At 36.5% G+C, this 288,358-nt stretch overlaps 3 protein-coding genes across 12 annotated transcripts; all 3 read left to right on the top strand.

Annotated features, from left to right (window-relative positions):
* The first annotated feature begins 5,867 nt into the window (after nt 1–5,867).
* Nucleotides 5,868–100,999, top strand: TANK (TRAF family member associated NFKB activator). 10 transcript variants are annotated; one of them, XM_070476130.1, is made up of 10 exons: nt 49,322–49,410; nt 61,765–61,895; nt 64,756–64,878; nt 69,429–69,537; nt 70,644–70,762; nt 84,766–84,856; nt 89,291–89,367; nt 90,005–90,120; nt 95,692–96,263; nt 99,708–100,999. In XM_070476130.1, the coding sequence occupies exons 5-10, from the start codon at nt 70,719–70,721 to the stop codon at nt 99,882–99,884; spliced, it is 1,077 nt and encodes a 358-aa protein (XP_070332231.1). In that variant the 5' UTR covers nt 49,322–49,410; nt 61,765–61,895; nt 64,756–64,878; nt 69,429–69,537; nt 70,644–70,718; the 3' UTR covers nt 99,885–100,999. The 10 variants fall into 10 exon arrangements, with proteins under 10 accessions (XP_070332228.1, XP_070332227.1, XP_070332230.1 ...); XM_070476133.1 differs by having other exon boundaries at nt 69,426–69,537; XM_070476132.1 differs by having other exon boundaries at nt 49,336–49,410; nt 61,721–61,895.
* A 57,457-nt stretch (nt 101,000–158,456) lies between these two features.
* On the top strand, nt 158,457–258,270 carry PSMD14 (proteasome 26S subunit, non-ATPase 14). Its single transcript, XM_020886422.2, has 12 exons — nt 158,457–158,778; nt 166,857–166,983; nt 169,231–169,282; nt 214,763–214,834; nt 215,061–215,180; nt 217,167–217,237; nt 218,227–218,377; nt 232,314–232,421; nt 238,705–238,779; nt 244,728–244,853; nt 255,358–255,420; nt 257,855–258,270. Exons 3-12 carry the CDS (start codon nt 169,235–169,237, stop codon nt 257,951–257,953), a joined length of 933 nt encoding a protein of 310 aa, XP_020742081.1. The 5' UTR covers nt 158,457–158,778; nt 166,857–166,983; nt 169,231–169,234; the 3' UTR covers nt 257,954–258,270.
* A 4,645-nt stretch (nt 258,271–262,915) lies between these two features.
* TBR1 (T-box brain transcription factor 1) lies at nt 262,916–270,750 on the top strand. Its single transcript, XM_020886401.2, has 6 exons — nt 262,916–263,778; nt 264,388–264,542; nt 264,897–265,018; nt 265,589–265,747; nt 266,682–266,743; nt 269,794–270,750. Exons 1-6 carry the CDS (start codon nt 263,087–263,089, stop codon nt 270,650–270,652), a joined length of 2,049 nt encoding a protein of 682 aa, XP_020742060.1. The 5' UTR covers nt 262,916–263,086; the 3' UTR covers nt 270,653–270,750.
* The last annotated feature ends 17,608 nt before the right edge of the window (nt 270,751–288,358 follow it).

Raw genomic sequence — 288,358 nt, 5'->3', positions numbered from 1 at the left:
AGAGGGCTACAACTAGGTTATCTAAAAAACAACATATACACATATACACACACAATTACTCTTACACTTCTAGTACGACCTCAATTTTTCCTCCTCAAACAATAGCTTGTGATTTTACTTGGAACCCATGTTTATTGAATTTTTTATCATGTTTCTGGAATCTCTCCAAATATGATCAAATTAAAAAGGAACTTAACTGGTAAACCAAAGAATAAATAACACACAAGAAATCAAGAAATCTCTCTGCAAGATTCAGCTAGTTAATCCTCCCAACAACCCCCTGGAATCAAGCTAAACCATTTTCAAAGGTCAGATCTTTGAAAGCCTGACTTATTTTATTAAAGCCATAGAAAAATCCAGAGTTTATGGATTATCCTTCCTGTCTCTCCCTCTTTTCTTTTCTCACTGCCATCATGTCTTAGAGGTTATAAATGGGGTAAAATGTTTTTTTTATCTCCTCATTTATATAGAATTACAAGCTGGAACTATTAATCCTGCTAATGTTAGAAACTATATCAGGACTAAATTACTGTGCTGTGTGCTTGCATAGAAAATTATTGATGCACATTAAGCACCTCAGAGCAATTTCAATTTCATAAATTTATAAATCCAAAATAAATATGTCTCAGGTAGTGCAAAATTTGCTTTCCACCATTTACAAATTCTGGACCTTCAAAAAGAATCCAAATAATTTCTAATTTCTCTGTTCTAATACCTAAACCATTTTCTGGGCTTCTCAGCTTGATAGAAAGTGCCTGTGAGACTCATTCTTTTGGTTGGTGATGCTCATTAACCTCAGACAAGAGAAATCCCAGTACATACATCAAAATGAAAGGATCAGTTGGCAATAAACTGAATATATTGCTACATTGGCCACTAAAAGAGAAAGTAGAATGTATAATACTGAAACAAACCTTTCTGTGATGAGGTACCTTCATTCCCTGATGAAATTCTGTCAACTTATAGAGATTTTTTATGGAGACTTAGATCGTTCACCTTGTATCTGGTAGGAAGTATCACGGATTTTTTTATGAGACTTACTGAGCAATCCATAACAGATTAGAAGAGAAAAAAATTGAAGGCTAAGTAAATCTGCAGAAACAAAATGTGCACTGTCATCTTCCTTAACTAATGGTATTGAATCTGCTCCAAGGCTGCTCTAAAATTGACACTTGAGAAAAAGCAGCAAGCCTAAAACCTCCTCCACTTCTCCCCATGATCCCTACTCCTACCCCACACTCCTTTTGCTATCTCTAGTAATGTCATCCTTACATGCCCATCCTAAGACCAAACTGGTAGATATCAGGCAGGGATCAGAGGTGACATACGCTCAGTTTGTTAACTTCCTGGCAGGCTGGAAGCTTTCAAATCGGATGTGAGAAGAAATAAAAAGTAGTGGAGAACACATCTGAATTTCTTTCTGCCTCTAAGATTTCGTGCTCTCAGTAACTGAAGGAATCTGTATTCAATAAAATACACTGTAACAGACATCCCAGATGCACTACAGTGAAGTTGTCAAGAACATGGACTTTAGAGACAAATGTCAGAAAGTGAAAGTGAAAGTCGCTAAGTCGTGTCCGACTCTTTGCAACCCCATAGATTATACAGTCCATGGAATTCTCCAGGCCAGAATTCTGGAGTGGGTAGCCTTTCCCTTCTCCAGGGGATGTTCCCCAACCCAGGTCTCCCGCATTGCAAGCGGATTCTTTACCAGCTGAGCCACAAGGGAAGCCCAAGAATGCTGGAGTGGGGAGCCTATCCCTTTTCCGCAGATCTTCCTGACCTGGGAATCTGAACCGGAGTCTCCTGCATTGTAGACAGAGGTTTACACTTACTAGCTATGTGCACTTGGATAAATTAGTTAGCTCTCTTTATGTCTCAGTTTTTGTAGCTATAAAAGAGCGCCGTCTTCGTAGGGTACTTCAAAGAATTAAATGAGGTAATACATGTAAATCACTTAGAATTGTGCTAGGACCACAGGAAATGCTATGTAGGTATTAGTCATTATTATCTTAGCTGAGACTTTTTATAACCTTTCAATGTTCCCAAGCAGCGGTCATTTATCCTATGTTGATTTTTCCCCAGACCATGGAACTCATTATCTCCCAAGGTAACTTACTATTTTTCTTACTTGATCTTTCTACAGTGAACCAAAATTGTTTTCCTTTTGTCTCCTACTTACCTTGAGGTTTACCTTGGAACTCTACAGAAGAATATAATTGATATTTAAATGTTGTTATTTCCTTTCTATAAGCTAAACATCTTCCATTCCTGCAATCACACATATGTAACATGGATGAGTTTATAACTAGTTTATCTATGGTCTTTTTAAAGAGTGACACCTGGAAAGATGGGTCTGGAAGAAGAACTAGTGAGTCTCTCATTCTAGAGGGAATTCAAAGGTCCTATTCATTTTGGAATTTTATTAGCATCCCCCTATATCTACCTCAGGTGAAAGTCTTAAGTCTTTTTTTGTATGACTGCTACAAATTGCATCTCACCGTCCCTTTCTGACCATATGAAATTTTTTCCTGTTTTTTGTTTGTTTATAGGAGGGTGGATGGTTGTAGAGTAATGTAGTCTGTAAGTAAAAGTAGTAACTGGACAACTTTATAGTTACCCCTGTTATAGTTCATAAGGCATCAGCCTACAACATGAGTTTGTCAAGATATTTTTGGATTTTAGTTTTATCAACCTTTATTTCTTCGTACATAACGAAGTGTCCTCTTTCTTTTGATAGCCAAAAATATGTAGCCATCATATAATGAGGATGACAGAGCACGGGGAAAGGTAGAGTCCTACTTTTATTCCTAGTCTTAAAATAACTGGCCTATAATACTTCTCAAATGCTCAGGCTCTCTGGGCACCTCGCAGCTTTGGTTTGTAACAACAGTTACCCAAAACACTAAAATAGTGTCTATCTATCATCAAGACTGTAAACAATCCTTTAGAATGTTAAAAGCCAAATTAAGATTTTAGAAAATTTTTACTTATAAATCTAGAGAAATGAGCAAAAAGCCACAAGGCTAGCCTAAAGGAAATCAGAATGAACTTACTGAGAATATGCAAAAGGTACAAAATTGATTTTTAACCCTTGATCTTTTGCTTGCTCAGTTCCTGGATGTCTAGGTGGGCATCTTCTCATGAGTCGCTCTAGCTCTGAGAACTGCCTCTCTGCCCACACAGCACCTTGTATGTATCTCTGCTCTCATCTTTGGCAATGGGCGGAGGAAAATGTTGTTTGCTGTCTGTCTGTTCCTTAAGATCATGAGCCCCTCAAAGGCAAGAAAAAGCCTTTTAATGATTTTTACACCCAGCATAGAACCCAACACTTAATAGATAATATATGTTTATTGAGTTAGGATGACTACCTCCTCCCTGCTTCCACCAAATCTCCTTCCCATGTTCACTCTAATGGCACTTTGATTCTATAAGTCTCTATGACAGAAAATGTACATATCCCTCCTGGAGCAATACCTTGGCACAAATTTATGTTGCAAATTATCCATACCAACCATTCGTCCTAGTGCCGTTTATAGAGATTGAGGTGGTAGTGAAAAAAGAGTATCCATCATCCCCCCAAATGCCAGCCTTGTTGTGGCCATTGGCCAATGAAATCCCAGAGCATCAGCCCACCAACAAGTAGAGGCTAGAAAATTCTGCTTCTCCCACAAATACCATGCCTGGAACATGGATTTGTACTGCAGGTGTCTTTGTCATCACGTTTCCCAATTAAACACCTACCCGTGCAGCCTGGCTGCCTATCTCCTTGGCCAGAGTTACAGGCAGCTGGGTCCCCCTCCTGAAGGAAGAAGCCTATCTCTAAATCCCGGTCAGCAATGAGGAACACCAGCCTTTGTGCCTTCCACCTCCTCCAGCGTAGACTCTGCTTTCCAGGAACTCTTCTTCAGGAGGCCTTTCACCCAGACCTGCCTAGGGAAACTTGTTCTGTGGTGGCAATCTTCATTCTTTGATTAGCAAACTGTTGGTTGTTCCCCTCTGCCTGAATAGGAACCTCACTTGTGACTCCCAACCCCTAATTTGGGCTCGGAGCTCCCCACCCACTGAGTCCCCTCCAGTCCTAACCATATACTCTAACCCTTGTCAATACCAGCTTGGCTCTCTTGGCTCTCCAGACCAATTTGCTGCTTCCTCCCCTGCAGAAATCACTGTATTTCTGTCCGCTCTAGTCAGTGAGAGGAAAACAGGAGGGGGCGGGAAGAGGAAAAGGAACCTCTAGAGACAACAAAAACTTCCATCTGCCTCACATGTTTTGCCTAAAGCCAGAACCAGCGTAGGTTCTACATTCCACACACACAGCCAAAATTTCCTCCAAAACAGTCTCTTTGTCTTCTTTGTCTTGGCCTCAGGACCTTCTTGCAAACAGTGCTCCATCAAGTTGAGACGTTTACGCAGGATTAGCTGGTTCAGCTGTGACTTGGGCTCATACCAAGCTCATATAGGAAGAGGGAAGGGGCCTAGAATGGAGGGATTATTGGGGCATTTCCCAGTTAAAGCATCAGCAGCGATTTAAAAACAAACAAACAAAACTTATGTTTTTAACATCTAACTCAAAAAAGTAAATTCTTGAGAGAAAAGTTTTCCTTTCACCAATGGCTAGTTCACTTTTTTGTTGGCTATATTTACAGTATTAGATTTGTTTTCCCATTACACACAAGAGAGTTTGAGGTTTATATCAGTAAGCTAATTAGACAATGTAAGGTGCTAAAGGTATTAATACTTCCTTATATGTTAGATAAGTAAATGGAATGTTTTAATCATAATCTGGTTCATCATTTTAGATTAATTCAGAATTATTTCCTTTTTATACAATAATTTCTTCAGGAGTAGAAATATCTCAGGTTTATTTGATACTTAAGAGAGGGTGGTGTTTTAAGGTGGAAAAGAAACTAGACTGAGAATCTGAAGTTCTAAATTCTAGTCTTTTACTGACCGGGAAACTTTGAGTAAGATCTCAGAGTTCTCATGCACAAAATGCAGGAGTTGAACGAGGAGAGGGCTCCATCGCCACAGTCCTTTTCCTGTTTAATAACCTGCTACGCTGAGAAAAATACACTCAGATTCAAAAAACAGATTTTAATTTGAGTGCTGCCTCTAACCTTCTTGGTGACTTTGAGCATTTGCCCTCTCCTGTTACCTCATCTGTAATAAAAAGGAAATGGAACAGATGGTGTCTAAGGACACCAGCTTTGAAATTTTACAACAAAGAAAAATATCTGGGGTGCATATGCTGCCTTCTATTTGCATGTAGAACTTGATGTTTTTCTCCAAGTAGCCTGAGAAGAATCTATGTGTTTGTAAAGCACTTCCCCAGTGTTCTGGCACATACACTTATCCATAGAAGAGCAAATCTTAATTCCCTGGGAGGAAAACTCTTTAAGAAAGCAGAAAATTGTGGTCAGACTCTGGAAACCAGCATAAACTTTATTATTATGAGGCTTCATCCTAGTGACCTCTGTAGGCCATGAAGCAAAGACAGCTATAAAAATCTTGTCTTTACCTGCTATTTATAATTATACTGCTTAGGTCCAAAAGTGACTTCCTAAAACCTTAAAAAGCCATTTATCAAATAAGCTTTCTTTAAAATTTTCTGACATGAAAATGTGCTTAATCCAAATGTATTTTGGGATTTACAATTTCTGGATTTTTGTTAAAATGTCCTAGCTCTTCAAGTAAAGTATCTTTGCTTCAAAAGGAAGTCAAAGCTACAGTCACGGTGGTTTACAGACATTTCTGGTAGCCTTTGCTTCATTTCAATATCTTGCCACGATTGGCTGTTGATAGTTACAAAAAAGGAAGTCTTCAAGTTGGGGGATTTCTCAGTGGAAGTTCCCAGTTTAACACAAGGGAGATCTCAGGACAGTTTAAGCGGCACTATGAGAGCCTGCAGATAAACTTTCCAGACTCTAACTGTCTACTTCTTTAAAGAGCAGTAGTCTACGAAGGAAATCTTGTACCTGCAGAAGAGGTAATCAGAACTTTAGTAGTTTCTACCTATTCACAAACTAGCAAGGTAGCCTGGATATCTTAAACTGCTGTGTTGCAGATTTGCTCTACAATTGATTCTGTTAAGTGAGTAATTTGTGATGTGATTCAATAACGTCTTTTGTTCACTGCCATAGTTGGAAATTCAGCTTTTTAAAAAATATGGTCCCTAGCCAAGATTATGAGAAATTTTTAAAAACTGTGATCCTTTTGCTACTGTCCCAACTTTTAAGATAAAATTTATGTCTCTATTTGAAATGCTTTTTTAAAGTTTATGTCTGGAATACAGCCTTCTCCAGTGAGTAAAACTTAAAAGGTATCTATTTGGCATAAGTTAAGTTGTATATACCTTATTAGGTTGAAAAGTAAATATTATATATATATTCATACTTTTTTGGTTAAATTTTTAAAGATCAATTCTGACCTGATTCAGTGTGTTCATTTCCATCTTCTAAGAAATATGTTTATAAATATTTCTTTATAGCATTTTCTTTATATTAATAGAAAACTTTGCATAACTTATCTTCAAACATTTAAATTTACACTATAATAACTTATTTTATGATCAGTTGGCCTTTATTTTCACAAGAAGTGAATATTAAAGATTGTGTAGTGTATTCTTAAGAATAAGTTGATTGTTCCAAAAAGGTGAAACTACAAGGATCATCACTACTCTTATATAAACACCTGCCATTTATTGTGTCTGCCAGAGGGAAAATGATCACAGGACCTTCCAAATAGTAACTAGCAGCAACTGCTGCTAAATCGCTTCAGTTGTGTCTGACTCTGTGTGACCCCATAGACAGAAGCCCACCAGGATCCTCCGTCCCTGGGATTCTCCAGGCAAGAACACTGGAGTGGGTTGCCATTTCCTTCTCCAATGCATGAAAGTGAAACGTGAAAGTAAAGTCACTCAGTCGTGTCCGACTCTTAGCGACCCCACGGACTGCAGCCCACCAGGCTCCTCCGTCCATGGGGTTTTCCAGGCAAGAGTACTGGAGTGGGGTGCCATTGCCTTCTCCGAGTAACTAGCAGAGCCAGGGCTTAACCATAAATCCCCATCACTTCTTTTTTTCTGGCTCTCTGTTACCACTGCCCTGCCTTCTTACAATATTGAAAAATATTTTGAGATATCTTATCCAAACTGCAAAAAGATGGGGTTTCGGGGGAAGGGCAATCAATACTGGGCCAAGGTCACAGGAAAGCCAAGTCATTTACAGAAGCTTGTAATTCATTCCTAGGTCTTCCTTGTCCTTACTTGCCCACCCCATCTCCTCACTCCCTCCAGGGCTCCCTTCCACCTGGGCACAGGTGCTCACATTTATCTGTCCCCATGCAGGACGAGGACCTGGGACTGTATTCCAGGTCTAACCTGACTGAAGTTTCTGCTAGCAGTCAACTACAGCAATGTTCAATTATTTCTCTTAAACACCTGTGACAGTGAAAGAGAGGGCCAACTGGAAGATTCAAAGAAATCTCTAAAATTTCTCCCCAAAAGTGTTGGTTGGAATTTCATGAATCTTATGCACTAATTTGAAGAAACAATCATTCTTAATGGGAAAGAAATTTCCTGTCTGCAAACATTTTTTCTTTCCATGTGTTAAGGCCTCAGGAAACAGGTTGTTTATTATAAAATGTATTCCAATGTATTTTATCTTCTTCATGAGGGTAATAGGAATGCAATCTTGATAAAGACATTCTTTCCATTGTATTTTCTAACTAAATACTGCTGACATTTAGGAAAGTCCTTGATATAATAATTTTATCTTGCATCCAGTCATTGCATTATTTTACTTATTCTAAATTATTTGGGTAATTCACATGCAATGCCCAGATAGGAAAAACATAACGTTGTCTTCCTTTTTTCTTCTGATGGTAACATTGGCCAGAACTTCTAGAACAGTGTTTAATAACAGGAGATAGCAGCCAACCTCATCATGTTCTGATCTCAGTGGGAATTTCCCTAGTGGTTAACATTAAGAATGACGTTGGCTATTGGTTTGAGATAAACACCTTAATCATAAAAACCAAATAACTACCAAATATACTCCTAACCCTAATTTGCTAAAAGTGAATCAAGACTTCATGTTAAACTATATTCATTGTATTTTTTATATCATTAGAGACAACCGTACAGTGTTTCTACTTTTAAACTATATGGGTCCTGTAGTTATATGATACAGTAATTACATTTTTTAAAGTACATGTTATAAAAATCTTCCCACAGTAATAAAAGTAGGTTTATAATTATATAGTGTATTTTGTTATCACTCTAGATAATAAATTGGCTGATAAAAAAAAACCAAACCTACACATTTCCTCATTTTCTCTTCAGTCCTCATGCTTTAGCCTCTCCTCTATTATTTTGGCTTCACAATTCAGTTCGCAACTCAAATTAACAGAAAAGAATGAAAACAATGTAGCATAGCCAAGGAACCCTATCAAGGCAGCGCAACCATTACTCAAACAAAGCAGCTGCTCCTACACATTGTGCAAAAAGCTTTCTCCCTATTTTAGCAGTGCTATCTGAAGGCCACAGTTCAGCCAACAGTGGTGTGCAAAATGTGTGTCCAAATTGATTTACCTTACACCAGTTTATATTAACAAAATACATACTGAAAAAGAAATGCCTATAATTTATTGAGAGTTTTTGCATTCCTATTTATAAGTGAAGTTAATCTGCATTTTTATTTTCTGATAAAACTACCAAACATTTCCATATTCTAAGAAAGTTTCATGGGACTTAGTGGCTCCTTGAGATGTTTAAAGAGAAAAATCTTAGCACGTTTGTCCTTGGCACACATTTTTGGAAGTAATTCTTTAAAAGCTTTTCAGTGTTTTCTACTGTTATTGATCTATTCAAGTTTTATGCTTATTTTTCACACAGTTTAGGTTTTTTATGTATAAGTAAAGTTTTATTAAAGTTTTCAAATGTATTATTATGCAAAGTATTGTATTTCTAATCATCTTCATAACCATATGGATACCCATTTTCATTACTAACTTTGTCCATTTATGTTTTCTCTCTCTTTTCCCTGATATGACATGTCAAAGTGTGAATCTCTTGGATGTACCACTTTTATGGTTAGCTGTTTTTTAAATAATTAATTTTTGCCTTTATCTTTATTCTATTTTCTTACTGCCTTTCCCTCTTTTTAGACTATTTTACTTTTCCTCAGTTTTAGAGTCGGATGCTTAGTTCATTTACTTGTATTCTTTCTTATTTTGGAATCAAAGTATTTAAGGCTAGGGATTTTCTGAATACCATTTTAACGATTCTTAAACACGTTTGCTATGTCAATTTCACATTATTATTTTATTTTTTAACTGCCATTTTATTTCCTCTCTGATTCCAGAGTTATTTAGGAAAAAAAGGGCTTTTTTCTTTAGCTAAGAGATTTTTTTAGAACAGTTTTAGATTTAGAGAAAAAGTGAACAAACCCTACAGAGTTCCGTGTACAACCCTGCCTCTTCCCCATCCTTCCCCCTGGTCCCCAAGACACACAGTTTCCCCTATTATTAACATATTAATGTATGGTACATTTGTGACAATTGAGGAACAATATTGGTACATTCTTATTAACTCATTTTATAGTGTATTTAAATTTCCTTATTTTTTCCTTTTAAAAAATTGAGGTAAAATTCACAGAGCAAAATTAAACATTGTAAAGTGAACAATTCAGTGGTATTTGGTCCACTCACAATCTTGCGCAACCACCACATCTATCTAGTTTCAAAGCATTTTTGTTACCCCAAAAGGAAACCCTGTACCCACTAAACAGTTACTCTGTTTTCCTGCTCTCTTCAGTCCCTGGGGACGACCAGTCTGTATTCTGTCTATACAAGAATATAGCTATTCTGCATATTTCATGTAAGTGAAATCATATATGTGACTTTTTCTGTCTGACTTTTTTCACCTGGCATAAAGTTTTCAATATACATCTATGTAATGTGTATTATACACAATTTATTAATCTATTCATCTATTGATGGACAGGGTAGCTGAGCTATTTTCCCTTTTTGGCTGTTGTAAACAATGCTGCTATGACTGTGCATTTGCATTGTCTGAGTACCTAATTTCAATTCTTTTAAGTATATGCCTCACAGTGTAATTGTGCATTTGAATGATTTTCTTATGTTTAAACTCCCTTTCATTCCAGGGATAAATCACACTTGATCATGATGTATAATCCACTTAATATGCTACTAAATTCAGTGTGCAAGTATTTTGTGGAGAATTGTTGCATCTTCATCCATACAGAACCCACTCCAGTGTTCTTGCCTGGAGAATTCCAGGGACGGGGGGAGCCTGGTGGGCTGCCGTCTATGGGGTTGCAGAGTCGGACACGACTGAAGCGACTTAGCAGCAGCAGCAGCAACATCCATGAAGAACACTTATTTTTAGTTTTCTTTTCTTGTAGTATCTTTGTCTGGCTTTGGTATCTCAGTAATGCTGGCCTCATAGAATGAGTTGGGAGGTATTCCCTCCTCCTCTATTTTCTTAAGAGTTTGGGAAGGACTGGTATTCATTCTCCTCTAAGTGTTCAGTAGAATTCACTAGTGAAGCCATTTGGTTCTGAACTGCTTTGTTGGGAGGTTTTTGGTTACTGAATCAATGTATTTAATATAAATCCATTCAGTTTTTTTTTTTTTCTAGATTCAGTTTTGGTTATTTTGTGTTTCTAGGAATTTATACATTTCATCTAGATTATCTAATATTTTGCTGTGTGGTTATTCACACTATTTTATAAATAATTCTTTTTTTTCTATTTTTCTTTTTTTCTTTTCTATTTGGTATGGTAATGTCCCCATTTCATTTCTGATTTTAGTTACTTGTTATTCTTTGCCCTTTTCTTAAGTCTAGCTAAAGTTTCTTCTATTTTTTTTTTTCATCTTTTCAAAGAACTGACTTTGACTTCATTGATATTATTGTTTTTCTATTCTTTATTTCATTCATCCTGCTCCAATCTTTATTATTTCCTTCCTTCTTCTGTCTTTGGATTTAGTTTGCTCTTTTTCTCTACTTCCTTGAGCTGTAAAGTTAGGTTATTGATTTAAGATCTCTCTTCTGTTTTAGTGTAGACATTTACTTCTATTAATTTCCCTCTGAGCACTGCTTTCACTGCATCCTATAAGTTTTGGTATGATTTAATTTTTTTTCACCCATCTGTAAGTCTAATTTCCTTTTTTAACTCATGATTTTAACATGATTTCCTTTTTTAACTTATTGGTTATTTTAAAATGTTTTGGTTGACTTCCATATTTGTGGATTTTTCATTTTTCTTTCTGTTATTGATTTCCAGCTTCATTTCATTTGGTTGGAGAATGTACTTTGCATGATTTCAATCTTTTTAAATATATTGAGATTTTTTTTGTGGCCTAACATTTGATCTGTCTGGGAGAAGGTTCTATATCCACTTCAGAAGAATATGTACTTTGCTGCTGCTGGGTAGAATATTATATATATATATATATATATACTATATATATATATCTGTTAAATATATTATTTATGTTATTTTTCAAGTCTACTATATCCTTTTTGGTCTTCTGCTTTTCTATCCATTATTAAAAATGATGTAGTGAAGTCTCCAACTGTTAGTGTAGTACTCTCTATTTCTCCCTTAAGTTCTATCATTATTTGCATCATATACTTGGCGGGGGGGGCTCTATTGTTTGATGTGTATATGTGTGTAATTGTCTTCTTGATAAATGACACTTTTGTCATACATAAGGTCTCTCTTTTGTCTCTAGTAACAGTTTTTAACTTAATCTATTTTGTTTGATATCAATTTAGTCACCCCATCTCTCTTCCACTATTTGCATGAAAAATTTTTTTCTGTTATTTTATTTTCAACATACTTGTGTATATGGATCTAAAGCAAGTCTATTATAGATAGTATATTGCTTGACCTTGTTATATAACATTATCCACTCCACAAAACTCTGCCTTTTGATTGAGAGGTTAATCTATTAACAGTTAAGGAATTACTGATAAGTAAATGTTTACTTCTGCATTTTTATTATTTGATTTCTATATACCTTATACCATTTTTCTGGTCTTCACTTCCTCCACTACTGCCTTCTTTTGTGTTTGATTCTTTTCTGTGTACATATTATTCCCTTCTCATTTTCTTTTATATGTAATTTTTCAGATATTGTCATAGTGGTTATCATGGGGATTACAATTTGAAATATTCATAACAATCTGAGTTAATACAAGCTTAGCCTTAATAATATATGAAGTTCTACACCTATACAGTTTATTTCCCTCTTCTACATTCTTGTAATCACAAATTTCATCTTTATACATTGTGTGCCTATTAACATAGATTGATAAATTATTTTTAAGCATTTTCTTTTAAATATGTAGGAAATTAAAAGTTACAAACCAAAAACAAAATCATGACAGTCTTTCTAGCTACCTAGATAGTTGCCTTAACCAAAGTGTATTTCTTTGTGTTGCTCTGAATTATTGTCTAATGACCCTTTTATCTGAGTGATAGTTGCTCGGTCACGCCTGACTCTGCAACCCCATGGACTGTAGCCAGCCAGGTTCCTCTGTCCATGGAATTCTCCAGGCAAGATTACTGGAGTGGTTGCCATTTCCTTCTCCATTTTATCTGAAAGACCCTCTATAATTCCTTTAAGGGTAAATCTGTTAGCAACAAACTTTCTCAGCTTTTTTTTTTTTTTTTGGTATCTCAGAATGTCATAATTTCTCTTTCATTTTTAAAAAATGGTTTTGCCAGATACAGAATTTCTTATTGACACCTATTTTTTCCCCCAGCATTTTAAGTATGTCATCCCACCGCCTTCTGGCCTCCATGATTCCAAAGTGAAATTGGCTGTTAATCTTACAGAGGATCCCTTGTATATAAAGAGTTGCTTCTCTCTTGCTGCTTTCAAGATTCTCTCATTATTGTCTTTGGCATTCAACAGTTTGATTATAATGTATCTCAGGGTGAATCTATGAGTTTAGCCTACTTGAGTTCATTGAACTGCTTGAATGTGCAGATTCAGTCTTTCAACATATCAGGAAGTTTTCAGCCATTATTTCTTTAAATTTATTTTCTGCTCCTTTACTCTCACCTCTCCTTCAGAACTTCCATAATGTCTATTTTGGTTTGCAAGATGATGTTTCATAGGTCTCTTAGACTGTATGCATTTTTCTTTATTATTTCTTTTTTTTTCTGTTCCTCTATCTGGGTAGTTTCAATTATCTTATCATCACATTTACAAACTTATTCTGCCTGCTCAAATCTGTCGTCAAACTCCTCTAGTGAAATTTCCATTTCACTTATTGTATTGTTCAGCTCCAAAATTTCTATTTGGTTTCTTTTTACAATTTTTTATCCTGTTACTGATAATCTCATTTTGTTTATATACCATTTTCTGACTTCCTTTGGTTGTTTGCCCATGGTTTCCTTTAACTCTTTGGGCATATGTGAGACAATTGATTTAAAGTAAGATATTTTTCTACTAAGTACAATCTCTACATTTCCTTAAGGTAAACTTTTAAAGACTTTTTAAATGATAATTCTGACTACTTACTTAAATTAAAAATCAACTGCATGTAGAGCCAGCTACTTAAGTTACAGATATTATCTGTTCAACATGGGTTTGAACTGGTGGGCCACTAATACATGGATTTTTTTTTTTACAAATGTGTACTACAGTACTGCTTCTCTGGTAGCTCAGTGGGTAAAAAATCTACCTGCAAAACAGGAGACAGTCTGCAATGCAGGAGATCTGGGTTCAGTCCCTGGGTCAGGAAAATCCCCTGGAGATGGAAATGGCAACCCACTCCAGGATTCTCACCTGAGAAGTCCCGTGGACAGAGGAACTTGGCGGACTACAGTGCATGGGGTCACAAGAGTCGGACACAACTTAGTGACTAAACCACCAACTACCACCACCACAGTCCTACATGATTTGTAGTTGGTTGAATCTGCAGCTACAGAACCATGGATACGGAGGGCTGACTATAAAGTTATATGTGTATTTTCAACTCCTTAGGGGGGATGGTGTCCCAATCTTCTGGTTGTTCAACTATCAACTGTATTAGCTAATATTTACTGAGTTCCTCCTATAATTCAGGTCCTCTCCATATATTATCTCACTGTACACACACACATATAGACACAACATTTGAGGCCAGTAATATTATCATTTATACTTGACAGGAGAAGAAACTGAAGCTCAGGGTTGGTAAAGTCATGTGGTTAGTGAATGGCAATACCAACATATGAATGAGGCAGTTTTAATGAGAACTCTCATTTATAGTCTGTTTGCATTAGCCTATATCAGCTTGAGTTTGCCTTTGTAAGGGCAATGGCATTTAGGCCTCAGAATGGTATTGCAAGTTTCTTTGATTTCAGTTGTAATAGCCATTCTAACTTCAAAAACATCTAAATATATGTCTTAGAATTTAAAGTGTGGTGCATATCATAAAGGGAAATGGACAGGGTGAAATATGAGCCCATAGTTCTAACCTGGAAGAGAAGTGAAGTGGGGGCCTTGCTTTAACTCAGTCCATTCAGCTGAGGCCTTAACAGACCAAGCAAAATGTGAAGGAAACATGTTCTGTGATGAAGAAAACACACGAGCAAACAGGACAGAACTACTCTGTCTGAAAAGAACAAAACTGGGAACATTTGAGGTATTGAAAAAAGCCAGAAGAGGCGGCAGGATATGAGTCTATAGTGAAGTAAGAAGAAACCTCATACTATGTGTAGAGTTTGGATTTTATCCTAAGGTTAATAGGAAGTGACCTTAGGTGCTAAAGGAACATAATCAAATTTGACAGTATGGAGAATCCTTAAAAAACTAGGAGTAAACTACCATATGATCCAACAATACAATTACTGGACATATACCCTGAAGAAGCCATAATTGAAAAAAATACACATACTCCAATGTTCATTGCCGCACTTTTTTTTTTTTTACAATAGCTAGGACATGAAAACAACCTAAATGTCCAACAAAAGATGAATGGATAAAGAAGTCACATATATAATATTCCACTGCATATATGTGAATATTCAGTTCAGTTCAGTCGCTCAGTCATGTCCGACTCTCTGCGATCCCATGAATCGCAGCACGCCAGGCCTCCCTGTCCATCACCAACTCCCGGAGTTTACCCAACCTCATGTTCATCGAGTCGGTGATGCCATCCAACCATCTCATCCTCTGTCGTCCCCTTCTCCTCCTGCCCCCAGTCCCTCCCAGCATCCAGGACTTTTCCAGTGAGTCAACTCTTCGCATGAGGTGGCCAAAGTATTGGAGTTTCAGCTTCAGTATCAGTCCTTTCAATGAACACCCAGGACTGATCTCCTTTAGGATGGACTGGTTGGATCTCCTTGCAGTCCAAGGGACTCTCAAGAGTCTTCTCCAACACCACAGTGCAAAAGCATCAATTCTTCAGCACTCAGCTTTCTTCACAGTCCAACTCTCACATCCATACATGACCACTGGAAAAACCATAGCCTTGACTAGACGGACCTTTGTTGGCAAAGTCATGTCTCTGCTTTTTAATATGCTGTCTAGGTTGGTCATAACTTTCCTTACTCAGCCATAAAAATGAATGCATTTGAGTCTGTTCTAAAGAGGTGGATGAATCTAGAGCCTATCATACAGAGCGAAGTAAGTCTGAATCTTACTTCACAGGCTAAAGAAAGAGAAAAACAAATTTATTAACACATATATATGAAGTCTAGAAAGATGATACTAATGGACCTATTTGCAGAGCAGCAATGGTGACACAGACATAGAGGACAGACTTGTGGACACACTCAGGGAAGGAGAGAGAGGGATGGATTGAAAGAGTCACATTGAAATATATCCATCACCATATGTAAAATAGATAGCTAGTGAGAATTTGTTGTCAGACTCAGGGAACTCCAACTGAGTGCCCTGTGACAACCTAGAGGGGTGGGATGGGGTGGGAGGTGTGAGGGAGGAACATATGTATACCAATGGCTGATTCATGTTGATATATGGCAGAAACTAACACAATATTGTAAAGCAATTATCCTCCAATTAAAAATTTTAAAAAGAAATTTTTTAAAAAAGAAAAAAATTAGAATTTTCCAAGAGAGAAAGATAGGGGAAAAGTTAGAAGAAAAACATGGTAAATATGAATTTGATGATGGTCTGAACAAAGAGTGTCAATAGAAACAGTGTGGTGGTGAGGACAGAGGATGACAATGAGGACAGAGTGAAAGTGAAAGTCACCCAGTTGTGTCTGACTCTTTGTGACCCCATGGACTATATAGTCTACGGAATTCTCCAGGCCAGAATATTGGAGTGGGCAGCCATTCCCTTCTCCAGGAGATCTTCCCAACCCAGGGATCGAACCCAAGTCTCCCGCATCGCAGGCGGATTCTCTACTGTCTGGGCCACAAGGGAAGCCCAAGGACACAGTATGTGCTTGCAAAAAAAAAAAAAAAAAAACCTGACTTTCCTGCCAGTCCAGTGGTTAAGACTCTGAGCTTTGACTGCAGGGGGCATGGGTCTGATCCTTGGTTGGGGAACTAAGATCCCACATGCCATGTGGTGCAGCCAAAAAAAATTTTTTTAATGTTGTAGAGGAATGCTCACAAGAGTTCCTTAATGGATGATGGATAAACCACTGGGATGAGAGTTTTACATCTTTGTTATCTGAGAAATGTTTTCCTTTCTTTGTTCCTCTATTGAGGAACATGAAAAAATAAGGAATTACCTGGGGAGCCAGTGGTTAGGATTCTGTGCTTTCACTGCCAAGGGTCTGGGTTCAATTCCTGGTAAGGAACTAAGAACCCATGAGCCATGAGATGTGGCAAAAAAAAATAAATAAACAAACATGAAAAAATAAACAAATAATTTTTTATTCTATTTGTAATTATTTACCTTCATGTTTTTTAAAAAAACATAAAATAGTATATGTTCAATTACAATGTCATTGTTAGAACGAGAACCTATCATTTCCTTGTTTTCACAAATAGAAAATAAGAAAATGAGGAAATTAGAACTTTCTCCTTCCTACCACCTCTTTTCCAACCACTTGAGATCTTATTGCTATAATCAGGAAGTTCAGAACACATTATTACTAAATTATTTATTTATACTTAGACTGTATGTCTTAAAGATCACTTTTAATATTCTCATTATATTTTTGCCTCATCCAATATTTAAATTATTTCAAATATTTATAGGTATTTCTTTTATATCAGAATTTCATCTTTCTTATAGTTCTTGTACTTTGATTTCCTTCCTGACTTACTAAAGTATATGTTCAATTATTTCGGTACAGAGGTGATATATTTCTGAACTATGAGGTATCTAAGAATGTCTTAGTTTTCCTTTCCTATGCAAATGATAATTTGTGTGGGTATAAACTTTGTAAGTCAAATCTATTTCAGGCTACTGTATATGTTATTCTATTCAGCTTCTGAAGTTTAATGTTGAAGATAAGTCTATTTTTCTTTTTCTTCCTTTGAAAGGAGTTTCTTTTTTCTGAATTCTTTTTTTCTTTTAGCTGCACTGTCTTAGCTGCAGCATGTGGGATCTTAGTTGTGGAATGTGGGATCTAGTTCCCTGACCAAGAATTGAACCTGGGCCTCTTTCATTGGAAGTGGGGAATCTTAGCCACTGGACCACCAGAGAAGTCCCTTCTCTGGATTTTTACTGAATTGTTTCCATACTTGAGACTGAGAAAACTTTCCCTCACCCCCTCTCTCCAATGTTTTTTGAGCACCCTATTCTTACCCCATTGTAATGTTATAATACCACATTGTGTAGCAATTGCCTGTTTCTTATATGCATATCCTCCACAAAAGACACTAAATTCTTTTTTAGGTAGAACTGTGTTTGATAGTCTTTGTGACCCTAACTTTTAGCATATAGCAAGCACTCACAAAATAGTTCCTGAATTAATGAATGAGTTGATATATCATTGAATAGTAAAATTTTTCTCCAGATAGATCAAAATGTTTGATCTCTTTTTATTGGTACGTTTCAAAACTCACTGAGGTTTTTTCATCTCTGATTGCCTTATGTCAAAGTATTACTTCAGATATATTCTGACATATCTTTAACTATTATTTTTGTTCCATTTCCTCAGATTTCTTTTTCAGAAGATGGAGCACTCTCTCTCCATTATTATTATTTCCATTTAATTGTTTCCATCCATTTATCCTTTCCCTGGTAGCTCAGATGGTAAAGAATCCTCCTGCAATGTGGGTAGACCCAGGTTCGATCCCTGGGTTGGGAAGATTCCCTGGAGAAAGAAATGGCTACCCACTCCAGCATTCTTGCCTGGAGAATTCCAGGGACAGAGAAGACTGGCTTCTGTCCATGAGATCAGAAAGAGTCGGACATGACTGAGCAACTGACACTTTCTCTTTTTCACTTCATTATCTTTCCTCTAATCATTGATTTAACATTCTGTAATATGATTCCTTTTCTTATGTTCAAATAAATATTCAGATTTTGACATTGCATGTTCTATGTCCTTACAGCCTTAACTTACCCATCTTTGTTATTTCTCCCTTCTTGTCTTAGTCTAATATCATGTCTTAGATTTCAAGTTTTATATCACAGAGAATACAAATCCAATTCTTTCCATTTACTTATGGTTATGGCAAACCATTTTCTAAAGTGTTCACTTTCCCAAAATTTGGGGGCACTTAGTTCTTCTTCCTTTATGCAGCACAATCTTTTCAAAAGGATGCTTTATCTTGTATTACACTTATTAATACAAGTTTATCTTGTATTAAACTCATTCCAAGTTTTTTGTAGTCCTTATAACCAGATGTGTGGATTTTATCTGGTTCCTCTCATTATCTGCCTGATTTCTACTAGCTCCTCAGCATAGATCTTGAGCTGGGAGACATAAAGACATGCATAGCTCATATCTAAATTTTGAATCTAAAGCTAACATTTAGCAAGTTCTCACTATGAGTACTGGCCTAAGGTGAGATCCCTCACCCTTATTGCCGAGTTATTTTAATATGAAGAAGAGAATTCCTGGTTAATTAGAAAAAAAATCATTCATCTTTTCCTTGACCAGCACCATGTATGAAAATTAAACTCCCAGAGGGTCAAACACACCAGTCTGTCTGCCCAGGCCCTTCCATTATTTGCTTCATGTATCCTTAGATACAGAATATCACATGTGTCTACACCTATTGGAATCATCTTGGTATTTTCCAAACCAGAGGTCCAAACTATTAATAGATAATAAAAAGAAGTACTAATGGGGAATGATGTGGCAACAAGATGTAAAAAACAAACAAACTAGTATTTGGAGGTAACACACAGTAGTGGAGTTACTACTGTCCATTTCACTAGTGGGTGCCATGAGGCAGATAGCTTGCTTACTATCCTTAAAGTCACAAGTTTGTTCACCTTCAAACTACGAAGCTTCATGTCCATTTCGGCCCTATGGTTCTTGAAAATGGTGAAAAATCTTGTCAAATTCTGTCAGAGGATGCCTGTCAACATCTACTCTGGAAGATTTAAGTTCCAAGGTAGCAAAGCTTGCCAAGCGAGTGCCTATTTCAATTAGGGTCCTGTACTGGCTATAGTTTCTCAGCCATGTGCAGTGGGTCTGGTCATCAATCCTGCCTTTTGATGTTATTATGAGTTCTCATATTTTTCTGATTTTTCATAAGGTATTTAATTCAGAGAGTCTGAGACAAACACAGCTAGTCCAGATGTCATCCTAAATCAGAAGTCAACCAGATTCTATTAATAGTGATATTTCACATCAAAGATTTAACTGAGCTCATTGATGCATACCTGACATTCCAAGTTGTAGTAGTATTTATACTGGCAGCTTTCCTTGTTTCTGGATTTATATTCAGAACTCTCAATAAAATATTCAGCAGTTTTGAAAACAGGTTCTGAAATGGTTTTAATAAGCCTGCAGTTCTCATTTTCATTTCATCCTACCCTCCAATACTTGCTTGCTAACCTTAGGTACATAATAATATAAGGAAAATTAGAGTGAAATGACATCATTTTTAAAGGGTTATTCCTCAAATTCCTAATCTTAATGAAACATAATATTTAACGAGTTTATCATCAGGATTCCCTGGTGGTTCAGTGGTAAAGAATCCACCTGCCAATGCAGGGGACACAGATTCCATCCCTGGTCCGGGAAGACCCCACACGCTGCAGAGTAACTAAGCCTGTGTGCCCCAACTACTGAGCCTGTGCTCTAGAGCCCAGGAGCTACAACTACTGAAGCCCGCGTGCCCTAGAGCCCCGCAACAAGAGAAGTCACCATGATGAAAAGCCAAGCACCGCAGCTAGAGAGGAGCCCCCGCTCTCCACAACTAGGGAAAAGCCCACGCAGCAACGAAGGCCCAGCATAGCCAAAAATAAATTTTGAAAAAATCATTATAAAAAAGGAAAATGTTTGACACCATTTTAGCACAAAACTCATCCATTTAGCCCAGCATGTATGCATATTTCAGCCACTGGAGAAGTATGTAGCCACTTCTCTTCATGACTCCAACATTATGGGAGTGGAAAGATAAAAATATATAGTTAAGAAATGGATATGTTTAATTTCTTCTTTCTTTATTTAGAATGTTTAGCACTTTTATATTTCAAAATGCTCACGAATTCAGTTTTAGATTCTGAGTGTATTATTAAATTCTACTATTTAAATTAGAAATAGTCAAAGTAGCTCTTTCAATTTTCTCAAAAGCAGGGCTGGATAAGTTAGACTTCATTAAAATTAAATTTTTTTGCTCTGCAAAAGACACTGTAAAGAGAATTAAAAGACAAGCCACAGACTGGTAGAAATATTTTCAAAAGATAAATCTGATAAAGGACTGTGATACAAGATTTTAAGAGAATTCTTAAAATTCAACAATAAGAGAACAAACAGTCCAGTTTTAAAATGGGTCAAGAACTTTAACAGATAGTTTACAAAAAAGATATACAGATTAAAATCACCATGTGAAAAGATGCTTCACATTATATATCATCAGGGAAATGAAAATTAAAACACAATGAGATACCACTTCCATCCTTTTAAAATGGCCAAAATCCAGAAAGCTGACAATACCAAATGCTGATGAGGATGTGAAGCAAAAATAATTCTCTTTCATTGTTGATGGGGATACAAAATTGTATAGCCACTTTGGAATGCACTTTGGCAGCTTGTTACAAAACTAAACATGCTTTTGCTCTGCTGCTGCTGCTAAGTCACTTCAGTCGTGTCCAACTCTGTGTGACCCCATGGACTACAGCTACCAGGCTCCTCCGTCCATGGGATTTTTCAGGCAAGAGTACTGGAGTGGGTTGCCATTGCCTTCCCTGGCTCTTGCTCTACAACCCAACAATCACACTCCTTGATATTTAGGATTGTGAAAGTAGCTGAAAGTAGCTGAAAACACATGCAAAAACCTGCACACTAATGTTTATAGTAGCTTTATTCATAACTGCCAAAAGTTGGAAGCAACCAAGATGTCTTCTAGTAGGAATGGATAAACTGTGGTACATCCAGACAATGGAGTATTATTCAGCAATAAAAATAAATGATTTTTCAAGCCATGAAAAGACATGGAGGAAATTCAAATGCATATTACTAAGTGAAAGAAGCCAATGTGAAAAGGCTACATAATGTGTGGTTCCAACATATGACATTCTGAAAAAGGCACAACTATGAAGACAGTAGAAAGATCAGTGGTTGTCAGAGATTAGGGAGAGGAAGAGATGAATAAGTGGTGAATAGAGGATTTTTAGGATAATAAAATTATTCTAGTATAGTATGGTACTACAATTATGGATACATGTCAGAGTATATAGAGTATACTCTGGTATCCTCCAGTATAGTATAATACTATAAGGATAGATATATGTCATATGCCTCTGTCCACACTCATAGAATGTATAATACCAAGAGTGAACCCTAATGTAAACTATGGACTTTGGATGATAATGATATGTCAATGTAATTTCATCAGTTGTGACAAGTGTATCACTCTGGTGGGACATGTTGATGATAAAGAGTCTTATACATGTTTCAGAGTAGGGAGTGTATGGTAAATCTCTATATGTTACCTGCAAATTTGCTATGAACTTAAAATCAATCACAAATTCTTTTTTAAAAAGGTACTGTACTGTCATGATTAACTCAATTACTTATTACAAGAAAACCATTCAACTGGTCACAATGCATACCAAAACGTTTCCGTTTTTTAAAAAGACAATGTTTTTAAAATTATGTTCTGGCTTTGACTTAAAAAATAAGCCAAATACTCGAGATAATCCAGTAGAATACACTGTAATTTGGCAAGTTTTTAAATCCTTGGATGTACTGGGCCTAAGGAAAGAAGTATAAATATCCACGATTCAGAAGTGTAGGGAGAAATTGAGGCAATCAGAACTTGATCTTTATGCTGTATCAGAGAAAAGTTGCTATCCTAGGAGGAGCAAGATCCTAGGCTCCCCTGGAGGGATAGCAGCTTTTAAGTTATATGCAGCAGTATAACTAGAAAAAAAGGAGCTCAAGACTGCAGAGCTAGACTTGAAACGCTCAGGATGAAGAAAGAATCTTGGATGGACTGAAGACCTGTCCAAGCATGGCTTGTCCAAGATCACTAGGACAGGCATGTTCTCAAATTTGGAAATTTCATCAAGTCTGTGGATTTAAAGCTATGTTCTAGAGCAGGATCTGCCTGACAACAATATATAGTATTCATGGTCATTTTAATCTTGGCTTTGAAATTGCTATTTTCAACACCCTTAATATGCTTGTGCTTGGTGATAAAGTCTTTTTCAAACACAACCAACTTTTGTCAGATACATGCAAAAATAGTGAGAGTTTTAAAAAATATTGTTTTAATTAAATAAATAGTAAGTAATCACTGTGGAAGCTTCTAAAAGTGTTACATGCATGCAACCAAATACAGTTATACTTCAGTCAATGTAGGGAGTCCCAACCTTCAGTGTTCTCAGGGAGAGTCCATATGTGTATATGCTGTGGATTTGACTACTCTTTTCCTAAAAGGAATCCTAGGAATGAGCTTGATGGTCGGAAGGAGCCAGGATGACATGACTGACTCCAGACAGCCCCTTTCATTTGCAGAGCATTTTGAATTTTACCATTTTTCTTTTTTTTTTGACTTACATTATCAGTTGACCCTGCAACCATCCATCCAGTGAAGTAGGTTATCATTGTCATTTGCTGTCAGATTTTAGAAAATCAAGATTCATTAGATTAAAGCAACTTGCCTGAGATAGTAGATATCCAAGATAAAACTTTTCTTGAGGTATCTGTCTAAAATGTTCATCTTGGAAATTATTCAAGCGTGGGTAGGAAATGGAATAACGGAGAATCCTAAGTTAGGGGAAATTTTTTTAAAAGAGGTCTACTTGCATGTAGCAATCATTCAACTTTAGCAAGTACTTTTGATGATAGGTGTTGCTAGTTGGGGAAAACCCAAATGGGTATGTGTGTGTGTGTGTGTGTGTGTGTGTGTGGTTTTTCTCAGCATGTGGAGTTTAATAACCCTAATCACATTCACATGGATATCTGCAGAAAATGAGGATTCCTGGAATTCACCCCAGTTGCTCTTAACTCTTGGAGAGGGCATGGCAACCCACTCCAGTATTCTTGCCTGGAGAATCCCATGGACTAGAAGCCTTATGGGCTACCATCCACCAAGTCTCAAAGAGTTGGACAACACTGAAGCGACTTAGCTGCGCTCTTAACTCTGGGAATCTCTAAAGGTGAATCTATATCTTTAACAAGAGACCCTCAGCTGACCTTTAAACTTGACTTCGCTTGCCTTTCCGGGCCTGTGGTTTTCCCCCTTGAGTCCGGGCAGGGCTGCGCTGGGCGGGGCTGCGCTGGGCGGGGCTGCGCTGGGCGGGGCAGGGCTGCGCTAGGCGGGGCGGGGCTGCGCTGGGCGGGGCGGGGCTGGGCGGGGCTTGGGTGAGGTGGGGGGAAGTGGCGGGAGGGGCACGGTCTGGCTTGGAAGGGTGGAGGGTGAAGGGTTAAGGGATCCACGCGCAGGCGCTGCCCTCTGAACTGGAAAGGAAAACAACTTCCGGTCGGAGTCACTCGGCCGGGCGCCGGGCGACTTGAGGGTGGAGAGACCGGTGCGGAAACCCTGAGCTGTAAGTAAGAAACTTCGCTAGAGAGTTGCTGTATCCGAATGCGTCGGGCAAAGCGACGGAGAACTTGTATGTGTGAGCGAAAGGGATACGCTGCCGTATGGGCGCCGCAGGGAGAGAAGCCGAGGAGCTGCAGAGACAGCCAGTTCTTATGGTGGGGAGGGACTTTGTGCGAGAGAAATCACCTGGGTCCCCGTCCCGGAGCCGACCGGGAGGGGCTTTCCGGGCCCATGGCCTCTGCGCAGCGACCACGGCCCCCGCTGCGACGGCTTCAGGGGAGGGACCCTGCCCGACTCCGCGTCGGCCGCTCTCTGTGACTTGATTTCTTGGCCTCCCAACCAGGGAGGCAGGCCTGTGATGTCAGGGAGAGCAGTGGACCCCACCTAAAGGTCCCAGCCTCCCTTGAGGACCGGGGGCTGCCTTCCAGAAGTTAATACTATCTTTGTTACTCTTTCAAAAACTTCCTAGGTTCTTTCTGTTGTTTTTTCCCCAAGGTTATTGCACAGTTTCTCTCTCAGCTTTCCTGTGGGGTGTCATCATAGCCTTGTCAATGAGAAGTTGGGTAACCTCCCCGAGGGTCAAGGAGAAACTGGATGGCTAAGGCGGAAAGAGCGGAAGCAAACCCTGCCCCCAGTGGGAACCGGGCGTTAGGCGGAATCCCTAGCGCGGTGTAAACTGACTAGTGACGAGTTACACGTGTAACAAGATGTGCACGTCACGAAGTGAAGCAAGGAGGGGGAGTCTCTGTGTGTCTTACTATGCTGTAACAAGAAGTATAGCAGCCTTTGCTATATAAAGTGTCCTGTGTCTCACAGATGCTTTTGACAAGTTGTATCTTAAGAGAGAAATGGTTAGTAAAGGAAGTGAAGTTACACGAAAGTGAAGGAAAATAGCGTGATCTGTTTCCCTACCACGACGGGAATACACATTTCAAAGAGGGGGAGCAGAGAAGCGAGCTCTGTAGTCTGCGAAAAAAAATTTTGTCCCTCTCACTGGGTAGGAGAAGAGAACCCTAAAGTGGTAACAGTCACGTTTTAAGCAGAAAATGAAACTCCTTCACGGCCCTCTCCCCAGCCACAGGTACTCCATCAACGTCTTGCACATCTCTCTTATGTGTACATAAACATGTTATTTCGCTTTCTTATGAAAATAAGATTGTATGTGCATACAGTCCTATTATTTGGTTTTTCAGATAGAATATATATAGTGGAAATCTTACCATATTACCAAATCTTACCATAGCTCTGCTTTACCTTAATGTCAGCATGGGATATCTTTGCCTGGAAATGTAGTTAAACATCTCTTAATATGGCCTGTCTATATATTTTGCTCTTGTTCTTCACAATTATTTAATCTATATTTCATTAGGATACAGATATATTAACCCTTTGTGAATTACATGGTGAATATTTTCAAGAACTATCAGTCTTTGGGTTAAAATGCCCAGGTTTTCACTTAAGAAGATGGTCCTCACTCAAAAATTATTAAAATATTTTCCTTTATTGTTCATTACATCTTCTTACAGTTTTGTTATGCTTTACTCATTAAAACATATGAAAATCATTTTTGAAAATTGTATAAGATCAGGATTTAGCCATTTTTGCTGAAATCATTTCATTCCCAGCTGGCTAGAAATACTACCTTAATGTAGTAAATTTCCAGACATACATGAGTCTTTTTTGGATTCTTGTGTTCCTTTGTTGTATTTGCTTCTTCCTATACAATTACCAGTCTCTCTTTGGTTAGGCACTTTGTAGTCATTCATAAAGCAAGCCCCTCTTCAAATATCCTTGATGATTGTATTCTCTCTCAGGTAAAATTTAAAGTAAACTATTTATATTTCATTAAAACAGGCTTCTTTGGGGAGTTTTGTTGTATAGTTGTCAGTCATATCCGACTCTTTGTGACCCCATGGACTGTAACCCACCAGGCTCCTCTGTCCATGGGATTTCCCAGGCAGGAAAGCTGGAATGGGTTGCCATTTCCTTCTCCAGGGGAGAGATCTTTCTAATCCAGGGAATGAACCCTATTCTCCTGCACTGAAGGCAGATTTTTCACCACTGAGTCACCAGAGAAGCCCTTGGGGGGTTTTAACTATCCACTGATATTTTGTGACTGACATGTAGATGATTTATATTTCTGGCCAACTTTCTAAAATTACTGGTTTTAATAAATTGTCTCTTGAATTTTCTAAGAAAATAGTCTTCTGAATATACTCTTATCTCCTTCTTTATACTTCTTTCTTTTGTTTATAAATATCTAGCTTCTCCAAAACAGTGATATATAATAACTGATTCTGGGCATCCTTATCATATTTATTCATTTGTAGTTGTTTTTATTGTGTCATCATTGAATATGAATTTTATAATAAATTTCAAATAATTTTATTTATCAAATAAGTATCTTTAATATTTCTAGCTACTCGGATTTTTGCAGGGAATGGATTTTGGATTGTGTCTAAAGTTGGGGTTTTTTAATTTTGCTTTTTCTTTTGCATTGGCTAGCACTTTGAGAGCAGTTTTGAATAGTAGATGTTGAGTTTTCATTTGGTGTATATATTTGTTGTTGATGTATTTTCATTGCTACTTAGCTAAACATTTTTACCAGGAGTGGAAGTTGAGTTTTGTCATATATGGCATTTTTGGCATCTAATATGGCCAAATCATGTGGTTTTCTTCCTTGACCTTTTAGAATGGCAAATTGTTTTAATAGATTTTTACCTTTGTTGTTGTTGTTTTTAATTTTTATTGGAGTATAGTTGATTTATAACGTGTTAATTTCAGGTGTACAGCAAAGTATACGTACGTATATCCACTTTTTTTGTTTGTTTGTTTTCCCATATAGGCCATTAGTTCAGATGCTCAGTCGTGTCTAGCTCTTTGCGACCCCATGAACTGCAGCACGCCAGGCTTCCCTGTCCATCACCAGCTGCCAGGGTTTGTTCAAACTCATGTCCAACGAGTCGGTAATGTCATCCAACCATCTCATCCTCTGTCGTCCCCTTCTCCTCCCGCCTTCAGTCTTTCCCAGCATCAGGGTCTTTCCCAGTGAGTCAGTTCTTTGCATTAGGTGGCCAAATTGTTGGAGTTTCAGCTTCAGCATCAGACCTTTCAATGAAGATTCAGGACGATTTCCTTTAAGATTGACTGATTGGGGGGGAAAAAAAGATTGATTGGATCTCCTTGCAGTCCAAGGGACTCTCAAGAATCCTCCAACACCACAGTTCAAAAGCATCAATTCTTCAGTGCTCAGCTTTCTTTATAGTCCAACTCTCACATCCATACATGACTACTGGAAAAACTGTAGCTTTGACTAGACAGACCTTTGTTGGCAAAGTAATGTCTCTGCTTTTTAATATGCTCTCTAGGTTGGTCATAAGTTTTCTTCCAAGGAACAAGCATCTTTTAATTTCATGGCTGCAGTCACCATCTGCAGTGATATGGGAGCCCAAGAAAATAAAGTCTGTCACTGTTTCCATTTTTTCCCTATTTATATGCCATCAAGTGCTGGGACTGGATGCCATGATCTTAGTTTCTTGAATGTTGAGCTTTAAGCCAACTTTTTCAGTCTCCTCTTTCACATTCATCAAGAAGCTCTTTAGCTCTTCTTCGCTTTCTGCCATAAGGGTGGTGTCATCTGCATATCTGAGGTTATTGATATTTCTGCTGGCAGTCTTGATTCCAGCTTGTGCTTCATCCAGCCTGGCATTTCGCATGATGTTCCCTGCATATAAGTTAAATAAGCAGGGTGACAGTATACGGCCTTGACATACTTGTTTCCTGATTCAGAACCAGTCTTTTGTTCCATGTACAGTTCCAACTGTTGCTTCTTGACCTGCCTACTGATTATGGAGTATTTAATAGATTTCTCTGTGCTATACAGCAGGTTCATTAGTTATTTTATATAGTGTGTATATGTCAGTCCCAGTCTTCCAAGTTATCCCTCTCCCCTTTATCTCATGTTAACTGTAAGTTTTTTTCTACATCTGTGCTCTACTTTTGTTTTGTAAATAAGCTCATTTGTATCTTTGATTTCTAGTTTTTTAACCAAACTTACACTTCATCACTGTGTTAAATTTCAGCATATAGGTTTCTTTTTGATAACAATTTTATTTAAAATCAGTAATTGACTTACATCTGTAGATATCTTTTTTCCTGTTATCGTTGCCAGAGTTTAATATCAAGGCTATGCTGATTTTCTAAAAAGAATTTAAATTAGTTCTTTCTTTCTCTGCTTTGAGGTGGTTTAAATAGCTTGTTGTTTAGTTGCTAAGTTGTGTCTGACTCTTTGCAACCCCATGGATTATAGCCCACCCAGGCAAGAATATTGGAGTGGATTGCCATTTCCTTCTCCAGGGGATCTTCCTAACTCAGGGATTGAACTCAGCATCTCCTGCATTGGCAGACTCAGCTCAATTTGCGGAGCCACCAGTGAAACCTAAAAGTTTAAGAGCTCTCTGTTTGAAAGTCTGAAAGAATTAATTCATGAAAATACAGTGGACCCTTGAATAATACTTGAAGGTTAGGGGTGCCACAGCTCCCAACAATTGAAAATCTGCAAGCAATTTATAGTCAGCCCTCTGTTTCCGAGGTTCTGCATCTTCAGATACAATCAACTGCAGATAGTGTAGTACTGTAGTATGTATTTAGTGGGGGAAAAAATTCACCTGTGAGTATATCATGCAGTTAAAACCCATGTTGTTCAAGGTCAACTGTACATTGTTATTAAGGCAGCAATAATATTCAGCAGAAAGATCCAGAACTTTAAAAAGCAAACAAAAGCTCCTTAGAGTAAATCCTTATAATTGAAGGAGTATGAAGCACCAATAATGTAGAGAATGAAGAACTGCTGTGCTGATCCTGGTCATTTTTATCCTCCACCTTTTTTTTTATTTTTCAGGGAAAATGCTGTGTGTAGACTGGGGGTGATAATAAAGTGCTTTACTGTTTTTTCTCTCCTCTACTCCAATTTATAAAGGAAAGGGTGTTGCTTCTACATGGGCAAGCTTTTATGCCCTGAAAGAAACATTGAGTGAAACTCAACTAAAAGAGCATCAGTTCACTTTGTTGTCATCAGCTTCCCAATTTTCCCAGGAAATTTCTTGTTTTAGAGGTAGTAACCAAGCTGACATTCTACTCTAGCCAAATCCAATAGGGGAGTTTCAAAATGAGTGGCTGAGAAAATATGCAAGCGCAGCATGCTTTTACTTACTGAATATGAAGTGAAAATCTGTAACAGTCTAGGTATGTACATAGCCTGTGGACACACATAAGAACAGGGCTGTCTTCTGAGGCATATAAACCATATAACCACAGCCCACTGTTTTACTCAGCTAACGAATGGCATACTGTTAATATGTGGATAGTAGTGTATTATGTAATCTTTGGGAGAGCTATTCACTTTTATAAATGTTTATTTGAAATACTTTTTGATTGCTTTCAAGCAAGACTATTACCTTAGATAATGCAGTTTAGCAGTACACATCTGTGAACTGGAGGAAACTTCAAGATGCTCATCAATATTATTTACAGAGGAATGCAGGTATTCTGTCAGTGTTGGATATTTGAGTAGCTTAGCTTAAACATCTGTTAATCTAGAACAAGTGATTATTGGCATAGTTTGGGGGCATGCCCTTCCCTGGTAGCTCACTGGTAAAGAATTTTCTGCCAATGCAGGAGATACTGGTTCCATCCCTGGGTTGGGAAAATTCCTCAGAGGAGGAAATGGTAACTCCAGTATTCTTGCCTAGGAAATCCCATGGACCCAGAATCCTGGTGGGCTACAGTCCATGGGGTCGCAAAGAGTCGGACACAACTTAGCAACTAAACAACAACCTATAACAGACAAAGACTGCATATTTTTTAAAAGCATACCAATTATCTGTCAGGAAATGGTAAAAAAAAAAAAAAAAAAAGAATACATAGCCTCTTGATGTAAAACACTCTTCTGACTATAGTTGCTCCTTGAACAACACGGAGGTTAGGCATGGCAACCCTCTGTTCAATTGAAAATCTGCGTGTAAAGTTAACCCTCTGTATCCAAGGTCCCTGTGTACCTGTGGTTCCACCATATCAGCATTTCCACATCCAGGGATTCAACCAACGACAGATCGTATAGTACTGCCATATTTACTCATGAAAATATCCATGGATAAGTAGACTTGTGCAGTTCAAACTGGTGTTGTTCAACAGCCAGCCATATACTCATGCTTTAGCTGATTAGCTGTTGCTACTATATATCCTTTTGTTTTCTAACAGCTTTCTAAGCATGAATATTACTATTCGGTTTCAACTTGATTGTGTGTAATTATGTCAAACCAACTTTTAGTTTCTATTTTCTGTAGGATTTACGTTGTGGCTGCCATTCATCCCATGTTGTCTCTTATGCTTACTGCTATGGTTTTCAATCATGGGTAGAGGAAAAGAGTAGGCTGTTAGCAAGAATAGGTAACAAAATTTCTCTGTAGTCCAAGATCAAGATTCTGAATCATTTTCAAAAAAGGATAGCAGAATATGAATCGAACTCCCTTGTGGGTGGGTGGCAAATTAGCCTATGGAATCTTTTGAACCATGTGATTGTTTGAAAACTGTTCAAAAAAGTTGAGGAGGATTGAAACAGGCAGTGGTACCAGAGCCTTTGCAGCTGAAAACAAGCCTTTGGGACCTATGTGATTGTATATGTTAGAGTTTTTCAATTCCTAATCTATAAAAACATTTTTAAAAATTGTGGTAAAATACACATACTGTGAAGTTTACAACCTTAGCCATTTTTAAGTGTATAGTTCAGTAGTGTTGAATGTATTCACATTGTTGTTCAAGCAAGAAAAGCATTTCTTAAGAGACTTTTTAAATTATTTTAAGAAAAAAGTTTGGGAAGTAAATAATAATGATAATTGTTTGTCTCCTGAGAGAAGTGTCCTGAACAGTAACCTTGTTTTCTTCCTTTTTAACTTCAGAGATATACTTTCTTTAATGGTAATTATCATTACTAAATTATGAGGATAAACATTTTGAGCAATAATCTGTAGTAGCTTTCACTTACCATGATGCTTTTTTCTTTGCAAAAAGAGAAGGGTCTATTGAAAATAGGTTGTTAACAGTGAAAACAGTCTGTCTGCAAGTCATTGTAGTTATGAATTATTGGAAATTGAGTGGACTAAGAAAAATAATGAGTTCTAGTTTGATGGTTACTTAGCTGAAGTTAATAGGAATCCTTGAGATATTTGCAGTAGAATGAGGTATGGAGAATTGTTCTCTTCAGGAGCAGAATAAACTCAATCAGGTGATTTTGCTGTGAAAAATGATTTGCTCTAAGGACAGAAATCAGGGACTCAAGTCCCTTCAAGTTAATAATGATTTTAAATTTCTCGAAAAAAAAATCAACTGTTCTTGTGGGATATGTAAGTGGTTTTACTATTTCTAGCCAATAAATATATGGCTTTTACCATGATTAATTTCATGACTTTATGTATTTGCTATCCCTAAACTAAAATGCCTTTCCCTTCCCATTGATGTTTTTCAGCCTCTTTAAATCTATATTTCCTTTTTTATAAACATTAAAATACCACAAATCCTAGGAGATAAAATTATGTGACCTTTCTTCCCACAAAGTTCTTACACGTCCTCATACTGAATGTAAACTTCCCCTTGAAGTTTTCCCCATCCAAGAATATTCTGTAGAGCCCTACTTTATATAATTTATGAAAGACAGATTTTTTAATATTAGGTAACCATTTCAAACTGATAATTCTTTCTGCTGCATCTCCAGATTCTAACGTGGCCCCTACACAGGAAAGAATACCCTTAACATGGCTAAGCAAGCTAATTGAGCACTGCCTGAGATGGGTAGAACGTCACATGTCTAGTTTCCCTTTTGGTGTTACACTATTTAGTTTTGCACTTCAGCCCATAGAATTTTATACAACTTGAGGGAAAGAAGTGCTACTGGAGATAAAGGAAGTGAGGCAAAGCTGAGACTTATGGGTGTGGTCTTTGGCTATGAAGTCTCCTTTTAACTCTTAGAAGATAACAAAAAGTTTCACCAAGTTCTGACATCCAGAAAAATAGAGAACCTAGTTTGGTGAGTTTTGGGTTTGATCTGTGGGCTTGTGTTACCTTATCTATCCTGATGCATTTAGCCAACCAGCTTATTTTAAAAAAAATGCAAAATGCAAATTCTGACTCTGCTGGATCTATGATATTTAAGTTTCTATGATTTCAATGTTACACAGTGACAGTGTAGTGCAGTGTGCTATGGGTGTATCCATAACTGAAGTTTACAACCTGGAAAGTGAGAATAGAAATGGAAGCTGTCATTTTGGGAAACTGGCTGCTTGTACTAATGGAACTCTTGGGAAATGATTGGAAGCAAATGTCAGGAGTGACAGTTGTCTTCCATTTCCTTTCTTCAAGTAAGGAAACACACATACTTTTCAGTGCCATCAAAGGTTTACCTTAACCATCTAAGACAGAAGATGTTCTTTTATTTATGTGTATATTCTACATTATTGACTTTTTTTCTGCTTTTTGCTTTTGTTGCTTTTTGTGGCTGAGGAGTCAAACATAGAGCTAAATAGAAAAGACAGGATGTATCTCTCACTCACTTACTCACTTCTTCCTTTGCTAAGATGGCAACTTTTCTGAAGTAGAATGTGAACTGTTATTATTCATACCCCAAGGGGTTGGGAAAAGCAGGTGACTTTCTTTTCTAGGGCAGAGTAGAAGAGGTAAATAGTTATTCTAGAATCACCCCATCCTGAAACTGCTTTAGATTTAAACTTGCCTCTTACCACAAGTGTCAACCCTGGTAGAACACTTACCCAGAAGCATAATAATCTCAGCAGTGGGGAAAACCCAAGAGAGGACCCTTTTTCTACTTACTAAATCACCCACACTTGTCTCTACTTGTCCACAAAAAGTAGACCTTGTTAAAGATGCTTTTGAACTATGGTGCTGGAGAAGACTCTTGAGAGTACCTTGGACAGCATAGAGATCAAACCAGTCCATCCTAAAGAAAATCAACCCTGAATACTCATTGGAAGGACTGATGCTGAAGCTCCAATACGTTGGCCACCTAATGCGAACAGCCGACTCATTGGAAAAAACCCTAATGCTAGGAAAGATCAAAGGCAGAAGAAGAAGAGGGTGACAGAGAATGAGATGATTGGATGACATCATTGATTCAGTAGACATGAACTTGGGGGAACTCAGGGAGATGGTGAGGGATAGGGAGGCCTGGCATTCTGCATCCATGGGGTCCAAAGAGTCAGACATGACTTGGCAACTGAAAAGCAAAAGGGGTGGAGGAAATCTACCTTTAAGCATGTGATTCTTTTCAAACTTGAAATCCAAATGTGTATAACTAATCAAAGTTGAGCTGCTCTGGTTGAACTGGGCAATTGGTAGTAGAGCATTGTTTGGCTGCACACCCACAGCCTCAGTGGAGTTCCAGAAGCACACTATTTTCCTTGATTATTACTTTTTATTGAGGATTGGTTAGACACCATTTGTCATCACAATGCTTGTTGTCAAAGACAACAGACTTAAGATATGTTTATCTATAAAGTAAGGGGGTAAATATTTGTTTAAAAAGAAGGAGGTAGGAGGAATTAGAGTACCACTTCAGAAAATTTAACATCCCGGTAGTAGGAGTCCCAAATAGGCACAGAGAAGGAGTGAAATGGCCCAAAAAATAATTCAAGAAAATTTGCAACAACTGAAGGATGAACTTCCAGATGGGTTAAGTACAAGAGCAGGAATCAAAATGGCCTGAACATCAACAAAAGCAAAATGAGTGTAGCAAAACTTAGAAAATTCTGAGGAAAAATTACTTTCAACCTGGGACTCTTAACCTGGCGAACTGTCAGTTAAATCTTAGGGTAAAGATTTTTTCAGTTATCTGAAATATAATTCTAGTGAGGTCTGAAAATATACTTTCAGCAAGGTCTCAAAAAATTTACTTTGCAAGCACTTCATCAGAAAGCTACTGGAGCGTTTACCCCATCGAACTGAGGAGTGAAACAGGAAGGATGAAGATTTGGGATACTGAGAATGAGAGATTTAGCTGGAGAGAGATGAATAAAGGGAGTCATCAAATTCAGGTTGAAAGAAGGTCTCAAGGTGAAGGCCTTCCTCTCTGCGCAGAGATGAACAAATCTAAACTTGAGCAAGTCGGAAAGCTCAAGGAGAGATCCTTGTTAGAAAATGAAATTGATAAAGTAATGTCTGAACTTATTGAGGAATTGTATTAGTAATAGTAAGAAATAAAGCAAATAAGTTTTTTCAGGAAAAATATTTTTCAGGAAAGAAAAAGGAGCCATAGTTTATTATATGGCTCAGCAGTGAATAGCATTACACAGTCATAAGACAGTAAAAGTGGAATGTAAATCTAATCAAAAATAGTACATAACTGTTAGAAGGATGAGGAGGATATAAAGGGAGGGGAAGTTTTAAAAGTGAGCTGAATCCTTGTCTTCCATAGTGGGAAGACAAGTAAAATAGAAATCAGTAGTGACAATATTAGCAAATTATTTAGAAATACAAAGATAAATACCAAAAAGAATCAAAAGAGCTGAAAATTGTTGCCACGGTGAAGCAGGAAGTGGGGAGGGAGGAGAGGAGAGTAAGGGACTACTGTTTTTCTTAAACCTTATAAAGTCATTTGTCTCGTTAAAATATAGATGCATTATGCTTTGATTAAAAATAGAAATTAAGTTACAGTGAAAAGAACTAAGATTTTGGTCTTTTCACATCAAAGAGACCTGGATTTATCTGGGTCTTCCCTTTTTTCTAATTTGTTGACATTAGGCACCTTATTTAACCTTTTGAACCTCAGTTTCCTTATCTGGAGAGGGAAGATTAAAATAAGGTAGTTTATGTAAAGTAGCTGGCAAGTAATTTTTATCTCAGTAGGTGTAAGATTCTACCCCTGTCCCTAATGTTTCCCAGGAAGAAATAGGGAACGACCACCGTTGTTGGGATGCTTACCTTTCAGATATAAGGTTCTTAGTGTTCAGAATCTTCAGGTTCATGGCTGTGTGTGTGCCTGTTCAGACTAAGGTCTGTCACTGGGATCTCTGTCCTTTATCAACTATTTATAGATAATTTTAAAAGAATTAAGATGATTTGGAATGTTGGTAGCAGGGAGAATCAAGTTATAAAAGGACTGCTTGGTAGGAGAAAATCTGTGGTCTCAGATTTGTCTTTCAACACGAACTTAAATGCAAATGCCATTAATGGTGTCTCTTCCATTAATAGAGGAAACACTTGTCACATAGACTGGTGAATTGTGGAGATTTCATGAACCAAGATCAGCAAGAGTGCTATTGCGCCATAGTATCAAAATGCCTTTTTGTTTTTTAAAGAACATCTACCTTAGAAACTGCTATTTTTGATTCTGAATTCTATGCACTTCTAGAACAATTTAAAAAGCAGATCACTGTGGAACAAAAGGACACTTTATGGAAGCCCATTTCCCTACCTTGGTCCATATTTGTGTAGTATTTTTCAGAGCTCAGTGCTTTCCCATTATGACTTGACCCTCTGTAGCAGTGATTCGAAATCTCTCACACTTGTTTCTCTCTTTTTCTACCCTCACCTACCTCCCCCTACTCCACCCCATGCCAAAAAAAAATTACCGTCCTAGCAGTCTTGGACAGGGTTTGCTAATGTGTTTTTTTGTTTATTTGAACTGCCCTGGATTATTCTGATGTACTGACAGGTTGGGAACCATTGGCCTACAGCATGCTGTACCCCAGACATTCTAAACTGGGACAGATGAGGGAACTGAGGTTCACAGAAAGGTTATAGCTTATTCACTCTCACCCATCAACAAGCATGTCTAGCTTGGACATGTATTCTGACTCCAACTCTGAGTTTATCTTCGGTTGACTAGGCTTTCTAATTTTGATTCCCTGATTTGTATTAAGAGAAGCTAATATATTTTACACAAGATGTGGCCTCAGTTAAAAATAGGATTTGGAATTTTTATTTTATAGCATATTTTTATTTTTTCCAGATGGAAAAGGAAATGAAACATCAAATCAGAATTTTTAATAAACTCTTGCTTCTCCACAATAGGATAGCATAGCAAATGCTAGGACTTACTAGATCTGAGTCTTCACATTTGAGAAAAACTGGAGTGGCCCTGAAAAGAGTGGAAATGTGTGTAATTTTGGCACAGAGACAGGTTTGAGAAGTTGGTTTGTAGGGTTCCTCAGAGATTTGGGGTCCTGTATTCAGAAGTATCTGACAGTAGGAGTAAGAAAGTGTGTTGCATGGTATAAAAATATTCTATCTGATTTTAAACTTTTATCATATTATACATTTACAATCACACCCTAAACTTCTTGGGAATGCCTGGAAATGGAGATCTGGAAATCTCTGAAACCTTATTTATTTTCTCACTGGAGTTCTCTCAATTACTTCTAGTAAAACAAGTTGTGACTTGGCAAACATTGGCCCAACAGCCTCTAGGTGTCCTCGGGGAAATTAAAAGCCGGGGTTTGAAGAGTTCTGTGCCAGTGATTAAGAGCACAGAATACAGCTTATAATTATGTAGACTTTTTGCCTGTTCCCATTTATCGTTGGTAATATTCTCAAGGCTAAATGACTGCCCAGCAATTTAAACTGCAGTTTAAGAGGAAATAGGCCTTTTTGTGAAAAAGGTCCTTTGTCTCCCGAAGTTTCATTCTCTTTTCATAGACAAGCTCTCTCCTTTCATAGTGATTGTGATTTAGTAAATGACTCAGAGTTGTTGGAGGGGCCCCTAACCTGTTAACTCATGAAATTTTAACTACTTTTTCAAGAACAACTTTGCCTTTTATGAATCTGGTACAGCATGTGACATCTCTTATATTGTCTTCGGGATGAAGGGACCTTTTTTTCAAACTTTTTTAGTTAAAACCAGAAAATAGGTAGAAACTGTTCTACTCCTGTGAAAGATGATTACTAATACTATTTCATTATCATAAGTTTGGTAGAGTAGAATAGAAAGACAAGAAAAATCACACATTCAAACACTCTACCAGAAAGTTATTTTTCTTGTTATTTAACAGTATATAAGGGTTAACACAGCAGAACACTAGACAATATTCCTACCTATATTTTGGTTTGTGTTTGGGAGAAAGAAAGGTATATATCTTGTGACACAAAGTGGTACAATAATGAGTTTTGCTTCTTTCTCTCTCCACTGTTTTCTTTTAAAACAATGTAGAGGTTTTGTTTATTTGTTTTTTGGTAGAAAGATTTTGGCCTGGTTGACTGTCAGCCGGTATCAGAGGACATTAAAAACAGGACTTTAAGAATAGTAGCTGGCGGGATGGGGGACACATGTAAATCCATGGCTGATTCATGTCAATGTATGACAAAAACCACTACAATATTGTAAAGTAATTAGCCTCCAACTAATAAAAATTAAAAAAAAAAGAACAGTAGCTGGAGGGAAGGCTTACTTAGCCATCATTTCTTCCTTTAGATTTCGTTATCACTCAGTTGGTACATTTTTTCCTGCCTATTATTAATTATGTCTCTGTTAGCACTTTTGTCCGAAATTGAATTCAGTATCCTCTCCTGTCTCTCTCAGTTTTTCTTCCTATTTCTCTGTGGCTGACTGGCATTGCCGTTTGCCCTATATTTTGAAAAATATGGCTGGCCAACTACCTTTAACAAAATAAACCGGTTACTTTGCTTATTAAAATATAGATGCTAGGACTCCATCCTAGGCCAACTCACTCAGAGTCACTGAATGCTTCCTTCTTATCTATTGTACACATCCAGTTGGCCAGTGAATCCTGTTAATTTTGCCTTTAAAATGTCTCTTGAATCCATTCATCTTTCATTTCCCTTTCTCTAGTTCAAGCCCTTATCTTTTACCAGAATACAACAATAGTTTCCTGTGGATATACTCACTTTGTCTCCCTCATTAGTTTGTATACTGCTGGTATCCAGTTTATCTTTCTGAAACATATTCATCTGCTGCTTGAAAATTCTGCTTGAAAATTCCTTAATGTCAGCAGGTTAAAATTAGAGTGACATTCAAGGTCTATTGCAGTCTGGCTATATATAAGTCTGCTGTGTACAGTTTTATGTAGTTAGTACACTCTGTAACTCTAGGGTGCTTCATTCCAATTATGGTCTACATGATTGGGACCCATAGGGTTTTTTCAGTGCAGGACAGTCATATGTGGTGGCCCCAACTATCCTGTCTCAGCACCCTGACCTCTGCATCCTTTCTGTATACATGCCTCACTTGCATAAATACTATATTCACCACCAGTCCCTAAATGCGTTATACTAGTGATTACTCAGAGCGTCTACTTTTTCAGAGTGAATGTTTGTTCTCCTTTCGCTCTACTTGTTGGAATCATTCTCATATTTCAGGGCCCGGTATAAGTGTCAGATCCTCTGTGAAACCTTCCACAGTTCTCTCCTTTTAATTGTTCCTTCTATTATACCTTTTTACTGCTTACACTTTTACTTAACAGTTCTTTTCTTCTTCCTTTGAGGTAAAACCTGTATACAGTGCAATGCACAAACCTGGAGTGAACCTTTGGGTGACCTCATGTGTTTTTGCCTTACTAAATTATAAGCTCTAATTAGAGAAAAAGGCAAAGATATATGTTTATCTCTTTCCCATGGAAAAAAAGGGAACCTACTGTCTTCAGTGCTGGGTCAGTCTTGAATATGGTACCAGTTGGGATACAGCTCAGCTTCTCTTTTAAGAACTCCCCAATGGCAGTGGCTTAAACCAACAAGATGGATATTTTATTTCTCTCGTGTATGACAATTCAAAGTATAAGATGTCCAGAGCCGATACAGCAGCTCCACAGGGTCAAGGGCATCTTTATTCCTGTCATTCCGTATCCCCTTGTTCCACCGTCTGGAAGTGTTGCCCTCACCACAATGGTTCGGGTGTCTCACCACAATAAAGGAAAAGGAAAGGGGTAAAAAAGAGAGCTTGTCTTGGAAGGTACACTTACTTGCCTATGACCGCATCAGCTAAAATTCAGGAATACTAGAAGAGTAGAGAATGGATATTGAGAAATAGTTAACAGATATGTTTCATATATGACCTCAGTCTTCACAATAAACCTACAAACTATATATAAAAAACTAATACTCAGAGAATCTAAGTAAATAGCCAGAAAAATTGCAGGTCTGAGATCTGAATTCAAAGCCTGTACTTTTTTTTTTCCATTCTACCTAGTAAAGTGTTAGGAGGAAATATATAATTGTTAAAGTCATTAATTTTCACAGTGTTACATCATGTATTTTCATATCACATATTTTCACAGTATCATGTCATCTCTTCTAGGACATCCCATGTAACTTTATTTCACACTTCTCACACATCATGAAATAAATTGCCATGCTAACTGGTTTTTAATTTTTAAATCTAAGACATCATTTATGAGGAAAAATAAATCACTATGTTTGCTGAACAAAAGCTTCTGTACTTGGTATTTGTTTAGAAATGTTATCTAATCATAAAGTTGACAAGGGTGATACCTTTTCAGTTTAGTTCAGCACAGTTGTGTCCGACTCTTTGCGACCCCATGGACTATAGCACACCAGGCTTCCCTGTCCATCACCAACTCCCAGAGCTTGCTCAAACTCATGTCCAATGAGTCGGTGATGCCATCCAGCCATCTCATCCTCTGTCGTCCCCTTCTCCTCCTGCCTTCAGTCTTTCGCAGCATCAGGGTCTTTTCTGATGAGTCAGTTCTTCTCATCAGGTGGCCAAAGTATTGGCTTTTTAGCATCAGTCCTTCCAATGATTATTCTAAAGGAAATCAATCCTTTAGAATTGACTGGTTTGATCTCCTTGCAGTCCAAGGAACTCCCAAGAGTCTTCTGCAACACCACAGTTCAAAAGCATCAATTCTCTGGCACTCAGCTTTCTTTATAGTCCAACTCTCACATCCACACATGACTACTAGAAAAACCATAGATTTGACAAGGAGGACCTTTGTTGGCAAGGTAATGTCTCTGCTTTTTAATATGTGTCTAGGTTTGTCATAGTTTTTTCTCCAAGGAGCAAGCATATTTTGATTTCATGGCTGCAGTCACCATCTGCAGTTATTTTGGAGCCCAAGAAAATAAAGTCTGTCACTGTTTCCATTGTTTCCCCATCTATTTGCCATGAAGTGATGGGACTGGATGCCATAATCTTAGTTTTCTGAATGTTGAGCTTTAAGCCAACTTTTTTACTCTCCTCTTTCACTTTCATCAAGAGGCTCTTTAGTTCCTCTGAACTTTCTGCCACAAGTGTGGTGTCATCTGCCTATCTGAAGTTATTGCTGTTTCTCCTGGCAATGTTGATTACAGCTTGTGCTTCATCAAACCTGGCATTTCGCATGATGTTCTCTGCATATAAGTTAAATAAGCAGGGTGACAGTATACAGCCTTGATGTACTCCTTTCCCACTTTGGAACCAATCCATTGTTTCATGTCCAGTTCTAACTGTTGCTTCTTGACCTGCATACAGATTTCTCAGGAAGCACGTAAAGTAGTCTGGTATTCCTGTCTCTTTAAGAATTTTCCACAGTTTGTTGTGATCCACACAGTCAAAGGTTTTAGTGTAGTCAATGAAGCAGAAGTAGATATTTTCTCTGGAATTCTCTTGCTTTTTCTATTATCCAGTGGATGTTGGCAGTTTGATCTGGGTTCCTCTGCCTTTTCTAAATCTAGCTTGAACATCTGGAAGTTTTCCATTCACATACTGTTGAAGCCTTGGTTGGATAATTTTGAGCATTACTCTGCTAGCATGGGAAATGAATACAATTGTGCGGTAGTTTAAGCATTCTTTGGCATTGCCTTTCTTTGCAATTGGAATGAAAGCTGACCTTTTCCAGTCTTGTGGCCACTGCTGAGGTTTCCAAATTTGCTGTCATATTGAGTGCAGCACTTTAACAGCATCATCTTTTAGGATTTGAAGTAGCTCAGCTGGAATTCTATCACCTCCACTGGCTTTGTTCATGGTGATGCTTCCTAAGGCCCACTTGACTTCCCATTCCAGGATCTGGCTCTAGGTGAGTGATCACACCGTCGTGATTATCTGGGTCGTGAAAATCTCTTTTATGTAGCTCTTCTGTGTATTCTCGCCACCTCTTCTTAATATCTTCTGCTTCTGTTAGGTCCATACCATTTCTGTCCTTTATTGTGTCCATCTTTGTATGAAATATTCCCTTGATGTCTCTAATTTTCTTGAAGAGATCTCTAGCCTTTCCCATTCTATTGTTTTCCTCTATTTCTTTGCATTGATCACTTAGCAAGGCTTTCTTATCTATTCTTGCTATTATTTGGAACTCTGCATCAAATGGATATGTTTCTCCTTTTCTCCTTTGCCTTTTGCTTCTGTTCTCAGATATTTGTAAGGCCTTTTCAGACAACCATTTTGCCTTTTTGCATTTCTTTTTCTTGGGGATGCTTTTGATCACTGCCTCCTATACGATGTCATAAACCTCCATCCATAGTTCTTCAGGCCATGTCTATCAGATCTAATCCCTTGAGTCTATTAGTCAATTCTACTGTGTAATCATAAGGGATTTGATTTTAGGTCATACCTGAGTAGTCTAGTGGTTTTCCCTACTTTCTTCAACTTAAGTCTGAATTTTGCAATGAGGAGTTCATGATCTGAGCCACAGTCAGCTCCTGGTCTTGTTTCTTCTGACTTATTAGAGCTTCTTCATCTTCAGCTGCAAGGAATATAATCAATCTGATTTTGGTATTGACCATCTTGTATTGATATCTTTAACCCCTTCATTTTAAAAGCAAGGAAAATCAAGATCCAGAGGAGGCAGAACTTGCCCTTGATGTCATTACCACCATTGCTTCATCTCAAGCCTCATAGTACAAAACACTAGCCTGGGTCATCATTTCTCTAAGTAACTGTCAGTGGTATACTTAACAGTTGTCTCAGGTTTGCAGAGTTGTTCTGATCTGGAAGTTAAGACTGGACAGTGCACAATAAATACATATAATCCTGGCCTGTTTTAGTGACGAATGAGTATTATCTAGCACTAAAAACGTCTTTATAGCTATTAGGAACCAGTTTTAGAAAGGATGACTGCTATTTGATAGTCAAAGGAATGGGTGAAATCATTCCTACTCATAATTCAGAACCCAAATCAGATGACATCTACCTCTCAAAGCCTTTCCTAAACCTCATAAATATTAGATGTAAGCACTCTGCTTTCCAAACTCTAGCCTTTAGATATATCCAGGTATTCATATATATTCTTTAAATTACAGCTAGTGGTGCCTTCATGAGGGTGGGTTTCGTGTCTGTTTTGTTCTCACAGTGGTGAGAACATCAGTGGTGCCCAGCCCAGGCTTTGTTTTTTGTTTTATTGAATGAAATATCCATTCATGGCATCCTGGGAGAATATTTTGCAGCTGGCTGTAATAAACAATCCTTGAAGTAAGATTTCCAGAAACTTAGTCCTAGTCACTCAGTTATAGCTTTGTAACTATACGCAGGTCATTTAACTACTCTGAGCCTTGTCAGTCAAATTGAAATATGTTTAATAGGAAATGAACTGGTGGGGAAACAACTTCGTAAAAGGCACATAAAACTAAGGTGGCACTATCCCTAAAGCTCCTTGCTGCATCCTGCACAGTGCCTTACATGTATTCAGCAAATACGTGCTTTACTTTTTCTCATTTAATTGAATAGTGATGTATATGTTTTATTAAAATTAAAATTTGGCCCTTGTAGTCGATACATCTGGGAAATTTTACCAAGGGAAAAATAAAATTATCGCCCTTGTGCATGCTGACTTTCCTACTCCGGGACACTTTTATTATGCACCAAGGATCAATGAAAAGAGAAAGCAGCCTGATGCCCATGAATTTTCTTAGTGCTTCCTCCTTGGCGAGCACCTGCTGGACCTGGGAGGTAGAACGGGAACTTGGTACCCTCTTCATTTTCCATCTTACAGGAAGTACCCAAAGGAAAAAAGGAAATACTGTCAGAGTAATAGAGGTGGATATGACAAGACTACCTTGCTTTCAAGAGGATTACCCTTGGGGTGGCATGCTTTGTGTTTTGCCCACTCAGCTATAGTGTTGGCATCAGCAAGTTAATCTCCTCCTGGTGTAAGTATAAGGAAACCGGCAAACCAAACCCAGAAATAAATTAGCACAGAAAGCTTTCCGGAAAACACATTTAAAAGACTGAAGCCATAACTAAAAAGTGTTTCCATGGCAGAAGTAGCTCTAGCTTGGACCTCCTGGATTTGGGGGATGGTAGTGGCTATTAGGGGCTTCCCTGGTAGCGCAGACAGTAAAGAATCTGCCTGCAGTGCGGGAGACCTGGTTTCGATCCCTGGGTTGGGAAGATCCCCTGAAGGGGAGGGCATGGCAGCCTACTCCAGTATTCTTACCTAGAGAATGCCCATGGACAGAGGAACCTGGCGGGCTACAGTCCATGGGGTCACCAAGAGTTGGACGCGACTAAGCACAGCACAGTGGCCATTAGATTTGAGTTTGAACATGTTTATTATAAATAAAACCATTTCCTTGGAGTCCAGCAACTTTTGAAGAAGGGATACCAAAAATGTAATTGAAATGGACTACCTCTTGAATTGTGAAGTTAATTTTACACTTAACAAATGCTTTAAAAAATAAAGGAACAAGTGGCTTTAAAGTTTACGGTGTTAATATTTGAAACCTGTCCAGTTTAACTAGCTGGATTCCAGAGACTGTTTCCTTTTTTTCTAGTCAGTATCACTGATCTGACGCCCAATTTTCTTCTTGGCTGCAAGATAGGAATGAAATGTATCATTTATTTAGTTGTATTGACCTGAATCATATCTCCCCAGCAAACATTCTTTTTTTTCTTTTTCCCAGCATACATTCTTAATTCGGGAAATAGGATGCATCCATGTGGAATTTACTCAGTAACTCTTCGTAGTGACATTTGTGTGATCTAATTCAAGGACCTGAAATGAAGACTGCACATGATTTACTTGCATATGATGCAGCTATTTTTAGTACTGTATTTACATTTTTAAAAACAAGAATGCACCTTCTTGATAGAACAGACATGCATTTTTCAGTTCACAGACGCAAGAGGTATAGAACAAAGAAGTTTCTTAGAAATCAAATCCAAACATCTTTTTTTGTTTGAAGGGAGAGAAACTTGGGTCCAAAAAGATTTAGTAGCCCTGAAATAAGGTCCCACAGTCAGTCAGTGACAGAATAAAACAAGAAACTAGATGAGTTCCCAGTTCAAGATTCTTGTTTGTCCCAGATTTTAAGTGTGGTTTACATTGACAGTTTATTATGACATCTGCAGTTTGTTAAGACAGTTTTAGGCAATCAAGCCACATAGCTACTTAAATTGTCTAATTTCTGTATGAGCGTATTATAGTATACTGTATTCCCTATAGCTCCCTACCCTTATTTTTCTTTTCCTGCTCATATACTTACTTTTAATCTCATGTGCTTTTTAAAGCCACCCTAAATTCTTTTTTGAATGATAATTGTATCTAAATAAATACTCAAAATGATGCTTTGTGCTAATGCTAATTACTCTGTTTCCATAGCGTCTATGGTATGTTAGAGATCCTGGCAATGTTAATTATCTTAACAGTGTTTCATCTTTTCCATCTATCAGAGGTAGCAATAAAAACAGACTTCCTAACTGGAATGCCTAAAAAAGTATCACTTTCATTGCTTCAGGGCTTCCCTAGTGGCTCAGATGGTAAAGCGTCTGCTTGCAATGCCAGAGACCCAGGTTTGATCCCTGGTTCAGGAAGATCCCCTGGATCTTCCCTGGAGAAGGAAATGACAACCCACTCCAGTACTCTTGCCTGGAAAATTCCATGGACTGAGGAGCCTGGTTAGGCTGCAGTGCATGGGTTCTCAGAGTCGGACACAAATGAGCGACTTCACTTACTTCGGTCACTTCATTGCTTCACAAGGTAAAAACACTGTGATCCCCATAATGTTGTTGTTGTTCAGTCACCAAGTCGTGTCCGCAACTCTTCATGACCCCATGGACTGCAGCACTTCAGGCTTCCCTTTCCATCACCATCTCCTGGAATTTGCCAGAATTCATGTCCATTGAGTCGGTGATGACATCCAAACATCTCATCCTATGTCGTCCTCTTCTCCTTCTGCCTCCAATCTTTCCTAGCATCAGGGTCTTTTCCAATGAGTTAGCTGTTCACATCAAGTGACCAAAGTATTGGAGCTTCAGCTTCAGCATCAGTCCTTCCAATGAATGTTCAGGCTTGATTTCCTTTAAAATTGACTGGTTTGATCTCCTTGCTATCCAAGGGACTCTAAGGAGTCTTCTCTAGCATCGATTTGAAAGCATCAGTTCTTTGGCACTCTGCCTTCTTTATTATCCAATGCTCACAGCCATCTGTGACTACTGGAAAGACCATAGCCTTGACTATACAGACCTTTGTCAGCAAAGTGATGTCTTTGCTTTTTAACACACTGTCTAGCTTTGTCATAGCTTTCCTACCAAGAATCAGGTGTCCTCCAATTTCATGCTGCAGTCACCATCCACAGAAATTTAGAGCCCAAGGAGATGAAATCTGTCACTGCTTTCACCTTTTTGCCTTCTATTTGCAATGAAGTGATGGGGTTGGATTCCATGATCTTAGTTTTTTTAATATTGAGTCTTAAGCAGGTTTTTCACTCTCCTCCTTCACCCTTATTAAGAGGTTCTTTATTTCCTCTTTGCTTTCTGCCATTAGAGTGGTATCATCTGCATTTCTGAGGTTGTTGATATTTCTCCCAGCAATCTTGATTCCAGCTTGGAACTCATCTAGCCCAGCATTTCTCATGATGTGCTCTGTATATAAGTTAAATAAACAAGGTAACAATAAACAGCCTTGTTGTACTCCTTTCTCAATCCTGAACCAGTCAGTTGTTCCATGCAAGGTTCTAACTGTTGCTTCTTGACCGGCATACAGGTTTCTCAAGATGGTCTGGTATTCCCATCTCTTGAAGAGTTTCCATAGTTTGATCCCCATAATAAAATCTTTGAAAATTATGCTTTACCAAGTCTAGAAAATGATGTAGGAGTGTGCTTAGTATATTAAAGACTGGCTGATAGGATTGAAATATTACCTAGGTATTTAAGGGCATTGTGATGTATGGTTAGCTAGTTTTCAACAAGGATGCCAAGGACATTCAGTGGGAAAATGCCAAGGGCATTTCAGTTGAAAATAGCCTCTTCAACAAATGATGCCAGGAGAACTCACCAGCCACATACAGAGGAATGAATCTGGAGCCCTACCTCATACTGTATTACACAGATACTCAATATAAATCAAAGGTCTAAATGTAAAAGCTAAAATTATAAAATTTCTAAAAGAAAATATAGGTGAAAATCTGTGTGATCTTGGTTGGATTAGGCAGGGGTTTCTGAGATATGAAAAGCACAAGAACTAAAGAAAAAAGATAAATTGGACTTCATCAAAATTAAAACTTTGTCAAAGGACACTATCAAACAAAAAGATAATCTACAGAATGGAAGAAAATATTGGAAATTATATATATGCATGTACATATACATAAATACATGTGTGTATATATATATATACACATATGAAGGACATAGCAACCCATTCCTGTGTTCTTGTCTGGTAAATTCCATGACTGGGGAGCCTGGCAGGCTACAGTTCATAGGGGTCACAAAGAGTTGGACAGAAGTGAGCATGCATGCACATGTATATACACACATACACACTGTGTGCATATATGCCTTTCCAGGTGACACTAATGGTAAGGAACCCTGCTTCCAATGCAGGAGATGTAGAGATGCAGGTTCGATCCTTGGGTTGGGATGATCCCCTGGAGAAGGGAGGGCATGGCAACCCACTCCAGTATTCTTGCCAGGAGAACTCCATGGATAGAGGAGCTTGGCAGGCTACAGTCCATGGGGTTGCAAAGAGTCGGACATGAATGAAATGACAGCATGCACATATAGGCACATATGTGTGTGTGTGTGTGTGTGTGTACACACACACACACACATGCACATATAAAGTGGGCAAAGGATTTGACTAGACGTTTGATGTACATACACACACATATACACATGTACATATATGTATGTGTATATGCATATGTATATGAAAGGTAGGCAAAGAATTTGATTATTCATTTCTCCAAAGAAGATATTCAGATGTCCAATAAGCACTGTAAAGATGCTCAACATCAAAACTGTGTTGAGGTACCACTTCACACCCAATAGGATCCTAACATATTTTTAAATGGACAGTAATTATTGGTGAAAATGTGGAGAAGTTGGAACTCTTGGGCATTGCTAGTGAAAATATAAAATGATATAGCTTCTGTGGAAATGACTGTAATGTCTGTGGTAGTTCCTCAGAAAGTTAAACGTAACTGTCATCTGACTCAGCAGTTCTGGTCCTAGGGATATATATAAGAGAATTGACAACATGTGTTCACACAGTTATGTATGCACAAATTGTAACTTTATTCAAAATAACCAAAAAGTGTAAACAACCCAAATATCCATTAATTGAGGAATGGATAAGTAAAATGTAGTATAGCCAAAAAATGGAATATTATTCAGACATAAAAAGCAATGAAGTACTATTACATGCTACAATGTGTTTAAAGATTGGAAATTTTATGCTTCGTGAAAAAAGCCAGACACACTGGCATATATACTGTATGATTCTAAATATTCAGAATAAGCACATCCATAGGGTCAGAAAGCAAATTAGTGATTGTCGGGGGTTACAGGGGAGATGGGAATTGGGACTAACTGCTAGCAGGTACAGAGTTTCTTTCTGTGCTGATAAAAAAGTTCTATGATTAGATTTTGGTGATAGTTGCACAGCATTGTGAATACAGAAAACCACAGAAGTGTATACTTTAAAATGGTGAATTTATTTTATATGAATTATATCAACGTAAAATATGGAAAGCAGGTATACTCAAAGATAAAGATGTTATGAAAGAGACTGATATTATGAAGGATTTCCAGTCATAAAGGGTGTGAAATAATTTGGTATCCCCAAAACCCCATGTGACTGATAGACAACTTTGTCTATTCTGTGGCTTTCAGAGGATTAAGAGAAAGGCTCCATGGTGTGGTTTTTACAGCTTGACAAGAAAAATCAGTCATTAGATAGATGGTCCTCTGCTCAGAGTCAGGGAGTGTCTTTCAAGATATAATGCAAATTGAGATGATAAAACTAAATTACCTCCACTGAGGAAATCACCTGTAGTTCAGAAATAGCAGAGAAGTCAGAAAACTAATATAAAGTAGGAGGGGTAAGACTGATGGGGTGTGATTTTTCTTTTTTAATGTACAATCCAATGGCAGTTTTCCCTAGATTTTGTGCTAAAATAAGAGCATTTTCACACATTTTAATTGCTATGTGATAACAGTGTGAACTCCATCCACAAACATTTATTATCTACTTAATTTTGCTTAATTATCTACTTAATTTTCAGTATAGCAAGCATTCACCTTATAAGTGGAAGTAACTGTCCATTTAGTAAAAAGAAACCCCTTCTCACATTGCTAAGCCGGTTGTGTGTTTCTATAATAAAAGATTAATAACAAATGACCTTTTATATTTTCCCATTTTTAACTTGCATTTATAGAATACCATTTGCAAAGTAGCATCTTTATGAACTGGAACCCTAATTGCTCCTTAAACATTCATAAAGAATATTTCAAAATTGTAGAAGTTAAGGTTTCACAATATTCCAGGATTAAAATATGATCAGGATTTTATATGAGACTGTTTTGCCTTCATAAAGCTGTTTTATATGGGGACTTCCTTGATGATCCAGTGGTTAAGAATCCACCTTGCAATGAAGGGTTCATGGGTTCAGTCCCTCACTGGGGAGCTGAGATCCCACACGCCACTGAGCAGCTAAGCCCACATACTGCAGTGACTGAAGCCTGTGGCTCGGGAACCCAGACTAGAGAGTCTCTGTGCTGCAATGAAAGATCCCATGTGCTGCGTCTAAGACCTGACATGGCCAAATAAATAAATAAATATACTTTTAAAAACTTTATAGTACATGATCCCATAATGTTCATGATAAACAATACAGAACTGTCTTTGAGGCACATTTTTAAAATGATGTATACTACTTGATAGCTATGTAAATTGTTCAATTATTTTCCAGATCTGTCATTTACTCCATCATTTATAGTGATGCAACAGGACAGAGAGGAATGGATAAAAATATTGGCGAGCAACTCAATAAAGCTTATGAAGCCTTTCGACAGGCATGCATGGATAGAGATTCTGCAGTAAAAGAACTACAGCAAAAGGTATGTGGTGTTAGTTTTGAAAGTTGTTATTTATCCTGGTGAATGGAATTTGAATCTTTTGCAATGGAAAATATTATGTTGTTAGAACTAAAGAAAGAACTTTTTAAGGAACTAAAACACAGGGATATATTGATAGATGAAATTTGAAGTTTTTATTTGCTAACTTTTTAAAGAATATTGTGACCTATGGAAAGAATTCATTTTAAAATGATTGTATTGAGGAACAATAAGTACGTTATCTTCCATGAATAATTTTTAAGTAAAATGACAAACTAAAAGTCAGAGTATCAGTATCTCAGCTAGTTTTTTGTTTGTTTCATATTGTTACTTGGCTGACTGGAAGACGATACAAATCTTAAAATATCATGGAACTAAATTTGTTATTAATTTATTCTGTAACTATAAGTTAAAGATAAACTATTATTTTAGTGAAATCTTTAATGTCTTACCAGAAGTTTCAGCTTTTTAAAATACTCCTGTTCACATCAAATTTCCGCTTATTGTTTTCAGTTTCTAAAGAAAGTAAATTGGAAGAAAGGTATATCCAGGCAGAAATTACTGGTTAGGTAGTTCCTAGGCATGTCTGTTAACGGTCCTTGATAAGGTTTTCACCAACCTACAGTAAAATGAGAAAAATAAGAATAAAGTAATGAACTTCTTATAATGCTAAATTTATTCCATTTAAAATTCTATCCTTTATTCTGATACTGTTTCTATGTTTCTGTACTGTCAGAATAAAGAGCAAAATTTTGTTAACATACCCATTTGTCAAATGATAATCATAGAGTTTTTGGTTTTTGTGTTTTTTGTTGCTTAGTTAGTATCATTACTTAGTGTTTTGGGAGTCCCCAGTACACCCAGACATTCTGCGATTCTCTAAAAGGATTCACAGGACTTAGTAAAATTGTCATATTCAGAGCTAGGATTTATTACAGAGACTAGTAAAAATACACAGCCAGATCATTAATGGAAAAAGACAGCAGGTGGAGTCTAGAGGAATCCATGTGCAGGTTTCCTATACTCTTTCCCTTCTGTGAGGAGTCATACAGAGTGCACCCTCTCTCCAGCTTTCAGAAGTTCACCCAGCCTATATTCAGTGCTTTGGCATGGGGAACTCCATTTGAGACTCACGAGCTTGGGCTATTTTTAAGGGTTGGTTACATAGGCACCCTGTGTCAGAGGGAAAGTAGTTATTCACCATAAATCTCATGGTAGTCTAAGTAGGTTGGCACAGCACTTAGAATCTTATCACTTAAGAAATGTTTTTGAAGATTACATTCCCAGCTGCCAGTCAAGGGGCCAGCCTTGCAAATAGGCCTTTCTGAAGATAAATAACTTAAGGCCTGCTATGTTAAATTATTCCTGTCAGGCTGTTGAAAGTAGAGGATCTTATGTTGGTTCCCTCAATTAAAAAAAAATTTTTTTTTACTAGTCTATGGTGTTGTGAAGTCTTAAGAAATATGCTAGTCATGCAGTTCTTAGTTTCCTTCATAAGTATAGGAATACACAATTCCCTTTCTCCTTTCTATTTGATACATCTACTGTAAAACTGGTGTTATACCTGCTGCACTCCATTTCTCAAAAATTATCTTTTTGTGTGTGTGATTCTCATGTTGATTTACTAAACTTATTGTTATTTAGGTAAACTTAATGGTCTAGAGATCTTCAGTAGGGGTGCATAAGAGAAACAGAGATAGGATAATGACACTTTCTCGATTATTGAAGTGAAGTTTAGAATTTGGATTTGTTTTCCTTTCCAATTCATGTATAAGGCATAATCAGTTTTTAAAGAGAGTAACAAAAATTCGCAGCTTTTACTATTCTTTTCTCATTAGGTTCATTAAGAAACTTCAACAATGCTGTGCCTGTTCTAGGAACACTGGGAAATACAGAATTAGGGAGTAGGAATATTGAGATATTCTTGCGATAAGACAGAGACAGGTATTTATCTATTTCCCGATCTTTCTGTTCTGGCCAGTAGTAAGCAACTGAAGACTCTTATAATTTAATCTCTGCCATGGAAGAAACCTTTATTCACTATGGCACTTATCCTAGAGAGGGGAAAGGGAAATATTGTTTATGATTCTCAAAAATAGGAGAAGAAAAAATGTTAAACTCTAGACATACTAATTTAAGAAACATTGAGTGTCTGCTATGTACTGAGCTCTTAATAAGGTTCTGAGAATACTGAAATAAAATATGGTTTATGTCCTTAAGGACTTTCAATAAGTAAAAAAGATCAATAGTTATTACTATAGCATGCTAAGTGCTATAGTAGAGATCTGTACAGGATAACATGTGAGCACAGTGAAGAGGCACTTAACTCACTCTGGGAGGATCAGGTCATAAGCCTACCACTAAGCCCAACCCTTGAGTCAAGATTAGGAGGAACTGGGTAGATTAGGGAAGATGGATCCTGAAAGCAGGGAGAGAAATATATATAGTAAAAACTCAGAAGTGAGGGCAGTACAGGAAAAGAAGCTATGAAGATAGATTAGGGCCTTATCATGATGATTATAACCAAGTAGTTTTGTACTGTATTGTTACTCATTCAAAATATATTGAAGGACTTAATATGTGCTTTAGAAAAGTCTTCCTGACAGTGGGATAGAGGATAGATAGGATAGAGAGTAGTGTGGAATTGGCTCAACAAGCATATTGGTGCTAAGCAGTGGTCTAAGATCAGGAGTATAAAAATAAGTGGCAACCATCAATTTGCACTTTATTATATATAAATATATAATTATATACCTGTTAATATGCCATGCCTGTGTGCTTAGTCATGTCCGATGACCCTTTAAACTATAGCCTGCCAGGCTCCACTGTCCATGGAGTTTTCCAGGCAAGAATACTGGATCAGGTTGCCATTTCCTTCTCCAAGGGATTTTCCCAACCCAGGGATTGAACCTTCATCTCCTGTGTCTCCTGCGTTGCAGGCAGATTCTTTACCCCTGAGCCATTGGAGAAGCCTACCTATTAATATACATATATTACATACATCATGAGAAATGCTGCACTGGAAGAAGCACAAGCTGAAATCAAGATTGCCAGGAGAAATATCAATAGCCTCAGATATGCAGATGACACCACCCTTATGGCAATAAGCAAAGAAGAACTAAAGAGCCTCTTGATGAAAGTGAAAGAGGAGAGTGAAAAAGTTGACTTAAAACTCTGGATTTCTTAGAATATTCAGAAAACTTAAGATCATGGCAACTGGTCCCATCAGTTCATGGCAAATAGATGGGGAAACAATGGAAACAGCGACAGACTTTATTTGGGGGGTCCAGAATCACTGCAGATGGTGACTGCAGCCATGAAATTAAAAGACGCTTGCTCCTTGAAAGAAAAGTTATGACCAACCTAGACAACATATTAAAAAGCAGAGACATTCCTTTGCCAACAAAGGTCCATCTAGTCAAAGCTACGGTTTTTCCAGGAGTCATGACCCGACTGAGCAACTGAACTGAACTGAACTGATGTATGGATGTGAGATTTGGACTATAAAGAAAGCTGAGCGCCAAAGAATTGATTCTTTTAAACTGTGGTGTTGGAGAAGACTCTTGAGAGTCCCTTGGACAGCAAGGAGATCAAACCAGTCCATCCTAGAGGAAATCAGTCCGGAATATGCATTGGAAGGACTGATGCTGAAGCTGAAACTCCAATACTTTGGCCACCTGATGCAAAGAACTGACTCATTGGAAAAGAGCCTGACGCTGGGAAAGATTGAAGGTGGGAGGAGAAGGGGACGACAGAGGATGAGATGGTTGGATGGCATCAATGAGTCAATGGACATGAGTTTGAGTAAGCTCCAGGAGTTGGTGATGGACAGCGAAGCCTGGCATGCTACAGTCCATGGGGTCGCAGAGAGTCAGACACAACTGAGTGACTGAACTGAACTGAATATTACGTTTCAGTTTACTAAAGAAAAATGAATGGCAATTGTTTGGTTACCTCTGGGACATACAGGTGAAAATGTCCTGAATTGGAGATTATGGATATAGATTATAGAACAACAATTTCATTATAGCCCTGAGTGTGTACATTTCCAAATTACAGCATGTAGAGTGAAGGGATATTTGAAGAAAAGAGGAAGAGGACGGAAACATGGCCAGCCAGGCGATTGCTAGAGATTCAGAAAGAGGTTAAGGAGCTTACTCTGAACATGAAGAAACACCCATTCCTCTGAGAACTGAGGGCACAAGAGAGAAAAATAGCTGCAAATGAAAATAAGTTTGTATGTAAGAAGTGGAGATGGCAGAAAGTTTAAAGGGATTATCATGTATTACTTATATCTGGAATCCAAAAAAGTCAATCCTGTAAAAAACAGTAAAACGGTGTTTACTTGGGAGATGGAGAGAGGCAGAGAAGATTGGTGGTGTTTAGATTTATAACAAGTAATAAATAAGCCATGGAGATCTAATGCATGTTATAATGAATATAAACAGTAATATTATAGTATAATTATTTAATGTGTTAAGTATGACTACAGCAATCATATTACAAAATAAATGTATCAAAGTAACTCACTATTCACCTTAAACTTACATATTATTATATGTCAAATTTATTCAATTTAAAAAGTCAAAAAAAGTAGATTTTCTTATGAGAGTCCATTTTTTTGCTGTGAAATACAGGATCATCTACAGAGTGAAATGATTTTAGGATTTTAAGATAGTCTGAAAGTGATAATAAAGACTTGAAAGCTTCAGTTAAGTGAAAGAAGAAAAATGTGGCATCCAGCCTTTATCATGAATTTTTGTTTGCTGTGTTTGCTGGTTATTCTTTCAGCAGCTTTCTTGATGTAGAAGTAATTGGATGGCTAGATCCAAGATTAAGAGATTGTAGAATAAAGTAAAAGAATTTTTGGTTAGGTGACCAAAAAGTACATACAAAAGCAAGTGAAGTTATATGCTTTGAGATGAAAGCTAAAATCAGAAAGAAGCTAATCCAGGAAGAGTTTAAGACTAAGAACAAAAAGAGGGTTTATGGATGAAGTGTTCATGAAGTGAGAGGACAGATACAGCAGGAGTAGAAGAATGTGAGTTCAAAGGATGGATTATTGTCAGTGAGCAAAGATTGATGTTTAGTATCTTCTGTTTTCATAATGAGTCATGAAAGTGGATAGCTGGAATGAGATTGAGGAATTCAGGAAACTCTTAAATTAAGACTAGAGCACTTCTCCTAGAATGGTGGTAGATTTAAGAACATTTAGAGAGATGTGAAGGGAAGAGCAAAAATTCCTGAACGTAAGAAAATGATTAGTATCTTGGAAGATAACTGTTTTGAGAAGAGACTGGTATAATTAAAATGCCTTGTGAATGGCTTTTTGCTTAAGTTTAAAGAAATAATGGCCCATAGTGGCAATAATGAAGCAAGTGACTTAGCTTTTTGTTCTCCTGAATCTAACTCCATTGCCCAATCCCTGTTTGATATAACACTAGACAGCTTCATATGAGGGGGTTACAGAGGCATCTATAATTATTAGGAGACAACATAATTATTCCCATTTTAATGGAAGATGCTAGACTTGCTGAAATTCAATTTTATTGGCCATTACATTCTCTATAGTACAATGAAATAAGAGTTTAGAAATTTGATCTCATTCGTTCCTTTCTTAAAAAATTAACATTTTTCTAAAACATTTTTGTGAGAAAACACTTATACATCCTTTTGACATTTTTTGTATTTTATTTTATGGAGCATTTATTTTTTAAAATTATAGACTCATATGTACCAAGTGTAAGTCACTAATTTCGCCTTATCTGTCTACTCTCAGAAGTGAGATTGAACTTTGAAAAGTTCAATCAAGTTAAGATATTCCCTATTCATAATCTTTAGTAATAAGATATATACACATTCTCAAGCTTGTAGTATGAAAAGATAAGAACAAATGTCACTTCCAAGATTTTTAACTTGGATAAATGGAAGATTGATAATGCAGGCACAGGAAAAGAGAATGCTGATTTTGATAAAGGAAGTTATTTGGTTTTATCTGGTATTTTGAGTTCAAGAATTAGAAGATCATTGGGGAAAATTATCAGCAGACTATTGAGTTACAGATCTTTGAAGTAAAGTAACAATTGAAAATACAAATTTAGGAATCAACTTTGTAGAGTGATACTTGGAGTGATAGGGGAAGGAGGTACTAAGGAGAAAGAGAATAGAGCAAAGGAAGAAGGGAAGCAAGAAAATAACCTTGGAGAAGTTGCCTGGCCTTCTGAAAAGGCCCCAGGAGCTGTACTCTGAGTGAGCTTGGCTGTGCTTCGGAACATAGCTTAAAATAAATTGGTCTGTTGAGTGACATCAGCAAGGTAACAAAGTAGGAAGTCCAATCCCCTGATTTTCCACAAAAACATCAATTAAACAGACTGAAAAAATTTGTTTAGGAATTCTGGAAATCAGTCAGTGATGTATGGCAACAAAGTGAACACTTAGTCAAGAAAAACCTACATTGAAAATAGAGAAAATTTAACAGCATTTTACTCCCCCTTGACCCACCTCCCCAGTATGGCATGGTGCATTTGGAAGGAAGCAGCCCAGTTCCTGATTCCCTCAGGAGGGAAGAAAGGAAGAAGCAAAGTGGAACATTTTTGAAACATCCTGGTCAGTCTGTGGACTCCCCAAAGGACTGTTTTCTGTCTTAATCTGAATTGAAGCTTGGAATTGGGAATGACTGACTGCATAGTTTAGGTCTCAGGAACTGGCAACTGGGGAAAGCAGTGGTGGGCATCATAACATGGAAACTGTGGGGAGGGGATTGCAGTGAACACGTGGTGCAAGAGATGTGGGAAAAGGAATATAATGGAACATCTGAGGCCCTGAGAAGACACCTCCAAACAGCCAGGAAAAGTCAAGAGGGAAAAAATCACAAACAGAGAACCAAACAGGATACACACCCAGAAAATACTTGAGAAAACCTTAAACCTTTACCCTGGACTAATGTCAAGGTTAAAGGACCTGCTAATTAGTAAAGATCATCCACACAAAGTTGCAGGCTTGGAGAGTGACTGTTCAAACACACAGTTTTCAGCCATAGCAAAGCATTCAAAAAAATGAGAATGTGACCTTTTCAAAGGAAAAAAATAAATTGGCAGAAACAGCCCCTGAAGAAATATATGCATCAGATTTACTAGACGGAGACTTTCAAAGAATTGTTGTAAACATGCTCAAAGAGCTAAAGTAAGACAGACTCAAAGAGCTAAAGTAAATCAGGAAAGCAATAATATGAACAAAATGAGAAAATAAAAATTTTACCCTAGAGGTTCAAGAATATACTTGAACAAGCAGAGAAAAGAATCAGTGAGCTGAAAGACAGGTCATTTGAAAGATTGGAATCCGAGGAACAGAAAGAAAAAAAAAAATAAAAGTTAGCAAAGCTTAAGGGAATTACAGGACACTATCAAGTGCAGCAATATGCACTATGGGAGAAGAAGAGAGAGATTCTCTTGAAGAAATAGTTTATTAAATAAAGCTCAAATTTAAGGAACTATATATATATATATAGCTCAACAGACTTCATGTAAGGTAAATCTAAAGAGCCCTACATCAAGACAAATTGTAATCAAACTGTTGAAAGGCAGATATAGAATCTGAAAAAAATAATAATAATAAAATTTTTTAAAAAAAGAAAGATATAGAATCTGGAAAGCAGCAGGAGGAAGGGGACTCGTGTACAAGGAAGCCCCAATAAGGCTGTCAGTGGATTTCTCAACCAAAAGCTTGCAGACCAGAGGGCAATGCTGTGTTGTATTTTAAGTATTAAAGAGGGGGCAAAAAACAACTATTAACCAAGAATTTTATATCTGGCAAAACTGAGGGAGACATTAAAATATTCCTAGACAAACAAAAGTGGAAGGAGTTCATTACCCCTAGACCTGACCTATAAGAAGTGCTAAGGAATGTCCAAGTTGAAGTGAAAAGGTACTAGAGAATAATTTGAAGCCAAGTGAAAATACAGAACCCTTTGGGAAAGGTGAATAATAGACAAATATAAATATCAGTATTATTATAATTTTGATTTGTCGCTCTGCTTTTTATTTTCTATAGCCATATTTAGAACACAAACATATGAAGATAATTTTAAGTCTATATTAATGGGTTTACAATATATAAAGGTGTAATCAGTGACATCAGTAACAAAATGGGATGCAAAGCTAGAAAATCTGAATAGGCCAATACCTAGTAAAGAAATTGAAGCAGTTACCAAAAAGTTTACAACAAAGAAAGCCCAGGACTTAATGGCTTCACTGGTGATTTCTACCAAACAATCAAAGAATTAACACCAGTCCTTCTCACACTCTTCCAAAAAATTGATCAAGATAGAATACTTCCTAACTCAATTCTATGATGCCAGCATTACTCTAATTCAAAGCCAGACAAAGGCACTACAAGAAAACTATAGGCTGATATCCCTTATCAACAGTGATGCAGAAATCCTCAACAAAATACTAGCAAACCAAACTCAACAGTGTGTTAAAAGGATTATACACCTTAACCAATTATACACCTTATTCCTGTAGTGCAAGAATGGTCAAATCAGTGAATGTTATACACCACTCTAACAGAATGACGAGGGGGACAGAAGCACAGGATCATCTCAATTGATGCAGAAGAATTTACAAAATTCAACACCTTTTTTTTTTTTAATGTAAAAACACTCAACAAACAGACTTTATGGAGCTATTACAATATATTAAAGGTTATGTGTGACTGTTTATAATAGCCAGGATATGGAAACAACCTAGATGCCCATCAGCAGACGAATGGATAAGAAAGCTGTGGTACATACACACAGTGGAATATTACTCAGCCATTAAAAAGAATACATTTGCATCAGTTCTAATGAGGTGGATGAAACTGGAGCCTATTATACAGAGTGAAGTAAGCCAGAAAGAAAAACACCAATACAATTTACTAACACATATATATGGAATTTAGAAAGATGGTAACGATAACCCTATATGCAAGACAGCAAAAGAGACACATATATAGAACAGTCTTTTGGACTCTGTGGGAGAAGGCAAGGGTGGGATGATCTGAGAGAATAGCATTGAAATATGTATATTATCATATATGAAACAAATTGCCAGTCCAGGTTCGATGCATGAGTCAGGGTGCTCAGGGCTGGTACACTGGAATGACCCAGAGGGATGGGATGGGGACAGAGGTGGGAGGGGATGTTCAGGATGGGGAACACATGTACACTCATAGCTGATTCATGTCAATGTATGGAAAAACCATTACAATATTGTAAAGTAATTAGCCTCCAACTAAAATAAATAAATTGTTTTTTTAAAAAAGGAAAGAAAACCATTGGCTTCTAGCGAACAGCCAGCCACTTGCTTCAGGCCCTAAATAACCACAGTTAAAAAAAAAAATAAAGGCTATGTGTGAGAAAACCACATCTAACATAATACTCCATGGTGAAAGACTGAAAGCTTTATTTTTCTCGGATAAGGAACAAGACAAAGATGTATACTTCCACTACTTTTATGCAACATAGCACTGTAAGCCCTATCCAAAGCAGTCAGGCAAGAAAAATATCTAAATTGGAAAGGGAAAAGAAAAATCATCTCTGCCGATTTCTGGATCCCATGTATAGAAAACCCTAAAGGTTCCATTAAACTGTTAGAAGTAATAAATTCAGCAAAGTTGTAAGATATAAAATAAACACACAAAAATCAACTGCATTGCTATACATTAACATTAAACAAGCTGAAAAGGAAATTAAGAAAATTCAATTTACAATAGTATCAAAATGAATAATATACTTGGGAATCGACTTAACCAGGTAGGCAACAGACTTATACACTGAAAACTACAAAATGTTGCTGAAAGAAATTTTAAAAAGAGGGAGTTCCCTGGTGGCCTAATAGGTAGGATTCCAAGCTTTCACTGTCATAGCCCAGGTCCAGTCCCAGCTCAGGGAACTGAGATTTCACAAGCTACATGGTATACTCAAAAATAATAATAATATATTTTTTTTTTTAAATGAACATTTGAGGGAAAATCTGTGTTCATGGGTTGGACCCTTACCTTTCACTATATACAGATCAACCTAAACCTGATCAAAGACCTAAATACAAGAGCCAATACTGTAAAGCTCTTAGAAGAAATCATAGGGGAAAGGCTTCATGACATTGGATTTGGGAGAGGGTTCTTAGCTATTGGCTTCCCTTTTAGCTCAGTTGTTAAAGAATCCGCCTGCAATGCAGGAGACCCCCGTTTGACTCCTGGGTCAGGAAGATCTGCTGGAGAAGGGATAGGCTACCCACTCCAGTATTCTTGGGCTTCCCTTGTGGCTCAGCTGGTAAAGAATTTGCCTGCAGTGTGGGAGACCTGGGTTCAGTCCCTGGGTTGGGAAGATCCCCTGGAGAAGGAAAAGGCTACCCATTCCAGTTTTCTGGCCTGGAGAATTCCATGGACTGTATGGGGTCACAAAGAGACGGACACAAGTGAGTGACCTTCACTTTCACTTTCTTAGCTATGACACCAAAAGCACAGACAGCAAGAAGAAAATTAATAAGTTGGACTTCATCAAAATTAAAACTTTTGTGCATCAAAAGACACTATCAACAGAGTGAAAGGCAACCCAAGGAAAGTGGGAAGATAATTGCAAATCATGTATCTGATAAAGGATTGATACTTAGAGTGTATAAAGAACTACACTCAACAACAACAAAAAACAACCTGATTAAAAAATTGACCAAGGACATGAATAGACATTCTCCAAAGAAGTTATACAAGTGACCAATAAGCACATGAAAAGATGCTCGACATCATTGTTCAATCACTCAGCCGTTGTGTCCAGCTCTTTACCATGCTAATGACTGTAGTCCACCAGGCTGCTCTGTCCATGAGATTTTCCAGACATGAATACTAGAATAGGTTGCCATTTCTTCCTCCAAGGAATCTTCCCAACCCAGGGATTGAACCTGTGTCTCCTCCATTGACAGGCAGATTCTTTATACCACTGAGCCACCTGGGAAAGAGAAAGTGAAAGTTGCTCAATCCTGTCCGACTCTTTGCAACCCCATGGACTATACAGTCCATGGAATTCTCCAGGCCAGAAAACGAGTGGGTAGCCTTTTCCTTCTCCAGGGGATCTTCCCAGTTCAGGTCTCCTGCATTACAGGCGGATTCTTTACCAGCTGAGCCACAAGGGAAGCCCAAGAATACTGGAGTGGATAGCCTACCTAGGAAGCAATCATTAATTCAACATCATTAGGGGAATGCAAGTTGAAATCACTGTGCTTAGTCGCTCAGTTGTGTTCTGACTCCTTGTGACCCCTTGAACTGTAGCCCACCAGGCTCCTCTGTCCCTGGGATTCTCCAGGCAAGAAAACTGGAATGGGTTGCCATGCCCTCCTCCAGGGGATCTTCCCAGCCCAGGGATGGAACCCAGATCTCCTCATTGCAGGTGGATTCTTTACCGTCTGAGCCAGCAGGGAAGCCCAAGAATACTGGAGTGGGCAGCCTAACCCTTCTGCAGGGGATCTTCCTGACCCAGGGATTGAACCAGGGTCTCCTCCATTGCAGGCGGATTCTTTACCAACTGAGCTACCAGGAAAGCCCTGAAACCACACTAATCCCTTTCCCTTTGGGATGGCTATTATAAAAAAAGTTTTTTAAAAAGTATTGGTGAGGATGTAGGGAAATTAGAACTCCTGTACATTGCTGATGGGAATGTAAAATGGTGTATCAACTGTGAAAAATAAATGATGTTTCTTCAAAACAAAACATAGGATTATTACCACATAGTCTAGCAATTCCACTTCTGGATAGATACCCAAATAAACTGAAAGCAAGGATTCAAAGAGATATTTGTATGCCTATGTTTGTAGCAGCCTTATTACAGTGGCCAAAAGGTAGAAACAACTCAAGTGCCCCTCAGTGGATAAATAAACAAAATATACATACATTTTGTATATGTATATACAATAGGCAAAAACCAATATGTACATAGAATGGATAGCATAGTTGACTTTAAAGAGACAGAAAGTGGTAGAGTGGTTCCTGGAGGCTGGGAGAAGGGAGCGGGGAGTTCATGTTGTAAAGGACAGCATTTCAGGTGGGGAAAACGAAAAAGCTCTGGAAAGGGATGCTAGTGATGCTTGCACAGCAGTCTGACTGTACTTAATACCACAGAACTATATACTAAAAATGATTAAAATGGCAAATTTTATGCTATATGTATTTTACCAAACTTTAAAAAAAATCTATTACTAAAAAATTAGCGTAGATTCTCTGTGTTTTATTGCTATTCACTTGTCATTCATTAGTTTATACTTGCCCACCTTTTACCACTCAGCTGTCCATACTCCAGGCCAGTTCTTCTCACAGTGTTTCTTCTAGTTCACTTCAGTTTAAGATTCAGAAGCTCCTCTTTGAAAAGTCAGTGTGCTACATCCGTTTTAGAACATTCTGTCAAGCAAAGACATCCGAGTATTCCAAATCAATAAAGGAGACAAAGACAAATAAGAAAGGTAAGTGATTTTTAAAAAATATTACTAGCTAAAATTACAAAAGCAGCACATGCTTATTGAAAAAAATGCAGATAATCTAAGATATACAGAGTATAAAGTGATGGTCCTCTCCCTCATTTCCGAGAGGTCACCACTGTTAGTAACATACCTTTATCCTTTCAGAATATGTGAATTGTATCTTTTCAAAAATGGAGTTGTGCTAATTTGGAAAAGATTTTAAAATTTTAAAACTATGTTTATCTTCACCATCATCATCACTAAGATTTATTGAAGCTTATGTTTGGCAAAGTGTTACAGTCATCTCATTTAATTATTATATGGCTCTTTTGAGTAAGCTGTTACTTAAATTTTTCAAATGAAAAAGGTGAAATAACAAGCACTCCACTAATACGTAGTAGAATTATGATTTGAAAAAAATTGCTTGACCATGGATTTCACATCTGTAACTTCTTTGCCTAAAATCATTGATAGTCTTTCAAGTTCACGCATATAAAACTACCTTATTCCATTTAATAACTGATTGTATCTCTTGTGCTACCTCTTCCTTAAAGCACTATTTTTCCTTAACATTTCAGACACCATATTTGATTTTTCTCATTCCTTTTTGGGTTGCAATTCCTCATTTCTCTCTGTAGGTTTATTCTCTAATACCAGGCCACTAGATATTAGACTTATTCAAGCCCTTCTTTGTATCTTACTTTATATTCTTGTATGAGCTATTTCATTTTCTATTGCTTCGGATACTTATGACAATAACTCCTAAATTTATCTCCATACTCCAGATTTACCCTCTGAGCTCTAGATCCATATGTCTCATTGTCACTTGAAAGCCATATTTTACTGAATGTCAGACCTGAGCTTATACATCCACTATTTTTTCCCACCTATACCATATTAAAAGAGTAATGAGTCTTATAAGCTACTGTGTGGAATAATAGTGCCTTTTATTTATCCTAGATTATCTCACTTAAATTTCCAAGGATGATTCCTGATACTGCTACTAATGTCCTGTTGGTCATCAAGTATATTCACTTTCCCTGGGACCTGAGAGGTGTTCTTCTTGATACCAAATTTTCCATTGTTATACCTAGACACTCCTGCCACTATGACATTAAATTTGTTTGTCTAAGGACCTCTAGTCTTTATGAAAACTTGACTGTTTTTAGCTTTTCTTCACAGGATAGCCTTTATCCTAGACCCCACTAAAATGTCAGGTAATCCCAGATAATACTGAACCAATTGTATTCTCTTTGCTCCTTCAGTCCTTAAATTCATATTACTTCATAAAGCAGCAAAGAATTAACTTTTTATGAATAAGTATATTTTACAAATGTCACATCCTTTACATGTGAATATGCCCAGCCCTACAAAGTTGGCGTTATTAGCCCCATTCTCAAATGAAGAACCTGAGACTCAGAAATAAATCAATATTGCAACATGAGTGGCAGAATCGGTACTGAAACTGAGCTTATCTGACTCCTCTAAATTCCTAATCATTATAGGAGCCTAGTTAAACCACAGCCCCTCCCAGGTATTCCATCTGCTTTCTTCCCATTGCTACAAGTAACAAATGCTTTTTCAGTAGCTCTTGGCCACATAAATAGAGTTCAAAGGAGAGTTCTGCTGGAAGGAGAATTTGAAAGTCTGGCAAATAACCAACCACTGGAAATGAGATTGCCTGAGGGGAAGGTTGTTTTTCAGTCACTAAGTCATGTCTAACTCTTTGGGACCCCATGGACTGCACTGTCTCTTAGAGTTTGCTCAAACTCATGTCCATTGATTCAGTGATACCATCCAACCCTTTCATTCTCTCTTGCACCTTTTTCCTGTTCTCAATCATTCCGGGTCTTTTCCTGTGAGTCAGCTCGTCGTATCAGATGACCAAAGTAGTGGAGCTTCAGCTTCAGCATTAGTCTTCAATGAATAGTCAGGGTTGATTTCCTTTAGGATTGACTGGTTTGATCTCCTTGCAGTCCACAGTGATTTTGGAGCCCAAGAAAATAAAATCTGCCACTGTTACCATTTTTTCACCTTCTGTTTGCCATGAAGTAATGGGATCAGATGCCATGATCTTTGTTTTTTGAATGTTGAATTTTAAACCAGCTTTTTCACGCTCCTCTTTCACCTTCATCAAGAGGCTCTTTAGTTACTCTTGGCTTTCTGCCCTAAGGGTGGTGTCATCTGCATATCCAAGGGGAGAGTGAATAGCAAAAAGAAGATCTTGGTAGAGCTAGATAGACTCCTGTGCATCTAGTCATGGTGATTATTCAAGAGGCTTGGGCATTGCAGTCAGGCTAACCTGGATTCAAATCCCAGCTCTACTTCCTACTGAGAAACTTTAAGCAGGTTATTTTCTAGCTCTTTGCCTCAGTATTCTCATCTATAAAATGTGGGAAATAATCTCAGGAGGTTAATTTAATGCTTTTAAGTGAAATAGAGAAAATAAAGCTCTCTGATTCTGGTGCATAGTAGTCAGTGAAATGATCATATAATAATGTGTTGATGAAAAATTTGGTTACAGAACAATTCACATTTTTTAAAAAGATACATACACATGTACGCTGAAGTTTTGAAGGAACACATACCAAAATGTCAATAGGAATTACCTCTAAGGAGGAATGGAGGGCAAAGGAAAGGAAGAGACTGTTGTTTTTTTACTTTGTACACATCTGAGGTTTTGATATGGTTGTGATGGTGGACATTTTGTTGTTTTTTGCATTGTTTTCAACAGATGTGCTACTTTTGTAATTTTTAGCAACCATTTTGTTTCTTAATCATTTTGAGCCTATTTTGTCTCTTTGTAAACTTTGAACAACCAGAGTTTGTTTATTAATTATTTTATTTGTTTATTGCTTCATAGAATGTTTTTGATTCAATGAAGATACCACACTGATTTTTCAGAGAAAAAGCTTCTGAGTCTTAAATTACAGTGAACTGTAAGAAGAATTGAAAAAACTGGCATAGAGCATGCGGTAGTTGTGTGGTAAGTCTGGTGACAAATTGTATGTGTGGTGATAATCAGTGATAATTAGAGTGATAATCAGAGCTTTAGTTAATGGACATATTCATACATGTTAATAATAGTATGTAGAAACCTTGTTCATTATTACAGGAAGGGAGCTAACATTTGCAAAGAGCTTACTACATACCATACATTTTATACATGCCATCTACTTCAGTACTTCAAGTAAATATTAATTTTATTTGAAAGTGAAAGAAACCAAGGCCCAAAGAACCTAAGTAAATTAGTCAGGACCAAAACACAATATTGTAAGATAAAAATAGTTTACCATTTGGTATACAGAGAAATTGGTGACAGCACCATCACTTAAAAGTAGATAATCAGATTGATAATCTAATGTCAGACTGTAGGTCTCCTAGATAAGTCTTGGTGTCAGGAGGGTGGGAGAGGGCAGGATTTATAACTCCCTAGTTATAGGAGAATATAAGAGTTTGGTTTAGAAATGAGCTGTAGAAACCAGATCTCCAGTTGCTAATCCTATGCAGTCTCTCTCTTTCTTAACCTGAAATTGATGTTTTTGGTTTACCAGTTTCAAGATAGTTTTTGTCTAAAATGTTATATATTGGAATAATTAATATTTAATTATCTTCCTTCATGAACTATGGAGTTCCCTATTGAGAGTTTTTGTAGTAGCCAAGCAAACCTTTCAATAAAGCTTTTGTTCTCTTTGTTAGTCTTGCAATAGTTTGGAAGGTTTTTAAACTTTTTCTTTGAATCCATTCAATATTTACTAAATTTCTCTTCTTTTTTATACTTGGAAGAAAAAAAATGGTATTTCTCAGAATATTGGGATTAGTTCTTGAGGATGAGAGAGATTATGTTTGACCTATTTAGAGTATTATGGATGACTGAGGACACTTGAACTTTTTCCCATTTAGGAAATAAGTGCTTTGGAAAATATAAAAAATGAGAATTTTCAATGTCAGCAATAGAAAAAAATTCAGTTTATAGAACTCTATTTTAATATTTATGAAACCCATGAAAACTTGAGCAGCTGTATGTCCAAAATTATAGAAAATATGCTGCCTTAATTTTAAAGATGGACTGAAATTTTGCCAGGATAAAGGGACTTTTCTTAAGATAAGCTTTTTGCTTTATTTATGATAGTCAAGAGAGTGTATGGAGAACCATTTTTAGTAAATTCAAGGTGTGTGCTATATTTGATCACCATTGTTACAAGTTTTGCTTTTGAACACTGAGAAAGAATATAAAGTATATTCTGGCACAAGCACCTCAGTACCTGTTTACCTCTTTAGATGCTGGTAGACCACTTGTTTTGCTAGTCTTTGGAATTGGAAGGAGTGTCAGATACACAGAAGCCAGAGTCATCTTGGCCAGATGGTGTTTGATACAGATGGATGGTTAGTTGTCATGCAGATCTCCTAGTTGGTAACTTGTTGCTGCCATCTGACTCAAAGAATCATTCACACACTCTGGCTGTCAAAAGCATCTTCTCTTCTGTCTGTTTTAGCTGTCATGTCTGTGCTCTGTACAGAAGTGTTGACAAGACATTGCTGTTGTACATTTTCAATGTGGTTGTTAGTAATTTTTCTGTTTTGTAGGATCTTTGGTAGTGCTGGAATGTACTTGCTTTGTAATTGTACTGATTTTTGTGTGTGTAAATACTATGACAGTGCAACAATTATCTGACCTTTTAAAAGGAATTTTCAGATAATAAGTTTATATACATCTGTTCAGTGAACAAAAAGCATTTAATAAAAGGAAGAAAAGCCTCTTGTTTCTGTTAGTTTCCAAACACAGCAAGTAAACTCAGTTCTGCTGGTTATTTCCCAGTTTGATACAATATCCTCTTCTGGACTTTCCCTCTCATGGCTTTGTGGTCAGTCTTTATACTGTTTCTAAATATTTTCTCTTCTCAAATTAGTAATTTTTTTTCTGACAGTATAAGCTTCCCTTTTTTTCCAAAAAAAAGGAAAAACGAAAAAATCTTCAGACATAGCCATTTTTTTGCATCTATCTTCTGAAACTTAATTTTCTTTTGTCTTATTTACTTACTGACTTACTATCTCTATTTTTCCTATTTTTCTTCAAAAATGTAAGTAAAACCTTATCTCCATTCCTTCAGGTTAACTTCTGAAGACACATCTATTTCTCTTATATTTTCTTAACTTAATTAGATTATTTATTTGACTAATATTTATTGAGCATTTCAGTATGTGCCAGGTACTCTGGAGATATCAGAAGAGAATAGTCTCTGTCCCTGAGGAGATCATAGTCTGAAGAGAAATCATACATATAAACAATTAGGCTAGACTAATAATTGATATAATGAAAGTGTGTGGAAAGAACTTAAAAGAACATGGGTTATTACTATTCTGTTTCTCCTGCTATACTTCCAGAGTATCAGTTTTTTGTTATTACAGAATTTGCTTAAGTTTATGAAGTACTTTGTTAAGTGGTTTATTAAATAGTGGAAAACTTCAACTTGAAATTGTTGATCTCTTGATTTTTTTTACCTGCTAATGAGAACATTTTCAGCATTTTTCATTTATTATAATATGTTATATGGAGATGTGCTAAAGTATGTTTTTAAGCCAGAAAATAGAAGATGAAAATTACCTGGCAGAGGCTTTCTGAGTTGCTTCCAAAAGAAAATACAGGTCATTTGTTTTTTCATTAAGGTTGGGAAAAAAATATGCAGTAGATAGAGAATGGGCTGAGGTTTGAATAACTTATACATTTATTCTGAGTGTGTCTCTTAACTTAGTAAGTTTTTTGTACTGGTCATTTAATGCTTGATAGTAAAATATATATACCTATCGAAAAATAGTGAAAGAATGGATAATTTTTGGTTCATGTTTATGAAAAGTTTGGAGTTTTTTAGAGGAAGTTCTAAATACACAGAAGTAGATAGAACAAAGCATAATATCAGGCATGTTTGCTGATTCCTCAGCCCTGGTAGCTCTGTGTAGACAAGGCAAATTTAAAGTATTACAGAATTAGCATTAGAGGTTTAAACCCTTCTTATAGTCAACCCACCCACTCTTTCTAGGGGCTTGGATGCAAATTTATGTATGAATAAGTCTTGTTCTGGGAAGCCTGGCCCTAGGCTGGAATTTGGTATCCAAGGTTCTATTATCACACTCCTACTCATAGGATGTATGGTTCAGACAGATTCAAAAGATTCATTCTTTTACTTAAAATAATAAAATTTATTTGAATTTTATTTTAATTGGATTCTTTTTTTTTTTCCAATAAGCTTGTACTGAATATGTCCTATGTATAAGTTACTTTGCATAGAAATATCAAGTTACATGAAGCTACCCTCAGGCAGCATTCAAGACAGAACACCACTTGAATTACTTACCAGCTTTGTCAGTTACTCATGTTTAAAATATATACAAAATTCCACCTTTTATTTGGGAAAATGTGCTATTTTGCTTTCATTTCTTAAGCTAATTTCTTTTGGGACTCTAGAAACAGCTGTGTCATTTATAAAGTACTTAATATTTGTGGATCTCTGAAAATACTAGAGCTTCACTAATTTTGATCATTGATTAAGAATCAATTCAAAATCAAATATTTAGTATCTATTGAAGGACATTCCAAGATTATTAGAACCCCATTTCATATTTCAAGGAGTTTACAGTTTAGTCATTTATATGTTCTAGTGATAGATATTGGTAAAGAATTCTCTATTATTTTTTGGTTATATGTTTTTCAGACTTTGTGCTAATTTGATCATCGTAATGGAGTGTTCTCAAATATCACGTTTGCAACATTTATATGCTGCAATGCGAACTTGTGTATTCTTTCACTGCTCCCATCCAAGTACTAACTAGGCCTGACCCTGCTTAGCATCCGAGATCAGACCAGATCCGGCATTCAGGGTGGTATGGCCATAGACTTTCATTGCTTAATTCTCACAGCCATTGCAATGGTAGTAAAGTGACTGGATTAAAAATATAAGGGAAATTGTGGTATTTAAGATGTCCATTAGAAATTAACCATGTGGTTTCTTGACTTCTTAAATCCTAATCTTGGAATTTCTGATCAATGTAATTTTATAATTTGTGCTTGTACCTTTGATTTTCATAGTGTTTTAGCTGTAACTACTTTGTGTTTTTCTACTCTAAAAATAAATTCAAAAGTGCATTTAAGAACATGACATCTTAATTTTTTAAAGTTAGTATTTTTATAGAAAAACTTTTAACATAGCATCCATTTTTTCATTCATGCTTTTTTGTTATCATTACAGATTAAATTCTAAATTATAACTTTTATCCAAGAAACTGTACATTGAGCTCTTAACTGAAATTTCTCCTAAGGTTTCTCTAAAATTTTACAGTGCTTAAAGTGTTTTAAATCACTTTTGTTTGTAACGATTATAAGTACATGATTGAATCCTGTTTTCAGCTCGTAAATAAATGCCCCTGTACCTGGGAAATGGCAATATGGGTAACTCACACCTATATGTAATTACTAACGGACGTTAATGTATACACATATCTGTCAGTAGATGCCAGGCTAACTGGTTTTCATGTCAGCAGACTGAGAGCTATGAGCAGAGAATACGTGAGCAACAGGAACAGCTGTCACGTCAGCAAACGCTCATTGACAAGCTCAAGTCACAGTTACTTCTGGTGAATTCCAGTCGAGGTATGTTCACGTTAAATTTTTAAGTATTTCTTAAACCTCTGTGGAAAAGAAAGATGGAAGTTAAGTTTTTCTGTTTTATTTCACCTGTGTTTCTCAGTATTTCTGGTATCTTCATAACTGTGGTGCAGTTAAGTTTTATGTTTATTTAAGAAATGAACACTTGAAGGAAATGGGAAAGTGGACAGCCACATGTACCATATGGTGGCACTCTTAAGTTGGTAAAATTTCCTAGAAGACAATTTTTCAGTAAATAGCAAAAGCTTTTTAAATGTGTGTGCCTTTTAAACCAAAAATTTGAGTCCTAAGAATGTATCATAAAAATATATTTCTTCAGGTACTCAAGGTATATATTACAAAGATGCTCATCACAGTAATAATTTCTAATAATGGAATGTTCAACCGTTAAATTATATTCATTCATGTAGGAAACAGCTGTGTAGCCAAGTAAAGTGATAATAATAGGTGTTCGCTTAGAAACATGAGACATATTCATGATATATAGCAAAATGAGAAAAGCAAGATAAAAAACATGTAATTTTATCTATGCAAAAAAATTGTTTCTTGTGAATTTATTTGTATTGAGAAAGAAAAATTCTGGTAAAATATAAACCAAAATGTTACTAGGGATCATTCACAGATGATAAAAACTGTGAGTAGCTTTTTATTTATACTTTTCAGCATGTCTGCATTTTCTGATTTTTTTATAATAAGCATAGAGTCATTATACAAGTAAGTAAACAGCAAATGCATACCTGAATATATTTCTTAAATAAAAATTTAATTGTGGTTGCTGATGATAAGATACAAACAGCATAATTTTAGTTTTGTAAATTCTATGTATTCTGCATACTACTAATACTGGAAGTGTAGGAATTTTGTGTGTTTATTGGGAATGAAAATTTAAAAATATGAATCAAATATGCCAAAATCTAAGTGGACAAACCTAAATTGTTAAGGTAACTATTATCTAAAGAATTTTTAAAACCCATAGTTTAAAATCTCTGCTCTTTAAAATTAGGGGTTTGGGTGTATATTCTTTTTACTTTTCTAAGTGGTACCCAAAACAAGGATTTCCCACTTAGGTCCAAGAGGTTTTTGTCTTACAGATAACAGTTGTGGCTATGTTCCCCTGCTTGAAGACAGTGAAGCAAGGAAGAATAATTTGACTCTTGATCAGCCTCATGATAAAGCAAAATCAGGAACACCAAGAGAAAAAGAATCAAAGGTAGACTGCACTGCCATTTTATTCCCTAAAGGAAATAAATGAAAAATCAGACTTTCTGAATTATTTAGTCAGTATTCTGTTACATTTGGGGTGGGCAGGAAAGTTGGAGAAAGTGGACAAGATTCTTTTCAACCCTAACACTGTTACTACAAGAAGTAGAATTTAAATGCTAGTATATAACAACATCTTCCTCATTTTGTTTTCTTAAAGTGAATCCACCACTGGAATTCTAAACAGAAGTTCTTCATATACAAGCAAGTAACTTACATGTTCCTAAATATACTTGAAGCACTATTTCCAAGTAAAATAAAGGCTTAAATTTCTTATTTTCTAGTATTCATTTTTCTATATCACAGGTGTTTACCAAAGAGATAAAAGATTTAACAAAGAAAGATAAAAATAATATAGTAAGACACAGATGATTCTGGGCTAGAAAATAGCACTTTTGTTTTTTCATTTGCCTGTGTTTAATTAAAAAACAAAATCCACCTAACTAGCTGAAGCGAAAGTCTTCATTGAAGCAGTGTAAAAGTGAATATTGCGTATCTGTGGAGGAGACATGCGCAAGGATGTTCATGGCACTTTGGTTAGAAATAACCTAAACATCCATCAGTAGCACAGTGGTACATCATTACAGTTAAACATTTTAGAAAAATTAAACTGAATATTTACTTACTACTATACCTGGATTTCAAAAGCAGTGTTGAATGGAGATTACAGTGATAAAATAGGAATAATTTATTTAGATTTTCTTTAAATGTAAAGCATGACATCATTTATGAAAATATAAATGCATAATAAAAGTAGAAAAATACATGCAGGTAGGGTACATATTTTCTTTAGAAAAAGAAAGATGGGGAGAACTAAGACTATCTTGTTTTTATTTAACATCAAATTGATAAATCCTGTTTGATACTTACCTATAAATAAAAATTTTAGAATGAAAAATTTCCTATAGTATCTCTCAGTTCATAGTTCTTTATTAAGAATCAGTATTGGTTTTTTTATTTGAATCATTTAGCTCTCTTCGCCCTCACTCCAATTTCCATTTATCTAAAACTGCTAGTAAACACAAGAAACCATGCCACTGGAATATGTTTATAGATTTATTTTGCCAAACACAAAATTCAGAAACACTGATTCTGACTTTTAGAATACAGTTTTGTCATAGAGCCTAGTAAGTACATTTTAAAATCATTAAACTACTATAAAATGCTGACTTATAAAGATAGTGCTTAAGTAAGTAATATTTGCAGGCCATTTTCTTGTTTCAGGGACTTCTAAATGTCATGATTTACCATTAATTTTTAGTCACAATTCTTACATTTATTCTAATTATATCTTTGAAGATAATAAAATATCTCCAGTTCAAAATATATAGAAGGTATTTTTGAAAATAGCAATCTTGAATAGAATAAAAGGGGTAATGTGAAAATCTCTAAGATGTGTTACTAATTTAGTTAATTTTGAATTTGGATAATTTGTCATTATTTGAAAGTTTTATTAGCATCTGTCAGTTATGAACACTTGAGCTGAAATTAAATGTAACAGGAATCATGTCAAAGGTAGCTTTTTATCAAAAAATTAATAATGTTGCATTGATTATATTTGTAGACAGATGATAAGAGGAAAATATATAAAGCTCCAAATAAGAAATAAATCTAAAATTCATTGAGTTCTCTTAATTCTCCTTACTATATTTGACAACTCTATATTTAATGTGAGCAATTGAGCACACACATACATTAAAAATGGGCTTCCCAGGTGGCACAGTGGTAAAGAATCCATCTACCAATTCAAGAGATGCAAGCAATGCAGATTCAATCCCTGTGTTGGGAACATCCCCTGGAGTAGGAAATGGCAACCCACTCCAGTATTTTTGCCTGAAGAATTCCATAGACAAAGGAGCCTGGCAGGCTACAGTCCATGGGGTCACAAAGAGTCAGACACTACTGAGTGACTGAGCACACACAGGTATTTAATACTTTGAGTAGCTCATCAACTCAGTCTTTTTGTATTATAATAAAAAATTAATGATTTTACATTTCAGTTTTCTCATCTCCTTTTATATGTGAGTGAAGTCGCTCAGTTGTGTCTAACTCTTTGCGACCCCATGGACTGTAGACAGCCAGCTCCTCTGTCCATGGGATTTTCCAGGCAAGAATACTGCAGTGGGTTGCCATTTCCTTCTCCAGGGGATCTTCCCAGCCCAGGGATTGAACCCAGGTCTCCCGCATTTTGGTCTGAGCCACCAGGGAAGCCCTTTTATATATCTAGAGCCAAAGTGCTAATAAGCACTAAACATATAAAGGATTAAAGAGAACAGATATATTCTAAAGGAATGAATAAGTTGGATTTATTGAGTATTTAAGAGCTAGATATATATTCATTTTAAAACCTTAGCCCTAATTTAGAAAAATACTGGCCAGTTGAAAGTAAAATCTTTTCCATTGGTGTATATGTTGGTCTATGCTTATTAAGTTATAACTAAATACACTTTTAGCTAATACAAGTGAAATTATTTCCTAAAAACTTTAAATGGTATGGATACATTTAAGATTTTTCCAAAATGAAAAAATTCCATATTGGTTGCTTGCAGTTTTAAAAAAGTATGCATGTATACACAAAATAAAACCTATCAGGTAGTATTCAGAAATGGCTAAGATAGTGGTACAGTTTTTTTCCTGTTTTCAATGTGACTTTATGTTTATTAGCCTTCTCAAAAATGAATTAATTTTGTTGTTTTTTTTAATTGAAGTATAGTTGATTTACAGTGTTGTGTTAGTTTCTACTGTACAGCAAAGTTACTCAGTTATACATATACTGTAAACATTCTTTGCTGTATGTTCTTTTCCATTATGGTTTATCATCCTGAATATAGTCCTCTGTGTTATAAAAAACTCCAATTGATTTCATTCCCAATCAGTTGGCCAAGTCTCTAATGAATTAGTGACTTAACAGAAATGTTTTAAACCAGTAACAGAAGGAAGCTGCTACTAACCACTCACAGCGCTTTCCTCCTTCTATTTGGTGGGAAGTTTTGAGGAATATTTATCTTGTTTAGGACTTGATTACGGTATTTGAAAAGGGAAAGATCCCTGGACACTACAGTAAATGTCAACAATGGCTGCCTTGGAAAACGAGATACAGAGTGGAGGGGAAAGAGGCCCTTTTAGAAGATTGTATTTGAGAAATAGGAAATTTGTAGTTCAGTCTCTGTTTATGGTAATCCTACACAAGGAGCCTGACGGTCACAAGTCCATGGGGTCACAAAAAATTGGACAGGACTGAGGGACTAACAATTCCACTTTTTTTACACAAAGCACATGCAAGAATCCTTTGATTTCTAAAAGGATATAGAGTCAAGATAGCAGAACCTGTATCATTGAATGACCCTTAGTATTCTGTTTACAGTTTAGAGACATTAGGGGAGACGTCCTCAGTTTAAAGGAAAACCTGAGTTTCACTTCTTGTTCACCACAGTAGTTTGTACAGTGTTTCTTGATGAGATAGAATTCATTATATTATCTATCATATAACAAACCACCTCAGATTTACCCTAGTACTTAGCAACAACTATCACGTCCTGTGAATCAGAAATTCAGGAGTGACTTAGCTGGGTGGTACTGGTTCAGGATCCTGTGTTATCAAAGTCAAGATGTGGCCAAGGCCTTCCAGTCATCTCAAGGCTTTACTGTAGTTGGAGGATCCACTTTCAAGATGGCTTACTCCAAGATGGCTGTTGACAAGAGACCTGGCCACACAGGCCTCTCATCACACTGACAGGTATCTTACTCAGACTAAGAAAGAAAGAGATATAGGATAGCAAGGAGGAGCCCATAGTGCTTTCTAAAATCTAGTCTCTAAAATCACATCTTTGCTTCAGCTTTATTCTGCTTATTAGAAATGAATCACTAAGTGCTCCAGAGATAAGAAAATAAGTTCTTCCTCTTGGAAAAAAGAAGATTATCGAAGTTTTTGTAGACCTACTGTATTTAAAAGTATCACAGGGATTGTAGATTGTGGTGTACAGAAGAGGGTACCAAAAAGATCAAGGGTATGTGGGGGGACAGCACAGTGCTTCACTTATCACTTATCACTTCATGTGATAAATATGAATGAAAGATAAAGGAATCTGGCAGAATTTAATAATGAATTTGACTTCCTGAATTCTATTATTATTCATCTCAGAGGAAAGAAATATCATAGCTTATTTATCTTGAGAGTAGTTTCAAAAATTCTAATATGAATATAGACTTTCCAGGGGAGATTAGCTGAGCAGTGCTTTAGAGAATCAAGAAACTTGCATGTTATTACTGTGAAAATTAAAAATTGTAAACAATCAAATCATTCAAAAATACATAAACTTGTTCTTGGCAAAGACTACACTCTTGTTTGCAGGACACCATTGTCAGACATAGTAACATATGTCATGATGGCAGTTATTACTTAGCAAATTTTGTATTTTAATGTAAATACAAATTGGCATTGTTTAATTTACTTTTGTAAAAAAGCTAGGATTGTAATATGTTGGGGGGTTTTTCTGGCTGCGCCACATGGCTTGTGGGATCTTAGTTCCCTGACCAGGACTCAAACCCAGGCCGAGTGCAGTGGAAACACAGAGTCCTAATCACTGGACTGCCAGAAAAATCCCATGGGTCATTTTTATGATCTTGAAAATGAAACTTTCTATAATAGTGCTTTAGGAAACACTTCAGTTGTCAAACTGAATGCTATCCGAGGTGTATAGGGTGTGACAAAAAATGTTGGCATCTTTCTTTTCCATTTGTGTGTCTGTAAGTTATACAGAAGTCTAGAGTGTTTTGACACAATATATAAAGAGCAATAATGTAAAATACATAAAAGAATTTAGCAATATTAGTAAATTTTTTCACTCATTCATTCAATACCTCTAAACTGCCCTCTGATTTAAAGTCCTGATTTAATAACCAAATAGACATTATTGAATGGTCTAGGATCCAGGATACAAAGTAGGTATTGTATGAGTTTATTTGAACTTTTAACTATTTAGAGACCATGTATTCATGTGTATAATGAGCTGTTTTTATGCTTTATTTCTGATTATATATTATTTATTCCTTATGCATCTTTTTTTATCTGAGGTATTTACTTTAAACAAAAGTTTAAAAATACAAAGAATATAGTCGTTGCTGAAAGATGCCAGTTAGACACTTGGCAAATTTCTAATATAGCTATCATTGTGATTAGATCAGCAAATATATGGTAACTTTGAGGAATAGGAAAAATTTTGTAGGTTCAGAATAGTAAAACAGTGATGGACCTGTGAAGCTACCATCAGCGCTAACGTTAAGAATAAGATATGCTGTACCTGGCAATTGCAAGTATATATAGAAGCTATGACATATTTGAAGAAAACTGATGTCTAAAAATTCACTTGTCAATCACTTAGACAAGAAGTATTTATTGAACTCCTTCTATTTACCCAGTCTTGCTAGTCTTTGATAGGAATACAAAAAAATAAGAGGTAAGATCTGCCTCCTTTAAGGAGCTACAGCCTAGTTGGGGAAACAAAAATTTGCAGGCCCATAGTAATAATAGCAAGCAAATTATAAGACAATATGAAATCCTAATTACATGACAAAATGAAATCCTAATTATCATTTTATGGTACAGATAAATATATGTGGAAGTCGCTCAGTTGTGTCTGACTCTTTGCGACCCCATGGGCTATACACAGTCCATGGAATTCTCCAGGCCAGAATACTGAAGTGGGTAGCCTTTCCCTTTTCCAGGGGATCTTCCCAACCCAGGGATCAAGCCAGGTCTCCCGCATTGCAGACAGATTCTTTACCAGCTGAGCCACAAGGGAAGCCCACAGATAAGTATATAGAACCTTAATTTAGAAATAAATATTCCCAGTGAGCTAAAGGTAGGCTTGATCAGGCACTCAGCATTTAGTTTAAGTAGGGGGGGGGGATTGTTAGCTTGCTTATATCTTAATAGTATATGTGTAGACATGTAAACTTAAGTTTTGTGCAGTATTTTAATGGAAAAAGAATAATTTCTAGGCAAGGACCAATATTATTCCAGGCTACTATGCAGAACATAAAATAAATGGAAAGCTCAAACTGAGGGTTTTGAAAAACTGATTTCATTTACTATAACCTTTTTTAAATGACATAATCATGACTTCAGAGGATAGTGCTTCTTTTTGTTTCTTTATTCTGTAGACAGTTCTTCAGTGAGGGACATTTACCCATGGTGTGTTCCACCATTTATTATGTGTGACAATTTTAGCAGGCACTGTAGCTTATAAAATCTTTGCCTCACAAGTCTAGGTCTTGGATGGCCTTGGAAGGTTTCCATCTTTGAATTGTTCATATCTCATATACTCTGGACTTCAAATGCACCTCTCACTTCAAGATCTCCATCTGAGTTTCAGGCTCCTATAGCTTCTCTCACCACTGTAGATACTTTCTCTGTTGTAAGTCTCTTAAACTAGATTTATTTGTTGGCTAGGTTGCTATATATTATCAGGTACCTGGTTTTATATACATAGTAAATGCTTTAAAATAAAAGTTATCATATACAGGTATATGATAAATATTATTTGAACAGAAATTAGACCATTAATCAAGATAGGTAACTATCAAGTGATTTCCATGACAAAATAAAATATGATTTACACCACCAAACACTCAGTACCTTTCCTGAGAGAGGAACTTTAAAAAAAAAATATGACTTCTTACATTCTTACTTTTGTAAAAAGAAAAAAGTATATATATATCCCTTACTCCATTAAGGCTTGATTCATCTTTTATTAGATAGAAATACCCACTATATAATGGCACATGACAGCCTAGCCTAGGGATTACAAAGGGTTGGAGAAAACATGTTTGTGTATAGCAGCTTGCCTTCTCAGAGCAAATGTCCCATTCCCCCTGGTTTTATTTTTAGAGATTGGATCAAATATGCCTTCTTTTTATATGTAACACTTATATATTACTTTCTTTGATGATTAGTCTTTGTTTATAAAGTTTCTGGTAGAATAATAATTAGAAGGTTGCTTTCAACAAGTTTATTCTTTAAAGTTTTCCCAAAGTGTCATAATAAATATATCACAAACTCTTAAGAAAAAAATCAATATCCAAATCATTTTAATATTTACATTGAAATTTCTATTATAAAAATTGAAGAACTGACTCATTAGAAAAGACCCTGATGCTGGGAAAGATTGATGGTAGGAGGAGAAGGGGACAACAGAGGATGAGATGGTTGGATGGCATCACTGATGCGATGGACATAAGTTTGAGCAAGCTCCGAGAGTTGGTGATGGACAGGGAAGCCTGGCATGCTGCAGTCCATAGGCTTGCAGAGAATCGGACACAACTAAGTGACTAAACTGAACTGATTGTGACCAGTATGAGGTGGTACCTCACTGTAGTTTTGATTTGCATTTATCTAATGATTAATGATGTTGAGCATCTTTTCATGTACCTATTGGCAGTCTTACATCTTCTTTGGAGAAATGTCTATGTAGGTCTTCTGCCCATATTTTTTTTTAATTTATTTTAATTGGAGGCTAATTACTTTACAATATTGTGGTGGTTTTTGCCATGCATTGACATGAATCAGCCATGGGTGTACATGTGTCCCCCATCCTGAAACTCCCTCCCACTTCCCTCCCCATCCCATCCCTCAGGGTCATCCCAGTGCACCAGCCCTGAGCACCCTGTCTCATGCATCCAACCTGGACTGGCGATCTGTTTCACATGTGATAATACACATGTTTCGATGTTGTTCTCTCAGATCATCCCACCCTCGCCTTCTCCCATAGAGTCCAAAAGTCTGTTCTTCATATCTGTGTCTCTTTTGCTGTCTTGCATATAGGGTCATCATTACCATCTTTCTAAATTCCATATATATTTCTGCCCATATTTTGATTGGGTTTTTTTTTTTCTGTTAATGAGTTGTGTCAGCTGTGTATATTTTGGAAATTAAGCTCTTGTCAGTCACATCATTTGCAAATATTTTCTCACATTCTGTAGGTTATCTTTTCCTTTTGTTTATACTTTCTTTGCTGTGCAAAAATCTTATAAGTTTGATTAGGCCCCATTTGTTTGTTTTTGGTCTTGTTTCTGTTGGGTGACTGACCAAAGAAAACATTGGTACTATTTATATCAGAGAACATTTTACCTATGGTCTCTTCTAGGAGCTTTATGGGGTCATGTCTTATATTTAAGCCTTTAAGCCATTTTGAGTTTATTTTTGTGTATGATGTGAGGGTGTGTTCTAACTTAATAGATTTCTGTCTTTTCCAATAGCCACTTGCTGAAGAAACTGTTTTTCTCCATTGTATATTTTTACCTCCTTTCTCGAAGATGAATTGACTGTAGGTGTGTGAGTTTACTTCTGGGCTCTCCACTCTGTCGGGTTGATCCATCTGTTGGTTGCCAGTACAGTGCTGTTTAATTGCTGCTGCTGCTAAGTCGCTTCAGTCGTGGCTGACTCTGTGCGACCCCATAGACGGCAGCCCACCAGGCTCTGCCGTCCCTGGGATTCTCCAGGCAAGAACACTGGAGTGGGCTGCCATTGCCTTTGCCACAGCTTTGTAGTATTGTCTGAAATCTGGGAGGGTTGTACCTCCAGCTTTGTTCTTTTTCCTTAGGATTGCTTGGGCAATTTTGGATTTTTAGGGTTCTGTATAAATTTTAGGCTTATTTGTTCTAATTCTGTGAAAAATGTCATGGGTAATTTGATAAGGATCACGTTAAATTTGTAGATTACTTTGAGTAGTACAGCCATTTTAACAATATTCTTCCAATCCAAAAGCATGGAATGTCTTTCCATTTCCTTGAATCATCTACTATTTCCTTTATTAATGTTTTTTAGTTTTCAGCATATAAGTCTTTCACCTCCTTGATCAGGTTTATTTCTAAGTGTTTTATTTATTTGGTGATGTGATTTTAAAAAGGATTATTCTTTTATCGATACTTTCTAGTTCTGATACTTTATTGTTAATCTAAAGAAACAGAACAGATTTCTCTATGTTGGTGAGTCTCTGGTTTTTAATTTAATATGTAATTTTAGGTTTTGCTTTGTTAGTATACTGGAAATAAATTTTGAGGGGAGAAGATAATGAGATGTGGCATATTATTTTTTAAATCTTTTTCTCTGACTTCTAAGCAGATTTAAATATCCCTAATGTGGCTTTTCTCCCCTTATCTGCCCCTTTTGTACGCTTTCTTACATTTCCCATTTTTCTTTTTTCTACTCTTCTCCAGAGTCCACAAAACAGAGTTACTGTATTCTGTTCTTTCCTGATTTATCTTGACCAAGGCAGGGATCGAACCTGTGTGGCCTGCAGTGGAAGCATGGTGTCTTAACCACTGGACCACCAGGGAAGTTGCTACTTTAAGAACACTTCTTGAATTTGTAGTCTTCTTTAAGATATTGCTAGCATTTGATGGGAAAGAGATGGGGAGGGCACACCTAATTTATCATTTGTACCTAGTATGTTATGCTCTTTCAGTGTCTTTGTTGCTTGCTTAAGGCACTCTTGCCCTGTTATGAAAGCTGACTTTTTCCCTGAAAGACTTTTTCTTTCTTTGCCAATTAGACATCTTTCCATACACTCGATACTTTGCTCTAAAATAGAGAGAAAGATCCTAGAATCCTAATAAAGCTATTGTAAATTAGTTCCTGTGCATTCTCTAAGCCATTAAATGTGATTTTTTTTTCTCCTTCTCTGGTAAGTTCCTTTTGGAAAACCAAATAATTCTGAGGTGGCTGTCTTTTGTTTTCTCTCTTCTTTTGTTTATCAGTAGTGATTTTTATATTCCATATTGGATGGGTTTACCCACTGCTGTTTCTCCCTCTAATTGTTCTTCACTAGTTAACATTAAGGCAGCATGTTTCCTTCTACATTTCATCCAAATAATGCTGCAAGGGGTCACTGACTTGTCCAGATTCCCTGAAAGTGTAATTTAGGATGTATCCCTGCTGGATGGTCAGTTGCCACAGTAAATCTTGCTTTCCTTCTTGATGCTGCTGATGGAACCTTCTCTCTTCCTCCTCTTTTCCCATGTTGCAGTCACAGAATCCCTGTTCTTGTCCCAGCTCTTGTTTCTTATCTTGTCCTGGGGACAGAGTGAAAACTTTTTGGTAAAGCTAAATCTAAAACTCTCCCTTCTACTTTTCTGATAAATGTCCATTTTTTTCTCTCTTTTTTGAAATTTGGTTACACCAGGTCTTAGTTGTAGCACACAGGATCTTTGGTCTTCCTTTACAGCATGTGGGATCTTTAGTTGTGGCATATGAACTGTTATTTGCAACATATGGGATCAAACCCAGGTCTCCTTCTTAGGGAGTGCAGAGTCTTAGACACTGGACCACCAAGGAAGCCCCTCAATTTCTCGTTTATATGAAAAAGATAATAGATCTTCATAGTTAGTTGTTTTTTACTAAGCTTTTTCTTGGCAAAATAAAAAGTTGGTAGCAGTTTATCAGACCTCTAGTTTTGTTTTGAATTTTACTATTCCAGGAAAGCCTAATCTCAGTTTCCTTAAGGTTTTATCTTTATCTAAGGTTTTTTGATGCTAAGGAGAATGGCCTTATATTAATAAAGGAAAATAAAGATTAGAGGTGTGAATCAAATTTGAGGAAATGGTCATTATATTATATGTTAAAATGTGGTACTCTACAATAGGCAACAGAATAGGTAAAAATATATTGGATTCAAAGAAAATTGAGAGTGGCTATCAAGAGAGACGGTGAGCCTGAAGACAGTTTAGAAAATGAATACTCAATAGATGTAACATGAGAATGAATAATAAGAAAGGTGTATAGTGAGGGAAGAACAGTATACCCTCATGTCTTAATCTTAGAGAATACCCACATTTTTAGTCTTGGAAGAATAAGGACCAGTGAAAACACCAGAACTTAAGAAAACCTAAATATTATACTGGTAGCCAAAAAATTATCAAGAAAGAAAAGCTGCTCGCTAGGGTGAAAAACTGTCAAATGAGCATTAAGCAGAAGGTGAACTTTAGGAAAGGTCATTGGATTGATGATGAAGACATCTCTAGAAAACCATGGTGAATCCTCTAAAGAATGGAGGGGTTAACAAAAGAAAATTGAGTTTGGAAGTTCAGCTTATGTTACAATGAGGAATGAGTACTGAGCAAACCAGTCCTCTACAAATAACAGTAATAACTGTGCAGCATACAAACAAAACAATTATCTGAGGACTTTGGATATGAACTTTGCATATTTTGGAGAGGAGTCAAAATGTGGAGCATATAATTGGCTCAGAGTAAATTCACAAGTTTTCTGTGATTTTGTCTTGAGGGTGGCCACACTTCGAGTGGCTGAAATTCCAATTGAAAGCCTACCACCATCCTGGCTGCAAGAACCAGAAAGGAAAATGAGCCCAGAATAACAGCTGTCACCAGAGAGGGAAGGAGCCCCAGAGAGGAGAGAGCAAGAGGAAATGAACTCAAAGTTCTGTGTTTAAACTAAGCCTAAGTCTCTGGATCTCCCCAAAACCAAGGATGTGTGGGCACACTGGAAGCAGTTTGCAGCTAAAGCATAAAGGAGTGAGCTGAGACCTGAGCTGCTGCTCTTCAGAGGAGGGGCAGTGTGGAGTCTGCATCCAAACCACTTAATTACCTGGTGAAAACAAAAACAACACCCTTTGGCACCATAAAATAATGTCTCCCCAGTGTGATATTCACAATGTTTGGGGTATAGTCCAAAATTATTCAACATATGGTGAGTCAAGAAAATCTCACCCAGTTTCAAGGGAACAGATATCTATCATGAGATAATGTACCAACTGAGATTATCAGACAAGGATTCTCAGTCAGCTACTATAACTATGTCCAGTTGTCTATTAGGTATTTAGGAAGGCAGGTAGAGAAGTAAGGTTTTGAAAGGAGAGAATTAACAGTAAGGTATTCCAGTTGTCATGCATTGTCAGAAGGTTGAGAAACACTTAAACTGAAATTTTTATTAAGAAACTGTTGCCAAATTGCCTCTGATACATGAACTGGTTTGTAAAACTTCAGTAAATCTATCCAGGTGATTTTGGGGTTTAAATTTCTTCTTGACATTCTTGAGCACAAAAAAGGCCATACCAAAAGTTTCTTCCCCCAGGTAATATTTAAACATCGAAACTTGCCTTATTTGTTATATGACAGACAAGTTTTAGGATCTTAAAATTCATTTGCATTGGTGCAATGTGTAAGTGTTATCCATCTTCCTCACCATGCTAGATGAAGTGAAGTGAAATCACTCAGTAACGTTCGCTCAGTCAGCAATGTTCAACTTTTTGTGACCCCGTGGACTATACATAGTCCCTGGAATTCTCCAGGCCAGAATACAGGAGTGGGTAGCCTTTCCCTTCTCCAGGTTAGATAACCTTACTATTTTACTTCTCTAGCAATTAGGACCTAAAAACCAAGAAGTTGAGAGCCTGAGGTTCCAATTGTAGCTTCTCTTTCTACTAGATGGTAGACAAATTATTTGACCTCTCCAAAGCCTTAGTAACTATTGAAGTTAGTCGCTAAGTCATGTACGACTCTTTGCAACTCCATAGACTAGCCCGCCAGGCTCCTCTGTCCACGGGATTTCCTAGGCAAGAATACTAGAGTGGGTTGCCATTTCTTTCTCCAGGGCATGTTCTGGATACAGAGATCAAACCTGTGTCTTCTGCCACCAGGGAGCCTCTAGCAAAGCCTCTAGCAAATGTTAAAATCAAATTCAAGTATTAATACTTAATTCACAAGATTGAGCTTCCTTGGTGGCTCAGTGGTAAAGAACCCATCTGCCAATACAAGAGATGCAAGTTCAATTCCTGGGAAGATCCCTTGCAGAAGGAAGTGGCCAACCCACTCCAATATTCTTGCCTGGAAAATCCCATGGACAGAGGAGACTGGTGGGCCACAGTCCATGGGGTTGCAAAGTCAGACACGACTTAGCAACTAAACAACAACAATTCACAAGATTATGTGGATTAAGTTAAATAATATATGCAAGATGCTTAAATAACAGCTATTTTCATGAAGATATTCTCTGTTCACCATGGTAATGATAAAACATAAAATGAGTAGTTAATGAAAAGAATTTTCCCAGATTATTTCGTTTTAAATGTAGTGTTCGGCAAAGGGGTGAGGGAAGTATGGGAAACCTTACTTTTTAAAATTAATCATTTATTTTCTGTTCCACATAAAATGGCATTCCCACAATTAGATATAATTACTTGTTAAGAAAAGATAACTTTTTTTTAATGTTTTATTGTAACATTGAGTTGATAGAAGTTTGGGGGGATTAACATTAAACCAAAACCGTGTGAAGCACTTGGAAATAATTGGGATATTTAATATTATTTTTATATTGTTTATTTTCTTGCCATTCCTTCAGAACTCTGGGATGGATCCCATCTTGCCCTGGAATTGTTCCTGCATTGGCAGTGGATCTACCTAGCACACTGCATCATGCAGAACCAATAAGGCTCCTAGAATTTGTGCTCCTCTTGCTTTTCTAGATTTTCAGTAATACTGCTGAGAGTGAGAGAACCATAGATTTCACATGGTCATAAGTTCTTATAAATATAGTTTCTGTGTATTTTTTAAAATTATATTTTGTCTTCAAATTTTTCTTTTAATATGCTTTTATATTCTTATCAAATCTCTTGTAACTTCTTTGTTCCTATTTTCTACTTTAAGCTCTTCGCTTTCTCAGTCCATTTTTGTCTCAGTATATCTAAACTAATAAATGCAACCTCAGTTTCTCCTTTAACATTTCATTCTTAGTTTCAGAAATCTAAGTGATAACTGAATCCTTATTTTCAGTTTCTTTTTCCATTGCTCATTTTTCTTTTTCTGTAGTAAATTTTATTAAGCTAGTGTTTATAACTATTCCACAGTTTATATTCCCTTTACTGATCCATCCCATCTCACCTTGACGTCTTGGTTGATATTGGTCCCAAGTAAAAACATAGCTCTCTTTTGTTTTAAAAGCATAATCTCAGAAGTAAAATCAAATACAGCCTACACTCAGCAGCCTGAGATACCGGAAAATAAATATTCCTTGTGCATGAAAGGATCTCAGGTAAACTTAGAATCTTTGATATGAATCCTAGAATAAAGTGTTAGTGATTGCTATAGTTCAAATACGTATCATTGAAGACTTATCACCTTTATTTAGTAATAGCCTTGTAAAGTTAAGATTCCTTCCATATGAGAGAATATACCCTAAAAGTATTGAAGAGTTTGAAATAACTCAGTTTAATTTTGCTGACTTTAGTTGTCCAAAATTTTTAAAAACTAATGATTTTAAAGAAAAACTATTAAGAGTCAACTAATGATTCTGATTAAAATTGTTTTTTGCATCTCTTCTTCTCCCTTAGCTTTTTGGAGGTATAAATTGACAAATAAAAATTATATATATTTACAATGTGTAACATGTTTTGATATATGTATACGTTATGAGATGATCACCACAGTCAAGCTAATTAACATATCTATCACTTCATATAATTTTCTTTTTTATTGTGATGAAAACATTTAAGATTTATACTCTTAGCAGATTTCAAATATACAGTATAGTAGTATTAACTGTAGTTGTCATACTCTGCTTTAGATCTCCAGAATTGATCCATCTTGCATGACTTAAACTTTGTACTCAACATCTCCCCCCACCTTCCCCCAAACCCTGGCAGCCACCGTTCTACATTGCTTCTATGAGTTTGACTTTTTTAGATTTCACATATAAGCGAGATTGTGCTATATTTGTTTTTCTGTGCCTGTCTTATCTTATTTCACATAACAGAATGTCCTCTAGATTTATCCATATTGTCTCAAATGACAGAATTTTATTCTTTTTTAAAGCTGATGTCTTCAGCCTTAAAATGTGTGTGTGTATACACAGAAAGTATTCTATTGCATATATACCACGTTTTCTTTCACTACTCATCCAGTTTCAATTGACACATAGATTGAATTCATATGTTTGCTATTGTGAATCATTTCTGTATTTTTTACATTGATTTATAAAAAGAACAAAATACTTTTAGTGCCAAATATTAAAAAGGTAGGCATTGGGGGAAATATACATTTCTTTCTTTGAAATGTTGATGTGTGACAAATCTTGGATTCCAACACAAAAATATTTGCTGTTATCATATGCGTTAAGAATAAGAAGGTTTTGGACTAATGAAATATTAGCACTTTTCATTTTTCTCCTTCTTAAGTATCTTTGCATATTTAACTAGGTCTTGAACAGAACATTTTTTTATATATACTACTCATCTATGAGAAACCTAAATTGATTTACACTAAAACAAATTCTCCCAATTTACATAAGAGGAAATTTAAGGAATCGTTTCACAACGTCTTCCAACTGTTTCAAATGGGTTTATCTTAATGATTTAGTTGAATGACTTATCCAGTGCCATACTGGAAGTGTAAATGAAAAGTACGACGTGTAAAACTCTTATTTCAGTATTCATTCCACAAGTTCGCCATTTCCAAACTAGTACTTGGAACAGTTTATAATGTTAAGTATTTTAAGTTTTAGTACCTCGAAATAAATTCATTTGTTGAATGATTTCATGTTAAAATCTCCTAAAATATAACGTTCAGAGTTTTCTTGCTTCCTTATCTGAAGTTGTAGTAACTTCAATTTCCTGCAGTGCAGGACCCACCTGGATAATATTTGAAAATAGCAAAATATTAGTTATCTCTTCTAATATTTACTTACTCTCTGAGATGCTCACAAAACTGAGTAGTCTTCATTAGATAAGATAATTTTGCTACTTAAATTCTGAGCTTCTGAGTTGCTATTAACTGTACTAATCTTAAATCCTATGAGAAAATAGATAATCTTTTTCAGAAAATCACGTTTGATTGCTATAATGGAAACTAACATTAACTTTCTCTACCCATTCTAGATAAACCCTGCTTCAAAATGTCAGAAACACTGCTTCAAAATGTACTTTCCTTTATTTTTTTTAACTAGCATGTTAAAATCTCTTGAATTTTCTCCTGGGATGTGAGACATAAAAATTTCATTTGAAATATATCAATAGTAACAGAAATAATAGTTAAGTAGAGCCGTTCCTAACTCCAAAAAAGCTTGAAGTCCTTAATTTAGATGCTTCATAGATTCCTCAGTAAGTCTGTCTTCCTTTACCTCCTGCCAGTACAACCCAGGAGTCTTTTCCAGATAAATTCAGAAGTAAGTCGACACAAGTTATTTGGCAAGCCAAACAAAAATTCATCGTTCTTTTCCTACCTTTTCCTTCACCTCTGTCTCCTCCCCCACCCCACCCCCACCCATTAGTCTTCAGGCTTCTTTAGTTTCAGAAGCAGTCATTCCTACTTTATGTCTAAATCAGCATACTTTGAAAATGGGAGAAGTCATCACTGTTTTCTTTAACTGTCTTCATTTTCAGGCTGAAATTATAGGAGTTACTTCTGGCTCCTAAGACAGTTGTTGTTGTTGTTTTTCCATGTTGAGAGTTTCAGATACTAAATTTTAAAAGGAGATTATTAGTTTAATCACCTTTTTTATTATGTAAATTGTCAGATGTTTCTGTTCTCTTAATATTACCTCTTCTCTGTTTTGTTGCTATAGATTTAATATAACCTTTTAAGAGGTTTTTATTGTAGTGTCTTGACATGATTGGTTAGCTTTAAAATGTTGCCTTTTTGCCTAGTCTACACTAAAATCTACTGAGTGTTCTAATTGCACATAACACCAAAGGAAAACCTTGTCTACCACTTTTAAAAACAAACTGTAAATGTGAAAATGTCTTTTATATGACTGCTTTATAAAGCTCAGTGTGTGCATGCGTGCATGCTTAGTCACTTCAGTTATGTCCGACTCTTTGGACAGTATCCCACTAGGCTCCTTCGTCCGTGGGATTCTCCAGGCAAGAATACTGGAGGGATTGCAGTGCCCTTCTCCAGGGGATTTCCTGACCCAGGGAGCAAATCCATTCTCTTACATCTCTATTAGCTTTGCAGGTGGCTTCTTTACCCACTTAACCAACTGGGAAGCCATAAAGCTCAACTAAGCAGTTTTAATCCAGAAGAAGAAATGGCCTGTATATTGTAGACAAAAAGTATGCACCAGCAAATGATCTTTGTTTTACCTCAGTTTGAAAACATAATATATAAAATCGCATATGTTTGTGTTGCCAAGATTATATTTTACTACTTACTATAAACTAATAACACTATTTTAGAAATGTTAAGCAAACACTAGTATTTAGAAAAAGCTGGAAAACTAGAACAATAAACTGAAGAAATTGGAGCAGATATGAATTTTAAGAAAAGCAAACTAGAATCAGATTTTTCCCTAAAGAACAAACAATACTCTTAAGAAATTGAAAGAACCTATTGGAAAGTAAGGTTATAAGGGAGATGTACTCAGGTGGTAAGCAATCAAGTAAAATTATCCATTTTAGTAATAGCTACAATGACCTTAATTGAATAAAATCTGAAAAGTCACTTAATACAAAATACTAGTTTGAATTTGAACTTAAATAAGATCCCATGCAGTTTGGCCAAAGTATAAATAATTGAATAATATTAAGGTTTTTTTAAATATTTGAATTTATCAGTTTGTAATTTTAAAAGGTACACAAAGTTCTCTAGGTATGATTGAAGATTTTTTAAATATCTAAACTATGCAGTAGATTATTACATGTTTAATGTTGACTTGTCGTGATAAGTGTAATACCAGTGGAAGCCACAGGGTGGTGGCAAGAACTTGTGTTAAAGGAGCTTAAATTCATAATTGCACTGTCTTTAAAAATGATTGTTAAATGCTAAAGAGCTGTAACTTGGTTTTCTTTATTCCTCTTATACAGCTGCATTTCTCATCAAAGAATCTATAGCAGAATACAAAGACGCTGATTTAGATGTATAGGCCAATAACAGAAAAGAAGTAAACTCACATGGATTTTTTTCCTAAAGTTTCTAGTCATGTCAGATGCTTGGTGATCAGAGTAGCAATTTCATCAAGATATGAGTTTGAGGAAATTCCTTGAATTATCAATACTGGAAATAGTATTGAAGTTACCAGAAATACTTCATGACTTCATCTTATTTTTCTATTTTCATTTTCCTTTTTCCACTGAATATTCTCATTTTTTAAAAATCTGTTGTAATATATACATATATATGGAGCTTCCCTGCCTGATACCTTACATGATAAAGAATCTGCCAGCAATGCAAGAGACCAGGGTTCAGTCACTGGGTCAGGAAGATCCCCCTGGAGAAGGGAATCACTCCAGTATTCTTGCCTGGAGAATCCCATGGACAGAGGAGCCTGGTGGGCCACAGTCCATGGGGTCACAGAGACTTGGACACAACTGAGGGACTAACACTTTCACTTTAATATATGTAAACATATATATGTAAAACTAACTAAACTTACTTTTCAGTGAGGAAGATAAATGTTCCATTGTTTTCTGTTAATCCATTCTCATTTGAGTTTGGAAGCAATTTAAAGTGGTAATCATTTTATTTCTTTAAGGTAAGAAGACAAGAGGTTTCCTCTCCAAGAAAAGAAACTTCACCAAGGAGTCTTGGCATTCCTTTATTCCATGAAAGGTAGTTCTGTGTCCTTCTTGGCCCACTCTACAAACCATAAATACTCAAATATATTTTTATTTACATATTTAAGTTTTTAGCAATTGTAAGAAACAGCAGCCTTTTAAAACTAGAAGAGATGAACTCAAGGCTTCTCCATGTTAAAATGACCTAAATAAGTCATACAGTTAATATCAGAGATGGTTCTAAAAACTGAATTCTCTGAAGTTCTATTTCAGTAGAACAAGTATTAGGGCCACATAATTTTATATGGATAGATCTTTAATCTTTTCAATGTGAAAAATAAAAAATTAAGTTTTTTCTGTTTAAAATATCCACAGAGGACAAAAAGTAAATACATTGTAGTTTCTAATGTTAGAATGAGACAGGCAGCATAAGTGGAATAAGGAGACATGCTAGTTTGTGCAATATGTATTAGAACTTTATCACTTACTTTGTGCCTGGCTCGCCAAATATTAAAGTTGTTTTAGGAAATATTGTCTAGGAATTTAAAATTATATTTTTAAACTTGAACCTTTCAGTAATTATTTTGTGGTACAAAATAATTTTGTGGTACAAAGGTGCTTGTAAATTCAATCGTGATTTCTAAAATTTGAAGATATACTCTTTACATTTTAAAATGTTGATTTATTTTTAGGAGCTATATAGAGAAGACTTTCTGGGATCTGAAAGAAGAATTTCATAGAATATGCGTGCTAGCTAAAGCACAAAAAGATCACTTAAGCAAACTTAATGTACCAACCACTGCAGCTGGTAAGGTTTGATTTAATATACAGTAATGTTAATCTAATTGGTTGAAATTGATTTCTTTTTGATTGTGAAAATGTTTCTAAGTGCTTATTAAGTGCTGAGGATTGTGACTTGTGCCTTTCACCACTTATAATGGATAAGTACTGTTTAAATTCTGTAATTATTACATTGTATCATTATTGGCCTCTTCACTCTAGTTTGTGTGGCACTATACAGATTGAATTGATTGACATAATTACTAATCCTCTTAATAAGAAGTCCTACCTTGGAAAAATAAATATAGGATATATCTCTCAAAATCTTCAGTTGCTATTGGGTGTCTTATTAAAATTAATTGATATATTAGTAAACAACCTAGAAGCAACACTATCATATATGAGCGAAATAAAATTATAACATTAGATTTGTTTTTTAACTTCTGCCTGAAAGTTAATTGTACACCATAGATACATTCTTCTAATTTGATTGAAGAAATAAACATTTCACATTTCATGAGTCCAGTTCTGTTGAAGGCACCAAGTGCAAACTTAGTATAAAATACAACTCAAAAGGAATGTCTGTTTTACAGATATGTTTAGTGTGGTTTTTAAAAGCTCTACCCTTCCCTAAAACCCCAGACAGGCTTCCTGGTATTTGCTTCAGTAGCTAAATATGAATAGCAAAATACCAAGGAAGGATTGAATTTGGCTACCAAGCACCTCTGTAAACAAAAGGAAGGTAAACTGATCATTTATAATGATAAATTCTCTTTTACCCTTGTGGTTTGAGATATTCTGCATACAGTTCCGAAGAGATGTGATTTACAGTTTTCAATCTGAAACACCCCTTTAATTAAATATCACTTCCCATTTCTTAAAACTCATAACTAGGCTATTTAAGAAATCATTTTATTGTGTAAATTTACTTTTTGCTTACTACTACCATTTTGTTTTCAGAAAAGGTACACAGTGTTCTGTTGGAAAAGCAAAACAATCTTTGTAAACAGACATAGTTTACTTCTCGTCCCTTTGCTGTACTTCCCCAGAAAGAGCTCTGACTTTTTACACTTTAATTTCTGTCATTTTCATGAGAAATTGATCTTTTCTACAGACTGAAAACACTAGGTACTTCTGAAGTAAAGGAATTATCTTTATTTAAAATCTACTAGCTATAGAGATGTAGTACCTAGAATTCATAAACATGCCTCTTTGAACATCAGCGTCTTATCAAAACATTGTAATGTGACATATTCATTGTTACACAGAGAACCTACCCATTATCAGTGGCATAATACTTTGACCATTTTTTAGTTGCACAGGTCTAAATCTGAGTATGTATCTGTCAACTGGAATACTTAACTGGAGTGTTTAACTTCAGTTCCTTTCTCACTAAAACTGCTTCATAACAGTTCTTATGTTTTATATTAACTGTGTCACAAATAATAAATACAGCATTATTCTGGAAACATTTTAGGTCTTTTGTGGTACAAATTCCAATGAAGTTTTCTGACTCCAAACAAACCACAATATCAAAAAGTCTGCTTCTGAAAGGAGTATATAAAAGGGGAAAAAAAGAAAAAGAATGTTTGGAGATGGGTTGGGGAAGACGCCTGCCTGTTCAGGTTTATTTTAAGGATGAACACTACGTTGAATACAAATACAAAGTAACTGTTTAATGTGATTTGCATAATATAGCTGGAAAGAGTATATTTAACATGATTGTCCCCTGTGTTATTTTTTGTTAAAATTTGATTTTTACTTCTAAGAAACAGATATAATTCATAAATTGCTGAGTTAGTAGAGTTATAAATTTTCTTTTAATTTTTTTCTTCTCATCCACATATGACAATAACCTTGAGAAAGGATAAAGATGAAATGTATGCTTAAGCAGTTATGGCTTCAGGAAGAAGAACTATTTGGTCCATGAAGCAGGGTCATATTTCAGTGGGGATTAGGAGACGAAGATATAGGACTATAAGTTAAAGCAACCATCAGATCTTTTTCTTTTGTCATATACCAGATAATTAAACTGAGAAGTAGTCCAAATGGACAGCCTGTTCTTAAAATTTAGAAATCTAAAATTTAGAGATAAGTGTCCTTGAAGTAAACAAAGTAGAAAGACAATAAGCTCACCTAATCATATTTCTTAGTATAGTGTCAGAATGACAAGTGCTTTCATACAGCTTGAGTTTTAAATTTTCTAAGCTTAGATTTCTAGTAGCCTGAGAAATCTTAGGTTTAAACAAAAAAAAAAAATTTTTTTTAAATAGTAACTCTTGTTGCTCGAACAGATTAATTCAGAAGATTAATGTGCTAAGAGGTATGCCACCTAGCTATACTGAAAGAAAATATATGCTTTTTTACACTTGTTTGGGTTTTCTATGTTTTGTTCACAAACGGGATAGATCTACTTCTGGAAAAGAAATTTAAAGCACATTTCTATCATTTTGGAGATTCTTTTCTATAATGTAGAAAGCAGCATGTTCAATGTGTCATAATAATTCAGAACAGGCTCTAGAGTTAAGCTGCCTCAGTTCCAGTTCCAGATCTACCACTCATTTATTAGCTGTGTAGCCCTGGAATTAACCCCTGAATTAACACACATACAATGGTTATAAGTGTGTGGCACATAGAAGTTCTGTTAATGTTAGTAGTTGTCATTAGCAGCAGCAGCAGATTCTTTCACATTCACCCTGTTCTCCTATTGAAGAACATTTAGATAAGCGTTTCCTCCTTCTAAGGTGTTAACAAAATTTAGTTACCTCAAGAGGTGGCTCCTGGTTTATTATTTGCAATTAGTAAGTAAGTAATCTACAAAGAAAGTACTATTTCCTAGAATTTCCTACCATTTTTTAAGTCTACTACCAGGAAAAATGACTACTTGAGAGTTAATGGACCTCAGAGGACAAAGAAATCCTGCCAACCAGTTGTGCTTGATCTTAATACTGTACCACTTCCCTTGTGGCTCAGCTGGTAAAGAATCTGCCTGCAATACGGGAGACCTGGGTTCAGTCCCTGAGTTGGGAAAATCCCCTGGAGAAGGGAAAGGCTACCCACTCCAGTATTCTGGCCTGGAGAATTCCGTGGACTCTAGTCCATGGGGTCGCAAAGAGCTGGTCATGACTGAGAGACTTGCGCTTTCACTTTCACTCCCAGTTACAGACAGATTATCTAGCAAATGTAGATTATTATACTAAGCTCCATGGGAAAGAGAACACAGATTAATTCAGAATGCATTTATTGAGGGCATACTATGTGCAAGTTCTGAGCAGGGTACTGGAGAAAGTGGGAAACAAAACATAGTTTAGGACCTCAATAAATCTACCTTAATGGGAGAAAGAGGTAATTTGCAAATAAAATGCAGAGTGTTTAGTCCTCAGGGCACCCACAAGTCATTACTAAACCAGTCTTGGGAAGCCAGAGCCAGCCATCCAGAGAAGTGAATGCCTGCGCCAAGAAATGAAGAGCATGTAAGAGTTTGGCAAAGAGTAACAGAATGGGGCAGTTCAGATAGTCTGCACCACATGTGCAAAGGCCCAAAGACAAGAGAATATGGCCTTTGGGACAACCGTACCAAAGTTCATTAAAGCTGGAGTAAGGAGTGGAGCAGATGTGGTAAAAGATGGCAGCATGGAGACGTGATCAAGGATCAGTCACGCACTGTTTTATATGAATGTTAGGGCTGAAGGGCTTGGAGAGCCATGAGAAGGGTTTATTAAGAAAATAACTTGACCAAATACGTGTTTTAGAAAAACTAAGGCAGAGTAGGGGAAAGCAGTGTAGATAGTGGAGTGGATATATGAGAAAAATTTAGATGCAAGGAAGCGGTTCAAAGGCTGCTGTAGTTAATCCAGTAAGAGAAGATGGTACATACTAGAGAGAGGCAGAGGTATGTAACAGGATGAACTAAAGAAGCCGTTGGCATCATACTACAATCATGTCCAAACAGTAAACATCTTGTGTTGGAATATAGCTTGGCAAAGAAGAGAAAGGTGTCATGAGACTGTAAACACCAAAAGGAAAGGAAAAGAATGACATTTGTTAAGTGCTTACTGATCTGGGCAAACGCTGTGTTGCACAGTGCTCTCTATACCCTGTCTGCTTCAATTGGCCTCAGTGGTTAATGTGCAGCTTCACTGATGACTACCTTCATAGCGTGCTGATTTAAAAAAAATCACCAGGCTTCCCTGGTGGCTCAGACGGTAAAGCAACTGTCTGCAGTGCAGGAGACCCGGGTTCAATCCCTGGGTCAGAAAGATCCAGTGGCAAAGGAAATGGCAGCCCACTCTAGTACTCTTGCCTGGAAAATTCCGTGGATGGAGAAGCCTGGTGGGCTGCAGTCCATGGAGTTACAAAGAGTTGGACACAACTGAGCGACTTCACTTTCACTTAAAAAAAATTTATTTACCATTTGTCCATTTAATGAAAATATGCATATTACCAGCCTCCAATTTCACTGTCTTCTTAAAGTAACATTGTGGGGCATAATTTAGCTTTTTCTAATCTCTCAATATCATCAACAGGGAGAGTGCTTTGATCATCATTTTTGTGCATTGAAAAACGTAGCTCTTGTCGGCCCTACACTGAACTGTAGTGTTTTCTGAGTTCTTCTATCTGCTTTTTTGTTTTTCTTGTCTCGTGCTTTCAGCTCTTACTGATACATGCATCCGCTTTCAACAACTCAGGTCCATACCTTGCAGTGTGCTGCTTCTAACCAGCTATGAACTAGGCAGACATCATCAAGCTTGTTAGAATGAATCTAAAATTAGAATAAGAGCAAAATTCATCTGTGGGCCTTGTGGCTCTAAACCTGACTCCTCAAAAGCACTATTTTCTTATTTTCTAGCTTTTGCCTATGTCCTTGAGAGCTGAATTTGTTGGAAAAGTGTCTTCTAGATAAATCAGCTTCGGAGTTTCTAGTATCTACCTGATATTACCTGTTATCTAGAGAGGCCTTTTCTAAATGAGAAAATCCTATATTCACATAGAGTTTTCTGAACATGCATCCTAAAATTTCATCCTTCTTTTACTTCCAAGCTTTTCTGTCCCTAACACCCACCACCACCACTCCCTCACATAGAGTAGACAGTGGCTAAGCTGATTGGTGATATATTAATATTTGTCACACAGACATATTATAGGGGAGTAAATTACCTAATTCATATAGATTCTTAACCTGTACATATATATGATTGGTAAGGAGTTTCCCTTTTAATAACTTAACTTGTCTAAGCAAGCTAACAGTTGCAGCTTCCATTACTGACAAAATGTTGAGATGTATATGCTATAAGCAAATGTTTTTAAGTGTAGAGCAAATAACTGTGAACAAGACTCAAGGCTTACAGCACAAGACCTAGGAAAAGACAAAGTAGTTAAACTGTGACTAATAAGTTATATTCCAGTTCACCCACTGGAAACTGCTAATATTTCTGTGTAAGACGGTCGCAAATGTAAAAAAAAAAATGCCAGTTGTCTTCAGTTACTATAAAAACCAATAGAAAAAATAATACTCATCTATCCAAAGCTAATTGAACATTCAGATTTTTAAGAATGATTGAAATGCGACTGTTTTCCTTTTGTGTTTTTTTCCCTGCAGAGACACAGTGCTCTATGCCTGTACAGTGTACGGATAAAACAGATAAACAAGAAGTGCTGTTTAAGCCTCAGGCAAAAGATGATATAAATAGAGGTGCACCATGCATCACATCTGTCACACCAAGAGGACTGGGCCAAGATGAGGAAGACACATCTTTTGAATCACTTTCTAAATTCAATGTCAAGTTTCCACCTACGGACAATGACTCGACTTTCTTACATAGCACTCCAGAAAGACCCGATGTCCTTGGTTCTGTCACAGCTGAGACTGTGTGCCAGGATCAATTTAATATGGAGCCCAGAGACAATCCAGGAAACTTTGTCAAAACAGAAGAAACTTTATTTGAAATTCAGGGAATTGACCCCATAGCTTCAGCTATACAAAACCTTAAAACAACTGACAAAACAAAACCCTCAAATCCTTGTATTAGGACATCTCTGGACAGAGCTCCGTGTTTGCCACCTGGAGACCATAATGCATTATTTGTAAATACATTCCCACTTCAGGACCCATCTGATGCACCTTTTCCTTCACTCGATTCCCCAGGAAAAGCTATCCGAGGACCACAGCAGGTAACTGTTTTGCATTAACAAATATATTATGTGTGAACACACATTTTGCCATGCATGCACAGATACGCATCTCTTTCAGGTTATCAGACATCTTTTTTTAAACTACTGACTAGCCAAAGTTAAGCTTTCAACTTACAAAATCCAGGTCTTAAAATAAATGACATGAAATTTAAAAGATGATTATGGCAAAGGTCTATTACAAAGTACCTTAAAATTTATGGCACGTTAAAAATAGATGTAAACCTTGTCTGTATCTAGTGTGTGTCATTATCTTACCTAGTCCCTTACTCAGATTTTTACTCAGTGTCATTGTTATAATAAGATTTTTTATTAAATTTTATTCAGTGAAGCAGATGTCATTTTTTATCAAAAAGTTGTATATATCATACTTAGCTTCATAAGAATGCATCATTTTTTAATAAGTAAATAATCACTGTATATTTCTATTTCTGAAAATAAGTGAACTGTCTTTAGAATAATACTTTTGTTGCAGTCTCATTTATACAGTACTTAGGATCTGGAGGGTTTGGTTTTGGTTTCTAATCTGGCCCTGAACATGCAGCCTAATATATTTTTTAAATAGTCGTTACATATGTGTAATTTTTATCAAATTCTTTAGTATTTATAAAGCTTGCAGACTACTTTCAGCCCACCCTTATGCCACCCCAGTCCCTTTCTACCCTCCCTTTTATTCAGGTGCTATTACAAAATGATTCTTTAAGTTTAAAAAAATTGGGGGTAGGGGTTAATGCCTGAAGACAACTGAAAAATATACAGTTGTTAAACAGGAGCTTGTAAAAAACTGCAGATTGATACAAGTGTCTAAAACAACTTGAGAACATTTGTTTCATTTCCCTCTGCCTTGAGATATTGTACTGAAAACCAAAAAACACCAACAACTTGATTAATACTCTTTGGCTTTGTCAGTATTTTTATAGGTTATAGACTTTTAAATCCACATACAAAGAAGGCAGTACTCAAGCTGTGGTATAGTTTAGCAGTGGAGAAAAGGAGGCAGCTCTTACAATAAGCTTTAATTATTGACTCACTTATGTTCTACATTGTACCTTATTTTACATCATATTCACAGTTATAGTTACTACTTAATGAAACAAATTAAACAATTTCATTTATTGCAAGTAGAATTCCTGTGGAGCTGTGAAGTGCATCAGTTCTAATGCCTGTTACTTTTTTCTCCATTATATCTCCTGCTTGTTCTTTTACTAGTCTGTACAGTCATGTTTCAGTAGATGGCACCCTGCATTGTGCATTTGCTTTCTATGCTACAGCAAGGGAAACAGCTGGTATGTGATTACAACTTGATGGAAAAGTATTCAGCTTAAAAAATGCAGGAGAATTGGTGTTGAGCTGTCACAAGACATGGGGCATAAGGTTAGATAATTGATATTTTGGCAGAAAAGGCAGAGAAATTCGTTTGTTTTGAATGCTGTGTTACAGTTTAGGATTCAAAGGATATTTCTTAAAATGGGTTTTTTAAAACATTTTGTTGTTTTATTTGCTTTAGTAAAGCTACTATGAGGAATACAGAATTCTTGAGTTGTTGATAACAAAAGGAAGTGAAATTTTGGTTTCATAATTCAGATTTTTACTTTTATATCATTACTACTTAACACCTTTTTTATACATTCAGCTATCATAATAAAGTCTAAAATATATCTGTTTATTTTGCTTTATGTGATTTTCTTTTCTTCCTACTTTTGCTGAGTCAGTCATTGGGGTCCCAACCAAATTCTGTGAAAAGATCAAATCTGAACTAATAGGTCCTAACAGAGAAGGATAAGTATGGACTTTGAAAATTAATTGGCAGTAGAAGATTGGCTTATCAAATTTAAAAGCTAGTTTGCTCCTGAGCCTATAACTATTTTACAGATTTTAATTAAAAGTATCTTTAACTTAATAATCTTTTATTTATATCCATATCAATTTCCCATTAGAATGGTACCAATTAATTGTACTTTTTGTTTAAACTGCCAACACTAAAATTTAAGTCTAGATAACTCTTATATACTCACAGTTAGTACTGCTTTCCTTTTATCATGGGAGAAAGGAAATGATTTCACCCCAAATTTCAAATATGTATTTTAAATATTACTGTTTTTTGTTTTAAAATTGTTGCTTCTCACAAAAGGATTTGAGTCAGTGTTATAAGCCCTCTGTATTGATACTTGAATGTATCTGGGTGCTTATTTACACCAATTGTATATTTACACCGACTGCACACAGCTGTCCAGTAAAATGTTTATAAGAAGACAGTGGTGACGTGAAACCCAAATGCTTCAGTTAGTAATATACTGTTTACGTAATGATTGGTTAGCCAAGATGAAAGAGATTGGTTAAGGGAATGAAAACTAACACTGTGTCAAGAGTTGGATTAGGTTGTTATTTTAAAAGCAAATTAGTAATAGGAGCACAAAGGGGTCTCTTTAAGTGGACTTTTTGAGGTGATTTTCCTCAAAGTGCCAGAGTTTAGATGTTTTAAGATAAGAAAGCAAATTTTAGAAATAATTTGGCTTATAGCATTTCAGGAAAATAAGATATTCCAGTCAAGAAACATTTACAGAGCACCTACTCTTGAACTAAATGCTTTCTCTTACCCTTCTAAATATTTTTTTTAATAGTAAATACAGTTAAGAGTGTGTATGTGCTGCTTATTATACTAGAGGTAGTTCTGTTGAATTATGCTTTTCCATAATTCTTTAATTGGGCAACTGTTGACAGGCTTCACTTTATTTAGCCACTTAGAAAAGGTAAGAAGGCCAAAGTATACACTGTATAACAGAAGCAAAATAAGAAGTCAGAAGAATGCATCCAGTGTTGGATTTTATTGAATGATTAAATATTTGAGGTTTCAAAAAAGAACTGATCAGTAGAATTCATTTCATACTTTAAAAAAATTATTTTCAAAAATTAAAGTACTTATTTCTATGATTTATTCATTGTGGATTTGCTGGTAAATAGTAGTAAAATTTAAATTACTCTTGATCAAAATGCATGTTCACACACATCAGGTCTAGTGTGCTGTGTATTAATAAAGATCCTATAACTGAAAGTTTCCAATTAAAATAAAAAAGATAGAATTTTAATTTTTTTAAAGTCTCAGTATTGACTGTTGCTCCAGAACTATTATCACTGTGATAATGGGTATTAAAACATGCTGGTGTTAAAGCTGAAAGATTTTTTAGTTTGTGAAGATAAAGTGTGTGAATGTGTATTTTAAGTGATTCTTTAAGTTAAGCTATACCCTTTATAAAAAAGAAAATTGAGTCATGTCCTCGTGCTAATTCTATGGAAAGGTAATTTGCTTTCATATTAGGGAATTTCATATATATGTATATATCCCATTCAAAAAATTTGAATTTGAAACTCAGTGCAAGTTGATTTTAAATACAAATAACAGAAGATGTTTTTGTTTGTTTCCTGCAGCCCATTTGGAAGCCCTTTCCTAAGCAAGACAGTGACTTATCGGTACCAAGTGGCACAGGCTCTGAACTGCATATACCTCGAGTATGTGAATTCTGTCAAGCAGTTTTCCCACCATCCATTACATCCAGGGGGGATTTCCTCCGGCATCTTAATTCACACTTCAATGGGGAGACTTAAGATGCATTTGAAAACAGACATCTCAAGTTCTACGTGATGATTTTGGGTTTGTAATATTATATATTAATACTTGATTGCAGACTTAGCTCAAGATTATTTACTGAAAAGTCCAGTCACTGCTATTTGAATTTTTTTCTAAACTTAATATCATAACTGTCTTTTATTGACTTTTAAAAGATTGTTTTGTACAAAGCTGTAATTCATTGTATTCATGTTTACAGTGTTTATTATGTATGGGATTATGCAATTGTGTAACAATAATTTATGTTTTTTCAAATGTCTAAGCTTATTGCTTGGGTTTCTAGTTAGATCTATTGAATGTGGTGATGTCAAATGTTTATAGGGTTTTTTTAATTTGTTTTCATTTTAAAATTTAGATTATTTATGCATTGGGTGTTCTTTTTGAATAAACCTATAATAGAGAATAGTAGACAAGATAAATATCTGAGTAAATACCAAACTTAAGACATTTGTTGCTTAGTGATAAAAATCACTAGTGGGATTATTTTAAAACTTTAGTTTTTTTTTAATAATAGACATAAGTTTAATTCTTTCTGTATGTATAGCTACATGATGAAGTTAGTTAAATATTAAGAGTTACTTATGTTGTGATAGTTACTGTGTTCTTTGTTCCTGAATAAAAAAATAAATCACATTTGGGGGAAGTTCATATAAATCATGTTTCTTTCCAATAATCTGAAAGAAGGGTGATACCAGATCTGGTGACATTTTATTACAGTTAATAGATCACTTTGAAATTTAAAATTATTTTTCAAGCTAAACTTTCTAAGGGAACACATTTGTCTTTAAGGGGAGCAAATCTAAAACCTTGTAAGGATTATCCATATTTATTAATTTATATTAGAAATGTTCACATTCTTGTTGAGAAATTGTTAATTCATTGTTAGCAGCCTGATGACCAGTGGAGGATATTTAAGAGAGAGGATACCAAATTCAGAAGACTGCAGAATTTTGTTTAAAATGAGACTTCCCTATGATTCTTGTCATTTAGGTTTCTCTTCCCTCCCCCACCCCACTCTCAATTTTTTAAAATGTTTGACGCATGGCTTCTCTTTTATGAAGTAAACACTGATTTGCAACTCTCAAAACAGAAATTTAAGCCTTCTTGGGAGCAAGTGTTTTAGAAAGCTGTGGGGAGGGTTTCTGATAAGGGGTTGGAGCAGTTTGTTCGTATTTCACCTGTGCCACGCTGAAGGGCCTTAGCTTGTGGAAGAATGAGAGTGGTGGCTCGACTTCTCCGGGTGCCAAGCACATCACATTGACATCTTCCTCAGCAAGGTGACAGTGATTATTAGGCATTCACTGTGAAGGGTTCTGAGGCATGTACATCTTTCTTTCATTGCCACTGGGGCTGAATGGAAATGCCTAGACAATTATCCAAGTCTCTTCCCTTCCCCCCTACCTCCCGCCCACCCAACCTCCCCTCTCACTCCTCCCACACACACGCAAAATTAAAAAAAAAAACTTCCCAACGTATTCCAGCCAGAATATACCACTGCATCTATCTAGTGAAAGGCGATTCTTTTTCCTTCTCTTTTCCTAGGTGAGGAAGAGTTCCTCTCTCACAGTTGACATCTACTAGCCTACTGACAACGGAAGGAGATTATGGCCCAGAAAGGGACTCAAGAGTGTATCACTGACTCCTCCAGTCCACCCTTTTCCCACCTCCATCACTTCTAGTAAGCGGGGAACTCTTGTTTTCTGCTAGGTTCCAGTGCTATCCCAAGCTCCAACTTGTAAGGGCCAGAGGCCTTCTCGGGCCAAGGGACAGGCCGCCTGGAAACCCAGGCTCCAAGCCCGCACTGCAGAGGTGGCCCTGGCTGCAGCCTGATAAGCGGAGCAGGCACCTGCCGGGTCTCCTCTCTTAACCCTGAGTCGTGTAGGGGCTGCATCTTGGCACCTGCTACGCGTGGCCGGGTAAGAAGAGCTCCCAGGTAAAAAAGCTTCACACACGAAACGCTGAGTCTGAAAAAACCACCCCCGCCGAGGCGAGGCAGTTGTGAGCGGGATGCCTGAGAAGTGGGAGGTGAATGTCCTCGGGAGGGCCCCCGTCCCCCCCTCACCACTCCCCCCCCCCCCCCAACCCTGTGCAGCTTTCCCTGGAGGCTGAGGCTGCTGCCAGCGGGGACATCTGCTTTCTTACACTCCAGCCTGGCTCACCCCGCCCCCTCAGCCCCGGGTTGCGTGGTTATTTTACCAACACCGGGGGAGGGAGAGCTCGAGGAGGTAGAAAAAGGGTGGATGGAAGCTTGGGAGATCTTCTTCCCACTCCCCCACGCCCCCTCCTTTTTTCTTCACATCTTTTAACCTTCAAGGTAAAGACTTTATAAATATGAAACGATCAGCGTGTCCGCTGGCTCCCAGGCCCGCCTTCTGCTCGCGGGGCTCTCGGGTGCGGGGCCTTGCCCTCCTCTCCAGCCTCCCCGGAGGTGGCCGGGGTTTCGGCGGCTCTGCCGCGCGCAGGGGCCGGCCGGGTGCGCTCAGCCTGTGGCGACTTTTCTCCCGGGCTGCTGCCTCGACAGCTGCTTGTAGCTACAGTAATTAGACTGTCAGTGCTTGTTAGAGGAGAGAGGGGGAAACACACTTCTGACAGCAGATTCCGAGACTCCCCAGTTTGTTAATTTCTAAGAGATCTTTAAAGCATTAATTGAGGTCTCCCCAACTCTCCCCTCCCGCCCCTCTCCTCAACTCCTCCCTTCCCAAAAATATCTTTAGGGGAAGAGAATTCTCCGCGTGGAAGCAGTGTTTTCCGCAAAACTGCCAGCCCGCCCCCGACTCACGCACACGCACACTATTTTACATATACATCTATATGCACACATGTATACGCAGAAGGTTAACTCGGCACAGGCCTCGTCCAAATAGGAACCAGGATTGCATTTAAAATAATAATAATAAATAAGTAAATAAATAAACTAGGAAGGAAGGGGGGAAGGGAAGCAGAAGTCGGGAAGAAAAGAGAAAAGCAGCAGGCTGATTACGAGGTGTCAAAACTGCCAGGAGCAAGAAGGTGATAGCAATCAGGGGTGAGAAGAGTGCGGCATTCGTGCGGGGCAACTAATTATCCGTCTCATTTGAGAAGAGCAGCATTTGAGGCAGCAGCGTTCGCCTGCTGAACGGTGACAGATTGGCGCGGAGGAGAGGGGAGGTGTTAAAACAATGGAGCCGGGCGCGCGAGCGCTGCTGCATGCTAATCAGCCCTCCCTCCGCCTGCCTGCCGCGCTCCCTCCTTCCTCCCGGCCTCCCTCCTCCGCGCTCCCCCTCCCGCCTGCGGCGCTCCCTCCTTTCCAGCGGGCCCGCCGCCGCCGCCACCCGCTTCCTGCTCCCTCGCTTTCCCGCTCGTCCTTCCCGCCGCTGGCGAGTGGAGCCCGGGCCGGGCCGCCGTGCCCTACGCGGCCCAGAAGCCTCCACGCTGTTCCCCGCGGGCGCCCTCCCGGGCCCGGGCCACCCGCTAGCCACCGGCTAGCGCTGCCCCGCGCGGTGCTCCGAGGGCCGGCCCGTTCCCCGCGCGCCACTTCGGGGGAGTGGGTCTCGGAGGAGAGGCCGGGGGAACCTGCCTTCTCGCGGTGGACAGCGAGTGGCAAAGACAAGCGAAGTCAAGAGGGCGGGGGGCAGCCTGGGGTGGGAAAACAGTCGGGGCCAGGAAGGCGGAAAAGTTTCCCCGGACCGACGGCAGGCCCCTCGACGCGGCCCTGGAGCCGCCCTCAACCCCTGGGCAGAGTCTCCCCCGCGGTCGACCTCCCCTCGCCAGCCCGGCCAGAACTAAACGGACATGGTTTAATATGCACCTCTGCGAGGAAGACAAGTAAAGGGCCTGAAAGTTAGTTGTGCTGCCTAAGGCTTGACCTCCTGACCCCAAGACCAGGCTTAGGGGCCTCCGGACCCCTGGAGATACACCACTCCTTTGTCGCCGGGGAAAGAACGCCTCTAGGAAACCGTCCCCCGCCCTCCGCCCTCCGCCGCAGTGACCAGAGGCCGGAGGCGTCCGGGCCACGTCTCTCAGCACCGCTCCCCGCCGGGCGGCTGCGCTCCGGCCTCGGGGAAGCCGGTCGAAACCGCGGGGCCGTGCCTGCCCCTGGACGGAGACCACCGGAACCTTTCTGCTGGAAGAGGTCGCCTTAGACCTGTTGAGACAGGCCTGGGACCTGAGTTTCTTCCTCCTCTTTGAACTTAAAAGTCCATTGTTGAGCTTTAACCTTTTGCCTAAAATACACTTTAATTCGTACGTTTTTACTATTACAGATTTACATAAACTACCCGTAGAGATTGAAACACGTTGAAACACGGACGTTCTTCAGTAAGTTAAGCGAAACACAGCTCCAGAGAACTGATAGGTATTTAGACTTAAAGGAGAATGCAATTCCCTTTTAACGAGTTCTGTACTACTTAGCTAACCAGTCTGAATTAACATAAAATACTTTCTTCCCCCAGTCATAAATGGAAAAGGAAATCAGTTGAAAGATAATCCATACAGTATAATTTTTGTTCTGCTGAACCTTACCACTGCATAACTTTACACACTATTGTTTGTTTAAAAAATCAACATAAAATGTGAAAGTTTGAAAAAATTGTCATATATATATATGAGGATTTATAGTATTCTCTCTACCCTTCTCTATTTGTAATGTTTCATTAAAAAAGTACAACACAAAAAATAAAATGACCTGAGTAAATTTTGGTATTATTGATCTTCATCCCTGATCTAGTCCTATGAAAAACTGCACAAACACACAGAATGAATAATTTTTCCTTTTAGAATGTGCCCAGGCATACCAATACAATAGCGGAAAGCAGAATTGTTAGAATCTACTGAATTATACAGAATGTTAAAAGTTTTAAAACTGAGATTTCTTAAAAGACTCATATAAAGAATTGTGTGTAGATAAATGTTAATGCTTTTTTGTTTCCACTCTGGAAAACCACTAAGCAGGCCTCTCTGCCCTTAGTACATCACAGACTTTTTAGTGCTACAGTATTATCTGGCATTTAGAAAATTCCCTGGCATCTGAATCTGTTAAAATAGCAACCTACCTAACAGAAAAAAAATAATAATAACTTTACATTTCTTAATGTAAACTTTGAAATTCAGATGCTCCATCAGTATCAAAATTAAGCAGTTTATTAACAATTCATCAGCCTTTTCTTCATTAACCAACTATGTAAGCCAAGTGTCTCTGATGCAGTAAACCTTTAGAGTTCAAATAAATTTAGTTCAATTCTATGTTGTGTTATGTATTTCTAATATATAATCAAATTCTTCACCTTCTAACAACTTGGTTATTATGGATTTACTGTAATTTCTTCTCAGTCTATAGACTTTGCAAATTTGCATGATTGTTTTAATGGTGTATTTGCAGATAAGTTTTTATTTGCACATAAGGACAAAAAGGTGAAGTGAAATTTGGTCCCAATGGAAACCTGTTAGGTTCCCTGAACATATGGCTCATTGGGCTGTTACTTCCTTTTTGAGATCATTTTCCAAGATTTTTTAATATATACATCAACTTGACACCAGTTATAAAGAAAATATATTGACTTTGTAGATGCCTCCACCTGGGGACCATCTCTCAAAAACAAACCATTCAGTCAGGTGCACCTCTAAATGTCCAGTCTCAAGAACAGGGCATCATTTGAAATTAGTCAGAACTGACAGTTGATTTTTACACTGTCTTTGAAATTAGGTAGTTCTTTGGATTCTTAGAATGCCACAATGACTTGATTAATACAATTAGGGTAACTACTTAAAACTCCTTTTTTACAGAAGGCTGTGCATTTGGAATCTACAGTATTACAATGATTTCTCTCAGTAAATACAAGTGATGTAAGTCTCATTTATTGAAAGTGTGTGGTGCCAGCTTAAGACTTAAGGGGAAAATCACAGCACTTTGAAAAAGATGTAAATGTTCAATTGGTAAAAAAGGGGGGAAAACCGTGCTAAAACATGTGCCTATTTCCATTATGCTTAATTTACTATTCAAAACAAGTTTTTCCTAATAAGCTCTATTGTTTCTTTCTGTTTTGTAAAATTTAATATGTGTGAGACAAAAACCAGATTCAGAATGTGAATGAAGTCTGGTTAGCGAAAGCTTGTTGGAGCTTTCAGTTCAAGGAGAGCCTCAAATTAAAAGACATATCACGTTATGACACTGATAATATATAAGGAAGAAAAGTGTCTTAGGTTGTTTCCAAAACCAGTTACAATTAGATTGCTAAATTCCTCCAGCCTCCGAGCAAATAAAGTGCAGCAAACACTAGAATATTCGGAATGATAGTGCTGCAAATATTTACTAAGTAACTTTAATTTTCGCTTTATTGCAGTTCTCATCTTTCTGAGATGGAGATTCCCAAACAGGACTGAAATATAAGTTCTCAAACATGTTATCCCCTTGTCTTGTCTGTACAAGGTCGTTTGTCTTTCAGTCAATCACACTTTTCCAGAGTATTTGCACCTGATTATGGAAGCCCTTGATGCCTAACTGGTCTCTCTCATTTGAGTATCTCCTCGGGATCTGAAATGCCTGATAACCTGGAGTGTGCCCATGCTTCCTTTGTTGTTTAGGTCTATATCATGAGTACATTTTAAAAATATCCTGCTTGTACCCCTCGGAAGCACTGTACAAAAGATGAGTTATCACTTATTAATTCAAGGAATGATTGTTTTAGAAATAACCAAATCTTAAAGATTACCTTCTTGTTGTGTGGACCAAAAACATAAAAAACTCAAAAAAAACAAAAAGACTGTGTCTAAAGAGAATGAATGAATCTCAAACCTACTCAAGAACCCATCTCAAGCTCTCCTGACTTTTAATCCACTATTTTTTCCATGATAACCTTTCACCTCAAGATAGAAATAACTTTTTCACTGTCTTTGTACTTGCCTTTGTACTTAGGAAGCTTAAATCACTTTATATCTGGAATCTTTTGTACCCAAAGAAATAACTAATATGCTAAACCACAGACACATTAGGGAGCCTGGCATTCCCTGACCATGAGATGGGGTGGCTACTGGGGTGATTATCCATTTATCACCACCCTAACACAGGGCCCCAGAACTTGTGTGCTGGGAGAAGCATCTTAGCACAGAGTCTGAGATTCCCCATACCTCCTCCGATGAGCAAACAAGTGTTGGAATGTATTTTGTAGCGTGAGACACAATCTGAGGTAGGAGAAAAAGTAAAAAGGATTTGTACCTCTAAAGCATGGAGTTAAACCTTACCATGACACCCAAACCACAATGCTAATTGTTTAATAGTCCAAATTCTAAATCAAAGTTTATAGTTTGTATAGGAAGTTAAAAGAAAAAAGTCAACCAGTATGAACTGGAAGTGAGCCTATGTATTTTCTAAAACTATTAATCTGGAAGTAAAACATTTTCTAAACCAAACACACACTTCATCTGCTTCAAGAACCAGCCTTTGCTTGTCTCCTTGGACTTGAGACTCAGGAGGAGGTCTCAGCTTTATAGTCTCTTCCCTAGAGTGTTGGTGAATCAACTCTGAAAACAGCTCTCATTAGACAAATAGTTTCTCCATTTGCAGTTGTTAAATGGCACTAATCGCCAGTAAGAAAGGGGCATCCTGTGTGAGTGTATTCATACAACTTCAAGCAATTGGTTTAAAAGGAAGGCAAGCTCACTGGGAATCTGAGGTATCAGTAAGGGTGATAAAGCTTGCTGGAAAAAGCTCTCTCTAACCAGGACTGAGGAAGAAATGCAAGCAGCAGGCTTCCTCTGCTAAAGCAGCTTTGTGACACACTCACACATACACACACACTCTCTCTCTTCCTCTCTCACACACACACACTCACTCACTCACTCACTCCAATATCCTGAGGTTTTATTACTGGTATTTTGAAAGTCTCTTCCTTCAGCATCTATAAGGCAAGACCAGGATGAGATCTATTTGTATATTAGGGCACTTCATGAATTTCAAAGCAGATTTTGTTCCATTCCATCTTTAAAGTTATCAAGTCCCAACTTAGTTTATTTTTAAATACAATTAATACTAAGGAGTAGTGTGGCTCTATAGCAAGAGTTAGAAAAAAAAACACATGATCCCAATTTGGAAGTACCACTGTAAGTGACACTCCACTTTCAGAGGGTGCTATAGTACCCTGGCCTGGCTTGGAAGGAAACTGGCCACAGAGAGGGAGCACACGTCCATTGTCTAGTCAAGAGTCAACAAGAGTCAAAAAACTCCGCCACTTCTGCCAAAACATAAGGACATTTCCAAACGTTTCAGTCATTTCTTCCTGGTTCACCCTACAATATGCTGAGGAAAGTGCTGTGGGGGTAACTCATTTCCTTTCCAAGCCCCACTAAAGCCCCACTAAAAATGTCTCGAATATCCCAATTAGTATACATCAGAGAATGACCCTTGCTTTCTCAATCTAGTATTGTTTAGTTAGGATCGCCTGGTTTAGCAAATTGCCCAGTTAAATCTCAGTTTCAGATAACTAATAAATTTTTTTTTTCTGTAAGAATGCCCTGTGCAATGTTGGCACTCCTATTTTTAACATCTTGTTGACTAAAAAGATGTGAAATCAAGTCTTAACAGATATTTCTCTAGTTTTTTACTTTTTGTGGATTTGGGGGTGGGGGTGGGGATTAGGTGCCGATCAGAGATATCCCTTTTGTGCCTGGAATTTTCAAGTCTCAGCGCCTCTTAAGCATCTCTCAGCCTCTTCCCTACACGCTACTCTTCTTGCTTTTGATTATACAAGGTTTTGCGTTATATTGAAATGTGCGTGTCTTTATCTAGTCTCCTCTAGGATAACGTGAGCTTTTCCAAAGGGAGAAAGACCTTATCACCTGGCTTCCACCCTTCCACAGGCTTCCCTGGCGCCTGGCTAGACTCTGCTTCCAGGCTGCCCAGGTGGACGAGGAGGCGCAGCGGGAATTCTCCACTCCCACCTCTGACCCGGGTGCCAAGGGAAGCTGAGACTGCAGTTGGGCCCCTGGAAGCGTGGGCAAGGAAAGGGAGAGGACGCGGGAGCGCTAGGTCCTTCCAGCCCCGCTCTGGGAAGGGGTGAGGGCCCGAGCAGGCCTTCCTGAGGCCCGGCCTGGAGGCCTTCTCCCGCCTCCCGGGCCTGCCTGCCTGCCGGCTGCTCGGCCCGGCCCGGCCCCGCGAGGTCGAGAGCTGGGCCGCCTGAGCCCGGGGCCCCTGTGGGCGGCCGGCGGCGCGGGTACCGACGGCTCGGAGCGCCCGGGGGTCGGGGAGGCCGGAACCCTCGGCCCCGGGCCCTTCTCCGCCCGGCCGGCCGCTCGGCGCCGCGCTACAGCCGGGCGATTCTTCCCCTCATTTGTTGCATTGTTTGCATTAATATGAATATCTTGTTCTGTTTGTTTTGTCTCCTGGGAGCCAATAAAGCTGTGAGTTTTTTCTTTACACCAAATGCAGCTCTACGGGCGATCAATCAATGGGGTAGTCTTCGGATAATCTGTGAGAGTGAGAAATCTAATAAAACTAGCGACTAAAAAAGGAAAACAAAATCTATTTTTCTCTTAGCTTCACTACGTCAGGATGAGTGTGTTCCACTTCTGCTGCTTGAGGTGGGTTTAATTTTTTTGTTTGTTTTGTTTGCTTTAAACAAATAGAGTTAAATGTCAAGATGGGAGGGGAAGGGATTTGAGGGAAGAGTGAGAAGAAGAGGGATGTTGGGGGGCTTCTTACATTTTTCTGATGATTGGGCGGTTCTTGCAAGAAGAGAAAAGAAAGTACTTGCTAACATCCCAGGGAACCAGAGAGATGCACTTTGCATCTATTAAGAGGTACTTTGGCAAAGAGGACTTTCCTTAGTTCTCCAAGCACACAGGGAATGTAAATTAATAAAGAAGTTAACTAAGGATAATAAACCAGGTTATTTTCGTGTCCCCTGCCCCCACTCCAGTTTCCTCCTGCTCGACACTAAACTCCCCAAACACATTTTGGGAAGGCCCCTCAGCTACCCTGAGCAATGCAGGGAGGATGAGAAAGATTGGCGTGGCTACAGCAGCCTCCTCATAGCACAATGCAACCTAAATCATTTATAAACAGATCAAAATAACAATCTGAATTATCTAACATTAACAGCTGAACTAAAGAGCCCAAGATTATGTGATGAATTGTTAAATTGCAGTAGCATTGTTTTGGATTGCTAATTAAAAAAAATAAGCAAAACCCATGACTCTAGATATGACAACTGAAAATACCCACAAATTATTTAATAAATGAAGCGTCTAACAACTTTAACACTTCCTGGTCGCCTTGTTAATAAATGTAATTTGAGGTAGATTTTTTAAATCTTCAATCTAAACAGTGAATTCATTACGCGCCATTCAGATCTCTGGATGCCTATGGACTTCTTGGAATTAGGTGTTAAATAGACAAAAGTGAACCAAACTGCCTTTAAAAGCACAGCATGACCATGTAATTCTTTTTCCAGTTTGTGGTAAAAAATGATGAAACTTCTTTCCAAGTAGCTATCACCCAGATTTAGTGTGAAAAGTAGTGTAATTGTAATTCACGCCATCAGGGTCTATCGCTGATAGACGATCAGCTGTTCTGTAGTGGGGAGAGGCTTTCTTTTCAAATAGGAAAGCTGCCAAGTGCTCTGCGATACCTCCAGCAAGCTTATCGGATTGAGTTCAGAGCCAAAACAGCAGCTGCACACATATGCAAATTGGCAATTAATAGTATAACATTCTGAAAAAAAAAATGTTTAAAAAAATTTTTTAAGAAAATAGAAAGAAGCTACCTGAACATTAACCTTAAGTGTAACTGGGACTTCTAGGATGAGTGACTAATGATTAATTACCCTCTGGAGAGGACTTGCTCTTTATTACCTTCTCTCCTACAGATCAAGTCTTTGTTGTCTTGCTGAGTTTTGTCTGTTTCATGGAACACAATAATGGACTCAAAGGAAGAAGTTTAAAAATAACTGAAATTCCTTATATTTTGATTCCAGAAAGATGGAAATTAAGCCCTTTCCACTGATCATTCTTTCTCTGCAGAGTACACAAAGCAAGAGCTTTCGTATCCTCGTGAAAAAGACATTTTGTTCTGGATGTCATCATCTCTTTCCACTACAGCTTGCAATAGGAGTAAGCTTCACGTCCTGGGGGTGCTGCCTGTCTGTGTCTTGATTTCTGTCTGTCTCTTCCTCCCGTTGACAGAAATGCCGTTTGTAGGCTTCACGCAGCAGTTTGCAGAAATCCAGCAAGATTTATGGTTTATGTTGCCCAGCATGAATAAACACAACACTCTCAAATGTTTAAGGGAAAAAAATCATATGAATTTGTTAAATTTCTTAACATCCTGGCCCCCCACCTCACCCCAATTCTCACACACGAGTACACTGTTTCCCCTGATACAGTCATACAATGGCTGTGGCTGGGATTAGGTTGACAACCTAAACCCCAAGAAGGGCCTGGCGTTTTCACAGCAGGCTTTCCCCAATGCTCTGAGTCTTCCTCTCTCTCTCACTCCCTTCTCTCTCTCTCTCTCTCTCTCTCCCTCTGTCTGTCTCTAGCACGAGGATGGAGTGATTAGCAAATGTTTCAGATAATCTGTGAATTCTTAATAGTCATATTTCCATGGTTGAAGATCTGCCTGTTTCTGGTATGTAGCAGGTTTCAGAAGTGTTGGTGTTGAAGGTTTTACAGATATTTCCAAGTTCCAGGAGCTTGAAATTTGGGTCAGTATCCTAATTCCCTTCAATGTGTAAGGATGAAGCAGGTTTTATTTTGCTTTATTTTCTGGATGTTTCAGGGTGAGATTGGGTCACTCCTGACTGTACCATATATCATAATTGCAGAATTGCAACCATTATTTCTGTCTTTTTCTCCTTTGATCACCTACACGTCTGGCATTAGTACTTTCAGTTTTATTGCAAATCAAATGTGCATTTAGCTTAAAAATGTTCTTGTTCTTACAGCCTAGGAACACTTCTTTTATAATCCGAGACAAGTTTTGGATTATTAACATTCCAGCTGAAAGCATACTGTACATTTTCATTATGAATATTGGTTTTGAATTTTGAATATTAAATTTTTAGTAAGAACTTTACTCATGTAAATTTAAATGTTTGTTTATATTATTTGGAAAAAAATTGATAACTGTCAATTAAACAACCAATCCCATTTGGGGTATAGAAAGATGTCAGCCTTTAATAAAAAGCACAAAAATCCTATCTTCTGGGTCAGTAGATTACACCTTTCTAAATATTTATGATTAACAGAACTCTTTTGGTCTGATTCCAATAAAAGTAGCCTATGTTCTGAAGATTATAAAGTATAGAAGAAAATTATCAAGCCTATATTTTATTCATAAGGATTATTTTTCTTGATTTGTGACCCAATTAGAATGCAGTTAGACTTACATTATGACTAATGAAAACTGATTTAAAATGCTATATAACAAGTCAATTGAAAAGTTGCTTTTCAATAAAACAGAACAATGGGAATGCCAACTTTCCTTCTCTATAACTTCATTAACATGGTTGTATAGACATTTGCATGTAAAATGTAGTTAACAAAAATTACACAGAAGTAAATTTAGTCCTTTAGTGCCTACCTCTATGGTAAAATCAGACCATTTGGCATAGTTTGAAGTCTTCCAAGAAGCCTGGTTTCCACCTGGAAAATAAATTACTAAATTTGAATGTGTTACTTATACTATGATGAGTTGTCTATCTGTTACATTTTATTTTAGTACATATACTAGAAATTGTACTTAGAGTTTTCTAAAATTGTCATCTGTTAAGGTAGAGAATTATAATAATATAATTATACCCAGAAGAAAGTGTTCTGACTTTAGATTATTTTGGTACTGTTACAAATATGATGCATTTTTAAAATTTCAGAATGTTTGTCACAAATTCATTTGTTTCATTGTCAAATTTTGAGTTAACTTAGATTAGCTATAACTGTTCTAACCCAAGTTTATTTTCTTTGCATTTATTGATACATAGATCATGCGTATAAATGGGCTTCAATTTTACACATATACACTATTGCACTATCTAGCTGTACTTACTTTGCACCATCTTTAAATGAAACGCCATCTCAAAAATTTCTTGGTTTGATAAATATGAGGTATTTATCAAATCATCATTTCTCAGTTCAATATATCCTATTTTAAATCACAAACAATTTTGCATTATAAAAGCTATTTTGAGTAATCAAAATGCTGTGCTGTATGACAGAGAATATCATGAGATGATTGGTGAGATGTCACAGTGAGGACAACACTCAGTTAACTTCTACAGACAGACTCTGCTTTCTAATGCTGCAGGTGTGCACAATGGGAGGAGATGAAGATGTGGGACTCATGGCTCAGTGAAAACTCCTCACAACAATCATGAGAGGGGGAAATCACGTCTTATTAGACTGTGTCTGTAAGTTTCTCTTCATCTTAAAGAAAAGTGCGTTTATCTCTGAAAGAAAGCAATATTTCTCCCTGAAGTGTACATTTTCTAAGTTGAATTAAGTAACCAGAATGGGTGTGGTTGTGGAACTCTATATTCTCAAGCCCAGAAACTTTATAATTCACTGCAATATACCCAAATATGTCTCATCCCTCTACCACATTCATAATAATTTTTATCTCTGACTTTTTTAAACTCTAAAGTACTTTGTGAATCCAGGTGTATATATAATAGATACCACCTTCTGTGGGAGTGAGAACAAGAAACCCTTGATTTGTCTTTAAAGGTGCTGTATTTAAGCAATATGATGTTAAAATGTTTTGTCTTAGCACAAGGTATTCATTTTGAAGAATTTATCTGGAGGACTCTATGTAGTAAGCTGAATGAGGAGCCTTTACTTAATGTGATAAAAGAATAGTATTTTTAGAAAATCATGCTTCTAGGAAATCTACTTGGCCGTTGGATTACTAGTCTAGAAAATGATGGTGATAGAGTAATAATAATCCTTGGTTCTGGCCAGGCACTTTACATACATTCCTTCATAATAATAACCTTGTGAGACCAGCATCATTATTTTACTGATGAAGAAAATGAGGATAAGTCTAAATCAAATAGCTAGAAGTGGATGAGCCCCTGTGGCTGTAGAACCCTGAAGACCACACTCTTATCATTTAAGGCATTTCCATTCTGATGTCCAAAGGATAGAGGCCTGGAAGTTGGAAAACCATTTCTACCCTCTTAACATTCCATTTTTCCTTTACAAAATCAAAGACAGTCAATGAAACAGTTCCAGAATTTTGCAGTGTAGTCCAGGTTCCTTTGATTGGGAAGTCTTCATATGACTAGGAACAGCACTGCTTTGGCACATGCATGAAGAAGACTCAGGCGATCTACACACCCATCCTCAAATTTAGCAATTCGAAGCAGTTAGCTACACGGACAGTTTTGTATGCATTGCTAAATGCAGACACAAAAACTGCATTTGCAAAAAGAGGAAACCCAGTTAAACTAGGTTGCAAATTTGGCCCTAATTTAGCGTAGCATTTGTGATACATATAGGTTAGAGTGACATTTATATAATGGTGTGAAATATGAGAAAGTTCCAATGCTAGACACAAAGACTTTTTAAAATTGCTTTTGCCTACTTTGGTTAGTTTAAGAAGCAGGAGGGAGAATTTGGTTTTTCAAGTGATGGGAAGGCTTTAAGGATGTTGGAATACTGTTCAGTCCCCTGGGGTTCTGCCTGCTGTACAATTTTAAATGTCTTTTAGCTAAAAAATTGGCCAACAAGGGAAACAGAGAGATGAAATTTCTTCTCCCTTCTCTGGGAAGTAAGAAGCTATAGGTGGCTAACATAATCCAATTGTCATAGTCTAATAGATGGTCAGCTTAGGTGGTCAGATGCCATAATCATTCCTCCTATTTAATATTTCTATTTAACTAGAGTAACTACCTATATATTAGAATTTACTCTGGAGGTTCTATCCTTATATTCAGTTACTCAGTTGTAGATATAGGTTTCAGCTTAAGAAACAGCCAGAAGTAAGACTAGGTGAATACTCAACAATGTTTTACATAAATACTGCAGTCATGGTACCTGAAACTATTTCCATTTCTCCAGTGAAGACCACTGGAGGGCAGTGTTTTCTCCTTTGGGATCATCACCAAGTTTCAGATGGAGAGTGCGTTGATGTGTAAGAAAAGTCTGGGTTAAGAAAAATGAGTTGCACTTCTTATTAAGACAATGCTTGGAATTTATCCCCTCCTGTTTACCTGTTATACAGGTTGTTGCTTATCATACTGCCAGACTAATTAGTCATACCTAAAAATCAGATCCTAGAAGATCATATACAATATTTTCTACTTGGTAGTCTTTTAATATTTTATATTATTTTGCCCTTTGAGGATTATGCAAAGTTGTTTTATTAATATAAATGGAAAATGATAGGCATATGAGCAAGAATGAGTCCTTTTAACTAGCTGCTTTGCACTTCATAATTTCAATATTTTGTTAAGTTTACGTTAATTTTATTTTCAGTATAAAATATGTACATATGCTTGTCACAAAATCAGTGTCAGTATTTTCTAGAAAGAACAAATGAAGACTTTTCCTGGAAGTTATATGCCATATTTTATGGTATGACTTAGTCTCTAGGGGTAGTATATGAGAAAATATTTAGAAATATCTTATTTAAAAAATGATTTTTGCTGTGTGTCAAGTTATAAAATTATACCTATTTGTGTCCCAAGTTAAAAAATAAAACTGAATTACTTGATATATTTTGATGAAGAGCTATTTAATCTTTATTTAAAGACATGTAATGCTAATTGAAGGCTTTAATTATACTAATTTGTTTCATTTTAAAAAATGAAAATAAAAAAATTTTTTAATGAAAATATATTCTAGCTATGTGGAAAAAAGATTGCTATTAAAAAAACATAATTTTATTATACTGATTTTATTTTTTTCAATGAAATGCCTAGAAACTGGCCTCTAATCATTCCTAAACAACATTAAGCAATGCAAAGCTTGAGAAAAAAACATACATTTTAATATCTACATCTCAAATAATTGTTTAATGTATTTTATTTTTATAACATTATTTTTGGTTATAAAACTAATACATGTTTATCTTGGCAGTTATGAAAATAATATAATGAAATAAAACCACACATAACCTATCCAGTTAGAGAACCAGTTAATTTTTTAGAGTATATACTTATAGCACATTTTCCTATGCACCAATATAAATTAAAAATAACTATAATACATGAACTATACTTTTCATTTAAATTATATCACAAATATTTCCCCGTGTCATTAAATATTTGTTAGCAGAGTTATTTTGAATGCCTATATAGTACACCATAATTTGCCTAACAAGTTCTCAAAGACTATTTGATGGTTTCTAATTTTTCTGCATTATAAACAATGCTATGATGAACATCTCTATAGACAATGCTTGTTTACATCTATGTTTCCTCTAGATGAATTTCCAAAAGGAGAATTTCAAGGTCAAAAGTTGTTAGTTTGGGGGTTTTTTTTTTGCAATTTTTGATACTTAAGGTCAAAGTGTCTTCCAAAATGGAAATGTATGAGAGTGTCCACTTGTCCATACCTTCACCAACCCCAAATGTTATTAGGTTTTTAATCTTCTTTAATTCAGTGTGGGCTTCTCAGGTGGAGCTAGTGGTAAAGAACCTGCCTACCAATGCAGGAGACATAAGAGACATGGGTTGGATCCCTGGGTCAGGAAGATCCTGTGAAGGAGGGCATGGGAACCCACTTCAGTATTGTTTTTGTTTTTTTTTTTAACTCACTCCAGCATTCTTGCCTGGAGAATCCCAAGGACAGAGGAGCATGACGGTCTACAGTCCAGCATCGCAGAGTTAGACACAACTGGTGACTTAGCACATACTCACAATTCAATGTGTGGGCTGCCCTGGTGGCTAAGACTGTAAAGAATCCGCCTGCAATGCAGGAGACCTGGGTTTGATCCCTGGGTTGGGAAGATCCCCTGGAGGAGGGCATGGCAACCCACTCTAGTGTTCTTGCCTGGAGAATCCCCATGGACAGAGGAGCCTGGTGGGCTACAGCCCATAGAGTCACAAAGAAAGACTGAGCGACTAAGCACGGACAATTCGATGTATGAAAAAGATTTTTGTTCTTTTAGTTTTTGTTACTTTGGTTATTTGAAAAACAATATATTTCATGCTTCATTTGCTATTTATATTGCTTCAATATGGCTTGCTTTTTCCTATGCCTCACCCATTTTTCTCTCGGGATGTTTCTATTTTTAAGTTAATTTATGATATTTCTTCATATATTAATAATAAGGATACTGACTCTGTGCCATATATTTCACAAGTATTTTTCCAATCTAATATCATATTTTGTTATTGACTTCATTTTAAAATTATTAATTACTTGAATGTTATTAAAGTTTCTAGCCTTGCTTATCACATTTAAAAAATATTCCTCACCAAAATTATTCTCTTATATTTTTCTCTTATATATTTGATGACTTTGTTTTATTTCTGTTTTGTTTTTTGTTTTTATTTCATGCATTTAGTGCTTTAATCAATTTGTAATTTACTTTAGTATATCATGTGAAGTGAGGATTTGATCACTTTTCCAGTTGTTAAGCAATTGCCTCTGAATATTATTGAATAATATACTTCTTCACTATTGACTGATTTGCAAAGATTTTTTGAATCAAATTGATAGCTTTTGTGTTCCAGGGTCCAGTCCTTAGACTAATTTCTGCTCCACTGGTAACTCGCCCACTTTTATCACAATATTTATTAAAAAATTTTTTTTATTTATCACTGTGTGTGTGTGTGTGTGTGTGTGTTGTTTGATTATTTTATCTGAGGGTCCACATAGGTCTGTAGATATATTTAATAGTATGTTTCTTTATATTATTTATTTATATACATTTTTGGCCATGCCTGCAGTTTGTGGGATATAATTCTCTAACCAGGATTGAACCCACATCCTCGGCAATGAAAGTGAGGATCCTTAATCACTGGACCACCAGGGAATTCCCACAGTATTTTGATTGTACATTTTTACATTTGGTGTTGCAGATCCCTCTAAAGTAGTTTTTTTCTGAAAGTTTTCTTTGTTATTCTTGCTAATTTATTATCTTCTTCAGAATTACTTTATTAAGTTAAAAAAATTCACTTGAGAACATATGTTTTACTATGGAAAAATGCCCGGGATATATTAAGTGAAAAAAGCAAGTTGTAGAACAGTGTGTATAATATTATCACTCCTAGGGGAAAAAAAGTCCGACCATGTAAGTGTGTGCGCTTGCCCATGTGTATGTGATGATGTGCCATACTGTTGTTTTGGTCATTGTGTGCAGTTCTTTTTGTGACCCCGTGAACTGTAGGCGGCCAAGCTCCTCTGTCCATGGAATTTCTCAGGCCAGAATACTGGAGTGGGTTGCCATTTCCTCCTCCAGGGGATCGTCCTAACCCAGGGATGGAACCCACATCTCCTGCATTTCGGGCAGATTCTTTATCACTGAGCCACTGGGGAAGCTCACATGCCTTACATATACATACAAAATTTCTGGAAGAATAGACAAAAAAAATTATTAACAATGATTGTCTTTGGGAAATAGGAATGGACACTGTAGGAAAGAGAACTTTTTTTCTGTTTTACTAAAACATAGTCTTCTTTAGGCAGTTTGGATTTTAAAATATTCCTGAAATTCTAAACAGAACTACATTAAATTTATAAATGAAGTGGGACACCCTTCTAATATTGCCATTTTCCCATATAAGAACACTTGTCAAAAAAATATATGTTCCTCAGTAGAGTATTGTAATTTTCCTCAGTAATGGGTACTACACAAGCCCTGTAATTTATTAGCTTACCCCCCGATTTTATATATTTATAGCTATATGTTAATTATATATCTATAACTATAGACTGATATACAGACATATAAAGTTATATTTCATAAATGGATATATTGCATAATTGCTGTTGTTTGTAAAGTTAATTTGTCTAATTGAAGACTACTTCCTAATTGTTTTTTCTTTAAATAACAAAAAGAAATGGTTGATTTTTAATTTTCTTGACTTTAAAGATAATCCTAAAGTAACTGGTCAGTTCAAGTTCAACTAAAATTATTGGTTTAGGTAGAAATATTCTAATTTTACTTAATATAATTTTTTAATTTGAAAAAAAATTTTTAATTTGTATGACTTTTTTTAGTCATATAAACATGGTTTAAGAAAATAGAAATAGTGAAGATCCTCTAAAATAAAAACGACTACAGAATATAATACCTATCATGTTCTGAAAAGAAATTTAAAGAAGTAATGAAAAAATAATTGTTAGTATAGATAGAATTTCTATAAATAATTTATGAGGACCTAGACAAGGAAGAAACAATAGATATGACCTATTTGGAGTTCTGTAGACTTTTTGCCACATTTGTAGTAGAAGATACTCCTATTTTTTATATTTTTTCTTTTCAAAAGGAAAGTATTTTATTCCTGACTATAATATTCTCACTGTAAAAAGCATTCAAATATTATAGAAAAAAATACTTTCTTTTTTGAAGATCAGCCATAACCCTATTATCCAGAAAAAAAAAAAATTCACATTTTGCTTATTCTTCAAGAATTAATTCTACTCATATGTATTTCATATATTTATAAATGAGATCACACTATACTCACTGTTTTATACCCTGCTTTTTTCTTTTAATTTATAATCACTGCTGTATTTTTATATCCATAAATGCAGATCTTCATAATTCTTAGTGCTTGCCATTGAAATGTACATTTTATTTCACAATGTTCCATAATTTATGTGATCAGTCCTCCATTCATCAACATTTTTTAATATTTATTTTGATTTTACTTATTTATTTGGCTGCGCCAAGGCTTAATTGCAGCATGCAGGATCTTTGATCTTCATTGCAGCATACAGGATCTTTTAGTTGCAACCCAAAACTCTTAGTTGCAACATGTGGGATCTAGTTCCCTGACCAAGGATCAAACCCAGGTCTCCTACATTGTGAGTATGGAGTCTCAGCCATTGGACCTCCATGGAAATTCCTTGATCAATATTTAGTTTACAGTATTTTACTATGAATATTCTAAAACATCTTTTTACATTTGACACATTATTTTCTTAAGAAATAGAAATAGATCAATAAGTCTGCATAATTTTAAGACTTTTGATATATACTGCCTCTCTGTCTTCCAAAAAGTCATAGTGATTTTATTCTCAAGCCTTCCCAATACTATATGTTAATCTGATAGGCAGGAAATGGTATTTTATTGTTCTTTTAATTTCCAGAATTTGATTAGCAGTGATTTGATTAGCAGAGGTGATTTGATTAGCAGAAGGAGAAGCAGTAATTAAGAAGACGTGGCAAACATACACAGAAGAACTGTACAAAAAATATCTTCATGACCCAGATAATCACAGTGGTGTGATCAGTCACCTAGAGCCAGACATCCTGGAATGTGAAGTCAAGTGGGCCTTAGGAAGCACCACTACGAACAAAGCTAGTAGAGGCGATGGAATTCTAGTTGAGCTATTTCAAATCCTAAAAGATACTGTGAAAGTGCTTCATTCAATATGCCAGCAAATTTGGAAAACAGAGCAGTGGCCACAGGACTGGAAAAGGTCAATTTTCATTCCAATCCCAAAGAAAGCCAATGCCAAAGAATGTTCAACTACTACACAATTATACTCATTTCACACGCTAGCAGAGTAATGCTCAAAATTATCCAACTGAGGCTTCAACAATATGTGAACGGAGAACTTCCAGATGTTCAAGCTGGTTTCAGAAAAGGCAGAGGAACCAAAGATCAAATTGCCAACATCTGCTGGATCATCGAAAAAGCAAGGGAGTTCCAGAAAAACATCTATTTCTGCTTTATTGCCTATGCCAAAGCCTTTGACTGTGTGGATCACAATAAACTGTGGAAAATTCTGAAAGAGAGGGGAATACCAGACCACCTGACCTGCTTCTTGAGAAACCTGTATGCAGGTCCGGAAGCAACAGTTAGAACTGGACATGAAACAACAGACTGGTTCCAAATAGGAAAAGGAGTACATCAAGGCTGTATATTGTCACCCTGCTTATTTAACTTATATGCAGAGTACATCATGAGAACTGCTGGGCTGGAAGAAGCACAAGCTGGAATCAAGATTGCCAGGAGAAGTATCAATAACTTCAGATATGCAGATGACACCACCCTTATGGCAGAAAGTGAAGAAGAACTAAAGAGCCTCTTGATGAAAGTGAAAGAGGAGAGTGAAAAAGTTGCCTTAAAGCTCAGCATTCAGAGAACTAAGATCATGGCATCTGGTCCTATCACTTCATGGCAAATAGATGGGGAAACAGTGGCAGACTTTATTTTGGGGGGCTCCAAAATCACTGCAGATGGTGACTGCAGCCATGAAATTAAAAGACGCTTACTCCTTTGAAGGAAAGTTATGGCCAACCTAGACAGCATATTAAAAAGCAGAGACATTACTTTGCCAACAAAGGTCCATCTAGTCAAGGCTATGGTTTTTCCAGTAGTCACGTATGGATGTGAGAGTTGGACTATAAAGAAAGCTGAGCACCGAAGAATTGATGCTTTTGAACTATGGTGTTGGAGAAGACTTTTGAAAGTCCCTTAGACTGCAAGGAGATCCAGCTAGTCCATCCTAAAGGAGCTCAGTCCTGAGTGTTCATTAAAAGGACTGATGTTGAAGCTGAAACTCCAATATTTTGTGAAGAACTGAAGATGGGAAGAACTGACTGGGAAAGATTGAGGGCAGGAGGAGAAGGGGACAACAGATGGTGAGATGGTTGGATGGCATCACCGACTCACTGAACATGAGTTTGGGTAAACTCCGGAGTTGGTGATGGACAGGGAGGCCTGGCATGCTGCAGTCCGTGGGGTCGCAAAGATTTGTACATGACTGAGCGACTGAACTGAACTGAAGTTTGTCATGTTCTCATATGTTTATGGTTTATTTTTATCAGGTTCTCATGTGTTATGCTCTTTTGTTATTTCTGTGTTTGTGAATTACCTATTCTATCTGATTCTTCCTCTTTTTGGAGTACATATCTTATTGTTTTTGACTTATAAATGGTTCTTTAAAGATTGAAAATATGATTATTTTGTTTGTGATATGTATGTCTTTAGTCTTTTTACCTTTTTTGTGTCAATTTTTGGGCTTCCCTAGTGGCTCAGCTAGTTGTCATACAGTTTTGTATGTTATCAAATTTACAAGATATCACTGAATTCAAAGTCTTTGGTATCGTTATTAAAAAGACTTTTTCTGTGATATTAGTAATAAAAATTCTGCTGTTTTACTCTAACTATAGTTATGTTTTCATATTTTGCATTTAAATCTTTAAGCTAATTAAACCTTCTTTTTAAGATGTAAGTAGAGATCTAGCCATATTTTCCCTCAAATCATTTGTTAATGTCTCTACACCACTTTTGAGCAACCCACATTTTCTTCACTAAGTTATTGGATATCTTGGAATCTAGGTCCAGATTTTATCTTTTGTTTCATTTATCTGTATTACCATGATCCTTATTAGTGAGATTCTGAGAGATTCTGAGAATATTGCTCAGGCTAGGCTGCAATAGTGATGTGTAACAAACACTCCCCCAAAATCTCTGTGACTTACAACAGAAATTTATTCATCCCTCATAGATATCTGGGTCAACTGTAACACTGCAGTGTTCTGCTGAACATAAATGTACTTTGCTCTGGGCTTCAGGTCGTTTATGACTGTTTCACTTGCCTCTCTTTTCAAGCTGAAGTAGTAATAGTTCCCTAGAACATATTCTTCTCATGATAAATGGCAGGAGTTCAAGATGGCTGGTGAAAACTTAGTCATACTTCTTAAATCTCATCCAATGGAACAGGTCTAAGAAAAATCACCTGGCCAAGCCCTAAGTGAATAGAAAAGGAAAATAATTGGGATTTCCCAGTGGTTCAGTGGCTAAGACTGCACACTCCCAATGTAGGGGACCCTGGTTCGATCCCCGGTGAGGGAACTAGATCCCAAATGCTGCAACTAAGAGTTCATATGCTGCAACTAAAGATCCTCCATGCCACAACTAATATATGATGCAGTCAAATAAATAAATATAAATTAAAAAAATTTTAAAAAGGAAAGTATATTGCCTTCACAGGTCAAGAACTTGGGGAAAATGAAGACTTGTAAATATATGATACTGTCTACCACATTGGCTAGATATATTTTTTAAGTCTGTCGTTCCTTGCTATTAAAATGTGATTATTGTAAAGATTCAGTGATACAGATGATAAATGCAAACACATTGAACCTGACATCTGGTAATTCAAAAAAATGTATATTTGCTTCTCCACAATATACTTACTATAGCTTTGCAGGATATGATACTTTAATATGTGGAAGAGTATAATAGCTCCTACCTATCACTCTTTCTTTTACAGGATTTTTCTATTTTCTACCATTTTTTTCCAAATAAATACATAGACAGTTGATCCTATCACATATATTCTTCTCATTAATAACTGAGGAAAATATCTTCTCAATCATACTGCTTTTAGAATGATGAGCAAGTTGTTTCAAGGCCTTACCAAGAGAGGGCTGAGGAATTATTTTTGGGCCCCATAATAGTCAACACATTTTCTGTTTATTCTAAAGAGTCAAAACTATAATGTACAACTTTTCAAATGATATTAAAGTAATTGCAGTGATTAGAATCCCCCCAAAATAAAATTCAATTTAGGATAATGATCATATGAAAAATGATGCTTAGAAGAAGCAAATGCTCATAACTGTTCAGTGCTGTATAGGTTTAGACAAGAGTGTCTAGGCAAAAAAAAAAAAAAAAGAGTGTCTAGGCAAAAAAGACAGAAGAAAAATCTTTAAGGTTTGTTGACAAAGTCCAAATGGTCAATGATGTGGGAGAAAACAAACATTTTTTATGATTTCCTGAATAAACTTATATCAGCAAAGGGCAGTGTCTCCTCTTGTCAAATATTAATTTTACTTTTGTTTGAAAATGACTTCCTGTTTTGGATCACATTTTTAAAGGATGTGGAGAAATTTATGAGAGTTGAAAAAAGAAAAGTAAAGCTAAAGATGTATTTCAGGTCCTTGAGATAAGCTAGGCAATTGCCATTAACCAGTCTTAAAAAACTAAGGTGTGACTTGATTGATATTCAATTGTATTATTTTCAGAGAAAAGATGCTGACCAGGGGTTCTTCATGTCTAAATAATAAAAAGATGCTTATTAAAATAATTTTTTGTGACTTTTGTGACTTTTATGAGGAAGTAGTTTTGTTAGGTCAAGGAAACAATACAGATGAATACCAAGAAAGATTTAAAAATTTCTATTTCTGGAAATGCAAACATTCTACTTTATAAGTAAAAGAGTAGGTAATTATGAGTCTGGTTAAAACTGTCACTTGAACATCAGTGACAGACCTGATGAGTGCTTCCAACACTGTGAGCCTATGAATTTATCTCAGGATAAGTTGCCTAACACTTCAATCTGTATTATTTGTTAGCGAGTTAATGCAAATATTTATTATATGGTACTGACACATTTATGTACATTTGAACATAAAACCAAATAGCACAGCTGTGTAATTTACTCTTATTTCCTCTTAATAAATAGCAATTAATATATTAGAAATATATCAGTTATGCTACGTGCACCATTTAGGGCTATTACAAGCATACAAGAAGATATTGCTAAAATTATACTCATTCATTTTTTATTACAACATAGAAATTCAGAGTTTTAAAATGTACTTTTAAGCATCACTTTAAGGATTAATTTTAGAGCCATATATTCAAAGTTGTCCTCAAAGACTCAAGTTTTGAAAATAAAATGTCATCTTCAATGTTATTTTCTATTTATGAAAAACTGAATTTTGAAAGGGGGCATCTTCAAAGCTTTTAAAAAGGTGTCTGTAGTATAAAACGCAAGAAATTTTTAGTAAAAGGGCAATTGGGAAGAGCTGAGACGAAAAACTTTGTTTTTAGTATTATGAGGCACTGACTGGTGTGTGTGTGTGTGTGTGTGTGTGTGCGCGCGCACGCGCAACTTACATATATATAGATAGATATGAGATGAGAAATTTTTTGAAGATTTATTTAGTTTTGGTTGTGTTGGATCTTTATTGCTGCACAAGGGTTTTTCCCTAGTTGCAGAGAGCGGGAGCAACTCCTATTTGCAGTGCATATGCTTCTCATTGCAGTGTCTTCTCTTGTTGCGGAGCACAGGCTCTAGGCTCACGGGTTTCAGCAGTTGCAGCTCATGGGTGCAGTAGTTGGGGCTCTCGGGCTCTAGATCACAAGCTTAGCAGTTGTGGTCCATGGGCTTAGTTGCGCTGCAGCATGCGGGATCTTCCCAGACCAGGGATTGAAGCCCTGTCCCCTGCATTGCAAGGCAGATTCTTAACCACCGAACCACTAGGGAAACCCTGTGAATTTTTGAGAAAGAATAAATGTCACTTTTCAAAAATAAAACACAAATCTGTCAATTAATTTAGATTCAATCATAAGAAATGTGTTTTGGTACAAAGAAAGAATGAAGTAAAGTGGTTTTGTTTTTGTTTAATCATCTGTGAATGATTCTAATAAATGTGTATATACATATGTGGAAAGCCACATTAGTTTATTCCCCAGTCTTAGCTCAGTGGTGTAACCTTTATGTAAGAAAGCAGTGCATTTGCATATTATAAATGGGTAAATTAATCTTGCTCAAATTTTTAAAAATATTCTTTCCAAACTGCTAATATTATTTGCCATGATTTTATTTTGGTGCAGGTGAAGTCCTGTTCTCAGGTTTCACTGCTTTACTTGTCTCTATCTGATTAAACAACCTTCACTCCTTGAAAACCTTCCAATAGGCTCTATGTTTTGTTTTCACTGCTTTTCCACCTACTGATAACTTTGAATGTGCATAACTAATAGGCTATCAAAGTGTGTTGATGTCTATGTTTGTTTTAAATATTCCTTAAACTTGCTTTGCATTGGATCTAGAGAGATTAACCCATTTAGAGGATAGTATGTTCAAAAGTGGCTCAGTCAGTAAGGCATCTGCCTGCAATGCAGGAGATCTCGGTTCGATCCCTGGGTCGGTATGATCCTCTGGAGAAGGAAATGGCAACCCACTCCAGTATTCTTGCCTGGAAAATTCCATGGATGGAGGAGCCTGGTAGGCTACAGCCCATGGAGTCTCAAAGAGTCGGACACGACTGAGCAACTTCATTTTCATTTTCGCTTTATGTTCAAAAGTGGCCTCCTTGCTCTCTTGGGCATAGAATTGCCAATACATGCACATATAGGTGGGACTTCCCAGGTGGTGCTGGTGGTAAAGAACCCACCAATGCAAGACAGTAGAAACACAGGTTTGATCTCTGGGTGTGAAAGATCCCCTGGAGGAGGGCAGGGCAAGCTACTCCAGTTTTCTTACCTGGAGAATCCCATGGACAGAGGAGCCTGGCAGGCTATGGTCCATAGGATCACAAAGAGTCGGACACAACTGATGGAACTTAGCACGCACGCACATATAAGCATAAACTGGAAATAATGTATGATGCCTACTTCAATTTGAAAAATCAATTTAGTTTTGTATTATTTTCTATTTTATTCAAACATTATTTCCTTTTTTGTAAGACAAAGAGAAAATTATATCATAGGACCCTGCTGTCAGAACTATGATCTTAAGGGTGAAGACAATGTTTATTCTACCTTGAAACTTATTGTCCCACCACTAACCTGCACTTGAGGTGCGGCAGCACTCAATACATATTTGTTGCTTGGATGAATTAGCCATGTAATATAATGGTCAAAATAGGCCCTTTGATTTTTTTAATCTCTACATAACTGTTGTTTCTAAAGCTACAGTTTAAAGTGTTTAGCTGGCATTTTCATTCATTATGGTCAGCAATTTGGCAGTATTTATAAAATTTAATACATATGCATTTCATCCAGCATTTCCAGTTCTTTGAACCTATTCTATAAAATAAACATACCCTCAAAGATAGGTAAAAGAGACTACTCATTGCATCATTGTTTTCAACAGAAAATACTTGAAAGAACTGAAATAACCTGCCATAAACAGTAGCACATTTAAATAAATTGGGGGTACATCTGTGTTTTGGAACACTATGCAGCAGTTTTAAAAGAAGGGTGTGGGGAATTCCCTGGGGGTCCAGTGGTTAGGATTTGGCCAAGGGCCCATGTTCAATCCCTGATCAGTAAACCAAGATCCCACAAACCACATAGCATGGCCAAAAATAAATAAATAGTAAAAGAAAGAGGTATAGCTATATATAAGTATAGAGAAAAATATACAAGATATATTGCTGAGTTACAAAACCAACCAAACAAAACTCCAAACAATTTATGTGATGTAAATGCATAAGAATATGTTCTGAATTGATAAGCACCACACTTTAAATCTTGTTACTTCTAGGATAGGGAGGTATAGTGATAATAAATGATACATTTTAAAGATGCTGAGAAGTGCTTTCATTTTTTTACTCTATTGGTATATGTTTTCATATTTTACTTTATTGGTGTATTGTTTTAATTTTTAACAATGAGCATGCATTTATGTATTCAGTAATTAAATAAAACCTGTGATTTTTTAAAAAATAATACTTTTTCATACCTAGAAATTTTCCTTGGTAAGTAATGGTTAAAGTATAATTTAAAATATTTACAGCTATTCTCTACATCTCTTTCTTTTCTGACATTCCTCTCTTCATACATCCCACCCATTACAAGGCTACAAAGAGTAAACAAAAATCTCTTAAAAAATAAAAAAGCAAAAAAAAAATAAAGATATGCCTAGAAAATGCTTTGCACAGATTATGTCGCTCTGTTTGTCACGTTGTTGCTCAGTCGTGTCCGACTCTTTGTGACCTCATGGACTGTAGCTGACCAGGCTCCTCCATCCAAGGGATTTTCCAGGCAAGAGTACTGGAGTGGGTTGCCATTTCCTTCTCCAGGGGATCTTTCGCAGGCAGACGCTTTACCCTGTAAGCCACCAGGGAAGCCCCTCTCTTTGTTTAGAGGCAAAATAACAAATTTCTATTTAATCCATCATGTAGTATTGAAACTACCAGAGAGTCTGGAGTGTTGGTCCCTCCTGATAAACTTGAGCGAAGTGCAGCTGATCATTCCTATGAAGATTTAAATAAGATAGAATAGTTCTTAAATATTTCTTTGAATAAGTAGATATATATCATGTTAGGATTTTATCTGAGTGTCTTATATTGATTAATTTCTCACAATATTATATTTTTCTTTAAATCCATCTTACATTGCTTTAATCCCAGTAGGTATTAATATTTGTTAATTCATATTCCATTATGGTATATTATTTCCTGTATATTTGCTAGCCTCACACATGACATTATTGCTGAAACTAAATCTTATCCATGCCTTTGTAATTCAAATACAAATACAAAAGCATTACTTATCACTTTCTTAATCTCTACTTTTACATATACTTGTATACAATCTAATGTTTTCTTAAGAATTATTTTCTTATTTCCATATTATGAGAAATATTTTAAATAATGAATAGGAAAGAGAAGTTCTGACATATAATGAGAAGTTGCCTTCCAAAAAAGATACATTTTAATTTATATATATATATTTTTAATTTTTATATATTTTTATAATGTTTATTTTCTTAAAGATTTATTTGTTTATTTTTTGACTGTGGTGGGTCTTTGTTGCTCCATCAGCTTTCTCTAGTTGCAGTGAGAGGGGGCTACTCTCTAGTTGCAGTGCTCAGGCTTCTCATTGCAGTGGATTCTTTTGCTGTGGAGGGTGGGCTCTAAGCACATGGGCTCAGGAGTTGTGGTTCCCAGACTTTATTTATTTATTTATTTATTTTCCTCCCTCCACCCTGGTTCCCAGACTTTAGAGAACAGGCTCAATAGTAATGGTGCACAGGCTTAGTTGCTCCTTGGCATGTGGAATCTTCCTGGACCAGGGATCGAACCAGTGTCATTTGCATTGCAACGTGGATCCTTAAACTGGACAACCAGGGAAGCCCGGAGGTAAATTTTTAAATGTTGTAAGTGCTTAAACTTATGCTTGCTGAATGTAAACTCTCACTTAGATTTCTGCTACAGGTTTTGATCTCCACTTTTCAAAGCTTCTAATGTCTAAACCAAACCTCTCATTATTTTCTCTGAAGTCTAACAATCTGAACAGGTGTTTTTCTTGAAAAGAGGAAATTTTTTATGATTGGGGCCCGATGTTGTCTCATTCAGTGAGATTTTGAGCTGACTTCTAACATAAGATTATTAAGAAGAATATTAAAGCATCACCTGTCCCATTAGCTTCTATAGAATCTGACCTAGTCAGTAGAAAAACTACTAACCAAATAATCACTTCATACAACTTATCACTGTATTTTAAATTAAAAGGCATTAAACTAATAAGATGATAGAAAATCTAGTGATAGCTACCCTTTTCTGCTCTACCTATTCAAATGCAGAAACAGCCAAGCATTTTTCCAAGAAGAGAAACATTTTAACAAATAAGTAGAAAATAAAGCTACCTTCATTTTTCTACTGAAACATTCCAAGGAAGAAAAAGGGAGGTAAAAAACACTTAAAGCAGAAAAATACAGCAAGAAATAGTGTGGCTTTTTGTTTGTTTCTCCTCACTGATTATTTTCTTTATTCTTTAAATCTACTGCTCTTTCCTTCTAAAAGAGCTGTATTTATAAAACCAATGGAAAATGAAGATATTTTTGCAGACCAAGTAATAAGAGATATGTTAATGATGTGTAAAAATAATGAAATTCCTACTGAGGTCTTTACAGTTCTTCAGGACATTGGCCTCTCCTTACATTCTATGATCTTACCTCCCTCCACCTCCATTTTTCATCAGCACTGTTGTCATTACCGACTGAAGCCAGCAGAATAAATGATGCTGTGGGAACTATAACTCTCATTTAAATGTAGCTCAGAATTTAAAACAGTTGATGGTGTAATAGGATAGACAGGATAAATTTGAAATGAATTCACCTAAAGTAAGCTAACATGGATTATTCAGTTTTTCTAATTATTTTTATGTTTTCTTATTATATAGATATTTATATACATCCATTGTATATATTATTGCATATGAACTCATGCACATGAAAGAGAGGAAATGGTCAATTGTTCTTTATTGTCAGAAATGGCTTTTAAGAGAAGGGAATTTCACATATCTCAACATACGATTGGCTGATAATTTCTTGCTTATAGAAAGCTTTAGAATTATAATGGACTGAGGGATTACCTGAAAAAGTTCAGGATCTTTGTTCTCTGACCAGGGATTGAACCTGTGCCCCCTCCAGGGAAGCACAGAGTCTTAACCATTGGACTGCCAGAGAAGTCCCACCTTGAAATTTTTAATTCTAGAAATTTCAGTGTTGTCACAGGAACGATTGTTCTCTATGGAACAACTGAAAAGACATATATAAAAATTATTATATACAAGTATTGTTATTGGCCTGTTCACCTTAAGATGAGAAACTTCCCTTCTTTGAGCTTTGTTTCTAATGAACTAGAAATGACTTCACATATAAAGAGGAAATTTTTCTTTCTGTTTTCCATTTCTGTTCCCATTTCAGAACAACAAATATGCACAACAAGCATAGTTTGATAACTGAATTCTACTTTAGGACTATTTTTCACATAAAACTGAGTACTAGACATTGAAACAAATGTCTATTGTCAGCAGGAAGGGAAATTGTTTAATGTATTTTTATCTATGTATTTACTTGTTTTTGGCTGCACTGGGCCATCATTGCTGTGAGTGGACTTTCTCCAGCTGCAGTGAGTGGAGGCTACTCTTTAGTTGTGGTGCGCGGACTTCTTGTTTGTGGTGGCTTCTCTTGTTGCAGAGCACCAGCTCTAGACTTGTGGGCTTCAGTACTTGTTGGGCTCAGTTGCCTTGAGGCACGTGGAATCTTAGTTCTTGGACCAGGGATCGAACCCATGTCCCCTGCATTGGCAGGTGGATTCCTAACCACTGGACCACTCGGGAAGTCCCCAGGAATGGAGATTTCACTAGAAATCACTGGTTTGTACTTACTAGAAATACAACCAGTCCTCATGTAACCTTCACTCAAAAGAGCCAAGAGCAAGATAAATGCATCCCATTTACTGAAACCACCATTTATCTTTCTAACATTGATGATTTTAGTAAATTTATATTTTAAAAAAGCTTAGACTGAAAGGATTGTTTCCCTGTACCAGTTTGAAGAAATTAATGAAACTATGAAAATAGTTTTATCTATTTGTTAGCCAGTCTATGTTTCTATACGAATTGAACTCCAACAAATCTGCTCTTAACTGATCTTTTTCTTGTCCTTGTTGGGGTGACTTGGGATATCCTCCTGGTATTTTTTGTACTGAGGATATTTCTGTCATACTTCAAAATCCAAATAATCTTGAAGATTCCATCTAGCATTACTTTGGTTAAGGATATATTATCTAATTGTAACTAGACTGCAAAAATTAATTTATTTTAACAGCAAGATGGGAAAAAAGATATTCTGAGTTACATCTAAACTTGGTTCATTTTTCCATAGGGTACACTGAACAATTAAACAACTTTCTCCCCCTAGTTTTCTTGGTTAAATGAACTTTTTCATAGTAGAACAAGCCACCTAAATGGTTTTCTTTTGAAATAGGAAGTTCTATCAAGACACTAGATTACTTTACCCAACACTTTTTGCCATGACCAACAGATGGTTATGTTCTGAACCAGACTGTTACTTTCATGGTGTAATTTTATAGCTTCTGGGGAATGGAGCTTCCACTACTTTCCTGGGAAGACAGTTCTCCAGTGTAGTCCCTCTAATTATTTAAGGTAGGTCTTCATTTCTTTAAAAGAGCTGAATTATTCAAATTGGAAAAGCAGCTACTGCGTAAGCAGCCTGACTTAAACTGACAAAAGCAAGGCAATTCTGGATCCATAATTCACCTTCCACCCCTTGACCTCACAAGCCGCCATATTAGCGTGATCACACCAAAATACCAGCTTGTGTTTACAGTTTCAGTCCTCCTGATGGCGGACGGGCGCGTGTACACGAGCACTCGCTCTGTGTGCACTGAATAGGATCACGATCCGGAGAGCTGAAAATGTAAACACAAGCTGGTATTATGGTGTGACTGGCGGTTTGTGGTTCTTTGTTTGAATACTTTAAAAATGGGCACCCTGGCAAGAACAAAAGAGGCAGAAACAGAACTGCTCTGAAATGGCTTCTCTCATCTTTGTCCCGCCTCAGGTAGACCCAAAATAACTTTCCCACTTTGACGGGGTTCCCCGCAACCGTTTGTTTTTGCCTAGTTGGCTACACTTCAATGCAACAGTTTTGTTTTCAAAGGCAGGCCGTTCATTCTTTGCCTTTCGTAATTGTAAATTATTTTCTGAGTATTTGCTAGCACTATATTTCTCCAGTCATTATTTACATCAAAATCTTCCAAGTGGCAAATTCATTGCAATGTCTGATGAGTTTAAGCAAGAACCTAAGTGCCTTCTGTGGCCTTGCTTTAATATTTGCAAATCAGGAGTGGTTCTTTTACTTCAAATGAGGGTTGGCATCAGTATAACCCCATCAGACAACGTATCTACCTAGTGTTTTTGCTCATGCTATTTTAGTCGTTAATTTTGAAGTGCAGAAGTTGAACTTGAGAGATGTAAAGGGTATAAATGCTTGAAATTATAAACTTTAGTTTAGCATAACATCTACTTGCATCGGTGGACCTTTCGTTTTCTCGCTAGCCTTTGTCATTTTTCCATCTTCACACTAAATATGTTCAATCATTGGTTTCCCACTGTGAAGTTTGATTCTGAAATAGATTTACTTGTAGGATGAAGAGATGAGCCTATCATTTCAGGGAGAAAATTAAGACATATAAAGAAAGAAGGCTGAAAGAAACTCATTTTCTGAAAAATGTCAACGTATCTCATGCTATGCTTGACTTCGTAGTAAAGTACATTATCTTGTTTTTTAAAAAACAAAATTTTCTCTTTGGAATTAGGTATACCATCACTACCTAAAATCGATAAGCAAAGGAACAGTGGGTAGTATGGCAGGTCCCTTTTCTTAAATAAAAATTGCAAAATTGATTTTACACCTATTGAGGCAGCCATTCACTACTGTAAACTTATTTCTGACAACTGTTTCTTTTAGAATCTAATAAGTAATTGAAAAACAAAAGTGATTTTCTCAATATAATCGAAAGGCAGTTAATGTAAAGACATATACACAAACAACTCATGGTTGTAGACAGTTTTGATGTAGACTGCAGTACTTAATAAAGGACTAAGAGGGATCCTAGCTTGGGATTTTTAATGAAATGCCATTCAAATGGAAGCAAGTTATTTCAGAAGTGTTGTCAGTCACTTTAGACTGAAAAGAAATAACAAGAAATAGCTTTTAAGATATCAAATAATTTGCACTCAAATGCTGTACTATAGCACCTCGTCTTTGAATAGGCCAACAATTTGACTTGTTTGTTTAAAACCTATTGTACATGATCCCTTCACGAGACTGCACAACTTGACTGATCTTTGCCATCTTATATCTTTATCTCTCTCCTTGTGAAATCCCTCACTAGTAGAGCTTGCAATCATTTCACAAATTATAATAAAGGAACCACCTACATGTACATCAATACTGACAGATCTCAATCATCTTATTTTCATGTGATGTATGTTAAGGCTCAATTGATGACTAAATTATGGAATTAATAGATATACTGGAAAAGTGAGTTTGGTCTTATCTTACACACCCGTTTTAAGAACAGCTGTATGAAGCTATTTTGGAAACTCAATATCTATGGTAATATGTTCAAATACACAAATAATTAATGTACAAAAAATTGATATTTTCATAGATTTTATCTGCAATATCATATAAGTTCATATCTTGTGTGCTATATTTCATATTCTAGCAGAAAAAGTTTGTGCTACAGGATTTCATAGATTTAGTTTAGCTTTTAGTTTTAGAGATTCTTTTAAAAATTCTTTATTTCAAATATATGATTGTAATTTTGCAGAAAATTCAGAACATCCTTGAGCCTATAAACATTCTTATGACTGCTCAAAATTTGTGTTGGCCCATGCTTGCTAATACCATCATTTTCTTTAGCTACCTCATGCCACTAGTATCTGTCGATAGCAAATACAAACAAACAGCATTTAGGTTAGAAGGACTTTGGCAAATTTGTCTTGTGGAAACCTGCTAAGAAAGGTAAAATGGAGGTCAGAAAAGCTGTAGCAATTCTGCTACAGAATAGCAGAAAATTCTGCATCTGTAGCAATAGGGTTAAAAAGAAAAGGATGGATGGTAGAGATGGATGATGGTGCTGATTGTTCAACAGTGTGACTTTACTTAATGCTACTGAACTATGCACTTAAAATGACTAAGATGGTGGATTTTATGTTTTGTGTATTTTACCACAATAAGAAAAATAGAAGTTAAAATTGTCTCCGATGAGAAATTAGAGACTGACTCTAAGAACCTACTTGCCCAACAAAAAAAGTGATTTCACTGCAGAAAAGATATAAACATATGTGAAAACAGGATCACCAAACTTTCTTTTCAATTCATTGGAGCAAACACAAGAATTCTTTGTCATTGGAGTTGATTCAAGCACAGATTATCATGTAAAATCACCAAGCGATAATAGTAAAGTAAGACAAAGTTTATCAAATATTCTTTAGTTCCTCTCTATATTTTTTTGCAATTGGCCATCTTTTTTTTCTAGGTTATTTTTTTAAGTTGATGCACATGAGCATATAACTTATTTGTATGACTATTTATAAAAATGAAAAGGAATGAAGTTAAAAGTAGTGAAAAATAACACTGCCTTAAATACTAATGAATTTTAAGTAGTTGAATTTTTTAAAACTAAACCCTCAGTCATACTGTAGGGCCTACTTTCCTAACTTTTAATAGCTTTCTAAAAAAACTCAAACCTTGAAGTGCATGCAATTAGAAACATGCAACAGTGAGGCTAGGCTTAGTCACAGTACTATTTCAACGCAAACTGCTTCTATTTTTGGTGTCCTACAGAGAAATAGAATTAGAATGTTCTAACCTCTGCTCATTCTGTAGGTGAGAGTATAAAGCTGACTGCTTGAAAAATTGCGGTAGGGGGAGTCCTTCCAAGCCAATTCTTTCTCATGTTTTATGTATTAGGTGATTACTTTACTATGAAATAGACAATTGTTTAAGGACAAATAATTAATTTTGTATAAGTAATCAGTTCCAAACTCACTACGACAGATTGTCATGAATGTGGCCTTTCTATGGGCATCAGAACATGGTTTATGCCTCATATTTGTAGTATCCTGGTGGGTTTTTTTCCCTGCTATATGGTTTTGTAAGGCTAAAACAGAGCAATGTTACTTAAGTTTATAGAATCATAGAACTGGGTGAATTTTGAATTTATCCAGTTCAAGCACCCCTTTGATGTCTGAATCTCTTTAAGTACTTAACACAGCCTTAGTATTAATATTTCTAGTGATGGTAATGCTTACTTCTGCTGGAGTATATATAATTGAGAACAGGAAAGCTGAGAAGTCAGGATTAAATTACAATTTCTTCATCTGTAAAAGATGTATACAATTGAGGGTTAAATGAAACAACCTATACGATCAGACCTAGCACAGTACTAGAAATATAATGCTTACTAAAAATTTATATGACACTTACTCCTCTTTATGTTTCAAATATCTAGTGCTTACTAATGTCACATAATTTGAGAGGAGGTACCTGGTTGTCTGTTACTATGTTGGGTTCCCCTGGTGGCTCAGACAGTAAAGAATCTATCTGCAATGTGGGAGACCCTGGAGTAGAAAATGGCAACCCACTCCAGTATTCTTGTCTGGAAAATCACAGGGACAGAGGAGCTTGGCAAGCTACAGTCCATGGGGCTGCAAAGAGTCAGACATGACTGAGCAAGTAACACACACACTACCTGGTCGTCTGTTACTGTGTTAGGGTTGGGGTCACTGAAGCATCATTAGACTAATATTATGATATAAAACTGGGTCACAGTTTTTTTAACATAAAAAGTGAAGCTACCTCTAATACATTAGATGCTTGTGGTGGTAGGGTAATAGCTGGGTCATGTTGTTGTTCAGTTGCCAAGTTGTGTCTGATTTTTCGAGACCCCCTTGAACTGCAGCATGACAAACTTCTCTGTCCCTCACCACCTCCCGGAGTTTGCCCAAGTTCACGTCCATTGAACCAGTGATGCCATCCAACTGTTTCATCCTCGTGTCATGATATATTTACATAAATATTTACCTGTTCAAATTTGGTTTTACCTTCCTACTCACTCCGCTTGTTCTAAAAATCTCATCACAAATTTTAAAATCACCAGAAATTTTATAATAGTCTCAATTATGCTTGTCTTCAAAAATACATGGTTGCCTTTTTTCTTTCTTTCATTTACATATTTTGATTAATTAGATATTGAGTACAAAAACCTACTAAATTCCACATCTAGAATATCCCTATTTCTTAATTTTATATTCAGATATTTAAAAAACCCACAAAACTATGCTCTGATAAAATTGCATTAAACTAACAATTATAGTCTCTGAGCTGTTTTTAAACATTCCTAAAAAATTTCTAGTTCTGTGATTATGATTATTATTAAAACAATCTAAATATAAGCAGTTTTGTTGAAGATAAAGTAATTCAAATTATGAATATGTATCCTAAAATTTCTTAGAGTAATTAGCAGCTCTGGTTTACCTGAAAGATGCAGTTATCAGGAGCATGTAGTTTAATATTAGCACATCTCTAATATCGATGTTATTTAAAGCCATACATTAAGAATCATAAGCATCTGTAGTGACAGAAGAAGCATGTAACAAAGTACTGAAAAACTGGAATAGAATTAATTGGTTTTGGTCTACCCACTTCAAATGAGAAAATAGCAACAGAAAAAAATTAAACACTAAATGTATTCGTTAGGCAGGATCAGCAATCCTGCTGCCCACACATGATCTGCAATTAATTTGTAAATAAGAAGATTCATCACCTGGAGGATAATAAACTCTAGTTTTATGGCCCAAAAGACTAGACAAGTAAAATCCACTAATGAATGTACTGTATAAACATAGGGGCAAGAATGTACATTGGTTGAACAAGTGAGGATAACAAGGAGACTCTGTTTTGTTATTAAAGTAGACCAAAAGATACATGACACATATCTGGAGATTTTTCTGAAGTGTTAACACTGCTCAAAACAGGGTCACTTAAAAGGCATGGAAAAGTGTTACTACAAGGTAAGAAAGGCAAAAGTTGATTTTTAGAAAGAGCATTTTTTTAAAAAGTAAAGATCAGTGTTTTTTTTAAAAAAAACAGATTAATATCTTAATTTTAATTGATTTTTCATAACTGTATATTAGAAAATCTTACTAATAATAAACTGAAGTGATTTTAGTTTAGATCTTAGTTTAGATTTAGTTTAGATCTTTATATGTGACTTGGACTATGAAGAGATGCCTTCAAACATTATTTATTGAGAAAATAAGTATTAAATGGAATTTCCAGTATTTCTGTACTTTGGGAAGAGGCTTTGATGTGAAAACTATTTTCCTTCCTCTAAGTTACAGTTGTATAACATGCCTTAATTTTGAACCATAAATAAAACACTCAACTTTATGTTGAACACACAAATGAAACTCCATTCAGATGAGAATTTATTCTTTAGTGCCAACTGAGAATTTTGAGAAACACAGAGAGATAAAAGAATCAGTTTGGATGTTTATTTAAAATACAGGGTCCCAGTCTCCACCTCATACCAAGTGAAATACAATCTCTGCATGTGAAGTCTTGGCATCTGTATACAATTGTAGCAAAACCTCTAGTTGATTTTGAACCATACTAAAGTTTAAGAATGACTTTATTGTTAGTAAATATTTATTAGTTGGACTATAAAGAAAGCTGAGGGCCAAAGAATTGATGCTTTTGAACTTTGGTGTTGGAGAAGACTTTTGAGAGTCCCTTGGACTGCAAGGAGATTCAACCAGTCCATCCTAAAGGAGTGTTCATTGGAAGGACTGATGTTGAAGCTGAAATTCCAATAGTTTGGCCACCCGATGTGAAGAACTGACTCCTTGGAAAAGACCCTGATGCTGGCAAAGATTGAAGGCATGAGGAGAAGGGTTTGACAGAGGATGAGATGGTTGGATGGCATCACTGACTCTATGGACATGAGTTTGAACAAGCTCTAGGAGTTGGTGATGGACAGGGAGGCCACGGGGTCGCAAAGAGTCGGATATGACTGAGAACTGAACTGAACTGATTATTTTAATCAAATATTTCCTTTTCATAAACAAAACTTATTTTAATAAACACAGGAAAATACTTTTCCAAAGTGTAAAAATTAGACCTAAATTACTTTTATGAAATAAGTTCTTAGGCCTGGAGTCACCTTAATGGGATCAATAATATTAGTGCTAAAATTAAAAGGAGAAAGAACTCAAGAGAAGTCTTAATACAGTAAATAGTATACAAAATTTTGAATGCTCTAGAACTTATCTGTTATTTATAAATATAGTATATATATATATTAAAATATATCACTTATTAAGCTGTTTCAAAGCTGAAACTCCAATACTTTGCCCACCTGATGTGAAGAACTGACTCCTTGGAAAAGACCCTGATGCTGGGAAAGATTGAAGGCAGGGGGAAAAGGGGTCAACAGAGGATGAGATGGCTGGATGGCATCAGCATCACCAACTCAATGGACATGAGTTTGAGTAAACTCTGGGAGTTGGCGATAGACAGGGAGGCCTGGCATGCTTCAGTCCATGGGGTTGCAAAGAGTTGGACACGACTGAGCGACTGAACTTAACTGAACTGAAGCTGTGTCAATTATTAAAATTTAGTATTCAAAACAAATGTCATAAAGTATTCAAAATAAATGCTATAAAACATGTGAAGGTCTATGCAATTCTTCAATAGGATTTGACCCAATTCTAATAATTCTATCTGCCTGCTTTATTTGATTATTAACATTAGAAGTAGCTGTACTTTAAAACAAAGTTGGGGGAAAGGGAACATTTGCTGCTAGCAGTTGCTTTTAAGAAGTGATATCTGGAAATAGAGCTGTGATGGCTGGGTACGCAAGGCAATGGACTCAAAATCCAATGGGATCTCCCTGCTCAGGTTAGAATCCTGCTCACAGCATTTCTCAGTGAAATTAAAAGATGTTGGCTCCTTGGAGGAAAAACAATGACAAACCTAGACAGTGTATTAAAAAGCAGAGACATTACTTTGCCTACAAATGTCCATTTGGTCAAAGCTATGGTTTTTCCAGTAGTCATGTAGGGATGTGAGATCTGGACAATTAAAAAGACTAGGCAGTAAAAAATTGAAGCCCTTGAACTGTGATGTTGGAGAAGACTCTTGAGAGTGCCTTGGACTGCAAGGAGATCAAACCAGTCAATTCTAAAGGAAATCAACCCTGAATATTCATTGGAAGCACTGATGCTGAAGCTGAAGCGCCAATACTTTGGCCACTTGATGCAAAGAGCCAACTCATTGGAAAAGACCCTGATGCTGGGAAAAAACAAAGGCAAGGGGACAACAGAGGATGAGATGACTGGATGGCATCACCGACTCAATGGATAAGATTGAAAGCCCATTTTAGAAAGATCTTAATCTTTATTGTTTAAAATGAACTTTTCTTTAAATCTTAAGGAGATAAATTTCACCAAACCTGAAAATTCACTTATGGGATTTACCTCAAAGGAAGACAGGATTTTTCCCAAATAGTTTAACTTCAAGGGTAGAGATTGTTACTTAGACATAGGCGCCATCTAGTGGCAAAGGGCGGTAGTTTTGGGGTAAGTGTTTTTTCATTGGATAAGAACAACATGAAACTGGCTACATTTAGAGGTTTTGTTAAAGGCTTAAAAAAACGTCATTTTAAATTGTAGAGATTAAACTGAAAATTATTTACTGAATTTTAAAATAATTTATATTAATGAACATCACAGAACGAGGAAGAGGTTGAAAATGATGAATGTAGTATTAGCATATATAGTAAAGATATGGGTGATATAAAATGGAAAATAAATACAAATAGAATTTAAGAAAAAACTTTATTGAATATTGTTATAGATGTTTACTGTATACACACATTTTATAAAGAATGGTCTTCCTATGTTCAGAGCTCATTTTAAAAATTATTAATATGTGGAATTCTCTTTTCTCTGATGAAAGTGGTTACATCACTATATATTCAAAAAATTAGCCCATTGTAAGGAAAATTGGACTTTCTGATTATTTACAGTTAACCAGTAAATGTTTATTAAGTAGGTATTCTACATGACTAGGTTCTGGGGAATTAATGTGATTGAAAAAATATATAGTCTCTATTTATAATCTAACAAACTATAGCTTACATGACAAGAGATTAATTACAAAAGAAAATACTTAGTAGGAAAATTAATTTAAATGACACTCAAAGCATATAACCACTGTATAAACAAAGCTCAAGGAAGCGCATACTTGCTTATTCTGGAGCTTTATACCAGCTCCAGAGAAATCATCTCTGTTAAAAGTTTATTATGTGTGCTTATTACTTGGTCTGACATATATCTCTATAATTTCTTCCACCGGCATGTTCAAACATAAATATAATGTTTTCTTATATAAAGAATAATGTCAATAATGTCAATTGTATGAAACCATATGTAACATGGCTGGGCCATGGTAGATATTTAGTTCCTTTAATTCTTTTAAACTTTAATACAGATAATCAAGAGTAGTTATTGCGAAAACTGAACAAGTACTGAAGGGGAATGTTTTAGATGGAGTATGATTAGATAAGGGAAGATATAAGATGTTTTGAGGAAGATCTGGAACAGAGCGATAGGTATAAAATGACAAAGAAGTAGCAAAAAGGCATATAAAATAGGAGCATAAAATTGAAAGTTAACATGTTGTATTAATGATGTAGAGATCCGTGTAATGTAGAGGTCAATGTGGAAAGTAAAAAGAAATAACACAAGAATGTGATTAGAATCATGCAAAGAATTCTCTCTTAAAGATTTACTTTATATCAATATGATAGGCAATAGGGAAAACTGTACTCGATATTAGGGTTATAAAGACTGATAAGATTAGATTCCTGAACTGAAAGAACATGTAATAAACTAGGGTTAAAATATTTGTGGGGTATCCAAAATTATTTTGAATTTTACTCAGTTTATTGATAAATATATCCATTCGATGTTTTTATTTCTAAAGTGTTAATTTTCAGATTCTCATGCACTAATCACACAGAAAGTGTCCATAGTTCTTTTGGTTGAAGAATCAAAGAACCATATCCCAGGACGGTCCCTAATGTCAATGCATTTTTCTCGATCCTTATGATTTTCAGGGTGATTGTCAAGATGTAGTTTGGCCATGAAAGTCCTCCTTAGATATCATTTTTTAATCCAGTATTCTACAGCAAGATTTGGAATGACTTGATGAGGTGTGCTGAATATTTTCTGCTGTTTATCCTCTTCACCCTGCTTTCTGCCCTAGGAGACTGGTTCCTAAAGACCAAATCATCTGGAGGCTGGTCTTAGCTTGAGACTGTGTGAATTCTACTAAGGTCAGAGCTCCTGTCAGGGGGCCCATCCCCCAGAGCAACACTCATTTCAGCTTTGGTTACTATTACCTCCCTTTGCTGCTCAAGTCTAGGGAGAGCAATACCTTTATGTTGGCAGGTACTTCAGTTGAATTCCTTTAAACTTGCCCAGATCTTTGATTAAACTATCTTTTAATGGTATCTTTTGAATGTGTTTCTGTTTCCTGCTGGAATTCTGATATAAGGCTTCCAGTTACAGTCCCCAGAAGGAGATTATAGAAAAGGAATATACACTAAAAAAAAAAAAAGAGACTAGACAGAAGAGGCTATGTTTATGTTGTGGGATAACAAATAAGAGCTAAAATCTTAGTGGTTAAAAAAATAATAATAAAATAAAATAAAATCTTAGTGGTTTAACACATAGAAGATTATTTCTCTGTCACTCAAAGGTCACTGTCATTGATGTAATTCTTCAAGGCAGCTATCATTCATGTGTCACTTAGCAATCTCATCTTCTTTGGTTTTCTGGCTCCAGTTTCTTACCACAGACATCCACATTTGCTGCTGCAGGGGGAAAGGGAACTGGAAAATTGCACAGTGGCTTTTTACTGCCTTAGCCGAGAAGCAAAACACATCACTTCTTCTCATAGTTGATTGACTTGAAGCATCAGATCTCCCTGGCCAACTCCTAAGGGGCTGGGCACTTTAGTCCTGGGTGAGCTCAGGAAGGAAAAAGGACACAGAACACCTACTATTGTGGTATAATAAGCAATATGTGCATGCGCAGTTACTAAGTCCTGTTTGACTTTTTGCAACCCCATGAACTGTAGCCCATCAGGCTCCTCTGTCCATGGGATTTCCCAGGCAAGAATACTGGAGTGGGTTGTCATTTCCTCCTCCAGGGGATCTTCCTGACCCAGGGATCGAACCCGCATCTCCTGTGTCTCCTGCACAGGCGGCAGATTCTTTACCCTAAGCTACCTGGGAAGCCCCATAATAAGCAATATCTTTGGCTTTTGTCCATGGTTCCTGGCACAGGGCTCCATTTTAACTTTCTGAGTGCTAGGAGTGACCCTTGTCATTCATAATAAGCCCCTTTATATCAGACTTAAGTTTGTGCTGATGAGATAACTTAGAATAAGCTCCCTAGATAGCCTCAGGATGGAACTGGTCAGCAGAAAGACCAAACGATTAGAGAGTAGGAACTTGCACCCCCATCCACTGACTTCTAAGGAGGGGAGAGGGGCTGAATATTGAACTCTTTAAAAGTCCTGAACAATGGAATTTAGAGAGCTTCCAGATTGATGAACAGATCAAGTTGGTGGGAGGATGGCATACCTGGAGAGGACAAGGAAGCTCGGTGCCCTCCCCACCCAGTACTTTTCCAACTGCCTATTCTTTTGTATCTTTCATAATAAACTGGAATTATAGGCATAGCATTTTCTTGAGTTCTATGAGTCATTCTAGCAAATTATCAAACCTTGGAGGGAGAAGAGGTCATAGGAACTCTGGAATTTGCAGCCAAGTTAGACAGATGTGGACTGTCTGGTACCAGGGACTTGGTACTTAGGCCTGATGTTTGAGTGAGAGCAGTATTATGAAGTTGAGTCCTTAAACTTGTAAAGTCCAACACTAACTCTGGGTAGTTAGGGTAGTTAGTATCAGAATAGTATTGAATTGTAGGACACTCAGATGGTGTCAGAGAATCAGAGAGTTAGAGATGTAGTATTGGAAAAGACTAAATATAGACATTGATAAGTTAAATTGTCATGTTAAAATTTAATAGTAACAAATGAAAAAGATCAAATATCATATACAAACTCTATTTATAGGTCATATGCAATAACTATAATAACAACACATAATGTTTACTAAATGCTTTACAAATATTAAGCTATTTAATCCTCATAACAACCCTATTTAACAAGTAGCATAATTGTCCACATTCTGGCTCTAGAATTCATGCTATTAACCACTAATGCTAAAATTTTATATATGTCTTTATTTGATTACAATTGCAATATATATCAGCATATTTTATACAGGTAGCAATAAACAATAGTAAATGTGGCATGAAAAGATATACAAAATGTTAACGATTAGTATATGAAGCTGAAAATCTTCATAGTTTAGGAAAAAAAAAAAACATTTGCTCTTGGCAGTCGGTGGCGATAGACTCATCCCTAAAACTAAAGTACTAGAAAATAGAAACGGTGGTGGCTTAGTTGCTAAGTCTTGTCAGACTCTTTGTGACCCCGTAAACTGTAGCCTGCCAGGCTGCTCTGTCCATGATTTTGCAGGCAAGAATACTAGAGTGGGTTGTCATTTACTTCTCCAGGGGGTCTTCCCTGATCTTCCTCACAAAGGGATCAAACCCATGTCTCCTGCGTTACAAGTGGATTCTTTACCGACTGAGTCACCAGAAAAGCCAATAGATTTGATGATATGTGAGAACTTATTACAGAAGTGTGACATTTCAAATCAGTAAGATAAAGACAAATTACTTCAGGAAGTGAAGAACAGTTAGGTAGTAATCTTGAAAGAAATGAGAATTTAGAGACCTACTTTACTCCTTACACAAAAATGAAATCCAGTTGATCAATAATTTAAATGTAAAAGTGTTTGAAGAAGGAAGAATGATTGTTTAAAACTCTTTTATGCTGTGAAATCCTTTTCTTTCTGGGTTGAGTATATGCAACCCAGAAGCAAAAGCAAAATCAGCAAGCTTTCTTTGAAAGTTTTATGCAGTAAAAAATAACATAAACAAATTTACAGAGGGTGCCAGGTTTTCTCACCCACCATATCAACAGAGCAGTTCGGCATTATTCAGTTTTATGTATTGATGCTCCATGTAAGGTTCTACCTGACAAAATGTTCTTGTACTGGAGTAAGATAAAGAAGAGGAAGAAGTTGGAAAACTCTCTCTAGTTGTGCACACTAAGGCCCAGAGCAGTTAAAGTCACAAAGTCACAATCTGCTCTAGACTTGTGCTGTTTTGTTGTTTATTTTGTTTCTTTTTATTATCCCTTTGTTAAGATTAAAGAAACACTATATTGCCATTAAATAAATCCTCTTTTTCGGTAATAAAATAGCCTATTGATTTTTTCAGTTTGTTTAGTCCTTAGTAGTTTTGAATCTTTTTCATGTGTCCCATTATTGATTATTTAATTACTTATTAGCACTGTCTAAAAATATGTAGGTTAGAAAAAATGGAATAGACTTTGCAAAGAAACATACAATGGGTGTGTTTCTTTTAGAGTTATTTAAAAATTCTTCCAAACAAAAATTCATTGAAAGAAAGTGAAAGTGAAGTCGCTCAGTCATGTCCAACTCTTTGTGACCCCATGGACTGTAGCCCACTAGGCTCCTCCATCTATGGAATTTTCTAGGCAAGAGTACTGGAGTGGGTTGCCATTTCCTTCTCCAGGGGATCATTAGAACTGCCTTAAAACTCCTTTTATAGTGTAAGCAAAATCCTGTGGACTCTGTTAAGGTATCTTTTTCTTATGCAGTTGTCAAGTGCGCAAGACAACTACTTGTGTTTATTTGGAGTTTATCCTCCTAATAAATGCATTCCATTAAAAAAAAATCATTAGAGGCCTTACTTGATGGTCCAGTGGTTAAGAATCCTCCTTGCAAGGCAGGGGACACACGTTTGATCCTTGGTCTAGGAGGATTCCACACACAGTGAGCCACCGAGTCTGTGTACCGCAACTAGTGAGCCCACAAGCCACAACTACTGAAGAAAGAAAGAAAGAAAGTGGTCGCTCAGTCCTGCCCGACTCTTTGCGACCCCATGGACAGTAGCCTGCACCAAGCTCCTCCGTCCATGGGATTTTCCAGGCAAGAGTACTGGAGTGGGTTGCCATTTCCTTCTCCAGGGGATCTTCGCCACCCAGTGATCGAACCTCGGTCTCCTGCATTGTAGACAGACACATTACAATCTGAGCCAAGCCTGCATGCCTAAAGCCTGTGCTTCTCAGCAGGGAAGAAGCTTGTGCTGTGCAACAGGAAAAGACACTGAGATGAGAAACCCATGAACCACAACTTGAGAGTAGCCCACACTTGCTGTAACTAGAGAAAGCCAGCACTCAGCAACGAAGAACTGCTAGAGTCAGAAAGTAAAAAATGACAATAAATAAATAAATCTTTTAAAAAAATTCATTAGCAAGACACAGCCTAATGAAATTTGGCTTAATGCCAAATGTCCAAAATATCTTATTATAAAAAAGATGTCACCTTTGAGGCAATTGCATAGCACATATACCGTGGATGGTATCACAGTTCTATTTAACATGCTAGTCTCATAAAGTTACTTCTTATAAATATACATAAATTAACAGTTATACATATGTGTACATACATGATTTGATGTTGCATTGCATGTGAATATTAATTTAAGTTTTTTTATCAGAATGATTAATATTTCAGTTGCTCTTGTAAGTATTGATGGTCCAATCATGTTTTGAAACGTGGAATAAAAAATTCTTTCTCAGTAGGGAAAAGTAATCTGTGTTTATTTAATTCTTAATCAAATTATTTGTACTTTGAACATTGTACTTAATAGCTGAGATTTATTGCGAATGTTACTGTCTACCTACAGAGAACTCTTGTCATTCATGAACATTAAATCCTCTTCATGAATTAGTTTATTTTTCCCAAATTGTTTGGAATTCATTTATTTACACTAACATTTTTAAAGCTTAATTAAGATTATTGCTTAATTTATTAAATACACAATAATTATACAAAGCTATCACAAAATGCTAAGAAAAAAAAGATTAACAAGGTTTATAGTGAACTAATCTACAAATAAGTTCATTATAAAAATAGTTATACTCCAGTAATAGGACTCTTTATAGATCCAATTAATATCATACAACAAAGATAATCTTGTTTAAGCTAAGTCATTAGAGGCTAAGAAAGCTTTTGAAGCTTAAATGGAGCAGTATTTTCTGATATTTAACACATTTTTTATTTAATTTTCCTATTTCTAAGTGGATCAAATTTATTTTATAAAAAGTTCAGAACTTTATGTAAGTTCTAACCAATGGTTCACTAATATTTTTCTCTTAAGACAGGAGCTAAGTGTAAGTTTCCGGATTTTATAAAATTAAGAAAAAAAATTTTTTTCTAATTCTTAAGAAGAATGGATTTTATGCAAACATTGTGCATATTGAAATAAATAATAAATGACAGTATTTTATTTCTTTGAATCCTGGGTTAGAAAAGCAGTTGGGTTTTTAGTAGTGATCTGATACAGCCAATTGCCTTGAGTGAGAATACACATAAATAGCCTCTCCAAGTGATCACTTAAAATTAAAAAATAAAAAGAAGCCATAATCTAGAGACACTGAGATACTAGGTCTTCACTCTTCTTCCTTTTGGGCACTCTCTACCCTAACAATTTTAGGAGAGATAGTTTAGTTTCATTCACTTATAAACTCCCCAAATAGTAAATGGAAGAAAGGGCATTATCAGTAAAAAAATTGGGTATCTCCCTGTACCTCTTATTTTAAAAGAACTGAAATATTTGATACTATCCTTGCCAATGATAAAGCCTTCTTTGATTATAGCTAATGAAGCTCTTCAAAACTGTCATGCTCTATCTTCTGTGGAATAGAGAACATTCAGTATTTTTCTCAAAATAACATTCAGTTGAATTCACCTGTTAGTTTTATTTTCTAGGTTAAAACCCCCAAATTACTCTCATCTTTATTCATACTTTCTATTATTAAAACAATTACTATTGTTGTTTGTTCTTTTTCTTAAAATGTGATAAAAGCTAGATATAGGATTCTAAAAGGGGCCTAGTAAATGGCAAAAATAGGAAGAAATTACATCCTTGCATATGCTTTCTTGAACAAGAATGGGGAGGGGGAGGTTAAGAAGAATACAAATGAGAAAGATGGAGGTTGTGGTGAACTCTGTAACTGTAGGTAGTGGTAAGGAGAGAGAGAGATATACCCTAAAAGCACCAAATGTGCCTGTGAAAATGGCCAGAAGCATAACACTATATGGAAAGGGGCAGGCAGGTTTGGGGGGTGAGGAGAGAAAATATGATGAAGATTGGTCATCCACCAAAATGGAAAATAAATTTTTAAGATTAAAATTAAATGTATTCTTTATCAACCATACTGCGTGATGAAGTCAGCTTTTAACTGTGGATTATCACAGTCATTTTTCCTGTGTATGCTAGCAGAATTACATTACTTGCCAGTTTCAACTCAACTGAAGAAAGTAAAAATTTGGGAATATTTATGCAAAGTTAATAACAAAATATGCATATTTTGAAGCAAAAAACAATGAAGAGTTCTTAAAAATAGACTCAGGAATATGTGAAACCATTAGAAGGGGATCAGATGGACTGGGTAATGATTTTAAGGATTTGCTTGGGGGCATTTGTGTTGGGATTTAAAGTCTGATAAGCAGGATTTGATTTTTTTTGTTTTTTTGTGTTTTTTTTGCTACAAAGGGAAACGGGTGGACTCTGGAGATGTGAAATAGTGGTCACTAGATATTTAAATTTGAAATTGTTATAAACAAAATTCTGTGCAAAGTGACTCTATCATATATCATTTGCTTCAGTTCAGTTCAGTCACTCAGTCGTGTCTGACTCTTTGCGACCCCATGAACTGCAGCGCGCCAGGCCTCCCTGTCCATCACCAACTCCTGGAGTCTACCCAAACCCATGTCCATCGAGTCGGTGATGCCACCCAACCATCTCATCCTCTGTTGACCCCTTTTCCCACTGCCTTCAATCTTTCCCAGCATCAGGGTCACATTTGTATATTCAGTTTATAGGCCACCATGGCTATTCTAAATATACTATTCTGAAACCAGAGCTTTTTCTTATAATTAATATTATCTATTCCTTGAACTTGGGATTATTAGAAGTGAAGTTTAAACTATTGGATAATTCTACCTATCATACCATACTCTTTGGTTATCCATATTTTTCAAGCTGAATATGCTTAATTCTAAGTACTATCCTAGACAAAATGTTACAAATCTGCTTTTAAAGTCCTATGTAAATATGTAAATAAATATTAAGGTATTCTAAAGCCAAAGTATTTGAGAAGAGAGAAGATGTGAATCATTAGAAAAGATTGATCTGGGCTTGAAACTTGTGTGCTATATGCTAAGTCGCTTTAGTCATGTTCAACTCTTTGTAACCCTATGGACTGTAGTCCACAAGGCTTCTCAGTAAATGGGTTTCTCCAGGAAAGAATACTGGAATGGGTTGCCATCTCTCCTCCAGGGGATCTTCCCAACCCAGGGATCAAGCCGCTGTCTCTTATGTCTCCTGCATTGGCCGGTGAGTTCTTTACCACTGGTGCCACCTGGGACGCCCCTGGGCTTGAAACTTGGATTTTCTAAATTTCATGCTCATCATTTGAAAAGTGATGGTGTTGGACTTTTAAGTTCATGGTCAACTATTTTCTTGTTAACTCTTTGCCTGAGGTAGTTGAATCTCAATTTCCTTCTAAGGCCCTAAAGTATACAGTGATAATCAAGATAGATACAGTCCCTGTCTTATAGAGCTTGGGGCTGAGTGATAATAAGAGCTGACATGATTTTTATAGGCCCAGTACTATGCTAAGTGCATCATATGCACTATTTCATTTAATCACACAATCCTACCAGGTTGTTAATATTATTTTGATTTTATAGAGAAGAAGACTCAAGCTTATAGAGATTAGGTGACTTGCCCAAGGTAAGTAAAAGATGGAACCAAGATTTGATTGTAGAACTGTCAGATACCACGGTCTGGATTATTGTAGCTATGTAATAAGTCTTAGAGTCAAGTAGTATAAATAATTTACCTTTATTTTCTTTTTTCCCCCACAGTTGTTTTGGTTATTTTAAGTCCTTTACATTTCCATATGAACTTAAGAATCAGCTTGGGGAGAATTGATAACCCAGCATTAAATCTGATTCTGTTACTTAGAAATATTTTGATCCTTTGGGGTCCTGCTTTTAAGCTTTTTAAGTGGGACCAAACCTGCTTTTCACATATGGCTAGTCATTCCCCATTACTGAAGCATACCATTCTTGGTGCTCTTACTGATGCTGTTTTAATTATGAGGTTTTTCCCTACGGCTAGCTTTTATTATTGTTATTATTCCCGGCCCTTATGAACCACTCTACCCTCTAATTCTTTCACATGGTTCTTTCCCCAGCCACATGCATGTACTGATTACTAATCAGTTGCATTTTCAAGGTGGTCATTCTAGATCTCTGGTATTCTCCCTGTGTATCTCTCTCCTCTCTAGTTCTCTGCCTGATGAACTCTAGCAACCTGGCTTCCCCAGACTCCCACCTCTGTTTCTTCAATTCTGGTAGGCCTCTGGGTTCACCTGAGTTCTTTTCTTCCTGTGTTGAGACTTGGACATTTTCTCCAGGCAGTGAACTGGGACAACTGGAAGAACTAGAGCACTCTATTCACTTTTTTCCATCCCTCAGTGTTCATTGTCTTTTTTTTTTTTTTGGCTGCACAATGTGCTTGTGGAATCTTAGTTCCCCAATCAGGGATCAAACCCAGGCCCTCAGCAATGAAAGCACAGAGTCCTAACCACTGGACCACTGGGGACTTCCCCTCATTGTCCTTTGATGCTTGATGTCCATTGTCTTCTTCCTTCCCATTAGAGATGACAGTCTCTCTAGCAGTTAGCCATGAGAGTGTAAACAAAAGTGATTATGTGTAAGTTCTAGTTCAAGCTCTCAACTAAAAGCTGCTTGCCCCTAATTCCTCTTTCCCTTTCCTACATGCCATGATATGAGAGGATGATGGCACAGCTGGGAGACAGACCCCAGGCTTCTGAGAACCTCATGGAGCAGTGCCACTCTGACCCCCTCACTACTGTGATCTTCAGGTGAGATAGAAAGAAATGTGATGACTTGTTTTGTTGTCGTTCAGTTGCTCAGTTGTGTCTGACTCTTTGAGGCGCCGTGGACTGCACCATGCCAGGCTTCCCTGTCTTCTACTATCTCCCAGAGCTTGCTCAAACTCATGTCCATTGAGTCAGTTATAACATTCAACCATCTCATCCTCTGTCATCCCCTTCTCCTCCTGCCTTCAATTTTTCCCAGCATCAGGGTCTTTTCCAATGAGTTGGTTCTTCACATCAGGTGGCCAAAGTTTTGGAGCTTCAGCTTCAGCATCAGTCCTTCCAATGAATATTCAGGATTGATTTCCTTTAGGATACTGTTTTGATCTCCTTGCTGTCCAGGGAACCCTCAAGAGTCTTCTCCAACACTACAGTTCAAAAGCATCAATTCTTCGACACTCAACGTTCTTCATGATCCAACTCTTAGGTCCATACATGATTACTGGAAAAACCATAGCTTTGACTATACGGAACTTTGTAGGCAAAGTAATGTCTTTGCTTTTTAATATGCTGTCTAGATTGGTCATAGATTTTCCTCCAAGGAGCAAGCGTCTTTTAATTTCATGGCTGCAGTCACCATCTGCAGCGATTTTGGATAACTTGTTTAAGCTATTACTATTTTGGTCTTTGCTAAAGCAACTCATATACTAATCAGTACAGCCAAGGAAAGTAAATAACTTCCCAGATTCATACACATAGGAAGTAATGCAGTTAATTTATCAACCCAGATTTATCTATGATCATAATCATTGTCCCAGGTTTCCCAAATTTTGGTTATATTTGTGCCATTTTCACAGTTTTTGCCATATCCACTCATTATTTGTGTCATTGTTTACTTGATATTTTTCCTTAAATAGATGCTTTTAGAAGAAATTGTTTTCTTAAGCAATAATAGTCATTAAATTAAAGGTCGTATGTGCTCTTTATATATTTTTCTAGTATAAATCAAAATAAATATATATCCATTAATATAAAGATGTCCACAGATGTCCAAAATCATCTTGTATACCACCCGTGGTATTCATGAAAAACACTGAGAAATACACTGTATTTTGATTTTGCCTCAATCAATTAATCACAATGAGTAGAGATTACAATGAGTAGAAAGACCAGACTCATCTGGAAGAATTACATGATACATTTCCCTCACTATCCCCAAGATTTTCAAGATAGTTGTTCACCAGTTTCCTCTATTATTTGCCAATGTCATGAACAGATCTATGACTTTTCAAATTTTCCTGTTGAGTGTCATCTCCTTGGAGCAGCATTCCAATCTCAGTGGACTGCTAAACCCATGCATCTGCCTGTTTTAGAAAGAAGGTAGTCACATACATTCTAAAGTGTCACAGACATCTAAAATTATACCTCTTAACACCTTAGAAAAATAAAATGATAACACAGAAGGAAGTGACATTAATTGCATATCAGTTGCTTTTCCACCAAAATAAAAAAAATAATCACTGGTTACTATGAATTTTAGTTCTGCTACTAACTAGCAACAGAACTTTTCTCATGCAAAGTATCCTCTTTGGGTTTCATTTTACTGAAGTGAAAAATGAAGAGTTTGAAAGTATACAAAATAATAATAATAATAACTTCATAGTAAAGAATGTGCCAAAGTCATGACTTGGCATTTCAGAAAAGAGTAAATATAAATGGTCAACAAACACTTGAAAGATATTCAACTTTATTAGTAATCAGGAACACGTAAATGAAAGCAAAATGACACATCACTGTACTTTCATTAACTTGGCAAAAATTAAGAGGTCCAACAAAATTAAATGCTGGTGATGACGTAGAGCAGCAAGAAAGTTTGAACGTTAAATGGGATTACAATTTGACATTATCAAGTTAAAATTGACAACATGCATGCCTTTGAACCCAGCAATTTTGCTTGTAGGTATATAGTCTTGCGAATCTCTTGGTTAGATACATCAGGGAATATAGAGAATGTTTATAGCAGCGTTGTTCATAATGGCAAAAAACAAAAAAACTAGAAATGATCCAAATGCACATCAGCTCAAGAATGACAAATGGTGATATAGTAATCAGTTCAGTTCATTTCAGTCACTCAGTCGTGTCCAACTCTTTGCGACCCCCTGGACCCCCTGGCAGCACCCCAGGCTTCCCTGTCCATCACCAACTCCTGGAGCCTACTCAAACTCATGTCATCCAACTATCTCATCCTCTGTCATCCCCATAATACAACAACAAAAAAAACCTGGAAAAGACAGACAGTAGAAATTTGCAAGTCTTCAGAATGTACATGGTAATTAAAACTTTCAGCCAGAATAAAATAGTACATAAAGCCCTATAGAATGAAAGGAGAAGTGGATGGAAAATGGCAAAGGAAAAAGGACCAACAAATTTCCTTTTCAAAAGGCAGAGGAAAAAAATCCATACAAAACCTTTAATACTCATCTAGTAACAATTTCCTTTACCCATTATAAATCAAATGTTATTTTCTGTGTCTTCCATACAGTTTCTTTCATCAGAAACCCTTTTGTATTGATCAAAGTTACTTTGTAATACAAATTATCACTTTTTTAATCTTTTTTTTTTTTTGGCTACACTGGCATCCCTAGTGACTCATGTGGTAAAGAATCTTCTTGCAATGCAGGAGACTTGGGTTTGTTTCCGGGTTGGGAAGATCCCCTGGAGAAGAAAATGGCTACCCACTCCAGTATTCTTGCCCAGAGTTTCCCATGGACAAAGGAGCCTGGCAGGCTACAGTCCATAGGGTCACAAAGAATTGGACATGACTTAGCGACTAACACATGCAACAACAATGTTCAGGGCTTGCCCGATCTCAGTATCCTGACCAAGGAATCAAACCTGTGCCCCAGCAGTGGAAGGGTGAAGTCCGAACTATTGGACCCCGAAGGAATTCCTCCCCGCTTTTTAAAAATCTTAACAATATATTTGGTTTCTGAACTTAAGGGATGTCAATTTGGAATCATTTGAGTTATCCTGTGTATTTTACTTACTTTGCTAGAATGCAGTAAGTTAAATTTTAGAGGCTTCTTGGAAACAGAGGTTATGCTTTTTTACCCAGTAGTAACTTGAATACATACTCTGAATTCTGATTTATCCTTTTTATGGCATCTTTTCTTTGTAGGTGCTAAAAAAAAATCTTTGTTATTTGCTCAAACAAAGAACAATAAGGAAATTACTTGAGAAAATAAATTTATTGACACCAAGGATACTTAGGCCACATCACCAAAAAAAATTATTGCAATATCAGTAGTGCCTTTTAAATTAAATGACAAATTGGAAGTGTTTAACAACATATGGTCCCTTTTACTTGACATATATGATTAATAATATATCTTTTTATCAAAATTTAAAATACCATCTGGCAGAAGTAACAATTATTCTATTGGCTTTATACATTAAATCACTGTACTTCAAAAAGTAAATATTTTCCTAGTTTTCCTTTTCCTTGTGCTAGATCTATTTATAATATTCAAAACTGTGTAATTCAAACACTATAATTAGGTATAACAATTAAAACTGATTTTGAATATGAACAGAAAACAATGTTTCTTAAATTTTTCCAAACATTTCTTAAACATTCATTTTGCAATAGCTCTTTTCTAATATTCATGATTGTAAATTTAGGCTATCTGAAAACCTACTGTTACAACTTCTTGTTAGACACATAGTTAGACTTTGTATATGAAAGGAATTATATGTATATGCATGTAGTGCTGTTTACAAAAAGGAAGGAATTTTTATAATAAGGTTCCTGCATTTTGAACATATGTAGTAATGCTAATAGCCAGAGTTATTCATTCATTTGACAAACCTGTCAGGTTCAGAAGATACCAAAGGAGCAGGAAAAGTTTCTCTCTGACACAGATATATTATATATCTAATAAGGTAAACTTCTGCAATATATGAGTTTAGGAAACATATCAAACAATTCACAATTTTGTGCACATAGTGTTCTCCAACGCCACACTGGGACTAACCCAAACAATGAATGCTTTAAGCATTAGATGTAATATTTGTATCAGATACGTGGCCTGAATTCTATAAATTTTGTTGTTTATTTAACTCTTAAAGAATTGATAATTTCAAGAGGGGCTATTAGATTTTAGATACTTCTGATCCTTTTGAGTATTCTTAGCAAGCAAACTCCTTGAATAAATATCATTCTAATATTTCAGTATCTATGATGGCGAGGCCTTACACACTGCTCTCAAGAAGCTTAAAATTTAGATGCCAAGGCAGACAAGTAAAATAAGGATGATAAAATAGGACTGTAGGGTAAGCAATGTGACTGTTATTTACTGACCATACTTCAACCATTGGGGTAAAATATGGAGATGGGAGATGGAAGAAAGGACATTTTAGACAGAAGTCATACTTTGGTATGACTAAATAACAAATTTGAGGATTTTCTTCTCTTTTATATCAACTATATTATAGTATAAACTATATACAATAAAAAGTACTTAAGTGTACAGTATGATGAGTTTTGATAAACCACCACAATAAAGAAATAGAATATTTCTGACCACCCAAAAAGTTCTTTCACACCCCATGCAGCATCTAACTCCACATTGAACCCCCAAGAGAATCACTGATCTGCTTTCTGTCACTATGTATGTGATTCCATTTGTTTAGAGTTCATTAAAATTGTTTTACAATATGTACTCTTTTGCGTCTCTTTTCCATCAGCATGATGTTTTTGAAAGTCATCCCTGTTGTTGCGTATATAAGTGGTTTCCTCTTTACTGCTGAACATTACTGTGTTGTAAGGACGTACCACATTTTATCCACTTACCAGTTGGGAAACAGTTGGATTATTTCCAGTTTGGGGCTATTATGAATAAAACTGCTATGAACTATTATGTTTAAGTCTTGGTGTGGAAAAATGTTTTTATTTACTTTTAGTAAATATATAAAGTGGAGCTGCTGGGTCAAATGGTATTTTTTTTTTTTTTTTTTTTTTTAGCTTGCAGGATCTTAGTTTCCTGAACAGGGATTGAACCTGGGCCACAGAAGTGAAAGTACTGAATGCTAACCATTGGATCACCGAGGAATTCTCTGGTAATTGTACTTTTTAACTTCATTTTTTTTTAAAAAAAAGATGCCAGAATGGGAATTCCCTAGAGGTACAGTTGTTAGGACTCTGTTCTTTCACTGCCTAGGTCTCTGTGTAGGCTGCTGCCACCCCTCCCTCCCCCCAAAATCCAACAATGCCAGAACAATTTTCAAAGTGGTCAAACCATTTACGTTATTGTTTGCATGGTAAATGTACTTTTCATTCTCTTAGTTTCAGGATATTTTGTCTTTAAATCTAAAATGTGTCTTTTGTGGCTTGCACAGTTTTTTTTTAAACCCATTCTACAAATCTCTTTTAATTTGAATATTTAATCCACTTGTGATGCATTTATTTAGTTACATTTAATATGATTACTTATGGAGAAGGCAATGGCACCCCACTCCAGTACTCTTGCCTGGAAAATCCCATGGATGGAGGAGCCTGGTGGGCTGCAGTCCATGGGGTTGCTAAGAGTCGGACACGACAGAGCGACTTCACTTTCACTCATTGGAGAAGGAAATGGCAACCTACTGCAGTGTTCTTGCCTGGAGAATCCCAGGGACGGGGGAGCCTGGTGGGCTGCCATCTATGGGGTCGCACAGAGTCGGACACGACTGAAGCGACTTAGCACTAGCAATGTAATTACTGATAAGATAGTATTTATGCCTGCCATCTTGCTATTTGTTTTCTTAATGTCATATATTTTTCTGTTCTTCCATTCCCTCTTACTCCCACCTTTTATGTTAAATACTTATTTGTATCTTTTAATTACCTTTGTACCTTTAATTACCAGTCCATCCTAAAGGAAATCAGTCCTGGGTGTTCATTGGAAGGAGTGATGTTGAAGCTGAAACTCCAATATTCTGGCTACCTGATACGAAGAGCTGACTCATTTGAAAAGACCCTGATGCTGGGTAAGATTGAAGGCAGGAGGAGAAGGGGATGACAGAAGATGAGATGGTTAGATGGTATCACCGCCTCAATGGACATGAGTTTGAGGAAACTCCGGGAGTTGGTGATGGACAGGGAGGACTGGCGTGCTGCGGTTCATGGGGTCACAAAGAGTCAGACACGACTGAGCGACTGAACTGAACTGAACTAAATTACCTTGTCATTTCTTTTATGATATATTTTTTTGAGTATTTTCCTAGTGGTTGTTCTAGGCATTACTCAGTTTTGTTCTCTGAACACCTAGCAGGGCAGCTAATGGATAAACATTGTTGTATCCAAGGTAAACGTTAGTGGTGGCTCCTGGGGCAGGAGGAGAAGGGGACGGCAGAGGATGAGGTGGTTGGATGGCATCACCAATTCAATGGACTTGAGTTCGAGCAGGCTCCAGGAGTTGGTGATGGACAGGGAAGCCTGGTGTGCTGCAGTCCATGGGTTCCCAAAGAGTCAGATCTGACTGAACAACAGAACTGAACTGGGGATTACAATTACCAATTTAGAACAATACAGCTTGGATTAATACCAGTTTAATTTCAATAGTATACAAAACCTTAGCTACTATATAGCTTCATTCCCTCTTGCTTCCTTTGTACTGTAATAATGATACAAATTAGACCCTTATACATAATATGCCTATCAACAAAGATTTTTAATTACTATGCAGCTGTATTTTAAATGGGAGAAAAAAGAATTATAAACAAAAAGTACATTTATACTTTTATAATTATTTATGTAGTTACAAGTTTCCTTTATATGGGTTTGAGTTATTGTCTAGTTTTTTATTTCAACCAGAAAGACTCCCTTTAGAATTTCTTGTATGACAAGTTTCCTAGTGACAAATTATTGTTATTTTTGTTTATACATGCATTTGGGGAATGTACTAATTTCTCTTTCATTTTTGAAGGATAGTTTTCCTGGATACAGAAGTCTTAGCTGACAATCTTTCAACGTTTTGAACATGTCATCCCACTGCTTTCTGCTTCAGTAGTTTTGGTTGTTTATAAATCTTTTTTAGGATTATGTGAGGAGTGGCTTCTCTCTTGACACTTTCAAGATTCACTCCTTGACTTTCGTTTTCAACAGGTTAATTATAATGTGTCCAGGTGTGTATTTCTTTGAATTTATCCCACTTAGACTTTATCAAGCTTCATGGATGTGTGGATTAATGTTTTTTTTTTTTTAATAAATTTGGAAAGTTTGTTACCATTGTCATCACATAGTATCAATAGTGTATACATGTCAAACCCTATCTCTCAATCCTTTCTGTTCTCCTCTTTCCCCCTTAGCATCCATCCTTTACTCTACATCTGTGCTGCTATTTCTTCTTTGTAAATCAGATGGTCTATGCCGATTTTTTAGATAGCGATTTTTGAGTGGGAAATTCTGTATAATTGTGCCACTCAAACAGCTTTGGATTCAGATGTCGCAATACTTCCTTTCCCTCTATCCAGTAGATTGATCACCTTTCTTGATTTAGGAATGCTTTAAAGATGCTAGTTATTTAGAACATATCTGACAAAGTGAGAGGGGCTTGGTAAACGTCCTGCCCTAAACAGAGCCTGTACTGAATTGTGATATAAACTTGTCAATAGTCATTTCTTGGGCGGTTTTGCTGTCTCAACACCTAGCAGGGGAGCTAATGGGTAAAACGTTATTGTTGATAATTACTTGGAGAAATGTGGGTAAATGATTTTTTAAGTTTTGTAAATTAAATTGGGCTTACAACAGATGGTTTCGCTATTAAGGAAATGTTTGTTTTCCTTGAAATTCAATCTTCGCAAATTGGTAAAGACAAGATGAATAGACTGCACTATGGAAAAGAACATCAGACCGACCGATTTCCACTGTTTTCACACTTCTCCCTTTTCTCTCTTGCTTCTCAGGTAACCACGTTAAGTGTAGTTCAACTGAACCTTTTCGTTTTGAAGTAGGGCCGGCCGCGATGAACACCAAAACGAGAGGAGTTCTGGACTTCGCATTCCTACACTTGCATTTCCTATCCAGTCACCTCCCAGGGTGCGCACGCCAGCGTCTCGGATCTCGGGCTAGCAGAGCGCGGAGAAGCGGGGAAGGCAGACGTGAGGGCGGAGCAGCCAGGATGTCCGAGGATGTCCGGCGCTAACTTCCGCCTCGCCCTCCAAGCCTGCAGTCAAGAAGCTGGCCCGCTCCGTCTGTCGCGGGCGCTACTCCAGGGACGCCTGCCCGACTCCCGAGTCGTCTCCAATTGGCCGTCGGAGGAACGGAAGCCGAAGAGGAGCAGTGAACCCGGAAGTGCTTCGCAGCGGAGGCCCGGGCGACTCTTTTGAATGGAATCGGGCTGATTCATCGCCGGTTCGCCGAGCCAGAGCCGGGCCCAGTCCGAGCTGCTGCTGTCGCTGTCGCTGTCGCCGCGTCATCGCTCCTGGAAGACAAGGGTCCAGACCGCGACTTCCCGCTCCGCCCGCCTTCAGGTAAGCCTATGAAGGCTGGCCTCAGATGTCCGCGGAGGCAGCCGCGCTAGGCCGCTGCTAGCCCCGTGCTTTCCTGAGTCACGTTGCCCAGCCGAGTTGCCACTGGGGCCCCGGGCGGTGAGGGTGGAGTTCAGGTTCCTTCGTCCTTCTCGCTGGCTTCCCGGGTCTCTGATTAAGTTAGGTCTGGATGTAGTTTCCTTCCGGGCGTTTCTGCTTTGCTGAATTCACCACACTTTGGGAACCTCTGCTCCCTATAGAGGGAGAATCCTTGGTTTTGGCCACTGTTTGTGTTCTGTTGAAAGTTACCCCTGTGTTGAAAAACTTCCCACCAGACAGGAAACAAGGGTGAGAGAATAAAATGAACTTTACCGTTGACTGCATGTTTGCTTTATCACTTCTCCCAAGGATAGGCCTTGACCCATTTTCTTTTAGTTTTAGGTTTTTATCTCTCTTCAAAAACAAACAAAACCCAGAGGTGCACTGGTTTTTAACCTTGAAACTCTTAAAAACAAAGTGCGGTTATTTCTGCTCTGCCTTTGAACTTACTTTCAATTTGTCCTAATTGAGTAGTTGTTGATGAGTTGATTACATTTTCTGTTTTCGGTAAAGTCGCGATCTGCTACTGTGTGTTACATCTTGGAACTCAATTTTCTTGGGGACACTACATTGTGTCAGTCAAAGAAGAAAAATGTAAAGTTCTTGAAAAAGTTTGGAAATAAATCCAGTGATCGAAGGAAAAATTCTTGAAATTAAAATGCTATCCAAAAGTTGGTAAAAGATTTAATGGGAAAGGTAAGGAAGAGGTTTTAAAAATGAGCAAGAAATGTACTTCTAGAGTGAAAATTATTTTTTTCCACTGCCCACAAAATTACTTAGTCCTGCTGACTTAATGTTTGTGAGTAAGTAAGACAGCCACTGATAATGGTGAAATAACAGAAAAAACGGAATACAGTTGTAATGCAGATGATTAATATAATAGTAGCCTTCTAGTCTTGTCCTATAAAACTACCAACTGGCTCATTTAAAGTTTAAATTGGGTATGTTTTAAACATTCAAACTTAAGCGGGTTATTGTGTATTTGAAGAGATTAAAATATGTGGTGGCTGAAAATTAACTACAGGATGCATTTAGTGAAGTGGTGTTTCTAGAAAAACCTGAATATTGTCTTGATTTTGTTTCAGAACAAAGTTACATGTGGCCAACAGGAGAAAGTTCTGAAGTCATGATCTTTCAGTGTAGCCCCACCTGTTGAGTTTGGGAGATTTTTTTCCTCCTAGGATGCTTGATGAATATTATATTGTTGTTCTAATTGAAAAGCTGAATTTTTAACCTGTCTGACATGGGTTTAATTTACTTTTATACCTGTTTGTAAACCTTGTGTTTAATATCTAGTTTCAGAACCCTTGTTTGAAAATCAGTAACACAAAGCGGTTTTGCTTAAAATTTGTTTTTAGTTTTATAGCAATGTTTGTTTCCTTAGTTTTTGTCCACCTGTGAAAGCCTTACCTAAACACTTGGGATTATTACTCGTGAACTTGTCTTATGCCCAGTTTGTTGCACTCAATTGACACTCATTATGTTTTATGATATTTTGGTGTCCCCGTCTGTAAAGTGAGAATTGGATTAAATCTCTTCTGCCTCTAAGAGAATACTGAGTATCTGTGAATGTCTCAGGTACTATGTTAGGTGCTTGTATTTTTTTTTTTTCTTACAGCGGACTTGCAAGAAAGATACTACTCTCATTTTAAGGTGAGGTCTGGAGTCTAGATCTAGAGTTTAGACGAAGGGAACTTGTTCACGTCATTATACAGAGAGGGTAGGTGAAGACTCCAGGATTCAAATCTAGGTCTGATTGCCTCCAGAGCCTTTCCAGCTGAATCTTTTCACTTTATGCTTTTTCTCTTGGGTTTGTATCATTCCTCTCAGGTAGAGGGTAAATTCTTTTGGTGAAAGTAACTAAATTCGTTAGTGACTCTATTTCTGTATCATCTTATATACAACAGTCATGAAGCCCTTATTTGTTAGTAAGTCGTGTCCCACTTTTTGTAGCCTGCCAGGCGCCTCTGTCCATGGGATTTCGCTGGAGTGGGTTGCCATTTCCTTCTCCGGGGGATCTTCCCGACCCAGGGACTGAACATTGGGTCTCCTGCATTGGCAGACAAATTCTTTATCTCTGAGCCACCAGGGAAGCCCTATATACTAGGAACTATTTAATAAATGTTTTGTTTTGGTGCTGTAATTAGGAGATAGCACAAGATATTTACAATAATTCTATCCTTACTGTTCTAAATGGGGGGGGAGGATCTTGATTTCCAAATCTTATTTATATAATTAAATTTAATGTTGACTGTTTCTATTTCTTTAACTGAAGAAAGCCCTGAAGAAAGTGAGAGTAAGAAATTCCTAATTACTTTCCACAAATCAGAGAGTAGAGAAATTAGAAATACAGTGAGATCACAAATATGGAGTAAAGGATTTATTGTCTGAGAATAGTATATAAGTACTTTTTGAGAAGTAAAAATGAAAAAATGAACTGGAAAACAGAAGAAAAACTCGATCAGATAAGGGCTTCATGATTTTGTTAGCTCAGTTTGGGAGGTGGAAAATCATGAAGATTTTGAAAGTACTGATACTTATTTTGTACTATTTTTTTACCAGAGTTCTAGACATTATATATGACATGTTAGGCATAAACACTTTATTCATATTATCTGATAATTTTTTAGGTAATAATATCATGAACGAGCTCTTGAGTCCTTTTCTTTTTTTTTCCTTTTATTTTTGATAAATGTGAAAACTTAGTTTTGATTCATAGACATTTTGCATTGCTTTTATTTCTGAGTATTTTAAATATTCTTTTTTAGTAAGTATTCTTTTATCTTCTAGTCTAACAACTTAAATTTTATGACCCCCTTTGCTAAGTTCTGCAAAAAACAAGTCCCTACTCTTCAGTGTGATTGATTCACTTTTTACTGTGAAATATGCCCAGTGTTTTGAAATTCACTAAAGGTCAAAGTCTTTAGAAAGAAGAACCTGTGTTGAATGAGCAGTAGCTATGCTCATAGGATGAGCAGCTGATGACAGCAGCTAGCAGTCATTGTTTACTTCCTATGTGCCAAGTGTTATTAAATGTTATTTATGTTCATTGTCATCTTTAACATTCTGAGATAGATATTATCATTATCCCCATTTTACAGATGAGAAAACTGAGCCTGAGAGTGGTAGCCCACCCAAGGACACAAAGCTAAAACGTGTTGGAACCAGGGTTTGAATCCTGGCACTGAGACTCTAGACTTGTAAGCTCTTAACCTTAATACACCAAGAAAAACTGTCATCACTGTTTACCACCTGGGTCCAGTAGATCTTTTAAAATTTCTTACACCTTTAAGTCAGATCTTGAATAATTTACAGAAGTAAAAATAAAGGAATAGTAAAAAAAAAAAAAACTGTATTAGAAATGTTAATGAAATTTAAATATATCGCATGCAGATTTTTGTTCTGTATTTTCCTGGTTTTGAATGTATATGTACCTGAAATGGATAACATCATTTAAATGTAATTAGCTGTTCATCATCCATCATACATGAACCTACATGTTTTTAATAACGTCTCTTCAGAGGCCTTAGCTTATCTTTTCTTCTGGTTCTACTGGTACTTGCAGTACTTTGTGTGTGTGTGTATGTGTGTTAAAATATGCATGTAATAAAATTTACCATTTTGACCTTTGTTAGGCTTACAGTTCAGTGGCATTTAAGTACATTCACATTGTGCGATCACCACTATAATCCATCCCTGGAACTCTTTCATCTTCCCTGATGCAATAATTTTTAATTGTGTAAGATAGTTTTTAAAGTAAGCTTGTAGTTTTGCTGAATCAGGGATAACCATCATCTTTGCTCATAAAACATTCTTTTAGATTTATGAACACCAGTTAGTTAGTCCAGTGATTTTTTTTTAAAGTTTGTGTTCTTTCCTTTTACTCACCTTCCTGTACACTTCAGCATTTGTCCACATTTGAACTGTATCAACATCATAAATGATAACAGAATATGTCAGCTCTTTTGCAAAACAGGTTCTTGTTAAAGTATGTAAAGAGTCCTTCTTGTTGAATACTAACTGGATATTTCATATTTCCTTTTTAATCTTAGAAATTCATTGTCCAACTCACTGATCCTTTAAAAAATAATTTTTGAGGTAAAATTCACATAACACAAAATTAACTTAAAATTTTTTTTAGTTATTTCTTAATTTTAATTCATGTATAGTTGAATAGTAATTTGTACCAATTGGCTGTACAGCAAAGTGACTCAGTTATGCACATATATATATTCTTATATTCTTTTCAAAATTAGCCATTTTAAAGTGAACAGTTTAATATCATTTCAGTTTAGTTCAGTCACTCAGTCGTGTCTGACTCTTTGCGACCCCACGAACCGCGGCACGCCAGGCCTCCCTGTCCATCACTAACTTCTGGAGTTTTCCCAAACTCATGTCCATTGAGTTGGTGATGTCATCCAACCATCTCATCCTCTCTTGTCCCCTTCTCCTCCTGCCCTCAATCTTTCCCAGCATCAAAGTCTTTTCCAATGAGTCAGCTCTTCGTATCAGGTGTCCAGAGTATTGGAGTTTCAGCTTCAACATCAGTCCTACCAATGAACACCCAGGACTGATCTCCTTTAGGATGGACTGGTTGGATCTTCTTGCTGTTCAAGGGACTCTCAAGAGTCTTCTCCAACACCACAGTTCAGGAGCATCAATTCTTCTGTGCTCAGCTTTCTTTATATTCCAACTCTCACATCCATACATGACCACTGGAAAAACCATAGCCTTGACTAGACGGACCTTTGTTGATAAAGTAATGTCTCTGGTTTTTAATGTGCTGGCTAGGTTTGTCATAACCTTCCTTCCAAGGAGTAAGCGTCTTTTAATGTCATGGCTGCAGTCACCATCTGCAGTGATTTTGGAGTCCCCCAAAATAAAGTTAGCCACTGCTTCCACTGTTTGCCCATCTATTTGCCATGAAGTGATGGGACCGGATGCCATGATCTTAGTTTTCTGAATGTTGAGCTTTAAGCCAACTTTTTCACTCTCCTCTTTCACTTTCATCAAGAGACTCTTTAGTTCTTCTTCACTTTCTGCCATAAGGGTGGTGTCATCTGCATATCTGAGGTTATTGATATTTCTCCCGGAAATCTTGATTCCAGCTTGTGCTTCTTCCAGCCCAGCATTTCTCATGATGTACTCTGCATATAAGTTAAATAAGCAGGGTGACAATATACAGCCTTGATGTACTCCTTTTCCTATCTGGAACCAGTCTGTTGTTCCATGTCCAGTTCTAACTGTTGCTTCCTGACCTGCATACAGGTTTCTCAAGAGGCAGGGCAGGTGGTCTGGTATTCCCATCTCTCTCAGAATTTTACACGTTTTGTTTTGATCCACACAGTCAAAGGCTTTGGCATAGTCAATAAAGCAGATATAGATGTTTTTCTGGAACTCCCTTGCTTTTTGGATAATCCAGCGGATGTTGGCAATTTGATCTCTGATTCCTCTGCCTTTTCTAAAGCCATCTTGAGCATCTGGAATCACGGTTCATGTATTGCTGAAGCCTGGCTTGGAGAATTTTGAGCAGTACTTTACTAGCGTGTGAGATGAGTTGCCATTGTGCGGTAGTTTGAGCATTCTTTGGCATTGCCTTTCTTAGGGATTGGAATGAAAACCTTTTCCAATCATTTAGTAGTTTCATAATGTTGTACAACTACCCTCTGTATATATTAATAGGTCTGAAGCTTTTCCATTCTTCTGAAGTAAAATCCCCTATCCATTAAGCAGTTTCTCCATTTTATTCCTTTCCCTGGCCCCTGGCAATCACCAGTCTGCATTTTATCTCTATGGATTCATATATTTTGGATACATCATATAAATAGAATCATTCAATATATGACCTTTTGCACATGACTTCTTTTCACAGAGCATGTTTTGAGATTCATCCACTCTGTTCACTTATCAATATTTAATACCTTTTTATAGTTGAATAACATTCCATATATTCCACTGTATGTATATATAGAATTTGTTTATCTTTTCCTCCTTTTATGGACATTCGGGCTCTTTCCACATTTTGGCTGTTGTGAATAGTGATGGTGTAAACATGCGTGTACATATACTTGTTTTGAATACCTGTTTTCAGTTCTTTTGGATATATACCTGGGAGTAGAATTTCTGGGTCATGTGGTAATTCTGTGTTGAACTTTTTGACGAACTCCCAGTGTTTCCAACATTCCTTGGATTTTAAGTTTGAGAAGATTATCTAGGATATTGCGAGTGCTCTGAGATGTTGTTTATATCAGGGTGATTTTACCTGAATGATTTTACCCTTCCAGGGGACATTTGGAAATGTCTGGAGACATTTTTTTTTTTAAAGTATAGTTGATTTGTAATATTGTGTTAGTTTCTGGTGTACAGCAAAGTGATTCAAAGTTTTATATATATATACACACTCACACATTTATATTAGATTATTTTCCATTATATGTTATTAAAAGATATTGAACATTGTTCACTATGTTATACAGCAAATCCTTGTTACTTACCTATTTTCTGAATAGTAGTTTATACTGTTAATCCCATACTCCTAGTTTATCCCTTCCTCACCCCCTTCCCCCTTTGGTGACTGTTTTTCTTTTCTATGTCTGTGAGTTTGTTTTTATTTTGCATATAGATTTATTTGCATTATTTTTTTAGATTCCACATATAAGTGACATAATTTTTATCCTCTCTGTCTGACTTTGCTTAGTATGATCATCTCTAGGTCCATCTATGTTGCTGCAAGTGGCAATGGTTCATTCTATTTTTTATGGCTGAGTAATATTCGTGTGTGTGTGTGAAATATTCTTGAACCAGTCATCTGTTGATGGGCACTTGGGTTGCCTCCACATCTTGACTTTTGTAAATAGTGCTGCTATAAACATTGGGATACATGTATCTTTTCTAATTGTCATCTTGTCCGGATATATGCCCAGGAGTCGGATTGCTGGATCACATGGTAGTTCTATTTTTAGTTTTTTAAGAAACCTCCATATTGTTTTTCATAATAGCTGCACCGGTTTGCATCCCCACCAACAGGGCAGGAAGGTTCCCTTTTTGGAGAGAGCTGTGGTTATCACAGCTGTACTTGCTATAGGATCTAGTGGGCAGGGGCCAGGGATGCTGCTAAACATCCTGTAACGCACAAGACAGCCGTCTGCAACAGAAAAATGTTCTGAGTGTCAGTAGTGCCAGAGAAACTTGGCTCAGTCAGTTTTATTGTCATCATTAGAGTGCTGGTTTTTTTTTACATTCACCCCATGAATCTAATAATTGTGAAACTTTTTCTCTGTCAGTTCTCTCTTTGCTGTTAGGGGAAGAATATGAGGGATTCTGAAGTACTAGTTCAATGAAAGCTAACAAAAAAGACTACAAAGATGGTGTCTCTGGTGTTTTGTATCTTTTTGAAAGATGAAGCAGTGCTTTGGGCGTCACCATAAAAACTGAAAGATGATGCAGTGGCTATAATGTACTTCACTGTTGCATTATTTGGGGTGATCCTCCATTTTCTCCTTAGTTTAGTCTTTTTTGGCATAGTTGAGAATTATTGATTAGGACATGTCAGAGTAATTCCTAGGATAATGAAATAACAAACTTTAAAGATATAGGGAAATTAATCACTAAGATTCCATAATATATTACAGATATCTAATAATGTGCAATGAACCTATATGGTAATTTTGTTCTATTTAAAAATGAATAAATCTTCTTTGTCCTTTAAAACTCTCTAGAAAGACTGAAAGTCATGAGATATCAGTCTTTACATATAATTAGAACAGCTCAAAAAAAACTTCAGGAACAAAATTTGGATACAGGGATAATCACTATGCTCTATAGCTCCCTTGGGTGGTATTTCACTCTGTACTCTCAGGACATTATAATTAAAAATCAATTTTGATTTCTATTTTGTTTTTAGAAATTTTGCTTGATATATTTCCCTCCTTAGTTCTCAAAATAATTATATCTTAATTAATTAATTAATTAATTATTTTTAGGAGAGAGGGGAAAAAAAAGCCTTCAGAAAAATTATACCTGCCAGTATTAACGAGAACTTGAATTAAGAAAATTTTCATACTCAGCAAATTGAAGCTTAACACCACAGGAGCTGTAGCTACTGACCAGGTAAGAATTAAGAATGTATTTTACTTTTATTTATTCTTTCAGGATATTGTTATAACAATATTATGAAAATGTGTTACTTTTAACACAGATCAAAAGCCCAGATTTAAGAGCTCTTGAAAGTCACAAGTAGCATTTTTGTTCTTGTCTGCTTTCTATAAACTTCTTAAAAGTAGTATAGTTTAGAACACTTATCAATATATTTCATCTCCAAATGTTGGTTTTTTATTAAATCTTATTATCTTATCTTAAATGTTTTAGTTTGCTAAATATTTTTTTCTGTTTCTCATTTTGCTAAAAACACAAGTTTGACCTGCCAGATTTTCTTTCCCTCTGCTCCCCACATAGCTCATGTATATTCACAGCATCTGGAGTCTGTGTAAAGTTATCAGAAACAACACAGGGGGAATAGATAAACTGAACACAGCTGGGAATTTACTTTGGCCTGGAATATATAAAGTGTCTAAATTTTTTCCCCCATTTGTTCTTTATGTTAGTAAGCTTGCACTGATCCAAAGAATTTTTTTTCTTGGAAGGGAATAATATTTTGCAGAGGAATAAATGTCTTTTATGTTTTAAATACACAGGGCTTTATTTTGTTTTGTTTTCAGTCAACAGCCATTAAAAAGTACTGTGTATTAAATGCCATATTTGAGTTATGGAATTTTAATGAGAATTTAATGGAGAATTTATTTGTAAATGTTGCTGTTAGGAGTGTTAGTTAAGATTGTGAAGTGGAAGTTTTGTTTGGACTATCAAGTTTTTTTATGTGCCTTTTCGTTTTTTAAAGAGAGTTTATCTGTTATCAGTCTCACAAACTTGTGGAGTGAAGGATGCCAGACCCAAAACATATTATTTTGTTTATATAAAATTCAAAAACCCTGAGAAGGTGTGCTGTTAGACCTTGGAATTCTACCTTTGCAGGGTGTTGGAGAATAGGAAGGGAGCATAAGGGATTCTTAGGTGCTGGTAAGGTTCTTTCTTCGTCTAGGTGGTGGTTATGGTGGTATGTTCACTTTGTACAGATTCCATGGTTGTATCATTTGGGCACTTTTCTAAATTAGGATTTGAATGAAGTTTGCATTATTAACAGTGTTAAATATTTGCAGGATTAAATTGTTAGTTTCAGCAAACATGATTAGGCAATAGTGTAATGATTATAAGTTAGTAGAGTTAGTAGAGCTGTTCTAACTAGTATAACAAAGTGGACAAGTGATTAAATTAATCTGTTAATGTTTATTTAGTTTCAAATATAATTTGTAGTAATACCATTTTCTAATACATACATGTAGGAAGAATAGGAATTTTAAGGCATAGCAGCAGTTTTCAAGTAGAAAAAATTGCTTCGTTATTATTTAGTTGTACTAATATTAATTTTTATAATTTTATTACTCCTTTTTGTGTATTTGTGGCCATATTAGTACCCTTGATATTTTTTCCTTTGATTTTTTCTGTGAAATTTTTGAGCTTATAGGAGTATCTTCTGTAGTTACTCCAGAGATGAGAAAAATCAGATCGACATTTCGAAGTTAATCTTCTTTGTATTGATTTACTCTAAAATTGAGACCAGCAGCCGAATTTCCTTAGTGAAAATGGTGTATATCTTCACAGTGTCTGATATAATGCAGACTATCTGTGTGGATTCTAGAACACTATCCTAATGCATTTAATGTTTACTTTATAATATTTCGTTTAGTATAATGAGTGTGTTTTAAAGCCTTTGATGCTAATTCAGAGATCCATAATCTGCTCACAATGTCTTTCACATGTAGTTTTGATGATAACTGACAAGCTGTAAGTTAATTAGCACAGAACTTACTAATGAGGATGTTAAAATTTAATTTAAAAGTGAGGATTTTTATTTGTACACTCTGGACAAATTGAAGGAGATTCAATCATACATATGATAAGCATTTCAGGCACTTTTTCCTCATTCAGGTACTTTATTAGATAACAATAAGAAAATATAATTAACTTAATGATAGCAAAGTTTTGAAAGTATGCTAAGATTGCTTGTCTTTAAAACTGGGGATAACCCAAAACCAAAGCAGTAAAATAAGGTCTGTTAATTAGCATGGAAGACAGCTTCTTGAATTAATATGTGGTGTTAATTAACAGGAAGTCTGATGTTGTGTTGTAATTACCACCAATATTTTTGACATACTGAGTGACTGAAGGTGAATTACATAGATAGCAATTGAATAAACACTTTTGTCCTTAGGAACGTTTCTCTTTGTTTCTGTTTTCTAGAAGTATGGACAGACTTCTTAGACTTGGAGGAGGTATGCCTGGACTGGGCCAGGTTAGTATATGGACTAACTATTTCTTTGTGTGTTAATTACAAGCCTTTCACGAGTTATCCAAACAGAAAGAAATCACTCCCAAGAAATTCTCCTCATAGTTAACCTTATGGTAAAAAGCTTCCCTTACTGCTGGTTGTTGTATACCAACACTAACTTGTGAGAATATGTTCTATTATCTTAATTTAATTTTCTCCTAGGAATAAGAATTTTCTCTGCTTTGATTTAAACTTTTGAGATATGCAAGATAATCACACTTGCCTTTTGGTTAAAAAGAGACTTATAATATCCTATTTCTGGGTTTACAATGTAGACTAAAAGTAACACATGAAAAAGTAAACATTGCATACTATTGGCAAGATCCAGAAAGCCCGTAGAATGTATGTACGATCTTAACACTGATAAATTCCTTCTAGTAATTATGATACATGGATGAATAAGTAATACCTCTTTTTCCTTTAAATTTGGTATACATGATTTCTTTCACATTCTTACTAAAATTAAATTAGTTTTCAGTTAATTTTAATATTATGTTTTATCTTGTTCTGTACAGTTGAGGCAAATAGCCTCCAGATAGATTTCTATCTTAGGATATTCTGTCTGCTTTCAGCTGAAGAAGAAATTTCTCCTTTTTTGAATTCTACAGTGATTGTCTTCCCAGTCTTCCAGTCACAAAAAAGATGACTATGTGAGACTTTTATGTAATATATTATTTTATGTCGACATTTTGGGAGTATTTTTCTAACCCACCTTTAGAACCCTTTTAGTGATCAACTTTCCCATATTTCCATATCACTATCAATGACTTTGTCTTCCTTTATTCATAGTAGTCTAATATTTTGTGTGAGAAATAGTTGTGTTTGAGATTTCATGAAATTTTCAATGTTTCTTAGGCACTTTTACAAGAATTCTGTGTTAGGCCCATTGTGCTTGATGACTAATAAACCTTTTCCTTTTAGGATGTTGAAATCATTTTATGATTCTGTATTTTATCCTTGCATAGACCATTTGTTAGTTTTGGCTATTTCTCATGTTCCTTTTCTGTAAGCATGTTTCTTTATGATTCTTCATTTTTCTAAAATCTTTGTAATATGTTTGCTTAAGAGGTCTAAGTTTCTCTGAACTTGGCCCCTAAAGCTGCTTTCATACTTTTGCAAACATTATAGATAGCTTCTAGAATTTTCTGATTCATTCTAAAATCAGCAATAATATTGTTTAAGTATATAGAAGTGTCAAAAGTGAACTGAGGTGGTGTATAGATGCTTCACATTAGCCTGCAAATTACATGTAGGTAAAGGTATTACCCTACTGGAATTCTTAAGAGAAGTTGCTTCAAATTTAAATACCAAAATAACTTTTCCCTTAAATAGTAGATGCAGTAAATTATATATCCATGCCAGAAATCCATGCCTGGAAATTGCTGGACATGAAATGATGGTTTGACGGACCACAAATTGATTTACAACATACCTCAGTGACCACTGCAGACCTTTGCATTGAGCGGAACACTAAGTGTTGGTTCAGTAACCTGGCCTTAGTTTTGGATAATTTCATCAGCACGTGTTCCTCCTCATTTTGTATTCGTATTTAAACTTAAAACTGTGTTGTCTGAGAATCTGTTACTTCATGTGTTTCATTTTTCTGATTAGATGACAGACTTTCAAAAGAATGATATATGGGGTTCTTATTTCTGTGATAACCTCGTTTGTCAAATACTAGGTGTTCAATAATTATATTTTTTCTTAAAATTTTATTTTGCTCTTGTTCTAGATGTTACTTCTACAAAATGAAGTGTTATGTATTATTTTGTAATGAGTGAAAAAGTTAAATATTGTTTATTTAAAAAATTGTTTTTGGCTGTGCACGTGTGGCATACAGGATCTTAGTTCTCTGACCAGGGATCAAACCCACGCCTTTGCAGTGGAAGCAGGGAGTCTTAACCACTGGAGTGCCAGGGAAGTCCCAATTGTATTACTTAGTTTTAATAAAAAGTCAAAGATCTTTGAATTGATAATAGCTCGTTTCCATTTGATAATGTGTAGCAGCCAATAAAAGTAGAAAAGGAGATATAAGTTGTTTTATCCCTCCAGAAATAAGTGGAAAGTGTTACTGTCTTACCATAAAATGGAAAAGTCAGAATTTCTTCATAAATAGGGGCAGGTTACTTGCTGTTAGCGTTGTCGATGGCCCTTTAAAACATTGAAATTGTAGCAGAAGTAAGTTTCCCATCCATCCTACTGACTCAGCTTTCTTTGACTAGAAATGACATTTTTCTTTTCCCTGGCTAATCCTTTCACTTACTCTCTGATCCCATCCTGTCTTGAAACCTTACTTATCTCCACTGACCTTTTTCTCTGTTACAAAGATATTTAAATGTCCTGTATCCCCCCAAAAGTGCACTGCATCCTGCCATTAAATGTTTCATTTCCAGAATTCCTGTAGTAATAGCTTAGGCTCACATATTCTACCTCCTTACTTCCACTGAGTGATGAGGTTATATTCTGGCCTCCTCCATTACTGTACTAGAATTGTTCAACTTGTCAACTGAGCCATCACTTTGAGTTCTCTTTTCACTGTTTTAATATATCACATTGTTCACAGTGTCTTTCTTGAATCTTTCTTCCATTAGCTTTATCCTGTTACTTTTTCCTAGTTCTTCATTATGGTATGTATACCTTATAAGACAACTTAAAGTTTTTTTTTAATATTACATTTTAAAATGTTATTATTTGAAAAGTAGCAGGCTAAAATCATTAAATCTGTCCATAATACGCTACTTCAGTATAACTTATCAGTAGTGAAGCAAAAACAGATGTTTTATTAGAACTATTACAGTTTGTAAATGAATAGCTTTTTGTTTCAAATATGTTTTTATTTACTTTGCTACAGTGCTTATGAACTTGAAATTACTGAAAGATGTGAGATGATTGTATTAAAAGTATTGCTCTCCTTAGACTGCTTGATTGTCTTTATAACTATCCCAACCTAGGTCTTGGCAACTAAGCTATTTCCAAAAGCAGTCAAGACTAAACCCAAGAGATGGGCTTAGCCAAAGCATAGTCAGCAGTCTCTAAAAGTTTCTTTTTAAATGATTTAATAATAGTTACTTTATTTTATTTATTCATATTTTGGCCTTGCCACGTGGCTTACAGATCTTAGTTCTCTGATGGGGGATCGAACTCGTGTTTCCTGAAGTGGAAGCTTAGAGTCCTAACCACTGGACCACCAGGGAATTCCACCCACAAGTTTAGGGGCTTCCCTTCTGATCTAGTGGCTGAGACTCTGCACTCCCAATGCAGGGGGCCTGGGTTTAATCCCTGGTCAGGAAACTAAATCCCACATGCCTCAGCTAAGTGTTCATGCCACAACTGAAAGATTCTGCATGCCACAGCTGAGACCTGGTACAGCCCAATAAATATATATTAAAACAAATTTAAATAGAAGTTTGAGTTTAAGTCTGTTGGTTAATTTTAACTTTAGAAAGAGTTGAGATAAGCTTAAAAGTGAATGAAACTGGAGTAAAATGTCAGTGGCATTATCTTGTATTTGAATTCTTTAGACCAGTGTTTTGACTTTTTTAATATGTTGGTTGGTATGCTATAGGGAATACCAAAGTAAACGAGAATATTGTTATTTAGTCTAGGGACCTAACAATCTAGTAGACATACAACAGTTATGTTTTAAGGGCCTGGCACATATTAACTACTTCGAATTAGCAAATGTTATATATTATTATAAATAGTGTGATTTTTATAGAATATGATATTTAATTTTTTACACAAAAAGGGAAAGTGAGACTGAATTGAGGAAATGATGCTTGAACTAAAATTTGTATTATAACCAAGAAATAACTGAGAAAAGCCAGGAGAGCAGGTGATATGAGGGGAAATAGTGGGAAAGGAAGCTGGTAAGGGAGTTTGGAGTAGATTATATTATAGGCATTCAACAGGTATCGAATGCCGTTCTTAGTGATTTGACTTTTTCTCCAATTGCTGTACTTTGTTGAAGACTTTTTATTTTTTTATCAGAGTTGTGAGATAATTCCATCTGTGTTTTTGAAAAGTAATTCTAGTGGTAGTTTGGAGAATAGGTAGGGGGAAAGAGTTTAAAGTCATCAATTATATGAAATATTACTGGCTTTTATCCTTCTAGGAACATAGTAGGATTATGCCTTTCCATCATTTTTGAATTTGGCCTGCTTGTGATTTTGCTTCGGCTAGTTGAGTGTGAATTGGAAATTAACAGGTCACTTCTAGACAGGAACTTTAAGGATCAGTGTGTGATTTGCTTGCCCTGGTAACCCAGGAAGCATGGAAATGGAATCTCTCTGAATGGAACATGGTATAGGCCCAGCTAAACACAAATTAAAAACATATGTTTTACCTGTAAGCTACCAGATTGTATCTTTCTAACACTGACTTCAGTAATTTCTGATGCAAAAATAAGGGAAAATACTATAGGGGGTGGTCAGAAAAAGCTTTCTTAAAGTGGTGAGATGTAAGATACATTTTGAAGGATTATTCTGGGTGACTAGACTTAAAAAAAAAAAAGCTTCACAAATTGAATATGATCTGTTTTATTTGTTATAACTCCCAAATCCACAGTGTATGGATTTTTTATTTAAAACTAATAACTATTTGTTGGTTTCTGTTATGAGTCTTGGAGTAGAAATCTTCTTTCAATTATTTATCGTACAGGTTTTAGTGTAACATTTTATAGAAGGGATTAATTTAATATAGTAATGGGGGAAATGACTGGAATAAATGAAGAAGTAACACCATTTTCATGAATGATGAGTTTCAATATCACATGCTAGTTCTCTCCAGTTAATCGTAAATTCAATGCAGTTCCAATAAATATACCAACCAGAATTTTCGTGGAATTAGAAAACTGATTATAAAATTTATATCGGAGAAAAAAAAAACCCAAGAATAGCAAAGAGATTCTTAGAAAGGAAAAAGAAATTTTGTTTTACCAAATATCAAAATATATTTTAACGCTGTGTGACTCAAGTAGTGTTTTGCTGGTATAGAGATAGGTGGTGGTTGTTATTTGGTCACCACGTTGTGTTTGATTCTTTGCAACTCCACTGACTTTAGCACGTCAGGCCTCCCTGTCCGTCACCATCTCCTGGAGTCTGCCCTAGACAGAGATAGGTAGATCAGTATAGTCAAATAGAAAGTCCAGAAATAGACTCATGTATATACGGAAACTTGATTTATAGTAGAGATGGTATTAAAAATTAGTGGGGAAGGGGAGGCCTATTCATTAAATGATGCTGAAGCAGGTGGCTTGCTTTATGGGAAGGAAAACTAATACTAAATTCCTACCTAATTCTGTACACAAAAATCTATAGCAAGTGGATTAAAGGTCTACCTATGAAAATTAAACTTTATAATTTTGGAAGACACACCTACTAGGATAGTTATTATCCAAAAAATGTAGCAAGTAAGCAACTGTTGGTGAGAGTATAGGGAAACCCTTGTGCATTGCTGGTAGGAATGTAAAATTGTGTGACCTCTGTGGAAAATGGTATGGTGGTTCCTCAAAAAATTAAATAGAATTATATGATCCAGCAATTCCTTATCTGGGTATATAGCCCAAATAATTGAAATTAGGGGCTCAAATAGATATTTGTACAGCCACTTTATAGCAGCAGCATTTGTAATAGCCAAAAGGTAGAAGCAACTTGTATTTATTGATGGCTCAGTGGATAAACAAAATGTGGTATATTGTGGATTATTATTTAACCTAAAAAGGGCTGACACATGCGTCAACATGGGTGAACCTTGAAGACATTATTCTGAATGAAATTAACCAGTCACAAAAGGACGAATATTTTATGGTTTCGCTTAAATGAGTTACTAGTCTGATTCATAGAGACAAAAAGTAGGATGGTGGTGGCCAGGAGTTGGGGGTTGTAGTGGAATGAAGAGTTGGTGTTTAGTGGTACAGAGTTTCAGGTTGGGAAGACGAAAGTTCTGTAGACGGTGGTGATGATTGTACTGCTGCTGCTGCTGCTGCTAAGTCGCTTCAGTCGTGTCTGACTCTGTGCGACCCCATAGATGGCAGACAACCAGGCTCCGCCGTCCCTGGGATTCTCCAGGCAAGAACACTGGAGTGGGTTGCCATTTCCTTCTCCAGTGCATGAAAGTGAAAAGTGAAAGTGAAGATGCTCAGTCCTGTCCAACTCTTAGTGACCCCATGGACTGCAGCCTACCAGACTCCTCTGTCCATGGGATTCTCCAGGCAAGAGTACTGGAGTGTGTTGCCATTGCCTTCTCCGATGATGGTACAACAGTGTGAATGTACTTAATGCCATGAAATTGTACACTTAACAGTGGTTAAAATGGTAAATTTTATGTTATGAAAATAAAACAAGTATTAGATTAATTTTTTTTAAACAAACACTTGTGAAGTGTTAATGAAGACTTAGGAAGCAACAATTCTCATGGAAGCCTTTTATCCTTAAGGTTGGTCTGGGTGTGACAATTTGGATTATTGAAAAGTTGCAAAGTACTTAAGTATCAAAATGCATTATGGAATGTTATATAGCAGTTAAAGTGAGCTAGGTTCTATATCTCAGTATGCATAATACAAACATATTGAGAGAAAATTTCAGGTTGTAGATATATACATACACTATGAAAGTATTAATGATAATTCTTAAAACAGAATAACTTTTTTTATTTTGTTTTTAGAATAACTTTTTTTAAAGGTAAAAGTATTACGAGTTCTAAAGCATCTCTGTCCAATAGAACTTTATGCTGTGAAGGAAATGTGCTGTATGTGCTAATACAGTAGCTATTAGCCATATGTGGCTATTTTTAAGGACTTCACAGGTGGCGCTAGTGGTAAAGAACCACCTGCCAGTGCAGGAGATGTAGGAGTTGCAGGTTCGATCCCTGGGTTGGGAAGATCCTCTGGAGGAGGGCACGGCAACCCACTGTAGTATTCTCACTTAGAGAGTTCCATGGATAGAGGAGCCTGGCAGGCTACGGTCCACAGGGTTGCAAAGAGCAGACATGACTGAAGTGACTTAGCATGCACACATGGCTATTATTAAGCCTTTGAAATGTGACTGGAACAACTGAATTTTTAATTTTACTGAATTTTAATTCACCTAAATTCCACAGCTGCATGTTGAGTCCATGATATGTACCAGTATGACTTGAAGAAGTGAATTTTTAATTTTACTTAAATTTGAGTAATCACATGTAGTTAGTGGCTACCATGTTGTATACCACACATCTGAATAACCCACATCAAGTTCATGAGAAGGGAGGGAGACAAAAGGAATTTCCACTTCATAAATAATGTTCTGTCTTTTTAATAAGAACAACAATAAAGAAAAAGAACAACTCAGTGAATAACATTAAATAACATTTTCCTTTAGTTAAACTTCTTTTAAAAGCTGCCAAGTAAAACAAAATCAGAAATTCATTTTAATTTTATTTTCATGCCTTACTTAGATGTTCCATATTCTCTCTTAATCTTGGAGTTGAAGAGGGTAACACTTCAGAGGTTGCCAGAGACTAGATCATGTAGGGCCTTGTAGGAAATTCTCTTCCAAGTGACTTGGGAAGTTGTTAGACATGACTGAGCACAGGAGTTTTGCTCATCATACCTCCATTTTTAAAGAACCTGGATACTCTTGAAGATGAGACTTAAGGCAGGAATGAGTGTACAGTTGATGTTTACATCTGTCACACTTGAAACAAAACTTTTGTTTATTGCTGGTGCAGTAGCTTGAAAATGAGCAGATGTTTACAAAAGGCTTTTTATGAGTTCTTTATGTTACTGAGCTCTTTAACCTGTCTGTATTGACAGTTTTTATATACTGATGGATGCTTCTGGTTATGTTTTACCCCCATTTGATTCTTTGAGTATCTGTCCTGATGTGATCCTCTGAACATTTACAAAGAGCCTTTCTAAACATTGATAGATTAATTTGGTCATTTTTCTTCCTATTAAGAAGTAGGTAAAGTGTGAAAGTGTTAATCGCTCATCATGCCTGACTTTGTGATCTGATGGACTGTAGCCCACCAGGCTCCCCTGTCCATGGAATTCTCCAGGCAAGGATACTGGAGTGGGTTGCCGTGCCCTTCTCCAGTGGAGCTTCCTGACCCAGGGGTTGAACCTAGGTCTCCCGCATTGCAGGCAGATTCTTTACCGTTTGAGTTAAAGGGTCAATAAATTTGAATTGTTTTATTTCTTTGCTTAACTACAAATAAATAGTGATTTTGCTTTAGAAACGAAGTAAAAGTACAAAATGCATGTAATTTCTCTTCATTTCCTGCTCTTGACGTAATAATTTTATTATTTAAAAAGTATAGTTCCTAATTATTCATGTACTTGAGCTGATGTTTCTACTGTAGAAAATTACGAAAGAGGTCAGGTCAAAAGCAACCTAATTAGAGCATACTCTGTTTAGGTGTCATTGTAATGTAATTCTTCTGCGTAGATATTAAACCCTATGAAAAATGTGATGCTCCTGAGAAGTCTCAAATCTGTTCTTGGGTGTTCTCAAGTAAAAGGGAAAGAAATTTCTGGTAGTTGCACTGTGGTTAATCTGTGTTGTTTTGTTTGAACTTTTTAGTTGTGACTGGTCTTTAAAGGGGAAAGGTCTTTGACATTTGTGAATGTTAAATTTCTATTTCAATATGAAATTACCATAAATGACTTTGCTTGAATTCTTTAGAACATAAGGGGAGCAGAGATGTGTTTTCAATTACAGTGAAATTGTCTTCCAGAATTGATCACATTCTGATGAAATAAAAAGTCAAAATTCTGAGGAAAAACAAAATGTTAAGATTTTTAAAGTCAAGGATATGGTGGGTCCATGACAACTGATACTGCTTTTGATAGAAAGGGTATATAGAGTGAGAAATAAGAGAAGATGCTTTTGTCTAGTATAGGAAAATAAAATATTATAGTAATATCTTAATATTCCAAATGTGTGGGATGTTATGATCATAAAAATTCAATTTATATCTTTTCCTTCCTTACCCTCAACATCATTTTACATGTTTGATTTACTGGTCATCTTGCTCATTTGGTACACTGATCTTTAGGCTTCTAGTCTTAAACTTGATTTCTAATTTTTTAGTTCATATTATCATTTGGACAGTTCTTTAGGTATCATGCTCACTTAAAATCTGGACAGTCATGGCCAGTGCTCTATCTCACAACATACGTTCAAGGTGGTTCTTCATGAGTTATTATCTGGGTTCAGCATCCTGGAAGTATGCCCCAGGAGCTGGCAATGGTCTCTACTGGGCAGCCTCCAGTGCTGCTTTTCAGACTGTCGTCAGTGATTTCACAGGCTCTTCCCTCGAGGAGACTGAATGAATGCCTGTGTTGGGCACAGTGGGAAGGCTTAGGGACAATAAAAAGTTGAGTGAAGACTGGGATAATTGTACTTTTCTGTTTCATTGTATATGCATTTCCTATCTTTTTACTTGATTACGTTATTACAGTTCTTTGTAGTGTTCTAAACACAAGAACCTGAGTAATTAGAAGCAAAATGCTTATCAAAAGTAGACAGAATGATAGAATATAATTTTGGAAAAACACCCCTTTCTCTTTTATAGAAAAGATGTTCTTTTACTTCATGTGAAGTTATTGTTTTATTACCTAAAAAAATACTTTTTTGTTACTATTATATTGCTGTATCACTATAAGGAGATAATTGTGATTTTACTTCGGTTTGTGACTCGTTCCAGAGTTTCTGACTATGATTGCCTTCCCCCGTGCAGGTTCTGATTACTATATGCATTTCCTAGTTTCTGCTTTACAGGTAGAAATTGAGGTCTTCAAATATTTTATAGCTCAGTCTTTCTACAGGTTCTTCCTTGGTGCTTTCCTTGGGGTCTGAAAATTGTAGGAATATAGGGAGATAGCCAGATTATCTGAATAGGGAATGTAGGTTTCAGTGGGATTGGAGCAAATGTATGGGCCTGTAAAGAGAATGCACATATTTTGGCAGTTGTATCAGGATTCTTCTCTGGAATTTATAGAAGTAGGGGGGAGAAAGGGATGAGAGCTAAGTGGACAAATGCTGAGGGCTTGCATGATTTAATGTAAGTGTTCTATGTATATAATCTCATTTAATCTTCACAACAATCCTCTATGGATAGGGATAGTTATTTCCATATTATTGGGTCAAGTCTGGAACTAACAGGAAGTGGAGCTAGAGTTGGAACCCAAGTCTTTCTGAGGCCAAAGCCTATTCTGCATCAATACCATGTCCTTAGGTAGATAATATCTACGATGTTAGATGCTTGCTTCATATAACATTAAGCTACTTGCTTCATAAATTAGAAAGCCTTAACAGTCTGGAATTTTTATTGGGCAAAATGTAGGTGAAGAGAAGATGCCTGCTTTACAGTTTTTTTAGGAAACCTAAAATATTTGAGAGGATTTTTCTTTATGATAATGTTTGTTACATGGCCTGTGTTTTTAAAATATTTAAGGAATGAGTAACTATTTTATTCATTTTAGTCCTTATGACTGTATCTTGACATTGATAAAGACAGAGGAAACAAACAGTACAACTTTTAAAAGAAGATTTACGTTTCTTACTCCTTTTAGTTTATAAAACATTTTCCTTACTATTCAGAAACTGATTAGTACTCTAAGCTAGTTGTTAAAATGTGTGGTTTCATTAAAAAATTTACTTTGGGAAAGAGGTTTCTATTAAGCTAATTTGAATGACCAATCTTGTTGTACCTTGACTTGTAATAATGAAAGAAGAGGTACAGAGAGCTGTTTTATTTGAATAATAGACTTGCCAATTAGCCATCAAGTGCTTCCATCTGTGAAATTGTTGATCAGATGGGTTAGCTGGGATGTTTCCAGACTAGGGCATCATAAATGGCACTTGAAAACTGTCACTTTGATGATGAGGTTTCAAGTATTACACTGCTTGATGCCGTGGAACCTTTTTTTCCCTTTGCAATACCATGTTTTTTTAGAACATACTGATCCCACTTATGAATTCTGTGGCATCAAGAGAACTTGGGAGACCTGCCACTGATGTAAAGTTCTGCTTAATCTGCTGCTCTGGCCTGTGCTGAGATTAAACCAGAGTATTAACAGCTTCTTTCATGGCCTTCACAGTACTGTTGGTTGGTGATCTGACTGGCAGAGGCAGGCGGTGCTCATTGCCTATGGGCCATGGAACTGGCACATGTTGACAAGTTTCTTTGCACTTTTCCATTAATATAAACTCATTTTCAGATGTTTACTCCCCTAAGTAAATGTATAGTAGTCTAAGGCCACATTAAGTGTTTCTATGTAGTAATCATATGAAGTGAACTTAATATCTGTCCTATATATTTTTAAAGGATTTAACTTATATATGGATAATTATTATATTTAAAAATTTAGTAATAACTTGGAAATATAAATTTCTGGAAATAATTGTCATATATCCTTCTTTACAATGCTGTGTCTTCCTTGCTTGGTCTTATATTTTATATGATGTTTTCATTAGTAAGTTGACTTCCTTGAATGCTTGTGGATATGATTAGCTTTTGGAGTCCCTAAATTATTTTCCTGTCTCATAGGACTAAGAGTCTTGCTTTTCTTTCCCTATAAACCCAGATTCCTGAAATTTGGGCAGACTTCCTGGTCACCAGTCTGTGTGGGGACAAATTTATGCCCTTTTCCCTTTGTGGACACCAGCTTGCCCTTCTGTTTACCCTGGCACAGATCTCTGACCTGCCTAAACTCATTGTGAAAGACAGTATGTTTTGGGCAGTGGTGAAAGGCATGCTCTGAAACTAGGCTAGATCCAACAATGGCTGAGCTCTATGGAAGAGGAAGAGAATAAGAATGCTGTGTCAATGTGCAGGAAAGTGGATGGTTTGGGATCTTGTTCCTATTTATTTTTCTTCCAGCGTAGATTTTCATATATTTGAATTGTCCCCAGGTCCTTTGGCTTTCCTGAGCTGATCCTCTGTCTCCGGATGAGAGAAAATCAATCATAATGTTTGGTTGGTTGTTATCTGGGAGTATCTGACCACTGTACCTTTTTGTTCTCAAAGGTTTGACTATTCCCTCTCCTAGGCAAAAATGTCCAGTAGTAAGTGAATAACATTGATTAGGCAACAGGTTTCTGTTTTACAGGTGAGAAAATTGAAGCATGTAACAATTCAGTTGTTCAGTATGCTGTGTCATTTGAAGAAATATGACATTTGGGGGAAAAAGTGACTTCAAAGTAGAACTGAGACCATCGCTGTTAAGTGCTCTTCTGTAGAGCTTTAAACAGAAGTATAAGAAGAGGAGAGGTGTGATGGTATTACCTGTACCTTTCTTCCCCAAAGAACAGAACTTTCTCCTGTGCCTTTTGACCATAGTTACTCTTTCATACCTTGCAAGCGTTTTTTTCCCCTGATGTTTTTTTCTGTCCCTGTTCCTTAATTCCTCAGGAATAGCAGCTCTGTAATTTTTTGCATGGTGTCTCTAATAGTATTGTGAATAGAAGAACAGTTCGTACAGTTAGGGTAGTGGGCAGGAGCATTTCTAGGCAGTCTAGGAGAGAGGATTTCTGTCCCTTACCCCCCAGCTGTTATGCCTTAGAACTTCTGAGCCTTTTATGCTTCTGAGTAGCGTAAATCATGCAATTCTTTTGAGAACCAAACAAGGTACTTTAAAAAAGGTAAATCATTATTTTAAAATAGGTGATATTTGACATGTTACAGAGTTAAGAAGTTAACTGTGCATATGTGAAATGTGTCCATGCCTTTTCTTTCCCCTTCCCTAGGAACTGTTACTAATTTCTTTCTGTTCTTCCAAAAATATTCTATATCGGTGCTGTCCAATAGAACATTCCTTGAGCATATAAATGTGTTATATCTAGCTGCCTAGTATGGTAGCCATGAGCCATGTGGCTGTTAAGCCCTTTAAGTATGACTGGTATGACTGAAGGACTAAATTTTAAATTTGATTTTAAATAGTTTAAAGTTTAAGCACCTGCATATGGCCAATGGCTACTGTATTAAACAGTGTTGTATGTGTATTTGGGTTGGCCAGAAATGTCTTTTTTTTTTCCCCCATAAGATGGATCTAGTAGCACTTAGTTGTCTTCAACTTCATTTGAAACAATTTTGTTAGATTGTATTGTGACAGCTGTCATATCAGTGTGCATTAAAAAAAAAGCTTATCAAAATAGGTGAATTTTTGTGTAGCTGTTTTAATATTGAAGATTGAAGAAGAAGCAACGTTTTAGGCATCTTGTGTCTTATTTCAAGAAAGGTAAAAAAATGCAACTGAAATGCAAAAAAACCAAAGATTTGTGCAGTGTATGGAGAAGGTGCTGTGACTGATTGAAGGTGTCAAATTGTTTGTGAAGTTTCGAGCTGGAGATGTCTTGCTGGATGATGCTCCACGGTCAGGTAGACCAGTTAAGATTGATAGTGATCAAACTGAGGCTTTAATTGAGAATAATTAATGTTATACCATGCAGGAGAGTCAACATACTTAAAATATGCAGATCAAGTGTTGAAAATCATTTATACTAGCTTGGTTATATTAATCGCTTTGATGTTTGGCTTCCACATAAGTGAAAAAAACCTTCCTGACTATATTTCCACATGTGATTCTCCACTTAAATGTAGTGAAAATGTTTGTTTTTAAAACAAATTATGATGGATGATGAAAAGTGGCTACTGTACAATAATGTGAAGCAGAAGAGATAGTAGAGCAAGCTAGATGAACTACTACCAACCACACCAAAGGCCAGTCTTCATCCAAGAAGGTGATGTTGTGTATATGGCAGGATTGGAAGGGAGTCCTCTATTAGGAACTCCTTCTGGAAACCAAATGATTAATTCCAAGTACTGCTACCAATTAGGCCAAATGAAAGCAGAACTCAACAAAAAGCATTTGGAATTAGTCAGAAGAAAATGCATTCTTCCATCAGGATAAAACAAGACCTCTTATTTCTTTGATGGCTAGGCATAAACTGCTGGGGAGTTCTGATTGACCCACTGTATTCACCAGACATTGTACCTTCAGATTTCCATTTGTTTTAGTCTTTACAAAATTCTCTTAATGGAAAAACTTCAGTTCTTTGGAAGACTGTAAAAGGCACCTGGAACAGTTCTTTGCTCAAAAAGATAAAAAGTCTTGCTTGGGAAGATAAGAATATGAAGTTGTCTGAAAAATGGCAAAAGGTAGTGGAACAAAGCGGTGAATACTTTGTTCAGCATGGTGAAATGAAAATTTGTCTTTTACTTAAAAACCGAAGGAGATTTTTTGGCCAACCCAATACTTCTGGGTACATTCTGGAGATTGGTGCCTTGTGTATATTGATACATGTGTATATAGGTGCCTCCTTCTCTTTAAATGGTTGTTTGCTATTCCATTTTATGTATGAACCATGATATATTTAACCAGTCCTCTGTCAATACATGCTTAATTTTTCTGTCTTAATGTTTTCACAAGGATATTCACTACATCACTGGCAGCTTTGAATTTAGGCTTCTCCACTTACCTTGATCACCTTGGAGACATTGATTGACTTTGAGCCACGGCTTCCTCATTTTTACATGGCAGGCACAGTAGTATCCACTTTGTAGGATTATGTGATTATTAGAAGTAATTTATGTAAAAGATTCAAGAATGGTATTAGGAGCTCAAATTAGGTGTAGTAGATAATAGCCTCACTGTTACTTACTGTTTTGATAATGAGACCATAACAACTCCAGAGGCTGATGTTTAATGTTAAATTTGTGGCAGAACATTCAGAAGGCTTTGCTTAGCTCATTTCAGGTTTGTAAGTACAGACAATCTCTACCTTTTATTCCCTTCTGTGAATTGTACATAGCCATCTGTGGATTACTTTTCATATGCTAATTTAGAACTTTTGTATATCAGCTGGCAAAATTGTACATTTCAAGCTCTTAACATGGTGCCTTGCCTGTCAGCCAATGGTTAAATTTAAGCAAGATCACAGTCTTAATACAACATTGCCTGTGCTTGAATATTTTATAATATATTTGAATATTGGTGGAAAACAGGAAAATAAAAATGCTGATACTATTTAGAAGCAGCCATAAAATTACATGGATTAGGAAGCATAATTATGAGTTTAGATATAACTTTTTTCTTTAGTATTTTCAGTGATATTGCTTATAAAAAAATTTTTAGAAGTATATTGAAAAAGTAAGCTTTTTTTGCAGTATGAGTTCTTGACCACAGGTGATTTTTACGTTCTTAATACACTGGTAGCTATTACACTGGTAACTATTAATAAGTGTATTTTAAGTTTTTCTTGACTTCACTTTTCATAATATTTAAGATCTGTTGTTAACACTTTGCACTGTCATAAGAATTGTTTTCTTATTTAAAGTTCTTTACAGAAAAGTTAATTTTTTAAAGTTAATAATCAAAATTTTAACAGGTATACAAGTATACAGATTAAGAACCAATTTCAGGCATGTTCTTTGTCTGTATACTATGAAGGATGTGTGATGGGGGTTTTTGGTTACTATTTTTAATCTGAGTACCTAAATGGCATGTGTGTGAGTGAAACTCAGTTAAAGGAAAAACAAAGTATTAGCCTTGTTATATCTAAATTTAGTTAGCTTTAATGTTAATATTTATTTCTAAAGCATATATACATATAGTTTTAAAATTAGAATTGCTATTTTTTGATAGACATTGGTAATTTAAATATTATAAATTTGTCATTAAAACTAGTAGGTGGGATGGTAGCAGCTGTGTGCCAGGTGCTGTACATGTGCAGTGCATGTTTATGCCGTTTAATCCTTTTAGTAACCAGGACTGTGGGTGTGATTTGCCCTATTTCACAAGGGAAAGTGAGCCTGAGTTTTAAACTATTCAGTGAGGCATAAACCTCATATTTAGTTTTCTAATTCCAAAATAGTTTGGGAGGGAGTTTATCAGATTGCTCATAAGCCTTATCATCTTCCTTATTTACTGACTTTATAGTAATTACCCAGTGCAAATGGTTATTTTTTGTTCATAGTGAAGGTCTCGGGACTGCCTCTGCATATGATTTTGGGCAGCAAGTAATAATAATTTTAGTATTTGTAATCATTGAAATGATACACTGAATCAAAGGGATTGGACTGTGGGCCAAGAGATTTGGTTCCAAATATACCTGACATGTAGAGTGCACAGTTACGTAAATTATCTATGTTTATTTTCCTATGTGTATCTGTTCCTTGTCTGTATGTTCTGTAGAAGTGTGATTATACCTACCTCTTTGACTGCTTCATTGTTTTAAGGATCAATTAAAAATAAAACAATGAGAGGATTTAAAAATGTTTTGTTAAGTCATACAGCACTCAGCAGATACTTTAAAATATTGGCTATCTCTAAGCACGTAACATTGTGGTGAGTTGTCAAGTCTTGATGAAGCATCCCTAAACTAGATTTGTCTCCTTACACCATAATTTCTCTTAACTTTTGGAGCTGCCTTTGAAACTGCAAATTGTGAGATAGGAGCTTTGGAGACTGCAGAGAGAAAGAGGGGGAAAGTGTGTGTGTGTGTGTGTGTGTGTGTGTGTGTGTGTGTGTGTGTGTGTATGTGTGTGTGTGTGTGTGTGTCTAAGTAAACACAGGTGCTATAATTCAGTTACACTGTAGATATAAGCAGGAGTTGATATTTTTTTTCTGAAAGAAAAGCTCCTCTTACAAAGTTTTAATTGGCATCTCTGAATGAGTGCTGTTTTTTGACATGATGCCTGAATTTGCTGAATAGCTGTAACAGATCATATTATCTATCCTGTTTGTAGGTCTTTTTTCAGTTTTATGCTTACAAAAGAGTTTTATTTTGTAGTCACTATATTTAAGAATGATTGTAAGAGAAGATACTAAGAAGGGCATTAAATAACTTTACAATATCTTTGAGTTATAAAAAGTTAGAAGTATTTATAAGCCTTTTGTTTCTGTTTTATTTACTAAGGTATAATTAGCACACACTAAACAGTGCATACTTAAAGTATGTAATTTGGTAAGTTTTGAGATGTATACATACACATATGAAGCCATCACTGCAGTCATGATGGTGAACATCCACCAACCCCCTCCCCTCAAATTTATTTAGATACTTTGTAATCCCTCTCCTTTTACTCTTCCTCGCAACCATTCATCTGCTTTTATACATTAGATTTAATTTTCTAGACTGTTAAGCAAGTGGAATTATAGAGTAGATACTCTTTTGGTCTGGTTTTCATTACCGTAAGTATTCTGAGATTCTTCTCTGAGTGGTTATCAGTAGCTTGTTCTCTTTTATTACTAAGTAGTAGTATTTCATTGGCTAGATGTGAGAGTTGGACTGTGAAGAAAGCTGAGCGCCGAAAAATTGATGCGTTTGAACTGTGGTGTTGGAGAAGACTCTTGAGAGTCCCTTGGACTGCAAGGAGATCTAACCAGTCCATCCTAAAGGAGATCAGTCCTGGGTGTTCATTGGAAGGACTGATGCTGAAGCTGAAACTCCAGTACTTTGGCCACCTCATGCGAAGAGTCAACTCATTGGAAAAGACCCTGATGCTGGGAGAGATTGGGGCAGGAGGAGAAGGGGATGACAGAGGATTAGATGACTGGATGGCATCACCGACTCGATGGACATGAGTTTGAGTAAACTCCGGGAGTTGGTGATGGACAGGGAGGCCTGGTGTGCTGCGATTCATGGGGTCACAAAGAGTCGGACACGACTGAGCGACTGAACTAAACTGAACTGAGACATACCACACTTTATCTATTCACCTGTTCATAAGTATTCTAGTGTTTTCTGATTTGGGGCTGTTACAAATAAAACTGCTATGAACACTGTGTATATGTTTCGTTTCTCTTGGATAAATACCTAGATGTGGAATGGCTGCATTATATGGTAAGTGTGTGTTTAACGTACTGAAAACTGCCAAACTTTTAAAAAATGATTTACTGTTTTCCATTCCCATCAAAGTGTGAGAATTCCAGTCCCTTCACATCCTTGCAAATATTTGGTATGTGTTATGGTTAATCTTTTTCATTTTAACGATTCCAAAAGGTGGTAGTATCCGATTATACTTTTAGTTTGTGTTTTCTTTTTTTTTTTTTCATTTATTTTTATTAGTTGGAGACTAATTACTTTACAATATTGTAGTGGGTTTTGTCACACAGTTTGCGTTTTCTTAATGATTATGATGTTGAACATTTTTTCATGTGCTAATTTGCCGTTTATATGGCAAGTTCTTTATCAGATTACAGAAGTTCTCTACTTGCTGTTTTTACTTTCTACCAAGTTTTCATCAGGAACGGATGTTGGATGTTTTTTTAGTGAGGTCTTTATTCAGGTTTGTTGCCCAGTTTTTACTGGGTTATCATATTAATGAATTTTCTGAGTTCTTTGTACATTCTACATCTAAGTCCTTTATCAAATATGTGATTTGCAGATATTTTCTCCCAATCATTGGCTTATTTTTTTACTCTGTTAGTGTTTTTCAAAGAGCAGAGTTCTCAACTTTGCAGTCTATAAAAATGTTCTGTTATAAATTGTACTTTAGTGTGATATCAAAGACATTTATGCCAGTTTAAGGTCACAAAGATATCCTCTTTTCTTCAAGAAGTTTTATAGTTTAATGTTGTACATTTAGTTCTGTGATCCATTTTGAATTAATTTTTGTATATGATGCAAGATATGGATCATGTTCAGTTTTTAAAACAACTTTGCATGTGAATATCCAATTGTTGTAGCACCAATTGTTGATTATTTTTTCTTTACCTTTGCGTTGTACTGTTACTGGAAATCAGTTCTCCCTATATGTGTGGTCCTATATCTGGAATCTCCATTCTATTCCATTATATTTATCTTTTTAAGCCAGTATTGCACAGTCTTGAATATTGGAACGCTATAACACATGTTGAAATCAGGTTGTATTAGTCCTCCAGGATTTTTTTTAAATAGCCATTGTTAAATGTTGTTATTGGCCATTCTAGGGCCCTTTGTATCTTCATATATGCTTAAAAATTAAGTACTTCAATTTCAATAAATAAAAATCTGCTGGGGTTTTGACTGATGGTGTATCAGATCTATACATCAGTTTGGGGAGTATTGACATCTTAACCATATTGAGTCTTCCAACCATGAACACAGGTTATCTCTCTATTTATTTAGATCTTCTCTAATTTTTCTCATAATTTTTTGTAGTTTTCAGTGTACAGAATTTTTATATCCTGTCATGTTTATGTCCAAGTATTTCGTATCTTTGATGCTATTATAAGCAGTATTTTTACTTCATTGATTTCCTTGTCTATAAAAAAGGCAGTTTTACTTTTTCCTTTCCAATCTGGATGCCTTTTATTTCTTTTATTGGATTTTATTAAATGTCAGTGAAATGTTGAATAGAAGTGGTAAAAGTAGACATTCCTGTCTTGTTCCTGATCTTAGGGGGAAAGCATTTATTATTTCACCATCAAGTGAGGTATGAGCTGTTTGTTTTAAATAGATGTTCTTTATCAGATTACAGAAGTTCTCTACTTGTTGTTTTTACTTTCTACCAAGTTTTCATCAGGAATGGATGTTGGATGTTTTTAAAATTCATATTCTGCATCTTTTGAGATGATCATATAGACTCTTTATTGATATGTAATGTTTTGTTTTAGCTCTTGCAATGTTCTGTGATCTGAAATTGTTTGATAGCATCCCAGCTTTCTTTTGATTGCTATTAATGTGGTATATCTTTCCCTGTCTTTTTCCTGTTAATATATTCGGGTCTTCATTCAACCTATTTGAATTATCGTTCTTGTAAGCAGTATATAGGTAGGTCTTGTTTGTTTTTAATCCACTCTGATAATCTTGGCTTTTTAATTGAGATTTTAAGATTATTTGCATTTAATGTAATTATTTATATAATTAAGTTTCAGTCTGTTGTTGTTCAGTCACTCAGTTGTGTCTGACTCTTTCCAACCCCATGGACTGCAGCATGCCAGGCTTCCCTGTTCTTCACTATTTCCTAGAGTTTGCTCAAACTCATGTCCATTGAATCAGTGATGCCATCCAACAGTCTTATCCTGTGTTGCCTGCTTTTCCTCCTGCCTTCAGTCTTTCCTAGCATCAGGATCTTTTCCAGTGAGTCGGCTCTTCGTATCAGGTGGCCAAAGTATTGGAGCCTCGGCTTCAGCGTCAGTCCTTCTAAAGGATATTCAGGGTTGATTTCCTTGAGGATTTTGACTGGTTTGATCAATTGCAGCCCAAGGGACTCTCAAAAGTCTCTCCAACACTACAGTTCAAAAGCATCAATTCTTTGGCACTCAGCCTTCTTTACGATCCCACTCTCACATCTGTACAATGACTACTGCAAAAACCACAGCTTTGACTATATGGACTTTGTCAGCCCAGTGATGTGTCTGCTTTTTAATGTTTTCTAGTTTTGTCACCGCTTTTCCCTCAAGGAGCAAGTGTCTCTTACTTCATGGCTGCAGTAACCGTCCACAGTGATTTTGGAGCCCAAGAAAATTAAGTTTCAGTCTATTATATTACTATTTTCATAGTATTTTTCTCATTTGTTCTTTTGTTGTTTTTTCCTTTTTGTACCTCCTTCAGGTCATATTCTATTACCTCACTTATAGCAAATGAATGTTAAAATAATGTATTTTGTATCTTATGGTGGCATGTTGGGCTTCCCAGGTGGCTCAGTGATAAAGAATCTGCATGCCAGTTCAGGAGACTCAGGTTTGATCCTTGGATCAGGGAGATCCCCTGGAGTAGGAGATGGCAACCCGCTCCACTGTTCTTGCCTAGAAAATTCCATGGACAGAGGAGGTTGGTGGGCTTCAGTCCATGGGGTGGCAAAGAGTTGGATGTGACCTAGTGACTGAGCATGCACTGGTATATTGCCGTTATAATTTTTAGTCTTAGTTGTTATAAAGTGTGTAGTTTACTTTTATTATTTTTGATTGAGTAGTCTTTTTTTTATTGTTAAAAATATTTGTTAACAAAATTTGCCCATTTAACGATTCTTAGGTGTACAGTTCAGACGTTAGGTACATTCACACTGTTGTGCACTTAACACCAGCATTCTACTCCAGAACTTTTTCATCATCCCATGCAGAAATGTACAGAAAAAGAGGGCTTCCCTGGTGACTCAGACAGTAAAGAATCTGCCTGCAGTGTGGGATCCCTGGATCAGGAAGATCCCCTGGAGCAGGAAATGGCAACCCACTCTAGTATTTTTGCTTGGAGAATTCCATGGGCAGACAGTACAGTCCATGGGGTTGCAAGAGTTGGACACGACTGAACAACTAACACACACACAAACATACAGAAACTCTGTACCTCTTACTAAGCAATAATTCATCATTCCCCTCTCTTCCAACCACTGACAACCACCATTTTACTTTCTGTTTCTACTCTCGGTGTCTCATAATTGGAATCAGAAAAAGGTCCATCTAGTCAAGGCTGTGGTTTTTCCAGTAGTCACGTATGGATGTGAGAGTTGGATTATAAAGAAAGCTGAGCACCAAAGAATTGATGCTTTTGAACTGTGGTGTTGGAGAAGACTCTTGAGAGTCCCTTGGACTGCAAGGAGATCCAACCAGTTCATCCTAAAGGAGATCAGTCCTGGTTGTTCATTGGAAGGTCTGATGTTGAAGCTGAAACTCCAATACTTTGGCCACCTGATTCAAAGAGCTGACTCATTGAAAAAGACCCTGATGCTGGGAGGGATTGGGGGCAGGAGGAGAAGGGGACGACAGAGAATGAGACGGTTGGATGGCATCACCGACTCAATGGACATGAGTTTGGGTGGGCTCCGGGAGTTGGTGTTGGACAGGAAGGGCTGGAGTGCTGCAGTTCATAGAGTCTGCAGTCTGAAAGAGTCAGACACGACTGAGCGACTGAACTGAACTGAACTATTATTTGCCCTTTTGTGACTGGCTTGTTTTGTTTAGCCTAATACCTTCAGGGTTCATCCATGTTGTACCATGTGTCAGAATTTCCTTCCTTTTTAAGGCTGAGTAATATTCCATGTATGATATACCACATTTTGTTTATTAATCTGATGTTGAATATTTGGGTTGTTTCAACCTTTTGACTATTGTGAATAATGCTGCTGTGAACATTGGTGTACAAATACCTGTTCTAATCAATGAGTTTAATTCTTTTGGGTATATACCCAGAAGTGGAATTGCAGGATTAGTTAATTAATTAATTCTGTTTTTAAGTTTTTGAGGAACTGCTGTAATATTTTTCACAACAGTGTATTGTCTTTTTTAAAGAGATTTAAATAATAAGAAAAAAATCATATATTCACATATGTCCTTTTAGTTTTCTGTGTTCTGTCTTTTGTGTGGATGTATTTTATCTGGTATTTTCTGTTTGCCTGAAGTATATAGTATGTTTTGCATGCTGATCTGCTGCCCACTAAAAAAAAAAAAAAAAAGACTATTTTTCTTTTAGTATTGAGCTGTTAAAGTTCTTTACATATTATGGACAGAATCCTCCATATATGATTTGTAAATATTTTCTTCCAGTCTATAGGTTCTCTTTTCACTTTTTAAAATTTAATTTCTTTATTTTAACTGGGGGCTACTTACTTTACAATATTGTGGTTTTTGCCATAAATTGACATGGATCAGCCCCAGGTGCACATGTGTGTGCCCCCATCCTGAAGCCGCCTCCCTCCCCGAAGCCGCCTCCCTCCCCACCCCATCCCTCTGGGTTGTCCCAGAGCACTAGCTTTCAGCGCCCTGCTTCATGCACCGAACTTGCACTGGTCATCTGTTTCACATGTGGTAATATACATTGTTTCAGTGCTATTCTTGCAAATCATCCCACCCTCGCCTTCTCCCACAGAGTCCCAAAGTCTGTTCTTTACATCTGTGTCTCTTTTGCTGTCTTTCATATAGGGTTGTTGTTGCCATCTTTCTAAATTCCATATATATGTGTTAATATACTGTATTGGTGTTTCTCTTTCTGACTTACTTCACTCTGTATAATAGGCTCCAATTTCATCCACCTCATTAGAATTGAGTCAAATGCATTCTTTTTTATACCCGAGTAATATTCCATTGTGTGTATGTACCACAACTTACTTACCCGTTCATCTGCCAATGGATATCGAGGTTGCTTCCATGTCCTAGCTATTGTGAACAGTGCTGCAATGAACATTGGGGGTACATATGTGGTACACCCAGCAGTGAGATTGCTGGGTTGTATGGCAGTTCTATTTCCAGTTTGTAAAGGAATATCCACACTGTTCTCCATAGTCAGTGTACTAGTTTACATTCCCACCAACAGTGTAAGAGGCTTCCCTTTTCTCTGCACCCTCTCCAGCATTTATTGTTTGTAGACTTTGATGGCAGCCATTCTGACCGGCATGAGATGATACTCTGTGGTTTTGATTTGCGTTTTTCTGATAATGAGTGATGTTGAGCATCTTTTCATGTGTCTGTTAGCCATCTGTATGTCTTCTTTGGAGAAATGCCTGTTTAGTTCTTTGGCCCGCTTTTTGATTGGGACGTTTATTTTTCTGGTATTGAGCTGCATGAGCTGCTTGTATATTTTGGAGATTAATTCTTTGTCAGTTATTTCATTTGCTATTATTTTCTCCCATTCTTAGGCTTCCTTTTCACCTTGCTTATGGTTTCCTTCATTGTGCAACAGCTTTTAAATTTAATTAGGTCCCATTTGTTTATTTTTGTTTTTATTTCCATTACTCTGGAAGGTGGGTCCTAGAGGATTTTGCAGTGATTTATGTCAGAGAGAGTTCTGCCTGTGTTTTCCTATAAGAGTTTTATAGTTTCTGGTCTTTTCACTTTCTTGATGATGATCAGTCTTCTTTTATGACCTGTGTGTTTCACACCCCCCGCCCCTTTGGCTGCGCTGTGTGGCATGTGAGGTCTTAGTTCTCAGACCAGGGATCTAACCCATGACCCTTACAGTGGAAGCAGTCTGTTAAGTCTGTAAGCACAGACCTAACCACTGCACTGCTAGGCAAGTCCTATGACTTGTGCTTTGATACTGTATTGAAACATCAGTGTTTAGCCGGAGTTCATGAAGATTTACTACTCTATTTTCTTCTAAGAGTTTTATGATTTTAACTCCAACTTTTAGTTCTGTGGCCCACTTTCTACATGATGTGAGGTGGGGATCTTGCTTTTGCATGTAGATGTCTCATTGTCTCAGCACCATCTGTTGGAAAGACTTTTCCTGTTGAATTGTCTTGGCTCCTTTATCAAAGATTTATTGATCATAGATGTTAGAATTTATTCTTGAACTTTGAAATCTGTTTCATTGTCTCTTTATCCTTATTCTGCAGTACTTTAAAGATTTTTCTTCTTATCGCTTGTTTTTAGTTGTGATGGGTAGTGATGTAGGTTTCTTCATATTTCTTGTGCTTAATGTTTTGCTGAGCTTCCCGTATCTATAGGTTTATTATTTTCACGAAGTTTCAACAAAGTTTGAAATTTTAAAAAAATATTTTTTCTGTTCCCCTACCACCTTTCCCACCCTTTCAAGAATCATAGTGACATGTATATTTTTCTTTATGTAGTAGTCCCGTTGTTTTTGATGGCTCTATTAATTTTATTTCCAGTGTCTTTGGTTTCATTTCCTGTTGCTGTGTCTTCAAAGTCACTCTTTTTTTTTTTTCCTGTGCAGTGTTTGATCTTCCATTAATCCTATATTTTTCATCTTACAGCTTTTTTTTTTTTTTTTTCACTTTTTGACCACCTGTGGACACCCTAAAGATAAAGCTCCCCCAGGTATCTCTAGATTCACTGCATACTTTATCCTGTTGCCACTGATGAATTGTGGCATTCATTAGAAGAAGTTTGATTTGGGTCATTTTTATGTCTTTCATGTCTCTACTTAACTTTGATAGTTATAATAAGATTTTAATATCCTTGTCTATTAATTTTTTACCATCTTTTTTATTCTAGATTGGTTTTAATTAATTGATTTATCTCCTAATTGTGCATGCGTGGTAATTTTTTTTAACTAGGGCCTGACATTGTGAATTTTGCCTTGTGTGTTGGCTGTTTTTTATTCTTATGAAATATTCTTGATATTTGTTATGGGATGCAGTTAAATTATTTGGAACCTGTTTGATTCTTCCTAGTTTTGCTTTTATAACTTGGGTGAGACTGGAGCAGTGCTTAGTCTTAGACTTGTTTTTTTCCACTGTTGAGGCAAGGCCTTTCTGTCTAATCAAAAATGCCTTGTGCATTCTAATGTTTTCCTGTTTGGCTGATGGGGATAAGCATTATTACTAGTGCTATGTGAGAGGTAGGTACTCCTCTGAACTTTTTGGTGTTTTTCCCCACCCTCATGCAGTTTCCTCATACACTTGAACTGATCAGTACCCAGTTGATCATTCAAGGAGGAGCCCAGGGTTTTTTTTCTCTTTGCGGCTATTTTCTCTCTGGTACTCTGCTGATAACTCTAGCTACTTTGGTCTCCCAGCGTCTCAGCTCTTAACATCTCAGTTCAGAGAGTTCAGTAGCCTGCCTGCCTGGTTTCCTTCCCCCTGCACTGCAGCTTGGAAACTCAAAGCAACAAACTAGGGTAGTAGCAGGGTTTACCTCCTTTGTTTTCCAAGTTCTCAGAGGTCACTGTCTTTTGTTGCTTGATCAACAATGTCTTACGAGCTTTTCTTTTGTATAGTTTTGTCTGTTTTTTATTTGTTTCTGTTGTGAATGTAAATATAGTCCTTTATTACTCTCTCGAATATAAGTGGGTGCCTCTTTTATTTACTTTTTAATAAGAAAAATGGTGTGGGACTGGAGATTCTGGCGGGGATTCTCCTTTCTATTGGAACTTTAAAGAGATCAGTATTAGATTGTACTTAGATTTTAAGAAAATATGCAGACAGTGAATAATAATCGAAATCAACAGAAAGTGCTATTTCTTAGCTTTCAGAGGTACTAAATAAGCAAGATAGGTTATTGCTTTATGAAGACATGAAATTAAATGTGTAGGGCAGAATTTCTTAAATATGATAGCTCGAATACTAAAGGGACAGTGATAAATTTACGTTGAAACTTAAAATTTGTTTTCCTTTATGATATGATAAAATAAGTAGATAATATTAAGTAGTTAATATTTGTGGAACACTTACATGTGCCTGGCACTGTTCTAAGTATTTTAAATATATTAACTCATTCAGTCTTTTCAGCGATTATATGAAGTTGGGTTGTTGTTACAATCTTCATTTTTTTTTTCAGATAAAACTGAGACATGAAGAAATGTAAAAAGCAAATGTGGTGAGCCACAGATTGGGAAAGATACATATACCTAACATATAATGGACAAAACACTAGTCATGAATATATGTATTTTGTTTCTTTAAATCAGTAATAAAATGATATTTTTAAATGGGCAAAAGATAGGAATATTAGAAGAAGGAACATAAATGGTTTATAAACATGTGTAACTTAGTAGTAGTGTACAGCTGTCTTGTGCATTTTGGTAAAATCTAGTAATGGTAAAGATTTGCTTACCCTGTGAACTGAGAGATCTTTTCCTAATTATATTCCCTACGGAAAGTGTCCCATATGGCTGCTAGAACATTCACAACAGTATTGTTTATAACCCCTTGGTACTCCTTTCTTAAAGGTCTGGGTCGTAAATATTTTAGACTTGTGGGCCAAATGGTTTCTGTTGCAACCACTCAATTTCATCCTGCCATTGTAGTGTTAAAGCAGCCATACATAATACAGAATGAATGTGCCTGGCTGTATTCCAACAAAACTTCATTTTCAAAAACAGTCAGCTGGCTCTCCCACAGGCCCCAGTTTGCTGATCTGTAGTTTATAATATCAAAAAAAATTGAAAACAACCTAATTGTCCATCAGGAGGAAAATAACACAACTTTGCTGAACAGTGGGGCTTTTGTAAAGTAGGTGATCTTCACATATCTGCATGATTAATCCATATTAACATACTAGAGGAAAAAGGCCAGTAGAGGAATAAATATGTTCTAAGGTTTAATATATAATTTTAAAACATGCAAATACTATAATATTATATATTACCTATATTTGCTTACATAGTGAAAGTATGAGGAGATGCATGATAATCACCAGAAATTAGAATAGTGGCTGCAACAGGGGTTATGGAGAGGGTGCAGTCAGTCAGGAGGATGATGCAGAAGCTTCAGCCTAACTTTCAGTGATGTTTTATTTCATAAGCTGTTTAGTGAGTATACTACAGTCTTTTGTGTCTCCTCAATAAGTTTTAAAAGAAACTAACAGTGGTTAGAAAACACATTAGTTGTTTGCTCTGTGGATAGTTGTCACTTTGCTCTCATTCCCTCTCAGCTGGCTCACCTAACTGCCTCAATGGCCTCTCTTGCCCAGGGAGGCAACTTTCTACTCTTAGGCCTAAGGTGGATTTAATTCCCTAAATAATAATAAGCCTTGTGTCCAGTCCGCTGCCTAATTGGTTTTCTATCTCACTTTCTTAGTTTCTTTCTAAGTATGTTTTGTTGTTGTTCACAGTTGCTAGGTCTTGTCCAGCTCTTTTGACCCCATGACCTGCAACAAGCAAGGCTTCCCTGTCTTTCGCTATCTCTCAGACTTTGCTCGAATTCATGTCCATTGAGTTGTCAGCTTCCTTTTCTCTAGCCTCTCATTTATTCAGCCTTGTGGATATACTGCTCCTGAGAGGAGGGATCTACAGTTCTTAATGGAGACCACACAAGCATAGGATTGCCTTTGGCATTTTCATGTCTGCTTGGCTTACAGAGGCATCAGAACGCGTTTCTTGGCATGTTTGTGGGTGAGATAGTGATCAAAAAAATAAAAACCGAAACTGCATTTATTTATAAAGAGATTGAGGTGTTCTTTATTGAGCATCTTTTTGTGTGTGCAGGATACTGTTTCTCTAGTGTGGACTTCTCTCAGTTATGATAGTAGCCTCTTCTATTAGATAGTCTATCAACTAGCAATAGTCATATGCAGAGTACTGACCCATTGCTGCACAAGGTGAATTCCAAACCCTTATACAGTGTTTTACTTAATGGGAACTTCATAACACGATGAGAAGAGTGTGTGGCAGAGACAGTCTAGTGCCACTTGGGAGTGTGGCTCTGGGTATGCCTAGTGAGTCTGCTGTCAGCAGCTGAGTCCGTTCTCTGCCTCAGATGACTGAGGCAGACACCGACAGGGCCATGTGTACAATGTGCTCAGAACTATATTTTCTTAGCTAAAGTGAAAAGCGTATTTGTCATTTAATGAATGATTACTTTAACATTTAGCGAGAGAAGATATTTCAAAGTAGATGCTGATTTCCAATAAGAATAAAAATATGATTTGTGTATTAAGATATAAATTTCATGTGTGCTTTTCTTTTTTTCTATAAGAGGAAACTGAGTGACCATTTGGCAAGAGCACTTTATTACTTAATTGAAGACAAAGAGGTAACAATTCACTTTGAGAAAGCTATTGGTGTGTGTAATAATATAAAGTTGTCTCTGGCTTAAGCTACACAGAACAAATGAAATGGGGGAGAGAGTTAGAATATGGTCTTAGAACAGAAACTACTTGTTAGTTGGGAATAGGGCTGTCGTAGTTCACAAAGGAAAATACTGGATGCCCAGTTTAGCTTGAACTTCAGGTAAACAATAAATATTTTAAAAATTTAAGTATATCCCAAATATTGCATGGGATGTACATATTAAAAAGTATTTATCTAAATTCAGATGTAACTAATAGTTTATTTTTCTGCCCTACTTGAGGATAAACTTCAGTGGTTTATATGAGAAGAAAACCAGCCCCACTGAGAGTAAAATGTTAGGGTGCTTAGTTTTCAGTGAATACCTGATCGCTGTAATGGCTCTTGGTAGTCTTACGTTGTTGCTCTTTGGGCAGGGTGTAACCCGCCCTGTAGATAGACTACATATAGTGGTACTATAGCTGCACTGGTTTGAATTTCCACTTTGTATGGTAATATCAGGTCTTGATTAAACAAGGTAATAGGAAGGAAAGAAGATCTCAGATAATATCTAATAAGAATAAAACAAAATTAGTAAAAGGGGAGATATGTATGGATTTTACGTCCATGTAATGTTTATAGTTATCACCAGAGTGCTATTATGTGGGTGGTAAGAGGCGGTCAGATTCTGGAAATTTGGGAGATGGCCTGAGGTTTATTTACTTGTATAATTGTCTTGTCTCCTACCTCCATAAAGACTAGCACAGCATGGAATTGGTTCATCATATACCTAGCGCCTGTCATAGTTCGTAGCACACAGAGTTTTCCCAAGTCCTTTTTTTTCCCCTCTCCTATTCACGCCAGCGTGTTTTTTTGAATTCCCTCTCCTCTGTATGTATGGTGCTTTTTCTTATATATCGTTCCTTGGTCTTTCTCTTCTTTCATCAGATGAGATAAATAGCATATTTGAAAAAATATAAAGCAGGATACACCTGAACAGGCAAGGTTATTACTATTCTGTGTTAATGCCTCTAGAGCCTGGCTCTTACGGCTGCTTTGTGGCTCTAACAGCTGATCACAGTAGCATCCGTTTAACCCTCGGCTCCTCTGATCAGTGATCCAGCTAATCCCAGGCTTGAACTCTTACCTTCCAGGGGTACCCATTGCTTGGATATCACACAGTCAGCTTTTTATAAATACTTACTGAAAAAAGATTTTATTTTGAGATCTTTATATGTTAAATAGAAATAGCCCTTGGCCTCAAGATTGAGTCAGATAGAATATTTGTTCAAATTCCATAAACTAAAGAGATACTACATATTGCCTACTGTATGACAGCATTTTGTATGGAAAGCATGTCATCTTCTCTATTGTCTTACAACTGTGTATTTCTTTTAAGCATGTCAGAGAACTCCAAACTGATTTGTATTCTGAAGTGCTGATCATTTTTCATAAAAGGCAAAAGTGTGGATAAGAAAAGGCACTTCTTTGAAAAATGATCTTTGAAAAAAGTCACATCCTCAGTGAAATACCCATTGAAATAGAAGCAGTATTAACTCATGTTTGGCTGCTTAAGAATCCATTTATTGTTCAGTTGCTGAGTTGTGTCTGGCTCTGACACCCTGTGGACTGCAGCATGCCAGGCTTCCCTGTCTGGGAAACTGGAGTTTGCTCAGACTCATATCCATTGAATCATTGATACCATCAATCATTTCATCCTCTGTCTTGCCCTTCTCCTCTTGCCTCAAATCTTTCCTTGCATCAGTGTATTTTCCAGTGAGTTGGCTCTTCATATCCGGTGGCCAAAGTATTGGAGCTTCAGCTTCAGAATCAGTCTTTTTCAATGAATATTCAGGGTTGATTTCCTTTAGGATTGACTGGTTTGATCTTCAGCCCATTTTATTTTTTTAAAAAAGTTTTGAATGGTAATGTGCAGGGTAATGGCTTTTTTATGTCTCTTTGCCTTTAAATGTGTTATTTTCTTTCCTTGGAATGCCTTTCCTTGCCACTCCTCTCGTTTTTGTTTTGCTTGGATAAGTTCTACATATTTTTCAGTTCTTAGCATAAGGGAAGAGTGTATCAAATACATAACTCTGATTTCTGTGTCCACTATATATGATTGTGTGGTGCTTTTATAGTTTTTCTTGCTTACCTTCTGGTTTGTAAACCTATTCAGGGCATCCGTGCTTGTGTGCTAAGTCACTTCAGTTGAGTCCCACTCTTTGTGACCCTGTGGACCGTAGCCCACCAAGCTCTTCTGTCCATGGGATTCTCCAGGCAAGAATACTGGAAAGGGTTGCCATGCCCTTCTCCAGGGAATCTTCTTGACCTGGGGATTGAACTTGCATCGATCTCTGACTTCTGTATCCACAATATATGCTTTTGTGGTGCTTTTATAGTTTTTCTTGCATGCCTTCTGGTTTGAAAACCTTTTAAGGGCAGGGGCCTGTTTACCTTTGTATAAGCAGTACGTGACATTGGGCTCTCAGGTCTGTGGTGGTTGAGTAAATAAATAAAAAACATACACTCTTTGTATGTGTGTATAATATTCCATAGATGACTTTGCATATACTTTAGAAGATGAGCATCTACTTAATTATGAATGCTTCCCAAAATAACCAGTTTATTTGTGACTGACTATATTTTACATGTTTTGTAATTTAAATACATAAATAGTTGAACAGTATAAAAGGACAAAGGGCCATCAGTGCCTATAAAAGCTTTAAAGTCAAAACCAATTGTAGGATCTGTTTTGGAACAGTTCTAATACCTTAATGCTCTGTTGTAGGACTTTTGAGAGTCTCCTTGATTCTGGGACCCTATGTCCAATTATAAAAGATAGCATGTTTTAGCCACTCCTAAACATTTGAGGTTATAGCTTCTGAGATCATCCCATAAAAGGAATTTTGGCTTTTTGGCAACCAGTCATCAGGATATGCTTTGACAGTGCACCCTATCAAAATAATGAAACTTAATTACAAAGGTGTTTAACTCATGTATGTTTCAAAACATTTTCACAATAGGGATTCTTATATGGACATTGTGGAAATTAAAAGTTTAAGCAGTCCTCTGTGAATTATGCCTCTTTGTAACAGAGGTAGTTAAGCACTGTACTTGTTCCTTCCTCACTGCTATGGGGCAGAGTGAAAGTCACCCAGAATGGGAGACAGTTGGTCCCTGTTCTAATAAGATGGATTTCATAAATGGCTAAAGTGGTTGGGGACTCGATGGACATGCTGCTGCTGCTGCTGCTAAGTCGCTTCAGTCCTGTCCGACTCTTCGCGACCCCATGGACTGCAGCCCACCAGGCTCCTCTGCCCATGGGATTTTCCAGGCAAGAGTACTGGAGTGGGTTGCCTTTGCCTTCTCCTCGATGGACATGAGTTTCAGTGAACTCCGGGAGTTGGTGATGGACAGGGAGGCCTAGCGTGCTGCGATTCTTGGGATCGCAAAGAGTCTGACACGACTGAGTGACTGAACTGAGCTGAACTGAAAGTGGTTGGTGCTTATAGCATATTTTACACACACACATTTTTAAGTAGGTGAAAACTGTTTCAAAGTGAATATCAGGAGTTGTCTTAAAGAGAAAGAAATGTCACAGTTGGGCGTTATTCACAGGCCACCGATCCCTGTGTTACTTTGATCAGGTATCTTTATAGACAAGTAATGGTGTTATCCCCTTTTCCCCGACTGCTGCCTTCCCTCACCCCACTGCCTGTTCCCACTGAAATTTTTATATTCTCAAAATGTTGACTCCAGGATAGTTCCTTAGGTTTGCTATATTGGAGGAGCTCAGTAGACCTAAGGGAAAATGTCAGTTTCCAGAGAGGCAGGAACTGAGTTTCTCAATGATCAAAAGACTTGAAAGAAGGAGATGAATGATAAAAGGGAGGAAAAGAATAAATATTAGGGTATAGGAATATAGCATGTATAATTTTCATTTTTTGACATCTTCAAACCATTGAATTGCCTACTATTTCAACCCTTGCTGATCAAGTTTTTAGTTAAGTTAGTTAATTTACTTTAGTTAAGTTAGTTTACTTTAGTTGGTTAGAGTTACTTGAGAGCTCTGCTGTACAACAGTAGATGAAATTATGTCTCTGTTGTCATGCTGGTAGCTTTTTATTGATTTATCACAAGTCATAGGCATTATAGATTTACTAGTGTTTAGTTCTTACTCTGATAATATGTTTATTAAGGAAAATACCTCCAAGATTATTCAGTGGTGAAAGATGTAGCATATGTGTGTTAATTTTTTAATCATAATATTTAGAATATTATTTATGTAATTGAGTTTTAAATGCCTATAATGCTTATTATATGGGGATATTAGTATTTATACATATGGCATTTCAAAAGCAATGCATCATTATTTTAACATTCCTATTCTTCTTCTTCTTCTTTTTGTCTTTTTTTTTTTTTTTTTTAAGAATTAATGTGCCATCTGGAAACCTCTGAGATCATGCCATAAAAGGAATTTTGGCTTTTTGGCAACCAGTCATCAGGATATGCTTTGACTCTGCACCTTATCAGAATAATGAAAGTTAATTAGAAAGGTGTTTAACTTATATATGTTTCAAAACATTTCATAATGGAGATTCTTGTATGAACATTGTGGAAATTTAAAAATTATTTCTACTCTGTCCCAAGGTTAAGGTATTTAAGTTACCATTATGAGATAGCCCGTGTATCTTAAACAGAATTGTAAATCAAAGCCCTATGTGACTAAATGGTTCTGAGCTAATTTTAAACACTATATCCTGTATCTTTTTTCAGTGTTAAAATAAGCAAATATGTTTAGTTTATATGTTTTTCAGAGAGGAGAGTTGCAATATTACAGGCAATTAACTTGCTCTGTTCTTCTCTTCTGAATAACATAGACATTGGAACTGTCAGCCAAAGGACCTTTTTTTGGAACATTTTTTTTTAACTCTAAAAAGTAACAAGTTTTTAAAATTAATTGAGAGAAAACAGCTGAAAGCATGCATTGAAAGGGTTAAGTCGACATGAAAGAATTCATTTCCACTTTAATGACCTAGCCTTGCTGGGTTAGGACGATAGGGAACATGCTTCTGACTTGTACTCCTATTGCCAATTAACACCTCCTATAACAGGTTGCCTCAGCTAGTCATTGAAGCTCAGGCAGTAGAAGTAGTTTACATGCAGCTTGTTTTTCACACTAGTTGTTTAATACTCACAAAATTAAAGTATTAAAAGGTTGTTTCTTACCTTGCTCGGTAAGAGATAAACAGTACAGTGGTAGTTATTTGTATATGTTTGAATTTGCTTCTTTTCTGTTCAGGTACCCCCTGCCTAGGGGTTTTTAACTGAGGAAACTGAAGGTGGTGGTTTCATCAAATTTTTAAATTTTTGATGGAATTTGTGAAAGGCTGTATTGCAATGCCAGAAATTAAGAATTATTTCCTGTCAGCTATTTAATATATGCTTAGGTTTTATTTTATTTTTTAGACTAGTCACTTTCATTTGTTATAAAATGTTCTTTGTTGTTGAAAAACATTTTAACAGATGTAAAAGATAATTCTATAATGCAGGACCAAATATACACTTTAAAATAGCCATTATAAAAATAAATAAATCCATGTAATATTTTAATCCTAGAAACAACTTTTAAATAAGTCTAGAAATGTTTTATGTCATTGCCCAAGGTAACTTATATTTTTAGCTTTTTTTGGACTGTTGCAATTCACTGATACTACTTATTTTACATTTCTTTTTAAGTGACACTTCGGTTCATGTTTAATCAGCAGGTATTTTAATAACATTATAGAATTGGCTAAATAATTGATACCAGTTCACACTAAGAGAAAGGTGGAGTAATATAACTAATAGTGTTAACAAATTTGTTAAAAGGCCTGAGTAGGTAACACTTTGAGGTGTTAGTTAGTTTTTATCCTCTTATAATGGTAAATGCCTTTTTTTTTTTTCTTCTAAGGACTTAGTCAACAAGGGCTGCCCAAGTAAAAGTCAGGGCTTTTTATGCTGGATCAGATTTTAACCTTCTAATGGGGCGGATGGGGAAGCCCCACAAAAACAACTCATCTCTTTTAATTTAACCACATCTAAAATTTGTGAACCTGGATGACAGTTTGTTTAACTAAATGTAACAGATTAAAATGTAACAGATTAAAACTCAATTGTACAGAGTTTGATGCCCTTGTGGAGTTCCTGATAGGTATTACATCACTGGTCAGGTAGATCTTCATGTATTTATGTATAAAAGGTCAGTCACATTACTTGTGCCTGTGCCTTACCTGTTTTACCTTGCAGTTCTGTTAGATAGCTAACTTATACTCTTAGTAAGTTTAAAGATATGAATTCACCCTACCTCATTCTAAACAAACTTGACTTTAAAAAGTCAGGTGGGATGAGGAGGAAGATGGGAGGGAGGTTCAGGAGGGAGGGGATATGGGTGTACCTGTGGCTGATTCTTGTTGGTGTATGACAGAAAACCACAAAACTCAGTAAAGCAATTATCCTTCCATTAAAAAAATGAAGTGGCAAAAAAAAAAGAGTCAGTTTACGTAAAGTGATTTTAACGTTATGCCTGTAGGATTTGAGTATTATGGATTTATATAGCAAAAGTAATTATTTCAATTTCTTATTTGTATGAGTGAAAGTGAAAGTCCCTCAGTCATGTCTGACTCTTTGCGACCCCATGGACTATACAGTCCATAGAATTCTCCAGGCCAGAATACTGCAATGGGTAGCCTTTCCCTTCTCCAGAGGATCTTCCCAACCCAGGGATTAAACCCAGGTCTCCTGGATTGCAGGTGGATTCTTTACCAGCTGAGCTACAAGGGAAGCCCTATTTGTATGAGGGGTATGTGCATTTTAGTTCCATGTCTTTTTATAGCAGTGTGTAACTAAATCAGTCTCCAGTTTTTTTCCAACTTACATACATATTTTTCCTATATATATATACACACACACACACACACACACACACACACACACATATATACAGCCATGATTTAATCATTTGAGTAAGGTGATGTTTGTGAACTGTGCTTGCTTTATTATTTTTCTCCCATTTGTGTAAGGGTTAGTTGCTCAGTCTCGTCTGATTCTTTGCAACCCCATGGACTGTAGTGTAGCCCGCCAGGCTCCTCTGTCCATGGAGTTTTCCAGGCAAGAATACCGGAGTGGGTTGCCATTTCCTTCTACAGGGGATCTTCTTGATCCCGGGATTGAACCTGGGTCTCTTGCATTGCAGGCAGATTCATTACCATCTGAGCCACCAGGGAAGCCCTTTGTATGCTGTGATTAAAAAAACAGCCCTAAATGTTATTTGTGACTAGTTTCTTACAGTATGTTTTAATAAAAAGGCATATTTTTGTTTTCATGGTAGTGTACATACTGTGTTATAAGTAAATTCAGTAGTGCCTTTTGCTCTGCTAAGCCCCCTGTGCCCGTCTAGATTCAGCAAATAAAGGGAAGCCCAGAGATGTTTCCTGTTCTCAGTGGGCATACTAACTTTCAGGTAGAAAGAACATCTATTTATTCTCAAGACTTATTTCTGTTTTCTTTAATAGGAAATGGCTCCAGGTGGCAGAGGATTCTAAAATTGTAAACAAAGGAAAAGAACTAAGCCTCCAGAATAAAAGTAGATTTGGCCATCTGAAAACGGGATGGTATGCTATAGTGGAAAGAGCACATTGCCAGAAGTCAAAAATTGCATTTTATTTCTGATAATCTGTGCCAATGTGTGTTTAATCTGTCTTTCCAACTATACTATAAGCTTCTTGAAGCTTCAGTGCTAGACCCATGGTAAATACTTAAATATTATTTGGAACCTGAGCTTGATCTCTGCCTCAGATTTGAAAAAATGATAAATTATTTCACAGACTGAAAAGGAAAGTCCAGATTTTCTCTGAGAGGACCATGTGGACCATGGAATGAATTGGAAAACTTCAGGTTAAACAAAGATAAACAGATTTTTTTCCAATCCAGGATTTTTCTTATACATGAATTTGAGAGGTAGAGTGGATATTCATGATGTCTTATACTTAACTAGGAGTGAACTATTATGGATGGTGTTTCCTTGAAACTTTTCACAAAAATGAATATTTTAAAATAAATCTCTGTCATACTGCAGAATAACAAAAGAATTGATAAAACTTGGTGATATATTGACTGTAAGGACCGAAGGAGGGTCAGTGAAAATTTTGCCTAGGTTTCTAGTTTGAGACTTAATATTAAAATAAGTTGGGAAGGTTAGTTTGTAGAGAAACATGGGAAGTTTGATTTTTGAAGATGTTGAATTTGAGATGGCTCCCTTGGAAAACAATATGATAATTGGTAGTATACTAAGTTAGAAACAAACCCCCAGAATATTTAATTAGTCATCAAATATTTGAACCCCTTCTGTAACATTTTTCCCACTTGAACCAATTATGTTTGAATAACTGCAACTACAGGGAACTCATTAACTGGAACTCTTTAGATAGTTTGGACCAGTAGAAGCTTTTTCTTATATAGAGCCCAAATTCAGTCTCCCCAAAAGCTTTATTCCATTTACCCATAGTTCTACAAACTATGTGGTCTAAGTCAGTGGTTCTCAAGTTTTAGCAGGCATCAGAATCACCTGGAGGGCTTTCTAAAAACCAAGATTTCTGGCCTTTCCTCCCAGAATTTCTGATTCAGTAGGAATGTGCACTTATAACAAATTGCCAAGTGATGCTGATGTATCTGATTTAGGGACTGCACTTTAAGAGCTGTTAGTCTGAACTTTGTCTGACAACTCTTTATATATTTGAAGATGGCTGTTTTGTACCTTGTCTTTTCCAAGCTTTATTAAGTTCTTTTGGGTACTTCCTATATATCATGATATTAAGTCACTAGCTCAGATTCTGAGAGTGAAGAACTCTGTAGTGGAATCCCTTACATATAGTCAAAAGCCAGTCAAAAAAAGACTTCATCCTTCAGTGCTCTTAAATACTTTGCTGGTAAACATAGAAGCTTGTGTGATTGCTCATAATTTACCTCTGTTATCATTAGCCTCCAGGACGAGAGAGAACTCTGCCTCCAGTGAATGTACTGAACAGCCATACTCCTTTTTATTAGCTTTCTTTTTAAATTACGGGAAGGTTCCTTCAGTATTGTAAGTTAAAAATATTCAGTATAGCAGCAGGCTAGGGTAGTTTTAACTTAGGGTAATATTGCTAATTAAGATGGCTAGAGTCATCTGAGATCTCAGAGAAAGGAGTTTTAAGCAGTATTTTTAAATTATTGGTTGTTATTTTGTTCTTAAGTTTATCTGCACTATTAAAAGATTTATCATGAATGTTCTGGTTCATGCCAACATCTCTGTTTATTTACTTAAATGATTTCTAGTAGTGTAAAAGCAGGTTAAAAAGTTTGTGCAGTTTTAAGGCTCTTGATGTACATTGCTCAGTTGCTTTTCTGATAAATTGTACTAATTCACTTTCCCACCAATAGTGCTGAGAGTGTGTCTTTTATCACACCCGCTCCAAAATTGGGCATTGTAAAGCTTGTTTGATAGGAACAACAGCAACAACAATGTCTTAATGTGTTAATTGGCATTTCTTAATTAAAGGAGGTCAACTAGTAAGGTTGAACATTTTTCATATTTATTTCATTATTTCTTATGTAATTAGTTGCTTTATATTCTTTGCCCATGTTTCCAGTAAGATTTTAGTATTTTGTTAACTTGGGTATTGACTTGTCATAAATCAGGCAACTATTTTTTCAAGGTTTTTCCCTCTTTTAGTGGAGGCATACCTCATTTTACCTAGTTTCACTTTATTGTCCTTTGCAGATAATTGTTTGTGTTTTTTTTTTGTCCCCACAAATTGAGCATTTGTGGTAACCCTGCATTGAGAACGTCTGTTGTGCCGTTTTTCTAACAGCATTTATTTCCTTCGTGTCTCTGTGTCATGTTTTGGTAGTTCTCAATATTTCAGACCCTCCACCAGCAAAAAGATTATGACTCACTGAAACCTGAGATGATGGTTAACATTTTTTAGCAATAAAGTGTTTTTTAAGTATGTACATTTTTTTAAACACAGAGCTATTGCACACTTAACAGACTACAGTATAGTGTAAACATAACTTTTATATGTATTTGAAAACCAAAATATTTATATGGCTTGAATTATTGCAATATTTACTTTATTAGAATGGTCTGAAATTGAACTCACAGTGCTTCCAATGTATGCCTATATTCAGCAATTTTAGATTATATTGTCAGTTTTATATTGTTTTATTTGTTCAGTTGAGTTTGTACCTAGAATGTGTTTCCTTGCCTAGCTCTAGTTAATTAACTGGTTTAAACTAAAATATTCATCAATAAATATTAATTTTTCATACTCCTCTTCCTGTAGCCCCTAACAGCCATCATTATATCGTCTGTCTTTATGATTTTGACTGCTGTAAGTACTTTATGATGTAAGTGAAATCACATCGTACTTGTCATTTTTGATTGGCTTATTTCACTTAAAATAACGTCTTCAGAGTTCACCCATACTGTAGCATATTGCAGAATTTCTTTTTAAAGACTGAGTAATATTCCACCATGTGTGTATATACCGCATTTTGCTTATCCATTCATTTATTGGTGGACATTTGGCTTGCTTCTGCTCTTTAGCTCTTGTGAATAATGTCACTGTGAATACTGGTGTACAGACATCTTTTTGAGAACCTGCCTTCATTTTTGGCATGTTATATACCCAGGTATAGAATTACTAGATCTTACAGTATTCTGTTTTTAATTTTTGAGAAACTACCATGCTATTTTTCACAACGGCTGTCCTATTTTGTATTCCCACCAAGGGTCGCAAGGTTTTCTGTTTATTCACATTCTCACCAGCACTTGTTTTCTGTTTTTGTGTGTGTGTGTTTTGTTAGTAGCCATACTAATAGGTGGTATTTCATATATATCTTCTTTGGAGAAATATCTGTTCAAGTTCTTTGCCTATTTTTAATTAGTTTTTTTTGTTGTTTTAGGAGTTGTCTTTGTATTTTGGATATATAATTTACAGTTATTGTTTTGGCACCCTTGGCATTCTTGGTAAAAAATCATTTGACTGTATACACCAGGGTTTATTTTTGAGCTTTCTGTTCAGTTCCACTGGTTTTTATGTCTGTCCCTATGTGTAGTACCATATTTTTTTTTTTATTACTGTCTTTGTAGTAATTTTGAAATCAGGAAGTGTGAGTCTTTTAATTTTGTTTTCTTTTGAAGATTCTTTGGCTCTTCAGGGTTCCTTGAGATTTCATATGACTTTAGGATAGGTATTCCATTTCTGCAAAAGTTTTCATTGAAATTTTGACAGACATTGCTTTGAATCTGTAGATAACTTTGAGTAGTCTTGACATTTTAACAATATTAAATTTTCCAGTTCATGAATATGGGATGTGTTTCTATTTATTTATATCTTCTCTAATTTCTTGCAGCAGTATATGTGGTTTTCATTGTACAAGTCTTTCATTTCCTTGGTTAACTTAATTCCTAAGTATCTCATTCTTTTTTATGACATTGTAAATGAAATTATTTTTGTAATTTCTTTTTCAGATTGTTCATTATTTGTTAATGAGATGCGTTGCTTTTGAGTGTTGACTTTGTGTCCTGATACTTTACTGAATTTACTTATTAGATCTAATATCCTTTTCATGGAGACTTCAGGGTTCTTTTGGTGGAGTTTTCAGGGTATGGCAACTCAACTCAAGTATTCTTGCCTGAAGAATTCCGTGGACAGAGGAGCCTGCTGGCTCCAAGGGGTGGCAAAGAGCCAGAAATGACTAACTAACATACTTTCAGGATTTTCTATGTATAAGATTATATTATCTCAAATAGATAATTTTAGTTTTTCCTTTCCTGTTTGCATGCCCTTTACTTTTTTTTCTTGCCTCATTGCTCTCACTAGAACTTCCAGTACTATGTTGAGTAGCAGTGGTGGTTTAGTTGCTAAGTCATGTCCGACTCTTACAACCCCATGGACTGTATGTAGCCCATCAGGTTCCTCTGTCCATGGGATTTCCCAGGCAAGCATACTGGAGTGGGCTGCCATTTCATTCTCCAGGGGATCTTCCTGACCCAGGGATCAAACCTACGTCTCCTTCATTGCAGGTCAACTCTTTACTGATGGAACCACCAGGGAAGCAAGTGGTGAAGCAGGCTGCTTTGCCTTGTTCCTCATCTTAGAGGAAAAGTTTTCAGTTTTTCACCAACATGGGACATTATGTTCACTGTGGATTTTTAATCTATGACTTTTATTGTGTTGAGGTAGAGTTCTTCTGTACCTAGTTTGTCAAGTGTTTTTATCATGAAAGAGTGTTGAATTTTGTCAGTTGCTTTTTCTGCATAGAAATGATCATTTATCCCCCCCCCCCCCCTTCATTTGCTTAATGTGGTATATTACATTGGTCAGTTTCTGTTTGTTGAACCATCCTTGCATTGCAAGTTTTAATCCCACTCAGTCATATATATAGATAATCTTTTGAATATGCTCCTGTGTTCTATTAGTATTTTGTTAAGGATTTTTTCACTGATGTTTGTAAGAGATACTGGTCTGTCTGTAGTTTTCTTATCTTGTAGTGGTTTTGTCTGGTTTTGGTATTGGGGTAGTGTTGACCTCACGGAATGAATTAGGAAGTGTTCCCTTAACCAGTATTTTTATCATGGTTTTGGTTATGATTTGATTTGTTTTTAAATGTAAATCAGTTCTCTGGGTAGTAGTAATGTGATATGGAGAAAGAAATTTAATGTGAGATGTTTTCCATATTGAGTAGTTAAAAAAAAACGAGATAAAATAGACTGATTCTGTGGGAATAACTTTGAACTAAATGAAATGAAACTTTGTGGAACAATGTAATAGTCCATCTAGTTTCAAGACAGGTAACCTGAATTTATTAATACCACTGGAACTGTCATAAAAATAAGCTCTAAGATCAGCTTCAGAGCTAAATATTTTATTAATAAGCTTGTTCAAATTTAAATTTTAAAGCATATATAATTTAGTATATGTACATTTTATTAGAACATAGAAAATGGGAAGTTGTAAACTTTCCAAACATTTAATAAATTGAGTATAGCGATATCAAAACCTGACAAATTTAACAGAAAAAATAAAATGTCTGGTCAATCTCACTTATGTAAAAATAATATACTAATATATAAAATAATATAAATAAACATATTTTTAAATGTTAACATAATAATAAAACTTGAACAATTTATCCTGGAAATGTAAAAGTGATTTACTACTAGGAAATCTATTGATGTAATACATCCCTGAAGAAAGGCAAGTTGGGTAAAACACAGTGGCCATTGTGGCTTGTTTTATAAAAAGAAACATATACATGAATTTCCATTTTAAACCACATATGAGAGACTTTTACAAGAGACTTTCACTTCATTTATATTTTTTCATTACCAATATATTTGGTCTTAACTTATGTTGTTTGTTGTTTTTGTTTCGTTCCCTTCTTGGTAGTCTGATTTTTATTGTCAGTTTTGTCTTAGCTTTTTCTTCTCCAGTGATTTGGTAAGGTCTATATTCAATTTTAATGGTTATCATGGTTATTTTAAAGTTGTTCAAAAGGCTCTTAAATCCATATTTATATACTAGTCTAAGTCAACACTTAAACACATCTCTTTTTTCCCCTTCTATATGTCAGATGGACATTTGTATACTTTTATTTCTCCCCATTGCTCTATATAGTTATTGGGTAATATCTGTAGTTTTGAACCCTGGTTATTTGTATTTTTTAGATCTGTCTTTGTTTTTAACTGTCTTTCAGTAGTCTTAACAGATTGTTTATATAATGGCTTCTCCATTTTTGATTTGTGGGGTCTCAACTGGATCATTTTCAAGAAGTTCTTTGAAGGAAGATTGCTGGAATCATATTTTCTGAGTCCTTGTATATTTAGTAATAATATTTGTAGGCTTTCAGAGTTTTTTTTTTTGACCAAGTATAATGTATTTGACTTCACAGAGTTTCTCTCTTAAAAGTCTGAAACTGTGCCATTTAATGTTGCAAAGAAATCCAAAGTCAACCTGAGTTGCATTTTTTTCTTCAGGTTATTGAGTTTTCCTATTTCTATGGTTTTAGAAATTATGCTTTATCTATGCAGTTAAGATTTACCTAAACTTTTACAAGCACTTTTCTTCATTGGTTATTGTCATTGACATTTAGTAGTACAAAAGTTGAGGTTTTTTTTTTTTATTCAAGAAATTTTTCTTTTGCCTTGTCTTAATTGTTGCTTTCCATTTCTTATTTTCTCCTTAGGATCAACTGTATTTCATAGCTTACATCTCCTTACTTTCTCTTTAAGTATCATTATGTTTCTAATAGTTTTCATCTCTAACTTTTTACTCTGCATTCTAAGACATTTTCTAAAGTTTATATTCTACATCACTGAATTAAATGTGTGATAGTGTTATTTTTATCCTTGTTTCCTCCAGTGTAATTTTAATTCTGCATTATTTTTCATGCTTTCACCTTGGTCTGTCCTCCAATATTCTGTTCCAAAGATAAGAAATCATGTTATAATCTACTGATGCCAAACAGTTTTCTAGAAATTTGTTTATGATTCCTACTTGTAAATGACTTTCCTCTCCTTGAATTGTCTGAATGGTATTCCTCATGAGTGTTTGCCGGAAGGCAATGTAGGTAAGTTGTCCATAGCTCCACATTTTCTCAGCTCAGGTGATCTTTGACCTACTGCTTACTGGCTCTTACATAGTTGTCTTAGCTCAGTTTCCAGTCTTTAATGGAGTTTTCTTCACCTTCATTTCCTGGTTGTGTGCTATTCTGAACAAGTGAGCATAGTGATAGAAAAATGATAGCTGATATTCTTTGCTCCTGGAGATCCTTAACACATCTCTCCCATAGACAGTGTCTTACATAGACAGTGCCTTGCCAAGTTGTTTTGGGGGCAGTTTGTTCTAACTAGAACAAGAAACAAAATAGTAATGGAGGGGGCAATAGAAAATACTGGTTGCCGTCTCAAAACATAGTACCCATACAATAGAGAAACCAGCTGTGTGGTTTTCTGTTAATGTGTTTCTGAATCAGAAGACCATAGAGAGAAGCTAAGGATCTTTACATATACTTGCATATGGCTTGTTCTCAGGCCCAGGGTAACTGGTGGGTATTTTTCTTTTCTGTTCTTTTGACTTGCGCTACCTTAATTTGCTCATTCTTTTGTTTTTTTCTGACCATTTCTTACTGAGTTCCATGTGCCAGGCACTTTGCTAGGTACTGGATATTATATACTGTTGAACAGAACAGTGTTCTTTCATTGATGGGAGAAATAGTTTCTGAATTTTGTTGACAGTGCATTTTGGTGATGATGTGATGTTTTATTTCCCTTTTCTTTTTCTTCTTTTTTTCTTAGTAAGTATTTTCTGGCAAGTTGAGAAAGGTTATATTAATAACTATAACATAAATACCAGTTTTAAATTCTTTTGTTGTGAGCAGTTTTTAAGTTGCTCTGAATCAGAAAATAATTTTTATAAATATAATGTTCATTATCCTGATCTTAAAGTATTATTTCTCCCAAAACTTCTTGAGATGACTAATTTACTACTATCTTCTCTTTTTTCTTAAACTTTCTTAGCTTTCTTAGATGAATAAAATTATCATATCAACAAAATTATCATGTTTTATATGATCTCAACAAATGTTTTGGCTTTATAGCACTTTAGTTTACCTTAGAGTTTTCATAACTAGTTGAAAGGCAAGCAGTAAAGCTGTATTAGGTGATAATAGTTTGAAGAATTTGGTACTTTTTAAAATGTATTATCTGGTATTTATTTTAAACATAATATTTGAAGGATTTTATTTTTCTCACCACTTTGTATATAAGCGAATAGAGGTAATTTTTATATGTGTTGCTTATATTTACAGAAAAGGTATTCTGGAATTTTTTATACTCAGTGCTTCCAGTAAATATTATGAACAAAACAAAACAGAAAATCACAGAATTTGGCATATAAATAGACAAGAAGAAGCATAAAGTACACAGAGACCTTAAGTGTGAAATGTAATGAATAAAGCAATTGTTTAATTTTAGTAATAAGCAAGGCCATAAAAGCAAGTTAGAGCATTGATTTACAATTTAGATAACTAACATATTCATTAAATAATTTGTAACAGTTACTGTTAAGGAAAGGGGACTTTAAGCAAAACAGGACCTGGCAGTTAAAAGTACATGTCATTTTATTTCCCCAGAATCCTCAGTATTAAAAAAAGAAGAAGCTTTCTGTATGCACTGATTGGGGCAGAATTAATTTTATAAGATTGTAGTCATATTGAGGGTAAGAACTATACGTAAATTACTTTGTGCTGCAGAATGTTATAGTAAAAAAAAGATGTGGTGCTTTTGATAAAGAAGACAAAATCTTTAGGGAGAAACATAGTATCTTCTTAGGCTGTAGTAAGATTAATAGTAATGTTTTCTTTAAAGGTAGTTGTCAGCATTTGGAAGTCTTTTCCATTAGCTACACCAGTCTCAGCCAGTTTGCTCACATCTGGGGCAGGTTTTGTTAAATTTGATGTTGTGTAGGGGAAGGGAACAACTTCAGGTGAAGTGCAGAGCATGTTGTTTTCACAGCTCTTTCACCTAGGGATTAGAAGTCTTCTCCACCCCCCTACTTCATCCCCATACCAAAGTATCGGCAGAGATCCCAAAGCCCCAATCTACATGCTGTCTTTAGCTGAAAATCATGCTCACAGAATTTACTGTTTGTGTTGGTTCTTCAGTTAATCATACTAGTCCAGCTGCAGTTTGCCTTCACATTGAGGTAAGAAACATAGCTAATTGGTGTATTGTATCTATTTTGTAGTGGAGGTTGAGCTAGCTAGCATTGCTGAAAGATTCATGCATTACATGCATTGGAAACTTGCCTGAATGCTAAGTTTGATATTTTCTACAGGTTTGATATTTGCAAGCTTGTTTTGGTTGTTTATGTTGTAGCTGAATAAAAGGATACTTAACATGTTTTCTCTAAACTCTTTTAAAATAATCATGTTTAAATAATGTGGGACTTTAATTTTGAACTCATAATTTCTATGTATTTATAATGATTTCTATGCTTGTTTCTAGGGGCCACCTACAGATGCTCCTGCAGTGGACACGGCAGAACAAGTCTATATCTCTTCCCTGGCACTGTTAAAAGTAAGTGTTGAATGGAGTTACTGCTTTTACTGAGCTCTGCTGCTTTCTCTGTGTCTTTTACATTGAAATATTTTTCATATTAACCCTCTCATACATAAACTTGTTTTAGGTGCATGTATAAATAGAGTGGTTTAATTTCCACTGAAACACAATTAGGTTATTAATTAAAAGGAGGGGTGTTCGAAGATCTCAAAGGCTTTGTGTCTGTGTATCTTCCTCTTTACAGATGTTAAAACATGGTCGAGCTGGAGTTCCAATGGAAGTTATGGGTCTTATGCTTGGAGAATTTGTGGATGATTACACCGTCAGAGTGATTGATGTGTTTGCTATGCCACAATCAGGAACAGTGAGTACCTTTATGGTTGCCTGCTGCAAGTAAATGTGTTTTTTTTTCTTTTCCTATGCAAAATAACTCATATTGTAATTTTCTTGATAGAAAAATTAATTATAAAGGATTAATAATAATTTTTAGACTGTATTGAGTTAAATCTTTTAGATGAATTATGAATTCCCTATAGGTCTACAGACTGAGTGATGCTAACATTTAATCCCTTTACTTTTTCTTTCAGCTTTAGCTAGCATAGTGTACTGGATTTATGCTATTTTAATATGATAGCATATTAGTTTGATTAGTTTAAATACTTAGTTCAAAAGTTTCCAGAGACTCAAGTTTTAATTCATGAACATTGTTTAGTCCTCATGTTTTGTCCTTATTGTTTTGAAATAGCACCCATTTAAAAATGTTCTATATATGGTGATAAATGACTCTTAAGCTTTTCCTATTCAAAATGTTAAGTTTAAAAAAACCATGACAGACTTTAGTTCTTTTTGCCTGGGTGTGGTAATTTGTCATAGACTAAGCATACTGCATACTGATGGTGAAAGTCCTCTACCCATGGGGGTTTTTTGTGGGTTTTTTTTTTTTTTCCCTGTTTGTTTAATGCATTGGACTTGTAGATAGGTGTGTATTATGGTTTTTAAAAACTGGCCAAAACCAAAAACCATTTACTGACCTTCCAAAAAATAACACACGTATTCTTCTCATCCATTTGCCTAAGAAAATATGTATATTTATCTGATGAATGTCCTTATGTGGATATCTGTTATAGTAAAGGGTTCTTAAGTTTTAATATCTTTTATTTCCTTGTAAATGTTTGTTTGATCATATAAAATAGAATATTTGATCTCTATGTTCACTCTGTGTAGTAGAATTGGAAAGTTTCTCTTCTAGCCCAAGAGTTAGCAAACTTTTTCTGTAAAGACATATGTCTCTGTCTCATATTCTTGTTTTTTTTTTAAACCACCCTTTAAAAATGTAAAAAAACATTCCTAGCCTGTAGGCAGCAGATTGCATACCCCTGTTCTTGAGGATGCACTCTCAATTAGAATTCAAAATACTGTTTGTTTTGGTGGGAAGAAGTGCTTATGTTAACTGGTTTGTTTAAGTAGATTAGACTTAAATTCCTGATGTTAGAGGGAAGCCTTGAGGGAGCTGTAATGACAGTAATCTATCACTGGAGAGATAACATGAATGCCTTTAATTCTTACATGTCCTGAAATTTTCTTTTGGTTGAACTAGCAAAATAATGTATCATTTAAAAGACTTGGTTACAGATTGTCTCTTGTGGGAGATTTTTTGAGAATGCTTTTGTATTTGAGGTAATATTTCAAATGTGTGTTATTTCCCACCAATTGCCTAATCTACCAAGAAGTCTTAACAAAAGCATTGAACTTCCTCCCCTCCCAGCTCAGCCACCCAAAAAAACAAGCAAAAAGAACTCTTTAAATTGTTAAATTATTTTCCTTCCAGGCTCTTTACATTACTGAAGAAAAAAAAAAAAGAAAAAGACTTGAACTGTTGGTTATAACAATAGCCAAATAGTCATAGAACTTTGAATGAGATGGAAGGGACTTACTGCCTATCAGTTATCAGAGGATGATTTTAGGAAGTATGCTTGCCTAGACAGATCTAAATAAGAAGTTATTGATTCACTAATATGGTATTTCTTGTGTGGGTGTGTATTTGTGTGTGTACACATTAGTCATGACTGTAAACTCTTATAAAGCATCCTAAAAATTACCTTAACTCATTAACAGAAGTTTGGTACTTGACAATTTTCTGGTACTTGGCAATTTAAAAAGTTTTATTGATGTATGATTTATAATTGAATGACATGGGTATCAAATATGGGTATCAAAATCTATTAAATTAGTTTGGTATCCCCAAATAATGTACATAGGTTTCTTGGCAGTAGCTTTTTGTTCATTATCTTGTAATACAAATTTTTTTTATTGTTATAGAAGCTATCCATTTTTTTTCTTTCTAAACTAGGGCGTCAGTGTGGAGGCAGTTGATCCAGTGTTCCAAGCTAAAATGTTGGATATGTTGAAGCAGACAGGAAGGTAAATACAAGTGATCATATAATGGAATAATGGGAAGTATTTTCAGCAATAGGTCTCAGAATTTTAGATGTTTATGAATATCATTCTTAGGAAAAAAAAAAAAACTGTGTTTGTTAATGTGGTAGTGTTACTCTTAGTGCTTACCTTCTAGTATCTCTTTCCTGTAGAGTCAAAGAAATTTGCCAGTCAGAAAAATGCCTCATGTTAAAATTCTCAACCATTCCATAGTAAACTTGGACTGTAGCTTCCCTCTGTTTAGCATATGGAGTTACTCTCTAGTCACTTATAATTGAAAGAGCTTGTATGTTCCAAAATTCAAGAGTTGCAGCTAAGTAAAATTCTGAATATTGAATTATATTTGTAGTCATATCGAGTTTTACAGACAGGGAAAGTAGAATTCAAATATTGTTCAGGTTTTTTACCCCAGATTAAATCTCTCAATAGTTGTCATTCTCTTGCTCAAATTCTTCTACTGTGGAAAAAACTTCAAAATTAATGTTAGCAAAAGGCTCAGCAGCTGGGCAGAACAGTGCAAATTGGTTTTTGACTGAGTTCCTAGTTCTCTTGCTGGTTTAATTGATATTTAATCCTTTCACAACAGTGGATCCTGGTGTCCATTGTTAAAAATGTACTCTGCCTGAAAAATTCAACTCCCAGAGCTAAGGAGTTAAAGAGTAGATATTTACTTGAATGCTGAAAGGGTAAAAACTGGCTCTGAGAAAGTGTGGTAACAAGGTGAAAAACTGAAAGCCTTATCTACCACTGCTAATGTGCATCTCTTAATGATAGCACTCCTTTGTCACACTTATTCATTTCCATGTTTTCTGGGTAATATGGTGTATGATTTCAGTGTTTCTAATGGTGTTTTTTCACACCTGTGTGTTTTTCATCTCTTCTTAATTTATACCCTGTTAGTGTGTTGTTTCTTTTCATATCATAAATGTATTACTTGTTCTATTCTGAACGGCTAAATGCCCTCTTTGTTTCAGGCCTGAGATGGTTGTTGGTTGGTATCACAGTCACCCTGGCTTTGGTTGTTGGCTTTCTGGTGTGGATATCAACACTCAGCAGAGCTTTGAAGCCTTGTCGGAGAGAGCTGTGGCAGTGGTTGTGGATCCCATTCAGAGTGTAAAAGGAAAGGTAGAGTGGATTCTGTCTTTATTAGCATCTCCTGCCACATTCTGTTTACAGATACATTAAATAAAAATCTATTTTGTTTAAAGCTTTTCTTAATTACACAATGAAACCCTGGTCTTTTTACTTAAAAAAAAACAACCAAAGAAAAGACTTACAAGTCAATAAACGTGTCTTGCTATTATTACTAACAATTAAACTAGAGATTTGTTTCTTCTTTAATAAGTCTAATCATAAGTGTTTATCTTTAAATAATTTTATTTCATAGATTTAAGAATGTTAAATCATACTGAAAGTCTGCTTTTCACATTTTATTAATATTTTCATAAACATTTCTCTACCTTTTATTTTAAAATGGTAAATTTGGCATTGGCACAATGTTTACCAAATCTAGTTTAATAGCTCTGTTTTGCAGACATTGTACAGGGCATATTCTGGAGTTGTATGTTCCAAATATTTTAGACAATGAAAACTTGCCCCAAACACTTGGTATCAACCGTTTGCATTTTGGGAGTGAGGACAGAGATGAATGATTAGATATGCTAAATGATTCTGAAAAGAGATTAACTTGCAAAGCATATTGGGTTATATTTGTTCTTGTTGAAATCTTTTGTTCTTGTTTAGTTCTTTTTCCTTCTTTCTTTTCTTTTTTCCTTCTTCTTTTTTTTGTTCGTTCGTTCTTTTTTTTTTTTTTCCTTCTTTTTCTTTCTTACTAGCCCCATATGCCATTTTCCTATTTCCTGCCTCATGACAGCAGGGAGCAGCTCTATTATCACCTTCACAGAGCTGTCTGCAAATGTGAGAGGCAATTCGATTTTGCTCAACCACAGGGAGAGTGGATTAGAAAAACTACAGAACATACAGAAATTGGCTAGGTGGTTACTGCTTTAAAATACTGCTGAGGTGTCTTGTTTGAGCATGTACTTCCATTGTGGTGTAGAATAATTGTTAAAATCACAATACATTTATGGAATCCTTTTTATGCAGCTTTTACAAATAATTTTTGGAGCACTTAAAAATAAATATTAGCTTGCTATCTATGAGACCTGGAGTTTGATAGTAATGCAGATTATATTTACATCTGCTCAACAGCTCAAACAAACTAAATATGGTTGTTAAAACATGGAGTTTTTATCTGCCATGAATTTGACATTATATTACTATGATGAATAAAAATTGAGGTCTTCTCTAAATCATGATACTATTAGATGTGATTTAGCTTTTCAGAGGCAGACAGTAGCCACAAAAATAATAATAGAAGCTGATAGTAGGCAGGTGACTGGGTGACTTCTGAGGCTTGCTATATACCTGTATTTCAACTTATTTACTTTCTTTTTCTACTAAATGTGTTGTTTTTTAACTGATATAGATAAAAGGAATTGAAAATTCTTGAATTTTGTTAGTTTTATGAGTTATAGTACAGTATAGTATTCTCTGATAATTAAGATACCTTTTAAAAAAGTAACCCATAAGTAACTCATTTAATAATTATTTTAGAAATATAACTATCTGATTAAATTCCCCCACCACAACACTTACAAATAATAACTGAAACTTAAATTTAAATATAATTAGGATTCTGTTTTGTAGTTTTAGTGTGAATTTTTACGATACTTGTGATAGTGGCTAGTTTGTAAAGGAAAATATAAAGTTAAATACAATGAAAGAAAGCATTTTCAAAATAGAATGTAAGTAAATGAATATGTGTTTTGGTTATCTTGTTTATAGTATTTTAAATGGCAGCTTTAGTTTCCAAACCTAGTTTAGGTATTATGTAATAGTGGAGTTTGCATTGTTTGTTTCTAATTAAGCATAACTCATGTTAAAAGAGTGCATTCATTAAAAAATGCACTTGTATCACATGACAGTTGTAATGTGGTAAAATGTAGTGTTTTAAAATATGTATCAAAGACTACTTTATGGACTTAACATGTATCACTGTCTAGTTTTATATGTCTTGAAAAAATATTTTTGGAAAAAATTTAGTATAAGCGTCTATCATTGATTCACATCACTTGTTGTACCTAACATATATATTCATGCAATTATATTACCTCAAATAAGGATCTAGTTCTTTGTCAGTATTTTAACTTCATTTATAAGGTACCTGAGTTTGGTTATCATTTATAGTTCTCTCAAAGACTCAAAACTATGAACTAAATTAAGTTTTAGTAAATCCATGGCCAGAGTGTTCTAGTTAAATCATTAAATTTAAGAATATAAACTTTAAAAAGAAAAGAATAATAACATAAGACTCGCCCTTCCCCTTCTCTGTACAAGATTTAGCAAAGCTGTTAAAATGATTAGATCAAGAGTTAAAAAATGACAGTCTGTATATAAATGATTTAAGTTGGGTTTCAGTTCTTTTAATACTTCTTTCCTGTATATTTTTATCTTTTCATTTTTGTAAGTCCTAGTATTTTCGCCCTGATTTTGAGTGATTAGGTAAAAATGGATTCTTTCTTTGTAATCTCAATCCATAAAGTTTGATTTCCTTTTATTATTTCATTTTTTCCTTGACTTGACTCTATATAAATTTCTTGCTATGTGCCAGGTATTGTGGTAATAACCATATGAACTTAACTCATTTATTCTTTTTGGTAATTCTGGAAACAGACTCTATTATTCTGTCAATAAAAGAGTAAAAAAAATTTATAGTCAGAGAGATCACTTTGCCCCAAATCACCCTATTATGTAATAAGCAGCAGAACAAGAATAAGAATCTAGGTCTATAAAAGTAAAGAACTTAAGCTGTTTACTGACTCTTTAATATGCACGATGTAATTAGAATCACTTGGGAAGGTACCAAAGTCATTGCAGGGCCTTTTCTTAATTTACATTGATAGATGTCATTCTCTTCAGCATGAGTCAGAGGAAGGAACTGTACATTTTCTCAGAGTTCTCAATAGTTCTATGTGCTATTTTTAGTGGGTATTATATATTAATTGATTTTCTTATATAGTATTTTTCTATTAATTAAAAACAATTTAAGCAGACTCATGTCTGTTAGCTTTTGTGACGTCCCTAACCAGCATAAACAATAAAATGTACTATATGATAAATACTCCATATCTCTGTATATTGTGTAAGCCTGCAAGTATTTTTAAATGGTACAGGTTAAAAATCAATGATAATAACAGTTGTAATTTAAATGGAGTATAAGCTTATAGAAATTACCAGTGAGTTCTTCTCTAAATTTACCAGTGAAATAGTTTTTAGGATCCTCTTTTATTTTACTTATAATGAAAACACATATGAAAACATTTTAATTAAACTTCAGTTTTCAAGAGGTGTGGTGGCAGCCTCTTGGTTAATGTTTTGTTATCCTGTATATTCAGCCTACAACTGGACTCGAATTTAGAAGTAAATTCAGCTTGTAATATGACTATACTTCTTCATTAGGGCAAAAAGAATAATCGCTTTGTGCAAAGTCAAAACTAGACTACAACTATTACTACTTTTTTTGAGAACTAATTTTCCTGACAGGATTCCTGTCAATAAAATGTTCAGATGTTACCTGCTGACTCCAAACAATCTTTGTATCTATTCTCTATTTTGAAAGCATTAAAAAAAAAATCACTGAAACCCCTTTATCCCAAATAAATCTTCACACTGGCTGGACCTTCTTGAAGATTTTTTGTTTACTTTGATTGGAATTATCCAATGGGCTTCTGAAAATGTGTTTTATCTGGTTTCAGATCAACTCATCACAGATACTTCTTAAGTGTACCTGATATGCTTATTTGCTAATGATTTTGGGGTATGAAATAAATAAAAAATGGTCTTAGCCTCTTTGAGAAGTCATACATATTTAGTGTCACTAAGCCAGGTAACATTCTGCCAATTATATGCTGGTAATCCTACGCTGCATACTGATATAATACAAACTAACTATACTATACTGCTTTGTTTCTGTAACTAAGTATTGAATTGGTTGCTAGTGACAAATAATTCAACTAATACTTAGACCCTTTTATGTGTCAACATGCAATAAAATAGTACTTGTGTAACAAACATAGTAAATGCAAATTAAATGAAATGTAGGCAGAAATCAGTGTAAGCTGCACAGAGTAAATGAAACTTGGCCCAAATTTTAAGGACATTACTTAGAAAAAAGGAGCTTGTACTTGATGTGGAAAATGTAGAAATGATGCCATTCAAAGTGGTTCTTTGTTCATTCTTTTTCCCAGAATGATATTAGAATATTTTGCAGAATTATATTAGAATATAAAATGAGTAGTTTTTGTTGTTGTTTTTTAATCAGTGTTTTACAAAAAAGTTAGGGCTTTGAAGAGTAGAAACAAAGGAGGAAAGAATTAGGGAATGAATAAGAGTTTACTTTTTATTTTCAGATATCTAGAAGATTATGTCTTTTTCAAGGTAAGGGGGGAAATAGTTCACTTATCCAAGAAATTTTCTATTAGAAAGTTTTAAGATGGTGGAGATTTTAAACTGTTCGATAATCATTTTGTTTTAGCAGTTTCTTATTATTAAAAATTATATTTCATAAAAGCTGAGGATAAGTAGAACACAGGCTTTGGGGTCAAGTCTGCATTAGAATCCAGTTTTAACTCTTTTTATAGCATGACCTTGAGTATGTTATCTAATACTCTTGAGGTTCAGTTTTCTCATCTGTAAAACAGGATTTTAGTAACTATCTCATAGTGTTATGAATATTGTGAAGTGATATATAATATATACACACTGTGCACATGCATGTAGATGTGCAATAAATGTCACTTCACTATTCTAAAGATTAAAATAATTGATACTTAAAAGGAAAACCGACTAGCATATTTTAAAAAATAGAATCTGAATATTTTTGAAAATTTAAAGAATAAGTGTATAAATTAATTACTAATTTGCTCACTTTAGGAAGGTGAAGGTAACAGCTACAAAAGAAATGAAAAAGTTCCCTTTTTATATTTTGTACATTCAGACTAAATTAGGAATAGCCATCTAATTCAGCTGATGTTTTTATTGGGCACTTACTGCTTTTCCAACATATTTCTCTGGGGCATGCTGATGAAAAAGAATGTGAATATATTATGTTAAAATTCTGGCCTTTGAGGTAATTGATGTGATTAAAATCATTTTGTGTTTTATTCATCTGTCTATGGACTTCCCCAGTGGTAAAGAATTCGCCTGCAGGGCAGGAAGTGCAGGAGATGGGGGTTCGATCCCTGGGTTGGGAAGATCCCCTGGAGGAGGGCATGGCAGCCCACTCCAGTATTCTTGCCTGGAGAATCCCATGGACAGTGGAGCCTGGTGGGCTACAGTCCCTAGGGTCGCAAAGAGTCAAACGTGACTGAAATGACTTCACACACACACATACACACACATCTAAATATTGTCTCCCCCAGAAGATTGGAGCTTCTTTTAAGGGAGAAATTTTTCCTTATCCTGAAATTTATGCATTGTTTGCAAAAAAATAGTTTTTTTCATAAGTGGTTATAAATTAAAATCAAGGAATGAGTGTGTCAGTGGTCAACTAGTACCAGTTCTGACTTAACATGTAAGAAAAGGCAGCTAATTTTGTGAGGTTTAGGAAGTAATTTATATATGTTAGTGATGATAGAGTCGTATTTTAAATGAGTGAAACATGAGATTGACAAGGTCAGTGAGCCAGTGTTTCATAGACATTAGCCTTGATAAATCTGAATTTTGTGTAATCAGAGCTAGAGTTCATTTGTCATGTCATTTGTCTTTTAAAGCTAGTAGAACATATTTAGCTATTATTCATAAGATTTTCTTTTCATCAGTATCCCATAAAAGTTAATTTAAGGGCTGAATAGTCGTTATCTCAAATTTTGTATACACACACACCTTTTCTTTGCCTAGTTTTCCAGGCTGAAAGAGAAAAATAGAAAATAGGACACATAAAAATTCTATTTCTATTCCTAATATAGCTTTGTGAGCATACTCATCCAACTCTTGGAACAAGTTTAGTTACTATATTATCTTTTGTTTGTGCCCTGTTTTTCACTTTTAGTATCAATTTGAAGTTTTATAACATTCAGATATAATCTGTGAGGATGTCTTAAGAAAATATTTTAGGTGTTAATGTGCATATACTATTCCTGCTAGACTTAATAGTTTATAGCACCAATTTATCTATATAATCAGAAATTGTCAGTTAAGAATTTTAAAGCAATTTTATGTTTAAAATTCTGAGTATAAATCTGATATACAACTAAGAGTTCTTAAGTGTCATTCTTTTAATTTCAAATTTCCATATTAATAATTAATTTGTGGGCAAACTTGTTGTTGTTTAGTAATTTCTATGCATTTGAGTGATAGAAATCTGCTTCAAATTAGTTTGAATTCAGCTGTTTCTGTAAAGATGCAGGAAAACCTTTAAAACAATGTCCCATTATCTATAAAAATATTATTTATTGACTCTTTTGCCTCTTGAATGTTTTTCTGTCTACAATGGAATGAACCCTGATCATTCATTCTGCAGACATTGGTCGATCATACTCTGTGCCAGGCATGCAGTGGACACACAGGGCACTAAGATCTACTCCCCTGTTTTAATGCCAGTGTTGTACTGGAAAATGGAACCTGTAACTTTATATAAAAGGTCTTTTCATAGCCCATATGTATTAGTTGCTTAAGATCATATTCAAATGATTTGACATTAACCCTTGTTAATTGTGAGGATGTTTCTGAGCCTAGGACTTGGTTTTGTCTGCTTTAGCATGTTGTTATCTCTGTAATTTCCTCTGGAGGGTAGAATTGACTATGGTTGTAGATTTTCTTCTAAGTCATAACTGATCATTATTCTAATAATCAGTGGTTATTCTTAGACTACTAGTAAGCTTTTCAATTGATGCCTGCTGCCACTTTTTATATTCCAAATAGCTTTTCTGTATACAGTTTTTATTCCTAATTAAACACAAATCAAAGGGTAAGGGACTTTCCTGGTGGTCTAGTGGTTAAAACTCCATGCTTCCATTGCAGGGTGTGCGGGTTCCATCCCAGGTCAGGAAACTAAGATCCCATATGCCATGCAGTGTGGCCAAAAAAAAAAAAAACCAACCAAAAAACTAGTAACCAAAAATGCTTTCTTGGAGCTTTTCAGTTTAATAGATAATCTATTAAATCTTTTCTGTACTATATGTATTAGGGGTCCCAAGTACTCTGCTGGGGAATGGATATTTGGTGGCATATAAAACACAAACCTTGCTGGGAAGTAACTGAATCTAAGAGTGGTCTTTTTTATGCTTTTGTGTTAGGATAACTGTTCCATCAGATAACTTGGTGATGAAGACTACTGGCTTTGGCATCCTGTGTATGTACAGATGATAGTGGTGTCACTTACTGGTTGTCATCTCATTTAATTTATCCAAGTCCTTGGAGCCTCAGTTTCCTTATCCATAAATTAAGAATATCAATGCCTGCCTCTTGGCTGTTGAGTATTAGTGTAATTTCTATGCAGTATTTAAGTAATAAGCCCAGTAAAAATATGTAAAAAGGATACATACCAAAGTAATTGAGTTTTGCATTTTTTTTTCCTACAAAAATGACTGTACCTTTTGAGAAATGGCAGTTTGAAGGACATATTTGTGTGGTTTTGTTTTTTTTTTGAAGGTGATGTTAAAGCATAAGAAATGTATATAAATCCTTTATTTCCCTTATCCCCTCCCTACTACCTTTCTAACGTGGGTGAGCCCTAGCTTTTAGTCTCTGGAGCCTTTTATTCCTTTACTTTATGTGGAACTGTCAATAAACATACTAATTGTGTTGCTTTCTTTTGTCTACTAAACAGGAGTCTGAAGTCACTTGTCCTTTTTGTATTGACTGACAGGGTAGCCACTGATATAGATTTGGTAATCTTAAGTTCGTTACCCAACCAGTGACCCAGAGATGCTGGTCTCTTGTAGCTCGTTAATAGTCCCTGAGGAATTCAGTTTTTAATTTCACTGTTTATTAGTCACCTCTAATTCTAGAAATACCTATCCTAGAGGAATACCAAAATTCTAGGCATGTTGTCTTTTTTTAAAAAAAATATTCAGTGTAGCTGTTACATTTTTTATTTTATTTAGAAATTTTCCTAGGGGAATATGTCTTAAACTTTAACACTGTACTGCAGTAGCAATATTCTGTATAGTTTACTGTTTCAGTTTGAGTGCTCCAAGAATCAAATGCCAGAATAGGATTTGGTCTCTGCAAGAGATTTATTTGGGGAAATACCTTTAGTGGATAAAAGGGAGACTTTTCAGACAGCAGTACAGGTCTGACTGTGTGGAAGGAGAAAGGGAAGGAAGGATTGAGTAGGAAGAGCATCATACTGCATGCAGCATATGCCTAAGAAAGTTTCAGCCAGGTTGTTGGGGAGTCCTTGAGACTGTTGTCCTTTAGAAGAAGCCCTTATTTGGTAGGAATGGCTATGTTTGTAGTACCTTTGGTGTGCCCAGTCATTGACTGGGAATAGCCCTAGGGAGATGTGTCCTGGGGAACCCCCAGAGGATGCAAAAGTGTAGCATGTGGAGTTTGTGAGTCAGCTATGCTCTCTGCAGTAGGTTCTACTGAAAGGAGATCCAGGCTGGGCAAGTCCATGACTGCCACAGTTAGTAGCACTAAGAACCATAGTGGTAGGTACACAAATATTGTTTTATTTAATTTTATCATCAAATGATATCATTCATGAGCACATGGTGACATTGAAAAGTCAAATAGCAGTTAACTTAGCTCACTTAATTCACAGGTGATAGAACCAGAGTTCTAACTTAGGCAGGTTTCTGACTCCACAGTGTCTTAAGCATTTAAATACCTATACCATACTAAGTACATGCATAGAGTATAAAAATTCTGCTAAACTTTATTTCGTGACTTAACTATATTCTTTTTAGAAAGTTTCATGAATCTAAAAATGTCTAATTACCTTTCACCATACTAGTTTCCAGAGATCGATTTGTTTTCATTAAAGTATATATATTCAGAGCTGTGGCTTTACTGTTTGAATTTTGATGCATGTCTTCACTTGTCAAAAAAAGTACATTATGCTAGTTACACTCCATCCCCCTTTTCTCCCAATATATTGAAGTTGTACTACAAATCTCTAGCTACAATAAGCAATTCTCCAAGGATGAAGAAAGAAAATGTACATACACACAGGAATTTCTTTTCCAGAACTAAAATTGACGTTTTATAAATAATTTCCGTGTTGCAAAGTTGAGACTAAGAAATCACAGCAATTCAGTGATATGCATTTGGCATGAGTCAGTTTTAGTTCTTAGTGCTTTTCATTGGAAATGGCATAAAATGTAAGATTTCTTTGAATTTTTTATGCTGTGGGCTTACAAGAGACATAAGATGTTTTTCTCTTATAGATGTCTGGCAGTGCATGGCAGCAGAAGTAACGAAATGGTCACAAACCCCAGCAGTACTTCCCAAGTCACATGCATCCTTAATTTTTAAAGAATCTAGAAACAACCTAAGCAGTTGATAACAGGTCATTTCTAGGTGATAAAGGATATTTGATATGGGGTGTTGCTTTTCTTTCCACACCTAGCATTTTTAGTCATTTAGAGACCTACTTTACATGGTGGTGGGTTTATATGTGTTTAAATATGTAACCTAACTGATAATTGAATTGTAACTCTTTTATTCTTTTCTTGATGTTTGACATTGATTTTGAGGTCTGAATTTTTTTTTTTCAAGCTTTTTTCCCCTGACTCATTTTATATATAAACACTTCCCGTAGTCATTGACTTCAAAATAAGGGCAGTTGGGAATGCCAAATGCAGCTACTGTTGAAAAAACAAAAGAGAGAAGGAGAGAAATGGTGAATTATAGTATATACTGCCAGAAGTACTTATGTATTTTTCTTTTAGACACCTTTGTATTAAATAATTTTACAAGCTTTACTTAAAAAATAGTCTCCTTTGAATGTAAAAATTGGGAAACTATAGATTGATGCTTTAGAAATTTAGTCTCGTCTTTCAATGACCTAATAGTTGATATGAAAACATGAATTTAAAAATAAATAGCATATTGGCTAAACTGTACTATACTCATGAAAGAAGCCAAAAAATTATGGATTAAATTGAATCTGGAAATAATTGCAGTTTTGTGTCCTAAACCAGATTCGTTTTTAAAATGAAATGATAGGTCCTTGACCCTTGGGTGTGCTTGGAATAAATATGGAACACGGTATTGTTTTTAAAACTATTTTGCTTTTATAAGCTAAGACAGATGTACAAAAAAGATGCAGTTTTTATTTTGTATTGGCAGCTTCCAAATATTTAGTATCTATTTCCAAGAGTTGCAATTAGTAAAGCTACCATGGTACTGAAATCTGCACATCCCACAAGCTAATTATATTTGCAGGGTCAGAGTGAATACATATTTTCAGAAAAATAAAGGGTTATATAAATATGTGTCTTCTACTTGGCTGTTATATCACAGTTTGTTGATCTGGAGTATAATGTGTACAATTCACAAATTTGTCTGATAACAGAAAGTGGTGTGTGATTGTGTTTATTTTACTAACCAGTATATTCACAGCAATCACTTCCAAATATCTCTCCAGTAAAGATGTGTTAATTACAAAACAGACAAGGTCTTCTATTATATTAAAGCTACTAACAAGAAGACAGCAGGAATCACACATGTAAATAGCATCATCAACCCCTATTTTAGTCCTCTGTTTTGATCTGTGAGTTGCGCATAGACCAAAGGTGCTATTAAAGACTGAGTGTATGAAATAGGCAGCATTATATGAACAAAATTTATTCAACAAGAAAACAGACCTTTAACATGAATTTAACAAGCCTGAGAAATTATAAACTATCATATGCTGCAGATTCATGCAGTGATAATAAACAAAAAAGGAAAGTAAGAGGTTTCCCTAAGCTAGCCAAACTGCTAATGGTTTTGTTATAAGCTGTCTACTGTTGCAGTGACCTCTGAAAAGTCTCAAGGCACTTGTACCAGAAAAAATTAAGTGGTCAGGCTGGTGAACAGAGATTCAATGTGCGTAGGACTGTAGCATGGAAAGGAATTATGAAAGTCTAGCCTCATATTCCTGAAAATGTATTTCATACTTTCACTTGGAAGTTTTTGTTGGTACATATTAAAGAGAGAGTTTTGAGGCAAAGTTTTTTGGCTAAATTACTTTTTGGATTTATGAGCTTATAACATAGGCTGAACTGGTTTAATGTATATATACATTAAAAAATACCATTCAGAAAATTCATATAGCTCGAAAAAATGGATTTTGCCCCAGCCCCCCTCCCATACCTTAATTAATCCTAGGGGGTTCTTTGTTCAGTATATTGTGTCTAAGATTTCCATCCTCATCCATGGAGTGACCACTTTGCTGTCATTCTGTTGCATCATGCTGTAAATACATAAACATGGAGAAACGCCTTCAGCTTATACACACCTCCAAGTGCTCACTAGGGCTTTTTCTTGAATCTTTGTGTGGCATAATTAACACCTTCTTCACCCATTGCTCATTAGTGCACTGGACATTAATGAGTCTATTTTGATAGTTGTTCTGAAGGAGAAACTTACTTATTCTCACAGTGCAAAAAGCAATTATAAAATTGTATAGAAATTAAAATGTAGACTATATTGCCGTATTTATATTTTTATTGCATACTAAATCTAATTTTAGTCTGCAGGTTGTTGAACATGTTAGTTTCCTTAAGACAGTTGCTATAGTGATGGCAGCAAATTCCTTTGATCTTGGTGTAGTTATTCATTTTCCATTGGCTATCATATTGTCAGTCAGAAATTGTCAGTCTAAGCATTTAATTTCACATAGGTTGGAACAGCATATTAAATTCTTGAATTTTTCTCTTAATTTTAAAAAGAATTAAAAAATTTCAATTTCAGATTGTTTTTAACTGGTTACAATATCTATTTAACTGGTATTTCCCTTTCCTTTTTATGAAGTTTCATACCTGTTTATAATATTCCAGAGAAATATTAGAGACTTTTTCCTGTAAAATACCTGGTTTGTTGCTTTGGTTTGAAGGCATTTTATATAAAGATGCATCTTGTCATAAATAATGGAATTTTCATAGTTTTGTGAGTGTTCTTTTTCTATAAATTGTACCGAAATCTTTAAATGGAGTCAAATTATTTTAAAAAACAATTGGACCAAAGTGATGCTTTGCTCTTAAACATTTACTGCTATTGGTTAGGGAGCCAGTTCTTAATTTTGTGTTTATTTAAGTTGTACTTCTGTCTGTCAGAATAGTCTCTTTTCCCTTCTTTGTCCTACATTTTATCTTATTTTTATGTGCTTTTTAGTAGAAAATGTTAGAAAATTTTACTTTGATATGTTTTTAAATAACTGACTGATCATATCTGATTAAAGCATGCTTGATAGTAGTACTTATTATTGCTTTATGAAAAATATGATTAAAAAAATTAAGTGTAAGCAAGAGGTATAAGCCTAGGCCATATTTATTTATACATAAATGTGAAAATTAAGGCTGAATTACAGTTATTGTATAAAAAAAAAGTTTTCACAAACTTATAAATCATGCATGTTCTGGGGATACTAGCTTTTATTTTAAGGCAAGAAGAATCTTTGGGGAAATTCAAACTGTTAAAAATAAAAGCAAAAGGCAAGGTTGATTATTTATTTATTTATTTATTTAGCTGCTGGAATAGACAGAGGCCTTAGATTGTGTCGCTTGTCAGAGTGCTTTGATCTAAGTTTGTGTACTTTTGTACCTTCATGGCAGCTTTTTAGAAAGAGTGACTCTTTCAGTCTTGTTCTTGGCATATAGCATTTTGTAATATACTTTCTTGATTTTTCAGACTTGTTTACATTCCAGTTGACATATTTTGGAAATTTTTGTTTCTTTTTTTTTTACTTAATATCCTCAAACAATAATTATACAAATGAGAAACAGTCTAGTTGACAACAGCTTTTGAAACATTGATAAATCTCAGTTGTTTAGCACCTTGAAAGGCAAACCTAGAAATACTATTGTATCCTGCTTTAGGATATTTTTATATGAAGAATGTATTGAGTTTATTCTCTAGGTGATTGATTTACGTTCTCTAAAAGAGACATGTGTCTTGAGATCCCAAGTTCTTTGCATAAAGCTTAACAATATTTAAAGCCTTTAACAAGTTCTTTTAAATCCATGATAATGAACAGAGAAAAGCATTCAGATAATAGGTGATTCTTGTTAAATCTCTTATTGTATAAGAGCTAATTGATGATTTGTATCATATCAGGATTGGAAGTTTTTCTCTACAAAAATATTGAATCCACCCAGCAAAAAGAGAATATCCATCGTTATTCATTTACTTTGAACTTAGAACTGTATCATTCTGTACCATGTTCCTAACTTAAAGCATAGATGACCTTGGTTTTCTTGTATTGTGCCTCTTATTCTTGAGAGTGGTTTGGACATTTAAGGCCATCAGACAAGGTATAAAGTTTTTTATAGTCACAAGAAGTAAAAGGTATCTGACTAGAAGAGAATACGTGGAGCACCTGCCTTGCTGGTTGTAATTTTGTTGTCATTTCACGTATTGCGGTGGTACAATTGATGTGACAGGGCTGGGCTTTCGATATGGTCCCTTAGCTTGTGCTCACTTTCAGTTTCAGTTTCTCTTTGTCATTCATTTTGATTAGGTAAAATTTAGGTGACAGACATGCACACCAATGAAGGCTGTTTGGTATAAGTTTAGTAATGACGTGTTTCAATAATAAAGATGCAAAGTTAATATTTTCCTTTACTGCTTCATGAAAATTGCAATAATTGGTGTCACCTTACATTACAAGATAGAGGGTGGTGTGCTGATGGCACAGTCAGCAGGGGTTCTTTTTTATTAATATTATAATTAAATGATTTTCTGGAAATAGGCCAGAAACAGATGCAAGTTGATCATGCCTTGTCCACTGTTGCTTGGCATCATCACTTGCTTTTTAAAAAAGAAATGACCTGACACCTTGTTTTTACAGGTTGTTATCGATGCCTTCAGATTGATCAATGCTAATATGATGGTCTTAGGACATGAACCAAGACAAACAACCTCAAATCTGGGTCATCTAAACAAGCCATCTATTCAGGTAATGCCTGTATTTGATTATGTGTTAAAACTGTTTTACATTTTAAAAGCTTGTTATAAATGACTAGTTTAAGATCCAATACTTAGTCTTTTAATTTGTTTTGCAATTAATTTTTCTTGTGCTTTAAAAGGAGATTATGAAAATAGTGTTGCAAAAGTTAGATTTGTTGTATATGAGTCTGCTTTTAGTGATGTCTTTAAACTTCGCTAACATAGTTTGAGGACATCCTTTTGGGGGGCAGAGTAGATCCTTAATCTTGAGAGTACCTTACAGTTTTGTTGCTTAACAGTGTAGTAGAGCGCTGATAGGGGTTTAAGTGGCGTGTGTTAGGTATCATAGAACCATTACTGATTGGTTAGTAGACTTTTCTCTAGTACCTAGTGGTAAATTGCTGTATACTTTAAGGGGTTCCCAGAGCAGTTCCTAAATAGTACTTAAATATTTCTTTCTTTTTTTTTTTTTTTGCCTAATCCCTTCTTTTAAAACAATTCATATAAGACACAGCTACATACTGCTTTTGATTAGTTTGTATCCTGTTCTTTCTAGTGGTGTCGCCACATTATTAAAGTTATTTAGACACTTAATATCCTCCTGAGTGATTAGTGTTTTCTTTGTATCATTCACATACCTCATTGTTTTTACACAAATCTATATTGTCTGCAAAAATTATTTTAATATGTTTTTAAATGCACCACAACCTGTGTCTGTATAGTTAATTGCTTCTCTGAAGATTAATTAAAAGGGCACAAATACCATGTTTGGTTAAATAGAACACACAAGACAGAGACATTATAGTAGCTATTGCTGCTCCGCTTCTGAAACCTTGCTCTGAGATGTGGCTGTCTTTGGGGAGTTGTGGTTTTGACAGTTAGCCATGGTTAAGCTTGGCTATACTTCGATAACTTTATACTTTCAGATGCTTAGTTTTTAGCAGTCACTCATTTGAAGCCTTCATCAGAGTGAAAAATATTTTTTCCCAAAGGATTGAGGTGTGTTGCTTTTGAAAAAATTATTTTAGACGTCAGAGAAAACTACAAGTACAATGAGTATGAAATAAGCTACTAGTGTTTTTGACTGAGTACAGACAAGCCCGTGCTTGCATGTTACAAGAGAATATATTATTGGACCAGTTTAGCCTGTGATAATGACCTTTCTTGTAAACCCCCATAGTATCATACTGCTTCATTATTTTTTGCAAAAGGTTAAGTAGCATCTCACAGTCTAAGATCATTGTGATTACTGCATAGTGTGTGTCTGCCAGAAGTTTCTACTAATTGCAAGTCAACAGACACCTGTTGCAGATATTGTCTTTTAAATTTAAATGCTGCTGTTTAACCTTAAAAAATTGAGTGTAATTAAATAATTAAAATCTGGTTCTTTTTACATCAATCCAGTTTGTATTTTTTTACCTGATAGTCTGTAATTTAAGGTGAACCTTATGAAGCTTTCCAAACTGAAGTTAAAGGCATCTGTGTATATAACAGCTATAGCATCATTGTTTTTCATTTCTTCTTAGTTTGTTTTGCCTTCCAATTAAAATCTGTAAATATATTTATTTCACAGTTTATATAGCACCCATCAGGAAGATATCTATCTGGGTGCTTTGCAGTTTTGAGACAATTCCAGTACTAAAACACTCAAATGGGATCAAGCCAAAAAGTGGTAGAACAAGGGCACACCTTAATACAGTTTCTTAGTTTTCTAAGACAAGGTAGAAGGAAGGCAACCTAGAAGAACCTGACGTGAATGGTGATATTCATAATAGAATTTTAAGATGTTTTGGCAGAATCTGTACCTCAGGGATCAGAAACCTTTCAGAAAGGCCATGCCTCTTATTTTGGAGGAAAATGAGTTTGTGTTTAGAGGGATCTTGTTCCTAAACCAACTTATAAGTAGTAGGAATAGGAACCTGACAGGTACCATCAGCCCTCATGCTGGTGTTTGCTAATGCTTTTGCTAATGCTTTGCTGATTTTTTTACTATAATACTTAAAGTAGGGGGGGAATATTAGGGTTATATTGTAAACTACTATTTAATATATTGAGGAAAGTTCAAAATACGTTAAGGTAAAGATGATAAAATCACATATACAAGTTCTCCTCTGAAAAAATATATATTAAAAACTGTGCGTATGTATTTATACCACAATGTTAGTATTGATTGCCTTTGGGTAATAGGATTATGGATTTTTTTCTTGTTTTTCCTTCTCTATTTCTTAAACTTTTTGCAGTGAAACATACTGCTTTTAGAAGATGTTACTTTTAAGCACTAATAGCAATGTTGGACAACATTGCTATCTACCAAAACAAGGCTAATAGACAAAGTTTATATGAAGTTTCATGTTTTAAATAAGAGAAGTCATTAATAGAGTCATTTCCGATAGAGAGGGAAAAGTTTAATGCTTGTACTGCATGTAGAGTTATTAATGTTTGTAACTGTAATATTATTTTGTATGTGGAACATTTGACTAATACTGTCAAATGTATAGAATTGAGAATTAGCAAACATTTATTTTATTAAACCTATTTCACTAAAAATTGTTCAACATTTCAAGTCCTTAATGGTCAGTTTGTATGAAGATTGGTTGTCAGCTGCATGGAAGTTAACTATTGATGCATAGATGCATTGTACTAGGATTGTGAGCCCCTTAAGTGTAGCTCTGAGTACAACTGCATTGTCTTAACAGAATTAAACTCCTCAAAAAATTATTTTCAGTAGTTAAGCAGTTGTAAATCAGTTGCTCTAGAAAGAACTATTGTGGTCATTTTGTAGATGAGGAGACTTGAGGCCCCGAATATTTGTGATTTGCCTAGGTTACCTAGTGAGTTGTAGGAACTGTAAGCAGAGCTTCTCCTTCTTTTATACTAAATTTAGAAGATTCATTCATTTTGGCATAGCTAATATACATATACAGCTCAAAATTCAAAACTTACGAAAAAGTATTTAGCAAAGATTCTCCCTTCTGCATTTGCCATTTGCAGCCTAGTTCTCCACCCAGCAGGGAACAAAACACATGTTTTGTTTCTTTTCAGTTATTATATTTATATAAAGAAAGCTTCATTTTAAGGTATGATTTAATGGATGATATTTAGCAGCACACTTTCAGTTTATCAGTGTAAAAGAAGGCAAACAGATTCATCTTTAGATCTAAATAAATATGCCTTAACAGCATGAAACTTTTTTTAACCTATCAAGAACCTATAAATAGGTTATTACACATTTCATAAGCTGTGTGTTTTATAATATGCCTGTTTTCCACACAGTGAGCAAATGAAGTTAGAACTTCTCATTTTTCCTGAGTAGTCTGGACATTGCCAGAAAGTATGATTTCACCATAATGATTATTGGTGTACTTTTCTTCAGATCTATCATACCAACAAAATTATAAAGCTCTACTCTAAAGATTAACTTAAGTATAGAAATAACCTGAAAGTCAAATCAGTGGGATCTCAGAACTCTTTGTCTAGTTACTTCTCTAGATTACTCTTTGTCTAAAATAAATAGCATCTTAGACTGATACTGAGTATCAACCTAGGAAGAAATCCCTTCTTTGAAAGTTTGACAACCTTAGAGCAAAGAAAACAAGGGTCAGCATATCTAGGAAGCAAATAAGCTAAGTCCTGTTAGTAATTCTAAAATGTATTGTCCTAGAAACAGTGCTCTAAAAGGTGATTTTGCTTCCCAGGTCAGCCACTGAAAGCTTACAGCCCACAATATAAACAGTATAGAACAGTACCTTGCTTTTTAATAGTGCTTCTGTGAGAAATTGTTACAGGTTTCAAATAATGAATGAATGAGTTTCAGGACAAAATCCTGTTTTACTGAAGAATTGCCTAAATTTTCCTAAATCCATCATATGTTTTGTTAAGTGTAGATTTATAAATTAGGTATTGATATTTTCCAAAATTTCCTGGTTATGAAACTTCTTTGTTGGCCTGATATACTATGGCATTTTCAACTGGGCCCTTTCAAGAGGCTAGTCTCCCCCTTGGTAAAGCTAATCTTATATTTGGTGTATGCTGCCACAATTTGTAATTCAGTGTCAACTAGATTGGTGAATTTGAAAAAATTTATTTTTCACTAAGCTAAATAAAAGAGCCTGCATCTTTTGGGCTTATATGGAATAAGGACTCAACAGGGCCAGTTTACTTATGATTTGGGATGAATGTAATGGGGGGACGCAGCAGGTGAGTAAGTAAAATTAGAAGATAGTTTGAGGGTATTGTTTGGATTAAATTTATATTTGTTTATTATTGTCCCTGCTAATCTTTCATACTCTCTGTGTTAATTTTACTACTTTTATCTGAATAACGTAATTGAAAATCAAGTAGGTAGTGCCTTCAAGTTCTAAACTGTGTATTTCAGCAGTACAGTTGATCTCCAAAATGTGGACCTGTCTGCGTGCCCATTTGGCTGATTTCTGTGTCTATTGGCTATGCCATTACTAGCTCTGTGTCCACCGTGTAAAATTATACAGTTGGAGCACATAGAAGCTTTTGTGTGAGAGGTCAGTTGGCACCTGAAATCTAGCCTCAGTTTCACTCTCTAGCCAGGCTGTGTCTACCACCTCTTTTTAAATTTTTCCACCGAGGGGATGTACTTCCTGATTTGCATAAAGGTGAGTACCGTTTAAGGGAAGCACTGATTAGCCCCACTGTTTGATCCTCACAGTAGTACACATACTATGCACTGAAATTTAGCTCACTGTTCTTGATTATTGAAATGAATAGGATTTAATAGATCCTCTTAGTACCTTAATTGCATATGTCAACTGTTTTATTATAGCAGATGTTAGAAATATGAGAATGGATTTTTGCAGTACATAATCTAAAATGGGTTAGTATTTGGTGGGGTGATTTTGCTAGCAAAATTTAATAATAAGACTATGCTTTGTTTTCATTCTCATTCTTAGAGTACAAAGAACTGAAGAATTTCTGAGATACATTGTAGCATCATAGTATGGTAGAAAAAACATGGGCTTTGGAGTCAAAAAGTCTTAGGCTCAGATCCCAGTTTTGCCTTTTATTAGGTAGAAACTAGTACGAATTGAGATTAGTGTCTTATTTCCTCATCTGTCAGAAATACACACGGAACCAGCCTACCTTACTAGGTTTGCTGTGAAGATTAGAAGACTTATTTTGTAAAGCAGATGCCAGGTGCTCATCAAATGTTTTCTGTCTACCCCTTTTTTTACATCAACACCTTAAGACTACACTATAAAAATATAATTATAGTTTATCTTTAGATTCCTGAGAGTTAACCCCAAAGCCCTTTTTGTTTTTGTACTTGAAAATATATCCAATGTACGTTTCTATGCTTTAATGTTTTAGAAGGCTGATTGAGGAGTGCATAGAAACTGTTCCGGACCTCATTTGAACCTCTGCTGCAAAGTTATTTAAGCAATTGTGAAGCATTTCCAGCACATGCAGGGTTATTGTTTCTTAATAAAACCATGCCATTAGCTTAACTTTTTGTTATGGTCTCCCTGTTTTTCTTAGTGATTGAGTACAGTGGAAAGTACTTCGCCAAATGGGCACACAGACAGGTCTATATTTTAGAGATTAATTTTTCTGCTGAAATTCCCAGTTTTGAACTTGAAGGCACTACCTACCTGATTTTCAATTACAGTATTTAGATAAAAGTAGTAAAACTAACACAAGCAGTATGAAAGATTAACAGGGACAGTAATAAATATAAATTTAGTCCAAATGATATCTGTAAGTACTGCTTAGTGAGATTGCCTGCCACTAGACCCAGTACAGAACAGATTCCATTTTATTAATTTAGAGACATGTGCAGACAGTTTATTTTTAATATATTAAAACTGAATTAAAAAGGGAAACTCCAGATTAATGTTGTGGGTGAAGAAATAATTATTTTATTACAGCTTTTTAGGCTTTTCTCCAAGTAAGAAAGAGCCCCTGCCTAGATGATCATAAAATTAGACTTAATAAATTATGTGCTATTTATAAATTATGAATATTTAATTTCTAAGTTAGATTATGATGAAGTCAAACTGTTTCTGACTCTGAGCAAGGCTACTAAACTTGTTGACTTTGTGCTGCTATATCATGCTTTAAAGAATGTGTTCCCCATACCTCAGAACCTCACTCCTAAACTTTAGCTGAAGAAAAAATAGTTTAATATTTATTTTGGATAAAGTCATTTTTAGAAGATATAAAGATATTGTCTGCTGGATGTGTCAATAGTTTCAAACAGCTGTATTTATTTTATTAGATGAAAAATACTAATTTCTCCTTTTTCTAATCATTTATCTATATAGGCATTAATTCATGGACTAAACAGACATTATTACTCCATTACTATTAACTATCGGAAAAACGAATTGGAACAGAAGGTGAGCTTTAATTTTTTACCTTCGAGGAGGAAAAATGTCTATTTCAACAATATAACTGTTACTTGGTTTATTTGAATTTAAGTTGTTGACCTCTTTCATTTATTGTAGTCAAAAGTTTTTTCATTCCTCTTGAATTGCAGCATAAAACAAAGGAATATTTTACTGGACAAAATTGAAAGACAGTTTTACCTTCTTGGTATGTGCTAAAGCAGAGGAAGGAGTAGGAAATAAACATTCCAGCTTGGTTCTATGATAAATTAGAAAAATCTTTCTTCTAGGTCTGTGATTTTTCTGATTAATTTATCTTCTCCAATAAAATAACCTTTTGTCACTAAATTGCTAAATAGATAACTTTCCAGATTTGAAAGGAATAAATTAGATTGTAATTGTATCATGTTTTTTAAAAAGTACCATGGTTACTTAGGATAAACTAAAGGTGAGTCAAAAGGGAAATGCATATTAAGGATTTTCAGATATTCAGAGCTAAATTTGTACACCTTTTTATAGTAGTAAAATTTGATACTTTAAAAACTGCCTAGCATCTTGATGAATTAACATTTTTTTCAGTTCAGTTCAGTCACTCAGTCATGTCTGACTCTTTGTGACCTCATGAACCACAGCATGCCAGGCCTCCCTGTCTGTCACCAACTCCCTGAGTTTACCCATACTTTCGTCCATTGAGTCGGTGATGCCATCCAACCATCTCATCCTCTGTTGTCCCCTTCTCCTGCCCTCAGTCTTTCCCAGCATCAGGGTCTTTTCCAATGAGTCAACTCTTTGTATCAGGTGGCCAAAATATTGGAGTCTCAGCTTCAACATCAGTCCTTCCAGTGAACATCCAGGACTAATCTCCTTTAGGATGGACTGGTTGGATCTCCAGCATCACAGTTCAAAAGCATCAATTCTTCAGCGCTCAGCTTTATTTATAGTCCACCTCTCACATCCATACATGACTACTGGAAAAACCATATTCTTGACTAGATGGACCCTTGTTGGCAAAGTAATGTCTCTGCTTTTTAATGTGCTGTCTAGGTTGGTGATAACTTTCCTTCCAAGGAGTAAGCGTCTTTTAATTTCATAGCTGCACTCACCATCTGCAGTGATTTTGGAGCCCAAAAAAATAAAGTCAGCCACTGTTTCCCCTGTTTGCCCATCTGTTTGCCATGAAGTGATGGGACCGGATGCCGTGATCTTAGTTTTCTGAATGTTGAGCTTTAAGCCAACTTTTTCATTCTCCTCTTTCACTTTCATCAAGAGGCTCTTCAGTTCTTCTTTACTTTCTGCTATAAGGGTGGTGTCATCTGCATATCTGAGGTTATTGATATTTCTCCCAGCAGTCTTGATTCCAGCTTGTGCTTCTTCCAGCCCAGTGTTTCTCATCATGTACTCTGCATATAAGTTAAATAAGTAGGGTGACAATATACAGCCTTGATGTACTTCTTTATTGATTTGGAACCAGTCTGTTGTTTCATGTCCAGTTCTGACTGTTGCTTCCTGACCTGCATACAGGTTTCTGAAGAGGCAGGTCAGGTGGTCTGATATTCCCATCTCCTTCAGAATTTTCCACATTTTGTTGTGATCCACACAGTCAAAAGCTTTGGCATAGTCAATAAAGCAGATATAGATGTTTTTCTGGAACTCTCTTGCTTTTTCTGTGATCCAGTAGATGTTGGCAAAACCAGCTTGAACATCTGTAAGTTCATGGTTCATGTATGCTGAAGCCTGGCTTGGAGAATTTTGTGCATTACTTTACTAGCGTGTGATATGAGTGCAAATGTGCGGTAGTTTGAAAATTTTTTAGAATTGCCTTTCTTGGGGATTGGAATGAAAACTGACCTTTTCCAGTCCTGTGGCCACTGCTGAGTTTTCCAAATTTGCTGATATTTTGAGTGCAGCTCTTTCACAGCATCATCTTTCAGGATTTGAAATAGCTCATCTAGAATTCCATCACCTACACTAGCTTTGTTTGTAGTGATGCTTCCTAAGGCCCACTTGACTTCACATTCCAGGATGTGTGGCTCTAGGTGAGTGATCATACCATCGTGATTATCTGGGTCATGAAGATCTTTTTTGTACAGTTCTTCTGTGTATTCTTGCCACCTCTTCTTACTATCTTCTGCTTCTGTTAGGTCCCTACCATTTCTGTCCTTTATTGAGCCCATCTTTGCATGAAATGTTCCCTTGGTATCTCTAATTTTCTTGAAGAGACCTCTAGTCTTTCCCATTCTATTGTTTTCCTCTATTTCTTTGCATTGATTGCTGAGGAAGGCTTTCTTATCTCTCCTTGCTGTTTTTCGGAACTCTGCATTCAGATGCTTATGTCTTTCCTTTTCTCCTTTGCTTTTCACTTCCCTTCTTTTCACAGCTATTTGTAAGGCCTCCTCAGGCAGCCATTTTGCCTTTTTGCATTTTTTTTCATGAAGATGGTCTTGATTCCTGTCTCCTGTACAGTGTCATAAACCTCCGTCCATAATTCATCAGGCACTCTATCAGATCTAGTCCCTTAAATCTATTTCTCACTTCCACTGTATAGTCATAAGGGATTTGATTTAGGTCATACCTGAATGGTCTAGTGGTTTTCCCTACTTTCTTCAATTTAAGTCTGGGTTTGGCAATAAGAAGTTCATGATCTGAGCCACAGTCAGCTCCTGGTCTTGTTTTTGCTGACTGTATAGAGCTTCTCCATCTTTGGCTGCAAAGAATATAATCAGTCTGATTTCGGTGTTGGCCGTGTGGTGATGTCCATGTGTAGAGTCTTCTCTTGTGTTGTTGGAAGAGTGTGTTTACTATGACCAGTGTGTTCTCTTGGCAAAACTCTATTAGACTTTGCCCTGCTTCATTCTGTACTCCAAGGCCAAATTTGCCTGTTACTCCAGGTGTTTCTTGACTTCCTACTTTTGCATTCCAGTCCCCTGTAATGAAAAGGACATCTTTTTTGGGTAAAATTTGATACTTTAAAAATTACCTAGCATCTTGATGAATTAGCATTCTTTAGCTTCTACTATTTTAGAGTTATCTTGAGTATAGTTTTTCTGTCAAACTAGTTAGAAATATTCTGCCTATTGCTTTTTGAAATTATAATTTGAACTGCTTTTTTCTTTCTTTATTACTGCAATTGGTCATCCTCCAAATAATCTTCTTGTGTTTCTGAGAAAGACTTAAAAAAGTCTTAAAGAGCAGGAGTACTGTTGACAGCCAGTAAGCTTTGAATACTACATGCACTCTGAAGTTCAAATGTGATAAGTAATCAGTAGTAAACAAGATCTTCTTACTAGTTGAAAGTGTTCCCCACAGAGTTACCTTAGAAGGGATTCTAGTGCATATTGGAGGTAGAATAGGAGGGCTCCTTATAATACTCCCTTTCTCAACCAGATCACTTCCATTTTCTGGCTCATTTATATTTTGTGGCGAGCATGTGCCATGTAAGATTTTCTGAAGTTTGATAATCTATTGATTTAAAACTTCTAAGCCACCAATAAACTCCCTCAAAGGTCCATGGTTTTGAGTGAGGTGCTGCAGGGGGCCAGTTCTTCCTTGACCTGAGGGGAGACACAGAACCATAAAACTCTCTTCCGTCTGTTTGCTTTTGTTCCAAAGTTCATAGCAGCTTTGGTAGATTTAGTTGATAACTGAAAGTACATTTTCAACACTTACTTTAATTTTATGTAGACTAGGTACAGGCTGTGGGTAAAAAGGGTAGCACTCAGACAAAAACTGAAAAATTCATTCAGATACGTAAATATACTATAAATATGTTGTCAGTCTTATATCTAACACCTAACTGTTTGGAAATATCCATCTAATTACATCAGACTTTTCTTTTTCTTCTTTCTTTTATAGTATCCTATAAACTTAGCTACCATCCTTGGTATAAAAAAGCACACATATAAATAATTAATTAATAGTATGTTTATGTTCCTAGCATAGCTCAGTTCAGGTGCTTTCTTAATGTCAAAAGCCCTGCCTTTATTCTTATCCCACCAACTTGTATACTCAACTCCAAGTCTTACCTGAGGGGCCCAGTGCAATCCTTGTCCAGGCAGGGTGGTATTATTATTCTGCTCTGTGGGAACTTTTTTGGTTTGCTTTTGAAGTGTCCAAAAATCCTGTTCTCAACACTTAATTATAGGTAGCTTTATAACATTGGTATATATAGCTTTATAGCATTCCCTGGGTTGGGAAGATCCCCTGGAGAAGGAAACGGCACCTCACTCCAGTATTCTTGCTTGGAGAATTCCATGGACAGAGGAACCTGGTGGGCTACAGTCCATGGGGTCGCAAAGAGCTGGACACGACTGAGCAAATAACACTTTCACTGTCTTATAACATTGGTAGTTGCAACTGCACCAAAATTTCCTGAAGATGTATTTTGTAAAACATTATCCATGGCAAAGATGGGAAGCAGTCAAAGAAATTGGGGCTACATATGCAGGAGTTTTCCAGGTTTTTTCAAACTACTCTTACCTCCATGAGCCCTAGGGGAGGAATCAGGGAATTTGGAGCTTTTGTGTCTTGAAAATGCTCATAGGTGATTTTGACTTGTAGCTTATTCTTCAGCATAAGGAAAACTTTGTACTGATTTTAGCTGCAAACAGTTCTTTTAAACTAAACTCACTTCTGACTGTGTCTTTAGAGCCTCGTGCCTTGTGGATCTCACTTAAAGTATACTGCCTCTAGGACCTACTGTATAGCACAGGGAACTCTGTTTAATGGTGTATGACAGCCTGGATGGGAGGGGAATTTGGGGGAGAATGGTTATATGTGTACGTATGGCTGAGTCCATTTGCTGTTCCCCTGAAGCTATCACAACATTGTTAATCGGTATACCCCAATACAAAATAGAAAGTTAAAAAAGTGTACTGGTTCTCATAGCAAGAAGACAACAATCATTTTGTAGCTACCATTTTTTTGATATTGTGTAATTTTATCAATCATTTAGAAAACTCTTCTTATTCACTGGTACTCCTCAACTGAAGGACATTATTTATAGAACAGGACTTTAAGAAAAACTGTCTTAGGATTTTGAACTTGAAAATTGACGAATTTCCAAGAATTCAGAACTAGGAGTCCAATTTGAGAAATAATGAGCTAAGGTGTTTAGTTCCGTGATCACTAATAGGATCTGATCCTAGTTTGCTGATGTGATTGCAAACTGGATGAATCTGATTTTCTTTGCAGTTTTATGACTTTTCATTCTGATATAAAATTTAAATTTAAAAAATTATAGGCAGACTTTAGGAATTTGAAGGAAACTTGGAGATTATCTGCAAGCCTTCAATTCATAGGTAATGTAAACAAAGGCTCAGAAAGACTGACACAAAGTCATTCAGTAAATGGGAGCGTTTATCTCCTTATCTTAGTATTTGAAAGCTGGACTATATGAACTGTTAGAAATCCTTTGCATAACATAGTAGTTTCATTCATTCAGTATATACTTATTGAGTATTTGCTATGATTAGATTATGATCTAGATTCTAGAATCTAGACCATGGTGATTTTGAATTAAAGTCCTTGCCCTGTTGATTTCTCTTTAGTAAGAGAGAAATGCAGTAAAGAAGAAAACACAAGTTTCAGCTGTTTATAGTGTTATAAAAATAATAAAACAGGTTAAGGAAAGAAAGATGTTTAGGATAGTGTGGAGTGGCTTTTTTATAAGGTGGCGAGAAGTGGCATCTGTCTCTAAGGAAGTGAGAAAGGTAAGCTATACAAAGATAAAGAAAATGGCCTTTGAGGCAGAGGGACAGCAAATGCAAAGGCTATGGGGTTGGAGTATTCCTTAGAGTTTCATTAATATAAATTTAGGAGGATGCTCTTTAGGGTTTATGTAAATTAATAAAATTACATTTAAATTCATTAATTCCAAAAGTTGTTTGTGGAGTTGTTTTTCAAGACATAAAGGACATTTCTTCAGTACAGAAGCATAATTATTTTTCCTTTATGTTTTTTAGATGTTGTTAAATTTGCATAAGAAGAGTTGGATGGAAGGTTTGACACTTCAGGACTACAGTGAACACTGTAAACATAATGAATCAGTGGTAAAAGAGATGTTGGAATTAGCAAAAAATTACAATAAGGTAAAAACTTATTTTCAATGTTTATTTCTTATAACCTTTGGAATATGTGTGATTAGATATCAGGCATTATATAAACAGTTAAAAGTAGAGTGGCCTATTTCATAGATCAAATAGTAAATATTTTAGGCTTTACAGGCCATCCTGGCCATACAATCTGTTGCAGCTTCTCAACTCTGCCGTTAGTGTAAAAGTAGCCACAGACAATAAATACATAAAGGAATGAGTGAAGCTGTGTCTTAGTAAAACATTTACTAAAACTGGCATCCAGCGAGCTTTGACCCATGGCCTGTAGTTAGCCAGCCCCTGTTGTAGACCATGTAAAATGGTCTTTTACATTTGAAATCTCTTCATTATTCAGAGGACTTTTTCTTGGAAGGGAAGGAGGAACAAGGAGATATGAACAACAATAGCATTTAGTGCTTCATAACATGTAACTTATGAAATTTCCTGTTTTTCATTAAATAAGTATTTATTGAAAACCTGTTAGATGCCAGGCTCTGGGGATATAGTAAGAAATAAGACCTATCCTCGTGGAATTTATTTTCTGGCCGAGGAAACAAAGTCAACAAATAAACACAACACAATACATTATAATTAATGCTTGAAGACAGTAAACACGATGATATAAAGGAGAAGAGCAAAGGGAGACCACTTCATATGAGGATGTAAGAAAAGTTATAATTTTGAGAATCTCCTAAAAATGTTTATTGTACGCTTAAGTATATATGGGGCTTTCCAGGTGGCTCAGTGGTAAAGAATCCACCTGCCAATGCAGGAGACACAGGAGGCTTGGATTCGACTCCTGGTTCGGGAAGGTCCCCTGGAATAGAAAATGGCAAACCACTCTGGCATTCTTGCCTGGGAAATCTCATGGTCAGAGGAGCCTGGCAGGGTACAGTCCACAGGGTTGCAAATAGTCAGATGTGACCGAAAGGCTCAGCACATGCACACACATAGATATACGTGGTCGTGATAACATTTTATTTACAGATTTCTGTTCTTCACAATTTGAAGCTAGAAGTCCACAATCAAGGTATTGGCAGGGCCTTGCTCCCTGTGTAGCCTCTAGCAGGGGAGGATCCTTCTTTTTCTTTTTCAGCTTCTGTTGGTCCCCAGGTATTCTTTGGCTTGTGACAGCATAATTCTAAACTATAACCATGATTTCAGTGTATCCTTTTAGGGCGGACATGATTCAACTCATAACATATGTTTTTCTACTTTTTTGACCAAAATCCATATAAAGAATAGATTTTACATTTCGACCCAATACATGGAATGTATTTGTATGTATGTGTATATAAGTGAAGTGAAAGTCACTCAGTTGTGTCCAACTCTTTGCAAGCCCATGGGGCTATATAGTTCATGGAATTCTCCAGGCCAGAATACTGGAGTGGGTAGCCTTTCCCTTCTCCAGGGATTACAACAGAAGTTCTGTGAAACAGTATTTACCTTTTTATAAGTGATACATTCTATTTTCTTTCTCATTTGACTCGATTTCATTCTGTTTCAGTTATATATATACATATTATGTACATGGACAAATAGCTTGTGATCTATTAAAGGATCAAAAACCTGCGATTTATAAAACATATATACACACTGTATGTACAGTGTTATGGTTACAAATATTTATTGAATATCTTCTGTACAATTTTCAGTGAAAACAGGGATTCTTCCTTCACCTTTAGGAAAATAAGAGCAGTAAGAAAAGTTCAGTACCAGAGTACTAGACCATAACGTGTGTTTGATAACACCTTAGTATTCAAATTGTCCACAGACCAGCTGCATCAGTTTCACTTGTAATCTTGTTAGAAATGCAGGCTCTTTGACCTACTAAATCAGAATTTACATTTTAACAAGATTTCCAAGAAATTTGTATACCCATTCAAGTTAGAGCCTAGAGAACACTGCCATAGAGAAGTCCAGGTGAAGTCCTGTAGTTCAAAGCTTTTTGTTTTCAGCTGGGAGAGACCCAGGATGCTTTTTTAGAGAATAATAACATTTGAACTAGACCTTAAAGCATGAGTAAGATTTGGATATACAAAGAAATGTTACCCCAAGCCAGCTCCATATCATGAGCAAAGACTCGGAGACAAAATAGGCAAGGGCATCTTTAGGAAACTGTGTTTGGGTAGAGTACATAAGAAGCGTGTACATGAAAGACTAAATAGTGGGCTAATAGAGATTTTTAAATTACTGAAGTCAAATAACAGTCTGGAAAATCATGATAGTTTATTTTTTGATTAGGGGCATGATATACCCAGAACCTGACTTTAGAAACATAATTTAACGAGAGTATACAAGAAAGTATTGTAAGAGGAGATTTGAAATGGAGATTCTTCTTAGGAGGAACTTCCTGTTACCCAAACAAAAGGTAGTAAGTGTCTGTGTGGATTATAGCAGTGGTAGTAGGAACAGAGGTATCAACAGATTAGTAAAAGAAAATGTGCCAGTTGGATAGATAAAGTGAAAGAAGAAGGAATAAAAAATGAATTAAAGTTCTCCTGCCTAGGTAACTTGAAGTATGTTAATACTGTTAACATTTCCAATTTAAGTAGAAGTAGAAAGATTGAGGGGCTTCCCTGGTAAAGAATCCACCTGCAGTGCAGGGGATGCGGGTTTGATCCCTGGGTCAGGAGGATCCCCTGGAGGAGAGCATGTCAACCCACTCCAGTATTCTTGCCTGGCGAATCTCATGGACAGAGGAACCTGGTGGGCTGCCGTTCATAGGGTTGCACAGAGTCAGACACCACTGAAGCGACTTAACACACATGCATGCACTGAAAGACTGAGAAAAGATATGAAGAGATTAAACAAGTAAGGAATTCCCTGGCAGTCCATTAGTTAGGATTCAACGCTTTAACTGCTGAGGGTATAGGTTTAATCCTTGGTCAGGCAACTAAGATCCCACAAGCCACAGTGTGGCAAAAAAGAAAAATAGAATTTAAATAAACAGTTCACTAAGTGGGACTAAAAATTGACAGCAAGGGCTAGAGCTTTTGGAGACAGTTAAAATTGATATTAGTTGTCACAGCAAAAAAAATAATAATTTTTTTTCTTTTTAATTTAAAAACATCTTACAAAACATTAGCCAAGAGATAGTGTGTAAGATTTGCCGAGAGTTAACAACCAGTCTTTTGAGAGAATGGAGAGCTTTGGAAAAAATGTTGATGAGCCTATACAAGCTAAAATCCAGCAGAATTAGGGTTGGCTTTGAAGAACATTGCCCTGATTTATATGTAGTGTTCCAGCTAGAAATCTCCTTTTGTTCTAGATTATAGGGAAATACATATATATATAATGTTTCTAGTATATGTTATAGAGATTAAAGAGAAGAAATTGTTTATCATATTTAAAACAGTTAACTTTTATACATTAAAAAGTTAAGACAAGTTATTATTCAGCAGACTGTAGGAATGGTTTTCATTTCTCTGTAACATTACAAGTTTAAGTAAATTCTTATTGGTATCACTGCCAGGAAATAACCTATTTATGGTTACTGCTGCCCATCCACAGAAGTTTTTCCTATTTTACAGTTTTAAAAAATCTCTGTAGTACTCAAAAACTTGTAAGGTTTGGTTATAAAATGAAAACAATGTGTAAGCTGTGATATGAAGGAGTCCAAATTTGGGGCTGTAATTCCCTCTGTGATTGAAAGAGAATGTGGTGGAGTTTTTAGTAACACTTAAAATATAAAAAGAAAGGCCCATACAACTAGTTCCTCATAGTATTCTTTTTAATTGGTTGGTGTTTTAAACTAAGGTAATTACAGTTAGGTTCCAGTTAGCTCTGAAAGTGAAAGAAGGTTAGAAAATAATTAAATTCTTTTGTATCAAGTTTTTGATTTCAGGTCTGAAGTCCACGCTGAGATTCTGCTTGACTGTTAATTGTTGATTTCTCTATAATTACTGAACTTCAACAACCACAACTCTTTTATTCCAAATCTACTAGTTTATTCATGCCAAGATGCATCAGTATTCTAAAACTGATAATATTTGACTAGATATTTGTAAATAAGTATGCCAGTGAACAAAGGAATTGTAGAAGGCATTTTTAAGAATAGCATAAAAACATAAAAATTTACTTTGTTTTCAAACATGTGGCCCTATAAATTCAGAGATTTGATAGTTTACATTTTGGGTAGAAAAATGTACTGCTTAGTAACCGGAAAGAAAGTTTGGATGCAACTTCTATGTAACATAAAATAAGTAATTAATGATTATATTGGTTTACTGAAGTAGCTGTATTAAATAAGAAGGTCTAGTTTTGTGCTAGTGCAATAAGATAAGAAAAACAAAATAATATATAAATATTAGGAAATCAGGCCAGATTATCATTATTTAAGTGATAAGATATGTTTGCAATCAAACATAGAAATATATGAAACTGAGCTAGAATGCTATTAGAACTATTATGATTGAGAATTATATAGGTTACAGTAACCATGCAGTTACATATGGTGAAATGAGTTATAAAAGGCAAATCAATTCACAGTAGCATCCAAAATTACAAAATAGTTAGGAATAACTACCATAAAAATGTAAATGTATAAATATATATGACTTTTTTGAAATACAGTAAAAAAAAAATTGTGAATAAATTCCCTTGTTTCTGTAAGGGAAGACTCAATATTTGGAAAGATGTGGTCAAGCTTCCCAAAGGTTACTTTAGTGTTAGTAAAAATGTCAGTGGGCTTTTAAAATTTTGATAACTTAGCAATAAAGTTTGTCTCCAATAAAAATGACATTTATTGAATGCCTGTTATGAGTCCGGCCAGCAGAAAATATTTGTACCTATAAGACAGGAAAGGCTAGTATCCAAAGAGTACATAATAGACACATAAATCCTATACAATAATTTTAAAAAGCAATAATAAATTGACAACAAAACTGGAAAACTCACTGAAGACAAGTGGCATATAAACATGAAAAAAAGTTCAACTTTATTATAAAGTATTCAAAGAAAAAGTTAATAATATAAGTAGTTTCTTTTTTCTTTTCAAATAGAAAAAAAGTGGTTTGGGAGAATGTGCCACTAGTGGGAAAATAAAGTGATACATAACATTTTTGAAGGCCATCTCCCATTTTATCTTTCACTTTTAAGTGCATGTAGCTCTTTAAGCCAACATGTTCTCTTTTAAGGATTTATTATGAAGAATAAAATTTATAAGTACTAACTTAAAGAAATATTTAAAACTTGCTCTTATGTATATAAAACAAAGTTGTGTAACAATATTAAAAGTTCGTGCTATGTCACCTTCCCTCCATTTTTCAGTGATACCTCTCTATCTTTCATATATCTCAATGTATTATGCTGTTAATAGTGTTACCTCTAAGGTGGACGGTAGGGGAATTTTATACTTAATGTAAATCCTGGATTTTTTTCAGTTTTTGCACCAAGTATGTTTTATTTATTACTAAGATTGGGTTAGCTTGAAGTAACAATGGCTTAAACAAGATAGGAGTGTATATCTCTTGCAGTTCAAGGTCATGTGAAACTTTGAAATTACTGCAAACCCAGATATCTCCATCTTCTGCCCCACTTTCCCTGTATTGGCTTTTGTCCTTTGTATCTCCTCATGATTCCTGGGTTGCTAAAGCTTTAGCCATCCCATCTGAGTTTCAAGCAACAGGAAGAAATGGAGGGGCAAAAAGGATACCTCTCAAATAAATCAGTTCCTTTTCAGGATCCTTTTCTGTAAGTCCCACACAGCACTTCTGATTATATCTCATTGGCAGAACTTAGTCAAGTGGACATACTTTGCTTTGAGAAAGGCTCTATAATACACTCTTTTATCTGGGAGCATAGCTGCGTTTAATAAAGCCAAGGCTATATTACAAAAGAAGGAAAAGACATATATTGGGTATGTAACTAGTAGTAGAGTCTGCCATAGAAATTTTTTTCTACAAGCTAAACTAGTTTCTATTATGTATACAACACTTGTATGGGCACACACATGTGCTCTTTATTTTATATGTTTTATATAATTACACTTTAAAGTTGGATTCCTTCTAGTATTTTTAGAAAGCATTTATACTGTTCGGGGTCATTTAACAAATCATGGGTTTGCTTTATTCAGAATGTGTCATTAAAAACTAATTATTTCCCAAATTGCCATGAATGTTGCTTTGAGGTCTTTGGAGATAGATAGGACTATATTTATGTCACAGGTTTATTGTGGCTTATTATTGGCTGTGTGTTGCCATCATTCACTGAGTATACTCCTTTTTTGTTTATTTCATACTGTATTATAATTTGTGATTTATAGGCAGGTAGAGTAAACCTCAAATGTGACCTTCTTGAAGAACTGTCTTATTTGTAGTGAGTACTTAATAGTTACTTACTAATATATAAAATATTGAAAATTCTACTTTTGAGGACATGCATGAAAGCATTTTCAAAAGGAGAGTTAGAAAGAAAATTTATAGTATAAATATTGATGTAATTAACATATAGGAAGGAGATAGTGCCTAATTTCTTTATGTAAAATGTAGATTGATTATTTCACTGGAATGTTTTAAGGATTTTGTAAATTACTATGTATATGTTAATGTTTAATTACTGGTGACTGTAGGAAACCCACTTTTTTGTTTTCCATATTTGCATCTGTAATACTTTCTCAGAGAGTTTTCTAATTGTTTCATGTTTGTTAATTTTGCTTTCCCAAGTATGTTTTATAAAAGCCATTTCTTTAAACTTACTCTCAATCCTCATAACCCATAATAGTTAAATAGTTAATTCAGTTAAATAGTCAATTCATTGACTGTATAAAAATCAAGAAAAAAGTACAATGTTATGTTCACTGGCAGTTATGCAAAGATTGTTTAATGATGAAATAATATACCATACACGTGATTTTTTATAAAGCATGTGCTTAAATGGGAGCATGGCATGTTATAGAGTGAATACAGCAAACATGTCAAAGGGAAAAAAAGAAAGCCCAAGAAATGGGCTTGGGTGGAATGATTGGTTGGTATCACCAACTTAATGGACACAAGTTTGAGCAAACTCTGGGAGATAGTGAAAGCAAGGAAGCCTGGCATGCTCCAGTCCATGGGGTCGCAAAGAATCAGACACAACTTAGTGACTGAACAACAATAAAGTGAAATAAGAGACATATGTCATAAAAGCAGAGGTTAAAGAATTAAAAAAGAAGAGGGTGTATTAGAAAAGGTCTTCAGAAAGTCCAGGTAAATGGAATCTATTGGAATTTACAAGGTGAAGAGATCCTTAAAATCATATTAATGAAGTGCCCAGGATCCAATCCATGTTTGTCAAAGGGAAAATTAAAATGGTCAAATTTAAAACAGAGGTTTTCCATTTGAGAAATTTGACCATTACCAGAAAAAAGACAGTGAGATTACTGGGTTTGGTAAAAGCCTCTTTAAGATAGGGGGTACATCTGAGGGGATTGTGATAACATAACAGACCAAATTCCAGGAATTTCTTAGAACTGTGCAGACCGTGCATGATGGGATAGCCATCTGGGGGTCTTTGTTGATAAACTGTTAAAAACGTTTCAAGTGTGAATAGCCACAAACATTTTCAGTGCTTTTTTGTTGGTTGAGTAAACCGAAGAGCACGAATGCAAAAGCAAAATTTGATGCCAAATCACAGAAGTTGCCATAAACACAGAAGTTCCCCTAGTGAGGACATTGCCTGTGCCTGAATTTCATTTGTTTCTGCTGGTACCATTTCCTAATTTTTCCTGGTGACTAGCCAGAATGAAGACGAACTGGTCTTGCCTAGAATGGTAAAGTGATAAAGGTAACTTAGGTAGATGGAGCAAATATATAGGGGTTTGTTGTGATGATCTGATCTATCTCAGAATGTAAGAGATGTGCTTACTCTTTTGTCATGGGGTTTGCAACCTTCGTATATGCCTGAATCTACAGCTGCTCCTCATTTTCCAGATGGCATCTATGGCTGGGAGTACTTTTTACCATCTGCACTTCTCAAAGAGTTTGTGAACTCTCTCTTTTAATTATTGGAAATGGAAAAGCTAATTGGTAAAGTGGTTAAATGATATAAAAGATTTTAAAAACTGAGTGAGAGCTTTTTATATTCTTTTTATTTTTATATTCTGTTTAACCTTTCAAATAAGATCAATGCTTTAAGTGGTTTTTTACTTTCATCTTTGCATGTCTGCCATCTTTGATATTTGCAACACTCCAGAATACTGCATAATAACTGTTTTGTACATGGATTGGTATTTTGAGCCAAATTCCAAAACCCTTACCTCCTTCCAATACTGTAAAGTACTATTGTTGGCATGAGCATGGAACAACTAACACTGAATGGATATAGAGTACAAACTTATGTGAATAGTTCCATTCATCTAATGTTTTCAGATTGGTAAGATACAGTGTATCTTTGTAAAGTGTATGTTTGTATGATTTGTAAAGGTAATTTAGAAAGACAAACATTTTATGTGTTGCCAGTGGTTGCATGTATGTAAAACACTAAGATAATGGGAGACACAATTTTGGAGATCCTTTTTTTAGCTAGCTGAGAATAATGAGTGACATCTGACTCTGAAAATGAACATATTCTCTGTCTAGGGAATTCTGGATTTGGAGTGTTATTAACTTATTTTCTCTTCTTTCAGTCTTATGAGTCATAAATATATTTCCTAATGATGTGTTGTAAATAAGGATCCTGTAATAATCAGTAGATAGATACAGTACTTATTCACCATCTTTTCTCTTTAGGCTGGTTCTACTGGGGAAAATTCTCCAGATAGTTTGTCCATTTATAAAATTAGATACTTGCCATCTTTGCTCATTTTCAAGTTCTCTGTTTACAAAACTATTAAGAAGGTGTGAAATGCAGCCAAACTTCCCAGTTTATGGGAAATGTCTGATGATTGCATTTCCTACATGTTCATTGTTCACACATGAAGAAATTTGGCAGCTGTGAGATGATTAAGTTTAGAGTATCCAAATCTAACCCTCACTGGGATTTTGGTTTCCTGCTTTCTCCCCCTACCTTCTCACTGCCCACCCCCCATGCTTCGTGACCATATTAAGTGCTGTGGTATTATTTCTTAAGATTGATGATACTTACATTTTCTTCATTTTCCATTTATTAAAATGCTATGAATAAATCATAGACTAGGAGTTCACCTGATGCAGTCCTAGTATCAGGCAGTGGCATACTCAAAGCTGTTAAGAAGGAGGTTCCTTAAACTTAGAGTTCTCAATAGTTTATGTGGTGGTGCCATTATTAGGGTAGAGGGCAAGAGAGGTAGCTAATATAAATGCTGTAATTATTTCAAAATTATTCTAGAGAATTTATGATCATACACATAAAAGTTTGTAGCTGACTATGAAAATAGTAGAAAGTGACTTGTTTATATGGTTTGATTTAATTTTTCCTTGATTTGGCATTTAATTCAAGTAATTTTTTGGTGTTGAACACCTCAGATTACTCTATTTCTTCATGATTATGAAGAATCATATGAAGAAATGAGAATTTTTTCTGAGTACATGTTTTACTTTTAGAGATTTAAATATGTGAAAGTATTAAGGGAAGATACTTTATGATCTGTTAGGTGTGGATCAAAAGTCAGCAGCAGGTCCTCTGATCCTAAGTGTTTTGCTGTGCTGTGCTTAGTCGCTCAGTCGTGTCTGACTCTTTGTGACCCCATGGGCTGTAGCCTGCTGGGCTCCTCTGCCCATGGGATTCTCCAGGCAAGAGTACTGGAGTGGGTTGCCATGCCCTCCTTCAGGGGATCTTCCCAACCCAGGGATCAAACCCAGGTCTCCCAAAATTGCAGGTCGATGCTTTACCATCTGAGCCACCAGGGAAGCCCCCGAAGTGTTTTGTGCTAAGTCACCTCAGTCGTGTCCAGCGCTTTGCAGCCCTGTGGACTGTAGCCCGCCAGACTCCTCTGTCCTTGGGATTCAAGCAGGAATACTGCAGTGGGTTGCCATGCCCTCCTCCAGGGGCTCTTCCCAACCCAGGGATTGAACTTGTGTGTCTTATGTCTCCTGCATTGGTAGACAGGTTCTCTACCACTAGTGCCACCTGGGAAGCCTCCTAATAGATACTGGGTATGCATGGGTTTGGCCGACAAGAAAAAGGAGACAAAAATAATAGGAAATTGTGGGAGAAACATAGAGAAAGTAGGAAAAGAAGACAAACTCCTTAGTACCCCAGTGCCACAAGCAGCTGCCTTAGGTTCTTCCTTCCTCCCGTTTAGCCATCCATCAGATAATTCAATAACAGTTTTCAAATGGTTAACACTTCCAGTTGGTGATCCAATTTGATATTTTCAGTTTTTGGGGGGGTTTTTTGGACAAATTTCTCAAGTCTGTTTTCAAAAGGATGGTGGTGATAGCTTTTATTACCCTGAAGGATTAGCAGAACTGCTTTTTTGCCCAATAAATTGCTTGAATAAAAGAGTCGTGAATGAAAATTAATGATCATCATCTTTGATTATTTTGCAGTGGGAAAAGCACATTTAGAGTTTGAAACTCTGTCCTCTGTGTTTCCTTCACAGGCTGTAGAAGAAGAAGATAAGATGACCCCTGAGCAGCTGGCAATAAAGAATGTCGGCAAGCAGGTAAGGTGCACCGTAATAGGTTATGTAGTCACATAGTAACATGTTCTTGAGAGTTAAAACTGTTTTGGAGCCTGTATGATTTTTTTTCTCCCCTGTTTTCACTCTGCATTTTTCTTCTGTCATGTAAATGTGATGCTAATTTTAAAGGTCACTGAATTATTTGATGTCAGAGTCTTTTTGCCATCTATAGAGAAGTAAATCACAAATACATACCTATGAGAGACTGTCTTTAGTGAAAATAGTAGAACTAAATTAGGAAACTTGCATCCTGAGTTAATTTTCCAAGTATTGTTTTTATCTAAAATAATATTATCCTTGAAGATAATAGAATGGTGGGTTTATTTCATACATAACAGTTTTTTAAATGATATATAATTTGTCAATATGTAGACTTCAATTTATAGGTAATATTCTTGAGAAAGCTTAAAGCCCTGTTGGATTTTACTGAGTGAAGAGAAAGGGTTTCAAGTATTTGCTCTTTCACTTTACCAAGATGAAATATATATTTTAGTTCCTATTTTTCTGAAGGTTGGGGGGGAACACACCAACCAATTAAAAGAATCTACAGATTAATTAGACTGTTTTTTAAAGAATGTTGATTACATTTTTTCATTTCATGGAACATGGTTATCATATTGCTGATGTTGGCAGAATCTTGATATTTCAGATGCAAGACACTAAGCTGTCTTTGCTTTCAGCCATCCTACCATATGCTCTGATCCCATCACATCTCACAAGCTATGTAGGTTTGGGCCAGGACCATTCTTGGATGGGAAATCTCTAAGAATCACCCAGCTGCCACAAGAAGTAATGTAGATAACTGCGGGAAGTGTGTTACCAATTTGCCGCAAAACCAGTTACTCCAATAGAGCAGTAGGGGCAAAGGTTCTAACTTAAATATCATAATTGACGAAGTCAAATCCCACTGCATTCTGAATATCATGGTTTAAATAACAGTAGAAACCCTCCAAAACCAAAATGAGATATAATTCATCTTATTCTTTCATCCTGTGTGATACAGCCACCCTTGTCTTTTCCCACTACATATTTTATTTTAATATGTAATATTAGATCACCACCTTGGAACCTAGCATTCAGTAACTATTTCTTGAATAAATGACTCTGATGCTATAGTTTCTTGATGTAGATTCAGTTTAACAGTTAGCAGCAAATAAAAGGAGTAAATTAAAAATGAAACTGAAAATATATATAATTGCAAAGTTTAATAGTCATCACAATCATTTTTTTAAAATATCATACTTCACTAGTTTGGCCTAGTGCGTGGCAAAGGCAAACTGGCTATAATGGAATCAGACCAGTGTCTTTTTCTCTAGCCAGTGTTAGGCTCATTCACCTAAAATGCCCTAAGGCTTGTTTTTTTTTAACTAAAGAAAATGTAATATTATGGTCTATTTATTTGAAATTATCTGTAGCGTGGTGTGCCTCTGGGTGTTTTAAAGAAATCAACGTATTGAAATTGTAGTTCAGAAAGCAACAGCCAAGAAGTAATTTCAGTGGTGAACATTTTTAAAAGTTAGGATTCTTGGTATTTTAGCAATGCATATAAGAAAATAATGCTTTAATTGAGAATTTTTTATTTTGTACATTGTACTGTACCCTTTATTTCAAAGCTTTCAAGTTTTTAGCTGAAATATTTCAATCAGCTCTGCCTTAAACATAAATGTATATTAAGCATTTTAATTTAACTTCCTTTATTACAGTGCAACCTTAAGCTTTATTTTTAACTCATATTTCAAATACAGATTTGATCAAGTTTACGTTAACGGATTGTACCTATATTCTTTTCTGTGATACATTTTTTCAAAATAGCTACATGAAATAGTCTTAACATTTTAGAATTGATCCAAATTGTATTTAAATTTTTAAGTTACTAATAGTGACTTTTGATTCAAGAGTATTTCTGATTTAAAGTACTATTTGTGAAATATTAAAGTCATAGAAATTAAATTAAAATTATAGAAGAAGTGATGAGATTCACATTGAACTCTTACCTATTGGTATGTGTCTGCTTTGAGCAAAGTACCCTCTCAGACATTGAATATATGTGAATGGCAGAAAATACACACCTATAATCAAGCTTATACATACATATAAAATACTCTTAATATTTTTATCAGATGATTTCAAACTGTATAGAATTCCTTGTGACTCTTTATAATTTCTGCTGCAATCATAACATTGTGTAAATCAGCCTTTCATTTATTTTATCAGCTCCTTAACATTTTAACAGATTTAGTAATCCTGAAAATGTAATAGCATATTAGGAAAACAAAATTTTAAAATATATATATACATTTAAGTTTGGCTTTCTTTACCGATTTCATCAGCTGCTGAAAAAAAAATGTAAGCAATTCATCTACCAGTAATATGGTTCTTGTTTTTTTTTTTCCCTTTCCTTCTTTTTTTCTTCTAGGACCCCAAACGTCATTTGGAGGAACATGTGGATGTACTTATGACTTCAAATATTGTCCAGTGTTTAGCAGCTATGTTGGATACTGTTGTATTTAAATAAAGTAATGGAAAAAGCTTTTAGTGATACTTTCAGTGTATAGTCCTCTGTTGTTCCTAATGCTGAAAATCAAGGGACCTCTGAAGGTGTATTTGGTTAAAAGTAAGACATCTGGCATCATTTGCAGCACTGTAACACCTTCAGTCTCCATTGTGCAATTACTTCTGTTTCTTTAGTCAGGGTCTTTGCAGATTCCAAAGTTGTATAAGAATACATCAAAGTGGACAAATTTTGTTAAGATCCCGTTTAATATTTGAAGAAATCAGTAGCACAAATATATTTTGATTGTTGCTTACAAAATAAAATACATTTACAATCTATGTCTCCTGAGGTCTTTTTGGCACTGGGTGGAATTGACAGAATAACATTTGACAGTGCTCTAGAAATCTCACACAAAGATACGTTTCCCTTTGCAATTTAAGATAACACAAAACATCAGTATGATAACAAAACTTCACAAAGGTAAAATGACTGCCATTAATGAGTGGCTACCTCATAAGTGAGTAACCCAGAAAAATGTTGACATATTAAAAGTATTTGTCACAAGTTAATCTTGTATACTTAATATCTTGTTAACACATTATATTTCCAGTATTTCAGATAAGTAATATAAGAAGAAAAGGGAGGCAATTTAAATTTAGACTTCGGTGATTTTCTTTTTAAAGAGTACATTCCACCAACATTGTTGAGATTGTCTGGGAGTTAGTTGCCTGCTGCATACTTCGCTAGACTTTAGCTGAGACAGCTGTAGAAGGTGTGTAATGTCTCCAAAGCAAAATGAGAAATGAAGCCATAATGTGAATTTAATATCTTGAGTACATAAGCAATAAGTTTGTCATTGTTCTTGCTCATCTCAAATTAACTGAGATGGACCCAGTTTCCTGATAAAGACAAAAATTTGACTAATGGCAGTTTTCAGAGATATTTCAACCTGTTTCTGACTTGATGTACATAAGTAATTGTTCTCATTAGTATTCATTCATGGGACATTACCCTACCAGGTGCTCCAAGAAATGTGCAAAAAGTGTGGAGACAAATAACATTTAATTCTGTCTCTCCCTTTGTGAAAATATGGTAAAAATGTTTCTAAGGCTTCATTAAAGGGGAGTTTACTTGGGGATTTAGAACTGAGACTTAGCCTCTGCTGGATGTGGTATGAATAATATGATGAACCAAATTACTGTCCCATTTGAGTAATCCTAGGCTTTCCTTGGTAGCCTAATGAAAAGTTGCTAGAAACTTAAGTGGAAATGGCTTAAATTCCCAGTATGTTTCACAGTCTCATTTTTGGTGGAATAAGAGCTGTTTTGAGCATTTCTTGATTGTTCTGTGGTTTCTTCTTTTAAAGACAGTGATGGTATATTTTATGTAGGACATGTAATATGTATTAATTGTTGGGATTATAACAGCTAACCATTTACAATTAAAATATAAGAGTTGAAGTTAGTAGAAGTTTTCCTTTTGCCTGCTTTAAACTTGTGTGCAAGCTGGTTTTTTTTTTTTTCATACATGATTTCCCCTCATACATAAATAAGGTTCTGTGACTTCTTTCACAGATACTGTTCATAAAAGCTAGTAAAGATTTTTTTGGTACAATATGCCCTCAGAAGAAGGTCTCAGTAATCGAAGGGCTGTTCTCAACATTCCACTGGAAACTTTTTTTTCTTTCTCTATCACTTTAGTCCCCCCAGAAAAATAGCTCCAGAGTGAATAAAATGACTTATACAAGGCCTGCCTTTTGTTCTTACTTGATCACTTCATCTTCCTGGACTTCCCACAGTCACATACCACGTTCTCCCACTTGATTCATATTGGAGACAGTCCCAATTTCAAAACCTTCCCCAAGTCCCTTCTAGCAAAAAACCTAAATTTTTATAGATTTGGAGTCCATCAAAAGGAGGATGCCCAAAGAGGCTCTGTGAACACCTTTGTCTTGGAATGCACATCTATTTTAGCAGCAGCAGCCTGATAGCCTAGGCAGGCATTGAAACAACTTACTTAACCACAAGCTCTATAAGCCACTTCAGGTGTGTGTGTGTACATGTGTGCTTATATGAGCACATTTATGGATTTTGTTGCGCTAGAACCAAAACTTGCCTCAGATGTCCTGCTTTCCTCTTAGACTAGTATGGGGGCATCAAAAACTCCAGCCTTACTCTTTAGTGTGATCTGCTTGGACCAGGAGCACCTGGGTCTTCTGGGAGCTCATCATACATCCAGACCTGAATCAGAATCAAGAATCCTGGTGTGGGTCGTATGCAGCTTTTAAAGTTTGAGAAGCCCAGCTCTACAGAAGTGTGAGTCAAGAGCAGATGTGCTTGGTCCTGAGAAAAACCTTAGTTTTCTTTTCTTGATCATGCATATTAAAGGCATAAACCTGTATTGAGGAATCACTGAATGCAGTCCTGATTATCTGAGTGAATGTTCCTGTTTATCTTCTAATCCAATGCCTTAAAAACTAAGAAAGGTGCACTCTCCCTCTTCTGAACTTTAACATGTCATTTTAGCACTTCATTTTTTAAAAAAGCCAACTCAGGGTATTAGGAATAAAAAAAAACCTGACTAAGAGCCCAGGTAGAGTCTCTCCTTTTTTTTGCTACACACTTAAGGCTATGTCCCACTGAGGGAGTGAGAGGTGGGCAACCTTGAAAACAGTGGAAAGAAAGGCATTCCGGGACAAAGAAGTTAATGAAAGGAGAAAGCAACAGTAGGTAAAACAGGGCAAAAGGCTCTCAGGAGAAATGGTGATAGAGGTAAGAGGAAAAAAATAAAAAAGCATCAATAATGTCATAGCCACGGTCCCTTCCCCCACCTCCCAACACCTTAGTAATTAAGCCCCTGCTTGTTTATGAAGCTTTTTAAAGGAAAATGGGGTCTGGCTGTATTTTTCTCCTAGAAAACTATCTCGGCTTGAATCTGGGGCATCTGGTCATCAACCCTTCCAGCCCTGGGCCGCCCGCATCGGACCTTGCTTACGGCGCCGTGGTGGAGGCCACAGCTGATGCCCTCTGCGGCCGAGGCGCCCGAACCGCCACGGGGGCGCAGTCCGGGCTGTACGCTGACCGCTGGGCCCACCCAGGCGGCGCTCTCCAAATGAGCCCGCATAGGCACAGGTCGAGTCTGGCAACCCCTCGCTATCAAGCGCGGGACCCACCCAGTGTCCCGGGCGCTCTTTCCCTCCGGGAGCGGCGGGGGCGAGGGGAAGGCAGATACACTCTCCGAGGAAGGCACGAGCTCCACCGGGCGGAGGCGCCCAGGCCGAGCCTCCGGCACGGAAAGAGTGTGTCCCCCTGGGGTACGCGCCAGCCGCCGCGTTCCCTGGGTATCCGGGCGGGTCCCCCTCGAGATCGCCAGAGTGCTGGGGAACCTACTCTCGGGCCGCTTAGAGACCTTAGACAATAGAGCCTGGGCAAGGCGGCTGGCCTAGGGCCGAGCGCCGAGCGCGGGGGTGGCTTCTCCCGCCGCCGGCCCCCGCGGTGCCCCGCGTGGAACCCGCCCGCCAGCCAGCTCGCGGGGCCGAGCCGAGCTCTGGCGCTGCGCTCCTCCTCCTGGTTCCCGCGCGGCTCGGCCGTCCCGGGAAAGCCACGGGAGGGCAGGCTGGCGGGTGCCGGCCACGCGATGAACCCTCTGCTGCTCTTGGCGCTCCGTTTCGGGCGGAGACTGAGTTGCTCTGTGTAGCCAGTACCAGGAGATCTCTTCTTACACCTCGGGGTTGCTTGCCTCGTGCTATTTGTGCCAGCATCCTTTTAAACTGGTCCTTTTCTCTATCCCTCTTTAAATTCTTTCTCATTTTAAAATTATTGGCATGGATTCTTTTTCTCCCCTCCAGATTATATAAACATTACACACACACACACACACACACACACACACACACACACACACACGAATCTTCCATAAAGATCACTGCGTTGACACCGCTTCCACTCTGTCTCCCCAGATCAGCGCTTCTAGCGAACCCATTTGCGCGAGGACTCGGCCCTCTCTTTTCCTGGCGAGGCTTTTGAACCTGTCGCCAAGGCCGTACCTCGGAGAGAAGCAAGTGCAGTGGGACGTGAGGGATGCATGGCGCCTGCCCCCAGTTAGATGCTCTTCAGATAATCTGCGACCAAGCTCGCTGATTAAATATTTAGGAAAGACCTCGTAAACATCACTGCAAATACATTAAGGCACTTCAACCCGACAGCTTATGATTATTTCAAAACTTAAAAAGGAGATCATTGATTGTCACTGTTTCTGTGCTCAACCAAGAAACCGAATCTTCCCGTGGTGGGTGGATGGGGTGGCTGAATTGCTTGCTTTTCTCCCCCACGACTCCCCCTTCCCGCTCACTTTCATGGCTGTGGCGCTCAGTAGCAGTGATTTATTTATTTCTGTATGGAGTTAAAAGGGTGTGCGTTGGTGGGGGTGTTCGTTGAGGACACGCAGGACCTGATCACAAAGGACTAGCTCAGGTGTCTTGTGCTTCTGTATTAACTGGAAAAGACAGACTCTGGAACTTTTACAGGGCGAGAAGAGGCCACCGGCTCGCGCTTTGTATACTTTGCACTTGAAATCGTTACATTCAACTGAATATTTGGCTCATTCAGATCCGAAAAGTCTCCTAGCATCGTCGAATTCCCTCCTCCGCCCCTCAGCTCCAAAGGAGGGGGAGGGGGTAGGTAGGAAATGTTTAGTAAATTGCACATCTTTGAATCTTCCTAAAGCAGTGGTCACAAAGCTTAAAGGTGACACAACAGTGCTCACGTAAAACCAACACACATTCCCCACCCCCCTAAACCAACAATAAAATCATCCCCTTCAATTTGCCATGATCGCTGCGACCAGGAGCCAGGTGATTATCCTAATTAATGTCTATCTAATTAAATTACTGTCAGCAGTTAACCAATGGCAGGAGCCGTTTCATCGGCTGCACAAGCAGCAAGATCAAAAGTGAGCCTTTTCTGATTGCTGCATAGTGTCAATTGGCCAATCTCTTCTCCCAGGGAAAAAAAAAAAAAGTAAATCAAACCTTTGAGAAGCATTTGCTGGTTGAAGTGCTTTCTGTCTAGTGAGGGGGTCTGTGGATTTCTAGTTTATGATAAATAGGACTTTAAAAACCAGGGACAGGAGGGCGAGTGTTCAGGTTCTAGAGCTATGCAGCTGGAGCACTGCCTTTCTCCTTCTATCATGCTCTCCAAGAAATTTCTCAATGTGAGCAGCAGCTACCCACATTCAGGCGGATCTGAGCTTGTCTTGCACGATCATCCCATTATCTCGACCACTGACAACCTGGAGAGAAGTTCACCTTTGAAAAAAATTACCAGGGGGATGACGAATCAGTCAGATACAGACAATTTTCCTGACTCCAAGGACTCACCAGGGGACGTCCAGAGAAGTAAACTCTCTCCTGTCTTGGACGGGGTCTCTGAGCTTCGTCACAGTTTCGATGGCTCTGCTGCGGATCGCTACCTCCTGTCTCAGTCCAGCCAGCCACAGTCCGCGGCCACTGCTCCCAGTGCCATGTTCCCGTACCCCGGCCAGCACGGACCGGCTCACCCCGCCTTCTCCATCGGCAGCCCCAGCCGCTACATGGCCCACCACCCGGTCATCACCAACGGAGCCTACAACAGCCTCCTGTCCAACTCCTCACCGCAGGGCTACCCCACCGCCGGCTACCCCTACCCACAGCAGTACGGCCACTCCTACCAAGGAGCCCCGTTCTACCAGTTCTCCTCCACACAGCCCGGGCTGGTGCCCGGCAAAGCGCAGGTGTACCTGTGCAACAGGCCCCTTTGGCTGAAATTTCACCGGCACCAAACGGAGATGATCATCACCAAACAGGGAAGGTAATGCTACATTCTTGGCTGCCGCTGCTCCAGGCGCGGCCGGGGGGCATGTGTATCCGGGCTGTGACCGCCGCGGCAGCGACGATTTGGGGTCGGGAGCGGAGTGGAAGGCGCTCTGGCGCGTCCTAGAGTTGGCTGGTGTTGGAAAAACGGAAAGTGGAAGGTATAACCACCGCGGTGATGTCGGGGAGCGGGGCGGGGGGGGTGGGGTGGGTTTCCCCGCTCCAGAAAGGTGGTCGGAGAGCCAGTCAGTGGCCGGAGAAAGGAGAGAGAGAGGGGGAGAGCCCTGGCCTGTGGCCGGGAGATGGGAGGGACGCATCAATGCCCGATACACCGACAGGTGGAGATTCGGGTCGCCAACCTCGCTTTCCACCTGGGCAGTGATACCTGCCGACTCCCCATTCCAGTTCATTCGCCGATCTCCCAGACTTCAGTCCCTCTTCTTTTTCTCCCCCACCACCCTTTTTCCAATCCAGCAAACGTTCGCTCATCGATGCTGAGAGAATAAGTTTTGCTTTGCTATCTGGCGCCGCGCTTCTTGCATTTAATCTTTAACATTTATGTTTTTTTTCCCCCCCTTGTTGTCTCCCCCCTCCCTAATTTAAATAGGCGCATGTTTCCTTTTTTAAGTTTTAACATTTCTGGTCTCGATCCCACGGCTCATTACAATATTTTTGTGGATGTGATTTTGGCGGATCCCAATCACTGGAGGTTTCAAGGAGGCAAATGGGTTCCTTGCGGCAAAGCGGACACCAATGTGCAAGGCAAGTCCTTCCAATTAACACGTCTTCCTGACACTTATTTAGGTGAGAATGATTAATTAAAGCCTTTGTGGACTGGCTCGAGCGACTTTTAAAACGATCGGCCAATGACTTCTAAAAGGAAACTAGGAGGATGGGGGAGAGACTGAGCGACGAGAAGGGGGAGGATTATGCAAAAGCTATTTTAATCATTCCCAGTTAATAGGAAGAAAGCGCGGCCTTAAAAAAGCCCCAGCTAATGGGCCTTACAGTGGAATAAAGGGTGTGTGTCTGTGTCTGTGTGTGTGTCCTGCGTGGTGAGGAGTTGGGACTGGGCAGTGCCCCGGGCACATGTAAACAACTTGTCTCTTTCTCTAGGAAATCGGGTCTATATGCATCCGGATTCCCCCAACACGGGGGCTCACTGGATGCGTCAAGAAATCTCTTTTGGAAAATTAAAACTTACAAACAACAAAGGAGCCTCAAACAACAATGGGCAGGTCAGTGGCTCAAGCGCTCACTTCTCTCTCTCTCACGCACACTCACTTATACACATTCGTTCCTGCCTAAGATCCAGTTCATCACTTTAACATGAGGAACGACACATGTTTCTTTGCTTCATTAAAGAGACTTTTAAAAAATTCTATTTCCGTTCTCCCAAATTATATTAAGCAATCTACAAAGTTGTTCTTGTCCCTCTCGGCCCGCCCCGGCCCAATTCTTGAGTTCCCAACCTTCACAAGTACAAATATTTGGTTGATTTGAGAAGGAAGCACGCAGGATCTGCAGGTTGTGAAAATCTTTGTTGCTCCTTAAAGGAGAACTGGGAGAGGGGCCCTGAGGACTGGGCGGTCGGGTTTGGTTTTCCCTGGTGCTCGGGCGTTGCGTGCTCCGGGGGAACGAGGGCCGGTCTGCTTCGGCCAGCCAGTCACCAGCCGGGCGAGGCCCGCGATCAGTTTCCCGGGGCGGCGGGCTCCTCGCAGACTCCACACGGCCCGCGGCTCACAGCCCCTTGCACGCAGACCGCGTTAACGTGCCTCCGGGCGCTTCCCTTTCTTTCCGCCGGACAGATGGTGGTTTTGCAGTCCTTGCACAAGTACCAGCCCCGCCTGCATGTAGTGGAAGTGAACGAGGACGGCACGGAGGACACCAGCCAGCCCGGCCGCGTGCAGACGTTCACTTTTCCCGAGACTCAGTTCATCGCCGTCACTGCCTACCAGAACACCGATGTAAGGAGGCCTGGGGGCTGGGCGCGCGGCGGGTGGCGCAGGCTTCCCCCGGCCCGCGGCGGTAGCGGAGGTCATCCCCGGCTCGGACACTAACATCCGCCACAGCTGGCTCTGCTATGCCTTTTAGGAGCAGGGCCGGGGGCCTGCTGAGCACCTTCCGTGTATACCTAACCGGTGGGAAAACGCGTCCTATTCGTCTCCGACGCGGGTCACCCGGGCCACCTTCAAGGTGACCAGGATTTCTAGAGACTCTTGGGAATTTTGATTTAGTTTTCAAACATCAGTTTCTGGGTGATCGAAAGAAACGCATATTCATGATTTAAAAACTAACATAAATCAAATTACTGGGGACTATGGAGTGAGCTTCCTAGCACTCATTTGCAAGTTTGCAAAAACTTATTTTACTATTGTTGATTTGACTACTAGATATGATAGCGTTTCTTTTAAAACAGGAAAATATCATAAATGAAAGATATGCATTTATTTGCAATCAAAACTGATTTAAAGATGCAACTTGTGGGTTCTTCAAGTTGTGTATCAGAAGCCACTAACTTAAAAATATGATGAAGCATTTAAGATAGGCGACATTTTTTAGGAATGAATTCAAGTGCCCCTTAAAAATTTTTGCCTGAATAAGTGTATTTACATAACAAGCATTTTTAAAAATGAGCATTTTGAACCAGTTTAGGACACATGGGAGAGCTAATGGAAAGCTATACTTTAGTTTTAGTCACCATTAATTTAAACATAACTTTCATCATACTTTTTTCCTCTTTCCACCCAAGCCTTCAAAATTTTCAGTTAGGGAAACCTTGCTATTTAATAAAATTGTAGGCCTTTAGCCCCTGTAAAAAGTGGCAGATGACATATTCTTAAACACCCAATCTGCTGTATAAAAAGTAAAGTTATATTAATCTTTTTTTCTCTTTTCCAGATTACACAACTGAAAATAGATCACAACCCCTTTGCTAAAGGATTTCGGGATAATTATGATACGTAAGTAGTTTTGCACCTTTCTTCTCAAATTTGTGGAATTGGGCTCTGGGTCAAAGGTGGATTGTTTTGTACAAGGCTTTTGGAAGCTAGAAAGTGTGAAGACAGTTGTTTTCGGGGTTTTCCCTTTCTTTTTGGACGGCTCCTCTTCTCTCTGGTGACCTGGCTTGGTACTTCTGTGTTTTGGGTCAAAGGTTTCCTCCACCTATTTTTAGCTTTCATATGAATTACAAAGTTGTTGGCGGGGAACCTAGGGCTGGCTGGCTGGGGAAGCTGCCCTGGTTCCCGCGTGCGGGAGTTGTGTGTGGTGCTGCAGATGCTCAGCTCAGATTGTCTGTGTCTGAAACCGCCCGATTCTGCCTGAAAGTGCATGTGGCTCTGGCAGTTGTTACAGTCTCCTTGGCATATGTGACTTTTATTTACCCATTTCCAAGTTTTGTGTAATAGCTTTTCCTGTGCAAGTTTACCATGGACTGAATAAAAATGTGCACCCACTACAGGCAAGTTCACGAGCACAGCTGATGGTGTAGTCATTTCAGGCTTTGGGAAGGACCCAGGTGCTGTTGCAGTGTATTATTTATGCTTTGAAAGAAAAATATTTCCTCTTTTATCATTTGTATCTAGGTGTGTTTTAATTAAATGTGCTGATTTCCTTTTCTCCAGGCCTCCCTTACCTATCTCCATTTCTTGTCTATCAAAATGCTGTCCTCTGGGGGCCAGAGTAGGTGTAAACTGAAGCCTTCCTGGGCTTGTTCTGGCATTCTCTTGCTCAGAGCCCAGGTACAGTGCTGAGGAGTTCACAAAGAGTTATATGGCAAGATCTAACTCTGGACTGTAGGGATCCCTTCACTTTTCTCTGACCATAGAAGGAAAGGATACATTAACTTTAATTTCATGGCTTGCATTAAGCGTTGGGGCTAGAACTACAGAGTTGAAGCTTTGATTAGGAATAGATTAAATTTGTGGGGGAGACAAGTGGCTCTCTCCAGGTAGATACCAAACTTCCCTCCAGATATTTTTAAAACAAATTGAAGAGAATCATCAACAATTATACACTATAACTGTACAGTTATACACTATAACTGTCAAGTGTATCCCTCAAAAGTGATCCAAAGGAAGCAAGCCTCATCAGTATGATTCCCCAGGAAAAAAAGGAAAACTTGGCTACTTAATCCTTCTTCACAGTCTAAAAAGGTGGGCTCAGCACGGTGGAAAGTGTGTGGCCCAGGAGACCAGAGATACTGGTCTCTGTACTAGGGGGGGTCTTGTAGATTTTGAGCTTTTAATTCTGCTGTGAACATCTGTTCCAAAGCATTTTATTTTGCACAAATCAATTCGGTAATCCCAAGTGGGTTGGGACCTGGATGGGCATATAAACTGTATCTTTTGCAGATTGTTTTTTTTTTCTTTTCCTTTAAAAAATATTGTGGTGGTAAACAGAGAAGATATTTGCACCTTGCTGGTTATGTTCCCTTCCTGCCTCCCTCTACTTGTTCTTATTTGAGACTGGAATTAAGTTTCAAGAGGGAAATTTTGTTCAGTCAGCAAACTGTATCTGAGCAGCCACAGCATAACCCTCATCTGTCCCTCTTCTGGTTGACTTCTGTTGGAAAAGCCACTTCCGTTTGATTCTTGAATCACTATATATTTATCATAAAAAGCTTCTTTAGCTATACAAATGGATATCTTAGAGATTTATGGCTTAGAGTAGAATGGTTTTTGACACTGTCTCTCTTTCCACCTTACGTTGGTTATTTGGGCCTGGCTCACTTTTGGAGAAACAGGGAAAAGAGTTCATGGGGACCAGGGTGTTTGCTTGGCCACTCACTAGGGAATCTCCTCCCCAAAGTATTGAGGTCTTATAAGACTGAGGCTCTCTTTCAAAACAGTCTGTTGCTTAAAGATTAAAACATTTATGTGTGAGCTAAAAAAGGGAGGCATGTGTGTGATGTGTATGAGAAAATAACGTCTACCAATCTTGATCCAGTCTCTGGTTCCTTCTCAATTCTAATGGGATCTTATAGGCCCCTATGGGGCCTAGAGTGAAACTTTGATTATCTTATCTAAGGTAATTCCCAGTAACACAATCACTGTCTGTGGTTGGGCAAGTTATTTAACTTTCCTTTGACTCAGTCTTCATCTGTAAGGTAGGATAATAATGGTACCTAACTTGGAAAATTGTGATGGTTAAATAATGATCTGTACAGCCCTAGACAAGGGTGCCTGGAACATAGTCAAGTTGTATAAGGATGAGCTGTTACCAGTGGGAGATTCTTGGCGGAGGTTGATAATTGTACTTTTAAGAGTTTGCCCACATTTTTTCCCTTTTTAAAACCAGTAACAAATCAAAAGCTGGGGAGAGAAGCTCAAAGAATAATTCTCCTTTGTAAAATAATTTTATTGATTGATGACTTTATTTCCACGTAGTAATTCTAGTTTGTATGGTTGGGGGGGGGATGCTTAAAGGAACACACAGGGGAAAACAATAGACAGTAAGTACCATGGAGGCTTCCAGCAGTAACCCTCGGATCTCAGAAGACTGTCCAAGGCCAATCTGATGCTCAGTACCAGGGAGGTCCCCGTGTGTGTGTCAGATGGCAGAAAGTGGTCGTAAAAGGGTGGAGTGGGTAACCGGTTTAGAAATTTCACTCAGAAACTCTCACCGCAGAAGAAAGGCCCACTGGGCAAATGGCATCTGAGCCCCTGGGCAGATCTGCCTCAATCTGTGCACATATATTGGAGAAGTGGGTGAGCATCCCCTGCCGTGCTCTTCTCTCGGCCCGCTGTGCACTTGGTGAGAGAGCGCAAGAGAGGAGGGAAGCCTTCCTCTTCATCTGTTATCAACTTTAGGTCCCTGACAAATCGGTTCCTTTATAATTTCACGGTTTATTTTGGAGAGGATGCAAGTCTGTGACCTTTTGTCTGTCTTTATCCTGGACGGCAGGTTACACGTGGAGAGTGTGGGGGTGGGCGACCAGGGGTGGTCTTCTCTTTAGCGCCCCCGAAAGGACCTTGCGCCACCCTTCGGTTCTCTCTCTCTCCCTCCCTCGCAGGATCTACACCGGCTGCGACATGGACCGCCTGACCCCCTCGCCCAACGACTCCCCGCGCTCGCAGATCGTGCCCGGGGCCCGCTACGCCATGGCCGGCTCTTTCCTGCAGGACCAGTTCGTGAGCAACTACGCCAAGGCCCGTTTCCACCCGGGCGCGGGCGCCGGCCCCGGGCCGGGCACGGACCGCAGCGTGCCGCACACCAACGGGCTGCTGTCGCCGCAGCAGGCCGAGGACCCGGGCGCGCCGTCGCCGCAGCGCTGGTTTGTGACTCCGGCCAACAACCGGCTGGACTTCGCCGCCTCGGCCTACGACACGGCCACGGACTTCGCGGGCAACGCGGCCACGCTGCTCTCGTACGCGGCGGCGGGCGTGAAGGCGCTGCCGCTGCAGGCGGCTGGCTGCACGGGCCGCCCGCTCGGCTACTACGCCGACCCGTCGGGCTGGGGCGCGCGCAGCCCACCGCAGTACTGCGGCGCCAAGTCGGGCTCGGTGCTGCCCTGCTGGCCCAACAGCGCCGCGGCCGCCGCGCGCATGGCCGGCGCCAACCCCTACCTGGGCGAGGAGGCCGAGGGCCTGGCCGCCGAGCGCTCGCCGCTGCCGCCGGGCGCCGCCGAGGACGCCAAGCCCAAGGACCTGTCCGACTCCAGCTGGATCGAGACGCCCTCCTCTATCAAGTCCATCGACTCGAGCGACTCGGGGATTTACGAGCAGGCCAAACGGAGGCGGATCTCGCCCGCCGACACGCCGGTGTCCGAGAGCTCGTCCCCGCTCAAGAGCGAGGTGCTGGCCCAGCGGGACTGCGAGAAGAACTGCGCCAAGGACATAGGCGGCTACTACGGCTTCTACTCACACAGCTAGGCCGGCCCTGCCCGCCCCGGCCCCGCGCCCCGCCGCGGCCCGGCCGCTGTCGGCCCCTCGCGCTTCTCCCCCTGCGCCTCCTGCTCACGCCCCACCTCGCGCACTCCCTCAGTTTATCTGACCCTCGAACGCCGTCTGCAGCGAATTAGTACAGGTCTCCTGAGTGTGATTTTAACCTCCTCCTTTTTTTTTTGCACAGCAGTTTCTGCAGTTAGCGCACCGACCTTCAACTTGGCTGTAAACCTTTTCGGTTTGCCTACTTAACTCTCCTTCTGTGAAGTTATCCTGACGGTTCTCCTCCCCTCGTCTTTTTCTCACCCTCTCCTTGTCTTTCTCCTCATGAAACTCTTCACCTTTAGGAGACCTGGGCAGTCCTGTGAGGCAGCAGCGATTCCGACCCGCCAAGTCTCGGCCTCCCCATTAACCGTAGGATGTTGACTGTAGAACCTGGACCCTCCCAGCGCGTCCTTTCTTATCCCCGAGTGGATGGATGGATGGATGGTAGGGATGTTAATAATTCTAGTGGAACAAAGCCTGTGAAATGACTGTATATAGTGTTAATTTATTGTAACGAATGGCTAGTTTTTATTCACATTGTCAAGGCACAAAACCAGTTCACGCTTAAACTTTCTCATTCATTTCTTTTCCTTTTTCTCCAACTCCTCCCGCTCCTGAAAAATGTTTTCTTGTGAGATTATTAACAGTATTCTAAGAGGCTCTGGAAACTCGAAAGACTAGATAATGAAGAGTTTCTCATTTCTCCTCAATTCACTGCATGAAATAACTACCCTGTGCCCTACTGCACACAAATAGCTAAGGAGAATCTGACCAAACACCTGTAAAGGATAGGTGTCTGTTCATAGGCAAGTCGATTAAGTGGCATGATGCCTGCAAAGCAAAGTTAACGAGTTACATGTTTTTTCCCCCTTCCTTCTAAATAGAATAGCTCGACATCAGCAATATTATTTTGCCTTATTTGTTTTTCCCCAAAGTGCCAAATCCATTACTGGTCTGTGCAGGTGCCAAATATGCTGACAAACTGTTTCTGAATATCTTTCAGTTCCCCCCTCCACCTTTATATGCTGTAAATCTTTGTAATGAATATTCTACTAATGATATAGATGACTGAATTGTTGGTTAACTATAGTGTAGTCTAGTGAAGATGAATTGTGTGAGTTGTATATTTTACTGCATTTTAGTTTTGAAAATGATTTCCCCGCCACCTAGAAACAGCTGAAATTTGACTTCCTTGGGAAAACACTAGCATTAATGCAAGTAAGACTGTTTATTTCCCCCTCTAAGTCTTGTTATATTTGATAAGGAGCACTGATCCCCCTGAAAATAGATTAGTAGAATTTCTAATGTTGTGTAGCAAACCTATACTTTTTTTTGTATTTTAAAATTAATGTGAAATATGCATCATACACAATACTCAATCTAGATTCCAGTCCATTGGGGGGATTTTTTTTCCTAATAGGAATTCAGGGTCTAAACGTGTGTATATTTTGGCTCTTCTGTAAATCTAATGTTGTGATTTTTATATTTGTTTCGTTTTGTCTGTGAACTGAATAATTTATACAAGGACACACTCCATTGAGAAACGTTTTGTTTTTTGCTCGTTTGTATCGTCTGTGTATAACAAGTAAAATAAATCTGGTAAAACTCTATGGTGTTTGAAAGCAGTTTACAGTTTGAAAATTTAATTAGAGGTGATTATTTTTTAAGGGCTGAGGAAGAATAGCCTGTCTCTACTCCAATATGGGGCATTCTGTGTAGTGGGAACTACATCCCATTTTCCTCTTAAATTTGTTAATATACCACTACCAGTAATTACTTTTCTCTGTCTTATCTACAACTCCTTAGTTCCCTGTGAGTCGAGTTCACTTTGTTACACTCGTTTTTTTTTTTTTCAGGAAAATGTACATTCTTCCTTATATCTGTGAGTAGGAAATAACATGAGCAGGAAATGGAGGGTCTTTAATAAGATATTAAGTATTTCTTGAAATTTCACAAAGTCAAGAGGGAGGCTTTGGGCAAGAGAAGAGTGTAATTTAAATGCTTGTCAAAATAGGCTGTTGACCGCAGCTTTAGTCAGATGTTGAAAATTCCGGTCTTTAAGTACAAGGCCTTGGAGTTGAGTGGTGAATCCGTAAATGAAAACACAGAATGGCCTACATTTCTTGATTGGATTATTTTGGGGGGATAGGGTGGGGTTGGAGTGGGGAAAGTACTCATAGAGCAAACTCATGAAAGGTCGATATTTAACCACTGAGCTTAAAACTTGGCTTTAGGAGGTATCTGTGGAGCACCACTCCATCTCTTCTACAGTGGATTTCCTGCGCCCATCCTGCCCAAGCCAGGTCCCCACCCCTTGAGAAAAAATGCAGAATGTGGATATTCCAGCTGGGAGGGGGCTAGTTGCGTCTTAGTCAAGGGGTCCACAGAGCTCTCTTTTACTCTTGTCTCCAGAGAAAGGAGATCCAAGAAAGGTGGAAAATGGTCCAGCATTCTTGTTTGGCCTAGGCCAGTCTCAGGTTTTGGGGCGAAATTTACCACCACCCAGAGATGGTCCTTTGCAATTTGACAGATACAAAGAGGCTTCAAAGTACCAATTAAAATGAAAATTGGAGGGGGGGAACAAAACCGATTTGCCTTCCTTGGGTAATCTGGCCACTAGACGGCGTTCCGCCGAGTTTTGTCTGCCACATAGAAAAGCGATGACTGATTTTCCTTTGTGTTTGTTTCTCCCGGATCACACCTAAGAACTAAACAAGAGGACAAAAAGCACAGAACAGGGGCCTGCGTGGCGAGTGAAGTGGCGCGGTGTATTCTTGTAATCATCCCCCGGCCCGGCGCTCCTGCGACCTCGGTGCCAGCGGGCAGGAGGCGCACGTGCAGCCGGGAGGCCCGGGGGCGCCCAGGCCGAGGGCGAGGGGCTGCCGAGCCGCTCAGGGTTCCGGAGAGTGAGCCTGGGGGTCGGAGCGCGGCGCCCTCGGGCCAGAGTCACCACGAGCAAAGGAGTCGGTGTCCTGTGCGGAAACGAAGCTCTTAGAAGCCGAGGATAGATTTCACAGGAACGTAGTGCCTTGTACTGAAAGACGCACTTAGCTGCTATTAGGAAGTACTTAAAAAAATTGGGGAGGTCGTTTCCCTTGCAGCTCTGCACCATCTGCTGTGTGGACTGAGTCAGCGTGAGGTAAATTTGCAGCTCCGCGCTCCTCTCTGAGGCAGTGTGCTTTCTGTCCCTTTCAAGCATGATCGTTTCTCCTGGCTTCCAAAGAGTCTTGGGTGTCTGGTGAAGTGACACTGTCAGTGTGTCTGAAAAGCTGCTGCTGTTTCAAGGAAATCGGAGTGGTTTTGGGGAGGGCCTGCGGGAACCAGAGTTCGCGTCCCGGGTTACATTTCGAGTTGCCTTTTTATCTCCCTGAGGGTAGGAGTCAGGGTAGGGACGGAGAAGGATGACGAATCCTCCCCGTAAACTGCAGATTTTCTGTTTTCAAAAGTGGCTTTTCAAAAAGAGGAAGGAAGAAAAAAAGACGAGCGTGCGGCTCTTTATTCTGGCTCAAGCCTTCCCGCCACTCGCGTCGCGCGCCATCTTAACTCCTTGCCCACCAGCAGCTTGGGGCCGAGCGCGGCGGGCCGGCGCCGCTGGAGCCCGGAGATGCTGCGCCCTAGGTGCCTCACCTTGGGGCCGAAGCCGCGGGGTCAGGGCGGCCGACTGGCGGGCACTGAGCGCGCTGTGATCGAGTGCATCCGGGAGCCCAGGCCGGCGGGGACGGACGTCCGCACGAGCTCGGCCGGCAGTGCGGCGGCTCCGAAGGCCTGGGCCCGCCGCTGAGCCTGGGCCCAGGCTCTCTGGCTTCGCCGTTGGGTGGGCGCGCTGCTCTCTTCTGGCTGTTCCGGCCGCGGGTTCCAAGCTGCGAGTCCAGATAGGGATCCAGGTCGCGGCCTAGACAGGGGGCCCAGCGAAGGTCCAGACCCGGAATCCAGGCGGTTCTCCGGTTCCTTCAAGAGCCTGGTCCAGCGTGGCTTCCTGGCCTCGCCTCTAGACTTGGGTGCGGCCCTCCTGCGCTTGTGGCTCCGCCAGAACCAAGCCAGGCAACCTACTGGGATTTAGGACATGGAAACCTTTTTAGGCCTAGGGGAAATTTACTGGGTTTGTTTCAAAAAAAAAATTAGGACGTTTCTGACTCTTTAGGACTGACTTAACATCCTCCAAGCTCTTAAAATGTAATTTAGGGTCTACAGAGAACTTTATGAACCTTCTTCCCTCCTGCACTTACATTTTCTTATAAATCCTGCTGTTAAAACTGGTTTACTTATGACCCACTTTTTTTTTTTTTGTGTGTGTGATGTTAAGTATCTATTCTTTTAGTACTGAAGCCTTCAGGGATGTTGTACTTTCTGTTTAGGGTGCAGGCTTGGGGGAAAAAAAAGCCTTTTAAATAGAGGTCGTTACATTCCTGGAGAATTTCAAATGCATTGTAGCAATATTTGGGCAAGGTATTTGTGTCCATAGTGATTTTATAAAATACTCTGCTTGTCCTCTGGTGCAGCACCTTTTCAGTCTGTATATGAGTTCTTATATTGTGTATATGTTTTAGCCATGGAGATCGGAAAAACCACAGAGCTTGTGATCTTGTGTGAAAACAGACTAGTCTCGGTCCCCCAAAGCAAACAGTAACAATTATTTTTATTTTTAGAATTAAAAAAACAAAAAACAAAAAAACTTACTTTGAAGAAGTCAGCAGCTTTAAAGAGCAAGGATAAGCATTCGATTTTTAAGATATTTAATTTACTCTGGTGTGTGGGCAATTGCTTGGTTAATTTTAATATTTTAAAGAGTAAGTGTTCTTCGTAATATCTGTAGAATCAATCTTTTAAAAGGTGGCTGAGAATTTTTAAGTAAGTTGAATCTGTATGATTTGTTGAATTTACATTCTGAGTGCTAGATTTACTTTTGGGCAGTTAGATTTTCTTTTGCCAGAACAAGATACATTTCTCAAGGAAGACAGAGACAAAGTAGGCAGGATTTTAGGCATTGCATTATACTTGGTTTAATTCTGTTGCTTTGAGATTTGTGTCTTCCTGGTTCTGGTCTTCAGCTTGTAAATTAGGTTGCAGCATATTTAAAAATATATTCTCTTGAAAGAAAACCCCACTGCTTTCACAATAAAGTAAACTTGATGGTGTACAAGTCACTGGTCTCATCTGAGATGATTTTATCTGCCTTGCATGTATTTTACACCCACAGTATGGTTTGCAGCGGTGTTCAAGGCATAGCGTGAAAAATTTGATTTGAATAGTTCCATTAAAGCAATGAAAAAAAAAAAAAGCCCATGGCTCAATAGACCTTCTAGTGATAGCTCCCCCTCTTATACTATGCTAACTCTGAAATAAATATGTGATCTAGTATTAGGGACATGGCATTTAGAAGACCCTTGCTGGTAATATTTAATTTAATAAACATACAAACTGTGACATTATTAATGCAATGAAGCTTGTACCACAAGCTGATTCTTTCAGGTTGTTTGACCTATTACTTATCACTAGATTCCTTATAAACATATGCTGTGATTTATAAATGGAATTTTATATTAAAATTATTCTGTATTTTAACTCTGAAACTACCTACATGACAAGGTACTCATTATATATATAAATCATTTATACTTGTATATCTTGGCAAACCTTTTGAGGAGGAAGAGGGAATTTATGGAGGGAGAGCATCTCTAGGGCTATATCTCTGGTTATTTTAGCTAATATAGTTATTTTGTTCAACTACTAGTAGGAAAAAATATAAGATTAAGTTTTGGGGCAAGAGTTATACTTATTTAGTATATATATGTCTTGCCTGGGATATCCCATGGACAGAGAAGCTTCATGGGCTACAGTCCATGGGGTTGCAAAAGAGTTGGACATGACTTAGTGACTCAATAACAACAAAAACATGTCTTACATATGTGTGTTATATATGTATTCAGATACACACTTAAGTTTCAAGAAATGGCAAATTAATGGAACTTTCTGATTGAAAGGATCTTCCTAGCTCACATTTCAACTTTTAAGATGTATTTGTCTTTTATTTTGTCATTCCTAGTATGAAGGGGAAGGCATTTTTCAATCTTAGGATAATTCAGAAGCAATTTTTTGGTTCTCGGTTAATTCAGTCTCATCTTAAAAGTTCAAATTTAGCAAAGCACATGTTCCCTTGTTCATGCCAAGTGTGATAAAAACTAGTCGAAAAATAAAACTATTGCAAACAAGTAGAGCACTGCACTTCACTGCATTCTGTACAAGCCACATCATTTCGAGGTCTGATGTCACTGCCTACTGGGCTGCCATTTGTGGGTACAAGTAAGGCAGCCTTTGAAAGTTGGTAGAAGGAACTAGTGTTTCAGATACGTGTGTCTGAACTGTGTTTGTGTGTTTTAAATATCCTTTTTGAATAGCGATATGCACACTTGCGAGCATTCAAACATTTGCCATCTTCTATCAACAAAAGGTTATTCTTTATAGGCTCCAGGATGTTTTTCTCACTCTGCATTGGGAGCTCTTTTCTTTGTATCTTAAATGAATTAGCAAAATCATCTCTCTCACTTTGTAATATAGTCAAATTATACACTATTCTGTGTAATTATAACTTCTAAATAGTTTAATCTTTCTACAATTAAGCTATCATATATATATTTTAACATCCTTGAACTTCAGTGGATGAAATACATGTTATATAGATTCAGTTTAGGCCATCTGCAATCATCAGTGATATTTTATGAGAGTGTCTCAGTTATTATATAGATTTCTGTTACTTTGAATAGCTCACTCAGGAAATTTACAAAAGGTGAAACTGTTATTTCAAATAAAAAAATGTTTCAAAGGTGGTTAGTACTTTTATAGCCTGATTTGTTTATTACCAAAAATTTTATGATTTTGGATGTAATTTTGTCAGATAATAGCAATGTTTATTACTCAGCACCATCCTGAGAAAATAGAAGCTGTAATTAGGACTTACCCTTTCCTTTCACAGTTTACCTGCCACAGAATGCTATATATTTTGTTCAAATGAAACTTTTTCCTACCTCTGTCTTGATTTGCTATGTATATATGTGTTTAATATATATCTATGTGTATATGTATATATATTAATGACTGCATTCTAAGTAATTTTTAGAGATCACTTACCTTTGGGATTGACTCTTAATTTATACTCACATTCTGCTTTGTTCCTGTGAAGAAAGTCAAAGAAACATACTGACTTCCTCCTCAACAAATTTGTTCTTTCCTCCTCCAACTCTGCTGTCTTTCTGACACTCATTTTGCCCTTGTTGACTCGCTTGCCAACAACTTTTTTTAAAAACTTACTCTTCCTTCTCACACTACCACCCTAAACCTGAATCTTGATAAAATCTCTGCCTGATTCATCAGTTAGTTTATTTCAGATCAGAATTTTTATGCTTTCCCCAAAAGCGGTTGTGAAGTTTTCAGGATAAATATCAGATACAATTTGTCTTATTATTTAACTTCTCCCTCGGTTTTTTTTTTTTTTTTTTTTAAATTTTGTGCTTTATTGTCTATTTCTAATCACTTCTCTCAGTATTCACTTTATTATCTGGGCTTTTTTGTGAAAGGACAATATTTTTCTTTTATTGGTATTTCTGTGTTCTTTATCTTGACATTCTTAGCTATGTGAGGCACTCCATTTTCCCCTGCTTTCTTTTGTACTTCGGACCCATCTTTCAATGCTTTCTTTGATCCTTTTCAATTCAGCTTCCTCATTTGCACAGACATTAAAATCTTTCTTACTACATTTACCAGTGTGCCCTTAACCAAATGTAATGACCTTGTTACAGACTAATCTTTATTGTCTTAGCTGTTTAAAAATCATAATTAGCCCTTTAGGTGATTCAGAATCACAGATTCTGCAACTCCTTCACTTTCCCTTCCTTCCTCCAGCTTTTCTTTCATGGGTCTCTATGCTTGCTTGTTTATTTATGCAGTTCCTAGGTTTCTATAGGTTTGCTCTTCACAGGATGTGCCCTCAAATACCTCTTGTAAGGAAACTTGCCAGACATGTGTGGCAGAATGAGGTGGGAAAAAGATCTGGTACTAGTTTTCCTAATATATACCTTCCACCATTGCCCAATAACCTTCACCTACTTAATGGTTTCTTATTTCATGTAGCCTGATACATTTTAATTGACATTCTAAATCTTTCTATTTGGCCTTCCTTGAACCACCTGATACAGACTCATGTTCTCTTGCCTTTAAGTTGAACGTGATGAAGATTAAAGTGTATTTAAAAGATTTAATTTTTCTCAGTTAATATTAACATAACCCATTAAGGAGATGGGAACGTGAAGTGTATGTGCCAGAACCATTGAGGAAGGCTTTTTTTAAAAAAATGGCTATACAACTATGTGTATTATATCTTGTTAATGACATCACCATCAGCCTTTTCTCTGCATAGTTAAAAGAAATAAAGTACCAAACTGAAGAGGTTCAGGCCTCATAGATCATGAGAAACAGTTCTACTTGCATCACCACTTTTTAGGAAACTCTTTGCTCCAGACTTTAAAGTTACATAGATTTTTAATTTCATTTTCAATTCTTTTTACAGATTCTTTACAGTAATCTTTAGAAATATAAACGTGTTAGTCTCTGTGTGTCTGTGTATGACACCATAATGAAACTAGAGAACAAGAACATAAAATCGAGAATATTGAGTGGGAATTTCTGACAGTCCTTTCATCCTGCAGTCCTAGATACTGTCATAATTGTGTGCTTTTTTGAGGATCTCTTATTGGAGCCTGAATACTTAATAATTTCCTATCTATGAAAATAATTCTATACCTCTGAGCACTAGAGTCAAGAGCCTTTAAATGTATTACTTAATTTGCACACAGTATACTTTCCATTTGAGTACAAAGTTTGCGTGAATGTCACCATATCAATGGAATGTTTGCATAATATGACTGAAAATATGTAGTTGTAGCCAAGGCAATTTAGTATGTGAAATACCTGCCTTAAATTTGTTTTGTAAATATAGGTTTCAGAGGAACCTGACTCTTAAGGTACAGTAGAAAACACTGGACACAAGACATTTTATTTTTATGATTTTCAGTATCCTCATTTGTAAAATGAAGTGTTAAGCAAATCTGTAAGTATCTTCCAGTTATATAAAGAACTTTGCTTTTTTGTGGACCTCTGATTTTCTCTGCAGTTTGAGTTCACATGTTCTAAGCTACAGTAGAACAATCTCTAGAGCAGTGGCTTTTACAGTTTTTAAGCTGTGAGTCACAATAATAAATGGGTCTTCCCTGGTGGCTCAGTAGGTAAAGAGTCTGCCTGCAGTTCAGGAGACCCTGGTTTCATCCCTGGGTTGGGAAAACATCCTGCAGTAGGAAATGGCAACTCACTCCGACATTCTTGCCTGGAAAATCCCATGGAGAGAGAAGCCTGAGGGCCATAGTCCATGGAGTCACTAGAGTCAACGTGACTTGGCGACTAAACCATCACCATAGTAATAAATAAATACTCACACAAGTTTCACAAAACATTTTCCTTTACCACATTCAACACTCTGATATTTTTTCTTTTATGTTCAACTTCGTTGGAAAGACATTTTGGCTATGACCTAGTAAATTTGACAGTGACTTGAGGTTTGAGAAACATTGCCTTAGTGATAGTATTAACTTTACTAGTGTGTAATGTCCTGTTTCCTCTTATATCTATTTTAATATTTCTTTTCTAGAATGGCAGATTATATATATATTAGCAAAATAGAATCACTTCTTGTTTAATAACCTACTTGTATATATGTTATAAAGGATGTTTTTATAAATATCAAGAGACTTGTCATTTACAATATTCTTTCCATTATGATCTGCAATTAAAAAAATTAAGTTCTTTCTCTCTGAGATTGCTAAACTTTATTTAAAACTTAACTTTAAAAATTTTTTGGCATTTAACAATTCTCTCTCTCCAATACACAATGGAGAAGGAAATGGCAACCCACTCCAGTATTCTTGCCTGGAGATTCCCATGGACAGAGGAGCCTGGCAGTCTATAGTCTGTGGGGTTGCAGAGAGTCGGACATGACTGAGCAACTTCACAAGTAAGCCAACACACAAACATACTTACTGTAAACATACAGATTTATTGAAATCAAAGTCACTTCTAGTCTTTGAAATGAACAGGCCCATATCTGCTGGTGTGGTTCTTTGTAGGAACTACCTCTTGTCCTTTTTTGACATGGATGGAGGAAGAGACTGTCAGCATCTTATAGCTTTACATCAGTGTTTTCACATTTGAATCATCAAGGGAACTTTTTAGAAATCCTGTTTTCTGGGTTTGCACTCCATCCCAAATAAATCAGAGTATGAGTGTTTGGTGGTCAGAGCTAGGCAGCAGTGTTTTTAAAAGATTGCTTGGTGATTCCAATGTGCAGCAAATTGTGGAGCCACTCCTGTAGGATTTTTTTGTTTGTCTGTTTTTATTAAAATGAAAGAAAAGGAAGAGCGTTTTTCTTTTTTAAATCTAACAGCTATTAACCACAGTGGCAAACTATCTGTCCATTGTAATTTCATGCCTAGGGACTCTGGTGATGGTAACTTTCCTAAAAATAGAAATAAGTTCATAAGATTTTAAAATAACTATTTTCAAATAACTTTCTTTTTTTTATAAAACACTGTGACGGTATGGTAATGTTTTAGAACAGGCAGTTTTTCACCTTGACTGTAAGAGAAGAGCAACCTGCAAAATACAGTCTTCTCAATTTCTATGTAGAAGCATTTGTACTTCCCCTCCAGCTTAATCATGATTAAAATGTGGTGATCAGTGCTGTCTCTGCATCCTCTACAGACATCCATAAAGTAGCTTTTCTCCAGATATACTGAAATTGGAAGGTTGTCCGGAAGTACTGCTTGTTTGACATCTGATGTCATTCTCAAAAGAATAAATGCCACAGCATCTAGAATAGTTCTAATCCATGGAACAAATGCAGAATTCGAGGGGAGGAATTCAGTATAGCCATGCCAGCCATTTATCATATTTCTATTCAGTTATAGAGGGATTACCTCCAAAATGTACTAGATGGAAAAATTTCTTACCCTTAATATAGGCCAGATACAAGCAGCTTACTCAGATAGCTTCATAGTTCATGGCAGGCTCCCAAGTCATTCATTTTTAAGTGGTTGCATCCATTTGAGTCATGATGAGAACATCACCCAGCAAACTGAGTCATAAGTTAATTTACATATTTGAGAAGTTGTATTCTGTATATTGCAAGAGAAATATCACCTAAATTTTATATTTTTGTTTCATTCAGATTCAGAATCCACGAAAGTATGGAAGGTTATTACTTTCTGTTATTGTCTTTAGGAATAGTAAGTTTGAATTGAGCTGTTTATATATTGGAGCATTACATCATAACTAACAGATAAGATGAAATGAAATCTGTTCATTTGCTGAGAAAGGTAATTTAGGATATATAAATTCATCAGCTCTAGGACTAAAAGTAGTTAAAACTCAGAAGGTTAAAAGGAAAAAGCTTGTTTAAATATATTTTGGGTTTCCTAAACTTAAAGTATTCGAAAAATTATAGTTTTTGTTATATACAAACAATGCAATTTGTTCAGTCTTTAGAAATCTGCAGGTTCTGGGATTTAAAGATAAAAGAGAACCACAGCAATGAGGAAAGTTAAAGTTATTGATTCTACTTATTTTTTTACACTGCCTACTACCCACCTCTCCAAATGCAATATTTCATCTGTGCAAGAATTAAGTATTTATTAATGTTCAAGAACTAGGCAGTCATCTGACCATGCCTTATTATAGCTCACTCCTAAATTTAGAACTGTTTCCAGATTGAAAAATGGTAAAGTGAATAGAGAACAAATGCACAGTTTTTAGTTTACTCCTTGTTTTGGCTTTATATATATATTTGAAGCTAGATTTTATTATCCTAATCAGACTATATTGAGCTTTTTAAGAGATCGAGGTAAGATTGTGTTAGAATTTTTTGAGATCTGAAGGTTTTATTTGTATAAATATATTTCTTTTATTTAATTGGCATACTTTCTAGAAATGATATATAGTCAATTTTTAAAAATTCAGACATTTCCTATTTCTGAATTATCTGTGTACATTGCTTCTCACTTGCTTCCATCTGCCAGTCTTTTGATTACTTTTACTCCTTATTTTTACTCGATAACAAAAAAGGGAAGTTTATGGTAAAAAAAATGAAATCTGTTTATCAGTGAATGCAATTTGGCAAGAAGGAGGATACAAATATTTCTAAAATGAAATCTTCAGACTAATGGATTTTATTTATTCTTGCTCTTTTTGCAGTCTTAAACTACAATTAAAGGTTTTAGTTTATTTTTATTGCAAACTGAAAGCAACACTGTAATAGTTCATTTCATAGAAATCCTAGTGAATATGTACTCCAGGAGGGAACTCTTTAACGTGAATGCCTGAACCAAAGCTCAGGATTTCTCTACCATTATTTCAAAAGCCTCCCTGATAGATCTCCAGACCAGTTGTCTTAATACTCCTCTTTTTTCTCTATGGATTGCCAGTTGAAAGATAAATTATAATGGACAGTGATACACCCTCATTTCCATTACGAGTTATGAACGGTGGTACACCCCCATGTCTCTGTTTATGGTTACTATAGTTTAGATAAATTTTCTTTCTCTTCTACCGCTCTTTTGTGTTGACAACTTTGAGAAATGATAAGTAGCTCCTCTCTGCAGGAAGACTGAGTACACTTCAGTTAAGGTAAAACTGATACAGTAAGAGCTTTTTATGTTGATCTGAGTATTTTAATATGGCAAGCCCTTGTTGATTGCTTACTATGATAGAGGCTTAGATATAGGCACCATGGAAAATGTAGGATGAATTAAATATGGATTATCTGTGAAACACTATATTGTTGTGAAACACTATATTGAATGATAAAAAGTGGTGAGTGATGAATTCTAGAAGAGAAGAATAGGTAGAATCCTTTGGGACCATAGGAGAAAATGTGATTACACATCTAGTTGAGGGAATCATGAAAGGCTTTTTGAGTGTGTTACTTGAGCTTGGATTTGCAGAAGTCAGGAGTTGGAAAGATATTCTGGAAAGGAAAAAAAAACTCTTAAGCCAAGTGTAGGAGGTAGAGAAGCAGAAGCCTATTTGGGAAATAGTGATAGATTTCATGCTTAGGAAATAAGTGTAGAGAAGGTAATAGAATGGTAAGTTTGAAAAGACCTGATGCCATAAAATGGATTATCTTGATGCAACACCTTGAGTCTTAGGTTAAGACAAACAGGGCTTCTGATTAAATGAAAATAACTCAATTGGATTAAATTTAACTGACTTTTTACTATGAATTCCATTAGAAGAAACCATGTTGTGCTATTGTGCAACTTAAATTGTTCATTTAATATTTTAAGGCTATATTTCTAAATCAGTACATGATTGCATTCTCCTAACATCTTTACTATTAATATTATATGGGTAAATTATATCTGGCTTAACTAGTCCTTACTGATACACATGTAGTTGTTACTAGGTTTTTCTGTTGTAAAAAATGCTACGTTATACGTATCTCTGTGTACTTGTGTTAGATATCTATTTGGTAAGTTTCTAAAAGTAGAATTTTTGGGCTAAAGGCTGTTTCAGTTTACAGTTACTCCATGGGTATATGAGATTTTGTTTCCTCACTCACCAATTCCAACTGTGTCAGTTGACGTAATTAAAAATTTGACTGTACTGATGAAATTAGAAATTGACATCTAAAATAGGGAGGTATCCACTAGCTACAGAAAATGTAATTTTGGAGGATATGTAATTCTGGGGTAAGGGATGCTGTGACAGTTTAAGAGAAAGTTGATAGGAATAATATTATGTGCCTTTCTAGGTTGTTAGTTAGGAGGAAAATGTATTATTTTCATTTTAAAACAAGCTGAATATTTTAAAGGTAGAATTTGGTATTTATATGATTTTTAAATTAATAAAATTAATAATTATAATGTTTTATTATTAATGTTTATGATAGCATTTTTTTCATATTGGAGTGCTGTACAAATTTTATTAGTGTGTTAGTCAACAACCTATTGTAGGACATAAAATCTCTTTTCATTGCTCAACCAAACCATCAGTATATAAGAAAAAGGGATGGCAAATTGTTCATTTCTTCAAATGTTCTAGTAGAATAGTTTCATACACAAATCAAAAGTCGTAGAGTAGAATTTAGTTATAAACACCTGCTTCTCTCTGTTTTTCAGTTTGTATGCAAACTATTACATTGCCTTAACTAATTTTACTTATTTCTTATACATTTTACTTTTAATAAAAAAGTCACTCTTTAAACTTGCAGATATCAAATGATTTTCTTAGAGCTACCACATCTACACTACTCCCTCGACTGGTAGATGAACTGAAGGGGATAGAGGCTAATTCATATTTAAAATAACACATTCAATAGAAAGAAGCTAAGAAAAGATACAAACTTTTCAGTCACTCTGAGTTTCTCTAGGAGGACTTCAGAATTCTTTAGTAGCACAACTCTTTTTCACAGTGCAGAATGCAGAGTGTAAAAGTGGCAGTGTTCTGTTGGAGCAAGCTGGGGTCTGTGGATTTCTGTCCCTAGGCCTCTCTGGCTTAGTTCCTCCATGACTCCTGCGGTTGTCTCCAACAGGTCTAGGTTGCTGGGAACACAGTGCAGGAACAATACTCTCTAGGCAGTTTTGGTGCTCTTGCTTTTCAGGAGCCATTAGGTGAAAGCCCACAGATTACTCAGTGGATTATTCTGTATTGCAGATAAGTCCTGAATTTACTATATGAAACTTTAAAGACCCCAGACTGTAGGTTCCATTTCTCTTGGCTGAAGCAAGACAGGTCTTTGAATTTGATCTCATTATATTGTTTGCATGAGTTAGGTAGCCATAGTTACTAAAGCAAGCTACCTTTGCGACCCTCAAAGAACTTCCCTGTTATGATTCATTGACCTTTCTCTATGGATTTCTTTTAGAACATGAATCTTCAGGGAAATTTTATATTTGGACTGGATGCTTTGGGCTCTTATCCTGACTTCTGGGCTCTCCTAAATCAAAATAGTTATTTTGGTGGAAAAGTTAAAAAAAAAACCAAATTTTATAGCAGTCGCCTTTAAATAATCATGTATTTCTGAGATATGTTAAGTAAGCTTTGATGGTTAATGTATTGATTCATTTTAAAGGTAGATTTATTCCAAAAATTCTGCCTTAAAGTATTGTATTATTAATAATACCCCTTCTTTATCAATCAACATGCTGCAGATATATGACATCTATCAACATAGCAGATCTATGACATGTGGCAGATAATTAAACTCACTAATGCCAGCGCTGTGCATTAAAACTTATTAAACCCCAAAGGAGGTTGGAAGTGTCATAAAGTGTTCCTATTGACATTCAAAAACTTTGTCCATGAAGTATGAACCAAGATTGAACTGAAAAGAGAGAAACTTTACAGAGAGTTTTCTTTTTTGTCAGCATTCTTTGATAAATACTTTAAATTACTATGGTAGTTAGTGACAGTGAGCAGAGGACTCTGTATCACCTGAAATATTCTAGATAACTCTCAGTATAAACAGTGTACATGGCCATCAAGCCAGCTTTCTTACTTAATGCCATGGTTTGCAAAGGTATTAAGTTAACTGTGTTACCTTATGGATTTAGTTAAAATTTTTAAAAATGATCTTTTTAACTTTAACTAATGAATGAGTTAGAGAAAGTTGACTATTCTGCATTTTCTAATCAGGTTCATAGTATTTTCAGTTCTGATTAGCATTATATGAATCCTTTGACTATTTTAATTACATTTTTCTTAAAATATTTATGAAATGCTAATAAACTATTAAGTGAACAAGTAATACAATATGTGATAATTTTTACACCATTCCTATATTGCATAAGATTTTAATACAAACTTACTGTATTCTTGATATTTTACATGTTTATTTTACCTTCTGGTAAATGTGTAGACGATATTTTGAGAAGCACGTTTCATATTCACTTTAACAACTTATTCTTGACAGTATGTGCCCTATCTTACGTATCAACTGGAAGGATCTTAAAAATTTTTGAAAAGGATGAGTCTAGGAAAAAAAAATTCATGTTCTAGTTTGTTTGTTTTACAAATATTATGGAGATTTAAGACTTAGTTTTTAGTACCAAACCGAGGGATTGTGTTGTTTGCTGACTTTTACCAGACATCCTGCTAATTAGGGTAGAATAATCAGGGCAGCTTCCAAGCATTACATCATGTACATCAAATCTTACTAACATTATAGGCCACATAGGTAGCAATAATAAATATGGTTCTGTGTGTTGTTATATAACAGTATCACATCTTTTTCAGAGTGTTTGGCTTGCTATCGCTTGTGTCTAAATATGGGAAGACCATTTTTTCCAATGTGCTGCAGTGAACCTCCAGTGGATAGTAGTTTTTATCGAATACTTTAACAGCATTTATGACACTTTGGCCTTCTGCCTTTTTAATTTTATCCTTTTTATTGGTCTCACTGGAATAAATCTCAGGGACTTAAAATAAGCAAGTAGATAATTTCCTATTTACTTTTGTTTTAATACACTCTTTCTTAGCTGGTAATAATCTAAAAACCTTTGTAAAATTTCATGGACTACCTCTATATACTAATTACTATCTGCCTATCTATAATGAAATCTGATAAGCAGATTGCAAATACTGGCTTTAACAAATATGCTCATCACAAAATATTTAATTTGAAATAAAAATAAAACTCAAAACCACATTTTTATCTATTAGATTTAGAAATCAATGTATAGGTGTATCTTAAAAATATTTTTGTAAATAAATCATATCACCAATTTCTTTTTAACTCTAAATTTATAGCATTCTAAACTCCTCAAATTAGTTTTTTTGTCATGTGTTTTCTCAAAAAATACATATTTCATTGTTAGGGTTGTATAACATTTCTGAAAAATATTGTCATCTGTGTACATCTTTATTTACAGCTATGATGGCATATTATTACTGATAATTTATAAAGCTTGTAAACTACTCTCTACAGTAACCCTGCAAGATGAGGATTGGCTTCATTTTACAGATAGATTGAAGCACAAGTTTGTTATCTTTCCCATGGGTATATGACTGATATATGTTAGAGCAAGAATTTAACCTCAGATTTGGCTTGCCTGAAACCACGTACTCTTCAGTACATCATTGGGTGCCTCACATCAGGAGGACATGTGCATGCGCACTAAGTTGCTTCAGTCGTGTCTGACTCTTTGCGACCCTGTGGGCTGTAGCCCACTAGGGTCCTCTGTCCATGGAATTCTCCAGGCAAGAACACTGGGATGGGTTGATGGGTTGCCATTTCTTCCTTCAGGTTTATTGAAGTATTTAAAAGTCCAGTATAGAGTCATTTGGTCTTGGAAGAAAGAAGCTGCCTGATATAGGTGTGAGATGGTAGGGGTAGAGACTGGGAAGAGAGGGAAGAAATGCAGATAACCCTTCAGAATCCTTTCAGCACTTTGATTTTGTATTTCTAAAATCTGCCTCTGTGCAAATTATTATTATCATGCCTCTAGCCCTTACCTCAAATAAATACCCTTGGATTCAATTTATTATAATATGGGTTAGAAATTCAAGTCAAGTATTTAAGAATCAACTAATATTCAGATTTTTAAAAAACAA

The sequence above is a fragment of the Odocoileus virginianus genome, chromosome 13, assembly GCF_023699985.2.
Source record: "Odocoileus virginianus isolate 20LAN1187 ecotype Illinois chromosome 13, Ovbor_1.2, whole genome shotgun sequence".
In the NCBI taxonomy this organism is placed as follows: domain Eukaryota; kingdom Metazoa; phylum Chordata; class Mammalia; order Artiodactyla; family Cervidae; genus Odocoileus; species Odocoileus virginianus.
Note: the sequence above shows the minus strand (reverse complement) of the source record. Positions and strands in the feature narration are given on the sequence as shown.

Coding starts and splice junctions, on each gene's coding strand:
- TANK (XM_070476127.1), top strand. CDS start 49,312: ATGGATAAAAATATTGGCGAGCAACTCAATAAAGCTTATGAAGCCTTT. Junction 69,538..70,643: donor TCTGGTGAATTCCAGTCGAG/GTATGTTCACGT, acceptor TTTGTCTTACAG/ATAACAGTTGTGGCTATGTT. Junction 90,121..95,691: donor TGTACCAACCACTGCAGCTG/GTAAGGTTTGAT, acceptor TTTTCCCTGCAG/AGACACAGTGCTCTATGCCT.
- TBR1 (XM_020886401.2), top strand. CDS start 263,087: ATGCAGCTGGAGCACTGCCTTTCTCCTTCTATCATGCTCTCCAAGAAA. Junction 265,019..265,588: donor CCTCAAACAACAATGGGCAG/GTCAGTGGCTCA, acceptor TCCGCCGGACAG/ATGGTGGTTTTGCAGTCCTT. Junction 266,744..269,793: donor TTTCGGGATAATTATGATAC/GTAAGTAGTTTT, acceptor CCTCCCTCGCAG/GATCTACACCGGCTGCGACA.
- PSMD14 (XM_020886422.2), top strand. CDS start 169,235: ATGGACAGACTTCTTAGACTTGGAGGAGGTATGCCTGGACTGGGCCAG. Junction 215,181..217,166: donor CTATGCCACAATCAGGAACA/GTGAGTACCTTT, acceptor TTTCTAAACTAG/GGCGTCAGTGTGGAGGCAGT. Junction 238,780..244,727: donor AAAACGAATTGGAACAGAAG/GTGAGCTTTAAT, acceptor TATGTTTTTTAG/ATGTTGTTAAATTTGCATAA.